The sequence below is a fragment of the Pholcus phalangioides genome, unplaced genomic scaffold, assembly GCF_987345545.1.
Source record: "Pholcus phalangioides strain wild (caught in Gottingen) unplaced genomic scaffold, Ppha-v1.0 ptg000010l_1, whole genome shotgun sequence".
NCBI lineage: Eukaryota > Metazoa > Arthropoda > Arachnida > Araneae > Pholcidae > Pholcus > Pholcus phalangioides.
Window position 1 is genome coordinate 37,049,993 of NW_028301603.1, and position 205,701 is coordinate 37,255,693.

General features: G+C 40.4%; 3 protein-coding genes across 4 annotated transcripts; 2 read left to right on the forward strand and 1 right to left on the reverse strand.

Moving 5' to 3' along the window:
- Positions 1 to 47,484: 47,484 nt before the first annotated feature.
- On the forward strand, positions 47,485 to 49,600 carry LOC149081382 (uncharacterized). Its single transcript, XM_089238328.1, has 4 exons — positions 47,485 to 47,767; positions 47,880 to 48,082; positions 48,908 to 49,025; positions 49,275 to 49,600. The coding sequence occupies exons 2-4, from the start codon at positions 47,930 to 47,932 to the stop codon at positions 49,598 to 49,600; spliced, it is 597 nt and encodes a 198-aa protein (XP_089094454.1). The 5' UTR covers positions 47,485 to 47,767; positions 47,880 to 47,929.
- A 27,916-nt stretch (positions 49,601 to 77,516) lies between these two features.
- LOC149081383 (uncharacterized) lies at positions 77,517 to 106,088 on the forward strand. 2 transcript variants are annotated; one of them, XM_089238201.1, is made up of 9 exons: positions 77,517 to 77,777; positions 78,001 to 78,103; positions 81,065 to 81,145; positions 85,228 to 85,323; positions 86,874 to 86,942; positions 92,824 to 92,901; positions 96,882 to 96,980; positions 101,494 to 101,582; positions 105,539 to 106,088. In XM_089238201.1, the coding sequence occupies exons 1-9, from the start codon at positions 77,773 to 77,775 to the stop codon at positions 105,672 to 105,674; spliced, it is 756 nt and encodes a 251-aa protein (XP_089094327.1). In that variant the 5' UTR covers positions 77,517 to 77,772; the 3' UTR covers positions 105,675 to 106,088. The 2 variants fall into 2 exon arrangements, with proteins under 2 accessions (XP_089094327.1, XP_089094328.1); XM_089238202.1 differs by having other exon boundaries at positions 77,526 to 77,651.
- Positions 106,089 to 108,153: 2,065 nt separating this feature from the next.
- LOC149081384 (Ig-like and fibronectin type-III domain-containing protein 1) lies at positions 108,154 to 191,539 on the reverse strand. The gene is made up of 27 exons (XM_089238200.1): positions 191,160 to 191,539; positions 161,352 to 161,588; positions 151,370 to 151,470; positions 147,106 to 147,211; positions 142,827 to 142,937; positions 139,617 to 139,673; positions 138,966 to 139,097; positions 137,838 to 137,993; positions 137,581 to 137,741; positions 137,382 to 137,456; positions 133,490 to 133,770; positions 133,057 to 133,350; positions 132,065 to 132,196; positions 130,989 to 131,178; positions 129,010 to 129,222; positions 128,708 to 128,893; positions 127,123 to 127,288; positions 125,500 to 126,066; positions 124,567 to 124,748; positions 121,283 to 121,433; positions 119,626 to 119,754; positions 119,357 to 119,500; positions 117,144 to 117,295; positions 115,496 to 115,625; positions 111,289 to 111,327; positions 109,849 to 110,027; positions 108,154 to 108,712 (listed from the first exon to the last, which is right to left on the reverse strand). Exons 2-27 carry the CDS (start codon positions 161,458 to 161,460, stop codon positions 108,641 to 108,643), a joined length of 4,215 nt encoding a protein of 1,404 aa, XP_089094326.1. The 5' UTR covers positions 161,461 to 161,588; positions 191,160 to 191,539; the 3' UTR covers positions 108,154 to 108,640.
- Between the last annotated feature and the right edge of the window lie 14,162 nt (positions 191,540 to 205,701).

The following is a 205,701-nucleotide window of genomic DNA, read 5'->3' on the forward strand; positions in this document are numbered from 1 at the left end:
TTGTTTAAGTTTTATAAAATAACTTTTATCAAACTTTGATACTGTAATGCCGGCCTCAATCTGGCATTACATTGTTTTATAGAAGTACTTTTATAAAACATGAAAAATTCAACCAATAAGCTTATCGGTTGCATTTTCTCGAATGTAACCTATGAGCTTTATTGGTTGGATTTTTTGTTTTATAAAAGGGATTTTATCAAACTTTTGTGGTGTAATACCGGCCTTTAGGGAGGTGAGAGAAATAATTTAAAAGCTTTAGTTTGGATGATCTGCGCTATAAAAAGGATACTCTATACGCTATAAAAACGGATATTTTATACGCTATAAAAACGGGTACTTTATCTTATATATAAATGTGAAAGTATGTATGTATGTATGTATGTATGCTCTTTATACAAATCTACAGTTTTAGACCGATCGTCGCCAGATTTTGCATATATACCAAACAGGTCCGGGATTGAACCCTAGGCTACTTTAAAACTTCGTCAGAGCTGGGCAAATGCCCGAAATGGGCGAAAAACTGTGTGGCAACAATGGTTTTGGGGCCTCAACAATCACTTTCGGAACGTTTATTTGGTTACCGTGGTTCCCAACAATGCGTTTCAGACGTGTATATATGCCTTTACAATGGTTTGTCAAATCTTTAATTCTGCCATTATAACAGTTTATTCCTTTATAATGGTTTGTCACTTTTCCAATCCCCCAGTAATTGAAGAAAACCCGGGAAGCGCCGGGTATTATGGCTAGTACGCTATAAAAACGGATATTTTATACGCTATAAAAACGGATATACTTTGCGCTTTAAAACGGATAGTTTGCATTTTAAAACTGATTCTCTTACCTCTTATAGTGTTCGTTTTACAATGGAATAGTAAATTTAACGGATATTTTGTAACGATTAATTATCAATTTTCTAATCGTAAATTAAATATGTCATAAGAAAAGGGAAATCGTTAATTAATTTGTAATTAATAATTAACTACTAATTGTTAAGCGGGGGTGGCGGGATCTTGTGCGAGTCAGTGTAAAGATAATCACTGGTGAGAGCTGTGGCCAACCCCCTACGGTCGCGTCTCGCCACGTTCGTGGTTGAGGGTGGTTCCCTCAACCTCTACTTTTTCGAAATTTTTGGAAAATATTTCTTTTGGTTTTAAAGGAATTTTTTCGAGTTTTTTTTGGGCCCTTTTTCAGGTCAACAACATCCAGGTCTGTCGGGAACTAATAAGTTCATGTTGTTTAATTGATTCATTAAAACGGGCTTTTACTGTACGGAGTAAATTAACTAATTATATTTTAGTGGTAAAATTATTGAATTATAATTATTGAATAACTATAAATAGTGACTCTTGATTAGGTTGTAGTTAAATATATGAATTTTAAATACAAATACAACGCCACAACAGGCAAATTGCCCAACGAGGTGGCTGACTTAACAACATCATGGATCCCCGAGCCATTTTGGAAGGAATGAATTGCGCTTTAGTTTTGATGATATCCAGTGTGTGAAACGGATACTTTTTACTTCGAATATAAGTGCAAAGAATCTGCTATAAAGTGCAAAGTACTCGAATTTTAGTTCCATGTAACAAAGTGCAAAGTATTCGAATTTCAGTGCACTTAATATTATCCCATAACTTTCAATAACCTCGTTGACGTTGCTTAGACGGCAGACGCGCCGCTCCGTATATCTTTCCTCTCAGGCAAAGCGCAAATCGAGGCACGTGCGGCGTTCGCGACACGAACCAGGGCAGCACTCTGTTTTGCGGCCAACGGAAATCAGAAGGACAGCGCAAATTGATACATGAGGCGACACTACGCTAAGCGCGTGTACGAGCGCACTAGTTGGCGCTGCTGTTGAGCCGCAGATTTTCGTGTCTCGCGCGCACGATTCTTCGTATTCGGTAGGGGTTTTTTAAAAATTAAACCGTCATTTTGTTAGAGTTCGCATTCTCTTATGAGAAATGCTGTTTGATATCAACGTTATTTACATATATTATCAATTATTTCTTTAATTAACTCCTGAATTATTTTATTTCGTTCTGAATTTTTATTAAATATTGTTGTTCTTTCCAAGGTTTTGACTTTTCATTAGCTCAAAATTTTCTTTCATTATGGAGTTATTTTTAATTTCGGAATTCAGTATGAGATTCATAAATTTCGAAATTCATTATTGGATTCATTAATTTAGGAATTCAGTATTGGATTCATTAATTTCGGAATTCATTATGGAATTCATTAATTTCCGGATTTTCATTGATACACCGAATTTTCATTAATTTTGTGATTGTTTCCAAATTTTATAAATTGTCATTAATTCTGAATTTTAATTAATTCTTATGCATCCATAATTTTTTATTAATTTTTAGAGAAAAGATACACTTTTATTTTTTTAATAGCCTACGAAATATTTCCAAATAAATTTTCTGAATTCAGCTTCAATTCCGAATATTCATTAATTACATTTTATCGATAGAGGAATAATTTTTCATTAAATCTGAAATTTCACTAATTCTGGTGTTTCATTAATCTAGTTGTTTTCCATTAAATATGAATTTCCAGCAGTTTTGGAATCATTTATTAATTTTTAATATTGTGATCAATCCTTTCATTTGTTCTAACTTTTCACAAGTTCCAAATTTTCATTCATTACGGGATTAATATTGGAAATTAATTTCGGAAAAATTCCATCAATTAAATTCCATTAATTTCGGAATATTCATTCATTCATTCCAATTTCTGTTAATTATATAATAATCTTTATATATACGGTATTTTAATATATTTTTCAACGCATTCCCGTACTTTATATTTTAATTAATGTTATGTCTTCATTAATGTAAACTTTAATGACCAATATATAACATCCAAGCTCCGGGAGGCTCCTAAATGCCAAGGCTGCAGACCCCGAAATCGCATCCTTTTGAAAACGCTCGCGCACTTGAAACGTGTTCCAATACGCGCATCCCCTCGCTACGCATGGGGCGTGTTGACGTCACCGCACTTGGGTCCCGCCCACTCGCGAACGCTGCACGCGGCTCGACTCAATTTGCGCTTAGCCTCACAAAGCAAACGGTGGAATGGAACTGAAATAGAAACTACATTTTCCAGACGTCTGTCGTTTCAAAGATTTACCTAATACGGATTCCAATCAACGTCAACCCACAGCCAAGGGCGTAGCGAGGGGAGGGGACTTGGGGGTCTGGTCCCCCCCCCCCCGAAATGTGAGAAAATGACCGAAAAAAGGGAAAAAGATGGCCAATTGTTCATCCATTGTTCTGTCACTTTGGTCCCCCCCCCCCCGAAATGAAAGTGGTCCCCCCCCACGAACGAAATTTCTGGCTACGCCCCTGTCCACAGCCTACCAATAACCGAAGGATCAGTTCTCTCCATAGGCGGAGATATACTTGGAAGTCTGGGGGGGGGCACGATGATGATGATGTCAATTCATATACACACATATACATTAGATCTGCCCACTCCACTTTGAAGCTGGCCCGTAGCGGTGGCCCCGCCACCCCGTATCTCCGCCCATGATTCTCTCTGTGATTCGAAATCATTTCCAGAGACAATAAAGAAACGAGAAGCGATCAGGAATCGACCAACCGGAGATTCGAATCATCCTCTATTGGTCGGGATTAATTGAAAAGCCTTATTTGTATAACACAGCGCCTTTAAACGCAAATACATTACGTAATGTTTGTTATTCCCATTCCTGGTTAAACCGCCGTATGAGACTCATATTGGCGGGCCAATCATATTCGCCGGGCTGGGGGTAAGTTACTCACATACAATGTGTTTAATATACGTACATGCAAAGTAGGACCAAAGCTGTCTGTGATATTGACCCATACTGATTGTGCCGAATCGTCAAAATCATGGAGATTCCGTCTGTAAAAATACTGCTTTTCTGCGTCATTGCAGTGGTAATTTACTTGAATGGTAAGTGCTATTTATATAAAATGTACTCTGATAACTGTATGTGGAGTTTGGATTTCAGTGTGCTGTCCAGTGGACAGAATAAAAATGAGGACCATTGAGAGTAAGCATATTCTAGGGGGTTTCTATGGAGGATTTCAGTTACTTTCGACCAGCGTTATCCTTCAGCAATCGGTCCAATCTGTGGTTAAATACTTTTGACTGCTCAATGGTCATTTGACGTAATTTTTGGATTCATAGCGTAGCCGATTCAATTAATGAATAATTAATTGTCCCACTGAGTTGGCATCAAGGGTGAGAAAAAATCAACTATTTTTATATAGTTCTAGTTTTCGTATACAGTACTAATAGGTTTTTTTTGCCCATCGGAACCAAAACGGCCGTTGGGCTTCATAACAATTCGCTATCGGTGCCCAGCCCCTTTTTGCGGGAGTACCGTGATGCAAAGTTGTTCGAGAGAGTCCTGTCGCAAGTCCACATTTTTGCCGTTAGCAAGACTTGCGGCAGAGGCACCCACGGACTGCAACTGTGTCCAAGATTACCTCGATATTTTACCGCAACTGTACATAGCATAACATAACATAATTTATTTGTCCCCAGTCAATTTCAGTAATACTATACAAATTAGAGTTTACAATCAAATTACATATTTTACAATATTTGACAGAAAATGCAAAGAGAAAGAGAAAAATGTTTGAATGGACACGGTAGAAAATAGTTAATTCATAATATGGTGAAGAAAGCTGGGACAGGGAAGAGAGCAATAGCTAAAAGCTAGTAAAATGCTCTCGACCCTATGACATCTTTGCTCTTGCGATACACGTACAAATACAACGCCACAACAGGCAAATTGCCCAACGAGGTGGCTGACTTAAGAACATCATGGATCCTCGAGCCATTTTTTGGAGGCCCTACCTACTACTACTACACCACACATGAAAAAGCTAGACAAAAATACCAATTGAAATAAATAGCATCTACACTTGATGTTAACGATCCATATAACCAAATCGAATTGTTATTTCACTTAAATTTACCTGTCGAAATTATTTATTATTTGATATAGAAAATTTGATATCAGGATAAATTAATTTTTCATTGCGTAATATTTGTTTAAATTTCATTTATTGTCTTCCCATTCATTAATGTGTTAATGTGACATCGCTACTGCAGTACTTTGCTAACCACAGTTAATGAAAAAGAAGGGAAGTTGCTTTTATCAACAAAGGAGTGGATCTGACTTTCTGTGTAAAGTTCATAATTGTTTATAAAATTAGTTCAGAAGCCAGCAAAAAGAATTACTTTTTCAAGAAAGACCAAGCAAGTCACTTTACAAGGGTCGTTGATGAGGGGGGGGGGGAGATAAAAAAAAGTATGGATAAAGTAAAGGCGCTGATAAGGACGCGAATGGGAGACAGAAATATATTTATACGCTATTTGAAATGAATCGTGGTTGCAATTTTCACTTTTTTTTTTTTTTGGACTGTATGAAGACCGTCTATTGTGCTGGACAATGTAGGCCGTCTCAACAGCACTATGGGACCCCTGGGCAAAGTTACACTCCGAGGCCCCAACCTAACTCGAAGTAACTGCCACTTTCGTATTTACTTTCGAAAATCGTAGTACCAAATCTTATCATGACGGGGCTTTCGTGCCGTGCCTTGGTGCGTGCCTGGGCCCCGCTTAAGACTGCCCTAGTACAACTATCGCCAAATCATACTGTATGAATGACTTAAATGTAAAGACACAAAATAATCTTTAAATTTTTTCTTTTTATTTTATAGGAGCCAACGCCTTTGGTACGTTATTTTTTTTTTGTTTCGATTATTCAATTATGCATAGTTGGATGTGGATTTCATCCTTTCCACACCCCCCCCCCCTCCTTCCCATAAGAAGTCTCTGAAAATATAAAATGCGTGTACTCATGCCTCTAAAGCGTTTACGATGTCTGTGGCGTGCGTGTTTCGTATTCAAAGTGCCGCCATCTATATTACGAGCCGCAAGTGAAAGTGGCAGATGTCTAAGCGTGTGGCGCTTGGAAATTCTGAGATCTCCTCATTACCAGCCAATCAGAGTCAAGCAACTGGGACGTCATAGAAACGTCACAGTAGACCGCAACTTTTGATCCATTTGGCGCCACCATATTTCCTGGCGACTTTTAATAATGGATATACAGTCAAACCTCGTTAGTGCATAACCCGTTTAACACGTCACTCCGCTTATCTGTTCACTTTTTGGAAGTCCCAATTGTCCTCGGGTAGGAATTGGCACAGCTATGGCTTACTCCGTTTAACGAGTCACTCCGCTTACTAAGTCATATTTTTGCTCTCCCAAGAGTGACTCATTAACGAGAGATGGGACATAGCATCTCCGAGGTAGCGATGAAATTTGGATTTTCACGTACGACCATTTCACGAGTGTACCGTGAATATCGGGAATCCGGTAAAAAATTAAATCTACGACATCGCTGCAGCCGGAAAAAGATCATGCAACAACGGGACGACTGACGAGAATCATTAAATATGACAGGCGTGCAACCCTTCTGCAAATTGCTGCAGATTTCAAAGCTGGGCCATCAACAAGTGTCAGCGTTCCAAGCATTCAACGAAACATCATCGATATGGGCTTTCGGAGCCGAAGGCCCACTCGTGTACCCTTGATGACTGCACGAGACAAAGCTTTACGCCTCGCCTGGGCCCGACAACACCGACATTGGACTGTTGACGGCTGGGAACACGTTGCCTGGTCTGACGAGTCTCGGTTCCAATTGCTTCGAGCTGATGGACGGGTATGGGGCGTGTGCAGTTGGCGTGATATGGGACCCCTGATACGTCTAGATACGACTCTGACAGGTACGTAAGCATCCTGTCTGATCACCTGCACCCATTCACGTCCATTGTGCATTACGACGAACTTGGACAGTTTCAGCAGGGCAATGCGACACCCCACATGTCCAGAATTGCTACAAAGTGCCTCCAGGAACACTCTTCTGACTTTAGACACTTCCGCTGGCCACCAAAATCCCCAGACATGAACATTATTGAACATATCTGGGATGCCTTGCAACGTGCTGTTCAGAAAAGATCTACACCCCCTCTTGCTCCTACGGATTTATGGACAGCCCTGCAGGATTCATGGTGTCAATTACCTCCAGCACTACTTCAGACATTAGTCGAGTCCATGCCACGTCGTGTTGCGGCACTTCTGCGTGCTCGCGGGGGCCCTACGCGATATTAGGCAGGTGTACCAGTTTTTTTTTTTGGCTCTTCAGTGTATTATAGCATTGTTAAATTACATCATTGTCATATTATCGTGTGAGCAAATGAGACGTAATGACAAAATAATAGCGAAATCGTTAATAGACGCTGGTGTTTGGCGATAAGTTGCCAAACGTAACAGCAGGAGTTAGACTTTGCAACGTCACAGTAGCCTGATTCTGATTGGCTGATAATGTGGGAAGAATAAAAACTTAGAATTTCTAAGCGTTTGGGTTTTGTGCAGTGTATCAAGTTGTGGGCCTGTTCACCACTGCGACGGATAAAATCTGGGCCTCGATGGGCATAGGACTAACTCACTTTTTTTTGGGGGTTCTCACACTGCGTGAATCAGAATTAGGGGAGCGTTGCTGGTGGAATCTCGTTCGGATTAATTTTGATGCACAAACCTGTAAAAGGTATCATTTTAAATTTTAAGAAATTGGTTGTGTAGACTTCTTATTCTAATATTTATATTTGAGAATTTCTTAATTTCGGATCAAGTCGGAGGCGCCAGTTCCCCCCCCCCCCCCACCCGAATAATTTAATCATAATCCGATGCTGTAATTTTTTTTTTTCGTTTGTTCACAAATACAGTAAGTACCCACCGAACTTTTTTTTTTTTTTTACGGTGATACGAGATGGCCCTACACCGAGTGGTTAGCGCACCAACCTCTCGGTGAGTATAAAATATCTTTTGCGGCCCCTCACCCCAACCAGACTTTCACGGGCCCCCTTTATGATGAATTTATAGCGTGAAAAAGCAAAAAAGGTTGTGGAAACCGTCCCGGGCCCTAGGGTTGGAGCCTTGTCAGCCCACCCCTTGTGGGGGGGGGCATGCTCTCTCCTCATCATCGCGGAACTTTGTTGCAACCCTATGAAACAAAAAGTTGTTCTTTTTACCTCCGTTTATTTCTATAATTCTATTAGTGATTCACCCCCCCCGCATATGATGTACTATATTTTCACTATATACACGTAAGAGCGAAAGATAACACGTAGGGTGGAAAAAGACTTCGTACCTACTTTTTTTCCTTTCATTTGGTTTTTTTCTTCCTTTGATTCTAGATTTTCCCCCTTTTCTTTTTTCTAACGTGTGGGTAGGTTAGGATCAATGCCAGACACGAAGATTTCTGGGGGGGGGGGGGGGGTCCTTGACTAAAATCATTTTGGAACCGCTAGTCCATAGGATTCAAAGTTTTGAAAGATATGTCGGTAGTTTGGACATTTCATAATGAAACAGTTGTGCAACTTTAATATTCAAAAATTATTTGCTTTCATTCACCATTTATCACGTAAACTGAAACAGGGAGTAGCTAGTCACTTTCGTGTAAAAAAAATTACTTTCGCGAAAAAATCGATAATTTGCTGGAAAACCGGACACATGGTCACCTTATTTCGAAGGGTCACCGATGGATGTCTTGTCTAGGGGAAGGTAACGCTTCAGAAATTTAGGAAACCATTAAAATGCACGTTACTATTGTCGTAGTGTGCATGATGCAACTGTTACGGCAAATATGATAAATATCGGTTACTAGCTGATACCCAGCGACGTTGCCCACCCTGTAAAATATTTACATGTATATAGCTTATTAATTATTTCTTAACCAAAAAAATTTCTGCATCAAGAAAAAATTACTTATATTTTTAAATATCTTAATTACAAACTTGAGGCAATCGCTTGTGGATAGACAATGTTTTTTCTTTTTCCATCTGGTGTGTAGATGTACAAATTTTTGAGATTACCAACACGTGAACAGGCAACGTAAAGCTGTCCGTGTGAAAAACAGGGCTCAAGCAGGTTGATACCTGCCACTGCTAACGACTGGCCTTGCGCTTTGTTGATTGTCATTTCAAAAGCTAAACGAATCGGGAACTGTAATCGCTTGATAGTGAATGAAATTTCTTCAGTAATAATTGGGATTTACGTGGAATGAAGACGTCTTCTCCTTTGGCACATCCAGTTAGAATCGTTGCTTCGATGATGTAATTGTGCAATTTCTTCACGCAGAGTCTCGGTGTCTCCAAATTTCTTAAAAGCATTATAGGTGCTCCGACTTTGAGGGTCAAGTTGTGTGGTGGCACACCCGGAATATCCAAAGAGTTCAGAAATTCTGCAGAATACAAAACTGTCTGCGCTGTCTGTGACAGTGCCAACCGATTTGTAAGATGTAGAGTCTCCCGCAATAATTTTTAGGATTTTTTCGTTGATCTTGTTCATTTTTCGATGCCAGAATCGCTCTCTCACAAGGCTACTCATGGTTTCGGTGATTTTGTTGAATGTTTGGGAAGACTTTGTCTGCAAGTTCTTGAACTGAGTTTAACAATTGGCAAAATCCATTTGGGAACGTAATGAGTCCAGTGCTTGGGTCTCTACGGGAATTCTTCAATTGCCAAGTTTGATCAACTGATGTGAAAATGATCGCAGTGCTGAGTCATTTTTCAGTTGAGCTCGCAGGTTGATGGATGATGATAATTATTTAGCTTCGTGCCAGAGTGTTGATGATTTGAGACAAGCATTGAGTTTATCAGCTGGCGTTGAACATTTTTATTCCCAGTTTTGTCGTCATAGTTGTTGTTCTCTGTTGTTAGTGATGTCATATGTCTAGCTTGTGCAGCGAATATTATTCAAACGCCTTTTAAGCATTTTTTAAATTGAAACTATACCTCTGCGATGGGCGGTTGATGAGATAAAGGCCGCATTAGCACTTACAGGAGACCCTGTATATAGGCTAGCTGAAATACCCAGCGCTTCCCGGGTTTTCTTTAATTACTGGGAGGATTGGAAAAGTGACAAACCGTTGTAAAGGAATAAACTATTATAATGACAGAAATAAAGGTGTGACAAACCATTGTAAAGGCATATATATTCACGTCTAAAACGCATTGTTGGAAACCACGGTAACCAAAGTAAACGTTCCGAAAGTAATTGTCGAGGCTCCAAAACTATTGTTGCCTGACAGTTTTTCCCCCATTTCGGGCATTTGCCCAGCTCTGACGAACTTTTAAAGTAGCCTACGGTTCAATCCCGGACCTGTTTGATATATATGCTAAATCTGGCGACGATCGGTCTAAAACTGTAGATTTGTATAAAGAACATACATACATACTTTCACATCTATATATATAAAACTGATTTTCTGTGTGTGTGTGTGTTCTCTATACAAATCTACAATTTTAGATCGATCGTCGCCAAATTTTGCATATATACCAAATGGGACTCGACTTGAACGATAGGCTACTTTAAAATTTCGTCAGAGCAGGGCAAATGCCCCAAACGGGCAAAAAACTGTCCGGCAACAATGGTTTTTGGGCCTCAACAATCACTTTCCGAACGTTTACTTTGGTTACCGTGGTTCGCTAGCGATGAGTTTCAGACGTGTTTATGTCTTTACAATGGTTTGCCGCTTTTTCAATAGTCGTCAGAGTCATCATCAGCATCACTTTGAGGGACAGGCAAAGGATGATCTCATGGAAATCAGTTGTAAAATCGCCGATTTTAATGCAGAAATGCGGAAATTTAGTGGGGGTTTCCTGCCACATCAGTAATTTTAAAAATTGTATAGAATTCTCGATTTTTGAAATATTGAATTCGCTTAGAGATATACGAAGCGCAGAAGATTAAATATGAAGTAATTAGCCGGACCGGCTTTTTGAGTTGGATATATTCATGCAATAACATTGATTTTTCAATTTTTTATTCATATTTTCTCAAGCATGAAAATTAATGTCTTTTGATTAAAATGAATTAATTAATGATTTAAAATTAATTATGAACCCGTAAAAGTACATCGAAACATTCCACAGCTTTAATTAAGCATTTTTGGAGGCTGAAAACAGGCAGATCTCGATAACTTGAAGTTCAAGGGGGGGGGGCATCAAAATACCTAACGCCCCTTAAAAAAAGGGAAAAAATGTATTCATTTCTGCGTTTCTGGATTTGTTTCTTTCAAGAGTCGCCATATTGGTTAACTTAGACACGGTTTGTATGTCCCTCAAAGAAAGAAGGGGAAATCGCGTGATCCAAAATGCCTCACTGAAGAAAACCCGGGCAGCGCCGGGTATTATAGCTAGTTTATAAAGACTAAAAAACACCTCAAAATCGATTTTCTCGCGGGTTGAAGCTGCGTAGCGTTGCGGGCCTGGGTCCAGCTTTAGAGATTTGTATTCCTCATATAACAAGCGATCCATTCATTTCATCTCTTGTTCCTTTTCCAGTTGGCAAGTATTTAAAAAAACGTTATAAATGAAGTTAAATGATCGAAAAGTTTTTCGCGGCTGTCGTCGATTGGAAAAAGAGAAGTTTCTTGGTGCAGAAGGCGCATTTATATATATACGGAGGTGAAGGGGGGGGGGGGGGTTAGCTGGCTATTTTTTTGCCCAGAGCAGCAAATTTGAGTGGTCAAAAAAATTCGAGCAGAATAGAAGAATGGGCAGAACCATAAATCTGCTGCTGCATACAGATCACTCCGGCACGACCGCGCCCTTCGGGGCAATGAGCTAAAATCGCGTAAGCAACAGAACCTGGTTGTGTTCGGATTGTTCCGTTTTGTTCTGCCTGCAGATCATAAGGATCAGTGAGTGATCAAAAGAGTGTGCAGGCATATTTGTGACATATAAGCCCCGTTCACATGTGTAAGATTGGGGGGGGGGGGAAACGGGGGTCGCTTTGGTGATAATTATCGGCATGGCAACTTTTTCCCCCTCGTAGGGAAAAAGAAGGTGGGAGAGTAGCTCATAAGAAAAAGCCCATCTTTCTTGGGGGGGATTGGTGGTCGACACCGACCTTCTCTCCCATAATCCTTTGCGCCGCGAAAACTTCTATAAGCTCCTTCGTCAACCATCTTGAATCAATCACTTCCGTTCAACCTACGTAACCAGTGACGACTTCCGGAAAGAAGAGGTGGGATAAACTTAACGTCATGTGAACGGTTTGTAGCAAAAATCTCCGTTACTGGGAACTTCCCGGGACGTTTTATTGTACATGTGAACGGGGCTATAAGCGCCGTTTACATGTACAATATTGAGGGTTGCTTCGGTGATTATTACCTGCATGGCAACTTTTTTTTTTAGGGAAAAAACGGAGGGGACAAGATCCCTCAAAAAAGCCAATCTTTTTTGGAGAGGAATGGTGGGTGACTCCGACCTTCCTCCCGATACTTCGTACCGGGAAAAACGACCAACGAACGACAAGCTCCTTGTTAAGCCATCTTGAGCCACCCACTTCCGTTCAACCTACGTGCCGGTTAATTACCCATAAGCGTGGTCAACGCCAACGTGGTGACTCTCTCTCGTGCCAAAATTGGCAACCCTAATAGCCGAATCGGTATTTGATAGTTTTGGCAACCCTTCAGCAACCGCATTAATTAAGCGTTAATTAAATTTCTTGTGTATAATTTTTTTGTATTTTCCCACATTTCCCGCATATTTCGATTATCTCATATTAGATTGATTTCATGCAATAAATTGCATTTTTTGTGTAATTCTATGGACCCTTTGTCGGCCATCTTGAATTGACCGCTACGATAGTGGCGATATCTTGGCACGAAAAATACAGTCGCCACGTTTGAGCTGACCACGCTTATGGAAAATTAACCCACTTGAACCAGTGACCACTTCCGGAAAGTTGGGGGGTGGGGAATACCGGAATAAACTAAACGCCATGTAAATGGGTTGTAGCAAAACTCCCCGTTACGGGTAACTTCCCGGGATATTTTATCTCGGTCACTGAGCAACCAAAAAGAATTACCTAGAAAATGTGCAAGCATGTGAACAACTAAAAGAATGATCTGGAGAGCGAGGGACTAGGTGAATGTGAGACCGAAAAAGTGTGACTAAGAAAGTATCCAAGCATGTGAGTGACTTCGAAAGTGTATAAGTATGGGAGTGACTCAGGGAGCGAGAAATCAGGTCAGTGTATAAAAAAACGAATAACCTATAGCAAGGGTGGCCAACATTTTACAGAGGGCGGGACATTGGTTTGGAAACGTGTTGCATGCCGCTTTAATCATGTGAAAGCGTGCCGTTGGCCACTTTTGAGTAATCTGGCAATGCATCGCGGGTAATTTGGGTGATCTGGAAATGTGTTGAACATAACATAACATAACATAATTTATTTGTCCCCAGTCAATTTCAATAATGCTATACAAATTAGAGTTTACAATTAAATTACATATTTACAATATTTGACAGAAAATGCAAAGAGAAAGAAAAAAATGTTTGAAAGGACTCGGTAGAAAATAGTTAATTCCTAATATGGTGAAGAAAGCTGGGAGAGGGAAGAGAGCAATAGCTAAAAGCTAGTAAAATGCTCTCGACCCTATGACATCTTTGCTCTTGCGATACACGTAAATCTTCTTATTTCTTTTGACCTGAAAGAAAGATAAAAAGAACGAAGTATATCGGACAAATAGGTGCAAATATATTTATTTATTAAATAAAAAATGACTTATGGCAACCCAAAGCTAATATGAGAGAATTTCATTCTACGCGTTTTTTTTTTTTCACTTTAATTCAATGGCAAATTTTTAAATAATACAGAGAAAAAGCTAGACAAAAATAATAATTAAAATAAATAGCATCTACACTTGATGTTAACGATCCATATAACCAAATCGAATTATTGTTTCACTTAAATTTACCTGTCGGAATTATTTATTATTTGATATAGAAAATTTGATATCAGGATAAATTAATTTTTCATTCATTGCGTAATATTTGTTTAAATTTCATTTAATGTCTTCCCAATCATTAATTTGTTAATGTGACATTGCTATTGTGGTACTTTGCTAACCACAGTTAATGAAAAAGAAGGAAAGTAGCTTTCACCAACAAAGGAGTTTGTCTCAGTTTCTGTGAAAAGTTCATAATTGTTTGTATAATTAGTTCAGAAGAAGGAGCCAGCAAAAAGAATTAATTTTTTAAGAAAGACCAAGCAAATCACTTTACAAGGGTCGTTGTTAAGGGGGGGGGGGATATAAAAAAAGTATGGATAAAGTAGAGGTGCTGATAAGGACACGAATGGGAGACCCCATGCCGATTACAAAATCCGGTAATGTCCCTTCAACAGTTTGGTTATGGAGAACAGGTGTTAGAAAAACAACAGAATGTATAAAGGGAGAAACATTTACAAAGATTACAAACACATTACAAAGATTGGATTAAAAAAGAAAATAGTTTTTGGCGAGAGGAGAGGGAGGGGTGAAGGAAAAGAAAACCTGTTATCAGTGAAAACAAGTGCTTTTGTACATATGTACAGACGAGCACGCGCGAACTGTTCATTCCAAGGGATTTTCATCCAGAAGGTGGTTAAATACAGTCATTTTGAACAATGCTAAGGATTTATTTCGAACACTCAATGGCAGAGAATTCCAAATGTGAATACCCCGGAAGAAAACCGTATTTTTCTTGAAATTAGTTCTCGCTGTAGGGGTCGGGATACAGTTTCTAGAGGAGAATCTTGTTGGATATCCGTGTGCAGTGATAGGAAAACAGGGAATATGTGTTAGTTTATGTAGTGATTCATACATTATTATAGCTAATCGATATTTTACCAAGCTATCTAACGGAAGAATTCGCCATAGTTTAAAAAGAGGAGTCGTGTGCTCATTAAATGAGGCAAAGCTCATTACCCTCAATATTTTCTTTTGAGCAATTATCAGGGGTTGTAGAGATGTTTGAGTGGCAGATGACCATACTTCCAAGCAATAAGTTAATTGAATCCACTCAAGTGATCTCTAAATGTATTAAGTGTCCCATAAGTGAACTGGAAGTGTGCCGTGGGCCGCTCAAGTGATCTGGAAACGTGCCACGAGCCACTGAAGTAATCTGGAAAAGTGATCTGATAATCTTTCATGTACCAATTGAATGGTTTGTCTATTTGTCACGGGCCACATCAGATGACTCCGATGACTCCATGGGTTGAGCATGTATGACCTAGAGAGTATGAAAGCGGGGGAATGACATAGAAAATGAGGAAACATGTTAGTTAGCAACCAAAAAAGGGACCTACATAGTATGTAAGTGGGGAGGGGGCTGACCAAAAGAGTGAGGGGACAAAAATAGTGACCAAGACAGTGCGAAAGCATTTGAGCAACCAAAAGAGTGACTTTTGGTGACAGAAGCATACAGATAAAGAGGGTAGCGGCTAAGCAGGCTGTAGCTGACGGCAAATTTCAAGAATGTGTTGTCTAGAATTAAGTCCAGAAAATTAGACTAGAATGGGAAGAGGGCGGCAAAATCATAAATCTGCCTCCGCCTTGGAGATAAAAGGGTCCACTGTCGGTATGTGTGGACTCATTTCCTTCTCAACTGTTGACACACTAGCAGACAACATGTTTCATGCGAGGCACCTTCCACGAATCTTCCGATCCGATATTCAGTGATGCAACTTGGATACCTCCTAATGATGCCAACCACTAGCGTTGGAGAAACGTCGAGAAGAAAATGACCCGCGCCTTATTGACGGTGTCCTTCACGGCCTTCGCCCTGACTGTGGAATGTTGTTGAACTCGCATTTTGTGAAAATTATGAAACTTATTCATAGTCAAACACATTGACTGGGCGCAGGGAATCCCGTAATATAAGTTTAATTGTATAGAGAGCTAGACAGATACAACCGTACAGTATGGCCGCGTAAACAAGACTGATAGTTGCCACTCATATCAAAAGTAAATTGTACAAGATAAACGAAACAGAGGAGTTGCCATTCTGTAAACCAGTAGAATATAAAACTTCAACACATTTATTTTTAATGGCGTTGATTGAACGTGAAGAATCTATTGTTGTGCAGTCAGTAAGTATATCTCCTTGCCAAAACGAAAGGCATTAATTAGAAATGCCGCTGTGGTGGTCGAGTGGTTATAGTTACGGACTCGCGATGCGAGGATCCGGGTTCGAACCCCACAGTGGTGGTCGGCTGAAGTTGGTTTTCTGTGGTTCCCAACTTCAAGGCGCAATGCGAGCCGATCTCCCTATTAAAAAGTCTCGCCACAGAGAGCAACAGTCCTACAACGATAAATTATTCAATCATAACACTTCACTCATAGTTAGAAAAACTAGTGGCAGATGGCAGCACTACACATAACAAGCATTACAGAGAAACAACAAAACTTCACGTCAGGTTTCACTACACGTACACGCACATTCCCGCATGTACCGATTCGTTGGGGGGGGGGGGTGTAGTAGTAGTAGGAGGAGGTAGGGCCTCCAAAAAATGGCTCGGGGATCCATGATGTTCTTAAGTCAGCCACCTCGTTGGGCAATTTGCCTGTTGTGGCGTTGTATTTGTATTTGTAAATAATTGCCTCCTCATTATAATTCATCGAAATAGTGCCTTAAGTTTCTTCTTCCCCCAGGGGTTCCCGACACCTATGGTACAAGTTCCCATCGGGAACTGCGATACTGAAAGATTGTAGCGGCAGTTTAAAAAGCACTACAACACCCCCCCTTTCGAACCAAGTGCACAAGCATGAATCCAGAGGGGGGGGGGTCAATGGGGCTATTGCCCCTCCCAAGAGCCGAATAATGTGGAAGGAGTGTGAATTTGTCGATCCTGTAAAATACGGGGTGATCCAATGGACCTACGCAGTAAGTCGCTTCTCCGACTCATCGTCCTGGATCCACCTGCCCCTGCTCCATTCGCGGTTCAAAGCTGAAGATGTCTGCCTTCGCCCCCCAGGCGTGGATCTAGTGGGGACGAGGGATAGGAAAGATCCCTTTCCCAAAGAGTCGAATAATGTTTTAAAATATGTATCCCGTAAACTACGGGATGATTCAATGAACTTACACAATTTGCAACTCTCAACACATCGTCCTAGATCCCCTCCCCGAAAGAAAGAGGGTGAGGGGTGGGGGGAACCTACGTGTGTAAAATAAGGGGGGGGGGAAAGAACGAAAAATAATTTCTAGGCTAAGAGACCAAGTGATGAAGGCTTTTAGGGGGAAACGAGCCGAAGAGAAATGAGGTATAAAACTTTATCACGATATACAGGGTTGGCCATAAAATAACTTTGCCGATATACGAACCCCTAGCGGCCGCCAAGACCAACGAATGCGTATAAAGTGACAGATATAGGTGTTCTAAAGCAGTGTTTCTCAACCCTTTTCAGCCCATGGCCCATATTTTCTTCTCGTGGCTCCCCAGTCTTATTGAGGGCCCCTGCCCCTCATCCGAGACCTTTTCTACTTATTGAATCGAATCGAATCCGGTCAGAACTAAATTTATAACAAACAAAATATTATAAATATGATCGATCTCTGGAACCCTGGGCCAATCACAGATGCACATTCAGGGGATTCATTCCATCCAATAGTCGAATTATATGGGAGAAATGGGTCTCTGTAAAAGTGGGTTGTATGCATGGCAGTCTCAACATCATGGGTTCTGTGACAAAGTGATGTTCTGGGGACCCATGATTAGCTGGTAGTCTAACAGTTTGCATATTTGATACTTACACTCGAAAATCATAGCACAAAATCTATTCCTTTAGGCCCTATGGATATGAAGCCCCGGGCTGTGAACACGTGGGTTAAGGTTGCGCTAGTACCATGGACAGCAATGCTAGATTCTGAAAGAGTAGTGACATTCTTTCCCGCATTTTTTCACTTGAAAGCTTTATTTCTTCACAGTTCCCTGTGGCCCACTTCACCACTTGTTGTGGCTCTATTTTAGTCCGCTTTCCACCCATGGCCTCCCCCAGAACATCCCAGGACCACTAGGGGACCCATATGGCCCCAGGTTAAGAAACACTGCGCTAAAGTATGCGCTCGAGAATGAAGGAGAAAAAAAATCCCGAGCTCTCGCGGTTACGGTCACAGCAACAAATTTTCGAAAGATTCGAACAGCAACACTTCACTGTGAATCGCTACGTGATCGGCGCAGTGAGAAATATAACCCGTGAAAGGCGTTCGAACGGTACCTGTAGCATGATAAACGCCGGCGCGAGACGCAGACAAAGATAGATCTCATTAAGTGGTTGGTGCGCTAACCTCTTGGTGGGAGACTTCCTGCGGTAGTAATGCGATCTACATTTTGTTGTTCCGACGTGTTTCCTTGCACTTAACGTCGGCGTTTATCATGTTGCAAGTACCGGTTTAACTGCATTTATGGTTTTCCGCTGCTCCGATTATTTTGCAACGCATAAAAGTGAGTGTTGCCATTCGAAATTTTGTTGCTGAGTCTGGGCAGTCCACCTAGCGGAAGGGGCTTGGGCGGTGCATAGTAAGAAATGTGTAACCGTCTACGCAAGAGCCAAGTTTTTACTTCTCATCCTCGTGCGCATGATCTGGGAAACAAAGCAGGGGACCTTCAACCTGTCAGACATGACGGGCCACATTAAAGCCTCACACTAAGCCCACGGGTCACCAACTCATTAGTTAGGTATTTAAAATTATAAGATGGACTCCAGATTCGTAACGGCATCGTGACATCTTAACGGAAGGTCCAACGAGACACCTCCTTCCCCGAAATAATAATTCCGGAATTATGATTTGTAATCGATTCCGGAATTATTATTTAATTATTATTTGTAATCAATTCCAGAATTATTATTTGTAATCGATTCCAGAATTATTTGCAATCGATTCCAGAATTATTTGCAATCGATTCCAGAATTATTATTTGTAATCAATTCCAGAATTATTTGCGATCGATTCCAGAATTATTATTTGTAATCGATTCCAGAATTATTATTTGTAATCGGTTCCAGAATTATTATTTGTAATCGGTTCCAGAATTATTTGCAATCGATTCCAGAATTATTTGCAATCGATTCCAGAATTATTTGCAATCGATTCCAGAATTATTATTTGTAATCGATTTCGGTAATCTACTTATAAATTCTGAAATAATTCCTACCACTAACGCTGAAATTATTTTTTTTCACTAATTCTAAAAATATTTGTTACAAAAATTATTTCTTCCAGTAATTTTAGAACTATTTTTCCATTAATAAGAAATTTCTATCAATTATGAAATAATTCCAATAATTCTAAAATTATTTCTTTGAAAAATTTCTGAAATTATTTTTTTTCGTTGAAGTAGGCATTTTTTTCAGCAATCCCGTGAATTTTGTTATTCGGTGGTCGGCGGGTGATGGCCGCGCTAAAAAGCTCCGAGGGCCAAAAAGTGGCACGCGGGCCATGCGTTGAAGTTCCCTGGCCTCTAGGCTATATGGAATTTTATTCGCATTCTTTCATTTTTGCGGCCTCCAGGGACTCGTATTGGCAAAGTTACTGTATGACCACCCTGTATAACATGTATGCATATGTACACCTGCGCCCATCATGTATATCCTGTACACATATATACAACATGCCACCTTCTCATGAAAGTGGCTGATTCACTCAACATCTACGGTACAGTAGTTGAAATTATGATGAAGTGACCCGAATACACCAGGAGCATTTTTTTATACCCCCCAGAAAGTGAGTATAATATACATGTTGATATTTCGATCCGTTTATTTGAACGTATTCTTAGGCAGTATCAAAGCCTCCTAGAGATAGGACTACAGTAGTATCTAGGAGGCTTTGGCAGTAGGACTCCATGCCGCTTTCCCCCAAGGGAGCTACTGGAGCCCCAGCGCAGGGCCACGGGACAAACCATGTTACTTTTGTACGTTTTTTCGTTTGTTTTTTTTATACTATAAATTCACCATTGGGGAGGTAGGGGTCATCCGACTCTAGAATGTGGGGGAAAGGAGAGGAGGGGGGCATGGTTGACTCAACGCGAAACAATGAGTCATATTGATAAATCCAGTGATATCGATTCGCCGTGATATCGATGAAAATCGAGCTTTTTTTTGTTCGAACAATCCAATTTCACATTTTATTCTACCTCCCCTATCAGGATGTAAGTCTGAATTTATCGTATTAGTTATAAGACATCACGATTTGTATCTCCCTGGAATATAATACTGAACTGGGATTACAGTATAATATAAAGAAATGAAAATTTTGTTGATACACGCTATGTCTCGTCTTATGGCCCCTTGGGGTAGGGGTGAAATTTCGAAAAATCCCTTTTCTTGGTGGGCCTATACTTCATGAATGAAACTACTGACCAAATTTCATATTCATAACTTCAGAGGATTCGGCGCTCGGCGATGATTAATGCAGTGACTTATATTGACTGATTCAATTAAGTGAAGCAGTCAGTATAAGTGTATAAATAAAAATATATAGAAAACGCGAATGAAAAAGGGGGTAACAGTACCGAGTAGGTAAAACAGTACAGAGTAGATTTATCATTCGCCCTCAACCGACCTTTCTCACCCTCCCCTATATGTTCTCATTCTCTCTCTCATATATATATACACACACACACACTTACATACATACATACATACATACACAGTATGTAGTAGAAAGATACATTATACGAGGGGGATTTTTTTTTTTAAATCACTATATAAACACACATGAATTTAGGAAGAACGGGGAGGGATAAAAACAACTTTCGTTTATATGGTTAATGATGAAGCTTCGTGGTGATGAGGATAGAAGTTAAAAAAACCTAAAACCGAGAGCTGGAATAAATTTCTTTCAGTTGCGGTTGGACGAGATGTCTCATACGTGATCGTTGAGGGGGGAGGGGGAGTTAAAGCAGCACCTCCTAGAGATAAAAGACCTCTGCACTAATTGCCATAAACGTAATTCAGACTACCTAGCAAGTTAGCAAGTTTGTCACATTTTGAAAAACGGCATCCTATTTCGTTTCTTCTTATTTTGGCGTAGAATCTTTCTGATTGGCTCACAAATACCGCATTGCGATTGGATGTGGGACATCGAAATCGCCAATTCTTACCCCGATCGTTTCTTTTCCTCCCAGTGAAGAAATTTACATACAAATACATTTTTATGATTGGATAACCAGACTAAATGCCGTTTTCCCGTGATAGAAAATATTGACTACCTGAATATTCCTGAACAAACACTGCGAGTTGTAGCTGTTATGCAAATATAACCATCCTCTTTAAATGCGAGGATAGCTCTACAGATGTTTTACTGGAACGATGCCAACCTTAGAAATCTATAAAAAGATAAGATGTCTACCACGTCCACATGTTTAACGCGACATGGAGTTGAAATCAATTGTAAGACGAACTTTCTATTTTCAGAATTGTCGCCTGTGCAAATATGACTCGTTGTTATTGAACCATATGATCTCTTGCAGGCAGTGAGTATCTTCGGTTCAAACTTGTATTTTATTTGCATCCCTTCGTGTATTTATGATGTTCGAGTGGGAAAATTCTACCGAGTGTTCTCGATAGATGTAATGACCCTCGTGTTGAGAAGTCCATGCTGAAAAATTCTGTGCCTATCAACATGAAATGTAAGCCACTGACGCCAAAAGAAAGGGAGGGAAAAAGTTCCTAAAGTAGTCCTGGAAGTAAAAGGGAAAAAACCCACTTAATACCGTTAAGGCCCGTTTTTACAGGCGTCAAGGGGTCATTCAAGTATTACGTCAGCATCGATGGGGCGGGGTTCCCGATTTGTTGACTTTTGACGAGGGGAGGGGGTTTTATGATGCTTACGTCATCAACCACCTTCTATAAAAAAATATGAAATATTCTTAATGACATATTTTACTCGGTGCGCCAAAAACGAGAAAGACCTTTCGATATTTTGTGGGCACCTGTAAGGGACTTATCCCTTACAGGTCCCTTACGGAGTCACTTTAGTGAACTCTAAATGTTTCGCGGATCCAAGTGCTCTCTAAATGTGTCCAGGCCGCGTAAGTATTCTGGAACTGTGTCACGCAACCACTCAAGCTTAATCCGTAATTATGCTGCCGGTCACTTATGATCACCTGATCTGGGAATGGGTTGCGGGTAACTTGAGTTAGAGAGAGGGGGAGGGGTGCCGGGGCCTATTTGAGCGATCTGAAAATTTGCCACAGGTCACTTAAACGCTCTGGAATTGTGCCACGGGTCGCTTAAACGCTCTGGAATTGTGCCACGGGTCGCTTAAACGCTCTGGAATTGTGCCACGGGTCACTTAAGCGATCTGTAAATGTGCAGCTTAATTCATTTTTACAAAATTAGGTTTGAGGGGGCAGGAGAGGGATACATTAGATAACCCCCACGGCCACATTTGGTCTACCGGCCAAGGGTTTATTATATGTAGCTTTGAGGGTGGATCGCAATGAATTTCTCAAAAAGAAACTTCAAATAGCATTGAAATTAACAGAAATTGATTATGATAATAAATTAAGGTATTTTTCTGCGAAATTTTAATTTAAAAAATATATTTTTGGATCGTCGGGGGCATGCCCCCTCCCCCCAGCGTCCACCTCTAGTCCCACCAATATGCGTTACGAGTCAGGGGGCAGAGCTGATGACTACATTTTGCTGACCGTCAGAGTTTTGCTGACTTTTGCTGACAGGGAGGAGAGCGGTCAAAATTCGCTAAAAATTTGCTGACGTAATACGTGAACGGCCCCTAAGTAATTTAGTAGGGTAAGAAGTATTAATCGTCATTAGTTAAGTAGAAAACTCGTCAAGTGCTAAAATCTGTTCCACCGCTGTGGTGGTCGAGTGGGCATAGTGGCGGATATTCGAACCCCCACCATCACCACAGTGGTGGTCGGCTAAAGTTGGTTTTCTGAGTTCCCAACTTCCAGGCGCAAGTGCGAGCCGATGTGCCCCGCCACTGACAGCAACAGTCCCATAATGGTAGCATTATTCAATCATTACGCTTCATTCGTAGTTGGAAAAATTGATGGCAGATGACCACATAAGCATTAAGCCGTAAACAAACTTCGCGTTAGGTTGACAGCACACTCATGCAAGTTCCAACATGACCAATTTGTCAGACGTTCCGCAGAGGTATATGGGCGTTATGGCATATGGTTCATGTGAGGTTTAGCAGTAGTAGTTAATGCTAGTTGGATAATACGAGGCCATGCGCACCGGGCTTACTTAACAGAAAAAATAAACCGGGTTTTATCCAACCTTTGTGTATTTGACAACTTAACGACTTAACCCACGTAAAAAGCAATTGATGTCTGCATACGTTTTAAACTACTTGACGACTTAAAATTCAGTCGACAACTAAATTGAAGTCGCTTATTTACCCCACATTGTTCACGTGGATGTTTTGGCTAGTTTGCCATATTTTGGTGACTTCTGAAGTGCACGTCGTCGCCCCCCAAAATAACGGGACCCCTGAGTTCAATTGGGAAAATTGTTAGTCTTGACGTGTATTATCATCTCTTTCTCTCCCCCCCCCCTTTCCTTCGACGGTAGAGTTCTGTGTGGGCCACGCTGTATATCAAATTTAAATGAACAGTCGGTTTTACAACTGTGTATTTCTGTGATTATAAAATACAGGGTGATTCAGAAAAGATGAGGAAAACGTTAAGAGGTGATAGTACACACCGATACAAACAATTGTCAAGAAAGAATGCATGGTCTAACATGAAACGGCCGCTCCGCAAGCGTTAAAACTGTATTCCTGTTGGAATTTATCGGGAGAAAAAGAACACGATGCATGCAATTGTAGCCTGGAGAAGAACCCGTATGCAAATCTGTGTCACAGTAGATAAAAGCCCTGTGAAGTTATTCCAGCGTGCAACCGTTCTAACAGTTATAACGTACGGGATAATGGCGCACTTCAGTAATACTGAAAAAGTAGACATGTGTTTCATTTACAGAGCTGCAAATGGAAGTACCACAGAGCCAGCATGAATGTATGGTGAGCGTTTTCCCCCCACAGGTGGTTGACCAATCCGAAAACATTCGCGCGCTTGCATCGGCAGTTGTGCGAAACGGGATCCTTTCTTGCTTCCCGGTCTGATGCACTGTGACGCAGATTTGCACACGGTTTCTTCTTTTTCCCCAGGTTACATTTGCATGCATGTTGTGTTCTTTTTGTCCCGATAAATTTCAACAGGAATGTGGTTTTGCGGAGCGGCCGTTTCGACACGCGCTGGGGTGTTTGCGTTTCATGTTAGACCATACATTCTTTAATGATAATTGCTTGTGTGCTATCCTAAAGAGTGTGTTATCCTAACCTCCTTAAAGAGTTTTTCCCATCTTTTCTGAATCACCCTGATTTGGTTGTTTATTTCTTTTAAATCAGATCGGTGAAGGTGGAAACCTATTGGGAGAGAAGGTTTGTAAACTTTTGTGTTATTTTTCGCCAACATTTTCCAATGATTTCAAAAATTTTTCAGCGCATCATCTTTTCATTCGCTCAAGAAGAAACGTAATTCATTGTAATCTATGTACAGTCAAATCTCGTTAGTGCGTCACCCGGTTAACATGTCACTCCGCTTACCGGATCACTTTTTAGAAGTTCCTATTACCTTCAGGCAGGAATTGGCACAGCTATGGCTTACTCTGTTTAATGAGTCACTCCGCTTATCAAGTCATATTTTTGCTCTCTCAAGAGCGACTCATTAACGAGGTTGACTGTATATGTAAAATTGATTTCCTCTGTGTTTCCTCTATAAAATTCTAAAGTTTTAGATCCATCGTCGCCAAATTTTGCATATATACCAAATGGGACCCCACTTTAACGATAGGCTACTTTAAAATTTCGTTAGAGCAGGGCAAATGCCCGAAACTGGCGAAAAACTGTCGTGCAACAATGGTTTCTCGGCCTAAACAATCTCTTTCGGAATGTTTACTTTGTTTACCGTGATTCCCCAGCAATATGTTTCGGACATGCATACGGCTTTACAATGGTTTGTCACTTCTTTAATCCAGTAATATATGTGTTATACAAGATATACGGAAGACTGGATGTTGTGAAGATATTTATTATTTCAGATGTTTATTTTTTAAGGAAGGAAAAAACTCATATCTGCCTCTACCGGGAGTCGAACCCGGGTCCCTCGATTGCCGGACGAGTGCTCTGACCACTAAGCTACAGAGGAGATAGAGATTTTCCTTCGCTAGAGCGTATATATGCCGAACGGAACCGTGCAATGGACGGTGAAACCGATCAGCTAATAGCTCATGGACGACGAGCCACCAGAGGGCTATATATATGACATGAATGTCGCTCTCCACTTGTTAATACAAGATATACGGAAGACTGGATGTTGTGAAGATATTTATTATTTCAGATGTTTATTTTTTAAGGAAGCAAAAAACTCATCTCTGCCTCTACCGGAAGTCGAACCCGGGTCCCTCGATTGCCGGACGAGTGCTCTGACCACTAAGCTACAGAGGAGATAGAGATTTTCCTTCGCTAGAGCGTATATATGCCGAACGGAACCGTGCAATGGACGGTGAAACCGATCAGCTAATAGCTCACGGACGACGAGCCACCAGAGGGCTATATATATGACATGAATGTCGCTCTCCACTTGTTAATACAAGATATACGGAAGACTGGATGTTGTGAAGATATTTATTATTTCAGATGTTTATTTTTTAAGGAAGGAAAAAACTCATCTCTGCCTCTACCGGGAGTCGAACCCGGGTCCCTCGATTGCCGGACGAGTGCTCTGACCACTAAGCTACAGAGGAGATAGAGATTTTCCTTCGCTAGAGCGTATATATGCCGAACGGAACCGTGCAATGGACGGTGAAACCGATCAGCTAATAGCTCATGGACGACGAGCCACCAGAGGGCTATATATATGACATGAATGTCGCTCTCCACTTGTTAATACAAGATATACGGAAGACTGGATGTTGTGAAGATATTTATTATTTCAGATGTTTATTTTTTAAGGAAGGAAAAAACTCATCTCTGCCTCTACCGGGAGTCGAACCCGGGTCCCTCGATTGCCGGACGAGTGCTCTGACCACTAAGCTACAGAGGAGATAGAGATTTTCCTTCGCTAGAGCGTATATATGCCGAACGGAACCGTGCAATGGACGGTGAAACCGATCAGCTAATAGCTCATGGACGACGAGCCACCCGAGGGCTATATTTATGACATGAATGTCGCTCTCCACTTGTTAATACAAGATATACGGAAGACTGGATGTTGTGAAGATATTTATTATTTCAGATGTTTATTTTTTAAGGAAGGAAAAAACTCATCTCTGCCTCTACCGGGAGTCGAACCCGGGTCCCTCGATTGCCGGACGAGTGCTCTGACCACTAAGCTACAGAGGAGATAGAGATTTTCCTTCGCTAGAGCGTATATATGCCGAACGGAACCGTGCAATGGACGGTGAAACCGATCAGCTAATAGCTCATGGACGACGAGCCACCAGAGGGCTATATATATGACATGAATGTCGCTCTCCACTTGTTAATACAAGATATACGGAAGACTGGATGTTGTGAAGATATTTATTATTTCAGATGTTTATTTTTTAAGGAAGGAAAAAACTCATCTCTGCCTCTACCGGGAGTCGAACCCGGGTCCCTCGATTGCCGGACGAGTGCTCTGACCACTAAGCTACAGAGGAGATAGAGATTTTCCTTCGCTAGAGCGTATATATGCCGAACGGAACCGTGCAATGGACGGTGAAACCGATCAGCTAATAGCTCATGGACGACGAGCCACCAGAGGGCTATATATATGACATGAATGTCGCTCTCCACTTGTTAATACAAGATATACGGAAGACTGGATGTTGTGAAGATTTTTATTATTTCAGATGTTTATTTTTTAAGGAAGGAAAAAACTCATCTCTGCCTCTACCGGGAGTCGAACCCGGGTCCCTCGATTGCCGGACGAGTGCTCTGACCACTAAGCTACAGAGGAGATAGAGATTTTCCTTCGCTAGAGCGTATATATGCCGAACGGAACCGTGCAATGGACGGTGAAACCGATCAGCTAATAGCTCATGGACGACGAGCCACCAGAGGGCTATATATATGACATGAATGTCGCTCTCCACTTGTTAATACAAGATATACGGAAGACTGGATGTTGTGAAGATATTTATTATTTCAGATGTTTATTTTTTAAGGAAGGAAAAAACTCATCTCTGCCTCTACCGGGAGTCGAACCCGGGTCCCTCGATTGCCGGACGAGTGCTCTGACCACTAAGCTACAGAGGAGATAGAGATTTTCCTTCGCTAGAGCGTATATATGCCGAACGGAACCGTGCAATGGACGGTGAAACCGATCAGCTAATAGCTCATGGACGACGAGCCACCAGAGGGCTATATTTATGACATGAATGTCGCTCTCCACTTGTTAATACAAGATATACGGAAGACTGGATGTTGTGAAGATATTTATTATTTCAGATGTTTATTTTTTAAGGAAGGAAAAAACTCATCTCTGCCTCTACCGGGAGTCGAACCCGGGTCCCTCGATTGCCGGACGAGTGCTCTGACCACTAAGCTACAGAGGAGATAGAGATTTTCCTTCGCTAGAGCGTATATATGCCGAACGGAACCGTGCAATGGACGGTGAAACCGATCAGCTAATAGCTCATGGACGACGAGCCACCAGAGGGCTATATTTATGACATGAATGTCGCTCTCCACTTGTTAATACAAGATATACGGAAGACTGGATGTTGTGAAGATATTTATTATTTCAGATGTTTATTTTTTAAGGAAGGAAAAAACTCATCTCTGCCTCTACCGGGAGTCGAACCCGGGTCCCTCGATTGCCGGACGAGTGCTCTGACCACTAAGCTACAGAGGAGATAGAGATTTTCCTTCGCTAGAGCGTATATATGCCGAACGGAACCGTGCAATGGACGGTGAAACCGATCAGCTAATAGCTCATGGACGACGAGCCACCAGAGGGCTATATATATGACATGAATGTCGCTCTCCACTTGTTAATACAAGATATACGGAAGACTGGATGTTGTGAAGATATTTATTATTTCAGATGTTTATTTTTTAAGGAAGGAAAAAACTCATCTCTGCCTCCTCCGGGAGTCGAACCCGGGTCCCTCGATTGCCGGACGAGTGCTCTGACCACTAAGCTACAGAGGAGATAGAGATTTTCCTTCGCTAGAGCGTATATATGCCGAACGGAACCGTGCAATGGACGGTGAAACCGATCAGCTAATAGCTCATGGACGACGAGCCACCAGAGGGCTATATATATGACATGAATGTCGCTCTCCACTTGTTAATACAAGATATACGGAAGACTGGATGTTGTGAAGATATTTATTATTTCAGATGTTTATTTTTTAAGGAAGGAAAAAACTCATCTCTGCCTCTACCGAGAGTCGAACCCGGGTCCCTCGATTGCCGGACGAGTGCTCTGACCACTAAGCTACAGAGGAGATAGAGATTTTCCTTCGCTAGAGCGTATATATGCCGAACGGAACCGTGCAATGGACGGTGAAACCGATCAGCTAATAGCTCATGGACGACGAGCCACCAGAGGGCTATATATATGACATGAATGTCGCTCTCCACTTGTTAATACAAGATATACGGAAGACTGGATGTTGTGAAGATATTTATTATTTCAGATGTTTATTTTTTAAGGAAGGAAAAAACTCATCTCTGCCTCTACCGGGAGTCGAACCCGGGTCCCTCGATTGCCGGACGAGTGCTCTGACCACTAAGCTACAGAGGAGATAGAGATTTTCCTTCGCTAGAGCGTATATATGCCGAACGGAACCGTGCAATGGACGGTGAAACCGATCAGCTAATAGCTCACGGACGACGAGCCACCAGAGGGCTATATATATGACATGAATGTCGCTCTCCACTTGTTAATACAAGATATACGGAAGACTGGATGTTGTGAAGATATTTATTATTTCAGATGTTTATTTTTTAAGGAAGGAAAAAACTCATCTCTGCCTCTACCGGGAGTCGAACCCGGGTCCCTCGATTGCCGGACGAGTGCTCTGACCACTAAGCTACAGAGGAGATAGAGATTTTCCTTCGCTAGAGCGTATATATGCCGAACGGAACCGTGCAATGGACGGTGAAACCGATCAGCTAATAGCTCACGGACGACGAGCCACCAGAGGGCTATATATATGACATGAATGTCGCTCTCCACTTGTTAATACAAGATATACGGAAGACTGGATGTTGTGAAGATATTTATTATTTCAGATGTTTATTTTTTAAGGAAGGAAAAAACTCATCTCTGCCTCTACCGGGAGTCGAACCCGGGTCCCTCGATTGCCGGACGAGTGCTCTGACCACTAAGCTACAGAGGAGATAGAGATTTTCCTTCGCTAGAGCGTATATATGCCGAACGGAACCGTGCAATGCACGGTGAAACCGATCAGCTAATAGCTCATGGACGACGAGCCACCAGAGGGCTATATATATGACATGAATGTCGCTCTCCACTTGTTAATACAAGATATACGGAAGACTGGATGTTGTGAAGATATTTATTATTTCAGATGTTTATTTTTTAAGGAAGGAAAAAACTCATCTCTGCCTCCTCCGGGAGTCGAACCCGGGTCCCTCGATTGCCGGACGAGTGCTCTGACCACTAAGCCAAAGAGGAGATAGAGATTTTCCTTCGCTAGAGCGTATATATGCCGAACGGAACCGTGCAATGGACGGTGAAACCGATCAGCTAATAGCTCATGGACGACGAGCCACCAGAGGGCTATATTTATGACATGAATGTCGCTCTCCACTTGTTAATACAAGATATACGGAAGACTGGATGTTGTGAAGATATTTATTATTTCAGATGTTTATTTTTTAAGGAAGGAAAAAACTCATCTCTGCCTCTACCGGGAGTCGAACCCGGGTCCCTCGATTGCCGGACGAGTGCTCTGACCATTAAGCTACAGAGGAGATAGAGATTTTCCTTCGCTAGAGCGTATATATGCCGAACGGAACCGTGCAATGGACGGTGAAACCGATCAGCTAATAGCTCATGGACGACGAGCCACCAGAGGGCTATATATATGACATGAATGTCGCTCTCCACTTGTTAATACAAGATATACGGAAGACTGGATGTTGTGAAGATATTTATTATTTCAGATGTTTATTTTTTAAGGAAGGAAAAAACTCATCTCTGCCTCTACCGGGAGTCGAACCCGGGTCCCTCGATTGCCGGACGAGTGCTCTGACCACTAAGCTACAGAGGAGATAGAGATTTTCCTTCGCTAGAGCGTATATATGCCGAACGGAACCGTGCAATGGACGGTGAAACCGATCAGCTAATAGCTCACGGACGACGAGCCACCAGAGGGCTATATATATGACATGAATGTCGCTCTCCACTTGTTAATACAAGATATACGGAAGACTGGATGTTGTGAAGATATTTATTATTTCAGATGTTTATTTTTTAAGGAAGGAAAAAACTCATCTCTGCCTCTACCGGGAGTCGAACCCGGGTCCCTCGATTGCCGGACGAGTGCTCTGACCACTAAGCTACAGAGGAGATAGAGATTTTCCTTCGCTAGAGCGTATATATGCCGAACGGAACCGTGCAATGAACGGTGAAACCGATCAGCTAATAGCTCACGGACGACGAGCCACCAGAGGGCTATATATATGACATGAATGTCGCTCTCCACTTGTTAATACAAGATATACGGAAGACTGGATGTTGTGAAGATATTTATTATTTCAGATGTTTATTTTTTAAGGAAGGAAAAAACTCATCTCTGCCTCTACCGGGAGTCGAACCCGGGTCCCTCGATTGCCGGACGAGTGCTCTGACCACTAAGCTACAGAGGAGATAGAGATTTTCCTTCGCTAGAGCGTATATATGCCGAACGGAACCGTGCAATGGACGGTGAAACCGATCAGCTAATAGCTCATGGACGACGAGCCACCCGAGGGCTATATTTATGACATGAATGTCGCTCTCCACTTGTTAATACAAGATATACGGAAGACTGGATGTTGTGAAGATATTTATTATTTCAGATGTTTATTTTTTAAGGAAGGAAAAAACTCATCTCTGCCTCTACCGGGAGTCGAACCCGGGTCCCTCGATTGCCGGACGAGTGCTCTGACCACTAAGCTACAGAGGAGATAGAGATTTTCCTTCGCTAGAGCGTATATATGCCGAACGGAACCGTGCAATGGACGGTGAAACCGATCAGCTAATAGCTCATGGACGACGAGCCACCAGAGGGCTATATTTATGACATGAATGTCGCTCTCCACTTGTTAATACAAGATATACGGAAGACTGGATGTTGTGAAGATATTTATTATTTCAGATGTTTATTTTTTAAGGAAGGAAAAAACTCATCTCTGCCTCTACCGGGAGTCGAACCCGGGTCCCTCGATTGCCGGACGAGTGCTCTGACCACTAAGCTACAGAGGAGATAGAGATTTTCCTTCGCTAGAGCGTATATATGCCGAACGGAACCGTGCAATGGACGGTGAAACCGATCAGCTAATAGCTCATGGACGACGAGCCACCAGAGGGCTATATATATGACATGAATGTCGCTCTCCACTTGTTAATACAAGATATACGGAAGACTGGATGTTGTGAAGATATTTATTATTTCAGATGTTTATTTTTTAAGGAAGGAAAAAACTCATCTCTGCCTCTACCGGGAGTCGAACCCGGGTCCCTCGATTGCCGGACGAGTGCTCTGACCACTAAGCTACAGAGGAGATAGAGATTTTCCTTCGCTAGAGCGTATATATGCCGAACGGAACCGTGCAATGGACGGTGAAACCGATCAGCTAATAGCTCATGGACGACGAGCCACCAGAGGGCTATATTTATGACATGAATGTCGCTCTCCACTTGTTAATACAAGATATACGGAAGACTGGATGTTGTGAAGATATTTATTATTTCAGATGTTTATTTTTTAAGGAAGGAAAAAACTCATCTCTGCCTCTACCGGGAGTCGAACCCGGGTCCCTCGATTGCCGGACGAGTGCTCTGACCACTAAGCTACAGAGGAGATAGAGATTTTCCTTCGCTAGAGCGTATATATGCCGAACGGAACCGTGCAATGCACGGTGAAACCGATCAGCTAATAGCTCATGGACGACGAGCCACCAGAGGGCTATATATATGACATGAATGTCGCTCTCCACTTGTTAATACAAGATATACGGAAGACTGGATGTTGTGAAGATATTTATTATTTCAGATGTTTATTTTTTAAGGAAGGAAAAAACTCATCTCTGCCTCCTCCGGGAGTCGAACCCGGGTCCCTCGATTGCCGGACGAGTGCTCTGACCACTAAGCCAAAGAGGAGATAGAGATTTTCCTTCGCTAGAGCGTATATATGCCGAACGGAACCGTGCAATGGACGGTGAAACCGATCAGCTAATAGCTCATGGACGACGAGCCACCAGAGGGCTATATTTATGACATGAATGTCGCTCTCCACTTGTTAATACAAGATATACGGAAGACTGGATGTTGTGAAGATATTTATTATTTCAGATGTTTATTTTTTAAGGAAGGAAAAAACTCATCTCTGCCTCTACCGGGAGTCGAACCCGGGTCCCTCGATTGCCGGACGAGTGCTCTGACCATTAAGCTACAGAGGAGATAGAGATTTTCCTTCGCTAGAGCGTATATATGCCGAACGGAACCGTGCAATGGACGGTGAAACCGATCAGCTAATAGCTCATGGACGACGAGCCACCAGAGGGCTATATATATGACATGAATGTCGCTCTCCACTTGTTAATACAAGATATACGGAAGACTGGATGTTGTGAAGATATTTATTATTTCAGATGTTTATTTTTTAAGGAAGGAAAAAACTCATCTCTGCCTCTACCGGGAGTCGAACCCGGGTCCCTCGATTGCCGGACGAGTGCTCTGACCACTAAGCTACAGAGGAGATAGAGATTTTCCTTCGCTAGAGCGTATATATGCCGAACGGAACCGTGCAATGGACGGTGAAACCGATCAGCTAATAGCTCACGGACGACGAGCCACCAGAGGGCTATATATATGACATGAATGTCGCTCTCCACTTGTTAATACAAGATATACGGAAGACTGGATGTTGTGAAGATATTTATTATTTCAGATGTTTATTTTTTAAGGAAGGAAAAAACTCATCTCTGCCTCTACCGGGAGTCGAACCCGGGTCCCTCGATTGCCGGACGAGTGCTCTGACCACTAAGCTACAGAGGAGATAGAGATTTTCCTTCGCTAGAGCGTATATATGCCGAACGGAACCGTGCAATGGACGGTGAAACCGATCAGCTAATAGCTCATGGACGACGAGCCACCAGAGGGCTATATATATGACATGAATGTCGCTCTCCACTTGTTAATACAAGATATACGGAAGACTGGATGTTGTGAAGATATTTATTATTTCAGATGTTTATTTTTTAAGGAAGGAAAAAACTCATCTCTGCCTCTACCGAGAGTCGAACCCGGGTCCCTCGATTGCCGGACGAGTGCTCTGACCACTAAGCTACAGAGGAGATAGAGATTTTCCTTCGCTAGAGCGTATATATGCCGAACGGAACCGTGCAATGGACGGTGAAACCGATCAGCTAATAGCTCATGGACGACGAGCCACCAGAGGGCTATATATATGACATGAATGTCGCTCTCCACTTGTTAATACAAGATATACGGAAGACTGGATGTTGTGAAGATATTTATTATTTCAGATGTTTATTTTTTAAGGAAGGAAAAAACTCATCTCTGCCTCCTCCGGGAGTCGAACCCGGGTCCCTCGATTGCCGGACGAGTGCTCTGACCACTAAGCTACAGAGGAGATAGAGATTTTCCTTCGCTAGAGCGTATATATGCCGAACGGAACCGTGCAATGGACGGTGAAACCGATCAGCTAATAGCTCATGGACGACGAGCCACCAGAGGGCTATATATATGACATGAATGTCGCTCTCCACTTGTTAATACAAGATATACGGAAGACTGGATGTTGTGAAGATATTTATTATTTCAGATGTTTATTTTTTAAGGAAGGAAAAAACTCATCTCTGCCTCTACCGGGAGTCGAACCCGGGTCCCTCGATTGCCGGACGAGTGCTCTGACCACTAAGCTACAGAGGAGATAGAGATTTTCCTTCGCTAGAGCGTATATATGCCGAACGGAACCGTGCAATGGACGGTGAAACCGATCAGCTAATAGCTCATGGACGACGAGCCACCAGAGGGCTATATATATGACATGAATGTCGCTCTCCACTTGTTAATACAAGATATACGGAAGACTGGATGTTGTGAAGATATTTATTATTTCAGATGTTTATTTTTTAAGGAAGGAAAAAACTCATCTCTGCCTCTACCGGGAGTCGAACCCGGGTCCCTCGATTGCCGGACGAGTGCTCTGACCACTAAGCTACAGAGGAGATAGAGATTTTCCTTCGCTAGAGCGTATATATGCCGAACGGAACCGTGCAATGCACGGTGAAACCGATCAGCTAATAGCTCATGGACGACGAGCCACCAGAGGGCTATATATATGACATGAATGTCGCTCTCCACTTGTTAATACAAGATATACGGAAGACTGGATGTTGTGAAGATATTTATTATTTCAGATGTTTATTTTTTAAGGAAGGAAAAAACTCATCTCTGCCTCCTCCGGGAGTCGAACCCGGGTCCCTCGATTGCCGGACGAGTGCTCTGACCACTAAGCCAAAGAGGAGATAGAGATTTTCCTTCGCTAGAGCGTATATATGCCGAACGGAACCGTGCAATGGACGGTGAAACCGATCAGCTAATAGCTCATGGACGACGAGCCACCAGAGGGCTATATTTATGACATGAATGTCGCTCTCCACTTGTTAATACAAGATATACGGAAGACTGGATGTTGTGAAGATATTTATTATTTCAGATGTTTATTTTTTAAGGAAGGAAAAAACTCATCTCTGCCTCTACCGGGAGTCGAACCCGGGTCCCTCGATTGCCGGACGAGTGCTCTGACCATTAAGCTACAGAGGAGATAGAGATTTTCCTTCGCTAGAGCGTATATATGCCGAACGGAACCGTGCAATGGACGGTGAAACCGATCAGCTAATAGCTCATGGACGACGAGCCACCAGAGGGCTATATATATGACATGAATGTCGCTCTCCACTTGTTAATACAAGATATACGGAAGACTGGATGTTGTGAAGATATTTATTATTTCAGATGTTTATTTTTTAAGGAAGGAAAAAACTCATCTCTGCCTCTACCGGGAGTCGAACCCGGGTCCCTCGATTGCCGGACGAGTGCTCTGACCACTAAGCTACAGAGGAGATAGAGATTTTCCTTCGCTAGAGCGTATATATGCCGAACGGAACCGTGCAATGGACGGTGAAACCGATCAGCTAATAGCTCACGGACGACGAGCCACCAGAGGGCTATATATATGACATGAATGTCGCTCTCCACTTGTTAATACAAGATATACGGAAGACTGGATGTTGTGAAGATATTTATTATTTCAGATGTTTATTTTTTAAGGAAGGAAAAAACTCATCTCTGCCTCTACCGGGAGTCGAACCCGGGTCCCTCGATTGCCGGACGAGTGCTCTGACCACTAAGCTACAGAGGAGATAGAGATTTTCCTTCGCTAGAGCGTATATATGCCGAACGGAACCGTGCAATGGACGGTGAAACCGATCAGCTAATAGCTCATGGACGACGAGCCACCAGAGGGCTATATATATGACATGAATGTCGCTCTCCACTTGTTAATACAAGATATACGGAAGACTGGATGTTGTGAAGATATTTATTATTTCAGATGTTTATTTTTTAAGGAAGGAAAAAACTCATCTCTGCCTCTACCGAGAGTCGAACCCGGGTCCCTCGATTGCCGGACGAGTGCTCTGACCACTAAGCTACAGAGGAGATAGAGATTTTCCTTCGCTAGAGCGTATATATGCCGAACGGAACCGTGCAATGGACGGTGAAACCGATCAGCTAATAGCTCATGGACGACGAGCCACCAGAGGGCTATATATATGACATGAATGTCGCTCTCCACTTGTAAATACAAGATATACGGAAGACTGGATGTTGTGAAGATATTTATTATTTCAGATGTTTATTTTTTAAGGAAGGAAAAAACTCATCTCTGCCTCCTCCGGGAGTCGAACCCGGGTCCCTCGATTGCCGGACGAGTGCTCTGACCACTAAGCTACAGAGGAGATAGAGATTTTCCTTCGCTAGAGCGTATATATGCCGAACGGAACCGTGCAATGGACGGTGAAACCGATCAGCTAATAGCTCATGGACGACGAGCCACCAGAGGGCTATATATATGACATGAATGTCGCTCTCCACTTGTTAATACAAGATATACGGAAGACTGGATGTTGTGAAGATATTTATTATTTCAGATGTTTATTTTTTAAGGAAGGAAAAAACTCATCTCTGCCTCTACCGGGAGTCGAACCCGGGTCCCTCGATTGCCGGACGAGTGCTCTGACCACTAAGCTACAGAGGAGATAGAGATTTTCCTTCGCTAGAGCGTATATATGCCGAACGGAACCGTGCAATGGACGGTGAAACCGATCAGCTAATAGCTCATGGACGACGAGCCACCAGAGGGCTATATATATGACATGAATGTCGCTCTCCACTTGTTAATACAAGATATACGGAAGACTGGATGTTGTGAAGATATTTATTATTTCAGATGTTTATTTTTTAAGGAAGCAAAAAACTCATCTCTGCCTCTACCGGAAGTCGAACCCGGGTCCCTCGATTGCCGGACGAGTGCTCTGACCACTAAGCTACAGAGGAGATAGAGATTTTCCTTCGCTAGAGCGTATATATGCCGAACGGAACCGTGCAATGGACGGTGAAACCGATCAGCTAATAGCTCACGGACGACGAGCCACCAGAGGGCTATATATATGACATGAATGTCGCTCTCCACTTGTTAATACAAGATATACGGAAGACTGGATGTTGTGAAGATATTTATTATTTCAGATGTTTATTTTTTAAGGAAGGAAAAAACTCATCTCTGCCTCTACCGGGAGTCGAACCCGGGTCCCTCGATTGCCGGACGAGTGCTCTGACCACTAAGCTACAGAGGAGATAGAGATTTTCCTTCGCTAGAGCGTATATATGCCGAACGGAACCGTGCAATGAACGGTGAAACCGATCAGCTAATAGCTCACGGACGACGAGCCACCAGAGGGCTATATATATGACATGAATGTCGCTCTCCACTTGTTAATACAAGATATACGGAAGACTGGATGTTGTGAAGATATTTATTATTTCAGATGTTTATTTTTTAAGGAAGGAAAAAACTCATCTCTGCCTCTACCGGGAGTCGAACCCGGGTCCCTCGATTGCCGGACGAGTGCTCTGACCACTAAGCTACAGAGGAGATAGAGATTTTCCTTCGCTAGAGCGTATATATGCCGAACGGAACCGTGCAATGGACGGTGAAACCGATCAGCTAATAGCTCACGGACGACGAGCCACCAGAGGGCTATATATATGACATGAATGTCGCTCTCCACTTGTTAATACAAGATATACGGAAGACTGGATGTTGTGAAGATATTTATTATTTCAGATGTTTATTTTTTAAGGAAGGAAAAAACTCATCTCTGCCTCTACCGGGAGTCGAACCCGGGTCCCTCGATTGCCGGACGAGTGCTCTGACCACTAAGCTACAGAGGAGATAGAGATTTTCCTTCGCTAGAGCGTATATATGCCGAACGGAACCGTGCAATGGACGGTGAAACCGATCAGCTAATAGCTCATGGACGACGAGCCACCCGAGGGCTATATTTATGACATGAATGTCGCTCTCCACTTGTTAATACAAGATATACGGAAGACTGGATGTTGTGAAGATATTTATTATTTCAGATGTTTATTTTTTAAGGAAGGAAAAAACTCATCTCTGCCTCTACCGGGAGTCGAACCCGGGTCCCTCGATTGCCGGACGAGTGCTCTGACCACTAAGCTACAGAGGAGATAGAGATTTTCCTTCGCTAGAGCGTATATATGCCGAACGGAACAGTGCAATGGACGGTGAAACCGATCAGCTAATAGCTCATGGACGACGAGCCACCAGAGGGCTATATATATGACATGAATGTCGCTCTCCACTTGTTAATACAAGATATACGGAAGACTGGATGTTGTGAAGATATTTATTATTTCAGATGTTTATTTTTTAAGGAAGGAAAAAACTCATCTCTGCCTCTACCGGGAGTCGAACCCGGGTCCCTCGATTGCCGGACGAGTGCTCTGACCACTAAGCTACAGAGGAGATAGAGATTTTCCTTCGCTAGAGCGTATATATGCCGAACGGAACCGTGCAATGGACGGTGAAACCGATCAGCTAATAGCTCATGGACGACGAGCCACCAGAGGGCTATATTTATGACATGAATGTCGCTCTCCACTTGTTAATACAAGATATACGGAAGACTGGATGTTGTGAAGATATTTATTATTTCAGATGTTTATTTTTTAAGGAAGGAAAAAACTCATCTCTGCCTCTACCGGGAGTCGAACCCGGGTCCCTCGATTGCCGGACGAGTGCTCTGACCACTAAGCTACAGAGGAGATAGAGATTTTCCTTCGCTAGAGCGTATATATGCCGAACGGAACCGTGCAATGCACGGTGAAACCGATCAGCTAATAGCTCATGGACGACGAGCCACCAGAGGGCTATATATATGACATGAATGTCGCTCTCCACTTGTTAATACAAGATATACGGAAGACTGGATGTTGTGAAGATATTTATTATTTCAGATGTTTATTTTTTAAGGAAGGAAAAAACTCATCTCTGCCTCCTCCGGGAGTCGAACCCGGGTCCCTCGATTGCCGGACGAGTGCTCTGACCACTAAGCCAAAGAGGAGATAGAGATTTTCCTTCGCTAGAGCGTATATATGCCGAACGGAACCGTGCAATGGACGGTGAAACCGATCAGCTAATAGCTCATGGACGACGAGCCACCAGAGGGCTATATTTATGACATGAATGTCGCTCTCCACTTGTTAATACAAGATATACGGAAGACTGGATGTTGTGAAGATATTTATTATTTCAGATGTTTATTTTTTAAGGAAGGAAAAAACTCATCTCTGCCTCTACCGGGAGTCGAACCCGGGTCCCTCGATTGCCGGACGAGTGCTCTGACCATTAAGCTACAGAGGAGATAGAGATTTTCCTTCGCTAGAGCGTATATATGCCGAACGGAACCGTGCAATGGACGGTGAAACCGATCAGCTAATAGCTCATGGACGACGAGCCACCAGAGGGCTATATATATGACATGAATGTCGCTCTCCACTTGTTAATACAAGATATACGGAAGACTGGATGTTGTGAAGATATTTATTATTTCAGATGTTTATTTTTTAAGGAAGGAAAAAACTCATCTCTGCCTCTACCGGGAGTCGAACCCGGGTCCCTCGATTGCCGGACGAGTGCTCTGACCACTAAGCTACAGAGGAGATAGAGATTTTCCTTCGCTAGAGCGTATATATGCCGAACGGAACCGTGCAATGGACGGTGAAACCGATCAGCTAATAGCTCACGGACGACGAGCCACCAGAGGGCTATATATATGACATGAATGTCGCTCTCCACTTGTTAATACAAGATATACGGAAGACTGGATGTTGTGAAGATATTTATTATTTCAGATGTTTATTTTTTAAGGAAGGAAAAAACTCATCTCTGCCTCTACCGGGAGTCGAACCCGGGTCCCTCGATTGCCGGACGAGTGCTCTGACCACTAAGCTACAGAGGAGATAGAGATTTTCCTTCGCTAGAGCGTATATATGCCGAACGGAACCGTGCAATGGACGGTGAAACCGATCAGCTAATAGCTCATGGACGACGAGCCACCAGAGGGCTATATATATGACATGAATGTCGCTCTCCACTTGTTAATACAAGATATACGGAAGACTGGATGTTGTGAAGATATTTATTATTTCAGATGTTTATTTTTTAAGGAAGGAAAAAACTCATCTCTGCCTCTACCGAGAGTCGAACCCGGGTCCCTCGATTGCCGGACGAGTGCTCTGACCACTAAGCTACAGAGGAGATAGAGATTTTCCTTCGCTAGAGCGTATATATGCCGAACGGAACCGTGCAATGGACGGTGAAACCGATCAGCTAATAGCTCATGGACGACGAGCCACCAGAGGGCTATATATATGACATGAATGTCGCTCTCCACTTGTTAATACAAGATATACGGAAGACTGGATGTTGTGAAGATATTTATTATTTCAGATGTTTATTTTTTAAGGAAGGAAAAAACTCATCTCTGCCTCCTCCGGGAGTCGAACCCGGGTCCCTCGATTGCCGGACGAGTGCTCTGACCACTAAGCTACAGAGGAGATAGAGATTTTCCTTCGCTAGAGCGTATATATGCCGAACGGAACCGTGCAATGGACGGTGAAACCGATCAGCTAATAGCTCATGGACGACGAGCCACCAGAGGGCTATATATATGACATGAATGTCGCTCTCCACTTGTTAATACAAGATATACGGAAGACTGGATGTTGTGAAGATATTTATTATTTCAGATGTTTATTTTTTAAGGAAGGAAAAAACTCATCTCTGCCTCTACCGGGAGTCGAACCCGGGTCCCTCGATTGCCGGACGAGTGCTCTGACCACTAAGCTACAGAGGAGATAGAGATTTTCCTTCGCTAGAGCGTATATATGCCGAACGGAACCGTGCAATGGACGGTGAAACCGATCAGCTAATAGCTCATGGACGACGAGCCACCAGAGGGCTATATATATGACATGAATGTCGCTCTCCACTTGTTAATACAAGATATACGGAAGACTGGATGTTGTGAAGATATTTATTATTTCAGATGTTTATTTTTTAAGGAAGCAAAAAACTCATCTCTGCCTCTACCGGAAGTCGAACCCGGGTCCCTCGATTGCCGGACGAGTGCTCTGACCACTAAGCTACAGAGGAGATAGAGATTTTCCTTCGCTAGAGCGTATATATGCCGAACGGAACCGTGCAATGGACGGTGAAACCGATCAGCTAATAGCTCACGGACGACGAGCCACCAGAGGGCTATATATATGACATGAATGTCGCTCTCCACTTGTTAATACAAGATATACGGAAGACTGGATGTTGTGAAGATATTTATTATTTCAGATGTTTATTTTTTAAGGAAGGAAAAAACTCATCTCTGCCTCTACCGGGAGTCGAACCCGGGTCCCTCGATTGCCGGACGAGTGCTCTGACCACTAAGCTACAGAGGAGATAGAGATTTTCCTTCGCTAGAGCGTATATATGCCGAACGGAACCGTGCAATGAACGGTGAAACCGATCAGCTAATAGCTCACGGACGACGAGCCACCAGAGGGCTATATATATGACATGAATGTCGCTCTCCACTTGTTAATACAAGATATACGGAAGACTGGATGTTGTGAAGATATTTATTATTTCAGATGTTTATTTTTTAAGGAAGGAAAAAACTCATCTCTGCCTCTACCGGGAGTCGAACCCGGGTCCCTCGATTGCCGGACGAGTGCTCTGACCACTAAGCTACAGAGGAGATAGAGATTTTCCTTCGCTAGAGCGTATATATGCCGAACGGAACCGTGCAATGGACGGTGAAACCGATCAGCTAATAGCTCATGGACGACGAGCCACCCGAGGGCTATATTTATGACATGAATGTCGCTCTCCACTTGTTAATACAAGATATACGGAAGACTGGATGTTGTGAAGATATTTATTATTTCAGATGTTTATTTTTTAAGGAAGGAAAAAACTCATCTCTGCCTCTACCGGGAGTCGAACCCGGGTCCCTCGATTGCCGGACGAGTGCTCTGACCACTAAGCTACAGAGGAGATAGAGATTTTCCTTCGCTAGAGCGTATATATGCCGAACGGAACCGTGCAATGGACGGTGAAACCGATCAGCTAATAGCTCATGGACGACGAGCCACCAGAGGGCTATATTTATGACATGAATGTCGCTCTCCACTTGTTAATACAAGATATACGGAAGACTGGATGTTGTGAAGATATTTATTATTTCAGATGTTTATTTTTTAAGGAAGGAAAAAACTCATCTCTGCCTCTACCGGGAGTCGAACCCGGGTCCCTCGATTGCCGGACGAGTGCTCTGACCACTAAGCTACAGAGGAGATAGAGATTTTCCTTCGCTAGAGCGTATATATGCCGAACGGAACCGTGCAATGGACGGTGAAACCGATCAGCTAATAGCTCATGGACGACGAGCCACCAGAGGGCTATATATATGACATGAATGTCGCTCTCCACTTGTTAATACAAGATATACGGAAGACTGGATGTTGTGAAGATATTTATTATTTCAGATGTTTATTTTTTAAGGAAGGAAAAAACTCATCTCTGCCTCTACCGGGAGTCGAACCCGGGTCCCTCGATTGCCGGACGAGTGCTCTGACCACTAAGCTACAGAGGAGATAGAGATTTTCCTTCGCTAGAGCGTATATATGCCGAACGGAACCGTGCAATGGACGGTGAAACCGATCAGCTAATAGCTCATGGACGACGAGCCACCAGAGGGCTATATTTATGACATGAATGTCGCTCTCCACTTGTTAATACAAGATATACGGAAGACTGGATGTTGTGAAGATATTTATTATTTCAGATGTTTATTTTTTAAGGAAGGAAAAAACTCATCTCTGCCTCTACCGGGAGTCGAACCCGGGTCCCTCGATTGCCGGACGAGTGCTCTGACCACTAAGCTACAGAGGAGATAGAGATTTTCCTTCGCTAGAGCGTATATATGCCGAACGGAACCGTGCAATGGACGGTGAAACCGATCAGCTAATAGCTCATGGACGACGAGCCACCAGAGGGCTATATATATGACATGAATGTCGCTCTCCACTTGTTAATACAAGATATACGGAAGACTGGATGTTGTGAAGATATTTATTATTTCAGATGTTTATTTTTTAAGGAAGGAAAAAACTCATCTCTGCCTCTACCGGGAGTCGAACCCGGGTCCCTCGATTGCCGGACGAGTGCTCTGACCACTAAGCTACAGAGGAGATAGAGATTTTCCTTCGCTAGAGCGTATATATGCCGAACGGAACCGTGCAATGGACGGTGAAACCGATCAGCTAATAGCTCATGGACGACGAGCCACCAGAGGGCTATATTTATGACATGAATGTCGCTCTCCACTTGTTAATACAAGATATACGGAAGACTGGATGTTGTGAAGATATTTATTATTTCAGATGTTTATTTTTTAAGGAAGGAAAAAACTCATCTCTGCCTCTACCGGGAGTCGAACCCGGGTCCCTCGATTGCCGGACGAGTGCTCTGACCACTAAGCTACAGAGGAGATAGAGATTTTCCTTCGCTAGAGCGTATATATGCCGAACGGAACCGTGCAATGGACGGTGAAACCGATCAGCTAATAGCTCATGGACGACGAGCCACCAGAGGGCTATATATATGACATGAATGTCGCTCTCCACTTGTTAATACAAGATATACGGAAGACTGGATGTTGTGAAGATATTTATTATTTCAGATGTTTATTTTTTAAGGAAGGAAAAAACTCATCTCTGCCTCTACCGGGAGTCGAACCCGGGTCCCTCGATTGCCGGACGAGTGCTCTGACCACTAAGCTACAGAGGAGATAGAGATTTTCCTTCGCTAGAGCGTATATATGCCGAACGGAACCGTGCAATGGACGGTGAAACCGATCAGCTAATAGCTCATGGACGACGAGCCACCAGAGGGCTATATATATGACATGAATGTCGCTCTCCACTTGTTAATACAAGATATACGGAAGACTGGATGTTGTGAAGATATTTATTATTTCAGATGTTTATTTTTTAAGGAAGGAAAAAACTCATCTCTGCCTCTACCGGGAGTCGAACCCGGGTCCCTCGATTGCCGGACGAGTGCTCTGACCACTAAGCTACAGAGGAGATAGAGATTTTCCTTCGCTAGAGCGTATATATGCCGAACGGAACCGTGCAATGGACGGTGAAACCGATCAGCTAATAGCTCATGGACGACGAGCCACCAGAGGGCTATATTTATGACATGAATGTCGCTCTCCACTTGTTAATACAAGATATACGGAAGACTGGATGTTGTGAAGATATTTATTATTTCAGATGTTTATTTTTTAAGGAAGGAAAAAACTCATCTCTGCCTCTACCGGGAGTCGAACCCGGGTCCCTCGATTGCCGGACGAGTGCTCTGACCACTAAGCTACAGAGGAGATAGAGATTTTCCTTCGCTAGAGCGTATATATGCCGAACGGAACCGTGCAATGGACGGTGAAACCGATCAGCTAATAGCTCATGGACGACGAGCCACCAGAGGGCTATATATATGACATGAATGTCGCTCTCCACTTGTTAATACAAGATATACGGAAGACTGGATGTTGTGAAGATATTTATTATTTCAGATGTTTATTTTTTAAGGAAGGAAAAAACTCATCTCTGCCTCTACCGGGAGTCGAACCCGGGTCCCTCGATAAACATCTGAAATAATAAATATCTTCACAACATCCAGTCTTCCGTATATCTTGTATTAACAAGTGGAGAGCGACATTCATGTCATATATGTGTTATAGTTTATATGCCTCTATATTGGTTGGCCACTTCGATCCTCCCAGTAATTGAAAACCCGGGCAGCGCCGAGTTTTATAGCTAGTTTACATATAAAATGCTTATACAGTCGAATCCCGTTATAACGAACTACAAGAGACCGTAGAAATCACTTCGAAAATTTCGTTATAAAGGAATTATAGGTCATTTAAAAATGTCCCTATGTAAACTCATCTGGAGGATCAGAAAAGTGATCGTTAAAATGAGAATTTTGCTGTAACGGTATTCGTTAAAACGGGATTCGACTGTATTACCGGGAATATTAATTTAATACTAATTATTTATTTCCATTAGGACTAGCCTATTCCTGTGTACATTTACTCTTCATTCATAACATGATTACATGTAATGAAGCGCGATTTCTCTATGTAACCTTTGGAACTCCCTTATGAGTCGAATTTCGAAAAAACCCTTCTTACCGAGTCCTTACATGATAAAATGAGGGTATCGACTAAAATTCACATTTATAGTTTAAGCGGTTCCAGCTCGGCATGAACTCTTTATGTAACCTTTAGACCATCTTTTGACCCCCCCCCCCCCTGGTGCTCGAATTAAAAAAAACCACCTTAGTAAGTTTTTACGTCGCAAATTAAAATTACTGACCAGTTTTCATAATTATAACTTCAGCGGTTTCGGATCAGCATGATTGCTCCATGTAATCTTTGAAACCTCTTATGGCCCCCCTAACGTGGGTCGAATTACGAAAAACCTTTCCTCAGTGGGTCTTTGGTCAGTAATTTCACTTCATGAAGTAAAGTTCATATTTATAACTTAAGTGGTTTCGCTTGGCGATGATGAATCTGTCAGCGAGTCAGTTAGGAATTATATATATATATATTGTTCTCCGGATTTTTTTCTACAAGACTTCCGCCAAACCGTTCCGCCAAGATTGTCCGCCAAACCGTTTCTTGTTTTGGAAACGCAGATTTATTTACAGAACAGCAATTTACACGTATTTACAAGCTACTCCGAGATCGAACAACTTTCTCGTAAAGTCCAACCAACTGACTTCTCATAGAGTTTAACTCTAATCCCTCGAATAGACCAGAATAGAATGTAGAGCTGATTCCCATCCAACTAGGACGACTATCGGCATACGAAATGGGCAGGAAAGCCTATGAAGAAGGAAAGAAAAAGAATGAGAAGATAGAATAAAAGAAAGAGAGAAAAATGGTCAAAATCAACTGACAGACTAAACAAAATTATGCCAGAGAGTTAATGCCAACACACCAGGACACAAGACTGCCAGAGCACATAGCCACAATCACCAAAATACCTCCGTAACAATACAGTTAACGGTGGAAAAAGAGGAGAAAAAACACTGCATGGGGATCGCAGCGCAAAAACCTCGCATACGAAATTAAGATTGAAAAGTTCTTCCAAATATATACTATTCTCGTGTTAGCGCTCAAGAGTATAATCAGGGCCGTCATTTCAACTTTTTCCGGGGGGGGGGCGGCAAAGCACATGTACTCAATGTATGTATATATATATACCATTTTTAGTGTATTTTCAAAAGCTCCCCCTAGATGGTATGAACCTCGCCCATATGCCTCTGTGGAACGTCTAACCAATTGGTCATGTTGGAACGTGCATGAGTGTGCTGTCAACCTAACGTGAAGTTTGTTTACGGCTTAATGCTTATGTGGTCATCTGCCATCAATTTTTACAACTATGAATGATTGCATAATGCTACCATTATGGGCCTGTTGCTGTCAGTGGTGGGACTTTTTAACGGGCACATCGGCTCGCACTTGCGCCTGGAAGTTGGGAACTCAGAAAACCAATTTCAGCCGACCACCACTGTGGTGATGGTTCGAATATCCGCCACTATGCCCACTGGGACTAGTATAATATTATACGGGCCTGAGTATAATATTCATTTTGAATTGCTCAGACTACTGAGCACTCATTATGAAAAAGATATCACTTATTCCAGAGAAAACAAAACGCCAGTGTACACTTCAAATTGTTGATCGAGTTTAAAAAGCAAAAGAAAAATATGCGAAAATATCAAAATTAAAAAAAGGTTCTGTTCACAGTAAGTGCTCATTCAATGAAAAATATCTACAAGAGGGAAAAAACAACTATATTCATAGGGTTCCAGTTGAAAATATGTACATATGGAGGACCCAAAGGAAGTTATTGAACAATCTTAAGAATAGGTGACAAAAGGAAGCTGATGAGTTCAGAACATACAATATTACAGTTATCTACAGAAAATAAGTAAGCAAACTACAACAAATTCCAGTCCAGATGAAAGACTTGCTGAGGCCCCCTGTATTTCCCCAACGCTTGTGTATCTCTGAGATGTTGATATGTAGATTCTGTCGAATTGATCTTTATTTACATTTTTGACATAGTCAAATATGAGGAATGCCAAAATCATTTCTGATATTAATTCCTCTAATAAACCAGGGTGCATTTGCAAATCTCCTGAGGATCTTGTTTTGCATGGTCTGTAAGTTCATAATATTCATTTTACATGAATGAGACCATGCAGGAGAAGCATATATTAAGTTGGGTCTAAGAATTGTTTTGTACAAAATAATTTTGTTTTCGAGTGATAATTTGGCTTGCGGGAATGTGATTTTATTCTACATTCCCATCGATCTGGGGGTGTACCACCTATTGATTCTTAATAACCAATCATCCATACGTAAGAATCAGTTCATAAGAATCGCGTTAAGAATCGAGCTCCAAATGCAACCACGATGTGATTGTTAATAGTTATTCTTAAGGTCACGTGACAAGGAAAACAGAAAAATTCCCCTTTTGGGGAATTTTCCAACTGACCAATCACAGCTCTGCGAAATGTTAACAACTACTACTATTAATTTAAAGTTTGTATTTGCCTCATTAGCGGTGGCAACATCCATTCACTATCTGCACGTGCATTTTTGGTGTGGTGTTTACATTCTAATACTAGATTTGTGTACGCATCGATTGAAAAATGGAGAGTAAAAGGAAAAGGAACTACAGGACGACTGCAGCTCATTTTGAGAAAATGGTGACATTTATAGAGGAGCACAGGGAAATGGTGGAGGGCAAGTTTTCCCCGTCCTTCACGAGAGACATGAGGGAAGGACTGTGGGATGACCTTGCCCACATTCTAAACAGCATGCCTTACGGGCCCAAAAAAAACGGGAAGGACTGGAAAAAAGTAAGTGTACACCCTTTCTGTCGCATTTCATAAATTACTAACTGCATAACTTCAGACTCTGTGACGTGGTTCGGAAATAGTTACCCATTCTTTTTTTTTTTCTTGTTTTCAGACGTGGGCCAGCTTCAAGTGTGAGATAAAAAAAAAGCAGCGGCCATTCGGATGGAGGCATCACTGACGGGTGGAGGGGTAGCAAGCTTGATGCCCCTCAACCATCTAGAGGAGAGGGTGGTTGCCCTGATGGGAGATGTGGTTGTGTACGGCGATGATGAAGTGAGAGCACCCAACTCTAGCAGCCGTGCACAGCAGCCCGCAGTTAGTATAATTTATTGTGTGATTGTTCTTAGTTTTAAAATTGTTAAATCTGCTGAAACATTACATACTATGTAAAGTTACTTTTTTTTATACATTTATGTTTTTGAAATGAAACATGTTGGGGAGCCTGAACAGCAATGACTGCTGCTCCTACCTCGTACTGATGATAGCTGTATGATGGGTTTGCAACATGAATTGTTCAACATTCCAATCCGTGCCACTGAAGCCATTCCTGATACTGGTAATGGAAAAGCTACAAAACGTAGAATTCAGTAATCACAAGTATGTGGTTATATTGAGCTATTGTGTAATGAGAAATTGTAAATGTCAAGTCCCTGCATTGAGCATGTTAATTCTCAATATACTGTATGCCATCACCAACTTTTTGAGTATACCAAAACTATGTCGCCAACCAGTGCTGTCTTAATGCATGGGCCCACCTGGGCACCTCTGGAGAAGAGGGGCCTCAGAAAAATTAGAAGTGGTTGAATCTTTTGAGAATTTGTCAGATAGGGCCTCAGAAAAAAGACTGCACTGTCCCCCAACATATGTTTATGAGCAACAAACAGAGCATTCTTAATGCAATTTGATGTTCCCGTTCTGCTGGTAACCCTAGCAAAAAGCTCTAAATTAGACCTGATGATTAAAAAAAGTCCACATGCATGCAGCAGTATACCGTACATTGGGATTTAACCTATTCTTCAATAGAATGTTAAAGAATAGTTTCTTGCAAAGGGGATTATTCCATTTATGGAAATGATTCATTGTTTCATATCGATAATTAATATGCGACAATGTTTAATATTTAAGTGCCTTTCTTTTCAGCCATCACAGTGTGCTACAGACACATCCTCTGCATATCCACCTCCTGGCAGTGATGAAGAGTACATTGATGTCAGCATTGTGCAGAGTATGTTGGCGAGTCCGACTCCAGCAGCTTCTGGTAAGAAGAAAAAATTTCCCTTGTTTTCCCATTGCGAGATGGTTTTATTCCGCTTGAGAAAAAGTAGCATCATGCATGTGTAATGTTTGTTGCATTGTCGTATGGATTACGCAAAGCTCCCTTGGCTATGTACAGTTAAAATAGGCACAAAATTACCCTACACTTTTACTTTGCCCACCTATTTTAACATGTAGTACATAAATTACTTTAACTGCGAAACTTAATGTACAAAATGAAATTATTTTTCAGAACCCGTGGCAAGCACATCCACGGTGCCCGTGGCAAGCACATCATCGGCACCTGTGACAAGCACTCCCAGACCTCTTCAAAGGTCGTTCACATTCCAGAAGCGACCGAAGAGGAAACGCAAAGAGGAGGCTATCAATAAACTGATCGATTCTAAATCTGGTGCTGCTGATGCCCAGAAAAGAACAGCAGAGGCTCTGCAAGCGGTTGCTGAGGCAATCGGCAGCCAAGAGGAGTGTGTTGAAACAGGACTGCATGCTGTGGCAAATGCTATGAATTCAGTTGCTGCAGCGCTAAACAGAATTGCCACAGCAATTGCAAATAAATGACCCTGCTTTATTTTCATTTACAGTTTTTCATCATATTTTTTCCTTTCATCTCGTGGAAATATGTAAATAAAATGTTTTTTAGAACCTTGAGTCTTTTTTTCAAAAACAAATTAAAGATAGTCATACGAATTAACGTATTGTAAAATGTTGTGCCAATAAACAGCTTCTAATTAGTAAAAATTTGATTTTAGATACAATGAAAAATTTCAATTCAATTTCTTATGAAAAACTGACCCTCTGGACAACAGCAATAACCTACAAATAATGACCACTAATGTGACAGTTGCTTGGAGATTTGGTAAGTTCCTGTTGTACAGTAATGCTGCTGTTTAGAGATTTCTTTTGAGACACGATTTGGTACTAGTTAGCACGGTGAATATGGATGCACGAATCATGCATCAAATTACATTTTTACTTCAAATTTTAGGTAATCTACTTTTTTTGTGTTACTGCTTCACTTATAGCAAAATAATATGCTAACATTTTGAAGTGTAGTGAAATTCTCAATATTTCAAGACGGGTGGCCAACCATTTCTGTGGCTGTGCTACAATCTAGATTTTCGATGCACATGCCACACTGCAAATTTTAAAATGAGGCTACACACACATCCCATTCTCTCCGTTCATGCAAAATATTTGACTGCCGTCTTATTTTCATAAAAATGTTCAGTTTGTCACTGTTTTTAGTTCTATATTTTTTGATAAATTAGACTATCGCAATGCAGATTGTGTTTGCGTGTGTATCGGCAGATGAGTTCAACTTATACGTACACACCGGAACTCGGGCTGCTTGCCTCCCCTCCTCCAATAAACTTTGTATGAGGGCTCAGCCATCAACTACAGATAGGAGACCTCTGCAGTGTTTGCCATAAACGTCATTGAGACTACCTAGCAAGTCTGCCACATTTTGAACCACAGCATCCTATTCCGGCATAGAATATATACCTGATTGACTCACAAATACCGCATAGTGATTGCCAATTTTGAGCCCGATCATTTTTCCTCGCAACGATGATACTGGCACAAAGCAGGGAATTCCCCCCCCCCGAATATTCTGAGGGATAATGGAGTATTTATTATATGTCACAAGCAGAGTGCGAAGGCCTATCTCTAGGTGGTAATGGATGTCTCACATGCCGACACTCCTGAATCTTGTACACATGGTACGTCAAGCACCTATGCCCAAAGACGAAAAACCAAACGGAAGTGCATCGAATACAAAGTCATCACATAATTTATTACTTTGAGTGCCTACCACACTGAGTATAGTTTTGGCATCCTGTAATGCATTTATAAGATGTTCAAAATTTGAGAATTTTTTTTAAATTCAAGAATGGAATTAAAATTTTTGAAAAGCATTCACATGCCACAACCAAGATTGTTCCTTCCGCAGTGATATTTTTTCAGAGGTGAGGGAAAAAACTACCGTATATAATTGAGTTGTGCTAAATAGAAGAAAACACAAAGAACTTGTATGAATTCCCAACACTGGTATTTGCAAATCCACATAACCTGTGGCCTTGCCAACTTATAATTTAATTACCTACTACATCATTTAACGAATGGACCCTAAAATGAAACAATTATAAATATCAGTACTGATGGCAAAAAAAATGAAACTTGCTAATCACACAGTACAGATAGTGTATTAAGAAAAAAAAAATCAATCGTTGCCTGAATAAAGGTTACTAACAAAAATTTTATTCGTTGATTAATGGTTGACAAAATTTCATTAATTGTGTTTTTAAATGACAATTTCTGTGACGCTGTAAAATGCAAATACATTACACAATGCTCAAATAATGTCTGCCTTTAATTTTTTGTTCAATATTTATCTACAAAAAATAAAACAAGCAGTCGAGTTCGCTTATAAGATACCCCTTTGGTGATTAAGAGTCTTGCTGCATGTTAAACATTGTTGAATGTGTATTTTTGAGGATGCAATTTCTTTTATAAAGTGTCTCTTGAAATTTATCTCTAAACACCCATTCACGCAGGGTTTATTTCTTTTATTTTTCATGGCTGCTCTCATGATAATATATTGCAATGAAATATAATTTAATATTGATATAATACAATGATCATGATGGCTAAGATTCCATAAGCAGGATTGCGACAAATTTGGCAATTTTCAATTCCGTCAAAGTCTTTCCTTCTTGGTGACCTAGATTTTTTTGCTAACCATAACATCTGCAACATGGTGAAAATCAAGATGGCCGAAATGAAAAGAAATTTGGCACTCTTTTTTTGGCAAGAATATCATGAGAAAAAAGCTGGAACCAATGAAGAAAATATTGGCTGCAAGATTCACCAACCCATCACATTTGGGCTTCGAGTTCTTATTCTGGCAATTAATAAACAGCAAGACAATCTTGTTGGTTGAGTGTGAGAGAATTGAACCCACAAGCTACGAAAAATGTACCAAGTACAGATGTAGGTTATCAGTAGATTCAAGTGTATTATTACACGTTGCAAGGAAATGAATTGTCACCAGAAAAACATGTGCCAATCATGAGCGTTCTGGCAATATTCACCATGCTCCACACAGCAGTGAGCTTCTGATTTGGAAAGCCTAAATTATGACCAACATGTATCTTATAAGTAAGATATGCTGCTATATGCAATACTACTGTATACAAGGTATGCTAATACAAAACCGTGTGTGTCATATCCAGGGTATGTTATAAATGTACTCGACTGTATCCCCACCAAAATAATAGAAAATCATATTTTGGCTGACTATAGTCGTAATTATGATTGGCTGGAGGCATCAATATTCAGAAGAGATTGGTATGACATCTCGCATCTTAATTCCAAACCTAATGAACAAAAAAAAAAAAAAAAAATCAACCATTAACTTATAAATACAGTTGAACTAGGGTTAATAGAAGCATTAAGGAAATTAGCACATTGTATCAATGATGAGGCAAATGAAAGGAAATAAGCGATGAATAATTACATGGAAATGCATATCAATTCTCGCTAATCTGGAACATTTCAGCATTACATGATCATATATTCCCCACATACAAAGCTACAACTACATACTTTGTTGGCTGGGGGACGAGCATGCATTTCACAGCCCAAAGTAATGTAACCGGGACCCACCTACTTGCAACGGTGTATGCACTTGTGTTAATTTTTGAATATGTTGTATCCAAAGGCAGGTGCACTGGCCAAGCGCCCGGGTCAACAACTTCTGAAGGGTCTTGAAAAACCATAACTTTGCACTTTTTTCTAATTTAAGCATTTCCTCAATGTTTTCTCTTGCACCCGGGACTTCATCTGACTAAAATCCACTTTTGGTTGTATCTTGTGTGATCAGCTAGTCATCTTGGCCAAAAAAACGCTCACATAGATGGCTCATAAAAATGTTCTCTTTTCATCAACATAGTAATTGACAAGACACCATTGTAATAAACAGCAAAGTTCTCACGCAAAGCCAATTCATGATTTATATATATATATATATATTTTGCATTCAAGAGTTAAGAGGACATTTGTCCATCAGCTATACCAAACTTTTAAATAGTTTATCATGCAATTCGAGGGATGCAATTGAAGTTTAAAACTTACGCTTCAGTTAAGTGAAATTCATCTCGATGAATCGTTCCCTCAACCTTTCTGCGCCCCTACTTCTCGGGTGGGTAGAGGTTTCATCATCCGGTGGAGGCAAATGATCGTCATCATCCAGCGGTACGTTGCACACAAAATCCATTTTCTCATCAATGCACATATTGTGCAACACCACGCATGCATTTACGATTTTGGATGCCGTTGTTGGCTTATATTTCATCGTTCTGGCCTTGCTTAAACACCTAAACCGTGACTTTAAAACACCGTTGCACCTTTCTATAATACACCGAGCAGAAGTATGGGCGGTGTTATAATCCCTTTCTGCGGCAGTTTGGGGATTGCAGACTGGTATCAAAAGCCAAGGTTCAAGGGGGTACCCGCTGTCACCTGGAAAGTAAATTATTTAATTACAATTCACAGAAATGGGAACAATAATGTATTTCTCAATATTGGCTGTGGTATGGTGGCATCATTGAGGATAATGAAGAAAAATAATACAAACCTAGAAGAATGCCGGCTTGATCAGAGTGAAGATGTTCATCCTCTAGCCTTCTCCGTATGACATCATTCCTCCAAATAAAAGAGTCATGCGTACAGCCAGGATATCTAGCATTTACATGCAAGATCCTCATATCTACATCACATATCTGTGAGAATACAAAAAAATATGCTGTGCTAAGATAAAGGTAAACCACGTCACTTCAACATAGTTTTGTGATTATTTTTATAGTAAGAAATTTTCAAAATCATATGGCTCACCAGCTCTGTGTTGATTGAGTGATAGAATTTTCTGTTTACATAGGCATGTTCAGGATATCTGCTATCAGTTAATGAAGGTGCCTCGATTGCAACGTGCGTGCAATCTATAGCGCCTATGACCCCAGGAAACCCCAATTCTTGCATGAATCTGAGCCGTAAGTTAGAATACTCAGATGCTGCGGGGAACACAACATATTTGTCGAGCAGTAGGTCATTTATGGCATCTGTAACTTTTATTATGGAGTTACTGACCGATTGTTGGCTGATGCAAAAATTCAAATCCTGGCTCAAACTTTTTTGGTAGGACCCTGTTGCGTAGAACCGCAAAGCACAAAGCACCTGTAACAGTCAAAAAAAAGGTTTTTAATCAATTTTTCGATGAAGAACCAAAAAGTTATGAACAATGTATCCCGCCTATAACCCTTTTCAAAAACAATAAAAAGAAACATTGTAATCAGAGAAAAGTTTTAAATGTAGTAGGGACCATTAAAATAAGCTGAATTAAAAACTTCGTGGGAACGTCATATGCAATGCTGCCACCACTGGCGTCGGAGCCGTGGGTGCTTGAGCACCCACGGAAGTTTGTAGAAAGGGTCCGAGCACCCACAGAATTGATTCAAAAATCGGAATTTCCTACATGAATCTCAAGACGGGCACCCACAGGTTCGAAACACTTCCGACGCCCCTGGCTGCCACTGTGTATATATACGTTAGGAATCATTTTATGCAAACATAAATGTTATGTGTGTGTACATACATAAATTTATATTTCTGTATGCATTATATATATTGAGATGTCTCAAATCTCCATAAGTTTTTGCTTCTGTATTCAAGCATTTCATATGGAGGCTATTTACATTACAAAAAAAGCTCGCAGATTTGCGATCACTTCGGTCATTGCCATAGTTATTGGAAATATTGAGGGATTAGAAATATTTTAAAGGGGTCATCATTACATGGGGTTGTAAATAATAGAGTTATTCAATGGATATATATATTACATTACCTTACATTTTATATATATTAAAGGTATATATAGGCATCTTTTTCTCTGCCACCTCGTTGGGCATTTCACCTGTTGTGGCGTTGTATTTGTATTACAATAGTATCAAGATTGTGAAATGTAGGGAGGGGGAACTTGAGGGATCTGCCACCCCCCCCCCCCGAACGAAATTTCTGTCTACACCCTCGGGGGGGGGGAGAGAATAAAAGTCCACATTCATGATAACAGACAATATTTATCATAAGCACATATTTGTGAGGAAGGCTGACTGAAACAATTATTCATAAAGATATTATGAAGATAAGGTGGCAAATATTGAAGGGGATCAGGCCGATTCATGTTTAGGCCAATGATGATTATAGTTGGACATTATTTATATGTACGAATCCAAATATATTAACTGATCATCAAATGTGCCTTTTATTTTGGTACAAAGTTTCTATGACTGATGAATCATTATTTTTCAGTATTGTTGTTGCTTAGTCTCTTCAGTGAAACCTACATGGTTCCGATTTACTATATGATTTTAAAACCCGAAGATTTACCGTAGTTTAAAAAGCAAGCATGTATTCAAAATGGCCGAAAAGTAAAAACTTCATTAATAAATTATTTAAATTTAGCATATATATATATATTTGAAATTCTTACCCTTTTCTCGACGGATATCGCTGTCTTCAGCTCCGACTTCGGCTGCAACATGCCTCGCAATTCCAAACACAACTTCCGAACATTTGTTTTTGATAACCGGTACATTCGTCGGAATTCTTTATTCGGTAACAGAAATGTATCAATCGCTGGCGGTTTTACATATATTCCGATATCTTCGCCAGAATCATCATCCGAGGATGAGGAGCCATAGAAATATTCTAACAAAACAAGAGTTGACGCCATGATCGACAAACAAGATGGCTGTCGTAAGCGGAAGAATCGGACGTAAGAAGTGGGTAGCCTCGATTCTTAACTCGATTGTTAACTACGGAAGGAAAACGATTCTTAGTTAAGAATGTGGTTGCAAAATTCCCTCTCGATTCTTAACTAAAGATCAAATCCGTAGTTAAGAATCAGATTCTTATTAAGAATCAATAGGTGGTACACCCCCCTGTTTTGGCATCGTTTTTATGGATCCAAAGAAACTTCTAGAGAGTTCTCCATAGTTTTCCGGAAAGTGGCAGCACCTGCGGGGATGAAACCAACACCCTCTATAGATAAGTGTTGATGAAACCGTCCAGAACATTCTCCACCAATCGGACGGCGGTGCGAAAAAATGAAACTAGACCAGTATGCCGTTACCATCATAAAACTGTGACACTCTTTGAGGGGCTCTTCAAAAATTGCATCATCGACCATTTACAGATCGTAACAATATACTAGCTATAATACCCAGCGCTAAAGGATTTTCTTCAATTAGTGAGAGGATTGAAAAAGTGACAAACCAATATAACGGCATATGAACATACATATATATATATATATATACTGACAGTATTATAAAGAAATGGCAAACCATTGCAAAGGCATATGCGCGTCTGAAACGCATTGCTAGGGAACCACGGTAAACAAAGCAAACATTCCGAAAGTGATTGTTTAGACCGATAAACCATTGTTGCCAGATAGCTTTTTGCGCGCTTCAGGCATTTGCCCTGCTATGATAAAGTTTTAAATGAGTCGAATTTTCAAAAATGACTTCTAAAAATATTTAATTCGATTGACACGAAATTTTTAGCATTTGCAATCGAATGAAATAATTTTTTAAGTCATTTTTGAAAATTCTACTTTTTTTTTCAAGTCGGAAGAGTAATGAGACCCCCTTAAAGTAGCCTAGCGTTCAATCCGGGCCCTGTTATACATGCAAAATTTGGCGACGATCGATCTGAAATGGTAGATTTTGCATAGAGAACACGCACGCGCGCACACAGAAATTTATATATATCTATCTATCTATCTTCTATATATATAAAATTGATTTTCTGTGTGTGTGTGTGTTCTCTATACAAATCTACAATTTTAGATCGATCGTCGCCAAATTTTGCATATATACCAAATGGGACCCGACTTGAACGATAGGCTACTTTAAAATTTCGTCAGACCAGGGCAAATGCCCCAAACGGGCAAAAAACTGTCCGGCAACAATGGTTTTTGGGCCTCAACAATCACTTTCCGAACGTTTATTTTGGTTACCGTGGTTCCCTAGCAATGCGTTTCAGACGTGTATATGCCTTTACAACGGTTTGTCACTTCTTTAATCCTGTTAGTATATGCATGATAGTTTATGTTTATATCTTCACAACATCCAGTCTTCCGTATATCTTGTATGATAGTTTATGCCTTTATAATGGTTTGCCACATTTTCAATATACTCTCAGTAATGAGGCTTTTTGAATAGACGTCATAATCATCATCAGCATCGCTTTGAGAGTCAGGAAAAGGGTGATCCTCATAGAAATCAGTGCTAAAATTGTCGATTTTACTGTAGAAATGCGGAAATTAGTGGGATTTTCCGCCCCATCAATAATTTTAAAAATTGTATTGAATTCTCGATTTTTGAAATATTGAGTTCGCTTAGAGAAATACGAAGCCCAGGAGATTAAATATGAAGTAATTAGCCAAACCTATACTTTTGAGTTGGATATTCGAGCAATTTCATTGATTTCATTTATATCTTCTCAAGTATGAAAATTAATGTCTCCATATTGTCTCTTTTGATATTTATTTGCATAAATTCATGTGGGTTAGGATATTTTAAAATTAGTTATGAGCCCGTGAAAAGTGCATCGAAAAAATTCCACAGCTTTAACTAAGGATGTTTGGAAGCTGGAACAGACAGATGGATAACTTGAAGTTCGGGAGGGGGGGGGGGGATCGAAATACCTAGTGCCCCTTAAAAAAATAAAAATAAATATTAATTTCTACGTTTCTGTGTAAATCTAGATTTGTTTATTTCATGAATCGCGCAGGTCGCCATATTGGTTAACTTGGACACGGTTTGCATGTCCCTCAAGAAAAAGAGAGGGAGATATCACGTGATCCAAAAAAGCCTCATTGAAGAAAACCCGGGCAGCGCCGGGTATTAGAGCTAGTAATATATAAAAATGTACATTTATGAAAATTGAATTTTTTTTGTCCAAACTCACCAATATTAGTGCCATAGGCACCTTTAAATATGCAGTGTAGTGAAAAAACATATGAAACATTTACAATTTTAAATGAAATACTGCAAGCAAGTTAATTATGCGAACTGGAAAGAGATAGCAAAAATATGAAAATTCAAATAGGAATTCAAAAATGAAAAAAGTTATAGCCAATGAGTAGGGCTCTCATCAGGAGGAACACCCCGACATTTAAGAATATTACGAAACAATTTTAAGAATTTTAAAACCAATTTTATGATTGTAGCTATTTATGCTGCATGTCACAAATCTGAATTTAATTGGATTTTTGTGAAATTTGACAGTAGCAAATAGATATGGAAATTTAAGATTACCATTTGCAATTTCAAATTTTTTAAAATTCGCCAAGTTTCTTTTATTGGTGTCTCTGATGATGTCTTCCGTCAATTGAAGTGTAGATATTGTTAAGAGAATACTCGTTGATAAGTAACTCTTTATCAGTAACTCAGTATGTAAGTAGAAAGATACATTTATATGAGAGGGGATTAAGTACAGACACATGAATATAGAAAGAACGGGGAGGGATAAAAACATCTTCCTTTCTTATGGTTAACAATGAAGTTTCGTGGTAATGAAAAAAGGGGAGAGCAGGAATATATTTCTTTCAGTTGTGTTTGGACGAGATGTCTCTTACGTGTTCGTTGAGGGTGGGTTAAAGTGAGAAAAAATAGAGCGGTGGCCGAGATACATTTTTATGATAGGAACTGATAACCAGACTGCAAATGCCGATTTCCCGTGATAGAAAATATTGACTACCTGAATATTCCCGAACAAATACTGCGAGTTGTAGCTGTTATATAAATATAACCATCCTCTTTAAATGAGTGGGGATAACTCTATAGAGTTTTTACTGGAACAATGCCAACCTTAAAAAACTATAAAAAGATAAGATGTCCACCACGTCCACATGTTTACACATAAAACGCGACATGGAAGACGAACTTTCTATTTTCAGAATTGTCGCCTGTACAAATATGACTCGTTGTTATTGAATCATATGATCTCTTGTAGACGGTGAGGGAATTTAAGCCACTGACGCCAAAGAAAAAGGAAGAAAAAAATTTCCTAACGTTGTCCCCGAAGAGGGAAAAATGAAGTATATTTTCCCCGCACCCACTTAATACCGTTAAGGCCCGTGTACAGACATCAAGTAATTTTGTGGCCACGTCATAAAGTTGTTCCGTAGATAAGTCGTCAAGTGCTAATATCTGTTCCACCGTAGGTAATCAAGTAGGGAATGATAGTTCCCCGCTGTGGTGGTCGATGGGCATAGTAGTTTCGAACCTCACCGCCGCCACAGTGATGGTCGGCTGAAGAGTTGGTTTTCTGTGGTTCCCAACTTCGCGAGGTGCAAGTGCGAGTCGATTAAAAAGTCTCGCCCCAAACAGCAACAATCCTATATAATGGCAACTTTATTCAGTCATTACGCTTCATACGTTTAATTCATAGTTGGAAAAATTGCTTTCAGCAGTACACATAACAAGCAATGGACGTAAACAAACTGCACGTTAGGTCCACAGCACACTCTCCAAACACGAAACAATTCGTTAGAAGTTCCGCAGAGGATTATGGACGAGGTGCATGTGTGTTTTAGTAGTAGTAGTTAATGCTAGTTGGAAAATGCGTGGCCACGCTCACTGGGACATACGCACCGGGGTTGTTTAACAGAAAAAATAAACCGTATTTTATCCACCCTTTGTCTACTTGACAACTGAACCCCCGTGAAAACACTTGATGTCTGCATACGTTTTAAAGTACTTAACGACTTAAAATTCAGTCGACAACTAAATTGAAGTCGCTTATTTCAGAAACCCCACATTGTTCACGTGGATGTTTTAGCGAGTTTGCCATATTTTGGTAACTTCTGAAGTGCACGTCGTCGTCCCCCCAAAAGAAGGGGGATGGGACCCCCGAGTTCAATTGGAAAAATTGTTAGTCTTGACGTGTATTATCACTCTTCCCCCCCCCCTTTTCCTTCGACGGTAGAGTTCTGTGTGTGCGGCACGCTGTATATTAAATTTAAATGAACGGTCTGTTTTTATTACTGCATTTCTGTGATTATAAAATATTTGGTTGTTTATTCCTTTTAAATCAGGTGGCCGAAGATGGAAACGAGTTGTGAGAAAAGGTTTGTAAGTTTTTGTGTTATTTTCCGCCAACATTTTCCAATGATTTCAAACATTTTTCACATCTCTCTCTCTCCCATCATCTTTTCATTCGCCCAAGAAGAAACGTAATTCATTGCAATCTATGTATATAAAATTCCTGTGCGTGTGTTCTCCATACAAATCTACAATTTTAGATCGATCGTCACCAAATTTTTCATACATACCAAATGGGACCCGAGTTAAGAACGATGGGCGAATGCCCGAAATGGGCAAAAAACTGTCGGCCAACAATGGTTTTTGGGCCTCAACAATCACTTTCGGAACGTTTACTTTGGTTACCGTGATTCCCTAGCAATATGGTTTCGGACATGCATACGCCTTTACAATGGTTTGTCGCTACTTCAATCCCGTCAGTCTATGTATAATAATTTATATGCCGCTATATTGGTTTGCCACCATTTCAATCCTCCCAGTAATTGAAGAAAATCCGGGCAGTGCCGAGTATTATAGTTAGTTTACATATAAAATGTTCATATTACCCAGAATATTAATTTAATAGTAATTATTTATTTACATTAGGACTAGCCCAATCGTGAATACAATTACTCTTCATTCATAACCTGATTATATGTAATTATTAATTCATTTTACTGTAATTGTTTCTTTAATTCTCCACGGTGCCCTGAGAAAAGTCGACGGCGCACAGTTTGAGAATACCTGGCTTAGAGCACAGGTTTCCAACTGGTGTTCTACAAGAGACCTTCGGGGGTTCCATTATATCAAAACTATTGTATTTTGATTGTGTTTAAAAGTTTTACATCAATATCTCTATACTGGAGAAATATTCATGTTTAGGGTCTGCAAGGATAGGGTCCGCGAAAGAGGAACATTGTTCCTCTTTGAGCGACATTGTTCTACAGAACCCCTAAGGGTTCTTTGTTCCAGTCTCTTAACTCGTGGTCGGCTGAAGTTTGTTTTCTGTGGTTTCCAACTTCGAGGCGCGGATGTGAGCCGATCTCGTTTTTAAAAAGTCTCGCCACAGAGAGCAACAGATCTGCAAACGGTAAAAATGTAATTCAATCATTACACTTCACTCACTTCTGAAATATGATAACACAGCACTGATGAAAAATCAGACACAGTACTAGATACGCACTCAGACTATTACGTACACACACACACACACACTTACACTTCCGGCACAACTCACTAGGTAGTGAATTGTCCATAGATGGCGATAGACTTGAATTGTGCTTGGTTTGGAAGAAAGAAAGAAAAGTCTCTAACTCTCAATGATACCGTGGAACAGTCTCGTAGATATTAACGGTTCTATGAAATACTTTCGTAACTACCAAGAGCACCGTGGAACAGTTTCGTAACCATCAAAAGTTCAGTGAAACGTCTCTGGAGCATGCCCCCCCCCCCCCATCGTCAAAGGTGGAGTCGACTGATGTAATGGATATGTGTATATAAGAAATGACATCATCAGCGTGCCCCCAGCAGTAATGACCGTGCCCTCCCCTACTTCCAAGTCTATCTTCGCCTATGCTCGAAAGTTCTGTGAAACAGTACCACCAAGGTTTGTGGAACAGTCTCGTAATTCTCAAGGGTTTTGTGGAACAATTGCATAACTACCGTGAAACAGTTTCGCAATCATCAACAGTTCTGTGGAAATGCCTCGGGAGTTCCGTGGAAGAGTACCACCAAGGGTTTTGTAGATTTGTATCTTTGAGCAGTCTTTTGTAACCACTAACGGTTCTGTGAAACAGTTGCATAACTATCAAGATTACCGTAGAAAAGTTTCCACATAAACCCTCAGCAATTCTATGGAAAAGTTTCGGGGGTGGGGGGTCCCGTGGAACAGTACCACCAAGGTTTCTGTGGAACAGTCTCATAGCCCTCAAGGGTTCCTTATAACAGTATGACCAAGGCTCACAAGTTCAACTGTTCAATAGAATTGTTGAACAGTTGCGCAACCACAAAGAGTTACGCGCTAACCAAAACCTTGGAAACACCTGTCCTAGAGATCCCCGAACCTCGCAAAAGGAATTGGCAGAAATTGTTTCTTTAGTGACAACATAGTAACAGGAAACGCTGCTCTGTACGGGTTATATAACTCTTGATTCATTTTTATCGATAGAGCTTCTTAGCACTTGAATGAAAATTTTATAAATTGATTTTTTAACCCCTAAAATTCAGCATTTTACGTACAAGCAAAAAAACCAAAAACCCACCGAGTTGTTACTTCTGAACTCAGACCATAGGTGACAGCACTTTTTAACTCTTGTAATGGCGTTTCTCGGTATACACGCGAGAATAAATGAATTCCCCCCCCCCCCTTTTTTTTGTCCCTTGTATCTTTGAGCAGTCTGCTACGATTAACATCTATAGACGACGACAGCAGTTGGCAAGGTACGCACATTCCTCTTGAAGAGAGATATCAGATATACAACGCATTCCGGAGTGCACCGATTCGTCAGAAATTCTTCCGAGGTACCTGTTTTAGGGCGGTATTAACCGACATGGTTTAAACCTGTGGTCACAATTTTTTGATAACAGATCGACACGGATTGGTTGAATTCAGGTTTTTAACTAATCTATGTTGCTCTCTTATCCAAAAATTGTGACTACATTTTGAACCACGTAGGTGAATACGGCCGTTAGCGGATCAACTTGACTTGCTATACCGGCATCACTAATAAATGTTACCTTTAAAGTGGGTCTACATTTTGCGTATTCAGTTTTATTAACTGACTACTAATAATACCCGGCGCTGCCCGGGTTTTCTTCAATTACTGGAAGGATTGAAAAAGTGACAAACCACATTATAAAGGAATAAACTATTATACATAATACTTGACAATGGTTTGTCACTTCTTTAATGCTGCAAAGGCATATGCATGTCTGAAACGCATTGTTCGTGATCCACGGCAACCAAAGTAAATATTCCGAAAGTGATTGTTGACGCCCAGGAACCATTGTTGCCCGACAGTTTTTTTTTTTTGCCCATTTCGAGCGTTTGCCCAGCTCTGGTGAACTTTTAAAGTAACCTATCGTTCAATCCGGGCCCTGTTTGTTACATATGCAAAATTTCGAGATCAGTCTATAATTGCAGATTTCTATAGAGAACTTACACACAGAGACAGGCAGAGAAAATCAATTTTATGTATATAGATTTCTTTTTCAGACTTCAACAACGACTCAAACATGGATTAGTTATGGATAAATTTGGAATTTGGTTCGTGTCTTGTGAGTCCTGAAACGGTGTGTTGTCATTGTACGATGAAGAATATGTATGAATTCACTCGGGGATTTTTAAAGATTTCTTAATGAATATTATTACCATTTTTTTTGCATCGTGTTTGTTTTTTCTCACATACACACGTTATCTTCCTTAAAGCCGGTCGTTGCTCAAAGACCGGAGTACAGAAGTTTTCCAGTCCACGGGCCAGAAACTGGTGAGCTAAAATAAGTCACCGTCCATGTACACGATCGATCCACAGAACACGATATCGCTGTTCCGCGGATCGTTACTTTATTTTTAGAACATTTTTCGCGGGCTGAATCAAATTGTAGAGGAATATAGCTGATAAATAATTAACATTTCTATGTAGAGAAAGATGTCTTCTGCACTTTTTAATATGAGATTTCTGGAAGACTGACTGTATCTGGAGATGATGATTTAGGAAGAAAATTCATCTCTGCCCCCACGGGGGACTCGGGCCTCTATTCTACCTGTCTCCATAACTTAGAGGTAGAGCACTCGTCCGGTATTCGGGAGACCGGAGTTCGAGTCCCCGTGGAGGCAAAGATGAATTTTCTTCGTAAATCATCATCTCCATTCTTGCCGGAAAATTAGCACTGGTCCCCACATTCAATACTTATATATCTATCGAACAAGAAACCTATACATTTACGATACTGAGTACAAGTGCATTTAAACTATGAGTTTTCCCCTTCAACTCATAAAGCGGGAAGTGTAATGAATGAATAATTATAACGTTTTAGGCCTGTTACTCTCTGCGCCGAGAATTTTTAACGGGAAGATCGGCTCGCATTTGCGCCTCGAAGTTGGGAACCGCAGAAAACCAACTTCAGTCGATCACCAATGCGGCGACGGTGGGGTTTCAACCCGGATCCTCGCGATGCGAGTCTGTCACTGTGACCACTCGACCACCACAGTGGCTCTCAAAAAAGACAGGGGAAACATCTTCCTAATTGGGTTTCGGGGCTCACGGTGACAGTATAAAAAGTTAATCTTTTTCATTTGAATAACTATACAACCCCTTGCAACATGAATAAATTTCTAGGTACTACACGCTATTTTGATACTTTTTCTAATTGGAAGATACCTCTAGGCCCAACGATTCACCCATACGCCCGGCACCCTGTATATAACAAACTTAAATCCTTTGACGACGAAATGCGTTGGGTTTGATGATGTATCCGAGACAAACATGAGAGAAATTCTCAGATACAACAGATCTCACTGTTGAAAAGCGTGTTTGGTAACATAATGTCGATGCCGTGAGGAATTCAATCGGGAAAAAAGCTGTTACAGTGAAACTAGAATTTTCAAATTTGCGAGAAATAGGCTATGGGGAAAGTTTTATACAAAGAAGTGCAGAATTAATTATAAAATAATTTTAATATGCAATATCTTATTGATGGACCATCGTTAATCCTGGGAAGAGTAAGTATAATTTCAAATCTGGAATTATTCCCGCAGAATTCCTCAATGCAGAATTTTTATCAGCTCTGAAAGAAATTATTTCCTCCATTATTGGGAATATAAATGGCGAGTGCGATAAATTTGTAAATCGCAATGCCGCCATCTATACAAAAATCAGAGGGCGGCGAATTTTGAGTAGTGGGTGACCAAAGAAGTTAGTAGAATGGGAGAAAGTTGTTTACTTTGTTTACGGGCGGTAAAAATGAAAAAACCGCCCGTAAGGAGGCCTATATAAGGCCTATATGCCACAAGCACCTCCACACTTGTCCGACTCTTTTCTAGTGTCGGATTTGATTGGATAGTTAGTATCACGTGATCAATGACGTCTGATTAAGGATTTCCTCTCTAGTTTTGGCTGTTCTTCGTAGTTATGACGATTTTATTTATATTTTTGACATTATCAGCCAATCAGAATAAGGCTACTGTGACGTTATAGAAACATCACCGTATGTGTAAAGTGTACCTCCTGCTGTTACGTTTGGCAACTTATCGTCAAACACCAGCGTCTATTAACGATTTCGCTTTTATTTTGTCATTACGTCTCGTTTGCTCACACGATAATAAATTACAATGATATAATTTAACTATAATACTATAACGATCATAATAATAATGATATATATTATATAATAATAATTATATTGACATGCAATAAATACAGTGGCTTGCCGAAACACAATTTCTATGTTTGGTTTTCTAATGAATCTATCAGCATTATGAATCAATAAATGATAGCAGGGCCCAGCTTCGCTGGGCGCTCGCTTCGCGAGCCGTTACTATTGTCAACTTGATGCAACTGAACCACATTTTGATTAAATCAGAAAAAAAAAAAAACATTTTTTAGTGATTCAATAAACGATAACTTATTATACGGGGGTGGCCCCCCCCCATTCCCCCTGTATCGCCAAGTTCGCTGTTTGGGAGACCCCCCCCCCCATTCCCGTGCATCTGACAATTTGTGGTGAATTATAATATAATAAATCATGTTTATCCCGTGCAACGGTTAAAAGAAAAAAATTAAATGTGATAAGAAATTAAACTTTTCAAACGAAGATGCTAGAAAAAAAAATTGGATTTTTACGAAGGGACTCGAACTCATAACCTTCGTTTTAAGCGTCCCGTGAACTTCCCACTGCATCAATCCTAGTTGCCGAACTGAAGTTAAATTTAGAATATCCATTATTAAATGTCTCTAGGAAATATGGTGGCGCCAAATGGATCAAAAGTTACGGTAGCCTCGCGGTCTACTGTGACGTTTCTATGACGTCACAGTTGCTTGAAAAAAAAAAAATAGTGCCAAAGCCACATGCGAAAGGTTACAAGGAAGAAAATCCTGATTAGACGTCTATGATCACGCACGCCCAATCAAATCCGACACTAGAACAGAGTCAGACAAGGATTGAGGCGCTTTTTATATGCCTCTTCTAGAGATATATAGGGATTATGTGTGTGTCAGGAAGTCAGTGACCGACCTAACAAGATATCTAGTGTATTTGCGAGCATATAAGTGACCGAGAGAACAAACGACGGGTTCAGCGAGCGATCAATACAAAGAGAAAATTATTGGAAACAATGGAAGGGCTGAAAACATTTGGTGGGATTTGCTGAAACCTCTGTTATAAGCGTAGAAACTTATGGAGATGTCGGCAAATATAATGAAGGGGGCATGAGTGCATACAAGCTTTTGCCAGTGGTGATCAAGAGTGACCCAAAGAGTTTGCAAGCATGTGAGTGACCTAGAAAGGGGTGGAATAGAAAGTGGGAATAGGTGTGTGAGCATGGGCGGAGATATGGGGAGGGCATTGCCCCCCCCCCCCAGCTTCAAAGGTGAAGTCGACTGATCTAATGGGTATATATATATAGAGGAATTGACATCATCATCGTGCCCCCCCCCCCCAGACTTCCAAATCTATCTCCGCCTATGTGTGTGAGTGATCGTAAGAGTGACCTAGAGCAGCATGTGGAGAGCATATGAGTGGCCAAAAATAGTGAGTCAACAATTCACCTTATTGCAGTGCACCACAATAAGCAATGCACCATTATTTGCAATGCACTACAATAAGAAATACGGCAAATAAAACACGCAATGCACTACAATAAGAAATACAGCAAATAAAACACGCAATGCACTACAATAAGAAATACGGCAAATAAAACACGCAATGCACCACCATCGGTGATTCAGTACAATGAGCAATGCACAACCATCATAGGCAATACAGCACAATAGGTAGTGCACCTTATCTATTCAGGGCACCGCAAAAAGCAATGCACCACTATATTCAGGGCACGACATTAAGCAATACAGCACTTAATACACCACTATCGGTAATACAGCACAATAATTAGTGCACCCACCATCGGCAATACAGCACAATAATTAGTGCACCCACCATCGGCAATACAGCACAATAATTAGTGCACCACCATCGGCAATACAGCACAATAATTAGTGCACCACCATCGGCAATACAGCACAATAATTAGTGCACCACCATCGGCAATACAGCACAATAATTAGTGCACCACTATATTCAGTGCACCGCAATAAACAATGCGCCACTATATTCAGTGCAAGAAATACACCTCCACCATAGGCAATACAGGACAATAAGCAATGCACCACAACATGCAGTGCACCACAATAAGCAATGCATTAGAATAAGCAATATGGCACGTGATGCACTGAAATACGTAATTAATGCATAACGATGAGCAATTTTGACTAATATTTACAGTGCACCAAAATAGTCATTCAATTGCCAGTTTCCCACTCTGATTTCGATAAGTAATATACTGCCATCATAAATACAGCATAATACTCGATGCACCGCAATACATACGTTATACACAAGGAAATAAGTGAAATAATAATAATAGTACATTAAGTAACGCACCACTATATGAAGTGCATCACAATAAGGAATTCACCACTATACGCGGTGAATGTCAACACACAAAGCACCATCATCGGCAATAAAGCACAACACTACCGCTATATGTAGTGCACCACAATGAGAAATACAGAACAAAACGCAATACACCACCATCAGCAATACAGCAAAATAAGTAGTAAGTAATGTACCGTAATACTCAATACAGCACAATGCACGATGCATCGCAATAGGCAAAGCACCATAATATGCAATGCACCACAATAGGCAAAGCACCATAATATGCAATGCACCACAATAGGCAAAGCACCATAATATGCAATGCACCACAGTACATAACAATATGCAATGCACCACAATACATAATAATATGCAATGCATCACAATACATAATAATATGCAATGCACCACAATACATAATAATATGCAATGCACCACAATACATAATAATATGCAATGCACCACAATACATAATAATATGCAATGCATTACGATAAGCAAAAGCACTATAGCACTATATACGCTACACACTGAATACAAAATAAGCAATTCAGCGCCGAAATACAGCACAATACGCGGTGTATCGTAATAAACAAAGCACCATAATACGCAATGACCCATAATATACCATACCCATATATAAATAGCACTGCATTACAATAAGCAATACAGCACTCAGGCGCGGTAGCCCGGTCGATAAGATGCTCGCCTAAAGTACCAAAGGATGTTCAGAGGTGTCGCGAGTTCGATACCCAGTTCGTCCTTGTCAGAAAACTTTCCTGACACAGGGGTACAACAAAAAACGGCGACTTGACCGCAGCAAAAATTGCTACCGCAGGGAGTCCCCCATCGAGGGGTTAGCGCACCAACCTCTCGATGAGTATGAAAAACAAGCCTGCCGTTCGGAATCGGCAATAAATTGTAGGTCCCGGTCTAATTAGCCCTCGTGTGCAGAAAATGACCGTGGTGCGACAAAAATGATCAAATACAGCACTCAGTACACTACAGCACGCAAGGCATCACATTCAGATGTGTGTAATCAGTAATATAGTGCACCACAATAAGCAATGCAGCATACTACCCGATGCACCTCAATTCGCAATACGACACATTATGCGATGCATCGCAATAAGCAAAGTACTATAGTACGCAATGCACCACAATACGCAATAACGCCGTATTACAGCAATCAATACAGCACGCGATGCACCGCACAATCAGCAATGCACCACAATAATCGAATGCGCAATGAAAAGCATGAAAACAATGAGATTCATCCTGCCTCGAAATGAAACCTGTCAATTGATGATACATGTCCAATGCCGCGCTCTGGGTACCCGGACCCTGTGATGTATGCCTCTCCACATACCTCTGGGTACATGCACAAAACTTGGTCTCTACAGGTCAAGCAGTTCCCGATGTGTTCAGAAGTTAAATGAAAGCTTGACACAAAATCGTAACCGATTTCCGTAATAAAAAAATCGTCACCAATTTCCGTTGCATAGAAACGGGCCCTTTTCGAGTTTGTGATTTTATATCACGGAGTGTTTATTTACTTTTACTCTTGTTTGTTACCGACAACTAAATGTTTACTTATATTTGTTACAGACAACTAACTGTTCGCAGTGACATCTAACGAGTCTTTATATGCGAAGAAATCATCATAGGCTGAGAGAAGTGTATTGAGCTTTTACTACGTTTTAGGCATTGGTTTGAATGTCGATTTGTTTACTTATATTTGTTACAGACAACTAAGTGTTCGCAGTGACATCTAACGAGTCTTTATAAGCTAAGAAGTTATCATAAGCTGAGAGAAAAGTATTGGGCTTTTACTACGTTTTAGGCATTGGTAGAATGTCGATTTGTTTATTTATATTTGTTACCGACAACTAACTGTTCGCAGTGACATCTATTGAGTCTTTATTTGCAGAAGTGTAATTATTAATAGACTGACCATATTTGCTCGAGAAAAACACGGTAAATTAAGCTCAGAAATACGGAATATCGCCAATTATCGCCAAAATTGATGCTAGAAGTAAAAATATTTGCCAACTCGTGCTAAAATCATAGAAAAGTCGCCAATTTTGGGAAATTAAGCCCACTTCAAATTGCAGTGAATTAAACATAAAAAAGACATGAAAAAAATGTGAGTTTGGAATATACTTTTATTCGTCGATTTGATGAATAAAATTAAGAATTAATAGTCAAGTTGGCTGCGTTGGAAATACGTGAAAAACCGGGTTATTTTTGCAAAAAAAGTCGGAACAGCCAGAGAAACAGAAAAGACCGGGACTGTGCAGTACCGGAAGTACGGGATGAATGGTCACCCAACGTATGGCTCTTATTATTTCACAGCTTGCTATAATATAACAAACAATTAGTATTTTATATCGGTTACGATTTTGGGTCAAGTTTTCATTTAACTCTTGCATATATCGGGACCCATTTGACCCATCGGGACCAAGTTATGTGCATGTACCGAGAGGCTCCCACATCCTACAGCAGGAACCCTAGGCTGGAATAGATGGCGAGTCCACAAACCAGCTTTTTCACGGGCCCTTCAGGTCGGGGTCTCCATGGAAAAGTTAACAGGTTCCACTTCGGGCCCCTGGATGTATCTCATTGATTTTTGCTGTTTAACATTGTAAAATTTGCAGCACATCGGTAGCCCGAGATAAAGCCAGTTTGGGGCCCCACTAAATTATGCGAATTGGTGTCCCGGGTAATTAGTTGGGGCCCTGGATTTTATTTGTTGGTAAAATTAATACAAATGGAAATTTTTCATGGCACTCGCACCGGGGGATGGCCGACAAGCTTCCAAGTCGGAGGCCCCATGTTTACAGGTTTCATTTTGGGGGCCCTGGATGAATCTCATTCTTTTCTGGTGTAGAATTTGCAACAGCCGATTGCGGAGATAAAGCCAGTCTGGGGCCCCACTAAAAGTATGATAATTGGTGTCCCGGTTTGGTTGGGGGCCCTGGATTTTATTAGTTGGTAAAACGAATGCAAATGAAAATGTTTCATGGCACTCGCAGTGGAGATGTCCAACAAGCTTCCAAGTCGGGGCCCCATGTTTACAGGTTTCATTTTGGGGGCCCTGGATGAATCTCATTCTTTTCTGTTCTTTAACATTGTAGAATTTGCAAAGCGGAAGCCCGAGATAAATCCAGTCTGGATCCCCCACTAAAAATCTGCGTATTGGGTCCCCGCTACTGGATGTGGGCCCTGGATTTTATTCGTTGTAAAATTGATAAAAATGAAAAATTTTCGTGGCCTATCACAGGGGAGATGTCCGACTTCCAGGTCGGGGCCCATGGAAAAGTTGACAAGTTTCATTTCGGATGTCCCTGGATGAATCTCATTGATTTTTGTTGTTTAAGTTTGTAAAATTTGCAGTACATCGGTAGCCCGAGATAAATCCAGTGAGAGGCCAACTAAAATTCAGCGAATTTTAGTCTGGGGACCCAATAGGGAAGTTTTCTGGGGTTCCTTGACGAATCACATTTGTTTTTTGTTGCTTTATTATTGTAAAATTCGCTTTTTCAGTAAGCTGGTGCTTTCACATATCCCTTTCCATAGCACGCTGATGAAATGGGACGAAATAAACAAGATATGTTGTGAAGAGCCGTGGGCGTTGGCCGCCAAAGGCGGCAGGGGGCAGAGTTCCCTAGTTCTATCTTGTATATAATATGAAATCAGAAACTCGGAAAGGGCCTGTTTCTATTCAATAGAAATAGGTTACGATTTCTGTTTCGATTTTTTGGTGAAGTTTTCATTTAACTCTTGAATACATCGGGATCCTTTCGTCTCATCGGGACCAAATTATGTGTATGTACCGAGAGGCTTGGTGGCCCTCACAGGACAGGGGATGTCTGAGAAGTATCCAGGTCGGGCTCCCCCCATGGAAAAGTTGACAAGTTTCATTTCTGGGGGGCCTTGGATAAATCTCGATGATTTTTGTTGTTTAACATTGTAAAATTTGCATTAGCGGTAGCCCGAGATGAATCCAGTTTGGCTCCCGCACTAAAAATCGGCGTATTGGGTCCCGGGTAATTGGTTGGGCCCTGGATTTTATTTGTTGTTAAAATGAATATAGTTGAAAATTTTCCGTGGCCCTCACAGAGTGGATGTCTGACAAGTTTCCAGGTCGGGCACCCCGTGTGAAAGTTGATAGGTTTAATTTTGGGGCCCTAGATGAATTGCATTCTAAATTCTGGGAATTCGGTCCCGGGTCCTTGACTGGGGGCCCTGGAATTTATTTATTGGTAAATTGAATACATGTGAAAATTTTTCGTGGCCCTCACAGAGGGGATGTCCGACAAGCTTCCAGGTCGGGGACCCCATGTGGTAGTTGACAGGTTTCATTTTGGGGGCCTTGGATGAATCGCATTGTGTTTTTGTTGTTTTTACACTGTAAAATTTGCAACAGAGGAAGACCGAGATAAATCCAGTCATAAATCCAGTCGGGGAACCGCTAAAATTTGCGAATCGGGTCCCGGGTCCTCGATTGGGAGCTCTAGAATTTAAATGTTGGTGAAATGAAAACAAGTGAAAATTTTTCGTGGTCCAACAGGGCTCCAGTCTGGGAACCCTCGTGGAGAAGTTTTCTGGGGGTACTTGATGAATCACAGTTGCTTTTTTTCCGTTTAAATTATTTTAAAATTCCTCAGTTAGCTGGTGCTTTGACATGTCGCTTTTCATACTATTCTGATAAGGTGGGGCGAAATAAACAAGATATGTTGTGAAGAGAAAATGGGGGAGGGGTTGCCACAGGTCGTAGGGGGGCAGAGCCCTCTATAATTAAATAAAATCAAAATACCGCTGCTGCTATGTGTTGACCTAAATTAAAATCCAGGTTGAATGGCTGTTAAGAAGTTTGATGTAATATCAGACATTTATGAAACCCTGGGCCGTAACTAGTCTGGGGCAACCGAGGCACTGCCCCAAGTCGAATGGTTTACGGAAAATTCACCGACAACAATTCACTGCTAGGAAAATTCCAACCACATCGACGGAAAAATTCACCGACAACAGTTCGACACGAAGCTACTGAGTCCGTGAGCGAGGGGGAGAACGAGTGAGCGAATGACTTAGTGAGTGAGTGAGCGAATGACTTAGTGAGTGAGTGGGCGAGTGACTGAATGAGTGATGAGTGAACGGGCGAGTTTGTAGGCGAATGAGTGGGAGAGCGAGCTACTGAATCCGTGAGTGAGTGAGGGTGCGAGTGAGTGGGCAAGTGAATGGGTGAGTGGGTAAATGAGCGAGTGAGGGGTGGACGAATGAGTGGGCGAGCAATCTACTGTGTTCGTGAGCAGGTGAGTGAGTGGAAGAGTGAACGAGCGAGCTACCGAGTCCGTGAGCGTGTGAAATAGTGAGTGGGTGAGCAGGCGAGTGAGCGGGAGAGCGAGCTTGAGTCCGTGATCGGATGAATGAGTGGGCGAGTGGTTGGGGTGAGCGAACTACTGAGTCCTTGAGCGGGTGAGTGAGGGAGCGAGTGAATGGGCGGGAAGGTGAGTGCGGGATTCATCGACCGAGCTACTGAATCCGTGAGCGAGTTATCGCTTCATTAATGCGGCTTATACGCCACAGTGGTGCGTAACCAATATCTCGCATGGGTGAGAATTTTGCCTCGAAGCTCGAGCCACCCATGGTATACAGAATTTATACAAAAATATATTTGTGTTTTTTTAATATTTATTTTACAAACACGTTTTCAATTTTTAATATCCTTCAAGTGGGAGGGAGTTCCCCCCCCCCTTGCGTACGCCTGTTTTAGCACCCACGGGTCGAAAATACTTCCGATACTTCCATCGTGCTGGAATTATCGCTTTCATTTCATTAATTTTAGAATTATCCCTTTTTTCATTCCCTCTCTCTCATTCTGGAATTATCTTTCATTAATACTGAAATGATCTCTTTCAATGATTTTGGAATTATCTTATCGATGCTGAAATTATTGCTTTCGTTTATCATTGGTTTAAACTCCTGTTTATGCCATTAGAAAATAAAGGGGGACTGTTTTCACCGAGTCACGGAAATGATGTTTCGGACACCGTTCTCAGCACTGATAAGGCGGAGACTGCTGACGTCATACTCCCTCCAGTAATGTAAGCTCGATGTTACAAACTTTTAAATAGGGTCACTAGATTCGAAAACTGAAAAAGGAGGACGCTTGCACGCGCACCCTCGGTGACATCACTTATCCCGATTTCCACAGTAGATGGCGCCACTATTCCGACCAATAAAATCGTCTCCAAAAAATGGTTTTTCAGAACTAGGGTTATATACCAGATCCGAAGAACAGAACCGTTAAAAAAATCAGAAACAGGAAAAATTCTGGGAATTTTGACGGCTATTGGTGAATTCGTGTGGAGGAAAAACCCACAAAAAAAACTCATATAGAGCCCGGAAGTTAAGGCAAAATGCCTTTTTTGCCTATTTTCAAACTTTTTTTTTGTTGTAAAAATGCCTTTATGAATTTTCGTGCCATAAATGTGTGCCTATTTTAACATAAAGTTTTAAGTTTATTACTGAACTAGCTGATACCCGGCGACGTTGCCCGTCTCGTAAAAAATTTGTATATGTATAGCTTATTAATTATTTCTTAATCAAAAAAATTTCTTCATCAAGTAAGAAAAAATTACTTTTATTTTTAAATATTTTAATTAAAATCTTCAGGCCATCGCTTGTGGATACACTATATTTTTTCTTTTTCCATCTGATGTGTAGATGTACAAATTTTTAGGATTACCAACACGTGAACAGGTGACGAAAAGCTGTCCGTGAGAAATACAGGGCTCAAGTAGGTTGTTTGACTGAATTTCAGAGGTCATAATCTGTAAAACTCGGATATTCTGGGCATTGAAAACTTCAAGAGAATCGCTTTTTTTTTTAATTTTCCTACTCCCGGTATTAGTGATCATCAGAACGCGTCCCCTCCCCACCAACCCCATTTAGACGCAAATAAGTGATCTGAGAGATTGATGTTGCCATGCATTAATTTTGCTTCGACCTAATGGTGTTAGACGTAAATAATTTTGTTTCAGATGAACTCAGCCTGGTTAGAAAAGCAGAGGAAAGTTAAAAATTCCTACACAGGCTTCACATAATATGTCTCGCTCAGGCATTGGACTGCGTTGTATGTGTATACCGGAGGTTTTGAATTGACATCATGGCTCATAGAGGTCGTAGTAGGAGCAGACAGGGCTCTAGGGGGCCCCCATGTTGTTTCGGTTTTATTTTTTGCACCATAAATGTACTGCAAACAGCCATGGCTATTTATTAAACATACATATTTAGCATTCGATTAAATTGACAATAGTTCCCCCTCAGGGGTGTGTGACAGATGCGGTCATGCAGGGCACCACGCTTGAAGGAGTCCCGCATATGTGGTAATATAAAAAAAAAAAAAATTTTTTTCAAGAACATGAAAGCCATGTTTCAACTATAGAAATGATAGTGATTATTCAAAGTGATACAACAAATAAACGAGAATCATTCGCAACTCGAGAAAGCCCCACAGATCCTTATCCCTATCGACTCTGCATCTGGTAATGGCGGTCTTGGAACTGGCCTAGTCCTGAGGGTCTAGTAACATTTAATTTTGAACTTGAAATCAATTTAACTTGGATAATAATTGCAGTTATTATACACTGTAATTAAAACAATAGACGGATTAAGTGCAATAGGTTTTTCAGCTAGTTTTTGGACCCTTAATACGAGAACAAAATGTGAATTTTCCGTAACGTAAAGAGGACGCATGAAATGACATCAGAAAGGAGCACCCACAGGTTAAGGAGGCAACCCTATGTTTAGGAGAATATGTCGTCCTTTTTGTCATTTCAAGCATCCTCCCTACGTTTCGAAAAATTCGCCCTTTTGTCCTCCTTTTCAGGTTTTCGGAACTGAAAATCTATTGTTCTTGTTGTGACTAGTTTTATTGGTCGGAATAGTGACACCTTCTGTTGTGAAAATCGGGATAAAAGACGTCACTAAGAGGCATGCGCAGGCGTTCTCCTTTCTCAGTTTTGGGATCTGGTAACCCTACCCTCAGGGACGGTCTTGGGGCATTGAGACCGGTGCAAATGCACCGGGCGCTAAATGAGAAGGGGGCTCCGAATTATGTTAGATATACATTACTACAAAAATATTTTAAGATATATATTAAAAAAAAGTAACTATACAGTGGAACTTCGGTGAACGAGCGTAAATTGTTATGCGAACGCGCTCGTTATACGAATCGCTCGTTATTCGAATCGAACTCCCCCATAGGAAATAATGGAAACACGGATATATAATTCGTTCCACAATTATTCACATTCACATAAAAATGACTAATAAGAACAGCATTTAATCAGTAATACAATGCAATAATAATAATAATAGAATACAATAAAATACACTCATGTCCATAAATTGGGGATAATGCCAGCTCCGGCAAAATAAAGGTTCAGAAACAAAACAAACGTTGCTTATTCATAAAGCCCATTTATTAAACAAAAGATAAAGAACAAAAACGATGGTGTATGTATGATACCATTCATAAAAACTACGATTTTTGCTCCCTGGAGCAATTATAAAAAATATCTCCTTTACAAAAACTTACTATTACATGGTTGGTATGATGGTTAATACATTGTATGTCTCCCATGCGATGAAATACAGTCCGTACAACGCCTAGGCATGCTGAGTATCAAATTAGCGATCTTATCTTGGGGAAGATCACTCCACTCAGCAAGCAATGCTCTCCGAAGTTCCGGTACACATGTATGAGGTGGTTGACGGGCTGCAACTCGTCGGCCAAGCATGCCCCACACATGCTCTATCGGATTCAAGTCAGGTGAGAATGCTAACCATTCCATACGGGTTATATCCTCAGATTCAAGCCATTCGTTTATGATGTTTGCTCGGTGAGGACTGGCGTTGTCATCCATAAACAAACGTACATGTTGTTCCAGAATGATGTCCCGATAAATTTGGGCCTTCATGGTTCCGGTTTGAACATGCAGATCTGTTCTGGAACCCAGTATAATTTCACCCCAAACGAGCAATGCTGCACCACCGTAACGGTGTCGTTCAATGATGTTGTCTTGGTGGTAACGGGTACCTGGCGTTCTCCATATGAAAGTCCGGACGAAGAAGGCTCTTCCTTTTGGACGCCTGCTGGAATGGCGGAAAAAAAGAAATGAACTTGTCATCCAGTTCAGTCTGTCCGCTTTCTTCCTACAGGGAGTGGGAGAGAATAAAAAATTCTGCCCTTTGCCGTTACTGCTCCGTCATCTCCACTTTCGCGATTATATGGCAGCACCAACGCATGAAATAGTCGTGACCAAAGCTAAATTAAATCTTGGACCACTTTGGTCGAGACCCTTTCGTAACCTGTCGTCTGCGTCTTCGAAAATTTTTCCATTCCGATGTCTTTTCAAATGTCCAAAAATGGACTAAACTTGTCATTCAGTTTAGTTTATCGGCTTTTGTTTTAAGGAACTGGACTGAATAAAAATCAACTTATCGAAGTCACATTTCCGTCTCAACAAAAATATGGTCAAAAAACTAAATCATCACAGCGGTATCTAGCAAGGTATCTAGTATGAACACCTACTGTCGTACCGAGTTCATACCAGATGATAAAGTAAATCCCTTAGCGAAACCCGTGTGTCGATCTCGTCTGCTCCTCCGTGTGCGCAGCAGTCGCATGAATCAACAACAAACAGATGCGACGACTTCGCCAGTTTAGGATTGTATTTAAGCCTATGAGTTGGATGTGTCATTGAGCCACGGTCGCTCATTTAAAAATAGGACAGTTTTGTGCGGTGAGTAAGAAAGTAATCTTGAAAGTTCAAAAGACACGGCGGCATTCGCTTGCCAAGAAAACGACTGCTCATCCTCGAGGTTTCTCTTGTATGTAGAATACAGAGCCGCTCATCCTCATCCATGTCGTGAGTGATTTCGTTTCGTTTCTAATCCCATCCCGTTATCTTCAGATTGGAGAGTTTCGAATTCGTCCATGTGCATATTGATTTCACACTTTCTATCGGGATCGAGAGAATCAAATGTCAATGCTTTCTATTTCGCACGTGTTTTGAATTGAAGCACTGTGTGTATTCGTTCATGTTTTACATATTGTGAACTGATGGATGACTATGTCCATTTATTTTCCAGTTCCCGTTCATATTCTCGGCGTCGTAATAGGCGGGTGAATGTTCAAGACTCGATATTTCATCCCAGGGTTGTCCTTCAAGACTTCATGGAACCTCGTGTTGCTGTAAGTAAATTGAAATGTATTTATAAAATTGTAATTAAATTCTGAAAATAATTATGTTTGACCTCTCCTGTTGCTGCGTTTACTTAGTCTCTCTCGCTTTACATAGACCTACAAAACTGAATTTCTTGTGCGTTTAATTCATCTGAGTAATTTCTAAGGAATCTGTGCACACAAAGGTTTTGTACAGTCAAAAGGGCTGCAACTTTGTTTCTATACTTTGTTGGTATGCATTCTGCATAGGAATGTATAAGAATGTACAACCTGACAAGCGAGTATCTCCACAAAAAAAAAAAAGAACCCAAGGTAACATGACATCAACAAACTGGAAAAATGAGACAAAGAAAAACTTCAGCTGATTCAAATGTTGCACTATTTTTACTAGTGAGTGACACCTATGCAGGGTTTAAGCTACGGTCACATTTTTTTGCAAAATACGAAAGAAAATCTTAGAATGCGAAAGAAGTAGTAGCCACTTTTGCAAAAATGTGTACTTGTACAAAATCAGAAAACATGCATAAATCATTAGCATTGTAGTATTTTGCTAAAGCTTTTCCCCCTATTTTCGCTGTTTTGCAAAAGGAATTTATCTATCTTAAACCTTGCATTTATGGTGACTTCACCTTGAGAGGGTGACAGATAGTAGACTGAAAGGAAATGGGCCATCTTAAGAGCAGTATGGGGCCCCTGGGCCAAATGATTTTTCTGAGGTCCTATCAGGCAAACTTACGAGAATCTCAACCAGAGTCCATTTTTGTGAGGTGCCCAGGTGGGCCCATGCCTTAAGACGGCACTGCCAACAAGCCAGAGGAGATAGCTGAAAAAAAAAATGCTAACAAAAGAAACCAACCCATTGGGGGTGGGAACACCAACATGCAAGAAAGGATATAAAAATAAACAAAATTAAAAAGGATTACACCATAGCAGTTCCGAAACTTGATTGTACAATATAATTGAAACAAGTCTTTATCAGTAAATAGATAATTTTCATAAATCTAGTGTGCAGTGATTTAAAGCCCAACTGGTACTTTCCCCATTATAGCCATCCACTTCATACATTTTTGTCATGGTGACCACTTCTCAGATCAACAGGTGCCTTTTTGCCTTGAATTTGCACTGTTGGTTTGGTTGTTTTTTTCCTGGCGAGTTTTCTCGGAATGTCAATTTGACTCTGTCACACAACCACATTTTCATGTCATTCAGTTTTTCCTCTAACAGAGTAACTTATCTTTGTTATGACGATGAAGGTGTTTCGTGATTCAACAGAACCCTGTTATTATTGACGCAAAGTGTCAGTCGAAGGTGTAGGCTACAATCTTTGATGCAAATTTCATTTCAGCAGTGCTAGTTCACATTCTGAGATACTCTGATAAATTCTGTTGAATATTTTTGTACCATATTCTTGCTAAATAGCATGTCAAGAAGCCTAAACATCATATTAACAAGTCTAGTATCGCACCAAAGGCACGGGGAAAGAATCTAGTTGAAATTTGTATATTCTGTGTCAAAATGCATAGAGATAGGTGCGATTTTGACCTCAATATTCCTTCTGTTTTTGTTATTGGAGGTTTCCAGATGTTTCATTCTCATAAATGTGGCATAGGTGTCAATTCTTCCGATTTTTAAGTCTTATCAAAATCTTGTTGTCAGAAACAGGATTATTCTGATTATTCATATCTATGTAGAAAAATCCCTAAAAATCCTCAATTTTTGTGTTTCTCAGAAAATTAAAAATCTGCAAAGAAACTCCCTTGTCAATTCAAGGTGACAATCTTGATTGGAGAAAGGGGTGGGAAAGAACACCATTAGCTCATTATGATGTTCTTTTGCCCTTTTTCCCTCTGAATTTTAAATCTAAATATTGCACTTGGAAATTGGATTTTTTTTATTGGCATCAGGATAGAGAGGACAACAGCTTTCTAATTGGAAATTATAGAACATACCGAACCGTCTATAGATTTTGATTTCTTTTATATTCACTCAAAACTGGTACAGAGTGATTCCCAAACACCCTTGGAGCATTTTGTAAATTAGATCATACCTCTATGACGAATGGTTGATGAGACTAAGCTGAAGTTATAAGGCACCCTATGTGAATAATTTTAATGCACCACTTCTTTTTTCTTTTTAAATGGCTGTCATTGAGGTCAGATCCTCAGACATGTGGTAAATCACTTGTAAGCCAAAGTTTCATTGTGTGTGTGGTATTCCCTCCACACACACAGTTTACAACCTCAGTTTCATTTCTCCCCCCTTCCCGTGCAAGATTTAAAAGACTTAGCATAAGTCTTTCTCTCTCACTCTGTCTTCGATGTAACTGACTTGAAATGCATTCTAGCGAACAGCCGATTCATTGCTCTTCTCATAACATGCCATCCTCTCCACCACATATGAGAGATCAGAAAATCACTCAAGGATAATATTTAGCATGCACAGTGCGGTCGTCCCACCTTAAGTAATGTCTGGGGAACATTCTGAGAGGCTTTCTGGAGCAGGCATTGATGCTCGTGTACAATTTGCTGCTCGCGAGCACTTGATAAACATTTGAATTAAATACCTTGCAGAAATGGCACTCTACGATTGAAATCATTCTGATTCCATGCATTCATATGTCAAACTTTCCGAAATGGCTGCTCTTCTTCTGATGATACAGGCTTGCAACTAGAAAAAGGGTTAAGACCTCTTGTCTAGACTATTTTTGTACCCTTCCAGAAGTTCCATCACATTTCAGTAGGCTACGTATTATCTCAGCAACAACGAAGATATGGTAAAAGTTTTCAAGGGTTTTGAATATTTTTACCAGATTATCTATTATTTTATTCTTTCTCTAATGATGATCTACATAAAATAGTACATTGTTTTGGTCATCAATTTATTTTATCATTCATGTCTGGATGCAGATTGTACCTGTTAAGAGCTACAGGTAAAATCCAATCTCTTAAGTTCTGTTTTATCTATTTTCAGACTAACGACCATTCCTTCAGACTTCGAGTACCTCAGTTGCGTGTGAGAGATGTTCTGAGAGACTTCCAGGATTCCAGTCTGGTATTTATTGACTTATTTGGCTCTGTTGCCATAATTTTTGTGTCTTCATTTCGTATTCGAGCAAAGTCATTACTGTGCATTACATCATTCCTATAGTTGCGAGGCACTAGAGCAAGTGAAACATTGAGTATAAATCTCAGCAGCCTTGCAGCTTTTAAAACTCTTGTTTAAAACTCTTAAAACAAAGTGTGCTGTGGAACCTTTCGCATATGGGGGGGGGGGGGGTCTCCCAATGCCCCAGACTAGATCAGTGTATTAGACAAATGGTGAAATTTAATGGTTCATCATTCCATAGGTGCTAATGCTTTTAATATTTTTAGCTGCATTGAAATCTTCCAAGTCAGAAACCAGATTCTTCTGATTTTTTATATGTTTTTGAAAAATCCTTAAAAATCCTCAAATTATGCTTTAAAAACATGAAAAATCCCAAAAGAAAATCCCCTGGTCCTATTATTTCTAGGCTAAATTGTCAGAAACATACTCCCAAAAATAAGCAGTCACCAATTGTTACTTCCGAAGAACCTGCCAAAGGCAAGAAATGAAGTGCTATGTACTGTAGTACACTACTTGCTACTATCACAGGGGATTGAAGTGAATTCCACGAAAAAGTTTTGGACATGACAAATATTTTAGATGTAGATTCATACTGAAAGTCATATTTTAATATTTTAATGCTGATGCAAGTTGAAGAATGTCCTTGGAAAATGTATCATATGCAATCCCCTTCCTTCAAAAAAAAAAAAAAAAAAAAAAAAAAAAGCCTCAATTTCCTCTTTTGTTTGCAAACAAAAAAAAAAGGAAATTTGCGAGGTTTTTTATACAAGTATAAAATATGTGTTGTCACATGACAAATCACAGATTTTTCAATTCTGGGCTTTGGCACGTACAGTAAAACCTCCTCTAATGGCCATCTTTCAACAACGCCACATTTTGTTAGAACCGAGTATGTCCCATAGACTTAACATTACAAATAACCTCAGAAGAACAATCACTTGACATTTAGTTGGAGAAAAATAGCATATCGCTATAAGAAAATTTTCAAGCTGATTTTCAAGAGAGTTCCTACCCCCCCCCCCCCAAACTATTGGGGGGGGGGAATATTATGTATGCTTTCTTTTGTTGGGTACAAATGCTAGATGGGCTTATTGAAGGCAGTGGAGAGGGGAAAAAGGCCACTCAAAATTGCACCGTGGGTCACTCAAGTGATCTGTTAGTGCAGCGAGTCGCTTAAGGAATCTTTAAATTAGGGTCATTTTAGCTTTTTCCAGGAGGGGGGGGGGGTGGTGCAAAGAACATGTACTCAGTGTATTTATAATTCTATATGTGTATATATATATATATACACCATTTTTAGTGTATTTTCAAAAGCCATCATTTCATGGATCGAGGCCATTGGCCACCCCCTGACCCCCCAAATGACGGGCCTGGGAGCGAATAGTAATTTGGCTGAATACCAAATATTTGGCTAATGTTTTGGCCAAATACTGAATATCAGTTTTCTTCAACTTCATCAAAAATGTTAATAAAATTGTTTTTAATTGAAAATAAAATTACTAGTAATTTCAAATGATTGATATTGAATTTTAATTATTCAATTTATTTAATTGAAATATTTAAAAACTTGTAACTGAAAGATTTTTTCATAATACTGACAATCAGATTTAATGATGATATATTGTATTTCAATATTAGTGATACCTTGGCTAACGAAGGTGATTCATTCCGGAATCACGTTTGTTAGGTGAAACATGATATCCTGTAGGTTTCCAAGGAAAATTGTTTGATTCATTCTAGCTTCTGCCCAAAATTTAAGGATTTTTTTTAAAAAAAACATTAGGGAACAGTATAAAAAAAGGCAAACTGACTAAGAGCTAAATGGGCAGCTTCAAAATTAGATAAATGCGAATTTACAGGAACATAAAGGTACCAAAGATAGTTTTATTTCACACTAAATTTGTACACACACAACCAACGCTATCTTTAGTCTACTACAGTTGGTGTTGATACAACCTAGTCAAGTTCTTATAGTTGCCCCCATCTATTTGTGATTTGGTCAGCTCATTTCGGTGTCTGATATATGCAGATGGTAAAAGTAAGCTCATAGAATATCCAGACTGTTCAGTTTCATGCAGTCTTATACTGAAAGAATGCATGCTCTGAAAAACTAGGTCTGCTCCCCCCCCCCCTCCCCCGAATGCATGTTCTATTTTGGCCGAACCTTTCATTTTATATGATATGGTTCAAAGAATACAGAAAAAGAAGTGTAGGTAAATCTTAAAAAAGATTCTGAGGTGGACACGACTTAATTGGGCTGGAGTGACAGTAATTCTGAAGATGATTGGTGCGAAAATTCAGCTCATGATGTGGCTATTTCATTTTAGTTTATGCATTCCTATCATTGAAAATGTTCATTTGCCGAATCTGTATTTGTTTGCAGAGGCAGAAAAATCATGAAGAAATCTTTATTAGATGGGAAATTTATAAGCTGAGGTGTTCATTAGCAGAGGTGTTCATTAGCAGAGGTGTCACTGTACTTACAGAATATATATATATTTTCACAGCACTTGTTACAATTTTACGTTAGAGATGGGACAAGTAACAAGTATTCGGCTGTATTTGGCCCTTTTGCCGAATAATACTGAGGTATTCGGCCGAATACCTGTGTAAATCTAAGTACATCAAAGCTAATTAAAAGATATTTCATTCTGTGGTGTATATTCTCTCCGTGAAAAAGGCTATGTCAAGCGGAATTTCTAGAATGAGGAAAACATAAAACTTAAAATAGAATCCTACTGCAATATGGTGGTAGTGAAAATGAATTATACACAAGCTCATTAACTGAAGGACGTACTTAGACAAGATATGTATTGAGCTGCTGAAAGGGGCAAAAAATAAAAATAAAATAGGTCAAATTTTTTATGATGCATTGCTAGATAAGAGTAAATAATGATTGACATTCTCTTAATTAGATGTAAAATTGGTAAAAGTGTTGAAAAAAAATTAATTTTGTAATATTAAAATACAATATATCATTGCTAAATTGTTATATTATGGCAATGAGTCTTTCAATTGTCATTTTTAAATATTTATTTAAATAATAAATAGCATATAATTAAAATTCAATTTTGATCATTTAAAATTTCCAGTAAATGTTTTTAATTAAAAACATGAATTTCAAGAAAATTGATATTTGGCTGCCAAATATTCGGCTATTAGGCCAAATCACTATTCGTCCCACCCCTATTTGAACTATCTCATCTAATTAAAAGGAAATGTCAACCATCATTTACTCTCAAGTATTAATGCATCATTAAAATTTACGACTTGTTTTTCCTCTCTAGATGTTCTTTGCCCCTCTCAGTAGCCCGATATGTAGGCCTATCTTCTCTAGATGGCTGAATATATGATTATGCTGTGGTATACTGGCTTCGGTGGCTCGTTAAGTGGGATAGCAATTGTCGGAGTGGATAGTTTCGTCAACTCTTGTTGATGCCTCTTCTATCAGCTCTGCTCTAGTTCAAGTACTAAAATCTCAGCATAGTTCACTTTTGTCGTTTCACTCCTTGTTTGACAATGAACTTGAATATTGTTCATTTCTTCCTCTGCCTTGAGCCAGTTTTCTCATAATAGTTTTCGTTGCTCTTTCATGTGATTATTGCTGTAAACGAAGGGATTAGAAGTCATTAAATGATGTGCAAGGGAATCTGTGCCAATGTGCAGAACAATTATACGAAGGGCTCAGAAATCACATTCAAGTTAATTTTCTGAAAATGACTTTCATATAGCAAGTACTTCATTGTGAAACTTTCAGTTGCTATCTTTATATTGTAACAGCAGATAGTAACACTTTTCCGACCACAGAATAAAAAGATCCTTTCATCTGATTTTTAATGTTTATTGATTTACATTGATTGGTTTCTGAGCCCTTCATATGAAAGTTCCCTGATATCTGAGTGAAGTGCTGCTCATGTGCATGTTAAGCAGTGTCATTCCAGTTTCTTAAATAATTTAGAATGGGAAAATTATTTTCTCTGTAGCCATAAAAGGATACACACCACAATCCTTTATTTCCTTTGTTACAGCCTGAAAACACTATGAGGCCTCGCGCTTCTGTACCTGATATTCCGGTGCTTCGATTATCTGATGTGCTACCTGATCTCCAAGAAATTTCCAGCCAGGTAATTGTTTTTTTTTAATGAATCGACCCTCCCATGCATATGTTTATGAAAATGAATGTCCTCCCCCCCCACCCCCCCCTTTATATCTGTTGAGGTGTGGAATCAGAATCATGCAGCAGAATCCGAATTTCACACTCTCGTTTCAGTGATTTCCTAAATTTTGCATTTTCTTTAAAGAATCGTGATGTAGATTCAATGAGTTTGCCAGCTTTATGAATAAGACTTTCAATTCTGTCCGATTTTAAATCAGAGTTTGATTGTATATCGATTGATGCAAAATGTTATTTTAATCACACCTGCTTCCTAACTTCTTCCGCCCCCATTATTTAATGAAATTCTTCATCAGGTAGAGTGATATTCTTCAACATTTTTCACCTGCGGACTGGTAGAAATATTGCAAGTTTTCAAGGACACGTGAAAATGGGATAATTGGGCAAAATGTTCTGTAGACCGGTAGGAAAGTCCCATATAGATTATGTAATGGCTACATGGGCTGGGCAAAATTTTCTGAAGACTATCGATTGAAGACCACTGAGGTTGACCATTCCTTACTTAGTGTTACGATATATGTTTTCTAACATTGCAATGGTTTGGGGGGAGGGGTAGTAAGTAGATGGCACTGACTGCAGTGCAGATACTTATTTTGTACCCAGCATAGATTAAGAACTTGAGCAGAGAACAGACTCTTTTTCTCAGGTGAAGACTTTTGAGAGGTTTCTGTTGAGTATTCTGCTACCTTGTTTCTGGATCCAGACGCGATGAAGCTGCCTCTTATTGTACATGATGACTTGATCTAAAATGTTGTTTTATTTTCACTTATTTCTTTTGTTGGGGCATAATGTGCCCTACTACTTCGTGATAGCCGGGAAAAAATATTTTTCATAATTTTCTGATAACTCCTGAAAGAAAATAATTTGCCTTGTTTTCTTCAATTAGAGAGCAGTAAAGGTTGCTACTCTCACTCATCAGCTTTTCTGTTGCCCAAAGAGTTTCTGATGTTATCAGCAGAACCAAGAGATAAGGGCAGTGTATGAGCAATCTACACTGTGGCCATTTCCCGGTTTTCACCACTGAAAAACCAAATGCGTTTCACATTAACATTGATTTTTTTTAAATGTGGAAAGTGCTTTATCTTCAAAACTGTCCTTTGCATTTAAAAATTTCTTTTACGTTACTCAAAACTTGCAGGAGACAAAGCATTCCCTTTATGTGCTGTATTAATAATTCCGTAACTTTTGCTGGCTGTTTCAAACATACTGGAAATCTCATATATGTTTTTTCACTGACGTTTCTAATCTTTGTTGGGTGTGAAATGCACGTCTGAGATCCAATTGAACTAGTTCGGTGTTGCAAAACGTCATAACATGTAAAGAACAGTGTATTGATGGAGCAAATAACATTATTCTCACTGGTTTCATTTCGAGTGCATTATGCCAGTTTTGTTATTTTTTGAACAGTTTTTTAAATGAAATGCCACTTACACTTTCTAATGTGAAACTTATATCATGACCAATTTTTTTTTCAAAAATTAGTTCTTAATTTTTTTTCAGTCAAGCTCATCGAGAAATCATCGCCCGCAGTCATTCACATTAACAGATTTCTTAATAAGCATTGGCAATGTAAGTAGTTTTATTCATTTTTTGTTTGAATTTCTATTGTATTCTCTTTGTATGATATACCGTTAGGGCCAGACTTGGATATTTTGTGGCCTAACCAGTACGAAAACAGTTTTGCAACCCTCTACAATATCTATATAAGTGCCCCCTAGCAATGTATCTTGACAGGGCTCTAGTTCATACACCTGAAGTTAATTTCCCCCATCCTTTGTTATATACATCTACCAAAAATTAGTTTCGGGTGGCCTATGAGAAGATAGGGCAAAGTTGGGGAGGTCATGCCCCCTGTTAACGAAATTAAAATGCCAAAAAATTCTGATACATCATGCAAGTACGAAGTACAGATGACTTGATACCAAGCAAAGATAATTGGAAAGTAAAGTCACATTCCTCTGTGGGGAATGAAACCACCAACCTCGTTTCGTATGTTCTCTCTATGCCACCATCTGGAGGCTGATTTCATCACGAGTTGCTGTTGAGTTAGGAGGCTGTCTATTATGCAGTCCTGTTCAGCCCGAAGGAACACAGTGTTCTTAGGAAAGAAAATATCTGTCCTCTGTAGTTTAATGGTAGAGCACGCTCCCGGGAAGTGCAGGTTGAACCAGCACCTCCTAGAGATAGAAGGCCTCCGCAGTTTGCTTGTGACGTCAGTAAGTAGTCCATTTTCCCTCAGAATATTCAGGGGAAAAAAATTCCCTGCTTGTGCCAGTATCATCGTTGTGAGGAAAAGAAATGATCGGACTCAGAATTAGCGATTTCTATGTCCCACATCCAATCGCTATGCAGTATTTGCGAGCCAATCAGGAAGATTCTATGCCAAAATAAAAAGAAATAAAATAGGATGCCGTGTTTCAAAATGTGGCAAACTTGCTAGGTAGTCTGAATGATGTTTATGGCAACCCGTGCAGAGGCCTTCTATCTCTAAGAGGTGCTGGTTGAACCCAGAATGGTCACCTCCCCAGTGATCATTCTTACATATTTTGAATTCCCTGTAGTAAACGATCTATCTGCTAAAATTAAGTCTAAGGTCTTGTTAAACATCAAGTCCCATCCAAGACATACATTCGTCTTTTGATAAGATGTAAGACACATATTTTTCATATTACTCATCCATAAATAGATATCATTTGTCCTTCTTTGCATACTTTTAGTAAAATGTCCTACTTTCTAGGTTTTTTCCTACTTTTCCTACAAATCTCATCAACAAAATTTGTGCAAATTTTTTTTAAATACGAAAAGGGAATCATTAAATATTGCCAAATAATACAAATGTAGTAGATTGCTTTTGCTTTGGCGGAATCATTAATTGCATAGTTTTCCCAGTGATTTGAGGGGGGGGGGTGTATGTGGGCCATGTGGTTTATTAGTTTTTCTTTTGTTTAGTTTGAGCGTTCAAAAACTCATTTTGTGTCAATGTTTTGCATAGCCATTGAGAATGTCTATCTGGATAGAAAAATAATATTGTATTTACTTCGTGGTCTTATCAGTAATCAGCATTCATCATTTAAAAATATGGTGCATATTTTCTGTGTAGATGCATAACAAACCAGGTAGATACATAGGTCTATTCTAGGTTTTCTGATTCTGATGCGCTAGAATAGTATTTAATTGTCTGTCTTTTTTCTGTATTTTTAGAACATGCAGAGACATAAACAATGTTTGCAAAGCTCTGCAAAGAGCTAGAAACGAAAGTGCTTCATTTGTCAAAAACGATCTCGCTGACATTGAACAGTGAAATGTAAACAAAACCCTTTGAAATAGATGGACAGTGCATTATTTACATTGCATCTTGCAATTTACAAATTTTGCACTGTGCTTTTGAAAGCCATCTCGAAGGAGTGTAATTTAAAAACTTATGTCTTCCTAATTTGCTTTGCATCCTCGAAAAGAATTGAGACTCTCAACTTTGGGAGACTCCTAAGAAAAAAAAGAGTAATATACAGGGTGATTATATAATTAAAGTTCGTTTTTGAAAAAGGCTGTAAAAAAGAACCATAGATCAGAATGACCTGATATTTCACCTGAATATACGTGAAACAATGGGATTTTGTCTGGCAAAAGGTAAAAATAGTTCAAAAGTGACTGATAGATGGCGCTTTACTCATCATAAGATGAAAATTAAAAGACTTGACCGTAAGAAAAATCATAGAAAAGCAAACAGTGATGAAACAATCAGGAAAAGGATGTGTTAAATTAGTTGCTACTCAAGAAATGTTCAATATACTGTCCACCGTTTTCTCCTATGAGCCGAAAGCGCACAACAGATTGAAGTGTATCAGGGGTGATGTGAATGTGTTGCGTAATACGGTTTTTCAACTCGATTTGCAATCGGACCACTGTACACAACATTTTTTAGATGACCCCACAGGCAGAAGTCACAGGGTTCAGGTTAGGTGATCGTGGCGTTCAAACTGTTAGAAAATGGTGACTGATAACTCTGTAATTGCCAAAATGTAGGTTCAACATTTGCTTCACTGGTGTTGCAATATGCGGAGGAGGGCCATCATGCATGACAATTGTGCCATCCACACATCTGTGCTGTTGCAGTGCTGGAATGAGCTGGTTGCGCAAAAGAGATTCATACAGTGTCTCATTGCCGGTACAGGTTACAGGACCCGAAGGACCCATCTCCTCAAAAAAGAAAGGGCCAACGATAAACACTGCTATAAACCTGCACCACACAGTGACCTTTGGTGAAAGAAGAGGCAATGGTTGCATTTGAAATGGATTCTATCTTGCCCATATCCTGCAATTTTGTGTATTGACAGACAACCTTGGAGATGGAAATGGGCTTCATCTGTCCACAAAATGTTCCATGGCCATTCATGGTCCACTTCCATCCGAGCAAGAAATTGCAGGGTGAAATGTTCTTATATTGGCAGGTCTGCAGGAAACAACTCTTGAACATGCACAATTTTGTATGGATAGCATTGCAGGATGTTTCGTAAAATTTTACGAACCATGCTGACAGGCATTTCTAAAGGTTGTCCAATTCCCCAAGCACTGCACATTCCCAAAGCACTGTCTGATGCTTCCTGCAATGCTGTAGTCACTTGCTCCACTGACATTGAAGCAATTGCTTTCCTCCCTCTGCTACATTGCATGTTGAACGAACCTGTCTTTTCAAATTTAGCAATCATTTTCTTTAGACCGTTTGCAGACATTGGACCAGAGCTGCTTCTAATACCTGGTAATGTCTGGAATTTCTTTAATGCAAATTCCACACAGTGACCGTTCTTATAAAAAGTTTCAAAATCAGAACCTGATCCTTCATTGACAACGTCATGATGACCTTCTTGGATGCAGAGAATAACAGGAACTGCATGTTCCCTGCCTTTTATCACAATTGCAATATATGGTGCGCATGCCATGTCTTTTAATTTGCATGTTATGACGAGTACAGTACCATCGATCATCAAAATACCATTGCTTCATGTATATTCAGGTGAAATATCAGGTAATTCTGACCAGTGGTTCTTTTTTTACAGCCTTTTCAAAAACTAAACTTTTGTTATAATCAACCTGTATTGTGAAGAGAGACAGAAAAGAAGTATCTGTGTACACTGTTTTCACCCAAAATTGTTTGTTACAAGCCATCTGTCATTTTGCTTTTTCTTGAATTAATCTTATAAGATATTGAAATAGTGCTATTAAAAAAATTGATGTAAAAATTCTTAAAAATTAAAAAAAAAACAAAAACATTTTTCTTTGAGTTTTTTTTTCATAATGCTATAATTATGTTGTCTTATGGGGGGTACCCCACCTCGTCTTACTTTTTCTAATTTTTTGAGCCTTGTTGAAGTGAAAATGTAGTAAGTAATCAGTATATTAAAATATCTTGTTTATATTAAAACTTATGGCCTCTGGGCTCCTGACATTTTACAGCCCAGTGCGATCGCACCCTTTGCACCTGCCTGAGTCTGGCCCTGTATACAGTAGAACTGGTAACTGTTAGATATTGCGATGGCTGCCAATTGACAATGAAAAAATACAGAATATGAAGCATGTCAGAGTTTGACATTGAAAGTGATTGGCAAAAAAGAATTCATAGCTACGGGGCCCAAATTAGAATATGCCAAAATCTGTGATGTACTTAACAAAACAATGTGGGAGAATTTAAGAAAAGTGTAGAAAACATGCTATTATGGGGATTTTTACCACAGAACATTTCCAGTCAGTTGAGAGCTCGTTGCAGAACAATGCAAAACATTCTGTTTTGGGAACTACATGTCACTTGTAATCACAGGTGAATGGTGTGTATTCATTTTGAATAAAAAAATATATAGAAATTAGCTCTAAAAAAAACCAGCTTCCAAAACTGAAAAAAAAGTGGTGTGAATTAAATTCTTCAGGATGAAAATTAACTAGCAGCTAATTTCCGAATTCTCTTTAAACAATGATCAGAAGCAGAGAATACCATCAAAAACAACTATGAAAACATGAAAGATGGGTGAAAAAAGGTTTGGGGGAAACTACTTATCCTGATATAATAGCTCAACATTGGCATACAAAGGTGTGCCAATGCTTCAGATTTTTTATCCATATTAAAATCTTCCTATCAGAAACAAGATTCTTCTGATTTTTTTTTGTATTGCTATAGAAGAATGCTCTCTAACTGTGCTTTGTAAAAATGGAAAAACCCCAAAAAAATGTACCTTGTATTCCTGGGTTGATCATGTTTCCTCTAGAAAAATATGGGAAATTAGGATTGCAAAATGATCAAATACAGACCTGCCAACTCTCCCGATTTAGGCGGGAGACTCCAGATTTTAAATCCTTCCTCCCGCTCTCCGGATTTGTTAAAATTTCTCCGGATTTCGGCAGAAAATTAGATTTTACGCGAGCTTTCACGTTGCCGTGGCGTCAATGATTACCGTCGTCGTTAGGGAAAACACCCATAGAGGACAGCCGTGGTCATTTCCATCGAGATCAGCCTTAAAAAAGTCTGTGACCGCATTTAAGCAGTGGGAAAAATGTGATTTCGTTTTTGTAGCATTTATCGCCAATCATTTATCAAGGACATGACCTTGGTTGCAGAAATTCCTGTATAATCGTTATTGTACTCCATTAACAGCCGTGCGGTAAACGTTTTTCCGTCATTTGAGTTTTTTTTTTTTTTTTTTTTGTTTCTTCCGATTAAACGTGTTCAGAAAGAAAATATAAAACTTTAAGCTATACTAAAGCTAAAATATGAAGCTTTTAAGAGTTCATATGACCCAAGATAGAATCACTGATAGCATTTACGAAAGGAAACACATATTTTATGAACAGTATGCAGATGTGATTTCTTTATTCTGCATGGAAAGACTGACATGGAATTATATTCTGCTCAGGGGCAATGCAGAACCTGCCTTGGGGGGGGGGGGGAGAAATGTAACTTTTTCTTAATTGATTTAAAAATTGAAATTACTTTTTTTTTGAATGAGTCTGTGAGTGCCGGGGGGGGGGGGGGGCAATTTCTCATATTTGCAGACGTGCCAACTTTTGAAATCCAGAAATCCGGAGATTCTCCCGATAAGTAGAAAGGATCTTGCTCTTAGGTAAGTGTGGGGGGACCCTGAATAAGATCGGGGGGGGGGGGGCATGAGAAGAAAATATTTTCCAAAGGGGGCTGTGGGCTGAAAAAGGTTGAGAAACACTGATGTAAAATATAATATTTGTTTGTCTTCTCAACCAACATGTTTTGTATTTTTTTTAAATAAAAAAGCTTTATTTCTCAATTTTTTTTAAACTTTCATTATTTTTTAGATGGATTGTATTTTACTATGTATCTTTTTTTTAAATTTAAATTTGGCCCTCATAAAGTCTGCAGTAATATAAATGTTTTAGAGCACTAGAACCAATTTTTTGTCTTGAACCACATTTGATCCTTTCTATCATTCAGTTGTATGGAAATGCACAGCTATATAGAAGTTGGATGCCTCGTATAGAGCTACCTACGATCCAGATTCATTCCTATGAGGTGAGCAATATTTTAGGATATTATGAATTTGATATTATGTCATAATATTATGATATTATGAATTAAGAAACTTGAATTTAGTTTCATTTGCTGAGGTCAATAGTAAAATTGCAAATCTCTTGGTTGTTGCATGTCTGGTCGTTGCATTATATAGTCGTTTTACTTACTACATAGCTGCCAGGTTTTATGAGAAACAATTTGATTCACTGTGGTGAGGAAACAGTGACATATCATTATGCTTTTTACACAACTGCATAATGAATAAGTGTTAGTTCAAACATGGTTGCTCAGCTTGCGTTCTAACTCCTCAAAGTTTCTCCTTTTTTCAGCTTTGTTTTAATCTTCTCATTCCTCACAATTTAACATCTAGCTATTTGATGCTCAAAATTTCTCAACACTGCACCTAAACTTGCATGAAATCGCTAAACAGACGTCTATGGGAAAATATTGGCAAACAATTTGACATCAGTTTTGCAACTAATTAGTGTTGAATTTCAAGGCACCAGTGTACCAGCTGCAAGAACAATCATCTCACTCTTATAATATAGTTTCAGAAACTCATTACCTTTCTCGGTTTTAACATCCCCCACTTTCTATAGTCATTGGCTGATTTTTGTGTAGTCATTGATTTCTTTGATTAAAAGAAAAAAAGATGTGAGGAGGATTACAGAGATACCTCAGCCTTTATAAGTGTTCCCTTTTACAAATAATACCAGTTACAATCAGGGTTTTAAAAACCTGGGTTTTTTATAAAACACCCAGCCCAGCCAGGTTTTTCTAAAAAAATCCGGGTATTTTGGTCAAAATGGAGAAAATTTAATTTCCTTCTCCCACAATCTCAAAATATCTAAAACATGTAGCCTATGTACATCCTTTATGTGCACGTTATATTATGTCTAAATATACATTTTTGGTACATGTTAAACTGTATTTGATTAATAAAATTGGCCATTGAATAATTGTTCACACACAAACACACCCACTTCTGCGTAATTGTATCTGAACATTAAGTTACATTCAGAACTGTTGCAAGAAGATTGGTTGTGGTAAAATAAATTCATTTGGATTATGAAAATTCTGAGAAAGGATGGTGCCTGAAAATTTTTTTTCTCCAAATTTTTTCAAACCCTGCAGTAAATGTATCCAAAGGTGTCCTGATCTGTTGAAAATAATACATTTAGCTATTAAGCTATGTAACCACAACCATTAAGTAAGCTCTATTAAAGTGAGCACTTCTTGTTTATGCAGCCTGCTTGCAATGCATTGCTGAGGTGCAATCACACAGCTGTCACTTAGTTCATCCTTTGAATTCTTCACTTAAGTGTGCGGTCTTGCGGGGTGAACTTGACAAATTTTCCAAGTTTATTTCTCACCCTCCTATTTTCATTGAAGTCATTCGTTGCCATACACAAACAGTCTTTGAGTATTTTGTGTATATCAATATCAGGAGTTTGGAGATAGCAGTTCCTTGAGACAAAGCGGCAGGCCATGATATGGTTATGAGGAGGATATAGCATTCATTCTGAGGATTCATTACTCTGGAGTTGTTTTCCATTTTTTCTAATTCGCCATTTTTTGGCACTTAAAACTTATAAATACTGAATAACTTGAATTATCAGTAAATACAAATGTCAATAACATTATTTTATATTAATATTTATGCAATAAAACCTGTAAAAACCAATAAACCTTTATACAATAATACCTGTCATGCATAGCAACAGACCTACGGAATGTCTTCATCTGGCTGACGATTTTAACAGGCCAATTTTCGGGGTCAGACTATTATGGTCGTTATATTATGAACATGTTGAAAAATCAAGCTAAGGCTTATTTTTTGGTTAGGTCTTATTTTTGGAGAAAAACTAAACTTTTTGTTCTGTTTCACTTGAAGAAAGGAGTTCGTTATCGATGTTTAGTTCAAGAATCCCATAAAGATACTTTCTTTTCATTATGAGATAATGTTATTGTCTCTTGATATTTCAATTATAAAAGTCTGATGTGCCTGTATAAAACAAAAAAGTAATGCAAACATAAAAATATTTTTAATGGTTTACTTCGCAGAGGCTTCAATTTATTTATACAAGTGTGTGTGTGTGTGTGAGAGAGAGAGAGAGAAATTATTCTATATTATGAGTGAGCAATATAATTTCTGTGGATATGCTTATCACATATTACATATCAGGTATATTTGTTAAACTAAGGTCTATGGTTACATTTTCTTTTGTGTTTCTTGTAACATATTTTAATATGTAAATTGTGTATCTTAATACTTACATAAAAAAAATAGAATTATAAAAACTTGTGTTTGCAATTCCAAGAAATTATTTTTTATAATATTGTTACGAACTTTCGACGATAGATGGCGCGATTCGTTCGATGGCTCTCAAAATGTCGAAAGTTCGTAGATACCGGTTTCGGTCTAAGCGCAGCGACATGTGATTGGCGGAGAACTGGCGGGGCGTGTAGAGAAAAATCTAGAAAGTCCTGCCCCTCCATACGGTAGCGCCGCCGACTAGGAAACTGTGAAATAGAATGTTGTGGAATGTTCTTTTTCTCGAAGTTTCTATCCGGGTTATAAATACTGTGGCGCTCACAAGATGGCAGACTGAGAAAGGCTAGACAGGCTAAAAGAGACTCGAATAGACAGACTCTATTGCTGAAGTCAGTTGCATTTAAACTTTGCGAGAAAGTTGTTAGCTCTCTGATTAGCTTGTAAAATGTGAAAAATTATCCGGAACAATATTTTTGCTCCTAAAAAAATGATTTAAAAGTACTTCAAATATACATATTTTGAACACTGCACTATGCAGAAATTTTTGAAATACATTTGAATATACATAAACCAACCTCAAAATAAAATTTTTACCTGAAAGCAACACATTTGCTTCAAAAACAATTTTCCCCAAAAAATCTGCGTTTTTTAGCCTAAAAAACCCAGCAGGGAGGGGGAATGGGTATCTACCGGGGAGCAAATTTGGCAACCCTTGTTACAATAGACTAATATTCACTAAAAACCATGCTATATTCTGAATGGGTGCTCAACTAATGAACACGAAATAAACTTGATTGTACGTTCCATATTAATAATTTTATTTTTTGCATATTTTGGGAGTGTTGAATGAATCAACAAGGACATTATTTTATATGGATAAGTTGAATTCACAGTATGAGCTGCTCATGATGAGAGAGGAAAGTACCCTTGGAAAGCAAAATAATTTCATACATCGAGGCACCATTGTTACTTTTGGGGGAAGAACATGGGAGTGGCGAGCTTGTATAAAAAATATTTATCAAAATAGTATTATGCAGCATAAATAAAACAATGAGAAATGCTATTCCAGCAACAACAATAGGGATCATTCACCATCACATTTGAAAACTAACTTTATCATTGTTGGCAGTCTTGACAAGTCCCTACAAGTTTCTCCCTCAGATTCTTTTGAAATGTAAAGCTGGGTGCACATTACTTGTGACCCCCCTTCCCAAAGCGGAATGTTTTGCATTATTCTGCAATGAGCCCTCAGCTGCCTGAAAATGTTCTGTGGTGAAAAATCTCATGATGGTGTTTTCTGCACTTTTTGCGTAAAATTCCTCTAGATTTTTCTGCAGCAGCATTTATTGTTCTGTAATCTATGTCACAGTTTTCGACATATTCTGCTTTGTGGCTTATACCAAGGAGTGTACTCTAGCGATTTGCTGAGCTTTGGACGAGCAATGAATTGGTACATTGTGACCATCAAAAAATTTCATCTCGGATATTATCTGACACAGATTTATTTTAAACTCGTGCATGAAATTTCAAATAATGATGCATTTCTGTGTTTGAAAGAAAGAATCATTTCAGTTAATATCAAATTAGATAAAAAAAAACCCTTATAAGTCTCTTAAAATATTTTTTATTTAATCTTGATATTGTGATTGAAAGTGTATGCATTACAATAGTTTGTGTGACATTTGTTCAACTTTTATTATTATAGCCTTCTTCAAGGGCAAGAAGTGGACGGGAGTCACCGATTTTGACTAGAAGCCGTCAGCATAGGGTTGAAAGGAACACATTGCAATACAAGTACCAGAAAGTAAGTGAATAAATAATTGTGATGAATAACATCTGAGATTTTATGTATTAAATTATATGCTGGAGAAAGTTTCTGTAAATCTTCAATCGTCAAAGTTGGAAATTGGTGAATTTCAAAAATTGTTATTTGCAGCAGAAGCCTGATTTAACTGACTCAAATTTCATAAATTTCCTAATTTCCTAAGCTAAGGAGTTCCTTGCTAAGGAGTCATTCAAGTATTACGTCAGCATCAATGGGGGGGTTTCCAATTTGCTGACTTCAAGGGGGAAGGGGGATTTTGATAATGCTTATGTCATCAACCACCCTTTATGAAAATATGAAATATTCTTAATGGCATCTTACGGTGTGTCAAAAACAAGAAAAACCTTTCGATAGTTTGTGGGCACTTGAAGTAACATTCCCCCTATTGATAAGTGCCCTACAGAGCCACTTTAGTGATCTCTAAATGTTTTGCGAATCCAAGTGCTCTGGAAATGTGCCACGCATCATTCATGTGGTCTGTAATTATGACACGGATCACTTAAGTAATCTGGAACTGTGTCGAGTGGTCACTTGAGTGATGTAGAACCACACTGGGGGGGGGGGGGCCCACTTAAGTGCTTTAAAACTATGCCACATGTCACTAAAGGATCTTTAAATGTGTCACGGATCGCTTAAGTGTTCTGGAACTGTGTCCCGGGTTATTTAAGTGATCTGAAAATGTGCCACAGGCTGCTAAAATGCTCTGGAATTGAACCAAGAGTCACTTAAGCAATCTATAAATGTGCCGCTTAGTTCATTTTTACAAAATTAGGTTTGAGGGGGCAGGGGCCCTCATCAGATAAACTCCAGGGCCATATTTTGTCTGCGGGCCAAAGGCTTTTATGCGATTTACCATATATGGCTTAGAAGGTGGGTCACAATGAATTTATTAAAGATAATTTTTTTTTTTTTGGGTTCATAGCCTTCATATAGCGTGCGAGCCGATCTCCCCGTTAAAAAGTCCTGCCACAGAGAGCAACAGGCCTACAAACAGTAGAAATATTCAGTCACTACACATCACTCACTTTACTTCTGAGATATAGATGGCAGCACTGAAAAATCATACACAACACTAGATACGCACTCAGACTGTTAGGTACACACACACACTTACAATTCCGGCACAGCTCACTAGGTAGTAAATTGCCTATGGCAATAGACCTGAGTTGTGCTCGGTTTAAAAAAAAAAGCCTTCATATAGCATTGAAATTAACAGAAATTGATTATAATAACACATAAAGGTATTTTATTCGGAAATTTCAATTAAAAAAAAATATTTTTCTGCATTAAAAAAATGAATTTTTGATCGTCAGGGTGAGGGAAGCACTAGCCCCCTTATGCGCCCCCCCCCCCCCACGTACATCTCTGATCCCAACAGTGGGTGTCAGGATTCACAGGGGCAGAGCTGATGACTAAATTTTGCTGACGGGGGGGGGGGGGGTAAAAATGGCTAAAACTTTGTTGACATAATATTTGAATGGCCCCAACTCGATATAAACTTGTAACTGTAGAATTTCACTTTTGTTAGTTCACTATCATGTTCCAATCAGCATAATTTCCGGCCCATACAGTGTTGCCAACTGCTACGGATTGTCTGTAGTTTCTATGTACTGTCGCAACAAACTACGAGCTATGGGAAATACTCTCAATACTATGGAACTCAGTAAAAAAAGGTCTGAGTTTCTTGCAGTGTTTTACTTATTTTTATTATTATTTTTTTAATTGCATCAATCTTTATCATAACCATGAATTTGTATTGTAGAGAGTTCGAGAGGAAGACAAACTTTTAGCCTGTCTGTTCTGTCTCCACGGAAGGCAACCCCTAAAGCTGGGTCTAAACCCCTCTCTCTACACAATGCCCAAACGCATAAAAAACCTGTTTTCTGTCAAAACCGTCCCATACTCTGGGCTAAAAGCAGGTTATTGAGTGGTTCAGCATGGTGGGGTCTGGACCCTGCTTAATTTGCATAGCGCATGGTAGAATTCGCAGAACTTGTCCTGGAATGAATGTTTGGTTGTAGGTGCTAAGATATGAAGAAAACGGAGATAGGGTCTAGGGTTACTACATGTCTGTGTGTATATATATATATATTACCCTCAAAAACATAGGTGTTGGGATTGCATTGAATATTCACAAATTATTAAGGGACTCTGCAAAAGTTGCATTGGGGGGATTGTGTGGCTTGAGCCCTCTAGGTTCCAGTGCCAATGAGGTGCTGTATTTAATGAATTTTCAATTAAAAATTAATTTTTTTTCTTTTAGTGTTTTTTTTTTTTTTGTATTATACTATGATTAGGTTGTGCTGCTGAACATTCATTGATACTGACAAGCTTCAAGCCAGTGTTTGCATGTCTGTCCATATAAGCTGTGAATTACGCATTATCTGAATTTCTTGGTGTTTAGATTATAGAAAATGTTTTTTCACACACAGGTGACTTGAGGGAGCAAATAGAAGTAATTAATTTTTTTTTCTATAAATGTGACCAACAAACCCTTCTGTTCTTTAATCTGTTTCCACCCAGCATCCTCATTCGGGGACAAAGAGGATTTGGTTTTATATAATACTTTAGCCTTGTAGCTAGATGTTTTAGCACATGTAGATGGCATCCTTATTCATATCAAAGATCAGAGATTAGCATCGAAAAAATTCTCTTGAAGCCATTTCTGGTTTAGAAATGAACTCCCTCTTCGAAGTGCATTTTAGTATTACATGAGTACTTTTGTTTTCCACCTTATATTATCGACATTATATTGGTAGTTTCATGCAAGTGATTCTTTTGTAATTGGTTATTTAGATTACAGTTTGATGTGAATGCTGCCATTCAATTCTGTTTCACTTTAACTTTTTTTTAATATGGCGTTATATTTTGCTGTCCTCAGTTCAAAACACTTGTCGTCAAGTGTCATACTTCCTATTGATGTAATTTAAAAAATCTCTTGGAATATTTTTAATTGATGCAATTTCAACAAAATACCGTAAGGAATTCAAAACGCATAAAAATGCAGGCGTTAACTGGTTAAAATTTCATTAGTGTTTACACATATCACTACCAGAGTAGTAACTCCAAAATATAATGAAGGTCTTACCATGTTTTGAGTATATTCAAATTGGGAAGGTTAGTAGTGAACCAGTAGTGAAAACCCCCCCTCCCCTTCCATGGTTATACATTGGCCAGAAAAGAATCTCTTATGAGAGAATCACAGATCCTGAGTCATTTTATGTCATCTCGGCCAGTTAAATGTCAAATGATGATTTATCATATAAAAGTTTTATTGCTGTAAAAAATGTTTGGAGACACATTTTTTTTAAATACCAAAATTTATTTCTGAGAGAAATCGATTTTGATATACTTCATTATATGGTATGTATATACTAAGTGGTGCCACAATCTTATAGCTCCCATTCAATGAATCAATATTTTCCATGCATGTGATCCTAATCTTTTATGTTCTCATAAATTAAATAACTTTTTATATTTTCAATTCAGATCATATTTTCTAAATTAATCTTGCACCAAAAATCAATAGTGGTGTTATAATGTGTTTTGACTTGGCTCTAATTGTTTTGTATGGATTTTGGAACCTCTTAGTGGTATATCACTCTTCTAAATGATAATGTATTTAGGAAAATGAATTATTATTCAGAACAGTTTCCATTTTACGGACCACTCATGATGTATGCGGACCGGTGACTTTTATTTCACAATTCTAACACTGACAAATTGTGTTGATGAACCAGAGCATTGTCATTATGATATTTCATTCACAGATCAAATGCCACTGCAAGTTTTGGGAGGAATTTTATCTCTCAAATTAGCAAAATTTGTATGTGCAGATTATATGCTGTTAGATATTATGCGCAGGAAATTATGGTAATCCATTCACAAGCTTCCTCATATTTCATAGGGTCATTTATACAGTATCTGAAAATGTTACAATGATCATTGTTTCTGAAATGTCTTTTATTAATTTTCCCCTATCCCAGTCACTTCATAATATGACTTACATAGGGATTCTAGTGATGTAGAAAGTCTAAGAAAATGTAAAATACAGTGAAACTTGTCTAAGGCAGACACTGTATGAGACAAAAACCTGTCTTAAACGGAATCAAAATATAGTCTGTTCAATGATTAGTGCTTTTATTTTCACCTCTATAAAATGGAAATCTGTCTAAAACAGAATATTATTTCAATCTATTGTTGTCTATCTATGTTCCATTTCATACAGGTTTCACTGTATTTGGCAGTAGTCAGAGAAATATTCAAGCATCTGACAAAAGTCAGGAAGAAAATTCTTGTATGGGCGGGGGGGGGGGGGACTCTAAAAACGTTTGGATGGTTAAGATTTTGAATATTTTTTTCTGGAAATAATCAAGCAGGTTTTTTTTGTTGGGGACCCTGCCATGAAAATGTAAAACATTACACTTAAGATATTTAATAGTTTTATTTCTGATAAGAATTAGGAATAATTTCTAATATTTTATTTTTGCAGTTGCAGAAAAAAGGACGGGACAATGAAGAGGATTCATCTGACAAATGTGCGATCTGTTTCAATGAATTTGAAGAGGAGGAAGATGTGAGGTAAAATTTCAGGATAGTATTTGTCATGAAGAGTGTGTCAAGTAGGATTAATACGGTGTGCTCAATTTAAAATTTCATCTATTGGGAAAACATCAAACTGAAGTACAGTTTACACAAAAAATTGACACGTTTTTAAGACAAATAAAATTTAATTGGTCGAATGTTCGACACGTTTTGGCTCTACAGTGGAGAGCTGTCATCAGGACCTCGTGGTCGGCAATCACACAAATGAGTCATGGAGGGGTGATATTTATGTCTGGTCGTCCGGAGAGTTCGCCTTTGTATTTGCCGAGTCTGAGTGGTCTTTGTAACAGATGGTGCCCCAATTTGCATCCAAAGTGTTGAAAATTCTGTCTCGACTGAGGTTAATAAAGCCTGTATAAGCTGACGAAAAAGGTAGTGTGTTCCTTCCATCATTAACGAGGAAATCCAGTTCGGAATTATGTGTTGCTTTTTTAAAAACAGACACTTTCTCAAAATCAAAATTATATGAAAGATAGCAAATGGCTTACGATACACAGATGTATGAAATTCAGTGTCTGTCTTTTTAATGAGTACATTGAGAACAGGCAGCATATTATTTTTTCTATTTCATAGGCCACTTCAAACTTTGGATAGGGTATCAGGTATGTTGATCACAAGTTGACCTTAGTTGATGAGACTGATGTTAATGTCACTGAGTTATTCAGTTTTATGAATTCTATTGACCCACATATTGAATTCACCTATGAAATAATATGCTGCCTTTTCTCGATGTACTCATTAAAAAGACAGACACTGAATTTCATACATCTGTATCGTAAGCCATTCGCTATCTCCACGCCACCTCATGCAAAATCCTTTCATCCTCCCAATCAGAAACTTTCGACATTTTCTTTTGTTCATCGTGCACTAAAACTTTGAAGTGATTCAGCCTCCCTCCAGAATGAACTCTATATCCTTTGTGACATCGCTTCCAATCGTGGTTTTTCACCTTTTCTCATCGACAAGATCCTAAAAAATGACCCTGACATGCACCACGAACTTGTTCCCAGCAGATTCAAAAAAGTTTTCTAATACTGTCGTTCTTCCATTTGATTCTCTTAAGTTTCATGATATCTATCTGAAAGAAATTCGACTTCCATACAATATTCCAGCCAACAAATAAACTCATCTTTTCCCAACTTAAAGATCCTATCTCACCCTCCAAAGAATCTGGTATCTATTTCATCCCATGCAAGAATTGCGAAAAAGGATATATTGGTCAAACTAGGAGAAATCTGAATATTCAAGTTCTGGAACACCGAAAGCATGTTGAGAAGGGACAAATAGTTCGGCTATTGCCCAGCACTGTGCAACTTTCACATAATTTTGATTTTGAGAAAGTGTCTGTTTTTAAAAAAGCAACACATAATTCCGAACTGGATTTCCTCGTTAATGATGGAAGGAACACACCACATATTTTGTCAGCTTATACAGGCTTTATTAACTTCAGTCGAGACAGAATTTTCAATACTTTGGATGCGAATTAGGACGTCATCTGTTGCAAAGACCACTCAGACTCAGCAAATACAAAGGTGAACTCTCCGGACGACCAGACATAAACATCACCCCTCCACGACTCATTTGTGTGATTTCTGACCACGAGGTCCTGATGACGGCCCTCCATTGTAGAGCCGAAACATGTTAATTTTTTTGTATAAATTAAACCCAGGCACAGTTCTAATTTTTGTGATAATTAAGTACAGTTGATCTCCTGCTTACAACATTTTTCAAAAATCGTCATGAAAAAATGTAAGCAGTTAAACACTTTAAACGGGAAGTCTCAATGAGTATTAATAAAACTTGGAACTACAAAAATTAGTCATACCAAGTGGGAAGATGTCAATGTAGATATATTGGCAACTATAAGGGTCAGAAAAGATGTCATGGCATTTCGTCGCATTTGACTTTGTGCTTTACTATGTCGCTCGAGAACTGATGAAGCATTGTGGCGCAGATTGCAAAAGTGATATTCATCTCCAGCTCTTTGAAGTCATGAAGTATCTTTTTTTAGATACTATTCTTTCACCAAAGTATTTCTTCAACTGTGCCACTGTGGAATTCGAAGCATGCCAAATTTTACTGACACATTCAACCTTCAGTGGTTTTTCCAACTGCAAGACTTGAATACCAGTCCATCTCCTGTTCAAAAAAGTTTCTCGATAGAGAGCATTCGGGCCTTGGGCTATATACTAAGGGCTGTCTTATCCCTTTAAAGTTGCTCTTGTGGCCTTGGCTCGGTGGGTGTGGTCTCGAATCAGGTGTGTGATGTCCGCTACTCTAATGTTTTTAACTAAAGCAATACCTTGTAATACCAGGGTAGCCAATGGCAATTAACTGCTTCTGTCAATACGATGACGTCAGCTGGCACAGACTCCAGCATGTCATGAGACAGTTCTTTATTATTTATCCCTGATTCAGGTCTACAACATTAAAAAAATTCATGCATAATATAACAGGCAAAATAATAACCAGCTGAGTTGTTTGCTTCTGAGTTCAAAAGACAAATAGTTACATCTTGAACACATAACAGGCATTACTTAGAAACATACTTAATTTAGATGCAGAATACATATGCATGACACAGTTTAACATGTACAAATTTGTTAGAAGTTCGTCAGGGGAATATTTATGAAGTGCGTGTGGTGTTTAGTAGTAGTCACATTCAACTTAAGTTAGAACAGTTGTTCTCAAACTTTTGTCACCCGCACCTCCCTTATCCAATTCATGATTCATCTGTGACTCCTCAGTATAGTACAGATATTTTCCCATACAAAAGAATTGCTTCAAAGCATAAATAGGCACACAAATAAACAGCTCCGATTCGCAGTGACTGCCATTTTGAGAAACATTGAGTTAGACTATTGTATGTGGACAATATCTCAGAGTGGGTCTTTGTTAAAATCAGGTATCTGTCGCTTCCACTTCAAAATATGGAAGACAGGTGGTGGCACCACTAGAACATGAAACATGCATACCTTTGACAACATAAATACGTTACGGGCAACACATATGCTTTTGCCATATGTTCTGGCATTTAGCAATTCATTAGAAATTCCGCAGAGAAATGTTTACGAGGTGCATGCACGGTTAAGTAGTTGTAGGTGTTTGCATCTGAAGTTGCTTCAAGGAACAGGGCCTATCATTCATTGCCTTGACATGACACAACAGATGCCCCTTTTCATAGGATACAGAAGCAACTCTAAGAGATGCTGGTTTCCAGAACTGGATGTTCTGTGATTTTCTTTATAAGGCATATTCACTGAGATGAAACATGCTTAAATTTGTAAAAAAAGACTTTATTTAAAATGGATGTGCACAAATCATGACAAGTGAAAATTAACAAAAAATAATTAATTATTTGTCAATGTGAATAATGCTATAAAATTTTAAATTTAACACTTTGTATTAAAATATCAGTACACTATATTGGTATTGGTTCGTCTAGGACTTGACAAATCGAAAAATAATATTCCAAATTTCTTAAAAGCTGAACTCATTCTCTCCAAAAAACTGTCGGGAAATAATGTTTTGACTCTTTTAAGGACCCTTTCTACGCTGGATAGACTCGCTGACATAATTTCCAAAAAATTCGCATTGTCCCTGGGCTCCAATAATTTAATAATCATGCATATTATATAAGTTTTAGTTTCCAGTGCAGATTTTTTTAGTCACCATAACGACTAAAAAAATCTGCATTGGAAACTAAAACTTATTTTTTAATTTTTTTGTTTTTTGTTTTGTTTTGTTTTTTTAGTCACCATAACGACCTGGTGCCAAGATTTTTCAACCAATATTTTTGAAAAAAGTTGAGCTTGGTGCCATAAGTCGGAAACGGCTTTATAGTCTTGTTTGACATCTCATGTTGAATCATTGATACCCATAAATCATTACATTGCGATTCAGGTTATTTGTGTTATCATTGTGTTTTTCAGGAGGTTGCCATGCATGCATCTATTCCACATAGCTTGCATAGATAGATGGTTGAGTCGGAACAGGAATTGTCCAATGTGCCGTGTTGACATAGAGGAGCAGTTACGAGCTTTTCCTCCTGAAATGGTGGACACATAACAGTGTGCGTTCTTAGGAGCATAGACACATTGAATATCGTTATTACATTTTCTAGCCATTTGTAATAATTTCATTTTTTTCCCTCCTCTTTTCATTTTGATTTACCGAGTGCCTTTAATCTTGCACTATTTGTAACATATTTTGTGAACAAAAATACATTTAGGTATGCTTCTTTTTTTTTATTTTGCAAACAAAAAAAATTTTTTTTTTTTTGAGCAAAATTCTGTTTTTGAACAAATATTTTGAAAACTGTTTTCTTCTCGCACTCAGTGTTGTGCTCAAAAATATGCATTATATGTTCCTACTGCTGCATTTGAGAGTTGCGAGACAACACAGTATATTAATATGACACTTTTTTATATTCATTTTGCATAGAACTATTCAAGAGGAAGAAAATATATTTGCATAATCATACTCTCGTTTATTTGTGGTACTTTTTACTCATGATCTCTCTTTTTTTTCCACTTAATGCCAAAAGCAAATAATCATAGTGAGCACAATGGGTAGGCCTATTGTTCGTCATGTGAGGTTTTGTTTTTGTAAAAATAAAAATGATACTGACAGATGGTGTTGGCGTAGAAAATACAACTATAATTTTGAATCAAATGATAATTGAGGAGTAGCCACAGAATGAAATAACATCTCCAAAGCTACACAAGTGCTTGTCCCACTGTTTTACCAAATGGTGAATACTCCTGCTCGTAGAAGTCCTTTGGATGAGATCATTGTCCATTACTTTGCTGCCCAAGTAAAAACTGCGACCTTTCATTTCCTTTTTCAGCAGACCAAAAATTGTAAAGTCGTATGGCGGGTGTTTCAACATGGTCCACCAAAAATTCGTAGACATGTTCTGTGTAATAGCAGCTGTGTGTGGACCATGCATTTTGCAGTAGCCTGCACCGTTTGCGTGCAGCAGTCAAGGCCAAACGGCCTGGCCTGTTATCCCCTTGAGTGATTTTGCTGCATGCAGTCATGTGACGTATGGCCTTATGACTGCTCCTACACAGAACACAAAGTTTCGGTGGAAGGTGTTGAAACACCTATCATATAGCATGGATTTATTGGCATGTAAATTTTCACATTTTTGGTCCACTGGAAAAGGTATTGATGGATCACATGTTTTACTCAGACAACAAAGTCATAAACAATGATCTCAAGCCAAAGGATTTCTAATGATCAGGGTATTCATCGCTTTATGAAACAGTAAGACAAATGATTTGGAGATTACGTTTGAAATAAACTGTCATGTTCCATTTTCATTTGTGATCTGAATTTATGATAAGTATACATGGAATATGATAAGTATACAAAGTGAAAATGAAATTGACTGTTTAGATTGCGATTCTCATTACAAACCAACAAAGCTTTTGTGTTTGCTTTTTATTGTTCCCAGAAAACCCTATTCACATCTTGCTTAAACTCTTGCAAAATTTATTGGGCACTCAATGTTTTATAACCATCTTATATTTTTGCATCCTTTTTGTGGTTGCATCATGTATGAAAATTTTTTATAACAGTTTTTATCTCTTGAAAAAAGTTCTCGTACTGACAATTCCATCTGCACCTCAATATGGCAATTTCTCAATCTTTATGAAACTTTAGACTTTCTGACCCCGGAATCAATTTGTCCCCAACAAGCAACTAATTTAAATTATCCCTATCATTTTCAGGTAGGTTTCAAATGCCTTTTGCCACTGAGGAGAGCAGGAAAAGGGTTCTTCTAATTCCCCCCCCCCCCCCCCCCAGCCTCTAATGCAGTGTTTCCCAACAAAGGGAATACCATTCCATCGCCCTCCCCCCCCTGGTGAGCAATGGAATAGTCTGGAGCGATAGAAGTTATGGATTCAACATAGGATCCTATGAGTTCACTTGAATGGGGGGGGGGGCGCGATAAGAGAAAAACTTTCTGAAGGTGGCGATGGAATAAAAAGTTTGGTAAACTATGCTCTAATGGTAAGTTTGACTATAGTGAGCTGGTAAGTCAAACTTTTTTGTCTACCATTAGCTGTAGTTTGTATTTTATGTATTATTGCAAAAGCAGTTCTGTTTTTCTGGCCCGAGAAACTGTTTACCTTTTTCCAAAACACTTTACACTCTTAACATATATTGTTCAATATATAGCGAGTGAATAATCATTGAGTGATAATCATAGTAAATATACCTCCACACGTACAAAAAAGGGGGAAAAAATTATTTATATGTTTATTGATTTTTTTATACAAAATATATACACAAATGTCATCATATGTACAAAAAAAAAAAAGAGAATTCATGACTCTTCGCTGATTTTTCGGATAATAAAAAAAATGACTTATGATTATCAATTATTATCCGTACAATGGCTGCTTATCCTTCGTATGGATAGAATAATCGCTTAAATTTTAACAAGGCATTAAGAATCAAATGACCATACTTCAGTCCAGTGCAAAGTTAATGTGTTTCGAGTCCACCAGGAAAGTACAAAAGGATTGGTATGTGTAAATACCCCCCCCCCCCAGTGCTATGGCGTATGAGAATTTTATTCTTTATACAGTGTCATTGAGAGTGTAGCGATAATTTTTATACCATCTGTACATGTATACATCTGTGAGTGAAAATCCTATGTAACGATAATCCCTTATTGTCAATATTTCTCTCTGGTCCCAATGCACTTTTCGCAATGTAAATATGTTCCATCTTTTACAATAACTCCTTTTTAATTATATGTTTCTCTGGTGCCTTGAGTATCGTTATATAGGTGTTATAATTAATGCAGCTATAATTTTTTTAGCTACATAAAGATAAGAAATGAGACAGATAATGGAATTGCAGTATCTAATTTGAAGATAAATCCATGCACCGGGTGAATCGTAGTTCTAAATGAGTATGTTCGCTCATTCAGGAGATCCTTATATATGTCTTGGAATGCCAAAAAACAATCACAGATACTTCTCTTTGCAAACGAAATGTAATTGCAGGAATGTGCTTTACGTTTGGGTGTTTTCCTTTTTGCTATCACAGTTGTTGGCCTCTGATGTCGAGTTCATGCTTATGGAATTCTGTAATAGAAAGAAGCAAAGAAAATATTAGAAAAATGTAGCATTTTCACATTATTATATTGTTTGGTTCTGAGGAGGGCTGTATCATTTCCTCATTCTCGACAAGAATGTAGTCCTTACCACCCCCCCCCCACCGCTTCCTTTTTCTTGTTTCTTGTCCTCTTTCTGGGGGTGGGGGAGAAAACATTTAGTAAAGATGAGGATGTGGCACACCTCCTTGGAATCAAAAGTTTTCAATATATCATTTCACGAATGATAGATTAATTGGGTGTGAGGTTGGGATTACACTATAAAAGTTGAAAAATGCAATGAATAAACATAGCAGTTAGATTTGAGCGAATGTAACCAGTAGGCTTATTGGTTGTTTTTTCAAGTTTTGTAAAAGATCTTTTATCAATAAAACTTTTATAGTGGAATCTCAGCTTAAAAAAAGTTGCGGGAGATTTTGTCTCTAAAAAAAAAGCTTGCATATATCCAGGGCTTTCTAAAAGTATCCTGGACACCCCCTCTTTCTACCAGACTGGTAACACCCACTTAAATCAATAAAAAATTGTGTATGAAATATTACTATTTATTGCATTTTGTTCTTGTGAGTCCATGCATATAGAAGGCGTTGTATAAACCCACATAACTTGAGAACGCAGAATCACTAAGTATATGAACCTCCTATAGTTTGCGTGGTCGTGGTTAGAACTTATGCATTTTGCCGCTAGAAGGATTACAACCTGTTTTATATTGTCATAATCAACACTTATGCATAATCGCATTTTGCTGCTGTTATCTGAATTTGGAAGGTTCTGTCTGTGTGTGTGTGTCAGGGCCATAGCCAGAAATCTTTTCAGTGTGGAGGTGAACAAAGTGACAGAACAATATACTCAATTTATTTGTGGCCTACTATCAATTCACTATAAAGGGGGGTTGCCATGGTAGCATGTGGAACCTCCTGATTGTATTCTATATATATATATATATGAATTATATATATATATATATGAATTATATATATATATATAATTCATTTTTTATTCATCTTTCAGAGGGAGAGGGCTGTATCCACCCAGAATTTTTCCCCCTATCACTTTTAGACTTGGTATGTGTGAGTATTGATGCATCAAACTTTGGTTGTGTGAACTTACTGGTGCAGCGTTTTCTTTCATGTAAGTAGGATTCTCAAACGAGACACCTGGTGCAATTCCCGGAGGCGGTTTAGAGTGGATTCTTTGGTAGAGATACAGAGAAACTGCTCCTCCGAGAACTAGCAGCAGTGCTGCCCCGATCACGCCGGCGGTAGTTTTTGCTACCGGGCTGCCAGAATCTGTAAAAGTAAAAAAAAAAATCAGGTCACATAAGCTTATACAAATTATGGAGCGGATTTTTGAAATAAAAGAAATGCATACATCAGATCCCAATATCTGTCAAACTTGACACATTAACTTACACTCAATAACAATTGAACTGGAGATAAGTTGGATTAGATTTCGTAGGCGAAGGTTTCTGTACCACACCTCCCCCCCCTCCCCATTGCCAAGGGCTATTAATGGTTCTAGATTGTGAAGCTGTTTGCACCATGTATGCTGAACCCATGATCCCGCAGGCGGAATGTGGCTCTCGGAGTAATCTGATATAGCTGGGCATCAAACCTATTTTAAGAATCGGCTAACTGGCACATTTCCAGATCACTTCAGTGACCCGCGGTGCAGTTCCACATCACCTGAATGATCAGTGGATGGTTCCGAAGTACTTAAGTGACCGGCGATACATTTACAGATTACTAAATCAGCGATACTGTTACAGATCATTTAAGTGGCCTGTGAGACACTTAAATGAAGGGCCCTGCACACTCCTAATGGTTGAACACCCTAAGTTTACACATTTATTGGTACACCAACATCAAATTGTGTACTATACTGATCGTGTAATTGCAATAGACCATTGCATGACCTCCCACATCCTGGAGCAGGCCCTTTATTTATTCAATATTGCTTGGCCGAGGCCTATACAAGGGAATATGGTGGTGAAGTTTGACAGAGACGATTGATGTTACAAAGGAAATAAAATTGTTGTGCAATCAATAATGTTTGATGGGAGGTTGTTCCAGTCAATTATTGTTTGAGGAAAGAAACTAAATTTGAAACACACTAGGATGAAACATTTAAGGTGGAACATTTGAAACAAACTTTAGGATGGTATGTTTTTTAGGCCCGTTATGTAGTGAATTAATAGCGTGAAAACAAAAAGTCATGAGAGTCGTCCTGAATCTGAAGCAGCCTGTGGGGAGGGGGGCATGGTCCCTTGACAACATGTGAAAAACTTAGTATTTAGATGACTTCTGAGATAAGTGGCAAATATGTCAGGCTCCCCAGAAATTTGCCCGTAATCAAATGCATTAAGTTTTTCGTCTTGTCCATAATTCATTCAATTATCACTCCTATTACCGGAAAGCTGCTTACTTCATGCCCATATCAGCCGCCCACAGCACCTCTTTCACATACTGCCAGCTGTCTCTAATTCGATTGCTCTTGAGTGTGTATTCACAAATGATTAGAATTTAGAGAGTGATAATGAAAGAAACTTACAAGTGGCTTGTTCACCAATGACGTTGCTTTCTAAACCACCTGCAATAATTGAAAAAAAAAAGAAGAAAAAAAAGAGTACTTATGGAACCGATTTATATACATATATGGTGTTGATAATCCTCAACATGTTGCACACATGAAAAAAAACTACCCTTTATTTTATGTGGGGTTGTTATGATTAGACCTAAACATATGAAAAAATAAATACTACATGCTGTAATTTTAATTAAGCAGAAATGACATGGGCTTGGGCTATCTGAAACGAGAGACAATGATGTGATTGTTCTGCTCTCAGACTGTACCTAAGTGGTCTTGAGGATCCAATCTCTGTGGAGGCACAATGGTCGCTTAAGTTGGTTTTTTGCAGTTTTCGAACTTTGAACCTAACTGAAAAGTCTCCGGGCAGGCAGACTTTCAATGTGGCAATTGCATACCATGAAAGTTCAGGTCTACCTTCTCATGTCATACCCCACACACACTCATATAATGTAATCCTTTTATTATATACTGCACGTGGAAGTCAGGAAGAGAATGAGTAAAAACAAAAATACAAAACAAGTTTGTGGCTGATGTCGAAAAAGCAAGGCACTGTACTGATACTTTCTTATACAATTATCTCTGTACTGTTTGTTCCCATCCTTTTTTTTTTTTTTTCTTTTTCTTTTCTTAAAACATCGGGCAAGTCTTACAAGTATTTATTGAACGATTATTCATGTCACAGCGACAGCCTAGACCTCGATTCCGTCATCGCGAACGGTGTTCTCGCTCACGATCCCGCAGTCGAGCCCAATGCAAACAAGCTGAAAATGGCTTATGCTTCTACCACACCAATTTCGGAGCTCAGGCTAAGAAATGTCAACAGCCCTGCTCCTTCAAAACCTCAGCGGGAAACTAACAAGGCAGTCGTCTACCGGCCACGGCTGCCAATTCGTCGACAGAGTTATACTGGCCGATCCTTCTACCAACTGGACTTTTTGATCGATACGGGCGCTGATGTGTCAGTCGTCCCGCGAACTGTCGTCAATACCCACAAGAAATCCGAGAAGTTGACTACAGCCGCCAATGGTTCCCCTATCTCAACTTACGGTACCAAACTTCTAACATTGAATTTGAACCTGCGAAGGACATTTGCTTGGCCATTCATCATAGCCGACGTAACTCGACCAATTATTGGTGTAGATTTTCTATCGCATTTCAACCTGTTAGTCGATAGCAAACATCATCGCCTCATCGATGGAACGACCTTGCTATCCGCCGCTTGTTCCATTGCGAGAAATATCGCAGCTCCATCTTTTCGCTTGAGCAGTATTGACCAATTATCATCGCCATATTGGGATGTAGTGAAAGAGTTTCCTGATATTCTCCGTCCACACATCCAAAATAAGAAAATTCAAGAGCATAATATCAAGCAATTCATCGAGACTACAGATCCACCAGTTTTTGCCCGACCTCGACGGCTTTCCATGGAAAAGTTGAAAGTCGCGCGAAAAGAGTTCGAGTTTATGATGCAACAAGGACTTTGTCAGCCTTCGAATAGCAGTTGGTCTCGTCCACTCCATCTAGTGCCAAAGAAATCTGGTGACTGGAGACCGTGTGGAGGCTATAGAGCACTCAACAAAATCACATTTCCTGATCGTTACCCGATTCCTTTCCTCACAGATTGCTCGCACATTCTCCACGGAACGAAAATATATTCCTCAATCGTCCTGATTAGAGCGTATCAGCAAATTCCAGTGCACGAGCCGGATATTTCGAAAACAGCAATTACTACACCAATCTGGACTCTTTCAATTTCCGTATATGACCTTCGGATTACGCAATGCAGCGCAGACCTTCCACCCACGAGGATTGGAATTTGTATTCTGTTATTTAGACGATATCAACGTTTCATCTGGCGCAATATCAAAAAGGATTGTCAGACGTGGACTAGAGCATGCATTGCATGTCAGCGTTCGAAAGTTCACCGACACACTCGTTCGCTGTGGCCGAATTCAAAGTACCGAACAATCGATTTCAACACATCAACCTCGACACAGTTGGCCCACTGCCATTATGCCAAGGCTTACGGTACCTCCTAACGATGATAGACAGATATTCCAGATGGATCGAAGCCTCACCTATGCCAGACCAAACTGCCGAAACAGTCGCCAAAACCTTAATTGCAACCTGGTTTGCCAGATTTGAAATTACCACTGACCAAGGAAGACAGTTTGAGAGTCACCATTTCCAGACCTTAAGCAGATACCTCGGATTTCAACATCATAAGACGAGCGCATATAATCCTCAGGCGAATGGACTCGTCGAGAGAACACCGATCGCTGAAAGCTGCCCTAAGATGCCGAATTCAATCACATGCACCTTGGGTTGACGCTCTTCCGTTAGCGCTACTAGGCTTGAGATCCGCAGTGAAAGAAGATTTAGGATGTTCCTCTGCAGAAATCCTCTACGGATCACAATTGTAACTGCCTGGCGAGTGCTTCTTCGCAATACCAGATATCAAACAATCCGATTTCGTCCATCAGCTTCAACAATTAATGCGTTCAATGAAACCCATACCTACAACAACTCACGGATCTAAGCTAACATATGTTCCTACATATCTGCAATCCGCATCTCATGTCTTCCTGCGTAACGAAGCACCACACTCTGCCTTGCAACCTACGTATCAAGGCCCGTTTCTGGTCAAACATCGACGAGATAAATTCTTCGACATCGACTTCAACGGGACATCCAGGAGAATCTCCAACGATCGGTTGATCCCAGCTTTCTTTAGTGACCAGCACACCCAAGTGCCTTCGACGTCGCCCGTCCGTCCAACAACAAGTAAGTACCAGCTACTGTGACTCGCTCCGGTCGTCATGTCCACTTCCCCGACTACGACATTTCTTTGACACTAGGGGGGGGGGGAGAGTGTGTAGCGACCTCTACTTGAACTTCTACCGATGGTGGAAAAATGACGTCGCGCTCGCTTCGCTAGGGTGACCATACATCCCGTATTTCCCGGGACAGTCCCGGCATTTTCTGCTTTTTTGGCCGTCCCGACATTTTGGCAAAAGTGTCCCGGTTTTTCCCGTATTTTACACGAAGCCTACTTGAATTTTTATTCTTTATTGAAGTCAAAGATTGGCATTATTTTTCAACTCATAAATTATTTTATGATAATTACAACTGTATATGAGAATATTAATCTCTCACATTTGCCTTGGTGAACGTTTTTTTTTTCGTGGAATACATTTTAATCCACTGCTATTTGCAGTAGTGAATCATTTCCCGCCATTGTGATGTTTCCGTAATTTGAACAATATTTGGCAACTTTGTTTGGTTTTGGCGTCGTTTTTGGCGATAATTGGCAATGTCCCGTATTTCCCCGTATTTGGAACCCTAATGTCCCGTATTTCTCTCGAGGAAATATGGTCAGCCTACGCTTCGCATTTTTATGGTGCGAATGATTATTACCTAGCAACAAAGGTTACGATAAAAAAATCGGATGTTTTTCTTCCCAGTCGGCAAGCAACCATTGTTATGTGATGTCCTTTATTTTTATGTGTCCATACCATAATTAAACATGTATTTATTCAAAACCTTCTGATTGTTATTATCATTGATAATGGAGCTCAACACTCGATCCTACAGATAGGCGCCTACACACCGGTCCCTAGATTGGTGCCTAGAGTATCATAACATGTATTCACACAAATTGTAAAATAAAAAGAAGAGATTGAAAAACGGTTCAGGTTAAATCACTCCTATCGGACTTGTTTCTCCAGCCCTCTATCGAAAAAAATTTGAACTGATTTTTTTCCCCTTTTCCCGGAAAAAATCCTCCTTCGTGAGAATGACCATTTCACATTCAACCTTGTATTCTTTGAACCTGTATTTCTTTTATTCTCACCTTATTTTAGTTTCCCCCTTTTCATTTAAGAAAGTTCCTGCAACCAAGCGAGACGACAAAAAGAACCGTGTGAAAAATGGAAAAAAACAACAACAATCGACAATTTTACTTTCCTTTCACACCGCCAATGGCGAAGAATTACGACCAATCACGGGAACTTAAATTTCCTCCTTACTCATACGAATGTAAGGCTTGTTAATATGCTTCCAAATACATGCATTAGTGCCCAAACTCCAAACATTTTTAGAATCAAGAGCCATTTTTTATTGTGCGTACAAGGTATTTATTCCTAAAAAGTGATTGATATATAATTACCGGAAATGGTGAAAGTTATCGGTTCGGAATGCAGGCTCATGCCGTAGTGATTTCCAGCTTTGACTACTATTTCGTAAGTAGTTTCGCTCCGCATGTTCTCCAACACTATGGTTCTTTGCTTCGTGGAATTCTGTTGGAGAAAAATATTTACCTTTTCAGACCTGAGCATTCATTTTTTTTGGAATTTTCAAAATGTCCTTGCATTTTTTATGCTCAAAAAATGCATTAAAAGCATAAAATGTGATCAATTTTTTATTTCTAATTTTTTAATTTTTATAAAGAAATAAATTCGCTTCGTTTCAATTTTTTCCTCAAGATGATAGGTATGCAGTATACATTCATCTTCACGTACAACTTTTTTTCCCAGAATTTTATTGCCAAATTTTATGTAATGAACCACACTTTTCTCTGGAGGCACTTTCTCCTGGAAGCGTCTTAAAACCTCCTTAAAATTCAACTTTAAGTGCCCAATTATTTGTAAACCTCTATATTTGTAATTCAAAACATACAATCCTTTAAGTCAGGGCGTAACTCCCTGAGGTCAAAAGAAAAAAAATTCTACATTGAGAAAAAGCAACCTACACATTTGTGGAATCAGGGTCTGAAAGGGTTATACGAAACGTGTTCAGCCATCACCTCCTAGAGATAGAAGGCCTCCGCACTCTGCCTGTGACGCCAGTAAGTAGTCTATTTTCCCTCAGAATATTCAGGGGAAAAAAATTCCCTACTCGTGCCAGTATCAATGTTGTGAGGAAAAGAAATGATCTCGAGCTCAGAATTGGCGATTTCTATGCCCCACATCCAATCACTATGCGGCTTTTGTGAGGCAATCAGGAAGATTCGACGCCAAAATAAGAAGAAACGAAATGGGATGCTGTGTTTCAAAATGTGGCAAACTTGCTAGGTAGTCTGAATGACGTTTATGGCAAACACTGCAGAGGCCTTCTATCTCTAGGAGGTGATGGTTCATCCCGCAATCGCTATGTACAGCATAGGTTTTTCAAATGGGGTTCTGTGCAAGGCCCCCTAGGCTGGGATCTTTCCCGAGCCCCCGGTCAGACTTCTCATGGGCCCGTTTATAGTTAATTCATAGCGGGAAAAAACAAAAAAAAAACTGATAATTGTGCCATACCTTAGGGCTGACCCTATTAGCCCTGCCCTTGTGAAAGCATGGTTCCAATAGAGACTTTCAGTGCATTGCCATGTGGCACTAGGGCTCCAATAATTAAAAACAGGAATTATTTTTTGTATAAAGCCTTGAATTCTATGTCCTAATTGCTGGTTTTGAAGGTTTTTAAAGTTTCGATATACAAATATCTATAATGGAGAATTCGTATTTTGGTTTTGTTAGAAAAGTCTCGTAACCATCAAGGGTTCCGTAGAAGAGTACCACCAAGGTTTCTATCATAGTCACGTAACTACCACGGGTTTCGTGAAAGAAACTGGTAAAACTCAGTTTCGTGGAACAGGGTAATGAACAGTAACAACAAGGGTTCCGTGGAACAATCTCGTAACTTTCTCCGTGGAGAAGCATCAGCAAGGATTGCGTTGAACAATCTTGTGGCCTCAAGGGTTCGTCGCTAACTAGAACCTCGGAAAACCTCTGATGTACCGAATCGTATCATATTCAATGTGCTAATCGACTTACCCTGTATGTGGTGCGCGATCCTAAAGGACGGTAGAAGACTTTGTACCACTGCACGATCTGGGGATTCTTTTGCGGGGTGTCCCAGCTGATTTCCAACGTGTGCGCGTCTGTCTGGTGACACTTGATGTTTTGTGGTGGTCCCGGGAGCACAGCTGGAATGAAAGAAATGTTGACATCGTGAAATACAATAGGTGCTCGGTCAATAATTGGGTGACCCTGTATGACCGTATTACCCTTTTTTTAAGGGACTTTCCAATATTTTTGACCGTCGCAACTTTTTATAAACAATGTCCCGTATTTTCAACGAAGCTAACTTGAATTTGCTGTGTCCACTGAAATCGTGAATAAAGATGATTTTCATGGCTTATATTATGAACACTGGACGGTTATCGGGATGAATGGCAAATGGCGTTGAATGAACCAGCCAAGTTTCATGTGGAAGTAAAGTACTGTACTTTTTGAACGCTTCGAAAAGGGTCGCCGCTCAAATCAGAAGCACAAATAGGGACGCCAGGCTACTATGAGAACGCCCTAAACCCCCTCACATTTTAAAAAGCTCGCCAATGGTTGTCCCAATAGATCACGGTATTCCAAACTTTTTGTTATATCACCCCATTCTTCAGAAATTTTTTCTCATCGGCCCCCCCCCCCTACTCAAGCGAACCCATAGGATCCTATGTTAAACCAGTAGCTTCTATCGCCCACCGGGGGCTATATTGTCCACTTTAGGAAACACTGCAGTAGATGATCAGTACCATGAAAATTACATCTGTATGTATAAAATTGATTTTCTGTGTGTTTTCTCGACACAAATCTACAATTTTAGATCGATCGTCACCAAATTTTGCATATGTACCAAATGGGACCCGAGTTATGAACGATAGGTTACGTAAAGTTTGTCAGAGCAGGGCAAATGCCCGAAATGAGGGAGAAACTGTCGGGCAACAATGGTTTTTGGGCCTCAACAACCACTTTCGGAACGCTTACTTTGGTTACCTTGCCTTACATGCCAATGCGTTTTAGACGTGTATATGCCTTTACAATGGTTTGTCACTTCTTCAATCCTCCCAGTAATGAGGCTTTTAGAATAGACGTCAGAATCATCGTCAGCATCACTGAGGATCAGGCAAAGGATGATACCCATAGAAATCGGGGTTAAAATTGCTGATTTTGCTGTAGAAATGCGGAAATTTAGTGGGGTTTTTCATCATATCAATAATTTTAAAAACTGTATTGAATTCTCGGTTTTTGAAATATTAAGTTCGCTTAGAGATACAAAGCCCAGAAAATTACATATGAAGTAATTAGCCAGACCTAACTTTCAAGTTGGATATCCATGCAATAACATTGATTTCCACTTTTTCCTTATATCCTCTCAAGCATGAAAATGAATGTCTTCGTATTGTCTTTTCATATTCAACTGCATAAATTCATATAGTTTAGGTTGTTTTAAAATTAATTATGGGCCCATAAAGTGCATGGAAGAAATTCCACAGCTTTAATTAAGCATTTTTGGAAGCTGAAACAGGCAGAGATGGATAACTTGAAGTTCAAAGGGGGGAATCAAATCAATACCTAGCACCCTTTTAAAAAAAGGGGGGGGATATTAATTTCTACGTTTCTTTAAATCTAGATTTGTTTATTTCATGAGTCGTGCAGGAAGTCGCCATATTGGTTAACTTAGACATGGTTCGCATGTCCCTCAAAGAAAGAGGGAGATATCACGTGATCCAAAAAAGCACCACTGAAGAAAACCCGGGCAGCGCCGGGTATTATAGCTAGTTTAATATAAATTTGAGAAAAAGAAAAATCACAAATTTGCGTCGTTGACATTTTTTTCCCATAAATTACATTTTAGTTCATTTTGTTGCAGACCGTGGGCAAATAAATGTAATTCCTGCAACAGTTGACTATTTTGCCTTCTGTAAGCATGTTTGTTGGTAACGTCCCGAATTTTGGATCCATACACGTTTATATTAAAATATCTTGGTCACTCGTTCGGTCACTCATGAACCTGCTCTGTGGGTCATTCAAGTTGGCTTCGTTGAAAATACGTGGAAAGGAAACCGACAAAAATAGTTGGGACGGCCGAACTAACGTGAAAATACGGAATGTCCCAGGAAATACGACACGTATGGTCACCCAAGGTAAAACCAGTTTTTCGTTCAAAGGTGGAGGACGATGAGTCCGCCCGTCTTTTCTAGGCGCCCTACCTTTGCCTTCCTCGAAACAGCTGACGATCTTGGAAGCGTGCAAGATGCACAGATGCGTGTTGATGATCGGTCTTCCTTGGCACCATCTCAGGCAACTTCTTTGGATTCCTTTCTCCCTGCAGCATTTGCGGTGGTCGCTACCATCTACATTCAAGGAGACAATAGTGTGGGAATACATATCAGAAGATTGTGCATTTTTTTTATGTACATACTGAAATAGTTGGACATTTTTTTCAATGCAAATAATCGTAACGGAATCGGATTCTCACCTGCGGCGCAGTACATGAGCTTATCCAAGTCCTTGAAGCAGTTCGGTTTGTTGAGGGCTTTCTCTATGTCTATATCCACGGCGCACGCCTCGATGCAATTGTCGCTCACACCTTTTTCTTCACAGCAGGCTGCGCAAGAGACAAAGCACCAATCAATGCATGCGAAATGAGCATTTCCGATGCGATGGAGAGATTCAAACGTACACATCCAAATACGATATAACGTTAATTGTTCCAGAACTCTATTGGGAGAGGGGGGGGGGGTGATAGTGCGCACCAACAAGAACAATTTTTGCAATGGAACCTAGGCGAGAGTATTCCGCATTTCACAGAAGTCGCCAAGATATGCAAAACCTTACTCAAATTCAGAAGAGCCAACACCAGCTGTAGCAGACACTCTGCTATAGTTGGTGTTGGAAGAGTGACGGAGAGCTTCCGTCACTTGTTCTTGCTTGTTCCGTCCGTGTTCTTGCTGTCATCTGCCTTCCGTATAACACGCATATGAGGTGAATATGGTAAATTTCTCTGGACAGGGTCGGGGTGGTTTAAGCGAGGGTGCAAGGTGTGCGGCGAACCCGGGTGACACGCTTGAGCCGGACACCAATTTTCATAAAAATTTCCAAAAGTAAAAATTCACATGCCATCACGCTTTCGAGCCATAGTCTGACGACGAAATTGTCGGGAAAACTTGAGGTAATAGTCAAGGCCTGTGGGGCCAAAAACCACAACCTCTTTTTAGCCGCTGTGATGGTCGAGTGGTCATAGTGACGGACTCGCATCGCGGGGACCCGGGTTCGAGCCCCACCGTCACCACAGCGGTAGTCGGCTGAAGTTGGTTTTCTGTGGTTCCCAACATCGAGGCGCCAATGCGAGCCGATCTCCCCGTTAAAAAGTCTCGCCACAGAGAGCAACAGTCCTACAAACAGTACAAATATTCAGTCACTACACATCACTCACTTCACTTCTGAGATATAGATGGCAGCACTGAAAAATCATACACAACACTATATATGCACTCAGGCTGTTAGGTACACGCACTTACACTTCCGGCACAACTCACTAGGTTAACTCACTAGGTAGTAAATTGCCTATGGCAATAGACCTGAGTTGTGCTCGGTTTGAAAAAAAAAAAACCTCTTTTTAAAAACGGGAGTTTTTCCAAAAGCGGGATGCACCGTCACGGACATTTTTCTCGGTAGACAATGGCGTGCGGATTCGATTCGTTAGAAGTTCCACAGAGGAATATGGACGAGATGTATGTATGTGTGGTTTAGTAAGCCGAAGTCCTGTCAGTCTCCCACCAGGGTCGTTTTAGGGGACGACACACGAGCCGTTGCACCCGGGTGGTAAGCTCGACTCGCCCGTGGACAGGGTGTTTGCATTTTACGAAGTCAATTTTTATATTTTGATAATTTTATAGCAACCCCTTGTTACATAAATGACATATGAGTTCTACACGTTATTTGGATAATTTCCCACAAATTGGAAGTATGCCTCTACGGTTCACCCGTAAAATGCGGCAAGGGGAATTATGGAATCACCCTGTATACATCGCGCGATAATAAGCAGATAATGAATTGATTAACAATACAATAAATAATGGAGGATTAACTTCTAATTAATTTTCATTTTCTAGCTCTGCTATAGTTTTCATTACCTGAAGCGTTTGTGAAAAGCTTTGGAAGGACATCTAGCTGCATTAATATCGTGTCCTTTCCGTATTGGTTTTCAGCATGGCAGAAATACTGGCCTTCGTGGGACGCGGTAACGTGCGGGAAACTCAGCTTGGCTAAATACATGTACGGTTTCTGTAATGACACAAAAAATATATACGAATCAATATACAGGGCGGTAACTATTGACCGCCCAATAATTACACACGTGATTCCTTGTGAAAAACTAATATGGAAAAGTGTTTTCCGTTTTTTTTGGATCGGACGCATATTAAGTGAGTTATAAGCTTTTGAAATTTTGCGACGTGTCATTTTTCTAACTGTCAGTTATGTGCCAAACTCCGAACGAAAGTACTTTTCTCCGCCAACAGCGGGTTGTCACTTCTTGAAAATGAACTGAAATACTAAATTACGTTAGAAGCCAAGTTCAGCCTTCTTCCTTCATGATTGGCACTTTTTCTCTCCATGTAGTGTGATACTATGACCTTGCTACTACGTGTTAGCTTCGCCATCTATGCTGGCAAATTTATCACCAGATTTGTACCGTGTTAGCCAAATGATATCTGATTGAAATTTTTTTAGCCAAATCAACACTTTTTTGCCAAAATTTGGCAATTTATTTATTTTTGCTATCAAGTCAAATTTTTTAAGGGAAGGTGCATACAGTGCATAGGTATGTAGGTATTTTACGCTGTCATTTTAATGAGAAAACAATATTTTTTAGGCTTTTTTGAACTTTCGTCGAAACTGTTAAGCCTAAAGGACTTCAATGAAAGATGTAAAAATTGTAGCTGGACAAAGGTGTGATTGGCGGAAACAGTAAAATAATAACAACTCAATCAGAAACTTTTAATCACACTTATTATGTTATGAATTGACATATTCAAAATAATTTTTGGTTTCGTATTTTTCTACTGATTACACAACTCAACACTGATTTTGTTCTCAAAGATATTTCAATAATTTTAGGTGCTCTTGGGGCACTGATTCAGAATCTGACATTGGTTTTATGAGATCGGTTTAGTTTTTGAGTTAAAGTGAAAGTTGAATTTGAATGGTAATACCATAAGCCAGTTGCGGATCTATGGGAAAGGGTGGGGTGTGATAGGTGTGATCACCCCCCTTCCCTCCAAAGAAAATGCGATAATTCATGAAATTTTCGGAACTTTTATATGATAATATTGCACTCAATCAATCCGTTGAAAATTACTTGCATCCACGTTTTTGATTACGTAACAAATTAAAGAAAACTTCGACTAAAAATAAGAAAAACCAGCAATTTTGCAAAAGATTCGGGACGGATAAAAAGCAGAAACAATCGGGACTATTCTGGAAAATACGGGACAACATGAAGGACGCATGATCACCCTATTCAGTGGCTAACCCTTTTTATTGATTTATTGTTATTATTTTTGTTGTTGTTGTTGTTGTGAAATCACCCTTCCCACAACAGCGAGCTCTAGATCCGCACATGCCATAAGCAGCATACAAAGCACATTGAAACTGTATGAAATATAAATCGTTAAGAATCATAATAAATATTAATACATAGAGATCACTGATGGCTGGTAATGGTATGAATGTGATAATGTGTTGGGTGGTCGGCTGAAGTTGGTTTTCTGTGGTTCCCAACTTCAAGGCGCAAATGCGAGCCGATCTCCCCGTTAAAAAGTCTCGCCACAGAGAGCAACAGTCCTACAACGATAAATCATTCAAGCATAACACTTCACTCATAGTTAGAAAAACTGGTGGCAGATGGCAGCACTACACATAACAAGCATTACAGAGAAACAAAAAAACTCCACGTCAGGTTTCACTACACGTACACGCACATTCCCGCATGTACCGATTCGTTGGGGGTTCCGTGGGGGGGGGGGGGGGTGGGCGGGGTGCATGTGTGGTGTAGCAGTAGTTGGTAGGGCCTCCAAAAAATGGCTCGGGGATCCATGATGTTTTCAAGTCAGCCACCTCGTTGGGCAATTTGCCTGTTGTGGCGTTGTATTTGTATTGTATTGTATAAAAATAGGAAAGTAAATAAAAAGTTGAAAAAAGATTCCCCACGCGAAAAATTAGAGCCAGCAAACTATATTGAAATATTGCTATCATTCATTATCTCAAAGAAATTGAGCCAATGCGGCAAACCCAACACCAGTTTTGAAATCGGCAGCCCCAATATACAGTCAAACCTCGTTAGCGCGTCATCCGGTTAACACGTCATTCCGCTTTCCGGGTCACTTTTTTGGAAGTCCCAATTGTGCTCCGGCAGAAATTGGCACAGCTATGGCTTACTCCGTTTAACGAGTCACTCCGCTTACTAAGTGATATTTTTGCTCTTCCAAGAGTGTATACCCCCTAAAGCCATTAAAATTCCTTTGGGAACATGAAAATCTATTTTTCTTCTGGCCTAAAAAATTTGCCTACTTTAACCTACTCACAAACGTTTAGTTTTATGGTAGGTATCAGAGCCAGTGTATTTATTATTCGAATAAATAATTTTGAAGGATAACAACTTCATCCCTCTCAAGAATGTGTAAGGGTAGCTCAGCCAGCATACAATATTCTTCTATGCTGAATGCCATCAAATGAGAAATTATAACAAAAAAATATAGATCAAATAAAATAGAGACGCAGTACTGTTTTCTGGAGGGTTTACGGAAAATTCACCGCCGGAAAATTCGCAGCTAGGTCACTCACTCACATACTCACTGGGTCACTCACTCACTCACATACTCACTGGATCACTCACATACTCACTGGGTCACTCACTCACATACTCACTGGGTCACTCACTCACATACTCGGTCACTCATTCACTCACTCAGTAACTCAATCACTCACTCCCTCGCTAACTGACTCGCATCGAACTGTTGTTGGTGAATTGTTAGTCGGTGAATTTTCCTAGCGGTGAATTGTTGTCGGTGAATTGCTGGCGGCGAATTTTCCGGACACGTTTCTGGAGAACAAAACAAAATGACTAACGCTTATCTACAGTTTGAGGTTAATACATTTTAAGCATTTTCCAGCGCCAAGTTATACGTTCTGTGTGCGTTTGGTGAATTTGGCGAGACTTTAAAGTGACGCCATCAATTTTTAATTAACTCATTAATTATGGGTCGGATCAAAAAAATGGAAAATATTTTTCCATATCAGTTTTCGCAAGGAGTCACGCGTGTAATTGTTGGGCGGTCGATAATTACCACCCTGTATATATACTGCCATCTGTTGTTTCAGTCAAGAACCTATCGTGACTCACAGAGACAAAACTCACGTCGTTGAATGGAGTCATGCTGAGTTCTGTATCTGTCCCTCTCGTGAGTGGTTCCCTGAGCTTTCTATCTCTGTACCACAGAACCCTGGGTTCAGGATGGCCGGATACGAGACACCGAAGTTCCGCAGTGCTTCCCTCCTCCGCCGACACTGCTTTGTCCATGGACACCACGCTCGGTTGAACTGTAGGAACGAAATGAATTCAGATCAGTCACAACCAGTTCATATAATCAACATAGTGGCAAACTATAGAACGAAATGGATTCAGAGCTGAGTCACAACAAGTTCATGTGATGGTAAATTATGGAACAAAATGGATTCAGCACAGTCATAAGCAGTTAATGTAACCAGCATAAGGGTAAACTATGAAACGAATAGATTCAGATCAGTCACAGCCAATTCATATAACCAGCATAGCGATGAACTATGGAACGAAATGAATTCAGATCAGTCACAGCCAGTTCATGTAACCAGCATAACGATGAACTATGGAACGAAATGAATTCAGATCAGTCACAGCCAGTTCATGTAACCAGCATAACGATGAACTATGGAACGAAATGAATTCAGATCAGTCACAGCCAGTTCATGTAACCAGCATAGCGATGAACTATGGAACGAAATGAATTCAGATCAGTCACAGCCAGTTCATGTAACCAGCATAGCGATGAACTCTGGAACGAAATGAATTCAGATCAGTCACAGTCAGTTCATGTAACCAGCATAACGATGAACTCTGGAACGAAATGAATTCAGATCAATCACAACCAGTTTATGTAACCAGCATAACGATGAACTCTGGAACGAAATGAATTCAGATCAGTCTCAACCAGTTCATGTAACCAGCATAACGATGAACTATGGAACGAAAAGTAGTTACGAGCACAAACAACATAAATGTAAGGTCAGTGAATTAACGAAACAAATCACTTACAGTTTATCTCGAGCTTCAGAGAGCTCTGAGCTCCTTGTCCGAGCCCGTTGTCGGCGAAGCAGTCGACTTTGGTCACGTTGTGGCCGATATTCGGCACCACGAGCGCCACGTGACTCTGCTGCTGCTGGACCATGAGCTGACCGTTGAGGAACAGCGACACGACAGGAACCGGCATGCCCGTCGCGACGCACAGTAGAGTCACGTTGGCTCCTTCCACTATGGGAACGGGCGGGACCACGACGGGCGGGTTCAGGAACGCGGGGATGGCCGGATCCGTCCAGGCGAGGACCGTCTCGGACAGCGGGCTCTCTTTCTCCTCGGCGATGGCCCTTATCGCTATCGCGTACTGGGTGTTCACCGTCAGGTTCCTGAGAGTGACGGCGTTGAAGGTCGTTGCCATCTTGGTGTGAGAGCGCTCGATGCTTTCGGTGAGGTTCGCCGGCTGGTAGAAGATCACGTAGCTCAACGTGGAGTCGGCCGTGACGTGGAACGGCGATCTCCACACCAGCGACACCGTGTCCATGGTTTGATGAGTGATCTCCAGGGAGCTCGGTGGACTTAGAATGGCTGAATAAAAGATAATGACGCTTAATGACATCAACTTTTCATTTCAGGATGATGAATAAAAAATTCAACGCCAACAATTCAACACTAGGAAGATTCACTCGCAACAGTTCGTCACCAGTGAGTGAGTAAGCGAGTGAATGTGTGAGCAAATGAGTTGGTGAATGAGCTAGTGATGGAATGAGTGAAAGACCGTATGAGTAAAAGACCGAGTCACAGTGCTGTCTTAACTACCGGGGGCAAAGAGAAGAGAAGGCCGCACAAAAATGAGATCTTGTTGAAATTTTCCAGAGCAAACATGTAAATTTGTAGGTAAGCATTTTTAGTTAGATAAGACCTCAAGAAAATCACTTGGTCCGGGGGCCCATGATGCTCTTAAGACGAACTTCAGAGCCCGTAACTTCATGAGGGACCAAGTGAGTGGGTGAGTGAATAATCACATGAGTGACCAAGTTAGTGAATAATCACATGAGTGACCAAGTTAGTGAATAATCACATGAGTGAGCAAGTTAGTGAATAATCACATGAGTGACCAAGTGAGTGAATAATCACGAGTGACCAAGTGAGTGAATAATCACATGAGTGACCAAGTGAGTGTAATCACATGAGTGACCAAGTGAGTGAATAATCACGAGTGACCAAGTGAGTGAATAATCACACGAGTGACAAAGTTAGTGAATAAATCACATGAGTGACCGTATGAATGACCGAGTGAGTGAAAGTATGAATGAGCGAGTAAGTAACCATATGAGTGATCGAGTGAGTTACCGAATGGTGACGGACTAACGCACTCGCTCATTCTCTCACCTGCTCACTCGCTCTCTCACTCGCTCACTCATTCTCTCACCTGCCCACTCGTTTTCTCACATGCTCGCTCATTCACTCGTTTGCTCACCCACTAACTCACTGACTCATTTGATCAATTACTCGCTGGCTGACTAATCTGCTCATCGACTCACTCATCATGCCATTTCGTCGGTGGATTGTTGGCGATGTTTTTTTCCACACACTGTGACGTATTTCAAGAGCAAAAAAAAATAAATAATAATAATAAGTCACCGTTCACGGTCTCGTTGTAGATGACTTCCCTCTCCGGAGTGTGCGCCAGTAACACCAGGGAAGGCAGGGAGTATCCGTGCTTGTTGACCGCGACCACGTATACACTGTAGTGCGTGTTGCTCTTCAAGTTCTTGATGGTCATCTCTTGTTCCGTGGAGTTTTCTACCTGGAATAATTAAGAAACGTGACCATTGATTTTTCCAGTTGTCAACGGGCCCAGCTTCAATTACACTGGCTTCCAAAATAAGCAGGCGGCGGTTTATATGATATACGTTGTTATATATTGCACTCATAATTAGTAGAACACAAAACTGTGGTACTCGGGTGTATAGTCCCTTCACGCGGAGCTTTAGGCACACAGTACTGGCAGGTACTCTTTTACCAAGTGACGCTGCAACCATGGATGTAACAGTTGTAGAGATCGCTCGTCGATTCCGCTTGGATACTGTAACAATGTATCGATCATGGAAACAGTTGTCCGGAGATCTGTGCCCGATCGACCAAGGGTTACTCCACCCACAACTTCTGATGATCGGTATATTGCTATAGTAGCCAAGCGGACTCGATGAGCGACCTCAACAGTTGTTACGCCCATGGTTGCAACCAAGTGGGGAGTCCGAGGGGGGAGGGGATGAGAGCGATCGACTCATACAGGAGCCGAATAATATGGGGGGAAATTCACGTGTCCCGTAAAGTACGGGATAATCCAATGCAACTGCACAACGAGTCGCTTCTGAACCCAGCTGTCTTAACTCCATTCGAAGCTGATGGGTGCATTCGCAGCTGAAAATGCCTGCCTCTGCTCCATTTGCAGATGAAGATGTCTGCTTCATTTGCAGATGAAGATGTCTGCTTCATTTGCAGATGAAGATGTCTGCTTCATTTGCAGATGAAGATGTCTGCTTCATTTGCAGATGAAGATGTCTGCTTCATTTGCAGATGAAGATGTCTGCTTCATTTGCAGATGAAGATGTCTGCTTCCGCTTCATTCGTAGTAGCCGAAGATGTCTGACTTCGCTCAGGCATGGATACAGAGGGGGTCAATGGGAACGACCTCCCCTCCCAGGAGCGGTTCTCCCACGAAATTTGCGTGCTCCATAAAATACGGGACGACCAAACGAACTTACACAATTTGTCTCTCTCGTCGTCCTGGATCCGCTCCCGGTTGCAGTCGAAACGGTTGTCGCTGGGTGAGAAGCCACTATCTTGCACTATTGTGCGTGGAACGCTCCACCCGAAGGGACTGTGCTCAGTGCCATCTTAACGCATGGGCCCACCCGGGCACGGCCCGGGGGTCTCTAGAGAAAAGGGGCCTCCCAAAACAATTAAATGTGGTTGCAATTTCCGAGAATTCACCACGTAGGGCCTCAGAACAATCATTTGGCCCGGGGACCCATGATACTTTTAAGACGGCCCTGACTGTGCTCCCGAAAGTACCACGCGTTTGTGTTCTACTAAATATCCAATCCAGTGGGGCAAAATTAAAGTGGTGCCGTTATATAAAAGCCGTCGCATGTTCAACTTTTGGAAGCCAGTGTATCAATGATCGATACCAATAAGTAAGCCGTACGCGACAAAGACTCACGTTCTCGTAATCCAGAGGGTGAGGCGGCATATTCTCCTTGGTCTCCGAATACCTCACCTCGAACCAAACGGGGTCGCTGGACGTCTTTTCGAAGTTCCACCTGACTTCAATGTGCGTCGGTAAAATATTGACGGCTTTCAAGTTCTCCGGCGCTTGAGGCAGGTCTCCGATACCTTCCGACATGCACTGTAAAAGTGAACGACATTAGACTGAACGCATTGGATATAACATAGGTATACGATCTGATTTCTACCGAGACACCCTTTTTAGTAGTAATACAACTTGAGTCTCTCGATACACACCTGGATGATTTTCCCGGCATCCGCAGCGCAGTTGCTGACGGTGGCTTGCGGAGTCATTTCGAGGATGCCCGAGCATGTGGCGAGGCACTCCCACTTGACGCCTCTCCTCTGACAGCAAGGACGATGGTCGCGTCCACCGGCGCCGCATCTCACCAGAATCTCCAGTTGGTTCGCGCACAGCACGGCCAGTGACTGCAGGTCGCTCATTTTCATCTAGTCAAACAAGAATAGGAGCATATAATAAGCCATACTTTTATCATAATCTAGGTCAGCGGTGCTCAACCTTTAGAGGGATTGCGGGCCACTTCATTGGGTTGAAAACGTCTCGCGAACCACTCGAGTGATCCGCGACAACGCCGCATGTTATCTATGTATGTGCTTTGCCAACACCACCTATCGAAGCAGGCCTCCGTACGAAGCTCGTGATTTCACTGAACAAGCCCATTTCACCTATCGCCATTGGATATAGCAGGTCGTATATCCAATGGCTAATAACTGAACATGCACCTCGTACACATTCCTTAACGAAATTTCGAATGAATCGGCACATACCGGAGAGAGAGAAAAAATGTGTGTTTTGAGTGTATGCTTGTGGCTAACATATTTATGTTGTCATGTTGCGCTTGTTTCGTGTTCATGCTGCCATCTGGCTTCCATTTTCTGAATTAAAGATGGAAATTATTGAATTTTTCACGTTTTGTCAGTATCGTGTTTCTGCCTGCTTCGTGCGGAAAGACTTTTGCAAATGGGAGACCGGCTTATATCCAATGGCTATAGGTGAAATGACCTTATTCAGTGATGCCACGAGCTTCTTCTATAGGTGGTTTTGGCTGTGCGGGCCGCTTGAGTGCTCTGGAACTCTGCAACGGGTAACTTGAGTGTTTTGTTTGGATCTGCACCGTGGGTCACTTAAGTGCCCTGAAACTGTGCCACAGGTCACTTACGTGATCTGTCAATTCGCCCCGTGATCAATTCGATGGTCTGTAAATGTACCACGGGCCGCTTGAGTGCTTTGAAACTGTGTCGCGCGGATTATTCAAGTGATCAGTAAATTCCGCTTGAGTGATCTGGAACTCCGCAACGGGTAACTCAAGTGATTTGTTTGGAACTGCAACGGGCGTCACTTAAGTGCTCTGGAACTGTGCCACGGGTAACTTACGTGATCTGAAAATTTGCCGCGGGTCAATTCAGTTATCAGTAAATACTCCGCTAGTCACTTAAGTTATTTTGGTATGTGCTGCTGCCAATTATGTGAAACTGCACCGCGAGTCACTTAAATAATCATTAAATGTGCTGCGGGCCGCCAAAGTGACCTTGGACTATGTCCTGGGTAGCTCAAGTGGTACGTAAATATGCCGTGGAACTGTCCCAAGAGTTACTAAAGTCACGTGGAACAGCGCCGTGGGTCATTAGGTGATCTATAAATGTGCCACTTCGTTCATTTTTACAAAATGAAGTTTGAGATCGCGGGCCATATCAGATGGGACAGGGGACTTGATCTCCGTACCCATCAACCGATGGGTGGTAAGGGACAAGGTGCGGTGATGGGAATGGATGGACGTGTGTCGCAGGATGAGGACAGCCACATGGTTCTGTCTTGTTGGTTCAATGGACTGGAGAGAGTGCTCTGTGTGCTTCCACGAACGTGCTTATCGCTGTCTTGGAACGGCGGGGCCCTCTGCGGGGTTGGACCCTGCGGCTCTTGCATCGAAATGCCTGCTGGGCGTGGATACCGGGAGTGTTTTTCCAGCATGGCCCAGCCGCAAGGTAATCTGCTTATATCCCGCAAGGGACAGAGCAGGGGCCATGTTTGGTTTGGAGGAGATGAATACGAGGGGGAGGGGGCACATTTGACCATGGGTTGAGCATGTATGATGTAGGTCGATGAAAGTGCAGACGAAAAAACAATTAGATTTTGTTACAGAGTCATGATTTACGGGCGCGGGAACAAGCTCTACGGATAAATATACGGTTCTTACGTCATATGTACATAAACTGAGGCAGCTTTTGCGCATCCCCGCCGAAATGCAACAGGCCGTCTCGTTGTAGGCCGAGCTTTCCTGTTTGCCCGAATCGACTTTCTCGATGACGGGGGATGTCGTGAAGACTGCCCTCGCCGAGCCTCGGCTGAGGCCGTATTTGTTCTTGGCTGCCACGTACACCTCGTACCTAAAAAAATTGAATATAATCAAATAAACATTTCAAATAAAAACACAATTTATCGCAATAACAAGTACATGCGCCTCGTAAATATTCCTCTGGGGGGAAGTAGGAGCGGTTCTAGAGCGGATCGCGCCCTCCCAAGAGCCGAATAATATGGGGAGAATTTGTGTGTCTTGTAAAATACGGATTATCCGATACATCGCTCTGGATCCGCCTGCCTTCGCTCCATTCGCAGCTGAGGATTTCTGCCTCGGTTGATTCGCAGCTGAAGATGTCTGCTTTCGCTGAGGTGTAGATCCAGTATGGGGGGAAGGAATGATTTCCCCTCCGAAGAGCAGAATAATATGGCCATTAGCTTCATTCGCTGCCGGAAATGTCTGCCTTGGCTCCATTAGCAGCTGAAGATGTCCACTTTCGCTCCATTCGAATCTTAATGTCTACCTTCACTCCATTTGATGCCTGCCTTCGCTCAATCGCAGCTCCAGATTGGAGGAGTGATGGCGACCACCTCACCCAAGAGCGGAGTAATATAGTGAAAATTTATGTCTTGCAAAATACGGGATTGTACGATGCATCGACAGAATAAGTCGCTTCTCCGATACATCGCCCTGGATCCGCCTGTTTTCGCTCCATTCGCAGCTGAGGATTTCTGCCTCGGTTGATTCGCAGCTGAAGATGTCTGCTTTCGCTGAGGTGTGGATCCAGTATGGGGCAAGAGCTGAACATGGGAAAATTTGTCTGTCCCGTAAAATGTGGGACGATCAAACGCACTTACACAATTCGTGTAAGCACTTACACTCCCGTCACAACGTCCTGGATCCGCTCCTGTGGGGGGGGGGGGAAGGTCACAATAACCACCGATTTGAATTAAACCCAAATTAACAAGCCTCACCTCGTTCTAGGCTTCAGATTGTCCAGCAGATGGGGTGATTTAACGTCCGTGACGACGTTGTACTCGACCACCTCGTCCATTGCCACCTCTTTCCAATACAGAACGTACCCCTGCACAGTCTGTGGTAGAAGCCTGCGTAAGAGATAAAATAGCATAAATACATCATATAAGCACAAGCTTGACCATTCGAGCTACATTGTGTGGAGCGGGAAGTTTTTCTTAGATCAGGGTTCTTAAAAAAAAAATGTTTCAGCCGCGACCCAAAATCAACAAGATCAGCTTCGCGACCCATGGGGCTGTTTTTTTTTCTGAAATTAGTGAAACCAATGACGCAATAAATGTATTCATAACAGGACTGTAAACGAATTTGCACGAGTCATCTAGGAAGCTCACTGTGAGTGAGTGAATTTGTACGACCAATCTCGATAGCCATGGCCCCCACAGGGGGGGGGGGCTGGCAGGGCTCTAGCCCTGGGGTCCGGGACAGTTCTCATCAGTTTTTGCTTTTTACTCTATAAATTAACTACAGAAGGGGCCCGTGAAAAGTCTGACCGAGGGGCCCCACTCCAGGATGTGGGGGCCCGGTCGATAGCCCTTACGAATCAAGTTTAGATCGTGACCCATAATAACCCCCCTGTCTGTAAGTGGATTCTTACGGCCTATCCGATAGCCCTAAGAATGAAATTTGGATCGGGATCCATAAGAGCCCCTGTCTGTAGTGGATTCTTACGGCTTATCCGATAGCCCTACGAATGAAATTTGTATCGGGACCCATAAGAACCCCTGTCTGTAAGTGGATTCGTACGGCCTCCCTCGATAGCCCCTGCGAATCAAGTTTTGTCCGTGACCTATGTATAAGAACCCATGTCTATTAAATGTAGTTGAACGACCCATTCCGAAAGCCCCTGCGACCCATTTTCGGGTCATGCCCCATAGGTTAAGAACCCCTGTTCTAGATGATGATGAAAGAGATGATATAAATATAAACTTACTTTGGTGGTTTCCATCGAAGCACCGCCCAGTTGGAATGAACAGCCGTGACGAGAAAAGCTCCGGGTGGACCGGGAAGGACGCCGTAAAACTCCAGGAGGCAGTTGCCGAACACGTCTATGTGCTCGAGGCACACGAAGTGCCTGTAGTCGACGTTGGATATGTTGCCGCGACAGAAATCCAGGCAGACATCCGGGAGACCCCTCTGCTGACAGCACTGAGTGTGGTCCACGCCGCCGGCTATGCATTCGAAAGTGACGTTCACGTAAGGTGCGCACATTAGCACGTCCGCCAACCTGCGATTTACGGATACGGTTATATGAATACACACGCACACACACACACACACTCTTGGCAGTGTTTTCTAGCTTCACATAATGAAGTCTTAATTAGATAATCGTTAGTTTTTTTAGGACTTAAGGAATACTTTTTTACTTTACATCCTCATTGCCAGATGGGTCGCACAGGCTGGTCAGGCAACGACCGTCCGGAACGCCTTTCTTCTCGCAGCACTTTGTGATGTTCGGCAGCACGAACGACTCGGTGGAGTTCTCCATCGGCGCTTTGGTTCCGTCGAAAGGATGCGACAGGGTCAGGGCTCGGACCGCGTACGTCGGCATGCTACTTCCGTGAGAGTTCGACGACGCCATCTGGATTTCGTACATGGTGGTGGGTTGCAGCCCGCTTATGACGTACGAAGTCCTGTTTCCTTCTACCTACACACAAAACATGATACACAGGGCGAATTTCACATAATCTGCCAAGCAAAAGGGGGGGGGGTCATAGATACGGGCCCAAGTGTGGGACATGAAACACTATTTAGCAACCCTGTCCCCTCTCTAACCGTTTTCGAGATATGGTGGATTATGGAAGGAAAATGCGTCAAGTCTGGAAAAACTCCAAATTTATGAACATTCTGAGAGATCTATTTGCAAACATAAAAACAATGACGCCAATTTCATCAGAATATTCGGATTTAATGGCGAGCTACAGGCGCGGAAAGATTTTCGAAGTGCAAAATGGAATTGTCGCCAAAATTCTGAATCGATAATTCCGCAAACTCCCTTCTAGCCAAAATCGGACAAATTTACCAAAAACTTTTCAGATGCACCAGCTTTCGAAAGAGCCTGCAATAAGCCATATCGGTGTCCTAGTTCAGAAGAAATTCAACCTTTTGTTTGTAATACAACACTGAAATCTGCGTTTGTTGACAATTCGATTTTGAACTTCGCCAATGTATCAGCGCTTGTAGCTCGCCAATAAATCCGGATATTCTGATGAAAACGGTGTCTCTTTATAGAATTTTTTTCTGCTCTTTATAAATATATAGTTAGTTTGCATGTGACTATCAAGGACCCTTTAACAAGACACGAAGATGCTAGAGCCATAAGAAGAATACTGAAAGAGAGGAGGAATGTAGCACTGATGTGGGTGAGAGGCCATGTGGGCGAACGTGGAAACGAGGAGACAGATCAGTTGGCGCGGGAAGCGACGAAACTGGAGACAACGTCCCAGGAGAAGAAGATCCCTGCGGCAACGGTCAAAAGAATAATTAAAGGGCAGACAATAGTGGAATGGCAGAAGCAATGGAATGATCCAAAAACAAACGGACGGCTTATTCATAGAGTCATCCCAAAAGTCCAGTGGAAAGAACGTTACTGGAGTAGGGAAAAGACAATCTTCTTCTCGGGCCATGGACCGTTTCCCACCAACTTCAAGCGTTTCAAAATTTCCGACAACGAGCAGTGTATATGCGGAGGAGTGGGGAGTCCAATTCACTTTGCCACGGAATGTGTCCACACCAGTCGTTTCCACTTAGTTAAGCCACGGCCGCAATTGGAGAACGAGTGGTTTAAAAGAATGGCCAAGAATGATAAAGCACTCAGGAAAATCAAGGAACAGGTCGGCTTTTTGGAAGAGGACATGAAGTGGCTCCATAATAAGCGGACGGGAGCGGCAGATCGAGCGACGAGCCCACCTGCACCCAGGGGAAGGAGTGAGAGAATCAGGAGACAGAACAGGAGACGGGACGACAGGGAGAAGAAGAATGGACTGAGGAGGAAAACGACGATCAAGAGGCAGACGATCTAGGCTCCGACTTCCAATGAGGACGAGGCCAAGAAGGAGGAAGGCAGGAAGTCACGAATTAGTCGTTAATTAAACAACGGCGAAAGCTGTTCCTTGTAGGCAAAGGTCGCGAGGAAACCCTTGAAACCATGCCGGATGAGCGGCTGGCCAGGTGTCAGGCCGTTGAATGCATTCTGTGTGTTGTACACTTAGTATACAGTCGCTTTCGTGGCCCGGGGTATTTGGGGCACACACACACACACTCATACTTTTGGCACAACTCAATCGGTAGTAAATTGCCTATGGCAATAGACCGGAGTTGCGCTCGGTTTGAATGAATGAATGTGACTCTTTCAGAAACTTTACAAAATCAGGTTTTTTTCCCGACTTAAAGCGTATTTCTCCCATAATCCATTTATCCACCATTACTCGAAAACGGTTCGAGATCGAACAGGGTTGCTAGGGTGTTTCACGTTCCGCTTGGGTTCCTTTATCAATCACCCTCTTTCGTTTGGCAGATCAGCTCACGTTCACTTTGTATACTCACGGTCAAAAAACAATAAAAATAACGCACCAAGAAAGCGTAGTTGAATCGCTACGAAAAAATTGGCAGGTCATGTTTATACCACATGTAGGTATGCAAATGATTAGTGTTGCGAAAGAGAATTGTGCAAATAATCCCGCCACCAGAGGGACGTAAAAGTTTTTTCCCGTTACTCTTCAAAACGACCTCAGAGACTGCTTTCATGAAATTTAAATCTGTTTTCACTTGATAAACTATTGCTGATTTGCTGAAGATGCTTTTAAGACGCATTCAAGGACCTCTTACGCAACTGCGGGACTTTGACCGAGATCGCATCGTTGGGTTGAGCCAAGCAGGGTGGACAAATCCTGCAGCTTGCTCAGAACGGTCAAGTTTAGGTCAAAACATCTATTAGATTGAGCCAAGCAGTGTGGGCAAATCGATGTTTTGCCCTAAACTTGATCGTTCTGAGGGAGATGATGGGAGCAGTGGGTGTGTAAAAAAGCACGCACACACGTCAAACATTCCGGAAGCGACAAACCTGGGCAGCTATGGATTGGTACCGTATCGTCTTCGACGATGGAATCGTGATTCCCTTTTTCGTTCAGTGATGGTCTTGTTTGACGATGCCACCCCCAGTGCTCAATGGACGAATAGTGCTCATTCTTTGGAAAGACATACGACCCCCCCCCCCCCCAACTGCAGGTGTGATGTTCTGGGGAGCCATCCTTTATGAAAGACGTTCATCTCTAGTCGCGATACTGGGAATCATATATATGTCTAAGCGACATGTCCAGAAATCCTACAGCCGTATGTTTTACCAAATCATAGCAGGGCTTCCTGCGGTCATTTTTCCAGCATGATAATGCTCGCCCAAGAGTTTCCTCAAGAACGTGTGCGTCAAGTTGAAACCTTTTCTTTTCCGGCATACACTCACCCGACCAATCGCTAATTGAGCAGATATGTGAGACCAGCTGAGACGACAACTTAATCAACCCGTGAGCTTGCAGGAAAAGATACCCAGTTGCAACATGAACGGACAAATTCGCCTCAGACCAACCAACATACAGAATTTGTTGGCATCAATGCCAGACCGTATCTTCTCTTGTATCTCGTGAGGCGGCTCCAACAAAGTACGTAGTATTGTTATTTTTGGTGTCTCTGTGCTGTTGTTCTCCACTACAAATGATCATTTCGTTCTGTGTGTGTGATCATCTGATCATTCAACATGGTCTCTATGGGAGAAATTTTGGTGCCGGAAGATTTTATGCGTTAAACCTGGGTATCTGTTATCCGATTAACCGAGGCCGACTGTATATTATATTTGCGTTTACTTTATAGCAAAACAAACTTTTTTTTTTTGGTCCTTGAACAGAGGGGGATTTAACGGCAGGTGTACAGCGCGCCCCCGGGACCCCGACTTCTGCAGGGGGGCCCCGAAAAACTATATACTTTTTTCTAATTTAAGGGGATCAATGCCTTTTCTTGCGACTGGAAAGGGGGGGGGGGCAACCGACTAAAATCCGCTTCAGTCAATGAAGCATTAAATGCTGTACAATGAAACTTCACGTACTGACTCATGTATTTCCAATCAGTCGCCCAGTGTTACCTTTATACTACATTAACTTATGGACATGAGTGTGGATCGCAGAAAAGCCTGCAAATATGGCATCGAGCTCATGACCTGTTGTTGTAGGATAGCAACATTAGGTGAAATTCATGAAACATCGTACTCACCATGACATTCATGAAAGAATTCACTGAAGGTTCTTCTTTGGCCTCTTGGTTCTTCATCGCTTTCTTCTTGTCGTACTGTAAGGGAAGTATCATTCTTAGTGCTCCAATAGTTTACCATCGAGTACAAACGAGAACTGAATCCCAATTCATTCAAAAACAAAAAAAAAACAAAAAAGGAATCTTCCAAAGATCTTCTCACCATTTCTCCAGCGTCCATGTATTCCAGTTCAATGACAAGAGTGACGTTTATTTGGTAGGTGTCCACCGGGATCTGTTGATGCGGAGCTGACCACTTGACCCTGAGCTCGGTGTCGGAACTCGCCTCGACCGTCAAATCTTTAGGTGGACCAGGGAGAAGCTCTAAAGAGACATGGAAACGGTATTGGTGTGTGTTGTGCGTGTGTATCTCCGTGTTTTAAGTATTTTCGAGCAGAATGTGTGTTCTTAGACACTTACCTATTCCTTCAGCGATACAGGAAAGAGTCGGTATCGTGTAGTCCATGCAGCTGTAGTGCTGCAGGACGGTAGACAACCCGTAATCTCCGGTACAAACGGATCTGCATACTTCGGGTATGTTCTGGCGCACGCAGCAGGGCATGTGGTTACGGCCATCTGGATGAGTAAAGGAGAAGACAAAACCGTTAGTCACGTGATCTAGAAATGCAAATTTATATAGTTGATAAATATCGATTATCCACGGGTTGTTGTCGTTGTCGATCCGAGCACGACCAAGGTCTGTCGCTATTGCGGTATAAGCTCATTGTTCCGGAGGGCGTGATCGTGCCGGAAAAAATTCCAACCGATGACTCGGCCGGGCAGCCCCCTCCACTCCACCAAGTCATCACTCTTATAGCGGCTAGAACGGCTCGGGAATCCCAACCAAGTGGGACGTTGTCAACAGAAAAATCAGCAGTGAAAGAGAGGGCACGTACAAGATACTGTCTCGTCACGTCTCAGTTAAAAGGCGAGTTTCCGATGTGTTGTATAGTTTATGAGTTGCAGGGTCACCGACATGTCCGTGTCCTTGCAGGTTCAATCGTGGTGCTACCTGACCATTGCCGCGAGGATATTGTTCCTTGGTAAGACCTTGCAGTCTCACTCATCCAGGCCCTGCTAAGGGACAAAAAAAAATAATGTGCCCGAGTGGCGTGGTTAGTCCCGTGAAGATGCTCGTCCATCACCGTGAAGGTTACCGTCAGGTCCCAAGTTTTAACCAGTGTAGGAATTTAGATAACAAAATATTTTCCCCAACGAGCTTGAAGCGACCACCGACAGATGGCACCTTCATTTAAAACCCAACTCATTTAAGTACTCTAACGGCAGTAAAATGCACTATAGGGATATGGTTGGTGTGTGGTGAAGGAGCCCCACACGTGTGCGGCCATGAGAGCAATGTCATGGGGTCCCTGCTGCCTCAATATGTTGTCTCACGTACATAAAAAATGCGGGGGGGGGGGGCCCATTGCCCCTCGGAAAAGTGCAAAACAACTAGACATGATTTATTGGTGCTGAAACGGGTCCATACCCACGTAATCTCGTGAGCTGGATAAGTATAATGCATGAAGAGAAGGTAAAAAGTCATACCTGTCAAGCAACGGGTGATGTTCGGTAGGTGGTCCATGCACTGCCATGGGTTAGGATGCCCTCCCATGATGACGGACTGTAAGCTGCAAAAGTCCCTGCAGTTGTCTGGTACGTTATACATCATGCAGCAATCTATGAGTAAAAATCAGAAATCACACAGCATTTTTTCATGATCCGACGCATGTTACTTGCTCATAATGTGTAAGATAAAGTCAATGCACACACGAGATAAAGCTGAGGCCACACTCATGTCCAGCCTGGTCCGATAGTCATTCGCAAACATTTACTTCCAATGGTCGCCTCCCCATTGCTGCAGAGAAGCACCAGCGGTATAGAGTGGCTTCACTCTGGCCCACCCTGGCTCAGCGTTCTTTGGCGAATATTTGCTTCCAGAACACTTTCCGTATTATGACTGTTGGCGTTCTTCGACCAATGTGTGGTCTGGCGGATTGGACGATCGAGAAGGGAGCCGGTTCCTTTGAAGGTCCCGGTCATTCTCTTTGATCATCTTTCCAGTATCTTCCAGCCTTTTGGCGATCATTGCCAATCGTGGAGCGGCCATACTACTCCTCCATGACTAACCTTGAAATGAATACGTCCAGGCTGGACACAAGTGTGGCCTCGACATGAGATAATGATTGATGAACGCACCTGTATAGTTGTGGTCCACTGGAAGGGCTTTGTTCAGGTTTGGGGGTCTTTCGACGACTTCGTTTGGAAAGAAAAATATCGTTAATATGGACATGGAAAGTTCAACACGGTATATAAAAAATATACGTGCGTACAGGCAGGGCCGAACTAGAGGGGGAAGGGGGAGCCTGCCCCGGGTGGTAAAATATGGGGAGGGGGTGGAAATTCTTGGTGGGAACAAAGATCGCCGTTACAAAATTATCGAATTTTAAAGTTGTGGGGGCGGCTGAATCATGTTTGCCCCGGGCGCCAAAAATCATAGTTACTGCCCTACATACAGGGACCGTCTCATCGAGTTTGACGGCCCAGGAAGATTTTTTTGGGGACTCTATGAGTCAAGATTTTCAAAAAAATTTTTACGTGGGAGGAAGAGAAATCCCGAAATCTTTAATAATTATTGAAAGCACTGGAAAGAAATGATTCACTTGCAGAAATAATTTGAGAATTTATGTATATTTAGAATCGATGAAAAAAAAAAACAATTTCGTAATGGATGAGAATTTAGAACTTTTATCGGAATGGATGAGAAATAATTTCCGAATATGAGAGAAAAATACTTTTCCAAATACTCTCTCTCTCAGAAATCATCCGAATGGATGAGAATTCAGAACTAATATCGGAATGGATGAGAAGTTATTCCCGAATGGTAGAGAAATAATTTCCAAATGGACAAGAAGTTATTCCCGAATGGCAGAGAAATAATTCCCGATTGGATGAGAGAGAATTTTCCAATGGACGAGGATTCAGAACTAATATCGGAATGGATGAGAAATAATTTCCGAATGGAAGAGAGAAAAAAATACTTTCCAAATACTCTCTCAGAAATCATCCGAATGGATGAGAATTCAGAACTAATATCGGAATGGATGTGAAGTTATTCCCGAATGGTAGAGAAATAATTCCCAAATGGATGAGAAATAATTCCCAAATGGATGAGAAATAATTCCCAAATGGATGAGAAATAATTCCCAAATGGATGAGAAGTAATTCCGGATTGGATGAGAATTCAGAGATAATATTCGAATGGATGAGAATTCAGAACTAATATCGGAATGGATGAGAAATAATTCCCGAATGGTAGAGAAATAATTCCCGAATGGTAGAGAAATAATTCCCGAATGGTAGAGAAATAATTCCCAAATGGATGAGAAGTAATTCCCGAATGGTAGAGAAATAATTCCCAAATGGATGAGAAGTAATTCCCGATTGGATGACAATTCAGAGATAATATTCGAATGGATGAGAATTCAGAGATAATATTCGAATGGATGAGAATTCAGAGTTAATATTCGAATGGATGAGAATTCAGAGATAATATTCGAATGGATGAGAATTCAGAGTTAATATTCGAATGGATGAGAATTCAGAGATAATATTCGAATGGATGAGAATTCAGAGATAATATTCGAATGGATGAGAATTCAGAGATGATAACTGAATGGATGAGAACTCAGAGATGATATCCGAATGAATGAGAACCCAGAATTAATATCGGAATGAATGAGAAATAATTCCCGAATAGATTAGAATTCAGAGACAATATTCGAATGGATTAGAATTCGGAGATAATATCGGAACGGATAAGAAAAATAATTTTCGAATAGATAAGAATTCAGAATTGATGAAAAAATAATTTTAGAATAGATAAGAATTCAGAATTGATGAAAAAATAATTTTAGAATGAATGAGAAATCAGAATTGATGAAAAAATAATTTTAGAATGAATGAGAAATCAGAATTGATTTCTGAATGGATGAGTTAAAATTCAGAATTGATTTCTGAATGGATGAGTTAAAATTCAGAATTGATGAAAGAATGGATGAGTTAAAATTCAGAATTGATGAAAGAATGGATGAGTTAAAATTCAGAATTGATTTCTGAATGGATGAGTTAAAATTCAGAATTGATGAAAGAATGGATGAGTTAAAATTCAGAATTGATTTCTGAATGAATGAGTTAAAATTCAGAATTGATTTCTGAATGGATGAGTTAAAATTCAGAATTGATGAAAGAATGGATGAGTTAAAATTCAGAATTGATGAAAGAATGGATGAGTTAAAATTCAAAATTGATTTCTGAATGGATGAGTTAAAATTCAGAATTGATGAAAGAATGGATGAGTTAAAATTCAGAATTGATTTCTGAATGAATGAGTTAAAATTCAGAATTTATTTCTGAATGGATGAGTTAAAATTCAGAATTGATTTCTGAATGGATGAGTTAAAATTCGGAATTGATTTCTGAATGGATGAGTTAAAATTCAGAATTGTTAAAATTCAGAATTGATTTCTGAATGGATGAGTTAAAATTCAGAATTGATTTCTGAATGGATGAGTTAAAATTCAGAATTGATGAAAGAATGGATGAGTTAAAATTCAGAATTGATTTCCGAATGAATGAGTTAAAATTCAGAATTGATTTCCGAATAGATGAGTTAAAATTCAGAATTGATGAAAGAATGGATGAGTTAAAATTCAGAATTGATTTCTGAATGGATGAGTTAAAATTCAGAATTGATTTCTGAATGGATGAGTTAAAATTCAGAATTGATTTCCGAATGGATGAGTTAAAATTCAGAATTGATTTCCGAATGAATGAGTTAAAATTCAGAATTGATTTCCGAATGGATGAGTTAAAATTCAGAATTGATGAAAGAATGGATGAGTTAAAATTCAGAATTGATTTCCGAATGAATGAGTTAAAATTCAGAATTGATTTCCGAATGGATGAGTTAAAATTCAGAATTGATGAAAGAATGGATGAGTTAAAATTCAGAATTGATTTCCGAATGAATGAGTTAAAATTCAGAATTGATTTCCGAATGAATGAGTTAAAATTCAGAATTGATTTCTGAATGAATGAGTTAAAATTCAGAATTGATTTCTGAATGGATGAGTTAAAATTCAGAATTGATAAAAGAAATAAGGATGAAAATTCAGAAATAATTTTCAGAATTAATGGAACAAATAAGGATGGAAATTCAGACTTTTCCCTTGAGGGCCGGGACCAACCAGTACTCACATAAAACCTGTTAAGACGCTACTGGGTACATAAAACAATAAAAGTCGATGGCGGGGAAGGAAGTAAATAATTTAATCTCAAAGAAACCATCGTAAAATAATAAGAAGAATAGTTTTATTCAGTTGTAATTTGTAATTTCGAGATACTCACCCGAGAGTAGCCTGAAAATTTGCATCCTGGGATTCGTGTTGACTTCACATATGTACCTGCCGGAGTCGTTGACCTGCGCCGGCCTGATCTGTAAAACCCACGTGTCGTGGCCTGGAAATAAGAGCCCACATATACTTCGGAAAATTTATCATTGGAGCAAAAATGACAAATATCATACAGTTTATGCTATGAAAAGTGACATTTTTTTTTTCATTTTACTTTTTACTGACTGACTGAGGTTGATGCGTTTTCTCAAGGTGTACCGAGTCTATAGACTCCTTTGAGCTTTCTTGTTCGAATACTGCTCCGTACCTGGATGATAAGATTAACTATTGTTTGTGTGTGATAGGTCGGTGTGCGAGTGTACGCATGTAAAAGAGGTGTGCAATAAAAGATTAATGAAATATACAGCCTGTACTCGGAGAGTCGGTATAAATCAAATCAATTGTCAAATCAATTGCGAAAATATGAATTGGATAAGTTTTGGCTTACTTATCACAGAAAAATTGGAGAGCTAACGTTGAAAAAGTCAAGAAATATCTACTAGATGTTATGATCTACAGAAACAACTACGAACGATGCTATTGCGTAAAATCCATAAACTCCAAAACATTGATCAACTACTGCATTTTGTTGACTAGGCCAATGATTTTCATATCCGAATACAGAATCAAACTATCAATTATTTGAGCTAATAATTGACAAATGTGCGCGGAACCCTCCGCCTTATGCTTCGGCAGTATAACCACAGTGTATATATTACTGCCGAAACCAAAAATTTGCCACTTCGCAAACTGGTCAGTCAGGTTGACCCGGCAAATGTACGAAATTCGGGCTTTCTCCCGGGTTTCGGCTATCCCCTAAATATCGATCCCTATGATTCGGAGTCATCACCGCGTTGGCGTATTATTTCGTGATAATTATGGCCATTTATAATTAGCCATGGCAACCCCTCAACGATCAAAGGAATCTGAATATCCATATCCGAGTGATCCATACATAGGGAACGACATAAGAAGCGCTGGCGAAAGCCTGAATTTCTGACATTGGCCGGATCAACTGGGCCGGCCAGTTCGCGAAGTGGCCAACTTCGGACTCTCTCTCTCTTTGTCAGTAATACACATATATTCATTGCAATAAATACGGGTAGCAGCGCTCAGTATATATGCGACACAGTACCTTCAATTAATGAAGAAAGAATTAGAACTACTGACACTTTTTGACACAATTAATCCAATTCACTAACCCACATCAGGCCAGAATGTGTTCATAGGTCTCGAAGAAACCTCAACACACATCGCTCCTACAGGATAAGGCGAGATGTTTGATATTCTGATGATTCGGCCCCTGTCGAAATAGCCTCAACAAAGTTTGGCTAAATAGTTATGTGAATGGTTTCAATTCCCAGATCTTTCATTACGGGGTCATTCAAGTATTACGTCAACATCGATGGGAGGAGGGGAGGGGGAAGGGTTTCGGATTTGCTGACTTTTGATGGGAAGGGGGAAGGGGGTTTGGATTTTGCTTACGTCATCAACCACAATTTATGAAAATATTAAATATTTTTAATGGCATCTTACTCGGTGCGCCAAAAACGAGAAAAAACCTTTCGATAGTTTGTGGGCACTTGAAGTAACATTCCCTCCCCACTATTGATAAGTGCCCTACAGAGCCACTTTAGTGATCTCTAAATGTTTCACGGATCCAAGTGATCTCGAAATGTGCCCGGGCCCCTTAAGTGCTCTGAAACTGGGCCACGAATCGCTCAAATGATCCGTAATTATATGCCGCGGATCACTTAAATAATCTGAGAATGCACCGCGGGTAACTTGAGCGATGTAGAACCGCACTGGGGGCCACTTAAGTGCTCTAAAACTACGTCACATGCCACTCAAGGGATCACTGAATGTATCACGGATCACTTAAGTGTTCTGGAACTGTGCCCCGGGTCATTTAAGTGATCTGAAAATGTGCCCCGGGCCGCTTAAATGCTCTGGAATTGTACCACGGGGGCACTTAAGCGATCTGTAAAAATGTGTCCCTTAGTTCATTTTTACAAAATTATTTTCGAGGAGGGCAGGCCGCATCAGATAACCCCCAGGGCCGTATTTGGTCCACGGGCCAAGGGGGTTTATGCGATTTATCATTCTATGGCTTACGTAATACTTGAACGGCCCCCAAATTGGTGATACAGAAATTTCAGTTTCAAATGGAGTTTGATAGGCGTTTCAGAAGACGAGATTAAAAATTTATTGTCTCCACCGTGAAAACATCACAATTTTCATATTCCTATAAATTTTTATTTAGCATCCTTATTTTTATAAGCATTTTTTTTTCAGCCACTTCGTTGGGCAGTTTGACAGTTGTAGCGTTAATAATTGTGTTTAGAAAGCATCAGCTCCTCTCTTAACAAGTACTATCCAAGAAGATTTTCCAGGAAAACAAGCAACAGTATAAAGATTTGAAGTAGTTTCGAAATCAGTGATTAACCTAAAATAACTGATTTAAAAATGTGAAGAAACTCCCAAGATTTGACAAATACCTCCAGTCCATCTTAACACACTTGCTTAATTTATTCTTATATTTGTTTAATATCTAACAAATAGGTGTATGAAATGAAGAAAAGATATTTCTATAGAATCAGTTAATATGTACACTGGTGAAATAAATTAAGAGAATTTGCATATTTTACCGAATTTCACGAAAAGAACTGAACTGAATGTAAAACCACTGCTTCTAGACAAAAATGCAAATCTTGTACGTCAAATACGTAAGCGTGCACGTGTGTGTAGGCGGAGCCAGTAGAGAAACAGGCTTTATAAGCGCGCGTAAGTTAAGACGCATTTCGTTCGCCAGCACACCTCGGCGAATTTCTTGGTGTTATTTTGCAGCAATCGGTTAATTTCGAATTGTAACAGTAAAAATGAGTAACCACCAACGTTTAGATGATGGAATGAGGTGGCGAATTGCGGGGAGGCTAGAAGCAGGCCAATCTCAAGTCCAGATTTGCAGAGAGTTCAATTTAACGCCCGGCGTCGTGTGTAACTTATGGAAACAGTTCCAGGATACCGGATTCATCGAGAGGCAAGGTCGTCCAAGAGCCACGGCGGCCAGAGAAGATCGCCATTTGTCGATTATAGCGAGGCGTAACAGGAGTGCTACAGCTTCTCAGCTCTCTCGTGACTTGTATGCAGCCACAGGAACCCGTGTATCAAGGGTAACTGTTTCCAAAAGACTTCAGGAGAGAGGGTTGTTTGCAAGAAGACCTGCTGTTTGCGTCCCGCTCACTTCTACGGGCAGGAGAATCCGTTTATCATGGTGCATAGAGATTGGAGTATGGATCAATGGGCGACCGTTCTCTTCACTGATGAGTCCCGGTTCAGCCTAAGCACCGATTCTCGCCGTACGTTTATATGGGGAGAACCAGGGACCCGCTACCTACCCTCCAATGTCCGCGAAATCGACCATTATGCCGGAGGAGGTTTAATGGTCTGGGCAGGCATCATGTTGGATGGCCGCACACCTCTCCATGTCTTTGAAAGAGGCACTGTGACTGGTGTGAGGTCTTGGAGACCTATGTTCGCCTTTTCAGGGGTGCAGTTGGCCCTGAGTACATTTTAATGGACGATAACGCGAAGCCACATAGATCTCTTCTGCTCGACGATTTTCTAGAGAGTGAGGATATTCGCCGGATGGATTGGCCAGCCAGATTTCCAGACCTTAACCCTATAGAGCATGTCTGGGACGCTCTGGGGAGGGCAATTGCAACTCGCAACCCCCCTCCGGGAACCATCCAGGTAATGAAAACAGCGTTGCTGAACGAGTGGGACCAATTGCCACAGGAAATGATAAACTGCCTTATTTCAGGTATGAAATCACGCTGCGAGACCTGTACATCTGTAAGAGGGGACCATACCCTCTATTAACCCATTTTTTTGTTTATTCTGCAACCGCTGTTTCATACCTTCCGACTCCAACGAATTACAATTATCGAATGGTTAATTGTTTTGCATTGTATCAATGTATGTACATATCAAGTTTCATTAAAATCGTTACAGTAGTTCTAGAGATAATCGACCAAGTCTGCAAATTCTCTTAATTTCTCACACCAGTGTAATTACGAAAAAAGATTGAATTGAAATTTGGTTAAAAAATCGATCAAAAAATTTCTGATCAACCAGTTAAAAATTCTAATCGATTCCCAATTTGATTATTTTCCAAGAGGAAATTAATGACTTGAAAATGTGCATAAAATATATTTATGTGTCGTATGTCATACCTGGCTGGTGGAGTAGAGCAAACCTCGAGTCTGGAATAATTCGAACTTCACCGGCGCTGAGGATTTTAGTCTGGTTGGACCCGGGCACAGCCCGACGCCAGATTATCTGCGTGAAAATTGTTATTAGACACCACTTTCAATGGTGGACATTTTTTATGATAAATCAATTTTTACTCTCAAGAAAGTAATCTTAATTTTCATTCGTTAAAAACAAATTTTTTTTTTTTAAAAATCATACATTTAAACGAAACTTTAAAATATTTAATTAATTTAAAATTAAAAATTTCATTCATTAAAAATCGATTTAAAAATTTCATTCCTTAAAAAAAAAATGTTACTAATTCATTTAAAAATTTTACTCATTCATTTTAAAAGATAAATAAGGTGTCTCTTAAATTGTAAAAATATATAGAATAATCAAAAAATGTTGGGAATTGGAATATTTGAATGCAAAAGATGACGTCAGTGTCCGCTTATCCATACAAAGATTTTTAACAACTGGCTGTCGCGAAGATGAATTTTTGGAAAGAGAGAAAATTCAACCGCCTTTGCGGGGAATCGAACCCACTTCCTTTCGCTTTCCGGATGAACGCACTAGGCCAGTGGTTCTCAACATTTAGGAGCGCACGGCCTGGTTGGTTTCGTTTTTGTGAGTGGAAGCCCGGCCACACACACAACTATAATGTGGTATAAAATGAAAAAAATGAAACGGTGAAGAGTTCACGGCCCGACGGTTGAGAAACACTGCACTAGACTACAAAGGCAACGAATCTCTCAATCTTTCCTTGGAGCTCGTGTGCACTGAAAGGGGACCGTACATGGACGGCCGAACCTGACGCGGGCCAAGCTCACAGAAAGGACGTGGGCTCAATTCCTCGCGCAAAGGCAGTTGCATTTTCTCTCTTTCCAAAAAATTCATCTTCGCAACGGTCAGTTGTTAAAAACCTTTGTATGGATAGCGGAGAGTGACGTCATACTTCATAAGTCGCTATTTGGTGGAAGCGTCAGCAATTGCGAGCTTGGCCCGACCGTCCGTGTACGGTCCCTTTCAGTGCGCACGAGCTCCAAGGAAAGATTTGGAGATTCGTTGCCTTTGTAGTCTAGTGCAATGTTTCTCAACCACCGGGCCCTGACATCAGTTTTATCCACTGATGTCACTCAACATAACAATGAAAACTTCATATAAACGCCAGTAACAGGAAAATTCAGAAATGAGCGTATTAATCGTACACCCTGCATTTTATAGGACTCTGATTCACTTTCATGCAGCGTCCTCTGTCGACAAAAACTTGAACAAACTTTTTCCGTACAAAAAAAAAAACAAAAAAAACACACAACAACATCTTATGAGAATAACTTCTACGCAAACCGCATTCAAATATACCGATTCCTTCAATTTTTATGGGGCAACCTGTGCATAAGATTTCCGTTCAATTCAATAGATGTACGAAAATTTCATTCATTTATAAAAACTTAAAGAGAAATCGTAGTTTTTTATTAATTGAAAATTTTTCTCATCAAAAACAAAAGTTTCGTTCTTCAAGCAAGAAATTTAGATATTAAAAGAATTAATAATTAATATCAATTTATTAAAAATTAATTTATACATTATTATAAAAGAAAATTTAACCGGAGTTTTGTTTCTCGTAATAATTCAATCAATTCAATAAATTAAATAATAAATTGCATCAATTCTCTTCGTCTTAAGTTTTCGGAAAATTTTTCATATCTAAGAGAGAAAACCGTTTCGAAAATCTCCAAAAAAATTTTCCCAAGCTACAATTAAAAGGGAATTAATTAATTAATTAATTAATTAATTAATTAATTTTAACAATTAATTTCAATTACGATACGATTTTTTTCTTCTTCCCATTCCTCTTACAGGAATTTGGAACCTGTCAAATCATAGGTTGCTGCGTGAATTCATAATGGCTAATACCAGTATCGTAACTAGGTAGGTGCACCCGCACAGGGCCCACTTGGAAGGGGGGGGGCATATTCTGGGCCCAAGAGTGGGCCAGAAGGGGGCCTAAATGCAAATTCTTGCACAGGGCACAGGAATGGCTAGTTACGGCACTGGTTAATACCATAATAAGGGCTGTTTTTCATGACGCGTTGCCACCGTGACTCACGGAGACGAAAAAAAATGTTATATAATTACGAGAAAAAAAAATTGGATTAAAATTTGGTTAATCGATCAAAAATTTTTGATTAACCAGTAAAAAATTTTAATCGATTTCCCCAAGCCCTAGTTTTATTATTTTCAAGAGAAATCGAAGACCTGAAAATGTGCGTAAAATATTTATGTTTCGTCATACCTGAGTCACGGTGGCAATGGCCGGAGTCGGTACCAGTTGACGTTAATGCGTGACGTCACTGATCTGACGGAACCGAGTTTTTCACTGTGTTTCATAGATTTGTCCCGTTTTTTTTTTTGTTTTTTTTCAACGAAGCAAATTTGGATTTGCAATCTTTACTGAGATAACGAATGGAAATAATTTTCATCAGTTATAAATTATGTTTTTTTGAATGATAATTACGCTATAACTATTCATCTGAATATAATTGTCATGTTCTACATTAGCTTCTATTCGTAAACTACATTTCAATTCATTGCGATTTACCGTAATTATTCATTGCCAACTAATTGATAATTTTTTTTTTAGCGATAACTTGCGATTTCGCCGACTTATGGCAACGTTTTTGGTGAAAATTGCCGATGTTCCTTTCTTTTTTTTTTACCGTATCTGAACTCCCATTTCCCATGTTTTTCTGAGTGACGCTAGGATTTTAAGCATTTCATCGCCAATTTGGCGTATTTTTCCGTGATAATTACAGTATGCCCACGTTAGCTGTGGCAGGCAACCCATCATATCGCAGTCACGATGCAGTAATCATTTTTTTTTTCCCCTTCGAAATTTGACAGAAAAACCGTTTGTCTATATTATTATGCTAATAGTTTTCCCTCTCAAATTTCTTTTTTGCCTCTCGTCACATAAAGCTAATCCGCTACAGATACTATATATGTATGACACGTTGGCGATGGAAAAAAAAATGGTTTCTGTGCCTACCTGAGATCGTCTTGCATTGGCACATCGAACATTTGACCAGAAATCCCCGGCCACTTCACGAATTGGCCGGCCAAAGCTCGAATCAATTTCAATGTTATTGCTATTATTATTGTTACAAAACATATAAATCAAAAAGAAAGAATTCATCAAGGGATCCTATAGGATCCATACTGTTGGACACACCAATTTCATAAGGGTACAATCATTTCCAATAGTTGAATCAAGTATATAATTTATGTAACATCCATTAAAATGAAAAACTAACGAGAAAAACAAAATGAGGGATGGGGTGGGGGAGAAAACAGAGTAATATCTATAAACATAATAGGTTGTTATATAGTCATGATTTGCATGAATATTGATATTTATTGGTGAATCTGCTGTTTAACAATTTAAAATATAATGATATTAATAACAATAATGACATTTTATTGAAATCGTTCGATTAAAAAGTCCGACATTCAAAATCATTTCTGAAAATCGGACTTTGGCCAAAACTCTCGGTCAGTTCCCGAAGTGGCCGGCCCCTTCGCGAATTAGCCTCACTTCGGGATTTGGCAGTAAGAGAGACTATAAAAAGATTATAAAAATACCACACGCACGTACCAGGGACACTAAAACAGCACTGTAACGAGAAATCGCTCACTTAAAAAAAGAAGAAAAAAAACTAAAATACTAAGTAAGACACTTCAATCAGCACCTCCTAGAGATAGAAGGCCACCGCAGTCTGCTTGTGACGTCAGTAAGTAGTCCATTTCCCCCTCGGAATATTCAGGGAAAAATAATTTCCTGCCAGTATCATCGTTGTGAGGAAAAGAAATGATCGGGCTCAGAACTGGCGATTTTCTATGCCCCACATCCAATCACTATGCGGTATTTGTGAGCCAATCAGGGAGATTCTACGCCAAAATAAGAAGAAACGAAACAGGATGCTGTGTTTCAAAATGTGGCAAACTTGCTAGGTAGTTCTGAATGACGTTTATGGCAAACAGTGCAGAGGACTTCTATCTCTAGGAGGTGCTGATTGAAGCAGCACCTTATCATATAGCCTCGAAATAAATCGACTGTTTTACTTCATTGAATAATCCGTTCAGGGGGAATTTAATCGCACACAAGATAATTTTCTACATTGCAACGAACTAGTGTCTGAATACATTTTACATGAATAACAGATTTATCGTGTCTATACTTACAGTGTAATTGCTGAGGTTTTTGACAACACAGTCCATCAACACCGAGTCCCCGGCGATGGCGAGTAACGGTTCCAACGGCGTGTCTTCTAACGTAGGAGCACCTGCAAAACAAAAATCAGGCTGTATTTAAAATTACGAAATACTATTTAGGACCATTTACAATGGCTTAGTTACAGTGGTCAAACACTACGGAGCCCCTTAAAAATCTCGGAACCCGGAGAGCTTCCAAAGGAGAAAACTTTCTTGTTACACTGATAACTCGCAAAGCTGTTCTTTGGTAGAATTTCAAAGAGATAGTGTCGTGTTTATATAAAAAAAAATCCAGACCACTTGAATGGTTAACCTAGACAGTGTGCAAGCATGTGAGTGACCAAAACAATGTGCAAGCATGTGAGTGACCAAAACAATGTGCAAGCATGTGAGTGACCAAAACAATGTGCAAGCATGTGAGTGACCAAAACAATGTGCAAGCATGTGAGTGACCAAAACAATGACCTACAGGAAGTGAAAGCTCGCGAATGGCCGAAAAAGTGACTTAAGGCTAAAACACACTACACTGACATAACATGGTAATCGCGTCACGTGAGTGTAATGTGTTTTGGCCTTTAGACAGAGGCATATTTACGGTGTGTGTGCGGGGGGGGAGGGGCTAAGCTAGCTATAGTCCAGGGCAGCTAATCTGGAGGAATAATTAGGCAAAAAAACAACAAGAATAGAATGGATGAAGGCGGCAAAATTTGTAAATAAATGCCTGCAGGCGAAAAAACTGTGGATCCACCTCCGGACGCCCCCCCCCCCCTTCATCGGTGGGCCCTAAAATTATGTGGGCCATGCCAATTTCTCGAATTCCCGCGCGGAAAAATGAGACATTTGCGCAAGCGCGACGCACTATTTATCATACAAACTGATAAATCCCATTATCGTGGAGTGTCCCTGTACACCATAGAAGGTCCTCCAAACCATGCTTGGTGAGCCCATGCGTTAAAACGGCACTGGGGTGGTTAATTAAACTGGGCCGGAGCTAGAGGGAACAAAATTTAGGGGTCGGGGTGGCAATTTTAGGTGGAAACAAAGAAAACCAGCATAAAATTGTCGAATTTTAAAGTTGTGGGAGGGGGCGTCAAAAATCCTAGTTACGTGTCACACACAGGCAATATCTTCTTCCTTCAATTCAGAAACAAACAAAATGAGTGAAACACCACTCAACGCTTGATAATTAATAAACAGCCTCCGTTGAAAAACACCGGAGGTGCGGTTTCTGTTTTGGTTGGAAGACAATTGTAGTTTATTGTTGGTGTACTATCGCCATCTCTTGTAAACATATGTAAGGAACTACATAACCAAAGTTGCGTGCGCATTCGTCCTCACGTCCAAGTTTTCGCTCGTTTATTGCGTTCGTAAATAATAACTAATATTAGACTGTTGCAACCCTTGCTGCCATCCATATATATGTTATTACCAAAGTCCGAAATTGGCCAATTCGTGACGGGGCTGGCCACTCCGCGAATTGGTCAATATATGGTTAAATACTGACAAAGTCAATGTCCAGAATTCTGACATTGGATGGCCAGTTCGCGAAGTGATCGGTGATCCCTGGCCGAAGTACGATATCAAAAGGCATAATTCGGGATCATCGTCCAGTTAGCGTATTATTTCGTGGTAATTATGTCCAGTTAATTATGGCAACCCATCAAACTGCAGTCACGGTTGATTACTGCAGATGCAGTAATCTAATTATTCCCCCCCTAAATTTGGCAAATATATATATATATATATAGACATAAAAAAATAATATATATATATATACAGACATGTATGTATAGATGTATATAGACATTTATACATCACACACACGTTGACGATGAAAAACAATGGATCTGGCTCCTATCGGGCCGTCTTACATCGGCATATCGAGCTTTGGCCAGGGCTCTCCGGCCACTCCACGAAACGACCGTCTAAAGTCCGAATCATTTCTGCAATTCGTACTCCTACCAAAAACTCTTGGCCAATTCGCTAAGTAGCCGGCCCCGTCACGAATTGGCAGCACTTCGGGCTTTGGCAGTGCAACACATACAACGCCAAAAAATATTAAACATCAGCTTGCTTAGAAAATTGTGCTGAGCTGAATAAAATTTTTTCATTTTGGATGTGGTACCTAGGATCCTTTTCATTTTCGAAATAGTGGATACGTTCTCTTTAATTTCACCTGCACAGGCCTGCTGTTTCCCTGAGCACAGAATTTCGATATCTGCGTGCAATGAAAAAATAACATGCTCTCTTTCATGCACAATATGGTGAATTTTGTTCCGCGCAGCAAAAAAATCTGTATATACGGAAGAATTCTCAGCAGTGTTCGGCAATACGTATCTGGATGCGTGATTCAGGAATCAAAATTCAATTTTATTCTTCCACATTTTGTTTAGGAGGAATCTTTCAAATTTTAGGTAATTTTTTTAATAGAGTTATCTCTGATTTTCATTGAAAAAAAAAATACCCCTCTTTTCACAAAATTTCCCCTTGAAAATTTGGAGAGGAGTCACACGTCACTCTTCAAAATTAGTTCTTATTACAACACGGATTCTCGTTCATTCTCAGACTCTAAACGTCCACTGTGTATATACTGTATTCCATACTAAACTTATTAACCATGAAAAAAATGGTGCCTTTCTTAGGTACTTCTGTCTATAATCCCATTTCATTTCATACCGTGCACCGCCCAGGCTCTATCGATCATTGTCAATTTTAGCCATTGCCCCGGACGAGGGGGCTGAGCGATGTCGGGTGCTTTATTATGCATAAAAAATACACGAATGTAAACACATTATTAAAAAAAAAAGATACAGATTTGAGATTTACAGATTTAAATGTTTCTATTATACAATTAATTTCGATGAGCTCTTCTGATGTCTTTGTAGCTCTATTGAGCTTGAGCCCTTTTTGTTCTCTGTGGCCAAGCGCCAGGTCTTGAACCACGTTTCCCTCATTAGCTTATTGGCTCGGGTGAGCCTCCACTGTGACCAGGCCAAGTCCTGGACCACGCGCCTTCCCTCGTTGGCTCAGGTGAGCCCTCCGCTGTGGCCAGGGCAGGTCCTGGACTACGCGTCTTCGCTCGTTGGCTCGGATCAGCCTCCGCCGTGGCCAGGCCAGATCCTGGACCACGCGTCTTTCCTCGTTGACTTGTCGGCTCGGGTGAGCCCTTCGCCATGACCAGACCAGGTCCTGGACCACGCGTCTTTCCTTGTTGGCTTGGGTGAGCCCTCCGCCGTGGCCAGGCTCGGTCCTGGACCATGCGTCTTTCCTCGTTAGCTTGTTAGCTCGGGTGAGCCCTCCGCCGTGGCCAGGCCAGGTTCACGCGTCTTCCCTCGTTAGCTTGTTCGCTCGGATCAGCCTCCGCCGTGGCCAGGCCAGATCCTGGACCACGCGTCTTTCCTTGTTGACTTGTCGGCTCGGGTGAGCCCTTCGCCATGACCAGACCAGGTCCTGGACCACGCGTCTTTCCTTGTTGGCTTGGGTGAGCCCTCCGCCGTGGCCAGGCTCGGTCCTGGACCATGCGTCTTTCCTCGTTAGCTTGTTAGCTCGGGTGAGCCCTCCGCCGTGGCCAGGCCAGGTCCACGCGTCTTCCCTCGTTAGCTTGTTCGCTCGGGTGAGCCCTCCGCTGTGGCCAGGGCAGGTCCTGGATCACGTGTTCCCTCGTTGGCTTGTTGGGCCAATTTGACCCAGTCCGCGGTTCTAGTGTTAAGGAAAAGAAAGATCGTCTCTCTATGGTATAATGGTCGATTCACTTGCCCGGTATACAAATACAAAGGCTACAACAGACAAAATGCTCAACAAGGTTGGCTGTAAAGAGATGCCCATAAAAATATGGATGTCGAATATGTTGCGAAACAACGGGGTGGGTGGATTGGATACATCGATTATACGTGAAAGACACTCTTCACACAAGGAAACGCACTGTCTATGATCCCAGTAAACGGGTAAAAATGAAACTTTTTTTCCAGCCACAATATGCTTTCTGGAAAATAACTATACAGTACAGGGATCTTCAACGTATGGCCCGAGTGACACATTTGACTTTTGTCGTGGCCTACCGATCATTTTCAGAAAAATGTCTGAAAATATTGAAAAACGATTAATTCTAGAATTTTAATGAAAGAAATAATTCCGGAACGAAGTGGTGAAAACCCAGAATTAATGAAATGAAATTAGTTTGAAATTTTTAGAACATATCTTAAAAATTAGTGAAAAAAAAATTGACTTAAAAATCAACGAGAGAGAAGTAATTTCGTAATTTCTGATGCAAAATTATTTCATAATAAATAAAAGAATATTTTCATGATTATTGAAAAAGAAATTATTTTAAGATATATATTGAAAAGAGAAAAATAGTTTCGGAATTACCGAAATAAATAATCACAGAATCATTTCAAGTGATTCCAGATTGAAATTAATATCGGAATTAATTAATTCAATCGGCAGTTAATCAAAACCCTTTTTTTTCAGAATTATTGAAAAAAAATTATTTCAGAACTAATCAAAATTGATAATTAATGAAAGAAATAATCTCGAAATAAATAAAATTATTCAATTATATTTTGTTCTTGTTTAACTCGGGGGCCCCAGTGGCCCCCCACCATAAAGAGGACACTAAATTACATGAGTTGGTGGCCCCACGGGCTTCGTGGGAAATTTCAATTTGGCCCGTCGTGCCTCAAAGGTTGAAGACCCCTGCAGTACAGTATATATTATATTGAGAAACATATCATTAAACAGGAACCGCACTGCCACCTATCAAATAAAAAACGCAACTATTATAGTTCTTCGATTCGAATTGGTGACCGATTTCTGATTAATGTGGCACATGAAAAAAGAAATGAAGTATGACACACTAATAAATGTTTTATGAACAATAATATTAATTAAATTGTCAAGTTTGTCTCGAAATTTTAACAGTTGATGTTTGTGCATTGTAAAATGTCATTACTAACACTTGCAATTCCTTTGATTTATGTGCAATTGACGGCCACGTTTTACAAGTGTTACTAACGTTAATTTACAACATGCAAACAAACAACAACTGTTAAAATTTCAAGGCAAACTTGGTAATTAAAGTAATATCATTGGTCATAAAAAATATTTACTAACATCATACTACATTGTTTTCCAAAGCGACACATAAACGAAAAACCGGTCACAAATTCGAATCAAAGAATCATCACAGTTGTGCTTTTTATTTCATAGGTGACAGAAGCGGTTCCAGTTTAATTATGTTTTTCAATGTAAATACATATAATACATACTGTATAGTTATGTTCCAGAAGGCATATTTTGGCTGATAAAATTTTATTTCTACCCGTTTGTTGGTTGTGGGCAACAGTGACAAAGAAAGGCACCATTTTTTTTTCACGGTGAAGACGTTTACAGTTATAAATGGACGTTTAGAGTCTGAGAATGACTAAGAATCAGTGTTATCTGAAAAAACAATTTTGAACATTAGAATTTCACTTTTCTCCAAAGTTTTGAGGGACAATTTTCTAAAAAAGAGGAGTATTTTTTTTAAATAAAAAACAGAGAAATCCGAAAAACTGGTTAGAGGAGGGCACATTTTATATGGAAATAAAATTTGTCTTTTCCCGAGAGCATCTCGGTGCTGATCATGCACCCCCCCCCCCTCTCCCATCCTGGGGCCAGACCCTCCCAGACTGATCTTTTACGGGGCACTCCTCCCCGTGTTACAGCCGTGATAAACCTATTCTTTTTTGGGGTCACGGTACTCACTTAAACCGTTGAGGATACCTAATCAGAAAGTTGTTGCACTGCCTCTTCTTATGCCAACGAAAAAGAAAAAAAAATGGAGAAATGTTACGAAAGAATATATAGTATAAACGAGAAGAGTTGTGCGGTAGAGATTATGTTGTTCTTTCAGGATTTTTTCTCCGATTTCTCAATTCAAGTATCTCAGTAAATATTGCACTTCGGAACAATGTGGATTTTTTTTTTGTTGCTCTCAGGACAGACAGGGCAAAAACTTCCTAATTGGGATTTTCAGCACACGGGAACCAACCGTATAAAACGTTTGTCATCTGTTATGTATACGACCCCTCAAATAAATTACGACATTTTTAAAAAAGGGGTCATTCAAATATTACGTCAGCGACGATGGGGGGGGGGGGGTTCGGAATAGCCGACTTGTGATGAAAAAGAGGGAGGGAGGGAGGGAGATTACATGATGCTTACGTCATCAACCACCTTTTATGAAAATATGAAACATATTCTTGATGGTATCTTAAGCCAAAAACGGGAAAACCTTTCGCTAGTTTGCGGGCACCTGATAAGTCCTCTACAGAGCCACTTTAGTGATCTCTAAATGCTCCGCGGATCCTTCAAGCGATCTGGAAATGAGCCACGGGCCGCTCAAGTGCTCTGGAACTGTGTGATCCGTACGTCATTCACGTAATCCGAAATTATGCCGCGGAGCACTTAAGTAATCTGAGAATGTGCGGGTAACTTGAGTGATGTAGAGCCGCACTGGGAGCCGCTGGAGTGGTCTAAAACTTTGCCACATGTCACTCAAAGGATCTCTAATTGATCGCTTAAGTGTTCTGGAACTGTGTCATGGTTCACTTAAGTGATCTGTGAACGTACCACGGGTCCTTTAAATGCTCTGGAATTACGCCACGGGCCCCTTTATCGATCTGTAAATGTTCCGCTTAGTTCATTTTTATAAAATTAGGCATGAGGCTACATCAAATAACCCCGAGGGTCTCATTTGGTCCGCAGGCCATGGGTTTAGCATAGAAGGATTAGAGCAGTGGGGGAAATCTTCAACCTTTCTCGATTCGCGAGCGCTGCATATGCACATCATCAAATGAAGGGTACCCCTGGGCAACTTTGACACAGGTATTCCTGAAATCTGCCAAATTTCAATCTTTGAATGAATTTTTTGCAGGTTGTTCAATCGAAGCGTTGATCAAGTGCTCGCCAGCATGAAATCGGACGCGAGCAGTGAGCACCACGGTGCTTGCGAGCAACAGGTTGAGATAGCCGGCTTAGAGGGTGGGTCACAATGAATTTATTATATAGAAATTTTAGTTCTTAGCCTTCAAATAGCATTGAATTAACAGAAATTTCTTAAGATAACATATAAAGGTATTTGCTTTCGATTTTTTAAAAAATATTTTTGCATAAAATAAATGAATTTTTGATCTTCTGGGGAAGGAGGCACATGAGCCTACCCATGTCGCCCCTCAGCAAGTTTCTAATCCCAATTTACGTTAGGAGGTAGGGAGCAGAGCTGACGAAATTTTGCTGACAAGGGGGCTGGGTCAAAAATTAATAAACATTTGCTGGCGTAATACTTGAACGGCCCCAAATCGCATTTGCCATTTGCAAACTTTTTGGTAATTAAAAGTGTACTTCTGATGCCAGCGGTTGCAGAGATGGTCCTATGGGCGAACAATTTGAATCGCCCTGTATACACGACCGTGACTTTTGTCCTCGGATGAGTATCAACGACACTTGAATCACCTGATTGTATGTATGTGCCACCCTCTATTTTAATATAATCACAACTTTCACTAGGCTCTATGGAATGTTACCGGGCGTGTCGGAGTTCTGTTCTTTGGCGAGTTTCCAATTTTTCGAGCAAAAAAACTAACGAATGGTGTTATTCCTGTGTAATGATAATAAAACACTGGATATATATTTTCTTGACGATAATGGGACCTGAAGACAACGAGAAACGAAGTAGTAATTGCGTGGGCATTTTCAAACATCTTCTGTTTTCCTCTCTCGGTGAGGTTTTTTTTCTCCTCGCTTCTCTCGCCCATGAACTTTTGCTTTCGAAACAAAACGCTTTAACACGTGCTGCCGTGAACAAACCGATAATAATAATGGTATTCGGGGAGAGAATCTCATTAGCGTGAACCATTGGGATCAACGGTGCATAGTGAGGCAACCTTGAGGCAAGGTTTCATTTCAGAGTGGAAGCATGCATAGGATAAAGCGGTAGAAGGTCTGAATCGCGGAAAATATGAGGGCGACCTTCAAATTTTCATGAAAAGAAAGAGATTCGCATCATTCTCGGGGCGAAATTCACAAGGAAAGAAAACCACTTTTTTTGTCATCATTGTTCTTGATTTTACAAGAAAAAACAGCGCCATCACGTTTTTAAAAAGTGCCTACCTCGTGAAGTTCTTGTTTATACTGATTACGCCACCGCCACGTAATTGAATTGATTGCGGTATCGATTTTTTGCAATGCAGCTGTTTGTGAAATGATCACGATTCATCCAGATGCACGAGTTCAAAAGAGGAGATATTTTTACTGTAGTTGAGAATCTCTGTTATTCGGCCTTGTACTCGAGCGTGGATCCAAAGGGGGGAGGGAAGATGGGGCGATCGCCCCTCCCAGGAGCAGAATAATATGGGAGTAAATTTGTCTGTATCGTAAAGTACGGAATGATCCAATGCACCTATCCATACAATAAGTTGCTTCTCCGACACATCATCCTGGATCCGCCTACTTCCGCTCCTTTCGCCGCCGTGAAGATGCCTACTTTCTTCCATTCGCAGCTGAAGATATCTACCTCGGCCTTCATTCGCAGCTGAAGATATCTACCTCGGCCTTCATTCGCAGCTGAAGATATCTACCTCGGCCTTCATTCGCAGCTGAAGATGCCTGCCTTCACTCCAATCACAGCTGAAGATGCCTGCCTTCACTCCAATCACAGCTGAAGTTGTCTGCCTTCTCTCCATTCGAAGCTAGAGATACCTACCTCGGCTTCATTCGCAGCTGAATCCGCCTTTGCTCCATTCGAATCTGAAGATGTCTGCTTCCGCTTCAATCACAGTTGATGTCCGCCTCCACTCCATTCGTAGCTGAAGATGTCTGCCTTCGTTCCATTCGCAGCTAAAGATGTCTGCCTCCGCTCCATTCGCAACTTAATGTCTACCTCCGGTCCATTCGCAACATAATGTCTACCTCCGGTCCATTCGAAGCTTAATGACTCTGTCTTCGTTCCATTCGCAACTTAATGTCTGCCTCCTTTCCATTCGCAACTTAATGTCTGCCTCCGCTCCATTCGCAGCTTAATGTTTGCCTCCGCTTCATTCGCAGCTTCTTTTGTCTGCCTCCGCTCCATTCGCAACTTAATGTCTGCCTCCGCTTCATTCGCAGCTTCTTTTGTCTGCCTCCGCTCCATTTGCAGCTGAAGGTGTCAGCTTTCGCTGAGGTGTAGATCCAGTATGGGGAAGGAACGATTTCTCCCTCCCAAGAGCAGAATATTTTGGGAAAATTCGTCTGACCTGTAAAGTACGGGACGATCCAAAGAACTTGCACCAGTCGCATCTCAACACGTCGTGCTTGATCCACACCTCCCCCGGATAGTCCCATTTCTTTAGACACGGCTCTGCGTATGGGGCTCGGGGCCAGGTTACGTATAAGTGTGATTATGTCCAACCTATGTGAAACAAGAAATATGATTTTATTTCGACAGGTGGCACACACTATCTCTAAGGTGTCGAAGGTCTTCCCGTATGTCCTTAATAATAATTGTCGGGGCTCGTTGACGAGCATTAATTAATGCCATTATTTATCGGCCATATAAATCAACCTGCATACAAATCTGACACATAATTCCTTTACTCCTAGAAGGGCTTCATGCAAATATTGCCTTTAGTTAATAGAATCCGGTAAACAGAGGAATATTTTAGTGATTTCCTAGTAGAAATTCAAGGAAAAGTTCTTCAACGAAAAAGGCAATTATCATTATTTTCCATTCACCGTCGATAACTTATTGGCATAATGATAATCTGCCCACAAACACACATACTGAAAGCAGGTGCCAGAGCTAATCGAGTTAATGAATTGTGTAACTGGTATAGGCCTTGAGAGGAATGGGAGAGAAAAAAAAGCCAAATGATGCCAATCAAGTCTTTCGAAGCAAGAAAAATTGCAGCTCACCTTGGAGCGAGCTGAAACTTACCATGTGAGATTGGCAAGGAGACAAGTAGACTAGTAGCCATGAACAGCAACGAGGTGACCACCAGTTTATGGAAGTCACCTGACTTTGATGATTCCCTGAGATCCTTCATCTTCTTGAACGTCGTCTTCTCTTTATGATAAGGTTTCGTGATATTTTGAAGGAGAGAGATGGTGCTTTCTCTTGATGAGGTGAGTGATGTGAAGAGCGCACTCTTTAATGCCTCTGAATGGTTCCCATCTGCATAATGACAGAAAAATAATCAAAATACGCATAATTCGACTATACAGGGTGCACAGCATTTTACTGGTGAACCACCATTGATCCTAGAAGTGTACTTCCAATTAGAAAAAAGTTTCCTAATAACGTATATAGTACTCAGATATGTCATTCATGTCTCAAGGGGTTCTTTAGTTATTAAAATAAATAAAAAAATAACTTTTTATATGGACACCCTGTCCTCAAGAACCCAATTAGAAGTTGTTGCCCTGTCCCTCCTGGGGACCAAAAAAGAAATTCCACCATTCTAAGTACAATATTCACTGAGGTATTGTGTGTGTGGAATTCGAACAGAGGAAAGTTGGGGGAAAAGCAGCGTTAAATACGGATGAATCATTTTACCCGCATTTAACGCTGTTTTGAATGATATATGTTGTTCTATATATGTTATATCAATCATATATATATATTGCTGTCCCGCCCCTAGAGGCATACAGCGGATCTATATATGTATATAAACTGAAGAGCCAAAAAAAACTGGTTAAGGCATGCGTATGCAAATAAAGAGATATGGAGCCAATCAGAGTACGGCGCTGCGGTCGGCAACGCCTATATAACACAACAAGTGTCTGGCTTAGTTGTTAGATCGGTTACTGCTGCTACAATGGCAGGTTATCGAGATTTAAGTGAGTTTGAACGTGGTGTTATAGTCGGCGCACGAGAGATGGGACATAGCATCTCCGAGGTAGCGATGAAATTTGGATTTTCACGTACGACCATTTCACGAGTGTACCGTGAATATCGGGAATCCGGTAAAAAATTAAATCTACGACATCGATGCGGCCGGAAAAAGATCATGAAAGAACGGGACTGACGAGAATCATTAAACGTGACAGACGTGCAACCCTTCCGCAAATTGCTGCAGATTTCAATGCTGGGCCATCAACAAGTGTCAGCGTTCCAAGCATTCAACGAAACATCATCGATATGGGCTTTCGGAGCCGAAGGCCCACTCGTGTACCCTTGATGACTGCACGACACAAAGCTTTACGCCTCGCCTGGGCCCGACAACACCGACATTGGACTGTTGAGGACTGGAAACACGTTGCCTGGTCTGACGAGTCTCGGTTCCAATTGCTTCGAGCTGATGGACGTGTATGGGTATGGAGACAACCTCATGAATCCATGGACCCCCTATATGTCAACAGGGGACTGTTCAAGCTGGTGGAGGCTCTGTGATGGTATGGGGCGTGCACAGTTGGCGTGATATGGGACTCCTGATACGTCTAGATACGACTCTGACAGGTGACAGGTACGTAAGCATCCTGTCTGGTCAGCTGCACCCATTCATGTCCATTGTGCATTCCGACGGACTTGGGCAATTTCAGCAGGACAATGCGACACCCCACACGTCCAGAATTGCTACAAAGTGGCTCCAGGAACACTCTTCTGACTTTAGACACTTCCGCTGGCCACCTAAATCCCCAGACACGAAGATTATTGAACATATTTGGGATGCCTTGCAACGTGCTGTTCAGAAGAGATCTCCACCCCCTCTTACTCCTACGGATTTATGGACAGCCCTGCAGGATTCATGGTGTCAATTACCTCCAGCACTACTTCAGACATTAGTCGAGTCCATGCCACGTCGTGTTGCGGCACTTCTGCGGGCTCGCGGGGGCCCTACACGATATTAGGCAGGTGTACCCACGACAAATAAGCTAACCACTCAAGTGGCCCCCAAAAGATTGTCAGATCAATTAAGTGGTCCGTGGAACATTTCCAGATTATTTCAGTGGCTCGCGGCACACTTACAGATCATTTAATTAAATTGCTAACGGCATATACACTTATTAGGCAACCCACAGCACGTCCCCAGTTCACTTCAGTGGCTCGTGGTACATTTGCAGATTACTTGAGCGGCTCGCGGCAAAATTTCCAGGTCACTTGAATAAAGGGCCGGGGAGGGGGAGGGTGGGGTCTTGTGCTCCGGGTGCTAACCCGGGGAGAGAGCCGAGTTCACTTTGGGGTGGGGGCGAAAAAACAGATACCGGCTCCGGGCGACGAGTTAAATTTCTGTTTCTAGCTACGGCCCCGCTCGAGTGCTCCGTGTGTCACGTTTTCAGGCTACTTGAGTGGCTCGCTGACCAGGGTCGGAACTACAAGTGGGGGCAACTACGCCGGGTGGAAAAATTTAGAGGGCGGAAATTTTTAGGTGAACACACATAGACCACCGTTATAAAATTATCCAATTCCGAATTGGTGGGGGGCGGCAAAACAATGTTTGCCCGGGTGGCAACACAAAATTCCTACTTACGGCCCTGCATTTAGGCACTCATAGTCGAGCGAAGAGGCGCGAGTTATACAAGAATTACGACTAGGACGAAAAAAATGCATGGGGTGGAGGAAGAGATGTTCGCACGTAGTAAAAGGGGTCATTCAAGTATTACGTCAGCATCGATGGGAGGGCAGGGGGTTTCCGATTTGCTGACTTTTGATGACAGGGGGGGGGGGAGTTGGATAATGCTTACGTCATCAACCACCCTTTATGAAGATATGAAATATTCTTAATGGCATCTTATTCGGTGCGCCAAGAACGAAAAGAAACCTTTCGATAGTTACTGGGTACCTGAACTAACATTCTACCTATTGATAAGTCCCCTACAGAGCCACTTTAATGATCTCTAATTGTTTCACGAATCCTTTAAGTGCTCTGGAAATGTTTCCGGGCCGCTTGAGTGCTCTGGAACTGTGCCACGCATCACTCAAGTGATCCGTAATTATACGCCGCGGATCACACTTAAGTAATCTGGGAATGTTCCGCGGGTAACTTGAGTGATGTAGAGCCGCACTGAGGGCCGCTGGAGTGGTCTAAAACTGTGCCACATGTCACTCAAACGATCTCTAAATGCGCCACGGATCGCTTAAGTGTCCTGGAACTGTGTCGCGGGTTACTTAGGTGACCTTTGAATGTGAAGGTGATCTTCGAGGCCTACTTCAGTGAGCTGAAAATGTGTCACAGGCCACTTAAATGCTCTGGAATTGTGCCACGGGTCATTTACGCGATTTGTAAATGTGCCGGTTAGTTCATTTTTACAAAATTAGGTTTTAGGTGGGGGGGGGGCGACGGCAAGCCACATAAGATAACCTTGAGTACCACAGGTGGGTCGCAATGAATTTTTTAAAGATAAATTTTGAGTTTTTATCTAGCCTTCAAATAGCATTGAAATTAACAGAAATTGATTATAATAACACATGTTATGGAGAATGGGGAAAATGGAAGATGTAGTGTTATTATTTTTGTGATTATTATTTATTATACTCATTCTTCATACTCACACACACACACGTGTAAATACTCCCTGTTCATATGTGGCCCACACGTGAAAACAAACACTACACAGTCACTAATTACTCTTATTAATTATTATATGTTTCAGCGAGTGTTTCGACATGAAACTTTGCTTGTTCTCCCTTCCCTAGTCCATCCTCCTCTTCCCCCCCCCCAGGAGTGAGTCACCATTTCGCGCGTTTTCATCGAGAGGACATGACGTGGCTATCTGGTGACCCCTCCGCCTCCAATCGGAAGGCCGGGAAGTTGAGGGTCCAGAGAAGAGTTGACGAAGACGAGGCTTTTTTTTGGGGGGGACTGAGAGATGTTGAGGTAGGACGTGCACTCCTGAAGCTGCGTGGCCCCCTCGCCCCCTACTCCCCCGTAAGTCCGGACAATCCTCCTGTCCACGACTGAAGAAAAAGCTCCCCTCCCTCAACCATCCGGGAGGAAGTTGCGAAAGCCGGTATCGCCATGGGTCAGCGACAGGGCCGTGGTCTTACTACCTGCCAAGATGCCGAGCTCCAGTTCCAGACATTACCAGTAAACGACTGAAGAGAGCGACACATCCCAACGAACGGTATTAGCCAGCCACCGGGACATCAGCATGTATCAACAACCAGTGCCGAGCTCTAGTTTCTAGATGTCACCAGTGAAGACGGAAAATTCGGCACTTCATCTATGAGCGACCTGTCAGCCACCACCTGGTCTTGGAGGTCCATGGGGATCTGTGCCATGAAAATAATCCATTGCTGATTTGAACGTGCGAAGCCTTTCCGCTATGTTACTCATGGTGAACCTGTCTTCTACTTCTTTATCTTGGTCTTCATCTGGTACCGCTTCAGTTTGAGGAATTCTATCGATCAGTTAAATTGCCCCGAATTCTACAGATCTCTCAAGCGACCAGCCGCTCCCTTTCAGATCACCCGAGTGACTCGAGGCACGTTTCCAGGTAACTCAAGTGGCCCGCGCGAAAGTTTCCAAACCCTTGATGCACGAACACTTTAGTACTATAATTAGGCATCAAGGGGGTGGGGGGCTTTCGATATTCCTACTCGATTTCGACATGGAGAAAAAGAAAAGGGTTTAGACATCAAAATATGGCGTTTTTCCTTGACAATCTGAGCCAATACAAGGTCGAGTTTATGATCCATGTTCGTGGATTAGTTACCGGTTTTTTGACATCAAAAGAAATGGCGATTTTTTTTGTTGTTGTCGTTGTTTGGAAACCACTCAGCCTTCGCTTCGTTCTCTCAGTTTCTGTCGTAGTAATGCATCGCTGGTCATGGGCACCATAATGAGCTGCGTCCGTAAGACGAGCCACGATTTCCTGGGCATCCCTTTTCGTCATCATCTGGTTGGTGACTTTGACTTCAATATATACCATATATTTTATTCTGCTATTTTCTGCTCAATGTCGCTCGTCAGAGACTCGTTCAAGGAGAAACGACGAGCGCGAAATAACGATTTTAGAGAAAGAACTCGTCGCATGATTGATTTTACCATCTACTTTCTTTCTTTTTTTGGCATTTTTTCGCAATATTTTGCTTTAGAGACCAGTGGTTCTTACCCTTTTTTCGACGCGAACGCGAAAAGTTGAGTGACGAAATTCTTTGAACGCTCATATCTCAGGTAATACCCACCGCAAGTAAGAAGCGATGGTACTGGAAGGTGCATATTTTTGCAGAGGTGCGCTCGATGATATCACGCCGGTTTCAATATCTTTTACCGTCTGGACACCAGGCCAGCTGCCCCGAATCGTAACAAATTGTTTTACGCTGTATCTCATAGTTTCCCAACCTTTTTTGTCCCATCTCGCCCCTTCCTCAAGAATTTTTTTCTCCCATCGCCACCCAATGCAATCTAACCCATAGCATCCTATGTTATACCCGTAGTTTCTACCGCCCCCCTGGAACATACCGTCGCTCCGAAGGGGTCGTTAACGCCCACGTTGGGAATCACTGCTGTAAGGCGACTTGATAAGGGCTAACTTGATTCTAGTGGCTATTCACTGCTGTATCTCAAAAAGTACGTACGTAATGCAAGTCAAACGTAATGGTGTCGACAGGTGCACGTTGCAAAGGTGCAGCATTCAATCAGGCGCGGATCTATTGAGAGGAAGGGGAGGTCAAGCGTAGTGCAATAATTCATGAAATTTTTTGAATTTCTATGCGATAATATGGCAACAACAAATTTTTTCAAGGAAACTTCGACTAAAAAACGGGTGAAACCGGGACATTTCTCGAAAAATTCGGGATGGAGGGGAAAAAAACAAGACTGTCGTGGAAAATGCGGGACAGAATGCGGGACATATGGTCATCACGTGTTGACACTTTTTTATTATTTTTTTATATATATATATATATATAAAGCCATTTGTAAAACCACTCCTTCCAACAGCGACCTCTAGATCAGCCCCTGCATTCAATGGTATCACCATTCCGGTCTGGGTACCAGATCCGCTGCCATGATTCGTAACCCAAATTGTCTTCCGCTATCTCTCGAGCAGCTAGTTCACAACGAAAATAGACGACAGACATTGGTATCGTTTTGTTATCTATTCTGTATATAGTTTTTGGTTTATATAAAATTGGGTTTGCTGTATTCAAGAAATACATCCATATTTGTTGTGGGCGTCAGCCACCACGTTGGCCACATTTTACCTGTTGTGGCCTTGCATTTCAAACACAAAGCCGATGATAATGACGTAATTTCACTATGTTGGTGCCTATCACGCGATTCTGGGCAGAAAAAGGAAGAACGTATTCACGTCAGAACTTCCCCCCTTGAATAATAACATGACTAACGTATAACGTGATCCTCACGTACTCCCAAGGGATCAGCATTGATCCGTCCAGGGAATTGGTTAGTAGACACACGTCCATGTCCGAACCGGGATTCAAACCCACACCTGCACAGTCAGAGGCTCTAGCTCCCTAACCACTCGATTGCTAGGGATGTGTTTTCAATTTTTATACAACTTAATTACGTTAATTATTCATTACTTAATTTGTTTATAAATTATTTTGCATATTATTTAATTCCTTTTCAGCATTTGCTTAATTTTTGTTACTTTCCCTTTTTCTTCTTTAAAAATTTATTCATTTCTAAACTGAAAATACATAGGCACATACACACAGTGGGACCCCGACTAAACGAGCTCTGATTCAACGAATTCTTCGATTTAAAGAATTTTTTTTTTTTGAAATTCAGACGAAGGTAGAGGTCAAAACCCCCTATTTAACGAACAAAAAGCCTCGATATAACGATTTGTCCAAATATGTTTTTGTTATTTCTCGTCATCCCCAAAAGCACAATCCGAAAATTTGCCTTCCGAGGAACTGATCTTCAGCTATTCTTTAGAGCAGCGGTTCTCAGCCAGTGCTCCGCGGCGACTCGAGGAAAATAAAATGAATCAGTAAATTTGATAGATAAGTAAATAATAGAGGCCTACAAGGTTCTGCCATAAAAATTCGAGTCAGAGCTCCGCCATAGAAATTACATATGAAAAGGGTTCCGAGAGTCAAAAAAGGTTGAGAGCCGCTGCTTTGGAGAATTAAAATGGTAAAAATGGTTGCGTCTTCATTCTATTTGCGTACACTCCCTAAAAATGGCAGCTTTTGAGCCAATGAAAACATGCCAACACAATGATAACTTGCCAAAACGCAGTGAGATTTTATGCATTGATTTAATATCTCAATAAATATTGCATTTGAATTGAAAAAAAACATGGAATTTTTTTCCAAATATCTTTTCCGAGTGGGATCTATATTTCGTTAATAGGAAATTTTAGCATAAGGGAAGTGTATGAAAAGTTAATTTCTGTATTTCTTTTATGCCCATACGATTTTCTTGGCCTATGGCAATCGGAATTTGGCATGAATTGCAACCAGCTAATTTGCAAAATGCCCCGTTCCGGGATTAAAATCCGGTTATGATGGAAACAACTGCAATATGTTCAAATAAAAAAGTGGTAATACGTCGCCAGTATGGAAAGTATCAAAATGGAACGCTCAGTTGTACAATAGTCAGTTGGCGAACATTGCTTTTTTGTGGCGAGCCGTTATCGCCAAGATTAATCGCAACAGCAAACGGGTGAAACCGGGATATTATTATCCCAGCCATTATCCCCCCCCCCCCCATCCAATTTAACAATCGTCCAAAGGAAAATGGTTGTTGTTCTCAGGGCAACAACTTCCAATCAGATTACCTGCTCGAAACTTGAAGAAGCAATCACGTGAACATGATAATTGTTTCCCATTCCGTCCATTTACATGTGACCGACTCTCTTAGGTTTGTTGTTTTAAAGATTGCATTTCCTCGTTGCATCGACGGAAAACTCACCGATAATGATTGTAAGAATAATGAATACAGTGAGCGGCAACTTAAGTCGTTTTCCGTGTCTTGGCGATAGCTATTTGGTCATGTCTGAATCAAGATTGTCAATCCGACTCGTTGCTTCAAGTTTCTAACATGAGGATATCGCTAATCAAGTGGATATTACAAGCTTATGTTCTGAGTTTTTGTCAAATAGGATGGACAGATGGTTTTATTATCAAAAACACAGGGTGTCCCATGAATTCCTAAATAGTTTAAAACTTCATAAAATTTGAAAAAAAAATTTGTGAGTTTTTGGATGCGGTTTGCAAAAAAGTTATTCTAACAAAGGATGGATCTTTCTGGTACAGAAAAAAAAATTAGTTCAAATATTTGTCGATAGAGAGCAGCACTGCGCGAAGCAAATCGCTGGAATTATCCAAATCAAAGTCACAAAATGTAGGGTGTGCGAGATTAACATCCCATTTCTGAATTTTCCTGTTATAATGACACTTCATAAGGTTTTCATTGTGATGTTGGCCATTGGTGGACAAGGCATTGTTGGTGAAGTTGTTTTACCTTAGCCACGAATCGCCTGCTGAAGCTTTAAAGAACGTTTCAGACACAGAAAAGATCGGAGAAAAGTTTCTCAATGCAGCTCTCACTATGCACGAAAATTTGAACTGACTTTTTCCCTGCACTAAAAAAAAAAATCCCCCTCCGTGAGGATAAAATTTCCCCAAACCGCATTCATATACCAATTCCTTCAATTTTTATGAATTTTTAAACTATTTGCGAATTTATGGGGCACGTCGTAAATTTGTATGAATACAGTAAAACTTCGATTAACCATCACCGTCCGGACCAGGGCAATGACGGATAACAGAAATCTCTTAAGGGGGGTTGGTGCACGCCAATTTTACAAAATACTACATTTTCCCATTTTTCAATTTTTCAATTTTTAAATACAGTCAAACCTCGTTAATGAGTCACTCTTGGGAGAGCAAAAGTATGGCTTAGTAAGCGGAGTGACTCGTTAAACGGAGTAAGGCCATAGCTTGCCAATTCCTGCCTGAGGACAATTGGGACTTCCAAAAAGTGATCCGGTAAGCGGAGTGACTGTTAAGTGGGTGAGTGAGTGTTAACCGGGTGACGTACTAACGAGGTTTGACTGTACTTAGAAATTTTCTGCGTCTAACTGTGTTAAAGTTTTTGTGTTCTAGCTGTATTAAAAGTATTTTTATACAAACTGCTGGCAGGCGTTACACATGCTAATGTCTTTCATTAAGATGCGTTTCTCTCAAAACCATGTTTCATCTTTTCGAACACCGCTCATTCAAATAACACGAAACTAGGTGTTTCTCTCAACACTATAGTGTTACGCACTTTAACACGAGGATTTTTTTTATTGAAATTAATTTAGAAATTTTTCACGGCACAAAATATGGGCAAATTTTGATGGTTTTTTGAAAAAGTTGCACGTTGCTCGAGTGAAATTTCGATTAAAACGTAACCAACAATGAAAATCCTAAAAGCTCGTGTTTAAGTATGTAACAGAATAGTGTTGAGAGAGAGACACACGACGTTTCAATGCATTTAAATGAGCGGCGTTCGAAGAAATGTTCGTTATCTAACAGAAAACTTGGTTTTTTGAGAAAAACGCATTTTAGTGAAAAACATTAGCATGTGTAATGCCTGACAGCAGTTTGTATAAAAATGCTTTTAATACAGCTAGAACACAGTTAGACGCAGAAAATTTCTAAGTACAGTCAAACCTCGTTAGTACGTCACCCGGTTAACACGTCACTCCGCTTACCGGATCACTTTTTGGAAGTCCCAATTGTCCTCAGGCAGGAATTGGCAAGCTATGGCCTTACTCCGTTTAACGAGTCACTCCGCTTACTAAGTCATATTTTTGCTCTCCCAAGAGTGACTCATTAACGAGGTTTGACTGTATTTAAAAATTGAAAAATGGGAAAATGTAGTATTTTGTAAGATTTGCGTGCACCAACACCCCCTTAATTCATATGTACAGTGACGTGATTTCACTGGGGGGCCTACTTCACCAAACACCAACTCTGGCCATATCGCTATATTGCAATTTGCTGCCTTTAGTGAGATGGGTTGGAAGTGAAGGTGATCGGTGGTCGCCTCGAGTTCGTTAGGGAAAATATCTTATCTATATCCTCCCTTGGGTTCGAACCCTCACAACAACCTTCACGATGGTAGACGAGCATCTTACCACCATGCCACTCGGGCACACCACTGGGGGCCTGGGACGAAAATGAAAAAAATCCTTTGAAAGTGAATAATATACAAATACAACACCACTACAGGCAAATTGCCCAACGAGGTGGCTGACTTAAGAACATCATGTATCCCCGAGCCCTACCTACTACTGCTGCTACACCACACATGCACCCCGCCCACAACCCCCCGCGGAACCCCCAACGAATCGGTACATGCGGGAATGTGCGTGTACGTGTAGTGAAACCTGACGTGAAGTTTTTTTTTGTTTCTCTTTAATGCTTGTTATGTGTAGTGCTGCCATCTGCCACCAGTTTTTCGAACTACGAGTGAAGTGTTATGATTGAATGATTTTTCGTTGTAGGACTGTTGCTCTCTGTGGCGAGACTTTTTAACGGGGAGATCGGCTCGCATTTGCGCCTTGAAGTTGGGAACCACAGAAAACCAACTTCAGCCGACCACCACTGTGGGGTTCGAACCCGGATCCACGCATCGCGAGTCCGTCACTATAACCACTCGACCACCACAGCGGCATACATATTGCATTTAATTTTACACGCACGCACGCACGCACGCACGCGCACACACACACACACACACACACACACACACACACACGCGCCGATCAATATAAACTTCAATATAAAGATGATAAGGATGGAGACATTGAAAATAGCGTCCTTCCGTCTCTTCCAAAATTCTCTGACAGTCATGGCATCATCAAATAATAGCAAACCTTCGATAGGCGCCGTTCAAGTATTACGTCAGCAAATTTTTTTACCCATTTTTGACTCCCCCCTCCCTCCCCTTGTCAGCAAAATTTCGTCCGCACTGCCCTCTACCTCCTAACGCATATTAGTGGGATCAGAAACGTATGCGGGAGGGGGGGGGACATAGGGGGCTCGCGTGCGCCTCCCTCCCAGAAGAAAAAAAATTTTTTTTTTAATGCAAAGAAGATATTTAGAAATTTCGAAAGAAAATATCTTTATATGCTATTATAATCGACTTCTGTTAATTCCAATGCTATTTTAAGAACTCAAAATTTCTTTTTAAGAAATTCATTGCGACTCACCCTTTAAGCCGTATCTGGTAGACCCTTGACCCGCGGACCAAATGTTGCCCTGAAGGTTATCTGATGCGGCTTGCCCCCCCTCCCCTCAAACCCAATTTCGTAAAAATGAACTAAGCGGCACATTTACAGATCACTTAAATGACCCGTGGCGCAATTCCAGACCATTCAAGTGGCCGGTGGCACATTTTCAGATCACCAAAGTAGGCCCGTGGCACATTGAAAAATCACTTAAGTAACCCGCGACACAGTTCCAGAACACTTGAACGATCCGTGGCACATTTAGAGATCTCTTGAGTAAGATCCGCCCTGGAATATCCTGGGGCCCCGCTGGTCTAAAGAACTCACTCGGCAAGTGAGAAGACGTGGGGTTCGATTCCCCGCAAGGGTATACAGTTGAATTTTCTCTCTCTCCTAAATACATCTTCGAATCAGCCAGCTGTTAAAAACCTTCGTATGGATAGCGGAGACTGACATAACATCTTCGTATAAGGGGGGTCATTCTAGTATTACGTCAGCATCGAGGGGGGGGGGGGTTCGGATTTGCCGACTTTCGATTGACAAGGGGGGGAAGGGTTTGAAGGTTGCTTACGTCATCATCAACCACCCTTTTTTGAAGATATGAAATATTCTAAGCTGCTGACGACATTTTGCTGACGGGGGGTGAAGGGGGGGGGGGGGTCAGTGTTTTGCTGACTTTTGCTGACACTGGGGGAGGGGGGTCAAAAATGGCTGAAAATCTGCTTACGTAATACTTGAATGGTCCCTAACATAGGATTCAATGGGTTGGCTGGAGTAGGGGGGCGATGAGAGAGGGGGGGGGGGGAATTCTGAAAAAGGAAGGGAACGATGGAAGAAAGAGCTTGGGGAAACTATGCTCTATATAAGGCAGTGTTTCCCAACGTGGGCAATATCGCGCCCTGGTGGGTGGTAGGATGGATCATGAGGCGATAGAAGCTACTGGTATAAAATAGGATCCCCGTGGGTTTGCTTGGGGGGGGGGGCGGTGATGAGAGAAAAAAAAAATTCGGGAAAATATGCTCTAAGGCAGTGATTCCCAACGTGGGCGTTAACGCCCCCTTGGGAGCGATGGAATGTTCCGGGGGAGCGGTAGAAGCTACGGGTTTAACATAGGATCCCATCGGTTAGATTGCGTTGGGGGAGATGGGAGAAAAACATTTCTGAAGAAGGGGGCGATGGGACAAAAAAGGTTGGGAAACTATGCTCTAAGGTCTAATCTTTTACTGTTTGTGACTTTTTCTTTTGGAGCTTTATTATAGACACTGCGTGTTCGTTCCTCCACAGCCAGCTACTTTGAATGAGCTCAACATCAATACTGAATAAGCTGGCTGTGGAGTTGGGGGGGGGGGGCGATGAGAGAGAGGGGAAAAATTCCCTTCCATGAACCTCCTCTTTACGAACGTGCACGAATTACCTCCTCTTTTACGAACATCAATACTGACATGCTGTATCGGGGATGAATTGGATTGCAGTGTTTCTCAAACTTTTATCACCCGCGGCTCCCTTACCCGATTCACGGCTTATCTGTGGCTCCCTAGAATGAATAGTTTAGTACATGTAAAAAGAACCACTTCAAAGCATAAATAGGCATATCAACCAATATCTCCAGCTCGCCACGCGACGAACACTTTGAGAAGCACTGGACTACCGTATAGATGTGTGCCGCGTAACGGAAGGATGACACATAGAATTATAAGTAATGGAGGAAAAAAAACTTGAAATGTTTCCACTGCTTATATATACGAGATGTTACACATTTTGCTATCCATAATTGGGTAATTGTGTAATTTCCACAGAATATTTTACTCGCTTTGCGCAAAACTTGTATGCATTTTCATAGCACGTGTATTCACGAAGATATAAAAGTTTCATATAAAAATTTCAATTATCGTCGAATGTGTTTTGCTCATAACATGTGGAGTTTTCAACCGATTTCCACTAAACTTACAGAAAATTTGATACTATACGCAAGACATGCTGTACATGAATTTAAAATGCAACATTTACGATGAGATATTAACATCAATTCCAAGTCAATTACGCATGCTCAGAAAATGCAATTTTTTTTTTTTTTGTATAATTTGTTTGTCAGATAGTGCAGCTTATACAAAAATTCCAAATTGAATGTCGTGGAAACACAAATAGATTGGTGATACAGTGAGCAGTAATTTCAGTTACTTGCTGAAAGTAGTAGGATGATAAGGAATTTTCCACAAATATTCGTACATCGACCATTTTATCTTATCACTGCCATAGCGTTTACCATATATGCTCAACTAATGGCCCCACAGACGAAATGTAGTCCCCACGAAGTGATCTGATGTGGCCCGCAACATCTAGCCTAATATTGCAAAAAATACCAGATCCCTTAATAAACCCGCGGTACAGTTCCACATCAATTAAGTGGACTGCGACACACTTCCATATCGATTCAGTGACCCACAGAACCTTTAAAGATCACTCAAGTGACCTGGGACGCTGTTACAAATCACTTAAGTAGTCCACAGTACATTCTCACTTCATTTAAACAGTCCGCGGCACATTTCCTGATCGTTTAAGCAGTCCTTGGCATGCTTAAAGATCACTGAAATAACCCGCCGCACAGTTCCACATCCCTCAAACAGTCCTCGTCACATTCATATATCACTTCAAAGAGTCGCGACACATTCATAGATCACCTTAGTTTCCCGGGACACGTTTTCAAGCCAATGAAGTGGCTTGCATTCTCAAACAGATTGAGTACCCTTGACGTATGCAGTGAAACCTTTTTGAAGAGCAACCTCTACAGCAGCGTTTCCCAACCCTTCGAAGTTCGCGGCATCCCTTTGGAAATAATATTAAAAACTTGGGGCACCCTTCCTCGAATACAGAAGTTTACTACAACAAAAATCGCAGTAAAAATACATCGATAGAGTTTTGTTCGATTAATCATCAATATGAAACTTGTGATGAGAGTAATTAATTCGACTTAATTTATTTTTAAGACCTTAAATGGGAAATAATATTTTTTATGTAACTCCATAATATCTCGCAGCACCCCTTAGAAAATATCGCGGCACACCGGTTGGGAATCACTGCTCTACAGTCTACAATGCTGTGCCAATGTAGGGCCCATTTTATTCTATATTCAAAAACTGTATCTATATGTTATTCCGAGAGGGGAAACAATGTTCGAAGGGATGGTTTTCTGGAAACAAAAGGAGAAGAACGCGGTGCTCCGAAGGTCCGGCCATGCCGATGAAACTGACATGCAATAATGACGTTGCACCTTTCACTATCTCTCGACTCACCTACGTGAGGCACACGAGACATCAAGAAGAGGAAGCTTGAGGGCGGTGCTGCGAGTGTCTACAATTGGGTCACAATCAGCGGAACTGCTTTTTCTCTTCCTCGTGTTAAAAATATAAAGAAACAAAAAGAACCCCATATATCACTTTTTCTTATTTTTCTTTTCCACCGCCTCTTAAAATGGAGAATTTTATAAAGAAAAGGAAGGAAGAAACGTTTCAAAAGAAATCTAAACTATTAACGGAGTTGTAATGTAGAAACTACTTCCTCTCTGAAGTCGCAGGCTATGCAAACTATACTAGGAAAACTCAATCAACACTGCGCAGAGGAATCTCATTTAGATAACACGCTTTAAAGCATACATGCTCAACTCATGGCCTGCTGGCCAAATGTGGCCCTCGGAGTCGTCGGATGCGGCCCGAAACCTCAAAACTTAGTTCTGCAAAAATCAACTAAGCGGCACATTACCAGATCAGTCAAGTGAAACGCGGTACGATTCCCACATCACTTTAGTGACCCACAGCACATCTACAGATCACTTGGGTGACCTGGGTGCTGTTTCAGATCCTTAAGTGAACCGTCGTACATTATAACTTCAATTGTTCGTGACACATTCCCAGATACTTAGAGGACCCGCAGCACATATAAAGATCAACTCAAATGACTTGGGGGGACATTTCCAAATCGCTAAAGTGGCCGGTGGCAGTGCCGTCTTAACGCATGGGGCCCACCCGGGCACGGCCCTGGGGCCTCACGAAAAGAGGGACCTCGCGAAAATGAGAACTGGTTGAAATTTTCGAGAATTTTCCAGCTAGGGGCTCAGAAAAATCACTTGGCCTGGGGGGGGGGGCATGATGGTCCTACGATGTCCCTGATGGGCGGCACACTCTCACTTAAATTAAATGGTCCGCGGCACATTCCCAGGTAACTTGACTGGCCAACATGTGCTAAATATTTTAACACGTCAAAATATGTTTTAGGACATTATACGAAAATTTTTCCTCGAAAAAGAAATTCAGTCAAAAAAAATCTCAGAAAGAAATTCAGTCAAAAAATTCTAAAAAAGAAACTTTGCCATAAGGATTAATAAATTCCACCAAACACACACAAATTACAATGAAAGTCCTTTATAACGAGAATCTCGCTATGACGAGTAATTCGCAAGTGATTGTCAACAGCTAATGTTAAAGATATAAAGAAACTAATCGTTTACAGCGAGTTATTTGCGAATGAAAATCAGAACACATTCGCTATAACGACAACGGAAATCACATTTTATTTTCTACTTTCTTTAAAAATTATAAAATGGACCGGAAATTATAAAAAAGTGGCATTTTTTCCATCCCTTCACCCTATTTATACTGTAGGTGTGTATAAACACCTATAATAGGGTTTATAACCTATAATAGAGGGGTTAACCTATATGGGGTTTACATCAGGCATCTTCAACCCGTTGCTCGCGATCACCACGGTGCTCCCCGGAACATCCAGAGTGCTCGGTGCTCGTGTCCGATTCCGTGCTCGCGAGCACTTGGTAAAAGTTAAAATTAAAAACCTCGTACAAATTGCATTTAAGGATCGAAATCAATACTGATTTCATGCATTCGTATGCCGAACTTCCCGTGAGGGTGCTCTTTTGATGACGGATACAGGTAGTGCTCGTATTGTGCTCGACAGGCCTGGGTGTCTCGCGGTTTCTCCAGGCAGACCTACAGCAAGCGATACTGACATAACATGAAAAATTGAAGCATTTCCATCTTCATATTAAGAGGTGGTATTTTTTCGGCCCGAAATATGCCGAGAAGGTGAATTCTCCTCCGGGAATTCCGAACCCGGATCTCCTTGCTTACCGGGCAACTGCGTTAACCAATACACCAGAGACAAACTGCGCGGACCGAAAGAAAAATACCATCTCTCGATACAAAAGTGCCAACTGGGGCAGCTAAGGGGAAGGCCACTACGACTCCACTCAGCGCTTCACGCAACTAATGCGTGTCATAAGGAATGGAGAAGTGCGTCTCTGGTGTATTGGTTAGCAAGGTTAGTTGAGAATCTTCCAGAATTGGACCCAGGGCAAACAGGTCTTACAGCCATTTTCCCTTAAATTGTTTCTCGCTGCCAGATCTTGCGGGTTTTTTTTTTTAATGACAAAATTGCAAGAGTGAGAGAATCTCTGTATTTTTGTATTTTTTAGCCATTTTTTTTTTCCTTTTGCTGCAGAAAGAAAAAGGAAAAAATTAATCAATCGAAACAAAACTTCAGATTTTATTCAAATGCGGAAAAAAATAAATGAAAATAATGGAACGAAAAAGTGAAATCGCGAAAAAACTCGTTCTTCCAATCATCGTCAACTGTTTGTTTCCGTTTATTTGCTATGCAATCAACATTGCGTGTGGATAATCGATTAACTCTAGAGATGCACATTTCAGCAAAAAATAGCTCGAAATGAAGGGGGGGGGAAAAGAAAAGGGTAAATTTATCTAGTTTTTGAGTGTTTTTCCTCCGCCTCCATTTATATGTTTTTACAGTTCAAAAAAAAAACAAAAAAAACAACTAAAATTATAAACTAGGTGGAGGTGCGTCTCTTTTCCGTCAGGTGGCGGGAATATTTCCTAGACACTTGATATTGGAGGGGGTTTCCCAATTACCGCACGAAATTATGGAACTTAGAGAAGAAGACTTTATTTCAAAACACACAACTTGCCGCATTCCAATTCACGCTCTTCTTCTCTTGGAAGATAGATTTTCTCTTCTCGCCTTCTTTTGGCAACGTATAAACGAACAAAACACATTATGTGGTATAAGGCCACAAAAGAGAGTTGGTGAAAATGTCCAATATCAGTTCGTCAGAGCTGGGCAAATGCCCGAAATGGGCGAAAAACTGTCGGGCAACAATGGTTTTGGGGCCTCAACAATTACTTTCGGAACGTTTACTTTGGTTACCGTGGTTTCCAACAATGCGTTTCAGACGTGTATATATGCCTTCACAATGGTTTGTCACACCTTTAATTCTGTTATTATAACAGTTTATTCCTTTATAACGGTTTGTCACGTTTCCAATCGTACCAGTAATTGAAGAAAACCCGGGAAGAGCCGGGTATTTCTGCCAGCCTATATAAAGGGTATCCTGTAAGTGCTAATGCGGCATTTATCTCATCAATCGCCCATCGTAGAGGTATAGTTTCAATTTAAAAAATGCTTAAAAGGCGTTTGAATAATATTCGTTGCACAAGCTGGACGTATGACGTCGCTAACAACAGAGGACAACAACTACGACGACAAAACTGGGAATAAAAATGTTTAACGCCAACTGATGAACTCAATGCTTGCCTCAAATCATGAACACTCTGGCACAAAGTTAAAAAATTATCATTATCCACTAACATGCGAGTTCAACTGAAAAATGACTAAGCACTGCTATCATTTTCACGTCAGTTGATCAAACTTGGCAATGGAAGAATTCCCGTAGAGACCCAAGCACTGGACTGATTACGTTCCCAAATGGATTTTGCCAGTTGTTAAATTAAGTTCAAGAACTTTTAGACAAAGTCTCCACAAACATTCAACAAAATCACCGAAACCATAAGTGGCTTTATGAGAGAGCGATTCTGGCACCGAAAAATGACAGCGTGAACAAGATCAACGAAAAAATCCTAAAAATTACTCCGGGAGACATCTTATAAATCGGTTGACACTGTCACAGACACAGCGCAGACAGTTCTGTATCCTGCAGAATTTCTGAACTCTTTGGATATTCCGGGTGTGCCACCCGGGTGTACAACTTGACCCTCAAAGTCGGAGCACCTATTATGCTTTTAAGACATTTGGAGACACCGAGACTCTGCAATGGCACCAGACTCTGCGGGAAGAAATTGCACAACTACATCATTGAAGCAACGAATTTAACTTGGATGTGCCGGAGGAGAAGACGTCTTCATTCCACGTACCCCAATTATCACTGAAGAAATGCCATTCACTTTCAAGCGATTACAGTTCCCGTTTCGTTTAGCTTTTGCCATGACAATCAACAAAGCGCAAGGCCAGTCGTTGGCAGTGGCAGGAATGAAGCTAATTGAGCCCTGTTTTTCACACGGACACCTTTTCGTCACCTGTTCGCGTGTTGGTAATCCCAAAAATTTGTACATCTACACACCACATGGGAAAACAAAAAATATTGTGCATTCACAAGCAATTGCCTCAATTTTTTGATTAAAATATTTAAAAATAAAAGTAATTTTTTCTTACTTGATGCAGAAATGTTTTTGGTTAAGAAATAATTAATAAGCTATACGTATATAAATTTTTTACAGGGCGGGCAACGTCGCCGGGTATCAGCTAGATCTATATATATAAAATTGATTTTCTATGTGTGTGTGTGTGTGTGTATGTTCTCTATACAAATCTACAATTTTAGATCGATCGACGCCACATTTTGCATATATATCAAACGGGACCCGACTTGAACGATAGGCTACTTTAAAATTTCGTCAGAGCAGGCCAAATGCCCCAAATGGGCAAAAAATTGTCGGGCAACAATGGTTTTTGGGCCTCAAAAAATCACTTTCCGAACGTTTAATTTGGTTACCGTGGTTCCCTAGCAATGCGTTTTTCAGACGTGTATATGCCTTTGCAATGGTTTGTAACTTCTCTAATCCTGTTACTATATGTATAATAGTTTGCCACTCCTTCCAGTAATGAGACTTTTGAATAGATGCTATAATCATTATCAGCATCACTTTGAGGGTCAGGCAAAGGATGATCCCCACAGCGTTAAAATTGCCGATTTTACTGTAGAAATGCGGAAATTTGGTGGGGTTTTCCGCCACATGAATAATTTTAAAAATTTTATTGAATTCTAGATTTTTGAAATATTGAGTTCGTTTAGAGATATACGAAGCCCAGGAGATTAAATAGGAAGTAATTAGCCCCGGACCTACTTTTGCGTTGGATATTCATGCAATAACATTGATTTCAACTTTTTATATTTACATCTTCTCAAGCATGAAAATTAATGTCTCCGCGTATTGTCTTTCAATATTCAACTGCATAAATTCATATAGTTTAGGATGTTTTAAAATTAATTATGGGCCCATAAAGTACATCGAAGAAATTCCACAGCTTTAACTAAGCATTTTTGGAAGCTGGAATAGGCAGATGGGTAACTTGAAGTTCAGGGGGTGGAGGTTTATCGAAATACGTAGCGCCCCTTAAAAAAGGAAAAATATATATTCATTTCTACGTTTCTTTAAATCAAGATTTGTTTCTTTCATGAGTCGCGCTGGAAGTCGCCATATTGGTTAACTTAGATACGGTTTGCATGTCCCTCAAAGAAAGAGGGAGATATCACGTGATCCAAAAAAGCCTCATTGAAGAAAACCCGGGCAGCGCCGGGTATTATAGTTAGTACTGATTAAAACAGATTCGTTTCAAAATTAGTTTATAACGGCAATCTTCCCTCTGGATTGTGAACTGTCGTTATAACAAACTTTCACTGTATTTACAAAAATTAGAGGAATAAATTTTTATCAAGTAGTTAATACAGAGTATTTTTACAAATAATCGTTTTTTCCTAATGTCAAAGGCAACAAAATGAAAATTTTTGTATATTTTCCACGCGTATTAGACTTCGCAATAAATGCATTAGATATGTTTAAACAACACGTAACTTTTATATACAGGGTGTCCTGTAAGTGATGATGCGGCTTTTACCTCATCAACCGTCCCTCGTAGAAGCGTGATTCCAATTTAAAAAAATGCTCAAAAAAGCGTTCAAAAAATTACCCCGTATCAGTTTGGAGAGTGTTTCCCCAGCATGGGCCCAACCCATACGGGTAAAGGGCTTACATCCTGGAAGGGACAGAGCCTGGGTCAAGTCTGCCCTGACAGTTATGCGAGTCGAAGTACAGCGTGTAACAAAATAAGAAATCTACATTTTTATATCTCTAACTTCCAATTAGGAAGTTTTTGCCCTCTCTGTATTTTCCGAGGCCAAAAAACGAAATCCCATGTTGTTGACAGCAATATTCACTGAGATATTTGAACTGAAGAATCGGAGAAAAGTCGGGGAAAAAGACAGCAAAAACTAACGGACGGACGGACACACGGACACACAGCGCTCCTTTCCCTCATTCACGCTGTCTTCTTTCAACTCTTCTCCGATTTTTGAATTCGAATTTCTCTGCGACTATTGCAGTTGGAAACATAGGATCTGTTTTGTTTGGTGGACTCAGAAGAGACAGGGCAGCAATTTTCTAAGTGGAATGTAGAGGACGTGGGGGGACCGTATGAAAATTTAGATTTTTTTTATTTATTTTGTTACACACTGTATTTTCATTCTAAAAACTGCTGCAGAGTAATTTTCGAACGCATTTTGAGCATGTTTTAAACTGAAACCATTACCTCTACGACAAATGAGTAAGTACTAATGCTGATGAGATAAGCATTAGTACTTACGGGACACCCTGTATACTAGTCATAAGACTATCATCGTCGTATGTCTGCTATTGAATTCAGATCGATATAGCGGAACTCAATCACAATTCCGATATAAAATGAAGGTAAATAACCCATAATCGATCGGCATTTCAGTTTGAATACGTCCGCAAAATATAAAAAAAAAAAAAACAACCAGAATCTAACCAGAAAATGGAGCAGCGTCCGAAATATGTATTTTATTATCATTATTATTGCGGAAAAATAAACGAGAACCTCACCCTCCTCGACGGTCAATTGCGGGATCGAAATCATTAAAAGACGTGTGTGTCTTTTCCTCCTCCCTTTTATTGTTATCATTACGGTATTATAGGGACTCGCATGGCATCGATGGCGCATTAAATGGAGCAAGTGGACAATCGTATTGTGCGTGCGTTCGAGGTTAAATAAAGAATCGAAAAGAAAAAAAAAACGTCTTCTCCTTCTTTATTGTTCGTAAATAATGAAAAATAACGTACAAAATAAGAGCGCAGCTACTTTCTTGTCTCGCCTTTTAGGCGTATTTCATTTATTTCTCAGCGCTATAAGCGAGCTTCTTCAGGTTCATCGACACTGTTACGATCAAATGATCACGGCCCTAACCGCAGGATGTATGAATGGTGCGTTTGTATGAATTAACTGTGCATCCAACCTAGCCGGTGTTGTTGTGTGGGTTACTAGTTTTTTATACCGTTCGGGTCAGAGGGGGCGGCTTGAGCGAGGATGTGAAGCAGGGGTGTCAAACTGGCTACCCGGGGAGGACCCCCCCGAAAGCGCTAGTGATGGCCCGCGACGTCCCAACGCGATCCGAAAAAAATATCTTTACTTTAAAACTAATTTTGTTTGAAACGTAATGACTCTGGCAGTGAGAGCCAGTAATGAAATCAGCTACATATTCGCAAAACGAATAGAGGTTTCTTGGCTCAGGCCGGTATTACACTATAAAAGTTTGATAAAACTTCTTTTATAAAACTTGAAAAATATAACCAATAAGCACATATGTTACATTCGAGCGAACTTAACTGATCCGCCTATTGGTTACATTTTTTTAAGTTTTATAAACGAACTTTTATCAAACTTTTATAGTGTAATGCCGGCCTTAGAAATGAATGATAAAAGCAGCAGAAAATGTCTGATGTGTACGGATGGTAAGATTCTTTGTTTTTTTTTCAAATTTTGTTTCAAAACTTTCAACGAAATTGAATGAACGAATGGAAATGTAACCAACTGCCCAGTGCACATCCATCATCAGCAGAACTTCCGCTGCAAAGAGTTGGAAATGGACAGCGCTCGAGCCTGTGAAAAATACAGTCGGCCCCGCCTAATCGGATAACGTATTAACCGATATCCCCCACTTAAACAGATAAAAATCCGTTCTGGAACCAAAATTTATTCCATTGAGACAATGTTGTTCCCCGATTAATCTAATAAGTTTGATAGTAGCAAAAATCGAATAAGTTTAGCAGCGTTCAAGCCTGTGCGGAAACACAGTCGGCCCCGCTTAATCGGATAAACGGATACCCCGCTTAAACAGATACAAGTAAAAATCCTTCTGGAACCAAAATTTATTCCGTAGACGGCGATGGCTAAAGCTCCCCGATTTATCGAATATTGCGATTCACACAACTGTCATCATACACATTCAACTACTATACGCATAATAATTCTATTATTTTAATAATAAAATTATTATGATCATAATCGTTTTATGTTTCAATAAAAACATTTGATATTAATGGCACATATGTGCTGCCAAGACTTGGGAAAAAAAACCTAGAGTTGAGAGTGGGTATGAAGCGTCTGAGTTGCCTTTAGTACGTACGTATAATCGTTTTACATCTAGCCCATAGAGGGCGCTAACATTCACAATTAAAAGTAAAAATTTTATGATCGTTTTGTAATTCCACGTAATTCTCATTTTTTTTCCATGTCTGATTTATTCCAGAAGATTTTCACCATTGATCCTCCATCAGTTTACAAAATACAAACTATACCAACGGTGTTAAACATTGAACCAGGGCCGCAACTAGAAACCGGGGCAAGCGCGCATTTTGACACCACCCTGGTAATGTTGAAGGAGAGGTTTCAGAATTTCTGCCCCCTCCCCTCCCCTCCCCCCCCAGCTGTGGCCCTGCATTGAACACACACATTGAAGGACCGGACACACCCAGCTTCATATCTCGGAGAGATATCGAAACGTTTCCGAAAGATGATCTTTAATTCTAATTGGAAAGTCTTTTTTTTTTTTTTAGTTTTTCAAAATTTTAAAATTATTTTTAACTACTTCACGTACAAGCTTTTGCACAAAATTTGGATTATCTCTATTTCACGAATGAGCGATAAATCTGGTAACCTCGCCCCTAACCTAACCGCAAGTTATAAAAAGGAAGGGGAAGGGAAAAAATAAAAGGAAAAATAGAGTTTGTTTTAGAGTCACGTCTTTTCACCCTCACCCTACGTATTCACTTCCGCTCTTACATGCATATAGTAGAAAGATACATTATAAGTGTGAAGAAAAATCTTCAACAGGAGTATATAGAAAAAAAAAGGAGGGAAAGAAAAAAGAAACTTCTTTTTATAGAAAGTGCAGAGAACTTGTTTGAATTTATTTCACTGGCGTTTGGACGCAGTATTACGCCCGTGATCGTAAAGGGGTTTAATCACTAATTAACAAGTTTTTAATTACTAATCAACCTTTTTTACAATTACATTATTGATTCGTAGTAATTGGTGGCCCACGGTCCAATTGAGTTTGACCTTACTGGTGTAAAAGATGCGGTGTACCCGGACGGCAGATTTTAAGGGGGGCGGCAGTTCAAGCTTTAGTCAGACACCAAAATTTTTAAAAATTTCTCCAATAGTGAAAACTCACATGACGTATCGCTTTTGAACCATACTTTGACGATGAAGATGTTGAGAAAACTTGAGGGGAACAGACAGGGACTGAGACCGTAATACGAGAAACAAAAATATCCTCTATACAGGGGAGGGGGGGGGGGCAAGTGTGCATTTTGGTGGCCCCCCCCCCCGCAGTAATTTTCCCGAAACGGTCAAATAAAAGGCGAAGGAAGCATTCGGCTTCCTCACTTGTCTGGTTCCTGAGGCACCAGAAGCACCTTGGAAATAAACTTCCTAATAAAAGTCCTGGAAATAAACTTCCTAATAAAAGTCGCATCGTTATACTCGCTCTTCAAAGGATAAGGGTAAGCAACGATTATGGCCTCCCACGAGAGCTGACAGGGCTCCCGTTCGGGACGATTATATATATATATATATATAGCGTCATTATTTGTTTTTTTTTCCAAGCTATAAATTCACTATAAAGCGGCCTGCCAAAGATTTCAGCCTAGAGGCCCTGCTGCAGCTTGTAGGATGGGACATGGCTCATCAATAAGAGCTGTAATGAGGATTCAAGTTGTCTGGCGTAGTTAAGAACGGTAAAATTAGTCTGGACCAAAATGTGGGCCAAGTTTTTAAAAAGCAGGCCATATGGTAACACATATTTTGATCGGTACACAATGGTGTGTGCATTTATACTATACTAAACCAGACATGCACCTCGTCCATATTCCTCTGCGGAACTTCTAACGAACTGGTACATGTTGGAATGTGCGTGTTCGTGTTGTGAACCTAACGTAAAGTTTGTTTCTGTGTAATGCTTTTTATGCCATCTGCCATCAATTTTTCTAACCATGACTGAAGTGATGATGATTGAAGATTTTATCGTTGTAAGCCTGTTGCTTTCTGTGGCGAGACTTTTTAACGGGCATATCGGCTAAGACTAGCGGCTCGAAGTTGGGAAACACTTGTGTATCTGTACTAAAATAAAATCAGGTTTATCCCAGGGTAACCTTCACTAAACCCTGTCAACTTCCTGCCAGGTTTGTCTTTAGGGGTGGCACATCCAGAGACTTTGCATCTGGGCGGCAGGTGAGCTTGAGACATCCCTACTGGTCAGTCAAACAGGATGATGTGGTCCAGCACGATGCTCTCTCATCGTGAGGATACAGGTTAGGACCCCGTTGATGCACAGTGGTGGTCGGCTGTAGTTGGTTTTTACGGTTTTCCAACTTCGAAGGGGTGAATATGGCCCCTCCAGCCCCCCCCCCCCCCCGCAGAGTGCATGCTACTTAGCGGAAATCACTACTACACTTACATAACGTGAAAATTCACGCACATTTGCCATCTTCACTTCAAAATACAGAAGACAGGTGACACCACCAGCACGAACACAAAACAAGCTCAATTCTGACAACATAAATACGTTAGGGCCACACATACACTCTAAGCACGTATTCCGGCATGTGCCAATTCATTAGCATTTCCGTAGAGGAATGTGTACGAGGTGCATGTACGGTAAAATAGTAGTAGTAGTGGTAGTTGGACAGGACATTCGGAGACAATGAGACGTCGTAACAATGGCGATACGCGCACGTTAAATTGAAAAAAAAAAAGGCATTTAGTCCTCAGTTTTTCCACCAGGTGTTCACTGTTACGCCCCTGTTATCAAGGACAAAACGTTTTTACTTTATTTGATATGTTCGTCTAACAAAGGTGAAACGAATCGAACGAAGCATGAATCAAACCGGAATGCGTTTAATGGCAAGGACTCGCCAAAAAATAGCCGTTTTATTTGATGTAAATCATATTCATAGCCACATCTCTATCTCAAATCCACACCCAAACCTTGAGAACAGCTGCAGCTGGTAATTGGTTATGTTATGTCATACAATGGAAGGTGCTTCGAACGTACATAATGCGTCCGTCCTTCAGAGGAACAGAGGTTGAAGATGATTTGTTAAGTCCACCTGATTGGTGGAAGGACAAGTCGTTATTGTCGCCAGGACATCGGAATTCTTTTTGAGAGTGTTCTCAGAGCCGCCCTTAGGGAGTGCGCGACAGGTGCGGTCGCGCCGGGCTCCGCAGTATTTGCCACCCCCCCCCCCATCACTTACGGTAATAATAATTTATTTCATAAATTCTGAAATTTAATCAATTCTGGAATTCTACAAATACAAATACAACGCCACAACAGGCAAATTGCCCAACGAGGTGGCTGACTTAAGAACATCATGGATCCCCGAGCCATTTTTTGGAGGCCCTACCTACTACTACTACTAGTACTACACCACACATGCACTCCACCCACACCCCCCCCCCCACCCCGCGGAACCCCCCAACGAATCGGTACATGCGGGAATGTGCGTGTACGTGTAGTGAAACCTGACGTGAAGTTTTTTTGTTTCTCTGTTATGTGTAGTGCTGCCATCTGCCACTTGTTTTTCTAACTATGAGTGAAGTGTTATGATTGAATGATTTATCGTTGTAGGACTGTTGCTCTCTGTGGCGAGACTTTTTAACGGGGAAATCGGCTCGCATTTGCGCCTTGAAGTTGGGAACCACAGAAAACCAACTTCGGCCGGCCGGCCACCACTGTGGGGTTCGAACCCAGATCCTCGCATCGCGAGTCCGTCACTATAACCACTCGACCACCACAGCGGCATAAAAAATATAAAGTACCAATTTCTGAAACTTCATCAATTCTGGAATTCTGAAACTTTTCATCCATTTTCAATCTATCAATTTCCATCAAGTTTTACGGGTTCTGGAATTTATTCTTGCATTTATTCTGAATTTTCACGGGTTGTGCTGGAATTATCTCTGTAAATTATTTTATTATTTCCGATGTATATGAATTTTTGGATGCCAACTCCCCTCTCCCACAGAATACACAAAGTCGGTTGGTTACGGGACATCTCTGTCTCTCTCTCTCTCTCTCTCTCGAAATTATTGAGACGCCTCTGGCCCCGCAATTATTTTCGCATTTTTGAGCGTCTTCACCCTGACAGTGCGCTGGTGGCACTGTTTGCGAACGAGGAGCAGGATGAATCCCAAACCTAATTAATGACGTCTCGGAGAAATTAGACTGACTGTATTGAACTGCCCGAGCGCAATGAGGTGCTCTGCCCTTCTTGTCATTTGATACAATCCTTGATCAATCAAATTTCTGATTGCGCCTTTTGCCATACGATTTTTATACAACTTTCCATGATTATTTATTATCCCCGTGCCCGCAGCACTTTACTTTAACTTGATTAATTTGATTCTTCGATTTACATAATTTTTGATTTCCTTGCACTATATGTAATCTTTGACGTATCAATAAATTTTGGTTTTACCGGAGATGTCCTGTTTCCCCCCCCCCCTCCGGGGGGGGCGAAGTGCTTACGTTGCTTCTTGCGACAGAGCCTGGGTGTCTCGCGGTTTCTCCAGTTTCTTCAGTGTAGAAGTTCCCTGTTAGGTAAAACATGGATAACAAGGATTTTAAGCATTCACCAAAGATGAAAAGGTAAGGAAACTCTGTGCCTGTGGTTTATACAGCGTATATAACATGTACGCAATGATTACGATCTCAAAGATGACATCAAAATATGAGCTATATATAGTTTCTGTATATATCTAGTTTTTTATAAGACCTAATACTATATACTTTTCAAGATCATGATCTCGATTGTTTTTAACAGGTAGGAAATATATTGGTTTGAAATTATCGTCTGACAAAAAGCCGATTTTTCAAACACAATGTGGTAAAAGAAGTCTGTAAATAACGTTGAGTTGCACAGTGTGGGATAGTTTCGAAACGCGCTGTAATAAACCGCGACGAGCGTTACCCGGAGTCGCGCAATTTCGCAGTTACGCGATTTTCTGTGAAAAATGTGCGCTCCATTTATAAGAAGTTCAAGTATAATCACAGGATTATCGCTCGGATAGTAGAGATTATCGAAGTGATAATGGAAATATACAGACTTGTTTTATTCAATCAGAACACCATGTGTGTTGAAACTGCGCCAATTTTTGACAGGCTACAGCAGAGACGCCCTTACGGGGGGAGGGCAGGTGAGGTCGCAGGACCCTGCGGTTAGGGAGGCCCCACACTTACGGTAATAGAAGTGAAAAAATATATACATTTTCAAAACGAAAACAAATTCATTAGTAAACAAAGTGTTTGAGGTTCAACAGTTTGATTCTTGAATTTTCATCGGTACTGGAATTATTTCTTCCATAAATCCTGAATTTTTATCAATTTTTGAAAAACTTCCTTCATTCGTTCTGAATTTTCATTAATTTTTGAATCATTTCTTTCATTTTATCTGAGTTTTCATCAATTTTTACGATTCCTTTTTTTTTTTAATTATGAATTTTGATGAGATTTGAGAGTTTTACCTTTTATTAATTCTGAATTTTTATTGGTGCTGGAATTTCGTCAAGTTTATGGTCACAGCAGATTTCTAATTTGTATCTGTTTTGCTAGAGCATAAGCTGCACTGTCAAAGCAAAGTCTTCAGATGAAACATTACTGCAGCTTGATGTTGCAACCAAGAAAAATCTGAATCTTTTTTATCCCTCCCTCTAAATTATTATCAAACCTTCTTTCTGGTTACCTAGGAAATTTTACATGTTTTGCAACACTCATCAGAAACAAAGCATGTTGAAAACATATGCTTTTCAGAAACAATAGATGTCTCTGAACTGAAACACGTGGTAAAGAGCAAATAATTTTCAATCATGTATTTCTAGCTAGGAGAAAAGGACGTTTGATAAAAGCACTCGCCTCTTTTTCCTGAATAAACCTAATTTGTGAATTGATTTACAATTCTAATTGATTTAAAAGGAAGTTAAGTGGTGTCTACATTCCTCTAAACCAGGGGTCTTCAACCTTTTTGCAGTCGCGGGCATTGGCTGTACCCATCGTCAAAAGAAGAGCACCCTTACGGCAAGTTTGACGTACGAATGCATGCAAATCAGGCTGATTTCAATCCTTGAATGAAATTTGTACAAAGTGTTTAATTGGAACTTGGAGCAAGTGCTCGCGTGCACGAAATTTGACGCGAGCATCGAGCACTCTGGGGTACTTCAGAGAGCACCGTGGTTGAAGAAGATGCCTGCGCGCTTAACCTTCTCAACACAAAACTTGTTAGGTGGCAGCTGATGTTGTAGGATTCGAACTAATGTTTTCCAAATGTTACGAATGGAATGAAAAAAAATCTGGGGAAAATTTACATTTGGCTGTAAACTATTGATAAAAAAATATTTGAAATTATAAAAAAAAGATTAAATATGAAAAAAGTATACATCGAGATCCTAAAAATGCATATTATTGAAAAAATAATAATATATTTTTGTTTAAAGACAAGAAATTTATAATTTTAAAATTTTTGAAAAATGGGCCGAAGAAAGCCAGGAAGAGGACATTTCCTTAAGAAATGAAAATTTGTTTAAGCAAATATTGATGAAGAAAATTGGAAACAGAGTGGCAACTTTTCAGAAAATACGAACATAAATAGAAAGTGACGAAAAGAAAAATGTTCCATGTCAAATATATTTAATGTAAACTGCTGAGGGGGGGGGGGCGCAATTTAGGCCTATTCCGTGAGAATCACCCTTGTACGAAAAAATCGTACCCCCCCGACTCACGCGAATTCGACTTACGCGGTTATCGTCGTCGGTCCCACCTTCACCGATCAACGTATGAATATCTCAGAGTTTACGGGTAAACTATGAACAAGACATTATTGCACCACAAACTTTACATTCGTTTGTGGTGCTGTGAATTATACATAACACGCGTCCAAACAATTTACGGGGGGACACAAACACATTTATAGAAATCTCTCACGCTTTTTGAAGTTTAAGTGTGTCACAGATGAGGAAGTTCTCAACTCTCTCTCTCTCGAGAGAGAGAGAGAGAGAGAGTTGAGTTTTTCAAAGAACTCTCTCGAATACTACCGACACAATGTGGGGAAAGAGAGAGATATCGGCATCAAAAATCACAAAATATATGACTCACCTGCTAAAACTAGTTATCCTTCAAAAAAGAAATGAGAATAAAATCCAAAAAAGAAGAGGGTCTTTTCAACAGGTTACGTATATCTTGCGAGAAACAACACTTTGCGAAACATCATTTTCCCCCCATCAAAATTCCGAAACATACACGCACATACACGAATAGCAAAGGCTTCTCTATTTTTTCGGTGTGTGTGTGTATAATAATGTATGGTTTCCTTTTTCGCGTATCTGAACAAAATCCAATATGCGCGCGCGCGCGCTGCCGTGTTGCGTGCGTGTGAATATGAAGCTTGCTGGTAGACGACTGAGTGACTTCGACGAGCTGCGATTTTTTGTGCGTGGACTGGTTTTCTCGTGGTGTCTCTCTACCTTGGATACTGAACTGAGGTTGAAAACGCGCGAGGTTTGCTTCTTTTTTAGTTTTTGCTGCCTCACGTCCGTCGTCGCAGCAGCTCGTTTGACCAGTTGAGCCTCCAGTCGAGGGGGAAAAAAAAACATCGAAAAATAAATTCGAAACACACAAAAAGACACACGAGGCGGAAAAGGAAAATAAATGTTCGTGTAAAAACCGCGTATTTTTTAATGCTTTTTCGACAAATTACATCAAACGCAGGCTGATTTCCATGTTTCGTGGCTGTTCGGACGCGTGTTTTGAATGGAGGCGCTATGTGCTTCCCCCCCCCCCCCACAACGGGTCGGCTGACAAGGCTCCAGCCCTGGGGCCGGAAGGATTTTAATCATTTTTTTTTGTTTTGTTTTTTCACGCTATAAATTCATCATAAAGGGCCCCCGTGAAAGTCTGGTCGGGGGGGGGGGGGCGTAAAAGATCCCAGCCTAGGGGCCCTGCTCCAGGATGTGGGGGCCATGGGAGGCGCCACCGAATTCAATGAATTTTTTCATGATTGAGGCGCCATGATTAGGAAAACGGGAAGTGTGATACGGAATCGGCGTGATCAGGGGAACTCTTCCGAATCGGTATCTAAATCAGGCATCTTCAATCCGTTGCTCGCGAGCACCATGGTGGGTGCTCACTGAAGCATTCAGAGTGCTCGATGCTTGTGCCTGATTAAGTTCTCGCGAGCACCTGATCAACGCTCAATTGCATTGAAATTTTAAAATCGTATTGATTTTTCAGGCATGCGTATTTTTCTAACTTGATGTACGGGTGCTCTTCTTTTGATGACGGGATACTGCCAGTGCTCATGACTAGGAAGAGGTTGAAGAATTTCTGAATAATAATAAATCGGGGAACTTTTCCGTGTGAAAATCCAATTTTTTTAAATCTAAAACACTATCGTCTTTCTATAACAAATTTGTGCTCAAATCTCTGCTCAGAAACAACTTTTGTAAAACAAATAAATTTGAAACAAAAGACACGAGGTGGTAGAGTAAAAAAAAATGTGCATATAAAATCGCGAATTTTTAATGCTTTCGACAAATTACATATACGCGGCGATGTTTTGTGGCTGTTCAGTGGCGTGATTTGAATGAGGCGCCACTGAAAATTCAATGAATTTTTCATGGTTGAGGCGCCATGATGAGAAAACAGGAAGTGTAATACCATGATCAGGAAACTCTTTCAAATCAGTATCTAAATCAGGCATCTTCAGTCCGTTGCTCGCGAGCACCGTGGTGCATCCAGAGTGCTCGATGCTTGTGCCCGATTTCGTGCTCGCGGGCACTTGATCAACGTTCCAATTAAATATCTTGTACAAATTACAATAAGATTTTAGAACCATATTGATTTCACGTATACGTATTCCTAACTTGATGTAAGGGTGCTCTTCTCTTTTTTGATGATGGATACCGGCAATATAGTCGCGATTATAAAAAAGTTGAGGACCTCTGAAACTTTCTGCAAGTTTCATGCCTTTCCTATAACAAAAATGTGCTAAAACCTCTTTTCAGAAACAAATTTTTAAAATAAATAAATTTGAAACAAGGGACACGAGGTGAAAAAATTTTTTTGTATAAATTCGTGAATTTTTGATGCATACGACAAATTTGAAAGAGGTGCCTCAGAATTCGACGAATTTACAGGCTCATTAGGCACCTTGATGATGAGACAGAAAGTGATATATAGAATCAGCATGATCAGGGAAACTTAAAAATTACCTCAAAAAAAAAAAATTCCGTGGAATTTTTTTAAGATAGTACAAGTACCGAAAATAAAAGTGAAAATTCAAGAATGTATATTTTTAACAGGCCCGTAACTAAGCTGGGACAACCGCGGCACTACCCCAGAGCCCCATTGGGGACCCTTCAGTCCAAATGAAAATGTTATAATAAATGCACTTAGTATTCACAAAAAAAGAAATTCTCTTGGAGAAAAATTTATTTTAAAATATATTGTGAGAAAAAGAGTTTAATGATAAAAAAAAATTACTTTAAAAGAAATTAATGCTAATAAAATTCTTTTAAAAGAAATGAATGTTACAAAAAGAAATTGCGGTGAAAGAAACTTATGATAAAAATTATGACGGAAAAAAATTCATTGCATTAAATTACGATCGAAATGGTCTCTGATGAAATGAGATTTTCATTATCTCTAGTAAATATGCCTCTAGACCAGTGGTTCTCAACCGGGGGCCATATGGCCCCCTTGTGGTACTGGGATACTTCAAGGGGGTCACGGAAGAAAATGGAGAAAGGGGCCATGACAGGTGGTTTGGAGAGCTGAGAACAAAAATTAAGGTGTGAAGAAATAAAGATTTTATATTAGTGACTAACACTTACAGTGAGAAAGAGAATCCAACAAAACCACCCATAAAACCAGGGCCTTCTTTAGAGCATGGACCCACCCAGGCCTCACCGCCTACATTTTGAAACAAGTTCCCTAAGATGGGGTTTTTCTCAAGTCCCCGGCTAAATTTTTCAGACCCCCCTTCCCTATATGAAATTTATGGTATGAAAAAAAAAAATGATGAAAACCATATTAGGCCCCGGGCTGTAGCTCTGTCAGTCCCACTCTTGTGAGGGGCGTCATGCCCATAAGTGACCCCGCCTTATGATATTTTGTATAGTACAATTAATTTTGAAAATAAGTAGAAAATATGTAGGCTGTTTATTTCCAGCTAATGTATGGGACTACCATAACGCCACTTTGCCCAAGGAGGGGGGGGGGGCCATGATATTGAGACGGTCCTGATAGAACTCGGACTAGCGGGGAGATCAATAAATTCTAGGCTAGTGTCTATGTTAGTCTGGAGGCCAATTTTCTTTGCAAAATTTTCGTCCAGTATAAATTCACTGAAAAAAATCATTTCAATACGTATAAAGTGTCTTGCTTCTAAATGAGAGTTGAAAAATCTGGGTAAGACAGGGGAGCCACGAGAAAAAAAATATGGTTCAAAAGGGGGCCACGGGCAAAAAAAGGTTAAGAAACACTGCTCTAGACGACAAACATTGAAATTTAACTTTTTTGTGTTACTAATTTTGGAAATTGAAATTGAAAAAAAAGTTCATGATAAATAATATGAGGTAAAAGGAAATTATAGGATTATGGCTGGAACATATAATAAAGAGAAATTACGATTTAAAAAATTTCACGACAAAAGAAATTATGATTGAAACGTTCTGATGAAAAGAGTTCGTGATAAAAACAATAAAAGACAATAAAAAAGAAATTATGGTAAAAAGATTATGAAATTTCGATTAAAAAAGGATGAAAAGATTATGAAATTTCGATTAAAAAAGGATGAAAAGATTATGAAATTTCGATTAAAATATGATAAAAAGATTATGAAATTTCGATTAAAATATGGTAAAAAGATTATGAAATTTCGATTAAAAAATGGTAAAAATATTATGAAATTTCGATTAAAAAATTATAAAAGATTATGAAATTTCGATTAAAAAATTATAAAAAGATTATGAAATTTCGATTAAAAAATGATAAAAGATTATGAAATTTCGATTAAAAAATTATGAAATTTCGATTAAAAAATGATAAAAGATTATGAAATTTCGATTAAAAAATTATGAAATTTCGATTAAAAAATGATAAAAGATTATGAAATTTCGATTAAAAAATGATAAAAGATTATGAAATTTCGATTAAAAAATGATAAAAAGATTATGAAATTTCGATTAAAAAATTATAAAAAAATTATGAAATTTCGATTAAAAAATGATGAAAATATTGTGAGCTTACACAATGAAAAGAAATTTTGAATTAAAATTCAGATTTTAAAAAAATCTAAACATGAAATTCCGACCAAAAAGTCGGAAAAGGAAAAAAATATCAATTCTCTTTTCTTTTTTTTTTTAAATCTGTCTAAAAAAATTGAGAAAAATTTTTGAAAAAATAACTGAGGCTGGGATTACGCTATAAAAGTTTGATAAAATATCTTTTACAAAACTCGAAAAAAAAACAACCGATTAGCCTATTGGTTACATTCGATTGAATATAATCGACATGCTCATTGGTTTACATTTTTTAAGTTTCATAAAATAACTTTTATCGAACTTTTATAGCTTAAATCCCGGCCTCCATTATTATATTCATTCATTTTCATCTTCATGCGAATTTCTTAATTTCAGCATATGTTGTCAGAATCATTTATATCACCACATATGCATGTTACGCTTTAGATACACAGCTCAAAACAATGAAATATGTATTATTTATTAAAATTTGCTAAATTTATTTCTTTAAGTTTGCTAATTGGTGATTTGCTCTTGTGACAAAACTCTTTGTGAATATCTATAACAATGCTCTTTATCAATAATTCATCAATTTCAATGTTTAAGGGATGTAACGATCTCTGAAGTCGATTTCTTTTAAACGAATATATTGCATTCAATTGCAAATCAAATGCAAAAAGTTATCGTATCAATCGATTAATTTCGTTCTTTCACAATAGAAGAAAGAAGTAATGAATTATATCGTGTAAATGCATGCAAAAGAAAAACACTATGAACGCAAAATTTTCTGAAAAATTTGAATTCAGATTTTCTTAAATATATATATATATATATATTTTCAAAATTTAAAAATTCATGAAATTCTAACGAATGATCGTATATCCAAGTTCGAGGTTCATTTTATTGATACATGTGAATGAACATTTCTGCAAAATTTCAGAATTTTTGGTGCATTGTAGTTTGTTTTTTGAATCTTACGGATGTACTCAAAAATTGAAATCTGAGGAAATGATATTGAATCGGTTATTATACATAAAAACCAGTTATTATGCGTACTTACCGATCGTTTTGGTAAGTTTGATAAATTTATCACTTTTATCAAAGCATCGTTGGTTAATTTGATAAATACTAAAAAGAATTACCGCTTTTATCGGTGATTATGCATAACACTCAAGCATCGGTGGCGAATTTGGTAAATACTAGTAGAATTTTCATTTCTACGGGATGATTATAAATAATGCCCCAGGGTACCTGATTAATTTGATAAGTACTTTAAATTTATCGCTTTTGTCGGTGATTATGCATAATATCCCATTCTAATTGATAAATATGGAGAAAAATTCCCAAATGTATGTATGACCTCCCTCGATTTAAAGGGATGTCACGGGCCCTGAAGTCGATTATACGGTAAAAGTGATTAATTTCAAGTACTTATCGAATTAGCCAGGTACAAGAGTGTGTGCGTGCCCGAGTGGCATGGTGGTAAGATGTTCGTCTACCATCGTGAAGGTTGTTGTCAGGGTCCCGGGTTCGAACCCAAGGGAGGATATAGATAAGATATCTTCCCTGACGAGAACTCGAGGTGACCACCGACAGACAGCGCATTCACTTCCAACCCATCTCACTAATGGCAGTAAATTGCAATATGGCCAGAGTTGGTGTTTGGTGAAGTAGTAGGTACGCAAGTGTGTATCTGGTGTCAGTAAAAATTGAATTTTTTTTAGCATTACATAACCACCGGTAAAAGCGACTAATTTCAAGTGTTTATCGAATTAGCCAGGTACGCTTGGATATCATGTATAATCACAAGAGAAAGTGAATTTTGTTTTAGCATTTAATCAAATTTACCAACGATTTTTGGGTGTTATGCATAACCGCTAGTAAACGGTGATAAATTTATCAAACGTACGGAGATGACTGGCGGTTATACATATATATAATAACCGATTTATCACATTTACCGTAGTAACATACCGCAGCATTTTTAGCCCCTTGCCTCCTTAGCCCCGCCTAGTCTTTTAGTGACGTAATAGCCAACGAGCCTTGGCCAATGAACGTAACCCCACGTTAAAATCCTACGTATGGGATGGAATAACGCGACCGGGACTGATGCGAACAACGATTCGAATAAATTTTCCATGTGATGGAATCGCCGTCAGATGGACGCGAATGCACAATTTATTCTTCACCGACGTGTATCTTTCCATGACCGCCATGAAAAACGCCTATAGTAGACGCAAAAAAAATGATAATAACTAACACAACTTGGTGAGTGTGGCGACATAGAAATTTTAATTTAAAAAAAAAAAAGGAAATGCCACAACCGGCTGATTCGCTGCATTGGACTTGCTTCCGTGACACACACACTCCTCATTACATTTACTTGTACATTCTGTTGTTCTTCTTCTCACGCTAGTTTCATAAGTGAGTCGCCATTGGAGCAAGACTTGTTAGTCCGTCGCATGTTGAATGAGTGATGAGAGACACTCGATACCTGTTTTTTTTTTTTTGTTATATCTGAAGTCACCTGAAAAAGAACAAAATGGAGCGAAAACTTTTGATTGGAAAATCCGTGAACCTTAAAAAGTCCTAAGGTTCGCAATTCACAATTCTTTCTACACTGCTTGACAAATGCTAAAGGATAGCGTTATTTTGCGTTACACCCGAAGATAGACATCCTTTCAAAGAAATGGAACTTGGCACATTTTTAGTAGACATCCTGAAAGTGTCTTTACGATGCACAAAATGAAACAGATATCGCCACATGGCGGAAAAAAGGCAAGCAAAAGAAAAAGAAGAAAAAAAGAAAAGGATGCTCCTTATTAGGGTGACCATACGTCCCGTATTTCCCGGGACAGTCCCGGTTTTCTTTCTTTTTCTGGCCGTCCCGACTTTTTGGCAAAAGTGTCCCGGTTTTTACATGACGCCTACTTGGATTTTAATTCTTAATTGAAGTCAAAGATTGAAATTATTTTTCAACTCATAAACTATATTATGATAATTACAGCTACAAATAAGAACTTTAATTTCCCACATTTGTCTTGTTGAATGTTTAATTTTGTCGAATTCATTTTAATCCACTGCAATTTGCAGTAATGCTTCGTTTCCCGCCATTGCGATTTTTCCATAATTTTCAGCAATATTTGGTAACTTGTTGAACTCTTGGCGGTAATTGGCGATGTCCCGTATTTGCACAATCACAATTTGCCATATTTCTCTCAAGGAAATATGGTCAGCCTACTCCTTACGGCAACTGTAAATAATTGTGTGGGAAAGCGGGGCGGGAAAAAATAAACTCGTTCTGGTTAGGGTGACCATACGTCCCGTATTTCCTGGGACAGTCCCGGTTTTTTCTGTTTTATTTGGCCGTCCCGACTTTGTAGCGAAAGTGTCCCGGTTTTTCCCGTTTTTTAAACGAAGCTTACTTAAATTTTAATTTTTTATTGAAGTCAAAGAATGAAATTATTTTCCCACTTATAAATTATATTTTGATAATTACAATTATAAATAAGAATATTAATCTCTCGCATTTGTCTTGGTGAACGTTTTATTTCGTGGAATTCATTTAAATCCATTACAATTTGCAGTAATGCTTTATTTCCCGCCATCTTGATTTTTACGTAATTTCTCCAATATTTGGCAACTTTGCTTACTTTTGGCAATAATTGGCGATGTACCGTATTTTCCCGTATTTGGAATCCCAATTTCCAGTATTTCTATGGAGGCAATATGGTCAGTCTAGCTCTGGTGTAAATAAGGACAGATACGAGCTCATCAGTATGAGGTGCGATCTCCTCGGATACTGATGCACATTTGGCATCTGTTGTGCACACATGCTGTCCACTAAATTGTTGAGGGGAGTTTGAAGGATTTTGTCCCATTCATCCTTCAAGGTGATTTTGGGTTCCTGTATGGTTCGAGGAGGGCTGTCTTGGAGTCCTGGAAGCTCTAGGAGAATCACCACACGTCAATATGTCAGCCTAGTGACAAAAAGAAACAGAAATTCCACTCCTGGCCATGTAGACCGTAGACCTTGATAACGGTACTTGCACTCGCGAATTGGCGGCATCCATTTCTCGGTGATTAAATGATGTTGGCTTATATATGCAAGGAAGTCTGTAAAATACATCCCGGTACGAATACGTCATCGTCAAAAAAGATCGTGTCGGTGTATTGAGCATATTCGTTGGGATCAGCAACTGCGGTCCAGAGTCGTGTCCTCTGACGAATCGCGCTTCAGCATCAACGGTGATTCTGGACACCAGCTACTGTGGAGAGAGCACGAAACTCGTAACTATTAACAGAATGTCCAGGAAATTGATCACTATGGCTAAGGAGTGATGGTGTAGTTTCGGGTATCGTGCTCAATAGGTATCGTAAAATCACAGTAGTATTGCACCGACATTCTCTTGTGTAAATGTCTGTCATTTCCGAGGTGCAGTTGGTCTAGACCAGTGATTCCCAACGTGGGCGTTAACGCCCACTTGGGGGCGATGGAAAGTTCCAGGGGGGCGGTAGAAGCTACGGGTATAACATAGGATCCTATGGGTTAGATTGCGTTGGGGGCGATGGAAGAAAAAAATTTCTGAAGAAAGAAAGGGGGCGATGGGACAAAAAAGGTTGGGAAACTATGGTCTACACCAGTGATCGGCAAACTCATTAGTCAACAGAGCCAAATATCAACAGTACAACGATTGAAATTTCTTTCGAGAGCCAAATTTTTCTAAACTTAAACTATATAGGTAGGTACATTGTTATTAACTTAATTAGGGTACTCCTCAGCTGGCCTTTGCTAAAAACGTCCTCGATCTGATTGAGATACGTTCGCTGAGGTCGACCCTTTCAGACTCTCCCATCCATACTCGTCTTGTATATGACCGATGTTGGATGCGGATGGAAAGAGGAGGCCACGGGAGTCATCATGAGAGGTGGTGGTTCAGGAGCCCGCGAAAAAGATGACTCACTAGGGAGAGGAAAGGAGCGAGAACAAAATGGCCAAAATGAGTGTCTCTCTAAACATGGTTTTTCAAAAATCTGGAGTTTTTGTGAGCTCGCACGTGGTATTTTGTGAAAGAGCCACACTCTAGGGGCCAAAGAGCCGCATGTGGCTCGCGAGCCGCGGTTTGCCAACCTCTGGTCTAGACTTTCTGTTCGTGGATGATAATCTCCATCCACATAGAACAAATGAAGTGTCCAACACACTAGCAAGCGAAGATATTGAGTGCATGCCATGGCCTGCATATTCGCCAGACCTAAATTCTATCGAGCACGCCTGGGATGCACTCGGCACAAGTACTGACATAGCACTCCTCGAACCATAGAGGAAATCGAAATCGTCTTGAAGGAAGAATGGGACAAAATCTCTCATGAATTTGGTGGACAGCAAGCACAGCAGATGCAAATGTGCATCAATGTCAGAGGAGGTCACAGTTCATACTGGCGAACTCATACCTGTCCTATTTCCTGCAAAGCGAGCACCTTCTTCTCAACTGCTTACAATTGCTGTGAGGAGCATCTTTTTTTTTGCTTTTGCTTATCTTTTTTGGCCACGTGGCGACATCTGTTTCATTTTGCCTAATAAAGATACTTCAGGATGTCTATCAAAAATGTGCCAAGTTTCATTTCTTTGAAGGACATCTATCGTTAGGTCTGGCGAAAAAAAAACCACTGTTCTTTAATCATTTGTCAAACAGTATAGATGCATTTTGCATGGCGACTTGAGTGGCGTTTGATGAATGCAAGAAGTCTCTGCAAGAATGGTACCTCGTTGTACTTGGTCGTGTTGAGTACATGTGTGATTTGTCTTAGTCGTGTTGGTGGCATGACAGAATCATTGCGAGTCAACTCATCGTGCCTTCAATTCGTAACAGTATCGATGCATCGTGTAACAAATCCATCACGGTATTGATTAATGTTAGTAATGATGTGACAAATTAATCACTATATCGATTTCATCATTTAGAAAAATACATCGTGATTTTATATTTCATCATTAAAAAAATGCATCACCATTTCAATTAATCATCAAAAATTCATCGTGATTTTAATTAATAATTAAAATGCATCGCGATTTTAATTATTCATTAAAAATTCATTACCATTTTAATTCATCATTAAAAATGCATCGCGATTTTATTCATTATTAAAGAAATGCATTGTAATTTTAATTCCTCATTAAAAAATTCATCGCGTTGTCTATGAAATTCATTGGTATTGTCTACTCATCATATAGCGAATTCATCGCGTGTCAGTTCATCGTGTGGTAAATTCATCGCAGTGACATAAATTATCATGTCACAATTTCATTGTAGTATCAATTACTCATGTGACAAATTCATCACAGTATCAATCCATCATGTGACAAATTCGTCATGGTATCATCTCATCATGCAACAAATTCATGAATAAATTCAAGTGACCGATACATTTCAATATCGATTCATCCTGCAGAAACATCATCGCTCTGTCGATTCATCACGTAGTAAATTCATCGCAGTGAGAAATTATCATGTCACAACTTCATAGCAGTATCAATTACTCATGTAACAAATTCACGGTGGTATCAACTCATGGATAAATTCAATTCGTCAAGTGTCCGATACACTGCAATATCGATTCATCATCCAGCAACATCTTTGCGGTGTCAATTCATCATGCCGTAAATCATCGCAGTGACAAATTATCATGTCACAACTTCATTACAGTATCAATTACTCATATAACGGATTCATCACAGTATCAATTCGTGTCACAACTTCATTGCGGTATCAATTACTCATGTAAGGAATTCTTCACAGTATTAATTCATCATGTAACAAATTCATCACAGTATTAATTCATCGTGTAAAAAAAAACTCATCACGATTCACTTCACTGACGCAATGAATTCGTCAAGTGAACCGGGGCACATGTAAAGATCACTTAAGCAGTCCGCGGCACATTTTCAGACCACTTAAGTGACCCACACAGCCCGTTTACAGATCAGCGGCGGCGGCCCGCGGCACGTTTCCAAACCCATGAATGAAGTGGCCCACGCTTTCCAAAAAAAAAAGGGGTTGAGCACACCTTGACCTAAACCACATTCTCTTCAATAATTTCTAAATCTCTGATGGCTTTCCAAAAAAAAACAACCAAAACGGAGGTAAAATATGACATCTCTGAACTCCGCGCACACATTTTTCTTTCACTCTTATAACTCATTTGCTTGAATTAGCATATCCAAACACATTTCTCGCGATTTCGAAACCCCGTTATTACGTTATTCCTTTCTTTTCTGCCGAAGGATAAGCAAAAAACAGAGAAGAGATTCTTCATCATTTTTCGTTCCTTTTTCCCAAGCATTGTTCTTTTCTTCCAAAATATTTCGAAGCGTGTTTTCCTTGACCAGAGAAAATGGTGCACGTGCAGTTATAACGTGATTTCGTTGCATTCTATGGAAATTTAGGAAAGAAAGAGAGAAGACATTACATAGAAAAGAAAACGGGACGCTTGAAAATAGTTCTTGTTTCTCAGATGAATAATTCCCGTCTTTTTCGGCAATAAAATAGAAGAAAAACCCGAAAACTCTCGCGTGAGATTTCAATGAGAAGCCCTATCTCAACCGGACGAAATAACACGATAAAAGTCACGCTCGTCCAGAAAAAACGCGATTTTTCGATTCTAATTCCGTTCCCGAAAGAGCCGAATACGCACAATGGTTGTTGGACGGAAAACCGCTCTTTTAGTATTGTAAAGGATGATTAGCTTGTCTTGGATCCAAAGGAAACTCCGATGCGAAAAGAGAGGATAATGGAGCCGCTGTTTTTCGAGAACTTGTGGTCAATCTATATATGCGTGCGTGCGTTCGTCTTTATTTTCCTTCACACCTTCCGACCACATTGTTTATGTGGTCGAAAATGAGTCCGCGGAGAACGTCCATAAGGCGCCGCGGCGACGAGCTGCGTTCGGAATCCCAACGACGAGTTCGTCCGTGTGTGATGGAATGAACATCGTAGATATATCTCTCTGCTCTAGATACCCTCGAGCTCGTGTTTTGATTACGGTAGTAGTAGCTCTTTTTATACTCTCTCGCCACCGTCTTGGGCCGTCGCTCCGTTAACGCCGAGAGTGCGCAGCATTTTGGAGGGTGAGGGGGCCACTTAACTGGTTTGGTACGCGTCGCGGGCCACTTAATTGATCTGGGAAAATGTAATTGTGAAAATATGAAGCGGGTGGGGTCACTACTTGAGTGATCTGAAAAGGTGATATGGGCCCAAAGCCGTAACTAGCCATTGCTGTGCCCTGTGCAAGAAATTGCATTTAGGCCCCGGTTTCGGCCCATTCTTGGGCCCAGAATGGGCCTAAACGGGTCATTCTGGACCACCCGTCCAAGGACCGGTGCACCTGTTGCACCTGCCTAGTTACGGCATTGCATGGGCCACTTAAATGATCTGAAAATGTAAGGCGGAGTGCTCAAGTTATCTAGAAATATGCTGCGGGCCACTTCAGTGATCTGAAAAAGTGTCGGAGGCCAACTTTGTTATTTTCGAAACTTGAGGCGGTTGCTTGTGAGTTATCTAGAAATGTGTGTGCCGTGCGTAAAACTACGTTGAGGCTATATCAGCCACCCAAAATAAATTTTGCGGATAATTAACGGATGTAATGCAGCGTACTCACCTATATGCGGGCTTGAATCCCGTTTATACGGGACGACTGACAACTTTCAGTCCCCTCAATGTTTTCTTCATGATTCCGTGACAGCTTTTTAGGGGTTCCGCACATGATGAAACGCCCGCCACGGAACCCTTACAAATCCCGAAGAGCTTCCAAAGAAGAAAACATTCTTTTTTGCTGATATTCGCAAAGAGCTTTTGTTTCGAATTTTAACGAGATAGTGTAGCGTTTAAAAAAAAGGTCCAGATCACTTGGATGACTCACCTAAAGAATGTGGAAGCATGTAAATGACCAAAAGAATGACCTGATAAGGGAGCGACGAAAACAGTGACACAATTATGTGACTCGAATTTCGTGGGGAAAATGAAGCTGAAATGATGGAAAAAATGCTGAAAAGCTGAATAAAATTTTTTATTTCGGTGGTACGAAGGATCCTTTTTATTTTCCAAATATATAGTGTGCACACTATCTTTAATTTCACCTGCACAGACCTGTCGTTTCCCTGAGCACAGAATTTCGATATCTGTGCGGAATGAAAAACATATCATAATACCTCATACAATATGGGAATTTTTTGCCTGCTTAGTAGGAACTGTGTACACGAATGCAGAGGCGCGGACATGAAGCAAAAACATTGGAGGGGCTGAAAATTGATGGTCGTCCCGTATATATGGGACTCAAGCGCGTACGCCGGATTTGCATTATCAGGCAGGATTTTACATTATTATATAATTTGCGAATTATTGGGGGGCTCACAGTCCCTTTACAAAATTTATTGGGGGGGGGGGGCGGCTCAAATGGCCTCAGCCCCTAGGTTCCGGTGCCTATGCACGAATAGTCTCGTTCTCAGACTCTAAAATGCTCATATTTGGTAAACTTATTAATCATGAAAAAAAATGTCTTTCTTAGTTACTTAGTCCATAACACAAACGGGTAAAAATAAAATTTTATCAGTCGAAATATGCCTTTTAGAAAATAACTATACAGTACTGTATGTACATATATATTGAGAAACATCCTTTAACTAGAGAGAATTCTGCCACCTATGAAAAAAAAACACAACTGTTAATGATGTCCGAAATAGAATTAATAAAAAATCATGTGAGCCTAAAAAACAATGCAGTGTGATATTTATTAGTATTTTTAAATTAATAATATAAATTGAATTGATAAGTTGGCAGCAAAACTTTAACAGTTGATATTTATAAAAAGTAAAATATATCAGTAAAATACGCAAAGTGCGATTATAATCGAAAAAGTTACTTCCATCCTTATATGCTTTTTGATTATAATTATATGTTAAATTTTTGTGCGCAAAATAAATATATAATTTTACTTCACACAAACATCAACTGACAAAATTTTAGAGCAAATATAATAACTTTATTAATATTATTGTTTATAAAATATTTATTAATATCATAATGTATTATTTTTGTTATTATGCTGTACATTAATTAAAAATCTAGTCACCAGTTCGAATCACAATAGTTGTGGTTTTTACTTGATAGATGACAGGACAATTCCAGTTAACGATGTTTCTCCGTATAACACATACTGTATTAGTTATTTTTTTGAAAGGCATATTTTGCCGCTAATAAAATTTCAGTTTTACCCGTTTCTGTTATGGACAAATGTAATTAATAGCGTGGCGTTTTTTTTTCATGGTTAATAAAGTTTACAAAATATGCACGTTTGGAATCTGGGAACGACAAAGAATGAGATTGTTTCCGCGTATACATAGA

What these genes read in the sequence shown, in the direction of transcription:
- LOC149081382 (XM_089238328.1), top strand. Translation starts at nt 47,930, where the DNA reads ATGGAGGCATCACTGACGGGTGGAGGGGTAGCAAGCTTGATGCCCCTC. An exon ending in GCCGTGCACAGCAGCCCGCA is followed by an intron (nt 48,083 to 48,907) that starts GTTAGTATAATT and finishes CTTTCTTTTCAG; the next exon opens with CCATCACAGTGTGCTACAGA. An exon ending in TCCGACTCCAGCAGCTTCTG is followed by an intron (nt 49,026 to 49,274) that starts GTAAGAAGAAAA and finishes ATTATTTTTCAG; the next exon opens with AACCCGTGGCAAGCACATCC.
- LOC149081383 (XM_089238201.1), top strand. An exon ending in TCCAAGAAATTTCCAGCCAG is followed by an intron (nt 85,324 to 86,873) that starts GTAATTGTTTTT and finishes ATTTTTTTTCAG; the next exon opens with TCAAGCTCATCGAGAAATCA. An exon ending in TCTTAATAAGCATTGGCAAT is followed by an intron (nt 86,943 to 92,823) that starts GTAAGTAGTTTT and finishes TCTATCATTCAG; the next exon opens with TTGTATGGAAATGCACAGCT.
- LOC149081384 (XM_089238200.1), bottom strand. Translation starts at nt 161,460, where the DNA reads ATGAAGGATCTCAGGGAATCATCAAAGTCAGGTGACTTCCATAAACTG. An exon ending in CTCCTTGCCAATCTCACATG is followed by an intron (nt 151,471 to 161,351) that starts GTAAGTTTCAGC and finishes TTTGTTTTGCAG; the next exon opens with GTGCTCCTACGTTAGAAGAC. An exon ending in CATCACCCGTTGCTTGACAG is followed by an intron (nt 137,994 to 138,965) that starts GTATGACTTTTT and finishes TTACTCATCCAG; the next exon opens with ATGGCCGTAACCACATGCCC.